At 43.1% G+C, this 288,358-nt stretch overlaps 1 protein-coding gene and 1 non-coding gene across 2 annotated transcripts; both read right to left on the bottom strand.

The window, feature by feature from the left end:
• Positions 1–21,356: 21,356 nt before the first annotated feature.
• On the bottom strand, positions 21,357–21,428 carry Trnaw-cca (transfer RNA tryptophan (anticodon CCA)). The gene has a single exon. It is a non-coding gene; the product is annotated as a tRNA-Trp (tRNA).
• A 76,777-nt stretch (positions 21,429–98,205) lies between these two features.
• Positions 98,206–277,350, bottom strand: LOC126258947 (translation initiation factor IF-2-like). The gene is made up of 3 exons (XM_049955686.1): positions 276,960–277,350; positions 133,631–133,895; positions 98,206–98,302 (listed from the first exon to the last, which is right to left on the bottom strand). Exons 1-3 carry the CDS (start codon positions 277,348–277,350, stop codon positions 98,206–98,208), a joined length of 753 nt encoding a protein of 250 aa, XP_049811643.1.
• Between the last annotated feature and the right edge of the window lie 11,008 nt (positions 277,351–288,358).

Genomic DNA, 288,358 nt, shown 5'->3' with positions numbered 1-288,358 from the left:
TCAAAGCTTCACCCTCCATTGCCGGTGGTGAACTGGAGGCGAGCTCGCGGCCGCAGACTATATGTACCTGGCGCGCCAACGTCCGAGGGCTTCTCCGCGGTCATTTCCGGTGCGGTTCTCCTCTTGCTACCTGCGACGGTCGTTCGCTGCAGTACGGGAAGCCAGGATCCGTTTACCTTAAGTCTTTCCTCTTTCTTGTTGAAACTGTTCGCGTGTTTTTGGATTTCTACAGCTTCTCTGAACAAGCGCGTGTGATAGTGCTTCTCTACAGCCAGAACTTCCGTGTCGGCGAATTTTATTACGTGGTCGGTCTCATTCAGTGCGTGCTCTGCCACGGCCGATTTCTCCACCTGCCCCAACCTGCAATGTCGCTTATGCTCTTTGATCCTGGTGTTAATGGATCGTCCAGTCATTCCGACATAAACTTTTCCGCATGTGCAAGGTATACGGTATATTCCCGACATTGCAAGTGGGTCTCTTTTCTCCTTCGCCGATCTAAGACACTCTTTGATCTTCCTTGTCGGTTTGAAAATCGTCTTTACGCCGTGTTTGCGCAATATACGGCCGATTCTGTCCGTCACTCTGGGAATGTATGGCAGAAAGGCCGTACCCGACATTTCTTTTTCTGGTTCCTTACATCGCCGAGTGTTTAGCTCTGTTACACTTCTAATGTAATTTGTGGAGTACCCATTGCTCCTCAGAACAGTTTCCAGGTGTTGCATTTCTCGTTTGAGGTGTTGAGGCTCACATATTCGTCCTGCTCTCGTTACGAGCGTACTAATCATGCCTCTTTTCTGGCTCGGGTGGTGGTTTGACAGTTTGTGCAGGTATCGGTCCGTGTGTGTCGGTTTTCGATACGCAAGGGACGACGAAAACCTGCGACACAGCGTGTATCGAAAACCGACACACACGGACCGATACCTGCACAAACTGTCAAACCACCACCCGAGCCAGAAAAGAGGCATGATTAGTACGCTCGTAACGAGAGCAGGACGAATATGTGAGCCTCAACACCTCAAACGAGAAATGCAACACCTGGAAACTGTTCTGAGGAGCAATGGGTACTCCACAAATTACATTAGAAGTGTAACAGAGCTAAACACTCGGCGATGTAAGGAACCAGAAAAAGAAATGTCGGGTACGGCCTTTCTGCCATACATTCCCAGAGTGACGGACAGAATCGGCCGTATATTGCGCAAACACGGCGTAAAGACGATTTTCAAACCGACAAGGAAGATCAAAGAGTGTCTTAGATCGGCGAAGGAGAAAAGAGACCCACTTGCAATGTCGGGAATATACCGTATACCTTGCACATGCGGAAAAGTTTATGTCGGAATGACTGGACGATCCATTAACACCAGGATCAAAGAGCATAAGCGACATTGCAGGTTGGGGCAGGTGGAGAAATCGGCTGTGGCAGAGCACGCACTGAATGAGACCGACCACGTAATAAAATTCGCCGACACGGAAGTTCTGGCTGTAGAGAAGCACTATCACACGCGCTTGTTCAGAGAAGCTGTAGAAATCCAAAAACACGCGAACAGTTTCAACAAGAAAGAGGAAAGACTTAAGGTAAACGGATCCTGGCTTCCCGTACTGCAGCGAACGACCGTCGCAGGTAGCAAGAGGAGAACCGCACCGGAAATGACCGCGGAGAAGCCCTCGGACGTTGGCGCGCCAGGTACATATAGTCTGCGGCCGCGAGCTCGCCTCCAGTTCACCACCGGCAATGGAGCGTGAAGCTTTGACAATGCCAGCCACTCGTGCTGGCGAAACGTCAGAAAAATCATTAGATGAACGTCGGCCGAAGAACCCGAGACAGAAGCCAATAGGCAGTTTGTCAACAAGTGGCCACGAAAGCCTTAACAATTTTGTAAATCAAGATACGTTCACAGATTTGTCGACCCGGAAAAAGTGTCCGATAATGTAAAATGGAGCAAGATGATCGATATCCTGAGTACAATATGAGTAAGCTACAGAGTAAGACGGTTAATATACCATATGTACAAGTGTCAAGAGGGAACAATAGGAGTGGACGATCAACAACGAAATGCCAGGATTAAAAAGACTGTAAGACTGGAACGTAGTCTTTCGACCTTACTGTTCAATCTATACATCGAAGAAGCATCCCTTCCGTGATGAAAATGTGCTCCAAACATGGCTCAACGAGTCCGCCTCAAAATCACGCGATTCCTATAGTCTCGGAATAGAAAAGTTACACCAGAGTTGGCAGACTGTTGTAAAGAGTGAGAAAGAATACATTATTGATGACTAAAGTCTTTGTTATGTGTCTCTGTTGTGATTAAACTTACGGGAAAAACGCTACGAACTTACACAGCAACTCAACAGCGGAGCTGCTACACTTCCCCATAATTCTCCCAATAAAATGAAATCTACCGTTCTGCTTCCTTACTGTCAACCTGACGTGCTTGTTCAATTTCGTATCGCTTTCTAGTTCCACTTCCTTTTTTCAGTAAAGTTGGTCAGTGTCATGATGTCATCTTCCACTCAGTCCAACAAGAGTAGAAGCATTGGAGATATATGAATATTTTTGGCAGCCTCGTCATCTGGGGCCATCTGTAGGTAACAAAAACTTCACTAGTATTACACATACCACGAAACATCTCGGCCTATTTATCGTTTGAGAGAACGAGAATCTAAATGCCGATATTACTTCCCATATTATGTTACAACCATTGAATCTTTTTGTTTGCACCGTTGTTATTGGTTTTTCGGGTAATACGGGAACATCAGTGCTTTGTGACTTTGTTCGTTTTCTTTAAAGCATCTTAGGTGCTCACTGTACGAACTGCGGATTTCCTTAAAAGTCATTTTAACGAAATCATAAACAGTTATCACGTTAAAAATTAGTTTTGTTACTCTTACATTATTTCCGTTCGTTCTTCTACACGCAAGCGCTCCATTTTAAGCATACTGCACTACCATGACACAAAATATTTTCTCCTTTGCAAGATTTTAAAAATCCAAATTTACGTTGTATATTTTACAAAGAACTTTTTCCGTGTTTCTTGTTTCTTATTCAGTTTTGTAACCAGAGATTGTTGGTACTCATTGTTTTTGCTATTTCAGAAATTATGTCTGGTTACTTATTGTAGGCGTGGTTGACTAGTGGTACCATGTTAAATCTGTAGATGATGCATCTGAGAGCTGCTTGTTTTTCAGACTGTGGGTTATTTGATGATTACTGTAGTATTGTTTCTCCAGCAACGAATGAGTGAGTGTTGGTTTTTTTTCTTTGTGACTGATATTTGCAGGAAATTTATTTGTCCTGCTTGTTATTTCTCAGACGAATGAATTCCATGAGGTAAAACAAAGTATGCAAAGTACGCATAGTGAATGTGGGTACTTACACACATACAAACAAAAAAATATTGAGTGTCAGTGCAGTGCAATGTGCTAAAAATGGAACGCCTGTGTATAGAAGAGCACGTGGAAATAATATAAAAGCCACAAAGCGAAAAAGAAACTAATTTTGAACATGAAAAGTGCTAATGATCTCCTTAACAGATTTTTAAGGGCACTGCAATAGTTACATTGACCACTGTGAAGGCTGTAAGTACAGTAAAATGTGTCTGGACCAAAAAAGACAGTCGTAAAACAAGGAATAACTCTCCCATTACATGAAAAACTGCGACTGCGGAAAATATATCACGAAACCAAAACTGCAACACGTATATGAAGCTACTTTTCAAGTCATGCCTCCTGCATAAGAAATTATAGACGTTTTTATTAAAAGTAGATATGTAAATATTGAGATCTGTCAGATCTTTTCTAAACTGTTCATTGGCTCTTGCCACTTGCTAAATGTCTGAAAAAATAACCAACTTCTCGCAAAGAAGTGTGCCATTATTTTCTGTATGTTTGAATGTTTGATAAATGATACTCTGGGTCCGCACTCCTCACTTTCTTCCTAATCCAATTAATATGAAAATCCAATACGGCAATAAACGAAAAAGAGGTAGATTAATAAAAGGAACATTGGAAGATGCTGTTATGTGCCTCACTGCTTGCAGTTTGACCGAGAATCCGCCTGCTGTTATCAGATGTTGGTTAAGACTGGTTTCCATCAGTGAGTTCAGTGTGAACAGAGCAGAAACAGTTGCAGGCGCTCTAGTAAAGAGCTCCTTTTAGTAGAATCAAGAATGAGAGTTTGATATTCCTGTCAACAACTCAAGAAGCAAGAAAGTCAGATCTTATTGAAATAATAGTAATAGGACGGTAATAGGATGGCCGAGTTTCACACGCAGTCTACAGCATAGTAGAGCTAAAGCTACTGAACCTCAACAGCCTTTATGACATATACACGATTAACAGAAGTAACAGCTGGCACCCAAGTAACAACTTTACAATTGGTGAACATGTTTCAGGATTTACAGAAATTTGTAACTGTTTTGGAGAATCTTAAACTCACAGACAACTTTACAGCCCAATGGCCGACCAAAACATTAACTTAAACATATACTAAAGGCGTCGATTAGATTTACTCAAACGAGATTTAGAAGAAATCAGTTGCATTAAATCGAATACAACTGACATATAAAACATCGAAGCAAGGCAATCGGTTAATTTCAGAGGATATAGAAAAGCAAACAGCGGCAATAGCCAAACAAATTTACAGACGGAATCAACTAATTGAAAGGCCGGTGAGCAGAAAGAGTTAATAAACAGGTGGCTAGATAGTTATCATACAGGCAGCTAATTCGGAAAATAGGAAATAACAAATAACGCTGGCTTGATGTAAACAGTTGTCCGGCGCTCTTTCCAAAACAGACTCCTTTTCTACATATATATTACAAGACCGTTTGGTGAATTTCACCAGACCGACCAAAGCATACAATGAGGCCCTTGTTACATAAGGCATTAAATACTGGCGAATCTGTCTTGTAACACGCATATATAGCCAGAATTAAACCTATTCTAAATACGCACAAAACCAACGCTTCAAACAAGTTTGACAAGAACGCAAAGAGTTAAACAATATTGTAATAAAATACGAGACCCCAATGAATTAAACCAATTGGGTAGCACTAAGCTCCAAAAACTAATCTAATGACAAGCCAAGCCATAAATCAATTAAAACGTTGGTGAGTACTAAATACACACTATTTCCACAGACTGCAAGATACTACATAACATGTCAGGCTGGTGGCTTACAGTTAACCTTAAAATTAAGTACCTCAAACACGCATCTTGCACAAACAAGCAAGCCAGCCGCACTGCTCAGTTACATGGCGTGTAGACAACAAAATTTAAAATATAACACAAATTCGCTGCAAATCACGAGTAATGTCCAGAAAATTGAACAGACCCAGTTATGTACCAAAACACAAACGAGTGCCTTTGTCTCACAACAATGGACCTGAGAAATGACAAATATCAAGCAGGCCCAAAATTTTGAATTGTTAAATCGTTAATTGAACACAATATTTTGGAGGACTGTTTTGCATAACTATGGTGCTGTATCATATACTGTAACTAGCTGTGCATCATGATCAGACAGACCATTCTTAATAGGAAAAGTTTTTATTTGATTAAGTTAAACTTGGTCTATTAAAACACTATCAGTGTGCTCCTTCGTGTACCACCCGAGTAGGAAAATCAATAACTGATGTTAAATTGTAGGAACCAAGTAATACTTCAAGGTCACGCTTTCTATCGGGCTCTTTCAGAAAATCTACACTGAAATTCCCACAAACAGCAATTTGCTTTCCTTTGTCTGACAGACAGGACAACAAAGAATCCAAGTTTTTCAAAAATAGTTGAAAATTTCACAATAGAGATCTATGCATGAGCTGAAAGGTTATATTCACCTACGTTTACCATTTCCATACCTGTGACTATATGATGTTCAGACAGGCATGGTATATCTATTCCACCCTCAGTTTCTAAATCTTCTAAACAAACAAGAAGCTCATCTACTTTGTTTCTTAATCCCCTGACATTCTGATGCAATATATTAACATTGTTTTTCACTGTGCATTTATGTGAATCTTGTGACATACTAACATTATTTATCACTAAACTTTTATGAGAATCTTATGATATTTTCACATCTCTAGTACCTGCCTGTCTGAACTTCTCATTAAGCTTCATTTCAATCAATGTAGGATGATTGGACACTGATATTAGCCTAAAAAAGTACTCCTATGAGTTTATACAAGGAATGTTTAAGTATTTTGATAAACAGTACAGTGCTTGGTTGTGTGGTACAATGGTCAAAATAAGCTTGTCAACAAATGCTACCTAACATGTAAATTATATCAATAATGCCAATATGTGAGCCATGTTCATTTCCTTAATGCTATAAAACAATAGTCTACAACAGTAAAGTCACATGTGTTTCATACTCGAAATCTTACATATTTTAATAAATAATACAGACAATTTTATGTAGGCACAAGATTAATTTTTTTCGTTCATGATAAGAAATCTGTAATCAAACTTGCATATTATGATTAGCAGTATGTGTGTTTTGTACACATACTGTTACTCTTTACCGAAAACAGCTGCTTATGGGGAAAGTTGGATTTGTATATTTATTAAAGTACACATTCAAAAAATAATGAAATGTTTAAAAAAATTATTGCTTTTTCATACAGTCTGCCTGCAAATAGTATGTAACGATTTTTGTAACCGTGTTGGTCTAGCGAAAGGCACATAGCAGCCTCATAAATTTAAGAAGTGTAGCCAGAAGTGATGTCATGATCATTTGATTCGAAGTGTCAACATCATGGATCTTCAGAGTATAAAACAAACTTTGATAACTACATGTGATCAATATTCTGTAATAGCGAAAAGTGTCAACATGTCTCACTCCCAAGCACTAAACATCCCTTAGCTATTAGAGAAGAGGGTGAGAATAATCAATGAGTGCTTTGATGTTTAGTTATTATTAAAGAATCTGGACAGTCTTGGTCACATAAATTCTACCCGAAATGCCATGTTCTTTAGCAAGAAAAATTTAAACATGCTTACACCCATTAACAAACTGTTTAGTGACAATATTATGGTGTTTAAAATCTGTGATAAAGTGAACTCTCGAGAAAAATAAAGAAGGAAATTTGGAGGGCATTACCAATTATCTGTGCAGAAAATTCTCCAGTACCTTGCCACTGGTGTCTGCTGGTGGATGCAATAAATATCATAATATTATTACAGTCGAAAAATCTTTGTGCCTCTATGCATAGAAAAGAAGGAAAGACTGATGTCTTGTGAATGCTAGTTGTAACATCTAAGCTTTTGCAGCAACTGCTGTAGCCCTTATTGTGCTTCAATAAAGTGTAACCACCCATCGCCTTTATGTGGAATCACATAGAATAGGACAAGGCGACTCACAGAATGGTGAGATGATGAACACAGTACAGCTCATGATTGCCTGTGATTGGTCCACTGCCTCATAGCTCTTGGGCTGATGGTGTGATGTCTCACAAACACTAGCTGTTCCTTTACGTCTGTCAGATTCCACAAGTGTCTGTGTATGACTTAAAAACATATCGAACATGACATCAAACATGAATTGAGCCGCTGCCTTCATTATAATTCAGAAAACTGAATTTTTAAAAGCATTTTTCGACATGTATTTGATATTCAGTGTATGGTGGCTGTACTGATCTATGGCCTCTGAGGTATTCCATCATGTATGGAGGCAGAAAATGCGCCCTTGGCACTGTGATGCAGGGTGAGACAGGGGCCTTGGCTTGTCGCCATGGGGTTTGTGGTGAGGGCTGAGACAGGTCTTGTGCTGGCTTGGCCCTTTTACAACAGACTTTCAGCATTATGTGTGAGAACCGAATGGCAGAAGACTGCACGGCCAGCATTTGAGCCTGCTGGTCTCTAGAGGCAGGCATGTCACTGCAAATGTTTGTAATAAAAACGTCGGAATTGTTCCCTTTTTTCCTGCTATACTGGGTTTTCAGTGTGACTGCATAAAAACCACATGCTGTTTTTGTTAAACGTGGTACCTTGTGCTGTCAGTGTAACCTGTTTAAAGTATGATTCCTCTACCTCCACAGTGTAATTGTTACGTAGCAAGAATGAACTTTGCTTAAAAAATGAACCCTATCACCTCCACAGTGTAACTGTTACACAGGAAGAGTGTACTTTATTTTAAAAATAAACCCACACCATAACTGTTACGTTGCAAGAGTGTAGATTGTTTAAAGAAGTCAGTTACACATTAAAGTGAGCTAGATCATCCATTTTGTTTATCATTGTTTAAAGAAACAGTATATGCTAATAATAATAAATGATCCTGGACAAGGCCATACCTGTGCCAAATATCTCTTCCCTTAATACTGCTACATACTTACCCTTAAAAGGTGTAATGTGTTACGTTGCATCAAAATGTTCCAAAATATTCACGTGAATAAACCATGGAACTGTGTAAAACGCCTGAAACAAGCTATCTCACCTGATTTTGTTTTTAATTTCCTGACGTTTTAAACTGTGTATGACCTACTGTAAATCCCGAATGTTGCAATTCAGATTGAAGGTCGTCATCATCAGAAGCGCGTGTTCAGAGAGAAATGTTACAGTGGGGGAGACATCGCAAATGCTTTCAGGTGCCACTGTCAAAGAATCTCTTGTGAGCCAGTAGAAGAGCCAAGCCAGCTTCATTCCTGCCATACTGTGTGGCAACGAGCAGAAGTTAGGATGTGTGCTGAGGGGATATGGACTGAAAACAATGGTCTGGTCCACCCCCACATTACATGTTATACCTTGTTAAAGACGACATAGGTCTTCAAGTGCCTTGTATGTATGGTGTTCCGTGTGAGTGCGGCAGCATCTATAAAGGTCAAACAATTAACACTATTGTGGAGTGTTGTACTGAGAACAAGTGACATATTAAACAAAGGGATTTTGAGAAGTCAGCCATAGCTAAGCGCTGCCTAGAAAACAGACATAAATCAAAATTTGAAAAGACGATACAGTTGGCTCATGCTTCATGAAACTGGGATTCTGTTGTAAAGGATGAAACCTTCCCGTCTCCTCTATATCTCATTTGTTACGCAACCTTCCCTTTTACGATAACCTATGAAACCTTCCCTTTGGATTTTTACCTCTTGCTTAATAATAACAAAAGAAATCTTCCCTTTGAAATTAATTCTCTTTCTCAATAATAATAAGTGCAATCTTCGCATACAAATTTAAATGCTGCTTATTAAAAGTGATTTACTGATTATTTCGACGAAACATAGAATGTGTCGTCATCGTGGCCGTCAGTCGTTACCCGCAATAACCCAAAACTGTTCCTTACCTTTTTTACTGTTACTGGATCACCATCTGACTGCTACATCGAACTGCGACATGAATATTCTTACTCTGTTCTACTATAATCTATTAGCCGCTGGTGGGCTGCCATAATAAGTAGCTGTATTTATTACCAAAGCTGACGTTATTCTTTAATAGCAAAGCTGACGTTATTCTTTAATTAATTTGACTGAAGTTACGTAATTCATAGTTAAACTTTTTCTTGACAACAATAAAATTTAGCGAAGTTTTACGTTGATGGTTTTTGAGATGGATTATAATCAGTAATGCAATATTGCTGGCAAAAATTAATTATATTCTGAATGAAATGATTTTACAAACGTTCAAATGGGACTTACTTTTTACAATAATCTTACAACTAGCAAAGCGCAAACATACCTTCAGTAGTCTTGAGTTTCTCAAAAAATTAATTCAATAATATTAGTTCCTCTTATGATAATAGTTAGCTGATGTCTCTGTGCATCCGTTTATAATCTCTTGTAAATCATAGCTAGTGGCTGGCAGGCACACCGCTCCTCTCAACCTCTCGCTTCACACCTGCTACCGACTCGCTTCACATCTCGCTTATTACTGACTTCCTACGAACGCTAAAGTGCGGTCTCTCCTGCCAACAATGCTTTCTGGTGCAGACAATCCCTGCTACCATTACAAAATATATCAATGCGCGGTCTTTCCCGCTCTTTTCTTAAAATGTATCCATACGCTGTCTCTCCTGCCCTTTTTAAAATTATATCAATATGCGGTCTCTCTTGCCAACAATAATTTGGTGCTGACATTCCCTGCCACCAAAATTATTTCCAACATGACAAATATTAATTATTCCTACTTAATCCTATTAATAAAATATAAACATCTTTCATAAATTGTGGTTTGACAATAGACAAGGAGGTGGCCAAGATTAGCATAAACGGCAATAATTATAACATGCACGAAGGGTACACATTTAGTGGAGCATTGTGCTGGGCTTTGGATGTCGAGCAAAAGCAAAGATGGAGCAGGGAGGGGGGGAGAGTAGGGAGATGGGGGCAGCAGTTTGACACATGGCGCCTGCACCACATGATGACAATGGTCACACGGCGTACCTGAGCTTCTGCGAGCTGCGCAAGTCACCTTCTGCACACAAATCACTTCAGACCCATCTGATTGGTTCTAGATGCTACAGTCATGGCCACAAAAGCAGAAAACTGTGTCAGCCCCTGGCGCCCCTTTTTGTTACTCTCGATGGTGATAGCTACGATAACCATCGAAAGCTCGAGTTTTTTATTTGCAATGATACGGCTTGTAAAACGAGGAAAGTTTATTCAGGTATGCCACCACAAAAGACTCAGAGGATACATGACCTTTTCCAAAACTTTTTGAGAATAAAATTAATAATGAAACAGATAGGTAGTTATTTTTCCTATCATCTTTCTTAAGGAGGGGTCTAGCCATGGCTTACTTTAGTTATTTTGGGAAAGACATCTTGTGAAAATGGTGCATTAAATACATTTGTAGACTAACTCTGGATGTTTATAGAGATTCATTGAATATCGCACTCAAGAAATTATTTGGTTTGAAATATGCATTATAATTTATTACAGATTTTCTAAATTCATTCTCTAACGTCCACCGTTTGAAAATTAGAGTTAAAATATAACGCTTTTTAATTGTTTCCATTAGGATTAAACAAAATATTCATTACAGAACAATTTCAGAAAATTACAAATTATTCGGCACAAAAGTGATCACAACTTTTCTCACCATTTTGTGCAACATCCTTTTGGTTTCATCACTCTCAGTTCTGCATGGCATCGAGTCTGTCAAATGTGAGTGATCTGATTTCATCATTCTGAGCTACAAACTGATGATGGCCTCTAGCAGCTCCTTCTTGCCACTGGGATTCCATCACGAAACCATACGTTTCTGCCTTGATCACAAATTCTGAGTTGGTTTGCGGTCAGCACTGTTGCCAGGCCATGTTGACACACTAATATGATGATCAGCGATTCTTTCTATAGATTCCATCTCTGTGACATGGTGCACTGTCTTGCACTCATAGCCGCGCGGGATTAGCCGAGCGGTCTAAGACGCTGCAGTCATGGACTGTGCGGCTGGTCCCGGCGGAGGTTCGAGTCCTCCCTCGGGCATGGGTGTGTGTGTTTGTCCTTAGGATAATTTAGGTTAAGTAGTGTGTAAGCTTAGGGACTGATGACCTTAGTAGTTAAGTCCCATAAGATTTCACACACATTTGAATTTGAAGCACTCATAATTGTTACGCTGAAAAAAATCGTGGATATAGGACAGCAATTTGAACATTAAGACTACTTCATGGTACTTCTTTGGCGTTAACTTTGACCTTTAACGCTTGCAGACGTCCAGAGTCATTGCTTTCCATTGTGGGGTGCCAGTTGAGGCTACCCCTAAGATGCTATAGTCCAGTACCTGGTGACCTACAGAGAAGGGAAGCTCCCCACAAGATCATACAATTTTTAAAGAGATAATAATGTTACACCAAACAGAAATGTCTTATTGAATGATAATTAATAGGGATGGACCAGTAAATCATCAAAGTATGAGTACCGCACCACACATGGATATACCAATGAGAGGAGGGATCATATAACTATAACACAAGCAAGCAGTCAATAAAACAATCAGGTTTATTATCATAAAGCTTCAACATGTCACTACTCGCTGATATATGCAAATGAACATTTAATACATGTGCAAGGGGTCATAATTGTAAAATCTAACCACAGGACAAGAGGGTGAACGCAATATATGCATAATTATGACAATAGATCGTGACTACAGCCAATGACTGCACGAATGGTTAGCGGAAGCGAACTCTACTTTCGTCTACCTTTGCTGAAAATCAGCCCTCGGCACTGAGCTTGCCTACAGCTTGTCATAGCCCCATTAAGTAAACACATCCCAGTAAGCTTGGAAGCTTTCAGGTGTACAGAAAAGTAACAAGGCCTTTGCTGTGATAAAATAATAGAAGAGAAATAGCAATTAACTGGGCAGTCACTGGTACTGCTTAATACTGTCTGCAGTTATGATGTAGCACAAGACATCGACTACATTGACCCAGGGTGAGTAGATAATATCATGAAATACGTTATATGACGGTTTTATGAGATCTGCCATGTGACTTTGCATCAGCTCTCTGTTGCAAATAAAATGGATGTCAATGACGTTACGGTGAGTTTCATCTAAATCACAAGTTCATCAAGGACATTTAACTGGGCATCAGTCCTATTTCGGTCTTCTATTTCGCACACTCATCTTTTGATGAATGTCAGTCTACAATTTATTAGTTAGTCCATTCATATTTATTCTAACACTAAATCATTTACCCTGATACAGTCATAGTTAACTACATAGCACAGAACACTGAACAACAAGGATAACATTCAAAGAAGCACAATTACAGTAAGTCACATCAGACACCAGCCGCATAGTGCATTCATCGAAAAATAAGAACAACATTTATAGAAACACGTGTATAATAAATCACATCGAACAACAAAGGAATGACAATTGCAGAAACACATTTCAAAACAAACAATACATACGCAAAACGAAACGTATTACACTCGTTTTATTGTATGGTTGTGTAGCAATACAAAATTATAAATTTTTGAAGGCATATGTAAAACTTATGAAAATACAAAACTGAATACTAAAACTCTCGATAAGCTGTCATATACAGCCACTTGCGTTGCTGTGATAATAAGGTGATGAGCATTTATGTAAACAGTATCGTAATTGTGACATCATTTTAGATAATATCAGACAATAATTGACCTAACTGCAGCATGTTTTCATCATAGCTGTTCAAAATCCCAGTTACTCGCAAATCGTGACACCGCTCATGGCGTGCGTTAAACTTACTGCATGAGTAGCAAAACAAACATTAAATATCAACTGCAAACAAATTTTCAGCACTGCTGATGGCATGGCAAATGTTGGTCATTTCTAATGGCGCGTCTTTTCAGTATTCCCTGGAAACTAGAAAGAAAATACAAAACAACAAACACTTCACTGTTCTGTGGTGGTCCACTGTTCATCACATGGACTCTTTATTCGGAAGTTTTGACACACGAGAAAACACGGAATCGAAAGAGTTAGCACTTACAGTTTCAGCAGGTGCTCTCCTGAAAGCACGACACGAATCACAAGTTCAGATTAGTAGCTTGTCGAAGTGATATCCCTTGACCATCAGTCATGTACTACTAACACAGAGTTTACGTTGATAGCCGGCTTCTTTCAACAGCTTGTTTTTTCCCACATTACTGACACAGTCCTGCATAAAAAAAGTTCTTGAGTTCCCTGCTCTAAGGTTTGACCAGTCTTCATTAAGTTTGTGAGCAACAGTAAAAATGTTCATGACCCACAAATAATTGAAGGTTGTAGTAAGCATCATTAAAATGTTTATTCTCTCACATAAGAAATGAAGATATGCGGCACTATTTGCAGCAGTACTTTGAGTACATCTTAATAGCACTCAGGACTGAAACGGATAATCGAGGCAACAGGTCATGTCTGTTTACAGATGTGCAGTATCTACAAATCCAGTATAAACTAGTGGATGTCTCAGTGTATGTGTAAAGTTCCTTATATACTCGTAGATCACCACACACAGTTTAACTAATGAATCAGATCTGCTAATAGTAGATAGGTTATGTTGCCTGACAGGTCATGTTACCGATACAGGTTGGATGACCTTTGCTGTGTAGTCTCATGGACCAGAGGACAACTGATATGACGACTGTCATAATTAGGTCAGACATGCCCTATGATTCTGTGGCAGTCACTCACGTTGACTGGAGTGGGTCGTCGCTCTCGGCGAAGAACCAGCTGCCCACGCGACAGAGCTGGCATTCTTCGATAGGAATATGGCCCTCTACAGCTGATCACATCTGGGCTGAGAACGAGCCCCATTCTCTGGGCAGGAGTCACTCTTACATGAATGCATGGCGTCTATTCTTTCGGACATATCGAAAAGAACAGACACCACGCGCTCACATAATTGATTCACCTCGATGTACAATGAATCCACCACATTCAGTGCGGATGCGCAATTACGTCCGACCTCCTGTGGGTATCTCAAAGCAGCGAGCATACAGTACGTGGAGAAGGACTGAGGATACGTGGCGCTAGGTGGGAATGTGGGTCTGCCGGGAGGCTTGCCGTGACAGTCCGCACAGGTGCGATAAACGCTGTGTCCAGGTGGTGCTGTGGTTAACGCAACTGCCTAGTAAGCAGGAGATCCCGGGTTTGAATCCCGGTCCGGCAAACGTTTTCACTCTCGCCACTGATGCCACACAAAATCCTGATGCAGCTGATATCAATAGTCCCTTCCCTTTCCTTTTCTTTCTCCTCTTCCTTTAATGTACGAGGATCACTATTTTTGTAAAAATGCAGTTTTAATTCTGCATGTGTGAAAGTTTTACAGTGTGTAGATACATCCTTCCCGCTTGTTTTCAAACTTAGTTCAACCTGTTTCCGTGAGTGGCGCCGTCACAGCATGTCTTCAAGATGGCTGCTACACTTGACGTTCGTCAGAAGCAACGTGTTGTCATAGAATTTCTGTGTTATGAAAACGAGACTATGGGAAACATCCACAAGAGGTTGAAAAGGTGTATGGAGATGCTGCTGTCGATCGCAGTACAGTTAGTCCGGGGGCGAAGAGGTTACGTGATGAAAGCGGGCACGGCAATATTGAGGATTGTCCTCGGAGCGGCAGACCTCGTACTACACACACTCCAGACAATGTGCAGAGAGTTAACGAACTGGTGAATACTGACAGACGCATCACAGTGAACGAATTGTCACGCTACGTTGGGATAGGGGAAGAAGTGTTTTGCCGGCCGCGGTGGTCTAGCGGTTCTAGGCGCGCAGTCCGGAACCGCGCGACTGCTACGGTCGCAGGTTCGAATCCTGCCTCGGGCAAGGATGTGTGTGATGTCCTTAGGTTAGTTAGGTTTAAGTAGTTCTAAGTTCTAGGGGACTGATGACCACAGATGTTAAGTCCCATAGTGCTCAGAGCCATTTGAACCATTTGAAGGAAGTGTTTGCAGAATACTGAAAGTGTTGGCGTTAAAAAAGGTTTGTGCCAGGTTGGTTCCCAGGATGTTGCCAGTGGCTCACAAAGAAACAAGAAAAACGGTATGCAGCGAACTTTTGGAACAGTACGAGAATGCTGGAGATGAATTTCTTGGAAGAACTGTGACAGGTGATGAAACATGGCTCCATCATTTTTCACCAGAGACGAAGAGGCAATCAATCGAGTGGCATCATACAAATTCACCCAAGGAAAAAAAAATTCAAAACCACGCCTTCTGCTGGGAAAATTATGGCTACAGTGTTTTTCGATTCCGAAGGACTCTCGCTTGTTGACATCATGCCAAGTGGAACCACCATAAATTCTGATGCATATGTGACGACACTGAAGAAACTTCAAGCTCAACTGAGTCGTGTTCGACCACACTGGCAAAAGCAGGATGTTTTGCTGTTGCACGACCATGCAGGGCCACATGTCAGTCAAAAAACCATGGAAGCAATCACAAAACTCGAATGAACAACACTGAAACACCCGCCTTACAGTCCTGACCTAGCTCCATGTGACTATCATCTCTTTGGGAGACTGAAAGGCTCTCTTCGTGGAACAAGGTTTGAAGATGATGACTCCCTCGTGCACGCTGCCAAACAGGGGCTCCAACAGGTTGGTCCAGAATTGTACCGTGCGGGTATACAGGCGCTGGTCCCAAGATGGTGTAAGGCAGTTGAGAGGGATGGAAATTATGTGGAGAAATGAAAATATTGTTCCTAAAGGATGTATCTACACACTGTAAAACTTTCAAACATGTAGAATAAAAAATGGAGTTAAAAAATAGTGTTCATTTCTTTTGGAGTGACCCTCGTATATAAGGAATCACTCTGCAGAACGCCTCCTCCACAGCTCGCCAGTCACTCAACGCCAGGTTGCTTTCGCCAGTCAGCTGTCTCTCTGATCAGGCGTATGCCTCATCTTCACACGCAGGTCGTGCTCCTCATACAGCCAGAAACAGCATTACATAATGACATACGACATAGAACAATAAGAAAGATTAACATGAAGATCACTGCATACAGTAACCAAATTTTAAAAAAACCATCATCAGTTCATCAATACAACTATTAAATGAACGGCTCAAGGCCCTAAACACTGAAGAACTGAATAAATACTGTGGTTCTTAGGCCTTCAAATAAATATAAAATATTTATGAAGTATAGACGGACAAAACTGGGCTCCATAGCCTTACAAAATTGAAGTAATGAAATTCAGGCTCCTTGCCCTCTTGACTAAAGACAGAAAACATCTAGTGAGCAAAATGTAAGCATGACTCTATACTAATTAAATTATCATAAACCTTACTAAAGAAGTTCGGTGGAAAAAGTTTACAAATTAGCTGGCTGATACTAGTTAGTAGACATGTAAATAATGTATATCACATGCAGTTTGGAATTAGTCTTCTGAAGTATCTATGGAAGCAAAACATGCGTGATACGTAAATTATTGGTACACCCTACAGTTGACTACAATGATGACACTGTAGGTGGTCATACCCCCTGATTGTCATAATGGGCCTTCTCTCTTTGAGAATTTCGTTTGTGCATGATCCTCCACTAAAATTTTTGCTTTAATCTATGTCTCGTAGGACAGTTCTGATCTACACAAGGCTACAAGAGCATAATATCTGACGACTTAATAATGCATAAACTTTTATCATAATAGACATTACAACGGCTAAATGTTTACTTATTCTAGGTACCGCAACTGCTCATGTGACCTCGTATTACCTATTTTTTACGTTAAGATGTCCCTCACCAAACGGTTGCATCCATGGCTGATATTTACATTGCTGAAAAACTCATATCACAAAAGTGGATCGGATAGTCCCGCTTTTTAAAGTTGTTACATATCACTTGGCCCAAAGTCACACCTAACTGATCACATGAGGCCCCCTAACATCCTAGTACAGAAAATGGCACACGTCACACGCAACTTCTACACAATTTGCACCGCTTATCAACACACGCGTGATGATGTCACTCACAATATACAAGTCTTACACACTAATTCTGTATGCAAACAAATCTGACACATTAATCCTATACATGACACGAACTGTCCTCTGTCCTACTTAGAAATCTCTGCATGATATCCGTCGGCCTATTTATGCTCAAACTATAACTCTCCAACAAGTCCTAAAATTTGTCCTCCACATACATGCCTCTGCCGGCCATGCGATCTGTCTTCTTGCCAGTTGGGATAGTTCAACGAAACATGGCCGTACGATATCCTTTAACGTAAACGGATCATATAACATGCTGTTTCTCATGACCATAGCCTTACAATACTCTACTGGACGGTTGCACTCAGATCTCAAATACTTTCAGCATGAATATTCTCTCTTTTGACGTTCCTGCCGTGCTTGGGCCCAGTATTGCTCCACGCACTCCAGACGAAATTAATCATAACTTTGACATACAAGTGCTCTGACCCTCCTCGTTGTCGCAGGGTCTCCACATAGGGGTGCACACATGAAATTTATTCTTTGAGTGTATGATCATGGCAGCTGAAGAATGTGGTCAAACTGGCTGATCCAAATTTTTTCGTGAAGTTTGCCAGACTGATTCGAAAAACAACATACAATCCGGATCTCAATATATTCTCTGTGCTTAAAGCCCTCTTCGATATCTGTATTCAGTGGACTCGCGTGCCTCTGTAGTGCAGTGTTTACTAACATTTTCCTCATGCCCCTCGCATGTAAATTCCGCCCAGTTCTCATTATTTTCTTCTCTCAAGGTAGGCTTCTTATTATCCAGATTAGCTACCGCCTAGCCTAGCTACTTGCTATGATTTTCTTTGGACAGCTTCAGATCTTACTTGATTTTATTCAACATTCCCTTCAATGCTTTAACCTCCCTCTTTGTGCTGCGCACTTCAGATTGCAGATCCACGACGAAGCTGCGGCGCTCTTCCAATACTGTTTCTAATTTTGTATCTACTCGGTGTATCCTCTCGTCTAGCTTATTAAAATTTCCACCTTCAATGTGATTACACTGTCCCGCAATCTTCTTCTCCAAAGTGTCTTCGATTTTCGAAAATCGTTACGTGGTTTGTACTAAGTCCGCACTGTATTTTTCTAATGCAGCACCTTGCCTCTCTAAAGTAGTTCTCCGTTCTTCCATTGCTCTAAGCATTTCTCCACTCCTGATATTTTGCACCTATTGTGGCTTCATGATGTCTCCCCATTACACTTCACTCTTCCAGTGCATATACTGTGCATTATTTTGGATGTTTACCATGAACTTGACCTGTGTGGATTCTCCTGATACTGATTCATTGAACAACTCACGGCTCGTGACTCAGTTTTTTACCGAGTGAGGTGGCGCAGTGGTTGGTGCACTAGAGTCGCATTCGGGAGAACGACGGTACAAACCTTCGGCCACCCTGATTTAGGTTTTCTCTGATTTCCCTAAAGCGCTTGAAGCAAAGGCCAGGACGGTTCCTTTGAAACGGCACGGCCGACTTCCTTTCCCCATCCTTTGTTTCTGTACTCTACTACGGATCATTTCCGCCTTTCCTCCACCCGTCACATACTGCATTATGCTTACACAACCCTGGTATAGCAGATAAGTGAACACGAGTAATCCATATCCAGCGACAGTAACGTCACAAACGATGCGAAAGACCACAAAATAAACCAAAAACGTATTAAGCGAAAAATACATCTAGACAGCTCCAGATTCTAATACTGGCCTCGCCATTTTATATGTCCGGTACAAGATGCTGTCAAGTTACCAACCAACAGTTCTTCCATTTCTAGATAACCGAAATCTTTAAACTATCCGTGGTGGATTGATCTCAAAAATAAACAAGAGTTCGTCTCTACTTTCTCTTCTTCAGATATAGCCTAGCACATTCTTGACAATGGCGTGCTGAATGCCCGTAACGCTTGTACATTTCACAGAATTTAGGCACAGATTGGTTACGAGGCGCGCTATGACCAGTAATATTCCACTGAGTGCAGCTGGTTGGACACGAACTATCACACACCTGTTTCCCCTTAACTGATGCAGATCAGGCAGTGCAGCTTCATGCACTAGCTCACCTGAACTGCTGGATATCATAACATGTTTCGGCCAACGTACACGAACTGCTAACCAAAATTTAAACTCACTGAATATTTCCAATCGTTCATTAACTCCGCGTACATAAAACAATGCCAACTAAAAAGCTACCAGAAATACAAACACAGTTGAATACTTCCCCCTGACAACCAAATTTCTATCCCACTCTATACGAAACACAAAATCTTAACCAAAAAGAAACACACAAAAATATTTCCCCCGAAACCGCAACGACGAGAACTCGGGACAGAGATACACTTTTACTTATTGTGCTGTCAATGCAGTGCTTTGAATTGTACACAAGCATCTTGTATGTAATTTGCCGGTGAAGTCAACTCTTCAGTAAAAGCCAGGCGTAGGGTCCCTAGGTTGTCTCATCCCCGTCTTTAATCCGGTGTTTGCTGGTGGAGATTTGGTCCAGTATCTGATGATTTTCTCAGGACGCAGTTCAATAATATAGTTGAAATGCTGTTTCTTTGCCTTGCACCAGTATTGATCTGGCAGTTCTATGAGAGTTGCCCTCTAAACGTTATCCTGGCTAAGGTTCAGCCCTAGTTCTCTTATTATTCCGAAAGTGTGGTTCCATCCAAGCAGTCGTGTGCCTTTTGGAAGTCTATAAAGGTAGCTACGCACTAATTCATTTCTTGCGGTCTTGAGGTTTTGTATTTGCTCAATACATGAAATCTATGCTCTCGAACTGTCTTCTTTCTTGTGAATTGGTTGGATAACAGCTGAGATACAGTCGTCTGAGTTTCACGCTAGCCCCAACGTCCAGGATTACTATATGTATACGTCTACGTATGTTTTCTCCGGCTAATTTCAGCATTTCTGTCATTATCCGATCTTCCACAGAGGCTTTGTTATTTTTTACTAAATTTATGACCTCTTTAACTTCCTCGCGCGTGTGAGAAGAGATGTGCTCGGTGTTGGTATTAGTTGGATCTCTAATTGGAAGTCGTTCAGTAGGTTCTTTGGTATTTAATAGCTTCTGGAAGAAGTCAGCTAGGGGTTTAGTGCATTTGCTGTCATTGAGGCACAGTTTCGTGGTAACAAAGCTAGGAATTTTCTTATTCTCCAGTAGTATATTACACGTTGTCCTTTTCAGAGGCTTTTGTCAGTGATAGGTAAGGATCAGAATCGATGTTAGCTTCTCTAAGACCTTAGCATTCATAATGTCGCAATAGTTCTGCCCGTCTATTGCTGTTTGTTCGATCTGGAATTCTTTGAGCTTGCTGTCTGGGCTCCGCAACGTCTGGACCATCCTTGGGAGAAGTGTAAAGGCCACAGACATCAAGAGCAGTCCATATTTGCTCAATAGGCTGGTTAAGCGTTCTCCATTCTTGTTTGTTCTCTTATGGGCAGGATATCTTCCAACAATCTCGCGTTATTTTTGTTCTCTCTTGACCTGGACGTTAAAATATCCTAGCAGTATAATGGTGATGCAGAACCTTATCCACGGTCGCTGGTCTATGGCCTCTGGGTTTTTCCTGTTTTGAGTCTTTGACAGGAGCATGAAAATAATCCAAAGGGTACAGTAGCTGTATGAACAACATGCTTGTAGTGATTTGCTTGAAATGATATCAACCCTATTAGTGTTTTAGCTTTAAAAGTCGACTTTTGCTTCTACCGTTCGTACCACATAGCTGGAGTTGTAATGTGCAACAAACCCCTCCTGATTTATATCTCCCATAACTGATTTTGTGCTGGAAAGAGGTGCGTCAAGTTGTATTGTGAATACCATTTTTATATTATCTGTGGTTCTCTTAGGAGTATTCTGATATATTGATAGCTTGCTCTACTTTTTTCCAAATTATTTTAGTACAACTTTAGTTTCCGAAAAATTCACATGCGAAAGTAGGCACTAACATTAGTGCCATTGAAAGTAAAGAAATAAAAATTTTTGACCCCGACGTGATTTGAACACGCAACCTTCTGATCTGGAGTCAGACGCGCTACCGTTGCGCCACGGAGTCACACGGTGTACAACGCCTTCCCATTAGGGTTATACAGAATTTTATTCTTAAGTTTAAATTATGTGAACTTTATAAGGAAATTTATATCTTTATTAACATCTACTTTGAATTATCTGGTAATGAATTAATACACAAAAAATTAAAATAAAACATTGGGAAGTACATGTAGATAGTAGTTCGAAACGTGACAAAGCGGAAATAGCGTGTAGCTAGCTGATTACTATTCGAGAATATATGTCACGTGTAAATTCAATAAAAAATATTTTTACACATAAAAATACAGCATTGTGTGAAGATAGTGGTTAACATTTATTAATTTACACATTGGGATTTCGCCGCGATTTTCAGATACGCTCATATACGTATCAGAAGAATTCAGTTTACTGTGCGATATTGGTCCACACAAGTGGAGAACCCCTCTTGATATTAGAAGCAACACAATATTGACAATAATTTCTTCTTAAAGTCTAGGTTTGGGTGACGCGTGAACCTGCTGGCGAAATTGAGAACTCCAACAATAACATTTACTGAATGAAAATGCATATGTAATAACGGAAATGCATATGTAATAATGGAAAAGTCTCAGTAAACGGCGAGGACAGAGATTCATAACCACGTGAATATTTGGAGACACGAGGTGAATCCTTCCCGCGGCGGCGAATTTTGAGCAAGGACGCTGACTGCAACATGCTCAGTACTTGCAACTACAGGTAGAGTTGTTCTCTTGAAAGAATGCTTTTAACTTAGCCGGATCAATTTTCACTGGCGAGGAAAATTACTGCAATCATTAACAAAATGTGACACTTGGCAGTAAATGTGAGCAATCCATAGAACCTTTACTGAAGGAGTAGCACACTACTTAATAAAACTGCGGTGATACCGCGGCATGTAGTGAATGCACCTGAACTATTACACACGAAACAGCAAAACGTGTGCGTCAACACAATACAAGAAGGAGCTACCTTGTACAATGAGAGGCAAAAACACTGCCCGGCCCCAATAATTGAGAGTCCAAGAACAGAACATGGCGCATGCCCGAGTCCAGAAGTGCCAGTGTTCCCAAATCCAGCGGTCTGTGGAGCTTCGGCTTGGTGTTTACATAGTCAAATAGAATACAGAATAAGTCGAAATTCATTGCAGCATCATTTCCTTTGAAAATAATTATTCGAGCGCTTCGAAACGGTTGAAATTTAAGAACTTCACGCAGGTAGAATTACTGCAACGAGGAGCGTTTCACATGTTTCAGTGGATAAGTGGATAGGCTGACGGTTTACGAACGTAAAGGATAGACTAACTGGGGTCAATTAATTTTTAAAAAAATTTAAACCTGTGCATGTAATATTTTAAACCTTAATTCGCTACAAATTGTGCAGCTTTTCTAGGTTCCATATTCTTTCATAAGAGTCCATTTTATAATAGTTTGATCTTCAATCAAGCAGACAAATGGTCGTAGTAAAAATATTGAAAATAGCTGTATTTATTTGTAATTACTTCGATCGCCACCTGGTGTCTATAGTTTTCAGCTACGAGAAACGTATCAGCAGACTGGCATACGTCATAGGTCTGGTTCAAAATGGCTGATGTGAATGTTCGCGAGCGAAATCGGTGTTACTGCATCAGAGCCCAGACGTCGTTATGGTGTTGATGTTTCCACAGCAAGGGGATGGATTAAACGATTTAGAAATAATGGTGAGGTAGCGAGACGTCCAGTACCTGGAAGACCACGAGTCTCTACACGGAGATAAGATGTAGAATAGCTCAGGTCGACCCAGAATGCTCCTTTGTCACTCTTTCGGGAACTAAGGAGAGCTTCACATTTCTCGGGCTCGTCGAGAACTGCTCTCAGAAGATTAAAGGACCGTGGAATCGGGTCCCGCCGTGCTCTTATCAACTAACTGTTGTCTGGCGAACAAGCCGTGGATAGACCAGCAATTGTGAGTTCCTGGAAAGATATCGATTGAAGGAAAGTAATTTTTTCCGACGAGTGCACAACTGAGACCAAGAGCAGAGGTCGTGCTTTTGTTCACCGCACAGATAGGCAACGATATGACGCGCGCTTTGTGGCCACTCGCACTAGAAGCGGACGCATAAGTGTGAAATGTTGGGGCTGGATATCTTACATGGAAGCAGGAACTTTACAATGTATCCAACGCAAGTTCAATTCAGCATGCTACGAACATTTCCATGAAAATGTAATATCCCTGGAGCTCGACTTTGGTACACAGCCGAACGTCTGACTCATCTACATGATAATCACCGATCACACACTAGCATTAGGATTCAGAGCTGGTTTCAAAGGAGGGAGAATATTATTCAGTGCTTTCCGTGACCTCCAAAGTACCCTGATCTCAATCCCACAGGGCACCCGTGGGCTCGGCTTAAGAAGACTCTGCGAGACGATTGGCCAGACCCTCCTCCGGAAACTGTCACTGCTCTATGGGATTTGGTTCATCTTTCATGGAAGGGAATTGCTATGGATGAGGTCTTTTTCCAGAGACTTGTCAATTCTATGCCTCGAAGGATACAAGCTGTTCTTGATGCCAGTCGCATGTGGGCGAAATACTGCTGCTATACTTAGTCTACTCTTCATTATTTTTTCTTTCTGTAAAAGGCCTACTTGTTTATGTAGCCAACAACATTAATTTCAAAATACAGATCCTCTTGTTACTATACATTTGTATCTTTCCGGGAGGTCAGAGGAAAATCACCCTCCAAGGAAGATTATTTTTATTTTTATGGAAGGTCACATGAATATCACCCTCCAAGGATGATTATTTTTATTGCTATGGGAAGTCAGATAAATATTACCTTCCACGGAAGATTATGTTCGATCATCGAATTCACAAACCATGCGCTGAGATTCGTTGCGACACATCCTACAGCTACCACTGCAGTAAGCTGATCCGCTACCTAGGAGCTACTGATCTTTTCTTTTGAGCGTGGCGGTCGAATGCGCCTACCGTAGCTGAAGAACTAATCTAAAACTGTAAACAACAGATACTACAATGCACATCCACTTGCTCCTGTAAAACTCGCACAAGGACTTAAATAAATACGCCAATCGGCTGACATTTTTCTTAGCTGAAAGCTGCAGAGATGCCAGATTGCGGTCTTAGTGGTTACAAATAAATACATCCATTTTCAATATTTTTCTATGACCATTTGTCTGTTTAAAGATTAGACTGTTATAAAACGAAATCTTTTGAAAGAATGTTGAACCTAGAAAAGCCTACAACTGCATAATGTATAGACAATTACGTTTTAGATATTATTTGCATATGTCTAAAAAGATTACAACAGACAGCACTTAGATTCGAACGATCTTCCTTTTCTTTCGTAAACCATCAATATATCCACTTAGCCATTTTTTCGGTTATATAATTTTAAAATAAACCAGTTCCCCGTTTACAGCCGCTATCTTGTGACCAACTTTTGGAGGGCTCCAATCTGTCGATTCGAGGCGTAACACTGAACGTTGAACTAAGTGAGGGAGTTCAGCGTTGATGCATTTCACGTAGTTATTATCAATGTGGTCACTGGGAATGTTCGTGTGTCCATATTTTCGTAAAGAAACTTGCTCGTTCGGTCCATCACCATTTACCCTGTCCAGCGCACCTCCAATACATTTCCATGTATATTGTCTACGTGAGTCAAAGAACTTAAACGTGGGAGTCTTCAATAGTGAGAGAAATGAAACAGAAAGCTTGTATTACTTAAGAAGACAACAAAATAATAACGAAGTAAAGAGGTTTATAAAAAAGCAACTTCTCTACAGATAACTCTGTCCGGATGAGAGTATATGCGAAAAAGTCATTGAGACAGTGGGTATCCTTGACACAATTTTCGTCTGGTGTCTAATGTCTTCTATCATTTTTTTTCTTTTTCTTGTCCTATCTCTTTGCAAATCCTATGGTGAAGCGTGTTCACCTGGAAGGTTATGTATGTACTACTAGCAGCTAACAGTTTGGAAATCAACTGTCTGATCTGAGTAAAATTAGGCGCCAGGGTCGAAGCTCATCGGTGAATTCCTGATTGATACTTTTCAGTTCAGAGATCTTTTACATAAATAGGTGGAGTTTTAAGTCAATTTCGGAGGATCGTGCTATATCCGTGTTCTAGAGTAGCCGACACATAGTTTTGGAATTAATGTCTATAGCTGTTGAAACAGGTGTGAAATGCTCGTCGTTGTAGTAATTCTACCGACGTGGAGTTCTTATGTTTCAACCCTCTCTACATACTCTAATAATGATTTTGAAAAGAAACGATACGATGAGTTAACTTGCAATGAATCTCGGTATATATCGTATCCGAACTGTTACATTGCTTCTACACTCCTGGAAATTGAAATAAGAACACCGTGAATTCATTGTCCCAGGAAGGGGAAACTTTATTGACACATTCCTGGGGTCAGATACATCACATGATCACACTGACAGAACATCAGGCACATAGACACAGGCAACAGAGCATGCACAATGTCGGCACTAGTACAGTGTATATCCACCTTTCGCAGCAATGCAGGCTGCTATTCTCCCATGGAGACGATCGTAGAGATGCTGGATGTAGTCCTGTGGAACGGCTTGCCATGCCATTTCCACCTGGCGCCTCAGTTGGACCAGCGTTCGTGCTGGAAGTGCAGACCGCGTGAGACGACGCTTCATCCAGTCCCAAACATGCTCAATGGGGGATAGATCCGGAGATCTTGCTGGCCAGGGTAGTTGACTTACACCTTCTAGAGCACGTTGGGTGGCACGGGATACATGCGGACGTGCATTGTCCTGTTGGAACAGCAAGTTCCCTTGCCGGTCTAGGAATGGTAGAACGATGGGTTCGATGACGGTTTGGATGTACCGTGCACTATTCAGTGTCCCCTCGACGATCACCAGTGGTGTACGGCCAGTGTAGGAGATCGCTCCCCACACCATGATGCCGGGTGTTGGCCCTGTGTGCCTCGGTCGTATGCAGTCCTGATTGTGGCGCTCACCTGCACGGCGCCAAACACGCATACGACCATCATTGGCACCAAGGCAGAAGCGACTCTCATCGCTGAAGACGACACGTCTCCATTCGTCCCTCCATTCACGCCTGTCGCGACACCACTGGAGGCGGGCTGCACGATGTTGGGGCGTGAGCGGAAGACGGCCTAACGGTGTGCGGGACCGTAGCCCAGCTTCATGGAGACGGTTGCGAATGGTCCTCGCCGATACCCCAGGAGCAACAGTGTCCCTAATTTGCTGGGAAGTGGCGGTGCGGTCCCCTACGGCACTGCGTAGGATCCTACGGTCTTGGCGTGCATCCGTGCGTCGCTGCGGTCCGGTCCCAGGTCGACGGGCACGTGCACCTTCCGCCGACCACTGGCGACAACATCGATGTACTGTGGAGACCTCACGCCCCACGTGTTGAGCAATTCGGCGGTACGTCCACCCGGCCTCCCGCATGCCCACTATACGCCCTCGCTCAAAGTCCGTCAACTGCACATACGGTTCACGTCCACGCTGTCGCGGCATGCTACCAGTGTTAAAGACTGCGATGGAGCTCCGTATGCCACGGCAAACTGGCTGACACTGACGGCGGCGGTGCACAAATGCTGCGCAGCTAGCGCCATTCGACGGCCAACACCGCGGTTCCTGGTGTGTCCGCTGTGCCGTGCGTGTGATCATTGCTTGTACAGCCCTCTCGCAGTGTCCGGAGCAAGTATGGTGGGTGTGACACACCGGTGTCAATGTGTTCTTTTTTCCATTTCCAGGAGTGTATTTGACGACGTAAACATCAAGCTGAAACTCCACAGACCACTGAGTTGTGAACGCCGGCATTTCCGAACTTCGGGCATGCGCACTGCTCTGTACTTGCACGCTAAATTATTCAGGCCGCGCAATCTTTTTGCCTCTCATTGTACATGCATGGTCAGCCAGCGAGAGCGAATCCCTGCAACAGTCACTCGCTCTCTCTTCTTTTGTTCAAAAAGATAATTGCTTCGACTTCTTTATCTATCGGTATGCAATCTGTTTCGAGTCTCTGTCTAAAAGGAAACACGTCTTTACGGATTACATGTTTTGCATCACAAATGTCGCAGTCAGTTCAAACAAAGAGAAACATTTTCAACAATAACGTTAACATATTAAGAAATCCATAAACATACAGTAATCTAAACTAAGAGGAAAAAATACTAGTGGCCACTGGGAGATATCTATATGCTACTGTAAAGATTTAAATTTTCTATATATTACAGGGACTGATTACCAGCCTACTCAGCTTCCATTGTGTATTGGTTGTGCAGCCACTTTCTAAGCGTTTATATATCTGCATTACGACGTAAAATAATAACACGAACAGGTGAAACTAAGTATCGAATCATATCATCAATCACCTCTGCGTTACCACAGATTACGTGTTAATGATTGCATGCGTTCTGGGAATAAAATACAAGCAAAGTGTCCAGTTGCTTTCACCGCCCTGAGTGAAATGCACAGAGTTCTGTTAATTTTGACCTACCTGCAGTCTTCTAAAGACGTCCGCTACGCATGCAGCAGAACGTAGGCCATAGATCCGTTGCCTTCATGCTGTAATGAAATGTTAGCGAGGAACTGATGTTACGTAAATACCTGGTTCGCTCAATATTTAGGGCTGCCACTCGTTTTTATTTAGGCAGAAAACGAGAAACTGCAATCTACAAACTCTATGCACTGTCTTTTGAACAAGTCACACATCATTAATATGTTTACGAACTTAATCTTGCGACATCACTATTCGATTACTTGTTACAGATTCTTAAAATGTTCTAGTTCATTATTCCTACACAGAATTTAGATTGGACCGACCGCACCAGACAACACGTCTGTCCATAATGACTACCCCTTTCTGTCTGATCAACACTTTACTGAATTTGCATAAAATTTAAATATACGAGGGTTGGATCTTTAATAGTGGCAACTATTTCTTGACAGCTCGTGTTACAAAGTTTTACTGAACTTCAAAGAAGTCACCAGCGTTGTGTATAACCCGTATTTCTTGACAGCTCGTGTTTCAAAGTTTTACTGTCCTCCAAAGTAGTCACCAGCATTGTGTATAAACCATTGTCAGCGATGTGGAAGTCGTAGGATACTCTTAGCAGTGCCAGTTGTGTTGACAGTTCGAGCGGCGCGGTCTATTGCTCGACGAATTTGTAGCAGTTCTGAAGCGAATGCCGTGAAGTTTAGAAAACGAGTTGAACTCATGAGCGCTTAAGTCAAGGGAGTGCAGTAGGTGGTATAGCACTTAGCAGCCCCATCAGTCAAACAAATAACAGCTTGCACTGTACGTGCTTGACCATTGTCCTGCAAAATGACGGTCAGGTCCTGCAGAAAGTGTCATCACTCCTGTCTCTAAACCGGTCGTAGGTTGTGTTCCAAAAATGAACAGCATAGAGGAAGAAGTAGTGAGACTTGCTGCAGGACCGGATCATCATTTTGCAGGACAATGCTCAAGCACGTACAGTGCAAGCTGTTATTTGTTTGACTGATGGGGCTGCTAAGTGCTATACCACCTGCTGCACTCCCCTGGCTTAAGCCATCGTGAGTTCAACTCGATTTCTAAACTGAAGCAAACACGTCACGGCATTCGCTTCAGAACTGCTACAAATTCGTCGGCCAATAGACCGCGCTGCTCGAACTGTCAATATAACTGGCACTGCTAAGAGTATCCTACGACTTCCACATCGCTGGCAACGGGTTATACACAATGCTCGTGACTACTTTGAAGGTCAGTAAAACTTTGAAACACGTATCTATTTTGTACGAGCTGTAAATAAATAGTTGCCACTATTAAAGTTCCAACCCTCGTAATTGTCTGCATCAGACAAACGTCTGTACCCAATGACTGCCCCTTCCGATCTGATTAACACTTTATCGAATTCACATAAAAACCGTAATATAACTGATCGCGCCACACAACACGTCTGTTCACTATGACTGTGCCTTCCGATCTGATTCGACTGGGAGTCCGGTATAGGCGGAGCTCCGAAGGCACCCGAAGTGCTTCGTCTGTCTTATCGTTTAGTTTTTGTTTTTAGTTTTGCTTATAACTCCCACTTTCGAAGCAAGTGGGAGATAGCTTGCTATTTATAGATACGTATTCCAAAATGTTAAGCAAGTTTATTGCACCGTTATTAAAACATTAATGAAACAATGTTAACGTTTTGACGCGCAGCCTCCGAACTTATTAACCAGTCACACTGATGGGCTACAATTCTCGTGGCCTTTCCCACGAGAAAGGTACCATCTGCTATTCGTACCTCACAACACTGATTACGTCATGCGCTTAATACTGCAACCTCTACTGCTCTGAGGAAAGAATCTTGAGGCTAGATATGATGGTTGCTAAAGCCAGCAACATCTCAGTATACCCTCTTCAGCCACCGTTAAGTAGCTTGCGCAGATTATGTAGATGTATCGTGTCTTCCCCAAAAACCTCTTCACGATATTGTAGCTGCCGGTCGGAGCGGCCGAGCGGTTCTAGGCGCTACAGTCTGGAATCGCGCCGCCGCTGCGGTCGCAGGTTCGAATCCTGCCTCGGGCATGGATGTGTGTGATGTTCTTAGGTTAGTTAGGTTTAAGTAGTTCTAAGTTCTAGGGTACTGATGACCACAGCAGGTAAGTCCCATAGTGCTCAGAGCCATTTGAACCATTTGATATTGTAACTACTTCGTTATACTGCATTCCGTTTTAATGCAAATTTCATTGCAAATCCCCTGACTGTCATTTCAAGAGTGAAGAAATAGCTTAACGATGCAAATTATATCGTGAGTAGCATACAAAGGGCAATCAACGTATCATCGCGAGTAGAATGATTAATAATTGGAATATATCCATTGACAGCGGCTCCATAATACAATGATGAAGGGAAACTCAGAAATAAACGACACTCTTGACTGCATGTTGTGTGCAGTGTCAAACAAGAAATCGCTACGAGAAAGGCGAACATAAGTTTATTGGTATCGCAACTTCCGACAAAAAAAAAAGAATATTTTGGCACTTTACACAAGGGTAAAATATGCTCAAATGCTTGACAGAACGTAAAGCAGATAACCAAATTGGTAAGAAATCCATAAACCAGAACGGCGGCCTCAGGTTGATGAGATTTTGGAATACTGACATCCGGAAAAGACAGTCAGTACACAGTACACCATTAGAGCTTTTAAAACTAGTGAAACTATAATATTAAATAATATAGCAATCAGCAAATATGAAAATACCGCCTTATTTGGCGACAAGTTTTACATTCGTGCGCTAAAAATGTGCAGATAAACTTCAAAATTGTAATATAATAAGCCTTGCGATGTTCTAATGTCTTTCGAAACCTTTAGAACTATACAAAAACTGGAAGGTAGATTAATCCAACGTCTAGTAGATGCAGTCTTCCGTAAATACGGAGTATTTACCTCATGGTACAAGGGAGGAGAGAAAACTGACTTTTCCCTTCCGGAAGAAACTATTGTATCACTCGGCAGGAGTGGTTCAGCAAACCTATGAAAAATCTGAATGAGAGTCGCCAGGGGATGAGTTCTGTCTGTCTCGAATAAGAGTCCAGTGTCAACCGATGTGTTCACGCAGAAAAGAAAACGTGTTGAAGAGGCTTGAGGATAATTGTCTGCTGGGCTTTAAAACCAATTCTATCATTAACTCTCACACTAAAAGATACTCAACAATCGTTATTTGAGGGTATGATCACGACAAAGCAACGTACATCTACATCTACATCTACATCCATACTCCGCAAGCCACCTGACGGTGTGTGGCGGAGGGTACCCTGAGTACCTCTATCGGTTCTCCCTTCTATTCCAGTCTCGTATTGTTCGTGGAAAGAAGTATTGTCGGTATGCTTCTGTGTGGGCTCTAATCTCTCTGATTTTATCCTCATGGTCTCTCCGCAAGATATACGTAGGAAGGAGCAATATACTGCTGCACTCTTCGGTGAAGGTATGTTCTCGAAACTTTAACAAAAGCCCGTACCGAGCTACTGAGCGTCTCTCCTGCAGAGTCTTCCACTGGAGTTTATCTATCATCTCCGTAACGCTTTCGCGATTACTAAATGGCCCTGTAACGAAGCGCGCTGCTCTCCGTTGGATCTTCTCTATCTCTTCTATCAACCCTATCTGGTACGGATCCCACACCGCTGAGCAGTATTCAAGCAGTGGGCGAACAAGCGTACTGTAACCTACTTCCTTTGTTGTCGGATTGCATTTCCTTAGGATTCTTCCAATGAATCTCAGTCTGGCATCTGCTTTACCGACGATCAACTTTATATGATCATTCCATTCTAAATCACTCCTAATGCGTACTCCCAGATAATGTATGGAATTAACTGCTTCCAGTTGCTGACCTGCTATTTTGTAGGTAAATGATAAGGGATCTATCTTTCTATGTATTCACAGCACATTACACTTGTCTACATTGAGATTCAATTGCCATTCCCTGCACCATGCGTCAATTCGCTGCAGATCCTCCTGCATTTCAGTACAATTTTCCATTGTTACAACCTCTCGATACACCACAGCATCATCTGCAAAAAGCCTCAGTGAACTTCCGATGTCATCCACCAGGTCATTTATGTATATTGTGAACAGCAACGGTCCCATGACACTCCCTGTGGCACACCTGAAATCACTCTTACTTCGGAAGACTTCTCTCCATTGAGAATGACATGCTGCGTTCTGTTATCTAGGAACACCTCAATCCAATCACACAATTGGTCTGATAGTCCAAATGATAGTATAGCCCTCGAAGCTCATTTATACGTTAGACGGTAAAATGTGATGTGTTGGCAGAAGAGCCAACACCGTGTTGCTAGAGGAGGCCGAAATGCACGCGTTTAAGCTCACGCAGACTGGCGTGAGGTCTGGAACAGTTAAAGTAGTTGAGTCTAATAAATAAAGTACGAAGCTCTTGGAATACTTAACTGTAATCCACAATTGGAGAACATCGCTCTTGTTGATACATGAATTATAATCTCAATATAAACTGGTAATGGCGCCTTGCTAGGTCGTAGCAAATGACGTAGCTGAAGGCTATGCTAACTATCGTCTCGGCAAATGAGAGCGTATTTGTCATTGATCCATCTCTGGCAAAGACTGCTGTACAACTGGGGCGAGTGCTAGGACGTATCTCTAGACCTGCCGTGTGGCGGCGCTCGGTCTGCAATCACTGACAGTGGCGACACGCGGGTCCGACGTATACTAACGGACCGCGGCCGATTTAAAGGCTACCACCTAGCAAGTGTGGTGTCTGGCGGTGACACCACATTCCTCCCCCGCAAATCGGCGAACGGTTGTGTGATAAGGCTTCCGCCCGCCGTGGGGAGGACCCCATGTTGACGTATGCTACGAGGTGGGGAGCCTAACAACAGGCGAGGCTGTGCCACCCGTACCCTGCCATTCGGTCCGAGGGGAGCTAGGAAACGCCTGAAAACCTAGTCCAGGGTGCACGCCAACATGCGGTGTATGCGCCCTTAGAGAGACTGGAGGGGCCGAAGGGTCGACCTCCATCGGAACGGGGCACCCGACGGACGAAGACGACATCCGGTCCGGAGCGGGCAAGAGTTCCATGTCGGAGGACAGCTGGTCACGGGAAGCGATCGGCGGCGCGTGACCCAGGGAGGCACCCGGCGGTTGCAGCGACGCGTCCACGTCGGGCGTCGCCGGCGGGAGAACAGGCGGCGGCGGCGGCGGCGGCGGCGGCGGCGGCGGCGGCGGCGGCGCGTCGCCATGTGGCAAAATGGAAGGCAGCGTCGGTAACACCTGGGGATGAGGCGAGCCAGTAGATGGGTCCCCAGGGCGCTCACCGGACGGCACCGTAGCTGAAAGCAGACAGAGGCGCAGCTGATTGAAATGCCGACGCACCTCACCAGAGGCCCCCAAAACCAGATACATAGCGCGGCCGAGGCAGCGAAGAATGCGCCCTGCGAACCAACGCCGTGAACCTCGATAGGTGCGATAGTATACAACGTCGCCTGGGGCAAAAGCAGGCGTCTGCCGCTGCACAGGAACCTGATGTGGCGGATGTAGCAAAGACATCAAGGTTCGATGAGGACGACCGTGGAGTAACTCAGCCGGCGAGCGACCATCTCGGGGCTGAGAGCGATACGAGGACAAAAAGAGCAATACCGCGTCCTCCCGAGAATGCGACTCTTTCAACTTCAACATCTGTGACTTGAAAGTCCGGACCAATCGTTCAGCGGCACCGTTTGACTGAGGCGAAAACGGCGCGGATGTCAGATGTTGAATACCATTGGCCTTGCAAAATGACTGAAATTCTGCGGACATGAATTGTGGGCCATTGTCCGAAACAATAGTCTGTGGAAGACCTTCAATGCAAAAGATAGCGGATAACGCTTGGATGGTGGCACATGACGTCGTGGAAGACATCCTGACAACAAAAGGAAATTTACTAAATGAATCTACCACAACTAACCATCGAGCATTCCAGAATGGACCAGCAAAATCGATGTGTAAGTGTTGCCAAGGGGAAGTGGCTTTCGGCCATGCAAAGAATTTCCGCAGTGGTGCGGATTGTTGTTCGGCACACGCCATGCAAGAAGAGCACATATTCGTAATCGCAGCATCGGTTCCGAACCAAGTACAGTGCTGACGAGCAAGTTGTTTCGTTCGCACTATACCCCACATGTCCTTGGTGGAGAAGCCGTAAGACAGAGGACTATAACGAACGTGGGACCACGACCTGGGACTGATCATTATCAGAACGCAACAGCAAAACACCACGTCGTACAAAAAGTCTCTCCTGGTGATCAAAAAATCGGCGAACCAATGGATCCTCGATCCGTGACTGTGAAAAGGGCCATTGACTAGCAACAAAACGCAAAACGGTAGCAAGGACAGGGTCAGCAGCTGTGGCCGTAGCTACACGACGAAAATCAATCGGAAACGATTCGACCACGTCATCGGTTTCCGCATCAATGAACATGTAAGCAAGTTCGGAGGAATCGAATGCTCTATCCCCAGTAACAGGCAAATGGGACAACGCATCGGCGTTTCCGTGCTTAGCAGTGGACCGATACAAGATATCGTAGCGGTACTGCGAGAGGAAAATAGACCAGCGAATGAATTTCTGCGCTGTACGTGGAGGTACAGGCTTGTTCGGATGAAAAAGCGATGTCAAAGGTTTGCGGTCTGTGATGATGGTAAAGTGACGACCATACAAGAAATCATGAAACTTTGTAGCACCAAATACGAGAGCCAAAGCTTCTTTCTCTATCTGTGAATAATTTCTTTGGGCAGACGAGAGCAATTTTGACGCAAAGGCAATAGGGCGATCATGCGATCCATCTTTGTGCGCAAGCACAGCACCGATCCCGAAATCCGATGCATCGACCATCAACAAAAGGGGTTTCTGGGGATCGAATGGCGTAAGGCAAGTATTGGAAAGCAATGCCGATTTCAACTGGCGAAAGGCGCGTTCGCATTCCGTCGTCCAGACGAACGGAACACCTTTACGGCGTAAGCGATGAAGCGGAGCTGAAATGGAAGAGGCGTGGCGCACTTATTTATGGTAGTAATTGATTTTTCCGAGCACACTCTGTAGCTGCTTCAAATTCTGCGGCGAAGGCAAGTCCTGTATGGCACGGAGGTGCTCTGGACTGGGATATATGCCTTGGTCATTGATTACATGTCCCAGATAGGGTAAGTCACGAGCAAAAAACACACATTTGTCCTTCCGCAAGCGAAGACCATTTTGTCGCAAGACCTGAAATAATGTTCTGAGATTGGCTAAATGTTCTTCTTCCGTCTTTCCAGAGATCACAATATCGTCCAGATAGTTTGCTGCAGTAGGGACCGACGCACAAACAGTTTGCAGATATTGCTGAAACAATGCAGGGGCGGATGCACACCCGAATGGCAGTCATTTGAATCGGTACAAACCAAGATGCGTGTTAACCACCAAAACGCGCTGGGAGTCTTCGTCCACCGGTATTTGCAAGTACGCATCTGCGAGGTCCAACTTCGAAAAATATTTACCCGGGCACAGTTTGTCAAAAAGATCTTCCGGGCGGGGTAAAGGAAAAGTTGCAATCACTAGTTGTGGATTCACTGTTGCCTTGAAGTCCACACAAAGTCTCAATTTTCCAGAAGGTTTTGGCAAAATTACTAAGGGTGAGGCCCAGAGAGAAGCCTGCACACGTTCAATTACACCTTGTGATTCCAAATCATGTAATGTTCTTGCGACCTCATCACGCAATGCGTGGGGAACATTGCGCGCTCTGAAAAATTTAGGTTGCGCGTTTACTTTCAGTGCCAAATGTGCTTTATAGTTCTTAGCGCAACTGAGGCCCGGTGCAAAAATGTCTGCAAATTCTTCACAGAGACGAGAAACACTGGCTGAAGGCACAGTCTGGTTCACTGATAGGACCTGATTGACTATAGACAAGTTAAACAACTGAAATTAATCTAAACCAAACAAGTTCACTGCAGAAGAAGAACGAAGGACGTAAAAAGACACAAGTTGTGTTTGTCCCTTCTATGTTGCAAGAAGGCTGCACTGTTCTAACACAGGGATATTCTGACTGGAATAACTATTTAACTTAACATTTGCGGCATGCAACGGAGGTGTGCCCATCTGTTTGTACGTGTCTTTATTGATCAGAGAAACTGCAGCTCCGGTATCGAGCTGGAATGGTATCACGTTGCCATTAATGACCAAATCTACAAAAAGTTTATTGTCCTGCTGACGACAAGAGCGACTATCTCGTGCAACGTGAACAGACACCGGTACAGAAGCACTTGCGACTTGACGCGATTTCCGGCGATGTCGACGCACACTATTTGTGGGACGAACACAGTCACTGTTAGAGAGAGTGGCACTGGGCGGAGTGGAATTAACTACATGAATTTCTTGGTTCGATTCCGGCGCGAAGCAAAGGGCCCGGAACGGTTGTGAGTGGCCGATCTAAGCTTTTTCTGGCAAACACTCTGAACATGTCCTTTTTTATTACAGAAAAAGCAAATAGCTTGGCGCGACGGGCAATTCTCACGCGAATGTCTAGTAGCGCACCACGGGCATGACTTTAGCACTGCATTTGCTGGCTTGCGCGGCACACGTAGTGGAGAGCTTGGCGGCAGATGCGCGGACGGGCGCGAGGGCTGTTTACTGTTCTGTGCAGCTCGCCCGGCGGGCCGGTTAATGTGACACACAGCTGGCGAAGTTGCAAATGATTCCTGAGCAAAGTCAAGTGTGTCTTGCCGATCCAATATGTCTATCACTTGTTGAAGGGAGGGATTGACTAGTTTCAAAATCTGTTCCCTTATACGAACATCAGAAATGTTCTGTGCAATCGCATCACGCACCATAGTATCTGAATAAGGGAGTCCACATTCACACGCAAAAGCACAATCCCTAGTAAGGCCTTGCAAAGTTGCAACCCACTCCCGATTAGTCTGACCTGCCGTACGTTTTGTACGAAAGAACGTATACCGTTTTGCAACTACATTGACTGATTCTTTGAAATATGCATCTAATGCAGGCAAAATTTCGTCGTAGGACAGAGTTGCTACGTCGCGTCGGGGAAACAATTTCACTATCACACGGTAGGTGGACACGCCGACAAGAAAGCAAAAAAGGCTGCCGCTCAATACCTTGAATTCTGTAGGCGGAGAGATGGAATCCAAATTGGCGTGACAACTCCGTCCAGCTTTCCTGTGCAGCATCAAAAGGACGAAAAGGTGGTGCAACTGCGTGTTGTGGCGGCGGGAGCGGTGGAGCGGCGGCTGCCGCATCGTTTTGCATTGCACGTTGACCCTGGACGAGCTGTCCAAGGGCATCCAATAAGGCCTGCATCTGCTGATTCTGCAAGCGATAAAATTCGGACAGTACATCTGGAGATTGTGGCGAAGCCATGAGACAAGCAATTTAAGCAAGTATAAAGAAGAAGACCGTTTTTACACTCATCCCCATATGATGTGTTGGCAGAAGAGCCAACACCGTGTTGCTAGAGGAGGCCGAAATGCACGCGTTTAAGCTCACGCAGACTGGCGTGAGGTCTGGAACAGTTAAAGTAGTTGAGTCTAATAAATAAAGTACGAAGCTCTTGGAATACTTAACTTTAATCCACAATTGGAGAACATCGCTCTTGTTGATACATGAATTATAATCTCAATATAAACTGGTAATGGCGCCTTGCTAGGTCGTAGCAAATGACGTAGCTGAAGGCTATGCTAACTATCGTCTCGGCAAATGAGAGCGTATTTGTCATTGATCCATCTCTGGCAAAGTCTGTTGTACAACTGGGGCGAGTGCTAGGACGGCTCTCTAGACCTGCCGTGTGGCGGAGCTCGGCCTGCAATCACTGACAGTGGCGACACGCGGGTCCGACGTATACTAAAGGACCGCGGCCGATTTAAAGGCTACCACCTAGCAAGTGTGGTGTCTGGCGGTGACACCACAAAATGTTTCTCCGAGAAGGATCTTTTTCCTTGTTTGAAATGAATTAATGTATTTATAATGCCTAATTAGCAAAATGATGTCATACTTGCATCATTTTGCTTCATTTCTAACGCTGATTAGAACTCTTATTTCGCCGCTTTTAGACAGTTGTCTAGAATCAGGAGTCATCCACATAACACTTTCCATACAAGCCAGAGCATTGCAGATATTCGTAGGAGACCTAGCAGTGAACAGATGCAAGGTAAGTCACTGGGGGAGACGTCTGTCGTCATCACAAACCTGCCTGATCTCCAGTGTGTGGGCCGGCCGCACACAGATGTGACCTTTGCAGTATTGGAAGTAACGTATTCTCTCATTCGAGGTGATCGGCGGATCACAAGAGAAAGTCTTGCTGTTCAGTTAGGTATCTCTGTTGGCAGTGCCGACACACTCGTCCAGTGACTGGGTTACTCAAAGGTGTATGTCCACTTGCTTTGCTCGCGATCTAAGGAGCGACGAGTTTTGCACAATGAAGGATGCAGCCCGCGAGAAGTAGAATGTGTATGATGGCGAATGTTACTGATGTATAACGTTGGCACCGACGTCTACCAGTAGAATAGTATTATGCAGACATACAGAGTCTCTCAGTAAGATGGCCTAAGTCCGTCGCATTGAACCGCGATTATGTTGAAAAATACTTTTTGTAGCCAAAAGGATTGCGAATAACATGGTGTACAGGAATCCTGAATAAAATAAACCTGCTTTCAGGATAAAAGTGTTGAATTACTTATACTGAAGGCCCCTCGTACACGTACATTTATACTCCATAAACCATGGCAGAGCATACTTCCCAAGTACATATTCGACCGGTTTTTTTTTCCAGTTCCACGCACCTATGGAGGGTTGGAAACATAAATAATTAGCCCCGTGCGAGATATAATTTTACTAATCTTATTTTCGTGGTTTAGATTCCTCACATGATATTGGTTCCTCATCTTTACACTATTTTGAAAACGTATCAGGATCTGACTGGCTGTTTGTGCAGCTCTTTCAGATAGTACTTCATTGGCCGGCCGGTGTGGCCAAGCGGTTAAAGGCGCTACAGTCTGGAACCGCGTGGCCGCTACGGTCGCAGGTTCGAATCCTGCCTCGGGCATGTATGTGTGTGATGTCCTTAGGTTAGTTAGGTTTAAGTAGTTCTAAGTTCTAGGGGACTGATGACCTTAGAAGTTAAGTCCCATAGTGCTCAGAGCCATTTGAACCATAGTACTTCATTATAAATAACTGCTTCATCTGCAAAAACTCTTGAGGTTAGTTTTAACACTATCTGTCAGCTCGTTAATGTATAAAACAATGAACAGTAAGGCTCCAACATATTTCCTTGAAATTACCCTAGAATCTGCCGATGCATCGTTTGCTACCCGAAATTATCATACTCCTGTTAATAAGCGCTGAGTGGCAAGCCTTCAAACGCGTTTCGAAAGTCAAGAAATGTCTTGATCCATGGCTTTCAAGACGTCGTGTGAGAACAACGCATATTGGGTTTCACACGATCGAAGTTTTCAGAATCCATCCTGTTCGTCACGGAGGTCATTCAGTTAGAGATACCTCATAGCGTTTGAGCTCAGAATACGTTCTATGATTGTACAGGAGTTGGAAGTTATCGGTGATGGACGGTAAATACATTAGCTCCTGACTGAAATTGGATGAACTTATGGAACGCTAGGAACTTGAAGGGACAGCATGTCCGCATTTTAAGTCCCGTTACGCTTGTGTCCGCCGTGACAGCTGACAAGCTGCATTGGTGGCCCTGCCCTCCCGTGGCGCGCGCCAAGGCTGAGCCAGTAGCGGACGCAGTGCGCATGCGCGCCGCTCCATTGAGTCGCGCCCATTCAGTAGCCGCCGTCCTTGGCCGGCTGTGCTGGCGCGTTGCCACACACCGCCTGTCACGTGGACCACGTCTCTCCCTGCCTGTAGTCCACAAATATCCGTCAAAAACCTCGCGAGCGAGGATTATTACATAAATCCCGTCTCACACGGAGCAAGATTCGCTGTAAGTTTCCTTGCTGGCTCGCGCGGCGGCTACCTTGCGGGCTCCGTCGTCTGCTAGCGGGCTACCTTGCTGGGAACCTTGCAAGATTTCCAGGATAGGTCCGCTGCTATTTTTCTTGCAAGGTTCCCTGCATGCTACCTGCGTTGGCCAATCATGGGACGTTTCGTTTGTGACGTCAGACGCGGAAAGCTTGGGCGGGAAGCCTTTGTTGATAAGTCGCTTTTTTGCTGTTGTGAGGTGCGGTAGGAAGTTCTTATTATTAAATAATTGCACCGCAGTGGTCCAAGGAAGCGATTGAAGCTTTGATATGTACTCATAGGGAAGAACAGTGTCTGTACATCGTGAAATGCGCAAACTATTATAATAAACACTTGCGTGCAGAAGCACTCGAAAGAGTTGCAAGTGCCGTGTGTCTTGTTCGACCATATGCTATAGCAAAAATAAAATAAAGTCGTATATAACAGTCATTACTGGTATATTTATAAAGTCAAACAGTAATGAAATGGTGATACTTTCAAACAAAAGTAGGTGTTATGCGAACTAACCTCAACTCTTTATGAAGCATGGAGAGCACACCTTTTCCAGCGTTTCTCCTCTTAATCCAGTTTTTCGTCCATTCTTTCTTTCTTTCTTCTTCTCTGATTGGCATGCATTTCTGCATCGTTGAGCACCAAAACACCTAATAACACCAGTTTGCTCTGAACATCTGTACCTGAAGCAGCCATCTTCGTTCGATACAACATGCAGCCGATCACAACAACTAGCTGCCGATCTTGCACCGTGGGAGAGCTTCGGCATGGAAGATAGCCGGCTCCTTTCCCTGCAAGCCGGCAGGCATGCACGCCATCTCGCAAACTTGCGGCGAACCTTGCTCCGTGTGAGACGGGCTTAAGCATCTTGAGTAGCTTTAACTGCGCTCACAATTTATTCCGTATTAAAAAAGAAAAAAACAGATTTCAGTTGCTCATTGCAGAGAAACTATACAGAAGCGCGTGTCACTGGATAGAGAAAGTTTCAAAATTTTGTTTTCGGACGGACACTATACTATATACTTAACATGAGCGCCACGTGTACCTCCAGAAACATCGAAACGGTATTCCAATTCAACAGGTCCCTGTTTATTCAATCGACAGCTTCAACAATTCGATTTCTCTGCTCTTGAAGAATAGCTGCCACAGGTGGAACAAAAACTTTGACTTTTATGTACCCCCACAGAAAAAAAAAAAAACGGAACGTGTAAGCTCTAGTGACCTGGGAGGCCACAATCAATAATCAAGATCTTGTCTCCCCCTCTTCCACTCCAACGTTGTGAGACGGAGTTAAGATAATTCTACAGCTCTAGGTCAAAGTGAGACTGAGCGTCGTCATGCATAAAAATTAAATCGTTGGAATTTTCCTGAAGCTGAGGAAACAACCAATTTTGCAAAAGATCCAGGAATGACATACCTGCCACAATTTCCTCCGCAAAAAAGAAGGCTAACTTTGTGAGCAGAAGCGGCACAAAATACATTGAGTTTCAGTGAGTCTCTTTCGTGTTCGACGACATCATAAATCTGCCAGTGCAAAAGCGGCTTCTTGCTGAATCGAATGCACGTTGCACTCGAACAATGGATTGGCTTCGCGCAAATTCCAAGGCACAAAATGATTTTTCTTGTGGTGTAGTCGCCATGTTGCTACAAATGTCAAAACTTTGAAACTGCCTCTACCCAGTGACATGCGCAATATGTTTTTGTCTTTTCTAGTTTGTCTGTAATAAACAATCTAAATATGTTCTTTCTTTTCGAATCACCCTGTTTTTTTTGGAGATTGAGGATTTTTCCTATCTCCTCTTGCTTCCGCCACAAAACTGGAGCAACTATAAGCTACAACTATCATTATATAAGAAATTTCCCACACCATAATTCGTCGTGGGCTCACAAAGATGGTAAGTGAACTACCCAACGATCACATTCCGTAGCATTCATTCTCTAGAAAAATGAATTTCTCCTTCGAAAATATTTCCTGATTATCAGGGTCTATTTATACCTGCACAATTTACGAGCGTCCATCTACAGTCTAACCTCTAGAAGGCAATTTTATGTTTCATTCTTCAGTAGTTACCCTAGATAAGATTGTTGCAACATGGCGTCAACGTCTTAGACGGTTGCGTAATGATCTGGAAGACAATTATTTTCAAGTAATGTTTAAGCGGTGAGAAACGCTAAGCTCAGACATGCCCGTACATTAGCTGACAATAGATGTAGACCAGCTATCCTGTGGAAAAATCTCCGTAGTCTCGGTTTAGGCAAAATAAAAGTTGCAGAAAATCTCATGGTCCCGGCTGAAGAACTAAACCGATTCTTCACATTACCTGCAACCAAAATTGATCCGCAAAAAAAAAAAAACAGAATCATTGATTACTTCATGGGGATGAACGACTGTAGCAAAGAAAAATTCTATCTACTGCACGTCACTTGCAGTACTGTCAAGAAAGCCATAATGCGGATTAGATCAGCATCTACTGGACATGATGGTATCACTATCCAGATGGTAAAACTTATTATTGACCAACTACTGCCCTCTATAACAGACATTTTCAACGATTCATTAATCACAAGTGTTTTCCCTGAGGCCTGGAAACTGGGACAAATTAAGCCACTGCCTAAAAAGGACATCGCCACAGCACCCTCTGACTACCGCCCCATCTGCCTTCTTCCTGCACTATCAAAGGCCTTAGAATATATAGTTCATGACCAGCTCACCAACTACCTAACTACTAACAACCTACTAGACGAATACCAATCAGGTTTCCGTAAACATCGAAGCACAGCATCCGCTCTGATAAAGGTGACAGATGACCTGAAACTTGCCATGGACAGACAAGAAGCGACTATCATTTGCTTCTTAGATTTCAGCAAAGCATTTGATACTGTCGACTTCGACATCTTACTAGCCAAACTTAGCGGTCTAAATTTCTCACCAAGCGTAGTGCAATGGTTTCGCTCATACACGACGTCTCGTCAGCAACCCGTCCTGTCTGGGAATATAAAATCACAATGGCGGAAGGTAGTGTCCGGCGTTCCCCAAAGCTCAGTAATAGGTCCCATACTCTTCTCTCTGTATGTCAATGATGTGTCATCGGTTCTGACTTATTGCAAATATCATATGTATGCTGATGACCTCAGTTGTATCTACGTGCGATACCAAGAAATCTTAAGAAAGCTATTGAAAATTTCAATACTGATCTCGATGCAATATCAAAATGGGCACAGGACATAGGACTAAAACTAAACGCATCTGAAACCCAAGCGGTACTTGTTGGTCACTCTAAGCTCATTAGCCCAAAACATTGGGAATCATTACCATCTCTTATCCTGAATGGAACAAATATCAACTTCTCTCCCTCAGCAAAGAGTTTGGGAGTAATAATAGATGAAAATCTAAATTGGACAGAGCACGTAACTGCAGTGTGCAAAAAAGCATCAGCATCCCTTCATGTCCTACAAAAATATAAAAAACTCTTCCCTTTCGATCTGAAAAAGAAATTAGTACAAACGCTTATACTCCCAATCATTGACTATAGCGATATTATCCTACAAGGCCTCTCTCAGGAAAACTCGCGACGTCTGGAACTGGTCATGAATGCCTGCGTCCGATATATTTGTGACTTTCGACTTTTCTGACCACATTTCACCAGCATATGCAAATTTGTCCTGGCTGCGTGCAGACAAACGCAGAGATTTCCATACACTCTGTCTCATCTACTGCCTTATAAATGTACACTGTCCCTCATATCTCTCCTCGTCCTTAACACTCATGTCGGAACAACATGACAGAAACACACGTTCCCATCATAATAAAATCCTCTCTGTTCCACTGCAACGATCAGTCACTTTCTCCATTACAGTAGCGGGAACCCGACTCTGGAATAACCTCCCTCGTTATGTTAGAGAACTTAAAAACATGTTCGGCTTCAAAAAACAGTTATTGACGTATCTACTTAAGCAACAGTAATGCCTTCCTCTGTACACGAATGCACTTCACCTCATTACTTCCCTCTTTCCCCCTCCTTAAAACTCCCTCCCCCAAAACTCGCTATACATCTACTTTACACACCAAGATATTAATGTACATCTGCACAAATCATTACTATTGCTAATTTTTCTCATGTTTATCGTTATTATTTGATTTTTTTACTGTTACTATTATAGCTTTTATCATAATTTGTATGTATAGCACCTGTTGTAAAAATACTGCCAGTACTTACTTTAATAGGTCTTAGTCATTACTCTTTATTCATATTGCGACTAGAGTAATCTAATTTTCTTATTTAAAGTATTGTCATGATGTAACTCTGATGTGTGAAATGCTGCATGTGTGGAACACACTGGTCCGATGTAAGAGAAGGCCTGATGGCCCTCATCTGATCAGGTTAAATAAATAAATAAATAAAATAAATAATCCTATCCTCCGCTTTATAAAGAAAGCATAAAGCGTAAAATAACTCGTTTGAAATGTTTTTGCTTACAGATGACTTTATTATTGATTATGTTTGATTTTGATTGCGATTTGGTTAAGCGTTGTAAGTGATCATTTGGTGGTGATTGAAAAATAGTTTTCAGTTGTATTTTTTACCAGAACTAAACAATAATCAGATTGGATTTGGACTCATTTCATCGCAAGAATGGAACTAATAAATCAGGAATAATTCGCAAGAATTGTGGCTTGGTGTTAAGACGTGATTACCGGTATTGTCGTATTTGGCAATGATCGTTCTTTTGTCGTTTGCTACTACTTACTTGTGTGAATTGTCATTTTCAATAACAGCAACCATTAAATCAAAATATCATTCAAGTCTTCAGAACATTAAAGGACCTGCGAGATCACCGTTAAGCCGCCCTTCGAGCTATTGTATCAAAATAAGGAGACATGTCTATCACATTAAACGTTATTCATTTTTCCAGCCTTCAGTAAAATATCCTTTGTTACAGCCAAATCTATACTAACAATATATCTATAAAACCATCGTGTAAGTCTGTCTGGACATGCTTCTCCAAACCTACTAACCGAATTTTCATGGGGTTCTCGTAGGTATCTTGAGTACAGCTTGAGGTACCGTATAGGTTTTATTTCATCAAAATCGGATCACGGAAAAAGATATTGTCATTTAAAATTTCATCTCAAACCGTCGTATCTGTGGCTCAAAAAGGTTCAAATGGCTCTGTGCACTATGCGACTTAACTTCTGAGGTCATCAGTCGCCTAGAACTTAGAACTAATTAAACCTAACTAACATAAGGACATCACACACATCCATGCCCGAGGCAGGATTCGAACCTGCGACCGTAGCGGTCGCTCGGCTCCAGACTGTAGCGCCTAGAACCGCACGGCCACTCCGGCCGGCCGTCGTATCTGTCTGTTTCTCTGTTTGAACACGCTAATAATAAAAAAAGATGAATTTTCTTGGTATTTTCACAGGCAACTTGAACACAACTTGGGGCACTGTACAGACTTCATTTCATCAAAACTGGATCACGCAAAAAAGGATATCGTGTTTTAAAGTTTTATGGAAAACCGTCATAATAGTCCGTTTACCTGTTTGACTAATTTATTTCGTGAGGTTTTTACAGACAACATGATCAGAGCTTGCGGCCCCCTATAGACATTACTCATCAAAAGCGGATCACAGAAAAAAAACGTATTGTAATTAAAAGTTTTATTCATACTCATAATATAAATGCAAAAGTAACTCTGTCCGTTATATTTTCACGATTAACCAACTGAACCGATTTGGATGAAATTGGTATCGAGATAGCTGCGACTGAAAAAGAAAGATCTCACTTTTGCTGCACATGCTATGAATGAATATCTCTCTTAAAAGTGATGTTCACCCTAGAGAAACTAAAGGCAGAAAACTGACAATGCTGGAAGTTCCACGTATTAATAAACGCCACTCAAAGAATCCTTCCAGTATTCATACATGCTAAAATAGGAGCAGCCAGTCAATATTTTTCCCGCTGTTAGATAATATGCTTACACCCGTTCTGCATCCATATTCCATAGACCCCTTTCTCCCCTGTTCCCCTTTTCAGCCTGTTCGTCAGATTCGCCAATTTGTCCATACGACGTAGTAGTCTGCGCGATAGTAGTGTGTGCCATTACTCACTTATACAATATTTTGGCTTATTATTATCATCATCATCATCATCTTTGACAGTTTCCAGCCTCTGGCCGAGTCTGTATGGAACATAGGCCTCTCCATCGTCTTCTGTCTTGCCACCATCTCTCCGTCTTCACCGTGCAGTCTTCTCCTTTCTTCTGGACGCATTCGTCTACTCCTTTCAGCCATCTGTCTCTCGGTCTTCCTCTTAGTCTCTTTCCTTCCAGTTTCATCTCGTGTATCCTCTTTTCTGCTTTCAAAAATAGAACGGGCCTCGGAAATATTTTGCCTTGTACAGTTCTAAACTTTTAATCTTTTAGTATAAAGTAATATAATACGTCATTTGTTCGGAGCTTCTCTGTGAATTATTGTACGTTATGCTTGTGTTTTTGTATCGCTATACAGGGCGAATCATGTAAGACGTAACACTCCTTATTTCGCGAACGGTAACACATATCGAAACGCAGTTTTCCGCAAACGTTGGAGCGTCGAGGGGCACATACATTTTTGTTTGATTAATATTTTTAGTGCTAGTATCAACGGAGATATTAAACAAAGTACGGTTTTTTTAATGGAGCCATGTACCATTTATGACTGCATTCGATAGCTGTTGTGAAGATAATTACAGCGATACAGCGACTGTTTATGTTGACGTTGAAACCTGTCGTAAAAATTCGAGAAATCTCCTACAATTTGAGAGCACGGTGGCCTGTACCGGCATTAGCGGTGCAAACACCGCCAAGCAGAGCTCTCGTGCTACGCTGTGTCAGACTGTCGACGCTTTTGCCTGTTTACTTGTCTGCACTGCAAGTGTTCATTTCTGCTTCAACATTCGTTGCGTGCAGAGACGTACACCCAGGAGGAGAAGATGGATATACTGCTTTTATATGGTGAATCTAATAGAAATGCCGCAAAACCAGTACAGAGGTATGGGGCTCCCTATCCGGATCGCCAATTTCCGACGCGCCAGGCAACTGCATCAGTTACTAAGGCGATGTCCGGACAGGCTGCTTGAACGTTAAAAAGAGGACAAGAAAGAAGACTGCAACTGACAAAAAACGAAAAAGCTGTCCTGGCTACGACGTTAATGAATCCGCAATGTGGTAGGAGAGACATTGCCAAGGAGTGTGGAATCAGGCAGGCGAGCGTCAGTCTCTTCCTGCATCGACAGATTTTCCATCACTACATCAGACACTCGACTACCCTGATTTCGAACGTCGTACAGAATTTTGTCGGTTTGCCCTTCAGCAACTGAGAGACGACCATACGTTTTTCCAACATGTGCTCTTTACTAACCACGCTAGAGTAAATTTGCATAACATGCACTACTGGGCAGCCGATAATCCACACTGGCGTCATTAGGTGCAACGCCAACGCCGTCGGCCGTAAACGTATGGTGTGGCATCATAGGAAACTTTATTGTGAGACTTTACTTCATCTCACGCGTTCTAAATGGACATTCGTACGCACACTTTCTGACGAACATTCTACCGGTTCTTCTAGAAGGGATACCACTGGATATTCGACAGTGTACGTGGCTGCAACACGACGGTTTTACAGCTCATTCGTCCCGTGTTGCAACGCAGATACTGAATGAGAACTTTACTGGACGTTGGATAGGACGAAATTCTGTTGTCGAATGGCCTGAGAGATCCCCTGATTTGACTCTTCTTGATTTCTTTCTTTGAGGAGCACTCAAAGACGCAGCCTATGACTCAGCCCCAACTACGCTGGACGAAATGTGTCGTCGAATCGCCTATACATGTTCAACCGTATCATACACTGTAATTACATCCGTTCATCGTTCTTTCGAACGGCAACTGCAAATGTGCCTTTAAGTCCATGATTAACAATTTGAACACATGCTTAAGGAAAGGATAAAGTTTTTTTTTTTTTTTTTCTTCGAAGGCATCAAACACTTTTAGTAAATTGTTTATTTCATTTATGTGTGCAGGAAATTGCATTGCAGTGTCAAACAAGTCGATAGCGTGTATTGAACGTAGCTGGTAACACCGTCATTAAGCGCTTACATTCAGGATGAAACGACGGTTCATTAAGAAGAATATTTATTTTGCAGTGTATCTGCCTCGTGATGACTGGGTGTTGTGTGATGTCCTTAGGTTAGTTAGGTTTAAGTAGTTCTAAGTTCTAGGGGACTTATGACCATAGATGTTAAGTCCCATAGTGCTCAGAGCCATTTGAACCATTTTTGGCAGTGTACAGGTGGTCACCAAAGTATTTTTAAGAAAATGTTTAGTTCAACATATACATCCCGTATGATATAATTTAGAAAGGGTCAAATCTTCCTTCTAATATTAGATATTTAATACATCAGTCGCTTTTTGCAGCGCATAAGACCTCTTTATTTTAGAAGAATGAACAGTAGATTTCTGTGTTTCAGCTCACGTTAATCTGGGAGGATACACAAAAGTGGAATAGTTTTCCTAAACCATTTGTGATAAGCTAGATTCCAGCCTTTGTTGTATTTCCACATACAGCATTCGTAGGTGAACCTGTATCTAGGTCGTACGGGGTACAATAAAAACGACAAACTGCAGGGACGGGTTCCTGACTGGAAATGGAGGAAGAAAGGTCCCGAGTTCGAGTCCCTGTTCGGCACACAGTTTTAATCTGCTAGGAAGTTTCCTATGAACATATTTCCAGAAATGCATAGTTGTCACAGTAGATGGCACTGACGAATGACAGCTCCTCTGACCGCGTGCCGTGTGCTCCTTGTGTGCGGCAGATTGTGTGGTCGACGCACCGTATTTTACGCAGCAAAATGACCCATTATTCATGTCGGAAACAAGCCGAAATGGTGTTTGTGTACAGCTAAGCAGATGGAAGCGATCGAGAGGCAGCACGGCCATACCAAAACAAGTAGCCTCACAAACACCAACCACATCACACAACATTTCAAAATCTTTTTTGGGCGTTCGCGTGAGCTTGTGTCATTTTAGGCAGATGGAAGTGCAGGGAGGCAGCGGACTGTGCGTACAACATATTTGGAGAATTGGGCTCTATAGGATATTGAGACGAACCCTATTACAATCTCCAGGTAAGTGACTCGCCAATATCGTGTAAGCCGAGGTAAGATTATGTGTATCGTGGATGACATTGAATCTCATGAAGGCCACTTTGAACATCTGTTGTGATGTGGATGCGATTTAGCTTTGTACTGTGTTCCGGTACGATTTGATGTCGTTGCACGCACACTGTCCATTTCAGGTTACATCTTCACAGGAACTTTTTTCCTCCATTTGCAGTCAGGAATCAATCCCTGCAGTGTATATTATACATCCGGTATTGTTAACTTCTAGGAGGCGTTTTTGAAATTTTAGACTTCTCAAATGTTATTTTAAGCCTTTTCTGAGCATTTTAAAAGTGTGAATACAACGGTTGTACTGGTAAAAAAATAAAACTCTCATGTGCATCATCAGTCTTTTATTACACGATTTATTACTTTAGTTAAATATTAAATCTCAGTTTACGATTTGTTGTAAAAAAGAAATTATCATAAGGTGAACATACGTAAATTTGAACTACAAGATACTGAATAAGGGAAAAAATCTTAAAACTTTTGACTTAGAATACATAAAATTGTCCAAAGCTTTGAAATCATTTCCTTGTACGTCCCTCCTCTCTCTCTTTCCTCGCTGTTGGTGTCCATATCAGAGTACCGTCCACGAAGCAGCCAAGATTCCAAGTACTTTGAAGGGTCAAAACGAGTTAGTGGTGGGCCATTCCACTTCAGAAAAAGTAGTGAAGAAACAGTTTTTGTTAAGAGAGGGTCTGCATTCAGTAATGAAAAGATCCACATTCACCAGATTACACTGGAACTTTCTTGACGGTCTCTGTTAATCCATTGTGGACGTGGGACAGCGGCTGGTCAAATATTTAACAAAAAAATTCGCCGAACAGCCTGCAAATTGAGAATTATTTTATTTTCGCTACCAGTTTCGACAATTCAATATGCCATCCTTGTTAAATAAACAAAGTGTTAAAATGTCTGATGACAGTTACCAACGGAAACTAATTTGTGGGATACTTTGCTTTGTTTTCAAAGTTTCCAGCAAAGTTCTTACAATGGTCAAAAATATACTCACGAAATGCTTTAATGGTATCTCGTTTATTCAACTGAAAGCGAAGTCCAAGTGTCTCACAATCTTTTTCCCCATAATTTCTATCGTGCCGCAACTTAAAATCTGCGGTTCTGATATTTTTTTCGTCAGAGGTACCGAAACGTCACAAATCAAGCAAAGGTTCGTTGAACATGAGTGCGACACTCGCCTTTCGCAGCCCGGTAATTCGGCCGTAGCTGAGCACTGTATTACTGCAGGACACTCTATGGATTATTCTGCCATCAAAATGTTGGCTCCGGAGAGATCGTTTTCGGATTCAGTAATTCCAGAGTCTGCGGAAATACGTCTATCACAAAATCTTATAATTCGTGAAGGCGGCTTTCAACTGGACTTAATTTCTTCTGAGAAAACATTTTATTCATAATGACACGTCTGGCGTCATCTGGCATTTGTTTTTTGCGACACGAGTGCGCATTCCGAGAGAGGACGGACATGTAGTTTCAGTTTTACGCATGTGTTTGCGCATCGCCGATGGAACAGTATTTGCAGAGGGCGCGGATTTCGATAGGACGCTCCTGTGACGGCCGTTTCCGCGCCAATTTTTGCTATAGAACCGACACAGTGAACTAGCAGCCTCCAGCGGCGGACACACTCCTGGCGATGGCTGGACGGTTGCCAGCCGAAATATTGCGGCAAGCAGTCAACATGATCCGGCTGCAGTCCCGAAATCTCATAGAATATTCAGTACACCGGGAAAACTTCAAGAATGACATGTATGTCTGTAGAAGTAACATTCCTGTACGTCTTAAATAAGTGCTGTTAGTTACTAAAGACACTGGTAAGCTCTAAAAAGTAGCTAATGTCTGCTCCCAACTCCACTGAAAACATAAATTTACTGCGATGAGAATTTAAATGTTGAAAAAAAAATTAATTGTCCGGTAGTAACTATCCACTAGGGCAGTACATCATCCACATATCTAATCCATTATTTTATTTTAGAACTTAGGGCTCTTTATCTAAAAATATTTGTTAAAAATTATCCCTTAACATTTCAGGTAATAAGGGGCTCAGATTTTTTCAACAGGACGGAGCACCACCGCACTGACATGTACGAGCATTTCCCAACAGCAAGCTGACTCAACAATATATCAGCCATAAGAAACGTACCATTGAGCTCTAGAACGTCTGATCTAACGGCATGTAACTATTTTTGTGGGGAATTGTGAAAGTCGCCGTCTACGTGCGTCGCCTTCCAACAACTCTGGGTGACTTGCGACACCTCACTGCAACTGCTGTGAATGCAGCACTTCCAGGCGTCCTCGCAAAACTTTGGGACAAATTTGACTATCAAGTCGAAGTTTCTAGCTCGTTCGGTGGAGAGCACATTGAACATACGTGAAGTATAAATGAAGACTTTGATCTGTAATTTGTAAAAATGCTTCGGATTTGAATGTGCAAGCATGCAAAATATATACCCTTGTACAATCGGATGATCCTTTCGAAAATAAAAACTTTGCACACGTAAGTTAAAATTCATACATAAAATTAGCAATTACAGCGCATGTGAATTTTTATTGAATTGTGCCCGTCGTAGAACGGTAACTACACTGCAGTTTCATCCACTCTCAACCTCTTTTCCATACAATTGTATCGCACTAAGTCACCATTGTTGTCAGATATTTGATTCAAAACACGAGGGATGAGCCCAGATTTGACTTTTCCTACCAATACTATGATCAAAGATTCTGTGCGTTGCTGTCCTCAGTTCAAGGTTTGATTATTGCACACTAGTTTCTCTTGTGGAGCCAATCAGCTGTCACGTGGTGGTGCTCTAGCTAGACGAAGATTCGTAATAAACAAATGCCAGTGAAACAAAATGCAGTTTCTTTTACTTTTAATGCTTACATATGACATCTTTCTACCAAAAAATGACGGAAGAGGCCGTTAATATGAGAATGCTCCTTTTAAGCACTCTTATTAGACACGTTGCCGACTGAGCGTGCATAGACTACAATGAATAGGGCGATGACCTGGGAGGCTCTTGGTGTGATGCAGTGTGATGCGTGGTGTGTTATGAGGAAGTGTAGTTACTTGCAGGAGTTGCTGTTTCTACATACACCTACAGAAGACAGTAAATTTTCTGCCATCTAATTTCACCTTCTTAAACTAAATCTTAAATCTGTATCTTGAGCCACTGTCATACTCATTTTCTGCCATTGCTGCGAGTTAGGTGTCAGACAGCCTTTAAACAAATCTAAGAAGTGTAGGTGTTTTTACACATCGGCCTGTTTATTTTTTGCTACTTCATATGTCTAACTATAGCGTACGTCTAACTTTAACGAAGTGAAATCATTGACCGACATCATTTCATAAAGCGAGAATTAATAAAATGCTTGGTACGTGGTTTCCCTTATTCGTACCGCACTTCCGCACCATATCTTAGATACCATAAAAGAGGGAGCGGGATGGAATCATGGTAGGTAGTCACAATTTATAATTAAGACAGTTCATTGACATTACGCCTTGTAAGGAATTTGACAATTACAAATTTTGGACGAGCCGCTAGCTAAAGCTTTGCAAATACAGTTAGAAACCCAATGTACTCAGTACTCAAATAAATAGTCCCTTAAGAGAAAGTTATAAGAAACTTAATGTGCCAGGCGTTTATAGAAACCTTAAGCATAGCAATTATCAATTACTTCACTTAGCCAATTCATCAAACTCCTTAAAATCAGTTATTACACTAACATGGCCACACTTAAAACATTCTTCACTAAAATACCCCTATAAACTTACTATTTCAATCCGTTAAAGAAGCACTTGTTAAAAGGTCAATTACAAACTTAACGTTGTCGGGTACTAATACCCCTCGCTTTATTTCCCCTTATTAACAAAAATAGAATTACTGACAAACTTTAGAAATTTAAACTCCCAAATAGGATTTCCCTCAAAATACATATAATGAAACAGTTACCAATAAAGGGTGACTTAATGACACTTCAACACTAATGCCAAGATAAGATCCAATTACAAAACATGATAGAACCACTTACATAAAAAAACTACAACAGAAACACTGATCTTTTAAAATGAATGTTCACGTGCTCAGTCGTGTTAATAAAAGACTACCGCCGGCCGCTGTGACCGAGCGGTTCTAGGCGCTTCAGTCCGGAACCGCACCGCTGCTATGATCGCAGGTTCAAATGCTGCCTCGGGCATAGATATGTGTGATGTCCTTAGGTTAGTTAGGGTTAAGTAGTTCTAAGTCTAGGGGACTGATGACCTCAGATGTTAAGTCCCATAGTGCTTAGATCCATTTGAACCGTTTTGAAAAGACTACTAGAGAGTTGAGCAAGGAACTCAGCGGAATTTAAAGTTTAGCCAGTTGACAGTCGCTAATATTTAAGGAAACAGGTTCGTACAAGAACAGGTTACACACAATATATATTTGTATGTCTACCAGATTAACTCGACTTGGCGGAAGGAAGATAAATACTAAACTTTGGAAGGCGGTATGTGAACAACTCCCGGTAGTGGCCACGTTCTTAAACACTGCCAGGCCTAGACCTCGGGTGACATTTCACTCCCGGCCAAGGTGCTGGGACAATCAAAGGTTTTTGCGCGAATCACAAACACATTCCAGTAACTCTGAAACACACTCGGCAGAACCTTTTACTCGATATATGGGTAACTGTGTAAAGGAACACGTTACACTACTGGCAAATTCGCAACCTTGACCTTAAGTATTTTACACATGGACAACTGTATTAATAGAGTGCAGGCTTTAAAAACGTCAACATAAAATCATTTGATTACAAGAAACACAGAGCACTAGTGAAACTTCTGAGAAAGCTTTCAGATAACAGCCACCATTTAACTAGGCCAACTGAACTCTTCCACACCATCTTAAAGTTCGACTATGAAAGTCTCACCATAATGATAAAATTTAAATGCCTCTGAGTGCGTCGGTCAACAAACACAATTACGACCACTTACTCATATCACGTACACAATACGAAGGAGCGGGTTCCACAGCTTCACCGCTTCACTTTAAGTTTTGTTCCCAGCGAAGTCACAGAACTTGTACCTCCAAGCTGCCCACGTCGCCAAAACGCCCGACCAGCTTCACGAGATCTTGAGGGTTACCCGTCGAAGGCTAACAACCAACTCGCTTCGCCCGCCAACCCGGAAGATAAAGACACGCGAAAAGCAAAGATATCTTAGCTCAACCATAATCGATCTCAACGATACATGAACAAAATAACACTGGCCCCAGCTCGCCACGGCTCAATGCTGTTTGCCACATACTTGGCATGTTACTAGGAAGGCGAAAAGAAGAAAGTAAAATGAAACTACAAACGGAACTGCTAACTAATGAAAATCACAATTCATCATATAAATTCAGGTTCAACCAGCCGTTCTTGGAATCCTAGTGTAGTTATATGAACCACGACAACAGCTTTATAAGCCTCGGGCGTTTCAAATTGCTGTATCGACACAACATCAGAAAGGTACCCCCACGTTCAACTTAATACCTCGCATTACGCTCAGCTTACATTCACATAATATAAATTTCTTATCTGGGTCATCACACATGAATAAATGTTTGCACTGTATTAACTTCCAAATATATTACCGTATGGTCGAGATATCTGGTGACGACATCCACCAAAATATCAGGCAACTTAAAAATAAATGGAGCATAAATAGTTCATTTAAAAATAGTTGTGTACAGGCTTATTATTATGGATCAATATTAGTAGGTAATTAAAAAGCTAGTCAAGTTCCGCTTAAATATGTCAGAAGATACACATTTCATATTAATTACAACTTTCAGTAGTATCCGTTGTACGAAACTTCGCATAAAAATTATGTTGCTTAGTCACATAAGCATGACTTCCTAATGTGTAGCCTGGTTTCTAAAATAACGGAAATCAAACTCAGCCGAGAACACGCCGTTTTACACTGAAATCTGACCCGCAGTGCAGGCTGCGTGCTTTGGTGTGTAATAGCGAGGCGCCTAAGCGAAGACTGCAAAAAAAGATCTATATCACTATACGTCTGTCTGCCGCTACAAGGGATTGCGAAAGGCACGCATAATGTCAGAGCCAACTTTCAAATAACTGCATTGACGGTGACAAGGTCGCCTCACCCTTACAGACGGACCACATACGGAGACATTATAGCTGCTGTCGGCCGCGGAGTTCTTTAGAGAAGCACTGACAATGGAAGTCCTGTCATTGCGTTCTAGGCATGTACTAGGAAACGATAGCCAATTCTGCTTTGACGTAAAGGGCAGGCCGACTTTGAAGGGCGCTAAGGACTAACAGTTATTGCGTTCGCGGTTAGTCTTATTACTTCATTGGACCATGCTATCTGCTGCTTTGAGAGGTTATTACCTTCTACTCTGCTAGGCAAAATATTTAGGATGTAGAGGGGTTGGACAAAGATATGGAAACAACGCGAGACATAAAATAAATGCACACGCTAACTAAGGCTGCAGGTTGGGCTGTTGTACGTACGCGGGTCGTTCAATAAGCAATTCAATACTTTTTTTCTGGAGGCAGGCTGGTTTCATTCAGGATTCCAATACAACATACTACTTCCCACTCTTTTGGCTACAAAACCCTATTTTTCAACATACCTTACCGGAAGAGGCTGCATGCTGTTATAACGACAGACGCTTCACCAAACGACTCAGCGTGCTTCTGTTCACTGTCAGGTCTTCGTAGACATTCTGCAATCGCTTTTGAATATCTGAGATGCTCTGGTTTTCCGCCAAAAGAAACTCAATGACAGCTCTCTATTGGGAAAGAACTTCCGTTACATACGCCATTTTGAAGGCTACATGCAGTGCTGTCACCTGGTGGAAACTCAGAAAACTATTGAAGCTGAAGCGGGAATATTCCACGATGTCCGACAACACCTATTTTTACAACCGAAATTGACAGAGAAAAACAAGTGTTACATTACTTGTTGAACGCCCTTGGTATTTGACAACGAACAGCACCCTGAAATATCCTTAACTAGCTTACATGTCGCTAATGGTCAGAACAGTGTTCTGTGCAGTTGTGAGTGCATTACGTCTGAGCTAAGTGCTTTCGAAAGCGGGTGCATTGTTGGTGTTCGTAAGCTAAGTGCTTCCGTAACCAAGACAGCCGAAATGTTTGGTGTTGCAAGAAGCACCGTATCGAAGATTCATACCACAGATAGGGAAAGCGGAAAAACGTCATCCACTAAGTATGTGCTGAGTTATCGTGACGGACGCTCATTGAAGCAGATTATAACGAAAAATAAGATGACAGCTGCGAAAGTCACTGCAGAACTGAATGTCGCACTCGCGAACCCTCTCACCTTCAAAATTACGCAAAGGGAACTCCGTAACCTGGAAATTGCAGAACCACTCACCAGTGATGGAAACGCTCATAACAGAAAGACGTGGTTCCCACTCCATAAAACCTGGACTATGGAGCAATTGAAGAAAGTCATTTGGTCGGATGAGTCTTGTTTCACCCTGTATCCAGCCTCTGGTCCAGTTTACATCCCAAGAGTGAACATGGCGGGGTTCGGAGATGATTTGCGAAGCATTATCGTGGTATTTCATGGACGCCATGGTTACTCCGCAACGTCTTTTGGCTATGCTCCAATGTTTGTTCTCCAATGGTGAAGCTGCTTGCCAAGAAACCGGACCACTGTTCACACAGCTCGCATTGCCCAGGACTAGTTTTGTGAGCACGAGGATCAATTGTCACATCTCCCCTGGCAACCACAGACACCATATCTCCGTATTATTGAGTCGTTATTTTCTACGTTGGAGATAGGGGTGGCTGATCGCTGTTCACTTCCATCGTAGTTACCTGAAGCTGCCAATATTTTGTAGTAATATTGTTATATGATTCCATTTAAAACTACGCAGAACTTGTATTTATCCATTATGAGGCGACTGGAAGCTGCTTTGAATACCAACAGTTTCCCTACACAGTAGTTGTTGTTGTTGTGGTCTTCAGTCCTGAGACTGGTTTGATGCAGCTCTCCATGCTACTCTATCCTGTGCAAGCTTCTTCATCTCCCAGTACCTACTGCAACCTACATCCTTCTGAATCTGCTTAGTGTATTGATCTCTTGGTCTCCCTCTACGATTTTTACCCTCCACGCTGCCCTCCAATGCTAAATTTGTGATTCCTTGATGCCTCAAAACATGTCCTACCAACCGATCCCTTCTTCTAGTCAAGTTGTGCCACAAACTTCTCTTCTCCCCAATCCTATTCAATACCTCCTCATTAGTTACGTGATCTACCCATCTTATCTTCAGCATTCTTCTGTAGCACCACATTTCGAAAGCTTCTATTCTCTTCTTGTCCAAACTAGTTATCGTCCATGTCTCACTTCCATACATGGCTACACTCCATACAAATGCTTTCAGAAACGACTTCCTGACACCTAAATCTATACTCGATGTTAACAAATTTCTCTTCTTGAGAAACGCTTTCCTTGCCATTGCCAGTCTACATTTTATATCCTCTCTACTTCGACCATCATCGGTTATTTTACTCCCTAAATAGCAAAACTCCTTTACTACTTTAAGTGTCTCATTTCCTAATCTAATTCCCTCAGCATCACCCGACTTAATTCGACCACATTCCATTATCCTTGTTTTGCTTTTGTTGATGTTCATCTTATATCCTCCTTTCAAGACACTGTCCATTCCGTTCAACTGCTCTTCCAAGTCCTTTGCTGTCTCTGACAGAATTACAATGTCGTCGGCGAACCTCAAAGTTTTTACTTCTTCTCCATGAATTTTAATACCTACTCCGAATTTTTCTTTTGTTTCCTTTACTGCTTGCTCAATATACAGATTGAATAACATCGGGGAGAGGCTACAACCCTGTCTCACTCCTTTCCCAACCACTGCTTCCCTTTCATGCCCCTCGACTCTTATAACTGCCATCTGGTTTCTGTACAAATTGTAAATAGCCTTTCGCTGCCTGTATTTTACCCCTGCCACCTTCAGAATTTGAAAGAGAGTATTCCAGTCAACATTGTCAAAAGCTTTCTCTAAGTCTACAAATGCTAGAAACGTAGGTTTGCCTTTTCTTAATCTTTCTTCCAAGATAAGTCGTAAGGTCAGTATTGCCTCACGTGTTCCAACATTTCTACGGAATCCAAACTGATCTTCCCCGAGGTCCGCTTCTACCAGTTTTTCCATTCGTCTGTAAAGAATTCGCGTTAGTATTTTGCAGCTGTGACTTATTAAACTGATAGTTCGGTAATTTTCACATCTGTCAACACCTGCTTTCTTTAGCGATGATAAAAATGTGTTGTATTTGGTGTTTCCATATTTTTATCCACCCCACTGCACATTGTGTTTTAGAAAGCTCCACGTGCTTTCATTATATCTCCTACATAAACGAAGACAGGAACTTAAAATAAATTTTCACTCATTTCGACACCAGTTGTTAGTTGAGGCCGGTTCACGCGCTGCCGACAGAGGTCTTATCGCACAGCTAGCTCACTCGCTCATCGTTCTTTACCCAGTGTGAGTCGAAAAGAGATGGCGATGCAACAGCAAGAAGAGGAGTATGACACTCTAGATGAGACTTTCGTCGAGCGTACAGAACCGCACCTCCTACAGTTCAAATCATTTGACGACGCCCCAGTAATTTTAAGTCACTGGCCGTTTAAGTAAAGAAAAAATCCTTAGAGTGCCTCATGTGTTCATTCGAGACGCAGAACTTTTTCAAATTTTCCTTTTTTTTTTTAATCTAGTCCGCGGATGTCTATTACTCGTGCCAGTCGACAATTAGAATTTGTGTTACAAGATTTAGGTTAACCTTTCACTTTTTAGAAACAGAGAAAAGAATTACCACATTCATCAGGAATCGTCATAAATTGAAGAGCATAGACATTCATAAATTTTTACTAGAGCTAAGAATTTTTAACATGTTGCAAGCCTGTCAGCAACTGTGATAAATTAATATGTCAAAAATCCGCCTTAGTTGCGAAATGTTACTGGTCTTTACCCAGGTTTCAGCTAGAGTAATCTAGCCTTCTTCAGAAGCATAAAATAAACTGATACATACCAGAATAAGGCACGGTCAAATATAAAAAGCTGAAGTACAGAGGTACAGTCAGTTCCAACGTAGGATCAGCGGTTAACCGACAGCTTTCCACGACGTGGGGCCGGGGCTGTTCCTCAGCTAAGTAACGTAGCTTGACATGGTACCACCGTACTTAACCTTTTTATGTTTGACCGTGTCTTATTCTGGCATGTATCAGTTTATTTTATGCTTCTGAAGAAGGCTAGATTACTCTAGCTGAAACCTGGGTAAAGACCAGTAACATTTCGCAACTAAGGCGGATTTTTGACATATTTTTTACTAGAGCAGCATTGGAAGCACGTGCGACAGAAGGAGAATTTAATAATAAATCCCTGTAACAGTAAGTGCGTACCAAACACCTGCAGGCAACTTTAATCTCTTCATAAATCATCTTGAAGCTATACTTGCCTATTTAATAGCAAAAAACAAAGAAACAGTGATTGGTGATGATTTTAATATATACTTCCCTAAAAATTCTTCCAGTAAGAATTTGTTAAAATCAGTAACGCTATCATTCAATTTAATCCCTGCCGAGAACGTCCCAACTAAACTGACAGTTGCTCACAAATAACCATTGACTGTATCTTTATATAAGTGTCTAATGTACAAAATCATATTACAAAACCAATAGTCATTAGTCTCTCAGACCATGACATGCAAATTTTTCTTCAATGTTAGTAGTGAACAGAATATATAAAGTCTATAAATCTGAATTCAACGTTAAGTAATTCAGTAAGCCAAAAATTGATTATTTTAGAACGCTTCTCAAAAACGTGAAATGGAATGACATATACAGAACTCAAGTCATGAATGAAAACTACAACACTTTATTAATAAAGTCATTATTTTATATGAATACTGTTTTCCCCACTGACGAACCAAGATTAGACCAATGCCTACACAGAAGCCACGGATTACAACACAAAGAAAACTCTATTTGCCAGTCAGAAACAGTTCTGATGTTGACGCTACAGCTCATTATAGACATACTTCTAACTATTAAAGATAGTAATACAGACTACAAAGCAAAATTATCACAGAGAAGGATAATAACATCAGATAACAACATAAAAGCAATGTAGGATATAGTGAAGCAGAAGACTGGTAGAACCAGACATGAAGAGTACAGCATTAAGCGTAAAGGATACACCAGCGGAAAAACACTGCCGTTGGAGCACAAAAAAAGTGAACTGGTTCCTATTTCAAATACTCTGACAGCAATCCTCATTCCGCGTTCCTCAACAAAAATCTAGGCATGCTAATATATACAAGATCTTCTAACACAGAACGTTCTAAATTTTTTTACCCAGTCTCTCTTTGTTATTAAGCCTTCACACTCAGCATCTCCCGTTGCTGCCATTGTGCCTGTACAGGGTGTTTCAAAAGTGACTGTCAATAATTCTCACATTTAAAGTACAGGCTAAAAGTAGCAAAAAAGCTCCAATAAATGTTGTTGTTGTTGTTGTGGTCTTCAGTCCTGAGACTGGTTTGATGCAGCTCTCCATGCTACTCTATCCTGTGCAAGCTTCTTCATCCCCCAGTACCTACTGCAACCTACATCCTTCTGAATCTGCTTGGTGTATTCATCTCTTGGTCTCCCTCTACAATTTTTACCCTCCATGCTGCTCTCCAATACTAAATTGGTGATCACTTGATGCCTCAGAACATGTACTACCAACCGATCACTTCTTCTAGTCAAGTTGTGCCACAAATTTCTCTTCTCCCCAATCCTCTTCAACACCTCCTCATTAGTTATGTGATATACCCATCTAATCTTCAGCATTCTTCTGTAGCACCACATTTCGAAAGCTTCTATTCTCTTCTTGTCTGAACTATTTATCGTCCATGTTTCACTTCCATACATGGCTACCCTCCATACAAATACTTTCAGAAACAACTTCCTGACACTTAGGTCTATACTCGATGTTAACAAATTTCTCTTCTTCAGAAACGCTTTACTTCCCATTACCAGTCTACATTTTATATCCTCTCTACTTCGACCATCATCAGTTATTTTACTCCCCAAATAGCAAAACTCCTTTACTACTTTAAGTGTCTCATTTCCTAATTTAATACCCTCAGCATCACCCGACGTAATTCGACTACATTCCATTATCCTCGTATAGCTTTTGTTGGTGTTCATCTTATATCCTCCTTTCAAGACACTATCCATTCCATTCAACTGCTCTTCCAAGTCCTTTGCTGTCTCTGACAGAATTACAATGTCATCGGCGAACCTCAAAGTTTTTATTTCTTCTCCATGGATTTTAATACCTACTCCGAATTTTTCTTTTGTTTCCTCCACTGCTTGCTCAATATACAGATTGAATAACATCGTGGAGAGGCTACAACCCTGTCTCACTCCCTTCCCAACCACTGCTTCCCTTTCATGCCCCTCAACTCTTATAACTGCCATTTGGTTTTTATACAAATTGTAAATAGCCTTTCGCACCCTATATTTTACCCCTGCCACCTTCAGAAATTGAAAGAGAGTATTACAGTCAACATTGTCAAAAGCTTGCTCTAAGTCTACATATGCTAGAAACGTAGGTTTGCCTTTCCTTAATCTAGCTTCTAAGATAAGTCGTAGGGGCAGTATTGCCTCACGTGTTCCAATATTTCTACGGCATCCTAACTGATCTTCCCCTAGGTCGGCTTCTACTAGTTTTTCCATTCGTCTGTAAATAATTAGCGTTAGTATTTTGCAGCCGTGACTTATTAAACTGATAGTTCGGTAATTTTCACATCTGTCAACACCTGCTTTCTTTGGGATTGGAATTATTATATTCTTCTTGAAGTCTGAGGGTATTTCGCCTGTCTCGTACATCTTGCTCACCAGATGGTAGAGTTTTGTCAGGACTGGCTCTCCCAAAGCCGTCAGTAGTTCTAATGGAATGTTGTCTACTCCGGGGGCCTTGTTTCGACTCAGATCTTTCAGTGCTCTGTCAAACTCTTCACGCAGTATCATATCTCCCATTTCATCTTCATCTACATCCTCTTCCATTTCCATAATATTATCCGTAAGTACATCGCCCTTGTATAGACCCTGTATATACTCCTTACACCTTTCTGCTTTCCCTTCTTTGCTTAGAACAGGTTTCCATCTGAGCTCTTGTCCGCAGCTCGTGGTCGTGCGATAGCGTTCTCGCTTCCCGCGCCCGGGTTCCCGGGTTCGATTCCCGGCGGGGTCAGGGATTTTCTCTGCCTCGTGATGACTGGGTGTTGTGTGATGTCCTTAGGTTAGTTAGGTTTAAGTAGTTCTAAGTTCTAGGGGACTGATGACATAGATGTTAAGTCCCATAGTGCTCCGAGGCATTTGAACCATTTTTTTTTCTGAGCTTTTAATATTCATACAATTGGTTCTCTTTTCTCCAAAGGTCTCTTTAATTTTCCTCTAGGCAGTATCTATCTTACCCCTAGTGAGATAAGGCTCTACATCCTTACATTTATACTCTAGCCATCCCTGCATAGCCATTTTGCACTTCCTGTCGATCTCATTTTTGAGATGTTTGTATTCCTTTTTGCCTGCTTCATTTACTGCATTTTTATATTTTCTTCTTTCGTCAATTAACTTCAATATTTCTTCTGTTACCCAAGGATTCCTACTAGCCCTCGTCTACCTACTTGATCCTCTGCTGCCTTCACTACTTCATCCCTCAAAGCTACACATTCTTCTTCTACTGTATTTCTTTGGCCCATTCCTGCCATTTGTTCCCTTACGCTCTCCCTGAAACTCTGTACAGCCTCTGGTTTAGTTAGTTTATCCAGATCCCATCTCCTTAAATTCCCACCTTTTAGCAGTTTCTTCAGTTTTAATCTACAGTTCATAACCAATAGATTGTGGTCAGAGTCCACATCTGCCCCTGGAAATGTCTTACAATTTAAAACCTGGTTCCTAAATCTCTGTCTTACCATTATATAATCTATCTGAAATCTGTCAGTATATCCAGGCTTCTTCCATGTATACAACCTTCTTTTATGATTCTTGAACCAAGTGTTAGCTATGATTAAGTTGTGCTCTGTGCAAAATTCTACCAGGCGGCTTCCTCTTTCATTTCTTACCCCCAATCCATATTCACCTACCACGTTTCCTTCTCTCCCTTTTCCTCCTACCGAATTCCAGTCACCCATGATTATTAAATTTTCGTCTCCCTTCACTATCTGAATAATTTCTTTTATTTCGTCATACATTTCTTCAATTTGTTCGTCATTTGCAGAGCTAGTTGGCATATAAACTTGTACTACTGCAGTAGGCGTGGGCTTCGTGTCTATCTTGGCCACAATAATGCGTTCACTATGCTGTTTGTAGTAGCTTACCCGCATTCCTATTTTTTTATTCATTATTAAACCTACTCCTGCATTACCCCTATTTGACTTTGTATTTATAACCCTGTATTCGCCTGACCAAAAGTCTTGTTCCTCCTGCCACCGAACTTCACTAATTCCCACTATATCTAACTTTAACCTATCCATTTCCCTTTTTAAATTTTCTAACCTACCTGCCCGATTAAGGGATTCTGACATTCCAAGCTCCGATGCGTAGAACGCCAGTTTTCTTTCTCCTGATAACGACGTCCTCTTGAGTGGTCCCTGCCCGGAGATCCGAATGGGGGACTATTTTACCTCCGGAATATTTTACCCAAGAGGACGCCATCATCATTAACCGTACAGTGAAGCTGCATGCCCTCGGGAAAAATTACGGCTGTAGTTTCCCCTTGCTTTCAACCGTTCGCAGTACCAGCACAGCAAGTCTGTTTTGGTTAGTGTTACAAGGCCAGATCAGTCAGTCATCCTGACTGTTGCCCCTGCAACTACTGAAAAGGCTGCTGCTCCTCTTCAGGAACCACACGTTTGTGTGGCGTCTCAACAGATACCCTCCGTTGTGGTTGCACCTACGGTATGGCTATCTGTATCGCTGAGGCATGCAAGCCTCCCCACCAACGGCAAGGTCCACGGTTCATTGGGGAAAGGGGCCACAAATCAAAGGTTGTCGAGATACGAGGGCTGTTCAATAAGGAATGATAATAATTTTTTATGGTCATAATTTCTCGCGCTAAAATTTAATCTTATGATATTCTGTTAACTTAATGTGCAACAAACACGCCGTAGCAGTTTCATTGTTGGCTCAAATGGCTCTGAGCACTATGGGACTCAACTGCTGAGGTCATAAGTCCCCTAGAACTTAGAACTACTTAAACCTAACTATCCTAAGGACAACACACACATCCATGCCCGAGGCAGGATTCGAACCTGCGACCGTAGCGGTCGCGCTATTTCAGACTGTAGCGCCAGAACCGCTCGGCCACCAGCGGCCGGCAGTTTCATTGTTGGGACTCGTGGTTCCCGCATGTGAGACGCAGGCAAGGTCGACATATTAGTATTGCATTCAACTGCAATGGAGGTAACGCGCGAGGAACAATAAGCGGCTTCGAAATTCTGCTTTCGTCTCAACAAATCTAAAGCTAATAAAGTAAAATGTCGTGTGACGATGGCCTCCCGTCGGGTACACCGTTCGTCTGGTGCAAGTCTTTCGAGTTGACGCCACTTCGGCGACTTGCGCGTCGATGGGGATGAAATGATAATGATTAGGACAACACCCAGTCCCTGAGCGGAGAAAATCTCCGACCCAGCCGGGAATCGAACCCGGGCCCTTAGGATTGACAGTCCGTCGCGCTGACCACTCAGCTACCGGGGGCGGACAATCTTCAGCTGAGGCCCATACAATGTTACAGGAGGCCTATGGAGAGTGTTCTTCCCTACAGCACAGCTCGAAGGTGGTTGAAAATGTTAAAAGAGGGGAGACAATCAATTTCAAAGGAAGGTGGACCCGGTGCTCCAGTTACTGCTCTTACGGAAGAAAACATCAACACTGCTGCTGTCATTGTGAGAGAGGATCGACAAATTACCTTAAGGTCATTTTCTGAAATACTGAACATTTCATTGGGTGCCACCCACACGCTGGTGACAGAGAAATTACACATGACACGTGTTTGTGCGCGATGGGTTGCTAGACTGTTGATTCCCGAACAAAAGGACATTCGCGTGCACTGCATGCAGTTAAAGTTGATGTTAGAGGAAGATCCAGAGTTTCTTTCAAATGTAATCAGTGCTGATGAAACTTGGCTACATCATTCTGATCCTGAGAGCAAACAGCAAAGCTCAGTGTGGAAATCTCTTCAATCACCAACCCCCAAAAAATTGAAAGTGGTTGCTTCTGCTGGGAAAGTTATGCCCATCTCATTCTTTGATATTCATGGAATGGCTTATCAGCATGTTGTACCTGCACACACATCAGTAACTGGACAATACTACAGCGATGTCCTGGAAATATTGCGAGTCCATAACAGGCGCAAGAGACCACATTTCCGTGAAGCAGACTGGATGCTGCACCACGATAATGCGCGGCCGTATATTGCCAATGTTGTTCTGAATATCTTGCAAAAATCAACATGAAGTGCATCCCTCGCCCTCCCTATAGTCCGCATTTAGCCCCACGTGACTTTCTTCTATTCCCTAACATGAAGGAACGCCTTCGTAGGAGGCAATATCAATCATCAGAAGCAGTGGTGAAAGCTGCGGAGGCGATTTTGAAGGACCTCTCAAAAAATGGTTTCCAGTATGTATTTGAAGACTGGCAGAAACGCTGGGACAAGTGCATCGCATTCATGGGAGACTACTTTGAGAACTACTATCAACATTATGAGGATGAGTAAAGGTATGTTGTAAAAAAAAATTATGATCATTCTTTATTGAACAGCCCTCGTACGACACATTTTTTGCTACGGTTTAGCAGTGTCTAGGAACACATGGCATCTCTATACGTTAAAGTAGGTGTTCAAAATGTTGTCCATGTGTCTAAATGCAACACTGAAGTCGTCTCTGAAATGAGTTGCGAATCCTCTCAGGCAGTCCTGAGGAAATCTGTAAATGCTGGAAGGCTGATTCAATCCGCAAGCGTAATTCCTCAAGGGAGTTGACCTCGGTATTTTAGACCAGGCTTTTGAAATGACCCCACACACAGAAATCCGTGGGTTTTAAATCCGGAGACCTTGGCAGCCATCTTCTGCCTATCCAATCTTGACCATACGTCCGGCTTAAAAGCCGGCACACTCGTAAATGAAAATGTACTGGATCACTCCATGCATGAAACAAATGTTCAGGCGTTGTTTCAGTGGGACATCGTCATGAACATATGGAAGTAGTTCGCAGAAATCGTACGTACTGCTGCCAGATTAGTATCTTTGGTAGGAAGAGTAATCCAATTATGGCGGTCTCCGAGCAGTCCCGCCCAGGCGTTCAACGAATAACGCTGCTGATGTCATAATCGGTGTGTGCAAGGATTGACATCGGCCCAAATGTAACAGTTGTGGTAGTTCAAAATACCGTCACGGGAAAATCCAGCCTCATCCGCGGACAGAATACAGCTTACAAACCAGAGTGCGCTGTTGTTGCACCCGTTGGCAGAAATTCTCTCTAGGAGGGAACTCTGCATTGTTGGGCGGTTTCACTCGCTGGAGATCATATGGATAGATCACTTGCCGATGTAAAATCCGCCACACGTTGCTATGAGTCAGGACACGTTCTTGGGTAACAATCCTCCTTGTTGAAGTGCTCGGACGTTCGTGTAGACTGCGTAACATCCTTTCCTCAACATCGGCTGTTACGGATCTGGGTCGACTTTCTCCTACATGGTGTGCGAAACTCTCGGTTTCTCTAAGGCACTGATGTAATCGGCTAAATGTACGCCTTTCGGATTGCCTGCGGAGAGGAAAAGCTTCTTCATACTATCGTGCAGCCCCAAGGACACTGCCACTCCATTTGCCATACATGAAGTGCATGTTAGCGTACTCTTCATTGGTGTAACCTTCGTCCATGGTGCCTTCACGTTCATAACTGATTGTGAGGCCGGTACGGCACAGAGCACCAAGGGGGAAAGGGAAGTAGTTCAGCAGGCGTAAACAAACAGATAATCTATTCCAGTGCTTCCCAAACTGTGGGTCGCGTCACACTACTGGGTCGCGAGACTTATTCAGGTGGGTCGCCGGACGATTTTTAAAATAACTAAGTAAAATATCTTACCGACTGAAAATATGAAATCTTTGCTGAAGAGGAAAGTTTTATAATTTGTACAGTTACATACAAAATCATTCTAAGCAAGAAATTATTGAAGCTTAATAACGTGCTCTGGGCGAAACGAGAACAGCGCACACACAGGACACGCAGGTAATTGCGATAATGCAACACTGCTTTCCCTTCCACTTGCGACAATGAGATTCATGACTATGAGAGCGTGCTATGTTTGTTTTTTTGTATAGTGTGTGCATGCCTGTTTATTGTGGCGACTTGTTTCATTTTATTTAACTATGGATGCGTGGATTAAAACAGGATCGTGCCGTAAAAAATAGACTTCATGTAATCACGACGAACCTTCCACATCCGGTTAACACTGCATCATGTAATACACCTAAAGGTGACTGTGTTAGTGAAGTCAGTGAACTGAACTCCTTCCAGAAGAAAATGGTTCAAATGGCTCTGAGCACTATGGGACTCAACATCTGTGGTCATAAGTCCCCTAGAACTTAGAACTACTTAAACCTAACTAGCCTAAGGACATCACACACATCCATGCCCGAGGCAGGATTCGAACCTGCGACCGTAGCAGTCGCGCGGTTCCTGACTGAGCGCCTAGAACCGCTAGACCACCGCGGCCGGCCCTTCCAGAAGAACGCAAAATTTTGCATTCGTAATTACAATGATGATTATTAGAAATATGGGTTTGTGCTTTCTGGCATAGATCAAGAGCCGCTTCCACAGTGTGTAGTGTGCTTTGAAGTGCTTGCTAACGAGAGTATGAAACCCTCAAAACTGAAAAGAAACATGCAGAATACGTAAGTGAGTCAATAGTTTTTTTTTTCCAAAACAACAAACGAGAATTGTTAAAGTCAAAATCAGTGATGACAAAATCGACTTCTGGGGAACAAAGTAAGCAAGCTACAGTCACTTCATATCGACTGTTATTATTGATAGCCCTAAAGGGGACAGTTCACACCTAGGAGAGGATATTATTTTACCAGCGGCCAAAATAATATCTGAAGCTTTATTTACCGAAAAGCACACAAAATACCCCTATCAAACACAACTGTAAAGAGAAGGATCGATGAAATGTCAGACTTTGTAAAATAGTCCATGACTACAGTTTTCAAGCAAAGTGACTACTTTTCACTTCAGCTTGATGAAAGCCTAGATATAGCCGGCGAGGCTATTTTTTTTAGCTTTTGTTAGATCTGAATTTGATGGGATTATGGAAGAAGAAATGTTCTTTTGTAAATGTTTGCTAATGACAACAACAATTGAAGAAATTTTTAGATATCTTGATGGCTTTATGGTAGAAAATGAAACAGAGTGGACAAAATGTGTTGCACTGACGACTGATGGTGCCCGTGCTATGTCTGGCCTTTACTCAGGTTTGATTGCCGAAGTTAGGGCAATTGGCCCTACTGTTCAGTGGACTCACTGTAGCCTGCACCGAGAGGCCCTTGTGCGTAAAGATCTGTCTGAAAGCTTAAAGATAATCATTAATGACGCAGTGAAAATTATGAATTTCGTTAAATCTAGACCTAAAAATTCGAGATTGTTCGCCATATTGTGCGATGAGATGGGCAGTGAGCACAAAATACTTCTCCTGCACTGTGAAGTACGCTGGTTGTCAAGAGAGAAAGTGCTATCAAGATTATTTGAGCTTCGAGCACCCTTCCCTAAACGAACGTGATAAAGTTCGCCTGTCTGGGAGGTTTCAGACTCCCACAGTCTATGCCTCTCTTTTTTGTTCCCATTGCTTCTGTCTCGATCCATCTTTATTTCTCTTTTACTGTCACTGTCTCTCACTGTCCATCAAAATCTCCTCTCTCTTTGACTCCAATTGCTGTTGTCTTTATCCATCTCTCTTTTTCTTTCATTACCACTTTTCCTCTTTCACCGTCGCTGCCTCCTGTCTCTTTCTCACTGGCAAACTCTCTTCTCCACAGTCACTGTCTCTGCGCTACTCTTTTTCAGCAAAAAAAAGAGCGGATATGTTCGCATGTCAAATTTTTTGGTGAGGACTGTGGAATGAGGATTGAGGCAGCTGGTTCCCCACTTTTCTGACTGAGTCTTTTAAAAAGTAGCGTATTAGTCTGTTTTGAGCTACGGCAGGAGCGTTTTTCCACTATACGAATGCTATAAGGTCAGTGAAGTTCTGACAGTTTGTTTATATACCTGCCTCGTGATGACTGGGTGTTGTGTGATGTCCTTAGGTTAGTTAGGTTTAAGTAGTTCTAAGTTCTAGGGGACTGATGACCATAGATGTTAAGTCCCATAGTGCTCAGAGCCATTTTTTTTTGTTTATATACTTTGACACATATCAACAAGAAATAAGTACGCGCAATATTAATTAAAAATCGTTTGCGTTACTTTTTTTGGATACTTTGCTCATCGATCGCAGTTTACAGAAAACTCTTAAAAGAGTAAATATTATTAGAAATATTTTACTGAATTTTCAGTCTTTCTGGTTTTACATAATTTTTGGCAGTCATGTCAAGTTCTTCTCAGGCATACTGAGATCTCTTAAAACCCACTTTTTGTCACTGTATTGTCACTTTGGGCATATTTGTACAGGCGTGATGTGACTATTATACAGAGACAGCGCATCAGAAAGTTTTATTGGTGAAAAAATGCTGATTACAAACGTAGTTTGGAGACCTTAGAACTCTTTACATGACCCTAGAACCCTTGCCGTGTGTTCACTACGTCAGTTAAAATTAAATTGATGTATCAGGCCGAATATTACCTGCTTATTTTGTTGAATGACTACAGTAGCTTTGAGCCTCTAGATCTCTGTAACGGATAATTATATCGAAAAATGTTTCAAAATTTCCCAAGAACATCATCTTAAAGACATATGGTAAAAATTTTGACACTTTGGCATAAAAAGAAATTATAGATGCGAACGTCACAACAATTTATACTTTTCGTACCCAAAAATCAAGGTTTTTCGGATTTTATGAGGGACCGGCCACGAATGGTACTTTTATAAGCCGTCTATGGTCCATTCTAGATCACACGTAATGCACAAGAACCAACCTATTTACTTAGTTTGCCTGGGCTGGAGTAAGTGTGTAATGTTTAAATTTTGATCCTGTACTGTAGAAGATACCTGTTCTTCCAAAGGGTACAAAAGTAGTCGCTAGGCCAAGAGCTTTCAAAACACTTGACCCGTATCTCTGTGACTAATAGAACCCGAGATGTGACCCCCCGAAAAATCGCATTTTCGCGTGCGGCTTTTTGAAACATATTGCACTGTCGTTCATGGACCCATTAGTTTCAAATGTGTGCAGTGTTGCAAAACTTATTAACAAACATTTCACAACAACTCAGACAAGTCATTGCAAATAACTTCATAATATCAATATGACCTTCACTAAGCTAGTAGAAATAATGTCTACTACACAAACTTTAAAATCAAAAAAATTGTAGGGGTAATTATAAAATAACAACAAAGTTGATTAAAGAGCGTGCTTCTGAGTTTAGTAACATATTAAGTTATCAGTAATTTAGCAGTGGAACATTTCCTGAATGGTTGAAATATGCTGAGGTTAAGCCGTCGTTTGAGGAAGGAGATAAAGAAATAACTTCAAATTTCCGTCCAGTTTCAGTTTTGGTAGTGTTCTTGAAAATTTCAGAGAACGTAATATACAGTCGGCTTCTTACCCGTCTTACAGCAAATAGCATATTTCCGTCCAATTTCACTTTTAGCAGCATTCTTGCCCCCTCCCCCCAGCCCCCCCCCCCTTTCCTGAACCATCGAGCTTGTCGTTGGTGGGAAGGCGATACGGATAGTAGTAGGGTAGATGCAACCACAACAGAGGGGATCAGTTGAAGGCTAGACAAACGTGTGGTTTCTGAAGAGGGGCAGCAGCCTTTTCAGTAGTTGCAGGGGCAACAGTCTGCGTGATTGACTGATCTGGCGTTGTAACATCAACCAAAACGGCCTTGCTGTGCTGCTACTGCAAACGACTGAAAGCAAGGGGAAACTATAGCCGTCATTTTTTCGAAGGATATGCAGCTCTATTTTATAGTTAAACAGTGATGGTATCCTCTTAGGTAAAATATTTCGGAGGTAAAATAGTCCCCTATTCGGATCTCCAGGGGAGTGGGGGGGGGGGGGGGGGATAGCACTACACAGGAAGATGTCGTTACCATGAGAAGCAAAACGCCTTCTACGGATCGAAGCGTGGAATGTCAGAGCCCTTAATCGGGCAGGTAGGCTAGAAAACATAAAAAGGGAAATGGATAGGTTAAAGTTAGATATAGTGGGAGTTAATGAAGCTTGGTGGCAGGAGGAACAGCGCTTCTGCTCAAGTGAATACAGTGTTATAAATACAAATTCAAATAGGGGCAATGCAGGAGTAGGTCTAATAATAAATTAAAAAATATAGGAACGTGAATAAGCTACTACGAACAGCATAGTGAGCGCATAATTGCAGTCAAGATAGACACGATGCCCATATCCACCACAGCAGTACAAGTTTATATGCAACTAGCTCCACAGATGATGAAGATATTGAAGAAATATATAATGCGATAAAAGAAATTATTCAGATAGTTAAGGGACGCGAAAATTTAATAGTCATGGGGGAATGGAATTCGATAATAGGAAAAGGAAGAGAAAGAAAAATAGTGGGTGTAAATGGACTGAGGGAAAGGAATGAAAGAAGGAGCCGCCTGGAAGAATTTTGCATAGAACATAATTGAATAATAGCTAAAACTTGGTTTAAGAATCATGAAAGGAGGTTGTCTAAATGGAAAAGACCTAAAGACAACGGAATATCTCAGATTGATTATATAATGGCAAGACAGGGATTTCGGAACCAGATTTGAAATTGTAAGGCTTTTCCAGGTGCAGACGAGGACTTTCGCCACGATGCATTGATTATGAAGTGTAGACTAAAACCGAAGAAACTGCAAAATGGTAGGAATTTAAGATGGGACCTGTATAAATGGAAAGAACCAGAGGCTGCAGAGAGTTTGCGAGGGAGAATTAGGGAACGATTGACAAGAACAGAGGGAAGGAATGCAGTAGAAGAAGAATGGGTAGCTTTAAGATATATAATAGTGAAGGCAGCAGACGATGAAGTAGGTAGAAAGAGAAGGGCTAGCAAACATCCTTGGGTAACACAAGAGTTAATTGATGAAATGAGAAAAGATAAAAAATGCAGTAAATGTAGCAGGCGAAAGGGAATGCAAACGTCTAAAACATGAGACTAACAGGAAGTGCAAAATTGCTAAGTAGGAATGGCTAGAGGATGAATGTAGGAATTTGAAACGTATATCACTAGCGGAAAGATAGATACCGCCTACAGGAAACGTTTGGGGAAAGAGAACCACCTGTATGAATATCAAGAGGTCACATGGAAAACCAGTCCTAACCATAGAAAGGAAAGAAGAAACGTGGAAGGAGTATATAGAAGATCTACACAACGGAGATCAACTTGAAGGCAATATTACACACATATCAAAAAAAGTTTTGCAACACCTCGGTTCCGAGAGTGCCGGAACCTGTACCGAAAATTGGAATAGAGATCAAAATAAACATAATTTACGCCCCTTTTATTGCTCATGAAAACCAGACATTGCATGTTGTACCACCATACAGCGAGACCTACAGAGGAGGTGGTCCAGAGTGCTGTACACACCGGTACCTAGCACGTCCTCTTGCACTGATGCATGCTTATATTCGTTGTGGCATACTATCCATAAGTTCATCAAGGCATTGTTGGTCCAGGTTGCCCCACTCCTCAACAGCGATTCGGCGTAGACCCCTCAGAGTGGTTGGTGGGCCACATCGTCCATAAACAGCCCTTTGCAATCTACCCCAGGCATGTTCGATAGGATTCATGTCTGGAGAACATGCTGGCCACTCTAGTCGAGCGATGTCATTATCCCGAAGGAAGTCATTCACAAGATGTGCACGATGGGAGCGCGTATTGTCGTCCATGAAGACGAATGTCTCGCCATTTTGCTGCCGATATGGTTGCACTATCGGTCGGAAGATGGCAGTCACGTATCGTACAGCCATTATGGCGCCTTTCATGACCACCAGCGGCGTTCGTCAGCCCCACATAACGCCACCCCAAAACAGCAGGGAACCTCCACCTTGCTGCGCTCGCCGGTCAGTGTGTCTAAGGCGTTCAGCCTGAACGGGTTGCCTCCAAACACGTCTCCGGCGATTGTCTGGTTGAAAACATATGCGACAATCATCAATGAAGAGAACGTGATGCCAGTCCTGAGTGGTCCATTCAGCATGATGTTGGGAGTATTAGAACAACCTGCGTACCACCCCAAAGTATCGTTATCCAAGATGACGCCCGTGACGTCACAGATACACCACCAATGATGTCAATCAAGATGGCGGATTTTGGCGGTAAGTTTGAATTTTGATTGGAAGAAGGTCAATTGGGCTACCTCCACTAATCTAACCCCCCCCCCCCCCAGATAATGGCCGGAAGTTCAAATTCCAACATCATAATGCGCCACACCTAGGAAAATGGCGTTAAAAATGGACTTGTCTTTATTATTTAACCAATTTCAAGCAGGTGTGTTCCCCACTGGGTCTGGACTCCAACTGACTTAGTTCATATAGGTAAGAAAAGGTGTTCGCTACGCTTACAACTACCTAGTTTCAACTACTTTTCATATAGATAAGAAAAGGGGTTCACTATACTTTCAGCTACCTAGTTTCAACTACTTTTCAAGGACCACACCGCCACCTCTTCCTAGGAACTGCCGCCGTGTTTGAATTCTGGCAGTAAAGAAAGGTCACTTGTGCTTTCCTCTGGTGGCGACGAAATGTACTAAGACAGTTGGGGTCTGGAGCTCATGGTGAACCCACTAGGTGGCGCCATCTTAGATTACGGTACTTGCGCCATCACCTGACGTCACTACAGAGTCCTCTATTGGCATCGATATCAACTAAGTTAGTTGGTCCATGGACTCTGTGGCGAATACACTTGGTGGTGGTGCTACCTCTAATTGTTTAGATAAAGAGTGTTGTAAGATTTAGACACTTGACCATTAGGAAGGAGAGTGTTTTAGATGGATTATTATTTTGATAATTTAGGAGTTGTTTGGCTACCTGAATGTAAATGTATTGCATTATTTACGAGTGGTTTGCATGTCTGTAGATTGTGCAATGGGTTATTTTTGACGGTCTACAATTAGTAAGCGTGTGTGTAGAGCCTTATAGATGCGTTATGTAGGAGTAGTTTGCAGATCTGTATGCTATGGAGCATGTCAGAGAGTGTGTTCTGTGATACATATACTCCATCCCTAAATAAACTGCCCCCAAATAAATAAAGTACATTCCCTCCTCTCTCTGTCAGCCTAGTGTGGGCTGAGTCCTTTTACCAGCAACCCCTCCAAAGAGGTTGCGCCCTGGAGGCTTAGGTTAGTGGTCGTGAGCTTCGTGTGTAACAATTTCCGTAGGTTGTTACGGAAAGCACAAGTGACCTTTCTTTACTGCCAGAATTCAAGTTGAAAGCGTAGCGAACCCTTTTTCTTACCTATATGAACTAAGTCAGTTGGAGTCCAGACCCAGTGGCGAACACACCTACTTGAAATTGGTTAAATAATAAAGACAAGTCAATTTTTTCCGCCATTTTCCTAGGTGTGACGCATTATGATGTTGGATTTTGAACTTCCGGCCATTTTATGGGGGGGGGGGAGAGGGGCTAGGTTAATGGAGGTAGCCCAATTGACCTACTTCCCGCCAAAATCCGCCATCTTGATTGACGTCACTGGTGGTGTGTCTGTGACGTCACGGCCGCCATCTTGGATGACGTTACACATGGTGTGTCTGTGACGTCACGGCCGCCATTTTGAATGTCGTCATCGCCGCCATCTTGGATAACGCTACTTTGGGGTGGTACACAGGTTGTTCCAATACTGTTGGGCCCATCTGGATGACGCTGCATGGTGTCGTGGTTGCAAAGATGGACCTCGCCATGGACGTTGGGAGTGAAGTTGCGCATCATGCAGCCTATTGCGCGCAGTTTGAGTCGTAACACAACGTCCTGTGGCTGAACGAAAAGCATTATTCAACATGGTGGCGTCGCTGCCAGGGATCCTCCGAGCCATAATCCTTAGGTAGCGGTCATCCACTGCAGTAGTAGCCCCTGGGCGGCGTGAGCAAGGCATGTCATCGACAGTTCCTGTCTCTCTGTATCTCCTCCAAGTCCGAACAACATCGCTTTGGTTCATTCCGAGACGCCTGGACACTTCCCTTGTTCAGAGACCTTCCTGGCACAAAGTAACAATGCGGACGCGATCGAACCGCGGTATTGACCGTCTAGGCGCGGTTGAACGACAGTCAACACGAGCCATGTACCTCCTTCCTGGTGGAATGACTGGAACTGATCGGCGGTCGGACCCCAGCCGTCTAATAGGCGCTGCTCATGAATGGTTGTTTACATCTTTGGGCGGGTTTAGTGACATCTCTGAACAGTCAAAGGGACTGTATGTGTGTGGAACAATATCCACAGTCAACATCTATCTTCAGGAGTTCTGAGAACCGGGGTGATAAAAAACTTTTTTGAAATGTGTCGAAATGGAGGAGGACGTAGATGAATATGAGATGGAGAGATGATACTGTGAGAAGAATTTGACATAGCACTGAAAGATCAAAGAAGGGCGCCCTTCATACTGCAAATCACAGATTTTGACGCGCTTCAAATATGTTGTAGAGGCACTTACTCTGGCTATCCGGTTTTTTAGCGAAGGGCCTTGGTTTTTGACAAAATCGATTTTGAAGTCCATTGCGCGCTTTTTGTTTTTTATACCACCTACGTCTGGTAACACTCGCATTGAAAACAGTGATTTATTTAGGCGCTTCAGCAGTTCTGTGATATGCTCCTCCTAGTTGAATTTATTATCAAGCTGTAAGACCAAGAAGTTCACACTTTCAACTTCTTTTATCTGTTTGTCATCATATCTTAACCATATACTAGTGAGAAACCTCTTATAAGTTCTAAACTGTGTGTACTTTTTTTTTCAAATTTTGCTGGCAAAGAACTGGCTAGGAACCACGAAAATTTCATTAACCATTGTTTTTAAGACTATACTTGATTTGCTATTTATTGCAGTGTTTGTATCATATACAGAGTAAACAAACTTGGCATATGATAATGCTACAGATGACAGGTCTTTGATATACACAAGAAAATGTAAGAACCCTAAAATGTAATTAGTTCCCAGTGGGAAGATGCCTCATAAGTGAATACATGTCTCTTTCCTGTATGTATAGATAGCCTTCTCAATATCAGAATCCTGTAGTAAAACGAACTGTGACATGGACAATATACGGGGTGGCCAAGATAAAAGAGGCCGGTGTTAAACTGAGCGTGATATTCCAAGTTACACTCCTGGAAATGGAAAAAAGAACACATTGACACCGGTGTGTCAGACCCACCATACTTGCTCCGGACACTGCGAGAGGGCTGTACAAGCAATGATCACACGCACGGCACAGCGGACACACCAGGAACCGCGGTGTTGGCCGTCGAATGGCGCTAGCTGCGCAGCATTTGTGCACCGCCGCCGTCAGTGTCAGCCAGTTTGCCGTGGCATACGGAGCTCCATCGCAGTCTTTAACACTGGTAGCATGCCGCGACAGCGTGGACGTGAACCGTATGTGCAGTTGACGGACTTTGAGCGAGGGCGTATAGTAGGCATGCGGGAGGCCGGGTGGACGTACCGCCGAATTGCTCAACACGTGGGGCGTGAGGTCTCCACAGTACATCGATGTTGTCGCCAGTGGTCGGCGGAAGGTGCACGTGCCCGTCGACCTGGGACCGGACCGCAGCGACGCACGGTTGCACGCCACGACCGTAGGATCCTACGCAGTGCCGTAGGGGACCACACCGCCACTTCCCAGCAAATTAGGGACACTGTTGCTCCTGGGGTATCGGCGAGGACCATTCGCAACCGTCTCCATGAAGCTGGGCTACGGTCCCGCACACCGTTAGGCCGTCTTCCGCTCACGCCCCAACATCGTGCAGCCCGCCTCCAGTGGTGTCGCGACAGGCGTGAATGGAGGGACGAATGGAGACGTGTCGTCTTCAGCGATGAGAGTCGCTTCTGCCTTGGTGCCAATGATGGTCGTATGCGTGTTTGGCGCCGTGCAGGTGAGCGCCACAATCAGGACTGCATACGACCGAGGCACACAGGGCCAACACCCGGCATCATGGTGTGGGGAGCGATCTCCTACACTGGCCGTACACCACTGGTGATCGTCGAGGGGACACTGAATAGTGCACGGTACATCCAAACCGTCATCGAACCCATCGTTCTACCATTCCTAGACCGGCAAGGGAACTTGCTGTTCCAACAGGACAATGCACGTCCGCATGTATCCCGTGCCACCCAACGTGCTCTAGAAGGTGTAAGTCAACTACCCTGGCCAGCAAGATCTCCGGATCTGTCCCCCATTGAGCATGTTTGGGACTGGATGAAGTGTCGTCTCACGCGGTCTGCACGTCCAGCACGAACGCTGGTCCAACTGAGGCGCCAGGTGGAAATGGCATGGCAAGCCGTTCCACAGGACTACATCCATCATCTCTACGATTGTCTCCATGGGAGAATAGCAGCCTGCATTGCTGCGAAAGATGGATATACACTGTACTAGTGCCGACATTGTGCATGCTCTGTTGCCTGTGTCTATGTGCCTGTGGTTCTGTCAGTGTGATCATGTGATGTATCTGACCCCAGGAATGTGTCAATAAAGTTTCCCCTTCCTGGGACAATGAATTCACGGTGTTCTTATTTCAATTTCCAGGAGTGTATTTGAGTGTTTTTTTCTTAACGCCAGGGCGGCGCTCGAGCAGGGTCATATAATGTCACCTGATGTCGAGCGGTGATTTAGTGATCAGTACTGCGCTGTCAGTAGTCATTTTGAAGCTTGGTGTGAATGCAGTTCCGCAGAACACCTTTTCCCATCGAACAAAGAAAGTTTATTGTGGAAACTTTTTGGATGTTAATCGTTTCTCCTCGGAGAAACACTGGGTGCGGTGCTTAAATCAGGACAAATGAAACATTTTTTGAAAAGCAAATTTGTTAAAACAAAATACAAATGAAAATCTTTTTACATGTAAGTAGCGGTATCTTTGAAGAGTAACATTACTCGATGTAACCCCCTTCATTCGCAATGATCGCCTCCGATATTGACCTGAAGCGATCGCACGCACTCTTTAAAACAGCGCTGTCCGTATTTACGAATGCTGCTTCGATAGCGGTGCGCAGAGATGCGACGTTAGGGTGTCTCGTCTTATTGGTAACTCTTTTGACTACGCTCCTAACATAGAAATCGAGGGGGTTCAAATCCGGTCTATTCGGGATCAAAAAAATGGTTCAAATGGCTCTGAGCACTATGGGACTTAACATCTATGGTCATCAGTCCCCTAGAACTTAGAACTACTTAAACCTAACTAACCTAAGGACAGCACACAACACCCAGTCATCACGAGGCAGAGAAAATCTCTAACCCCGCCGGGAATCGAACCCGGGAACCCGGGCGTGGGAAGCGAGAACGCTACCGCACGACCACGAGCTGCGGACTATTCGGGATCCAGAACTCCTTTGACCAGAACGTGTCAACTTTATCCAAGAGCCAGTTTTGGACTAAATGGCTCGTATGAGGTCCTCTTCTGCCATTCGACACGTTGTTCGCTCGCCTGCATTCAATACTGAGGCCAATTTTCCCTGCGATTGCTCCGGGATCCCCCGAAATCATCGCCTGAGCCTTCTCGGTGACTGCCGCAGTTCGTGACACACGTTTCCTAGTGAGGTTCCCTCGCCGTGTTAGCGGAACCTTCCTCATACTTCTCCGAAGCTTTATACTTCGCCACAATATTTTAAACAGTATCCGAAGAATTGGACTATTGCAACGCCAGAACTTTCGGTAATCGCGGCTCTTCGGTTGTACTCCGCACTTGTCCGTAACATCTCAACCATTTTGAGGGTGTGACTGTTTACTATATGCCTATGGCTTTCAAGAACGCCAATCGCTAACTCCGACGAAACTGCGATATGGTGGGGAATTCAAATTGAAATCTGTGCGGATTTAAGCGCCGCACCCTGTAGTATTGGAGTATTTGAACCATTTGGCAGAATTTCCCGCAACGACGTAATACTGTGAAAGTAGGCTGTTTATGTTTTCTTATTGGCAACGTTACGTAGCGCTCTGTATGAAAATCACTGGCTGTGCTGTGTGCAGTCTGTGGCTAGTTTGCATTGTTGTCTGCCATTGTAGTGTTGGGAAGTTGGATGTGAACAGCGCGTAGCTTTGCGCAGTTGGAGGTGAGCCGCCAGCAGTGGTGGATGAGGGGAGAGAGATGGCGGAGTTTTGAAATTTGTAAGACTGGATGTCATGAACTGCTATGTATATTATGATTTTTCAACACTATTAAGGTAAATACATTGTTTGTTCACTATTAAAACCTTTCATTTGCTAACTATGCCTATCAGTGGTTAGTGCCTTCCGTAGTTTGAAACTTTTATTTAGCTGGCAGTAGTGGCGCTCGCTGTATTGCAGTACTTCGAGTAACGAAGATTTTTGTGAGGTAAGTGATTTGTGAAAGGTATAGGTTAATGTTAGTCAGGGCCATTCTTTTGTAGGGATTTTTGAAAGTCAAATTCCGTTGCGCAAAAATATTGTGTGTCAGCTTAAGGACAGTCTTGTATAATTTTTCTAAGGGGACGTTTCATATGTCGACCCTTAGCCGAGGATACCTCACTGGAATCTTCTGATTTTGTCTTGTAGCTTGTGTAATTAGTGTACCTTTAGTCTATTGCTAGCGCGTAATTGTAGAGAGAATCTCCATTGTAGTTCCAGTCTTTCATTGTTGTACAGTAAAACAGTTATGGCATGCATGTAGATTTGCACCAAGTATTTCGCAGCAGCGCTTGCAATTAAGTAGATATTATTATCAGTGCTATGTTAATGTGTTTTCTTATTTTTTGTTTTTCAAATTGTGTTTTTCTGTGTTATCGTGTGAAATATTGTGACAATAATGGCGTGTGAAAAACGTAACACTAGGCTCCAAAGTAAACTGAGAAATAATAGTGACGACGAGCGTAGCTTATCAGCACCACTGTGTAATGAATTAACAGACATTCAAAGCGGTAATTTGGTAATTGTGCAAAGGGAAATGGAGCGGGCGGCAAATAATGATGTAGACAGTGAAACAAGTAGTGAACAGGGAAGCATTATCGATCGATCGGTCGGCAACAGCTCGCCTCAGGATTCCGAAATGACAGGACACAATCTTGCAAATACTGTAGATTCAGGTTTTGCGTCCTCACCGTTTTCTCAAATAAGTCAAGACACATTTTCTGCTTTTCAAAATGCGAATATTGCCGGTTCAAATTCACTGCCGAATAGCACTGAGGAACATGTTTCAGACACCAGTGCATTGTTATTACAGTTAATGCAACAAATGGGACAAAGGCTACAAAAGTTAGACACAATGGAACAAAACCTTCAAAAGTTAGACACAACGCTTGAACAAAATCAGAAACAAATAGGACAAAATCTTCAAAAGTTAGACACAATGGAACAAAATCTTCTTACCACACTTGAACAAACACGTGTAGATTTAACTACTGAGTTACATAAAATCGAATCGAAATGTCAAAAAGTCTGTAACGACGTAAAAACACAAATTTGTGAGCATTTCCAACCTATTTTTTCGCGTCATGAAAATGCATTACAGAATCACGAAGCAGCCATAAAAGAACTGCAAACTATTGTTCATGAAAATCACGAGACCTTGCAAGCTAAACTTGACTCAGCTGCATCTACCGATTCGGTTACGCAACTTGCAAAAACTCAGGAAAACTTAAAAGACACAGTAGATACGATTTCAACACAAATGGACACTCTGAAACTTGGTTCAGAAAAACACACAGAGGAAATAATTTCACTAACGGATAAAGTAGCCGAACTTTCAGATCAGTTCACTAACTTATCTACAAAGGTAGATGATGATCTGAATGACACAAGACCTGTAGCCTTCACGGACACTGAAGAGTATGAACAAATTAGAAAATTCAAACAAATTCAAAATCAAATCAATACACAGTACAAAAGAGAAATCTGGGAAGTACAAGATCAGTTGGCACAAGTAATACAAGAATTACATGTTTTAGAGGACACTCGCACTCCAGTACGGGAAGAGGGACATAGAAATACGGAGCAACCACAAAATAATAACACAGGACACTTCGGAAATTATGAAAGAAATTGGCAAGGCGCATTGTATTTTGAGATGGAACCGCCGAAACGAAGTAACAATGAGCGATGTGCGACTCGCCGACACGATGATTTTGACTAAGAGATGTTCATTACTACACGTAAATTCAAAATATTTAAGAATTCTGGCAACGACATTCATCCACAAGCATGGCTCCATCAATTCTCTCATTGTTTTCCTCCCAACTGGTCGTTAGAACACAGATTAGAATTTATGTGTGGCTACTTAGAGAATGAACCAGCTGTAAGAATGCGATCGGTCATTCACGATTGTCACAGTGAAGGAGAATTTTATCATGCCTTCCTCTCAGCATATTGGTCTCAAGCTACACAAGACCGAGTAAAACATAGCATCATAATGATGAAACATTTCGAACAATCTGATTTTCCAGTCTTGTGAAATATTTTGAAGACATGTTGCACAAGAATAAGTACCTGTCAAACCCATACAGCCCCTCAGAACTCATCCGCATTTGCTTAATCAAATTGCCTGAACATTTACGACATATTATTTTAGCAGGACGTTGCAAAGACGACATTGAAGCATTTCATGGACTCTTACAAGAATTAGAAATTGACACTGACAATCGCGGAACGCGAAAACAGGAACACAACAATTACAGGTCACATCCGTCGCAATTCCGCGATGAAAGAAATAATAACTGGACACTACAAGGCTATTCTCACAACACAAATCGTTACCAAAGCAGACATCACCCGTATGACAACCGTTGGCAGAGTAGTAATAATTACAGGGAAAGATCACCTCTCCGCAGTAATGACTATCACAGAGACAATCAGAGAAACAGACAATATGGGAACCAAAATAATTATTATCAAGGGAGAAAGAATAACTTTAGATGCAACGGTCCAGCGCGCAGTTACGATTCAGGGAGAAATTCTCCACCATGTGACCGACAAGAAAGAAACAATGGAATCTACCGACATGACGACAGACGATATGATCGTAACGACAGACCTGAATTGCATCAGAACTGGCGGGATTCAAACAGAGCAGGGCCCTCTCGACATGGTGAATTTGTAGAAGTTAGGTCTCCAAATCCCAATAACGATGCGCGCCAACAAAGACACAATAGGCAATGACTCATACCGCTGACAGCCGCAAAACGTACTTATGAAACTGACGACGCAGCTGCCGTAGCTAGTAATTACGTAAAAATGGAAGACATTAGGGACATCTTACTCCAGGAACACATAACAACATTGCATATCCTGTGATTCACATTACAGTAAATGACGTAAAATTTACAGCAGTACTTGACTCTGGCAGTCCCATTTCAGTAATTAGTGAAACAGCCTTTAGCAAATGCAACAAATCGAACGATTGCCCCACACTTCCGTTTCGTAAGATTAAATTACAAGGTGCAATCTTTGGAAAAAGTGTAGATGTACGCCAACAAACCAATTTAGAATTGTGTTGTCAAAGCCATAGCTTCTCTATGAACTTTCTTATTGTCCCATTATTGTCGACGGAAATTATATTGGGAGTAGACTTTTTTAATGAATACAAAGCAATCTTAAACCATCACGATGCTGAAATAAGTTTAGAGAAAGAAGGTAAGTCAATAGCTTTGAAATTTGAAGATTGGCTCTCAAACCATGACGAGGAAATTAATCGGCTTTACCTTCTATTAGACAACAGTTCGGAATTTTCTACGGAACTAGACACTAACAATCACTGTGCAAGTACTAACAGGGATGATATCGACGGCATATTTGAAACTAATGAGTTAATTCAGAATAAAATTCAAACAATTGACAATTGTAGTGACAGTGATAGGCAGGACCTTTTTGAGATTTTACAAGCACATTCCACTGTTTTTACTCACAAAACAGGAACAATCAAGGGATTTCAATACCAATTTCGTGTCCGTGAGCATACTAAATTTTGTGTTAGACCATACGTAATTCCAGCATATTATAGGGGCCGTGTTAGAACAGAAATACAATCTACTCTTGACGAGGGACATTATTGAGCCTGCAGTAAGCTCATACAACAATCCATTACATGTTGTTGAGAAGAAAAATGGATCGATCAGGCTTGTCTTAGATTCGAGACAAATCAATACTATCATCATTCCTGAAACAGACAGGCCACAAACGTTGGAAGAACTTCTTCAAAATTTTAATGGTGTAAAAGTGTTGTCTTCTATTGATCTCAGATCCAGCTTTTATCACATCGAACTTCATCCAGAATGTAGAAAATACACAGCTTTCCTTTGTTTCGGCGTTGTTATCAGTTTTGGAAACTTCCTTTTGGTTTGAACATTTCTTCGGCAGCATTCATTCGTGGGCTAAATTCCATATTACCTGAGTTCTTAAAACGTCACATCACCTTATATGTGGACGATATTCTGATAGCAGAAGCCTCATGGGAACATCACAATCGCATGCTCAACAGCGTGTTACATATTTTTGCAGAATCTGGAATTACAGTTAACTTGGAAAAGTCTGAATTTGGTAGGACAAAGGGGAAGTTTTTGGGACATATTATTTCTTCTGAAGGCATTCAGCCGGATCCTGAAAAGTTAGAAGCAATCAGAGGGATTCCAGTCCCAACCACAAAAAACAAGTCCGCAGTTTTCTAGGTCTCGTAAATTTTTACCGTCGTTTTCTGAATATGCAAATTCTTGTTACACGAAAACTTTGTTCTCTCACTAGTAAAAATACTTTTTCGAACTGGGACGAACAAGCACAGTTGGAATTCAATTCTTTGAAAGAATCGCTACTTAACGCGCCAATACTAGCTCATCCAGATCTGTCACAAGATTTCTGCCTTAGCACAGATTCTTCTAAAGTCGGTCTTGGTGCCCATTTATTTCAAGAAGCCATAGAAAATGACACTACTGTTCAGAAAGCCATTGCTTTTGCTAGCCGAGTGCTAACAAAATCTGAAAAAAATTAATCCGTTACTGAATTAGAAGCTTTAGCTATCGTTTGGGCATTTAACAAATTCCGTTTCTTTCTTTCTGGTAAGTACGTAAAAGTATACAGTGATCATCGTGCATTACAATTTCTTATGTCTTCAAAATTAAATCATGATAGGTTAAAACGTTGGGCATTGTTTCTGCAAGAATTCCACTTCACAATAGTCTACATTCCCGGCAAGGAGAACATTGTTGCGGACGCACTGTCACGCGCACCAGCTGGGCTTGAGAAAAGTAACACAGAAGGCAATCTCGAGAAAAATTTCAGTATTCTTTACATTCAGAAAGACGCCTTAGAAAACTTCATCACCACATCTTTAACAAGATAAAGATCCGATTTGGAAAGACATCAAAAGTAAATGGCATGAAAAGACACACACACCGATTCGGCATTATTATCTGGTTAGAAACAACATACTGTTCAAACGCTGCACTGTTGATGACAAGCTACGGGTACTTTGCATTCCAGATGATTTTGTTAATAAGCTCATTTGGTACATTCATTTCAGCTACGCACATTTTGGTCCACGAAAATGTTATCATATTCTTTGGACGACTTGTTATTTTAACAATTTGGAAAAGAGAATTCGAAGAGTCTTGTCTATTTGTAAACTTTGTCAAAAGGCGAAACCATCTACTATTTCCCATCGTGCTCCGCTGTTTCCTATCATTCCTTCTAAATTAAAAGAATTTGCTGCTGTTGATCTCTTGGGACCGCTTGTCAGAACATCTAATGGATTTTCGTACGTTCTAGTCGCTGTTGAACTTACTTCAAAATTTGTTTCTTTCACTCCGTTACGTATAGCCACTGGACGGTCTGTATCCAACGCCTTTGTTAAAAATTTCTTACGTGAAGTTGGACACGTTAGTAAAGTCATTTCAGATAACGGACCGCAATTCAGATCTGCTGTTTGGTCATGCATGCTTCGGAATCATAAAATCAAACCTGTTTTTATTTCATTGTACTCACCACATTGTAACCGCTCCGAACGGATTATGAAAGAAATCAATAAGCTTTGCAGACTTTATTGTCACAGAAAGCATCAGCATTGGGAGAGATATTTACACTTATTTCAAAACGTGCTGAATGAATTGCCTCATGACTTCACTGCTTTACCACCTACTCTTGTACTAAAGAATGAAGAACCACCAAACAGAATCAGAGAGCTTGTACCTTTCCCGAATACACGTAAACTTCGACACAAAGACATAATCGATTTGGCTATTATAAATATAAAATCTGCAGCAGACAAAAGGAGAAAACTACACGGTAAAGCAAATGCAAAGAAATTATATATTGGTCAGAAAGTTCTCATTAAAGCTCATTCATTGTCACATAAGAAGAAACACTTGAGTCACAAATTCTTTCTAGTTTACAATGGACCTTACAGAATCCGACGTATACCACATGATAATTGCGTTGAAGTTGAAACTCTGCGTACTAGGAAGAGTAAAGGTTTACACCACATTTTACATGTAAAACCGTTTATTGAAAGATAATCTGCTTTTTAACTTTGTCTTTGCCATAAAACTTTTCACTTTACATTACTAGTATGCTTTGTCAGACTTAGAATCTGTTAATATGAAGTTAAATATCCAGTCATGAACCAAGAGAAGTTATTTAAACAGAAATTACGAATGCATTGTTATTGTGAACAGACGACACAGTGTTATTGTGTGTGTACATTCTTGCTTGTTAGTTGCACGATTACGTAACGACTATAAGGCTCACATACTTAAAACTTTTACCAGTACTGCTAATGAGATTTTAATGCAACATTTTGGTTTACTTGAAAATACATTCTGGATTTAAAGTACTTTCTGTGAGATACCAGATGACACAGTGGTTAGTTTATGTGACAGCTACACGATTTTATCACGACGCTACTAATGAGTGACAATTTACAATGTTGCTTTTGCGGTGTATCTGTTTTATATCTGCACAGTTTTTCTGAATTCTTCTGTAAAGTAAAACATGTTTTAGTAGTAACTTTTGAGGTATAGCTACAAGGAGACAGCCTTTTCCGTAGGACAACAATACGTTACAGCACAGTATTTTCTTCATCACGGCAATAAGTGTAATAACTAAGATATCTATACACAAAGCATTTCACTTTTGTGTATCATGAGGTAAGTACATTGACTTCTGCAGAACTTAGCTTTCGGAGGACGATAACTACGACACTTCCACAGAGATTATCTTACAAGACGCACAGTTTAGCGCTACAGTACACGTATTTGAGTGATTAATTTTGTACTTAAAACATTTCTTTTTAAAGATATTTGAAGTACAATGATACAAAGGTTTTCCGTGATACGTTTCATTCCATTGCTGTAATCTGTAACACCTGAGGGTATAATTACATTAATCCTCAGGGAGGTACACGCTTACATTGTGTACCATGTGTTTGGCAAGCACAAGGAGCCCTAGCTAATATGGTATTTGCTTATACAACTTTACACATCGGTACCATATTTCTCTAACACACAAATTACACAGCTATCTGATCATTTAACTGAGAGATAAACATTTTTTTTACTACATCGGCGAAAGATGTTTATGTAATTACACAGTTGGATAACTTCACACTTATGAAATTGTATTTTGTCTGTACTTTGTGAAATGTTCATATTTTTTCGGAACCATTGTGATACTATGAGAGCTTTGAATGATGTATTTGGTATGGGATCATAATTTTTAAAGTACGTTTGAGGCAGATGACACTATTGAAATGAGCAGAGAATTTTTTTTAGGTTTTGAAATTATTGCAGAAAGCTACGACGTTTTTGAGATTTGACTGAGGTGTTATGATGTTATTTTTACGACAACGATGTGTATTATGCTGCTGAGGTATGTTTATGATCAATAAGCTGATGCTATATTAGGAATTTGATTATGCTACATATTTGTTATAATGAAATATTGAAGAAGTGTCGACGAATATGTATATGTGTAATAAGGTAAGGAATAATGAGTAGTGGTTAGGGACTCTGGTTTGTGAAAAAGGTTGTTGGAAACCAAGAATCGTACTTTAAGAGTTATGAAATGTGTGTATATGCATGAATGTATCACAATGCAGGCGAAAATTTTTTGGACACTGTTATATTTACAGGATTTTGTTTCTACACATTTGTAATGCAAATTCTCAACCTGTGAAAATATTTTTATATGAGACTGTCATTGTAGCGGAAACAGCTGTCGTAAATATTTCAGTAAGAAAGGTAAGTGACCTTGACGTAATGCGTTTTGGGCGCCCAGCTGAGAGGTAGTCGTCTGACAATAGAAAGCCATTAGGTGGAGAGAAAAAAAAGGCCATTATCCTCGCTATTGACATTCCTTTGTAGAAAGCATCACAAAAACACAGTCGAACTTGAAAACATATGATTACACTGTGGAGCTCTTAATTTATGATATTTACTAAATTGCCTAATGAAATGACGAGAAACATTTTTACATCTATTGTCTTTCTAGTTGAGAGATTTTTTTACTGCCTTTGGAGAAGCCATTTGCCTAGTGAATGACGTTTCACACATTGCTTTGTATATATTTGCTCATTTTGTTTAATATCAAGTTTCTAGCTGCAGCAGCATTGGTTAAAATAAATTTTTATAGATGTACTAATATAAATATTTTCTGTCTACAGATCGAGTAAATAATAATTTTTTTCAAAAAAATGAGGGAGCACAAAAAGACATTTACCTTCACAGGAACTGCGTTCATAATTTTCTTTTCAAGAACTTCGTAATTTATTTTGTAGAATAAGTTGTGGTGCACCACTTTAATGACATAGATATTAAGATGTGAATATACATTCCCCTATCTGCGTTGTTGTCTTTAGTGTACTATTTTTCTCCTTGAGCTATGTCATGTTTAGACATAGGTTATTGCATTTGCTGCTGCTGTTTGCCAAGCATAGTGCTACTAAATTTCACTTTGTATTACTCTGTTAAGCTAGTTTTACTACTGATTTATTTTTCTTGTTGCTGCACATTGGCTCATATTAGTTGTAATGTTGCATTGCTTGGTAATTTAGATTTACTGTAGCTTGCTTTGACAATTTCCATTGTTTTCATTGCTGTTTGTATTAATTGTTTTATGCTGCTGCATTGCCTCGTCCCTTAGTTTAGCATCTGAGCTCAGTAGATTTAAGTTAGCTTAAGAGGGGGTAGACTATATAAGAGAATGAGTTGCGATGAATTGGAAGAAATACATTGAGACGTTATACGAAAAAAGTACAGAAAGCAGGTATAGATAGGACTTTTTGGGAATAATGATGAACGAAGGGAGATCTCCAAGGAAAAAAAGGTTTTGTTTGCAAAATACTGCAGTACCAAATGTTACACTGAAAACAAACCCTGTCCTTTCCCCCTGTGTTATTCTGCTATGTGTTTGTGTACTCTTGTATATTTGTGTTTTTCCTGTCTCTATGTGTTTAGCTAATAAGATTTATGTTGTAGAATTTTCCAAATACTATGTTATTTTCTTTGTAAAGATGTTTAGACATTATTTATTCTGTTTTCTTTTAATGATCATGTGTGAAATTAATGTTTCAAGAACTATTCTCATTATTTTATTTATTTACTTATGTCATAATTCCTGTAACATTGATGTATATGTATATTTCTATTCTTTTGTAAAGCCTGTGTTGCTACAAATGTTATCTGTATTGTTATCTTCTTTAATGATGTATTTTGTACCTTTGTAATTGTATTCTTATGTTATAAAATTGTAATTGAAACCAGTTCATCATATTATTAACTTGTAAGTTCCATTTCACTGCACCCATTTCTGTTGGTCATAGTATATGCACAATATGTGAGAAGTAGGGACTGATAGTGTTTGCACGTGTGTTAATAATTCAGCAAGGGACTGGATAACAGCATTGCTGGTTCTAAGGACATTACCAAAAGAATTTTTTTGTGAGTGCACAAGTGGTGGTTTACGGACTTGCTATATTCTCCGCAAGACTCTTCGATGATGATTGTGCACCTGCACAGTCGCAACAGATGGCTGCTAGCCGTCTCTACATGGACTACAGTGGGTGTGCACCATCGATGGCCCACCAATACCATTATCTCTACCAGGACTACAGTGGATCTGCACGTCTGGTGGCCCACCAATACCGTAATCTCTACCAGGACTACAGTGGGTCTACTCTGTGATGACCTACCTACCAATATTCTTCAAAACGTCGAATGACTCTGCTGTGGGTTTCCTCTGTTGTGGCCCATTACCTGTCTGCAAGTCAAGAGTCGGCACTGTCTTTCCGATGGAAGGACAACACTACTTCTTCAAGACTGCATGGAAATCCACTACTTCCGTGTGCATTTTCTTTTACTGCTCAGACTTTGAGAAAAAAAACACTGCAATTTTACTGTGATGAATGATCAGGACTGTCTTTATGGACTGTGAGAAAATTTTAGCTTTTGACCAACATTGTATCAATAAGAGTGTGCATTTGATTTCTTTTTTATTGTAATTATGAAAATTTTTTTCAAATCTGTATTGGCCACTGCCCAAAAAAATTTGTAAAATTTTTTGCGGGGAGCATGGGGGCTATGTAAGTAGGCTGTTTATGTTTTCTTATTGGCAACGTTACGTAGCGCTCTGTATGAAAATCACTGGCTGTGCTGCGTGCAGTCTGTGGCTAGTTTGCATTGTTGTCTGCCATTGTAGTGTTGGGCAGCTGGATGGAACAGCGCGTAGCTTTGCGCAGTTGGAGGTGAGCCGCCAGAAGTGGTGGATGTGGGGAGAGAGATAGCGGAGTTTTGAAATTTGTAAGACTGGATGTCATGAACTGCTACGTATATTATGATTTTTCAACACTATTAAGGTATATACATTGTTTGTTCTCTATTAAAATCTTTCATCTGCTAACTATGCCTATCAGTAGTTAGTGCCTTCCGTAGTTTGAATCTTTTATTTAGCTGGCAGTAGTGGCGCTCGCTGTATTGCAGTACTTCGAGTAACGAAGATTTTTGTGAGGTAAGTGATTTGTGAAAGGTATAGGTTAATGTTAGTCAGGGCCATTCTTTTGTAGGGATTTTTGAAAGTCAGATTGCGTTGCGCAAAAATATTGTGTGTCAGTTTAAGCACAGTCCTGTATAATTTTTCTAAGGGGACGTTCCAACTGTAATTTACTTTAAAGGATATTGCGATTTAGGCAGTTAACTCCCTTTGACGGATTGCAAAATATTCCAGTAGCCTGCAATTTATTATCTATTGAAAAAGGTACATTTTCGCTGTATGTGTAGACAGCCTTCTCAATATCAGAACCCTTTAGTAAACCGGACTGTGACATCGACAATATACGGGGTGGCCAAGATAGAAGAGGCCCGTGTTATACTGACCGTGATATTCGAAGATATTTGAGTGTTGTCATTATTTTCTTAACGCCACGGCGCTCGAGTAGGGTCATGTGATGTCACATGATGTCTAGCGGTGATTTAGTGATCAGTGCTGCGCTGTCAGTAGTCATTTTGAAGCTTGTTGTGAACGCAGTTCTGCAGAACGCCTTTTTCAGTCAAGCAAAGAATGTTTACTGTTGAAACTTTTTTGGATGTAAATCGTTTAAAACGTTAAATGAATGGTTCGTGATAAAATATCAAGAGAGAGTTGCTCCTGCTAAAAATGTTGTGTAGAAATTGATCACTAAATTTGGAGCAACAGGTTCAGTCGCTTACTCCAACTGTAATCGTGTAAAGAAAGCTTGTTCATCGTGTTCACGAGACTACGGCAAGAAGTCCAAGGAAATCAACTAGACGTCGACATGTTCAGTCGTTAACTCCAACCGTAATCGCGTAAAGAAAGTTTGTTCATATTGTTCACGAGACTATGGCAAGAAGTCACGGAAACCAACTAGACGTCTATCCTCCCTAGCTGTTGCATTTGCGAGCATACGAACTAAGAGTGATGTGAACATTAAAAGCTACGAATTACGCACAACCATATTGTGTATGGTTACTAGCGCTTGTCGTGATGGTTATCTACATCCAAATCGTTACTTCAACGCAGCATGGTTGCACCTTAGCGGGTACGCGAACTCTCAAAATGCACGCTACTGGTCAACAGACGATTAAGGTGTCTCTGCGTGATTTGATAGTAATTTCAGGCCAACAGGTTGTAGGCTCTATTTTGTTTAACAACACGGTGAACTCTCAAGGGTATGAAAAGGAATTGTTGCAACCATTCACAGCTGAACTAACGAAGGAAGACCAAGAGTATGAGTTTTTCCAGCAAGACGGCGCTACGATGCATACTTCATGGTTTTTAGTGTCATACGTCCATGACGCTTTCGGAGAAGAACGCACAGTTTTCGTAGGTTTATACCCTCCCAAACCACCCGATCTGTATCGGAGGGGCCGGCCGCGGTGACCGAGCTGTTCTAGGCGCTTCAGTCCGGAACCGCGCGACTGCTACGGTTGCAGGTTCGAATCCTGCCTCGGGCACGGATGTGCGTGATGTCCTTACGTTCGTTAGGTTTAAGTAGTTCTAAGTTCTAGGGGACTGACGACCTTAGATGTTAAGTCACATAGTGCTCAAAGCCATTTGAATCATTTTTGTATTGGAAGATACGCTGTACCATAGCTAGTCGTTTCCTTCCCTGTTTCACTCGCAGATAGAGCGAGGAAAAGATGACTATCTATATGCCTCTGTATACGCCCTAATTTATCGTATCTTATCTTCGTGGTCCCTACGCGAAATGTATGTTGGCGGTGGTAGGAGCGTTCTGCAGTCAGCTTCAAATGCCGGTTCTCTGAACTTTCTCAGGAATGTTCTTCGAATGAATGTCATCTTCCCTCCAGGGATTCCCACGTGAGTTCCCGAAGAGTATCCGTAACCCTTGCATGCTGATCGAACCTACCCTCAACAAATCTAGCAGCTCGACTATGAACTGCTTTTATGTCTTCTTTCAATCCGACCTGGTGCGGATTCCACACATTCGAGCGGTACTGAGGAATTGGTAGCACTAGCGTCCTATATACGGTTTCCTTTACAGGTGAGCCACTCTTTCCTAAAATTCTTCCAATAAACCGAAGTCAACCACTCGCCTTCTCTACCACAATCCTCACATGCTCGTTCCACTTCATAGCGCTTCGCAACGTTACGCCCATCATTTTGAACGACGTGACTGTGATACCCATTGCATTAACTTACATTTTTCTACATTTAGAGCCAGCAGCCATTCATCACACCAAATAGAAATTTTGTCCAGGTCATCTTGTACCATCCCATGGTCACTAATTTTCTTACCTTCATGTACACCACAGCATCATCAGCGAACTGCAGCATATTGCTAACCATCCTGTTCCCCCGCCAGAGCATTTATGTATATAGAAAACAGCAACAGTCCTATCGTATTTCCCTGTGATACCCCTGATGTTACGCCTCTCTCCGATGACCGCTCGCCGTCGAGGATAACATGGAAAAATTGGAAGTTTTGGTAAATTCCTATGGGGCCAAACTGCTGAGACCGTCGGCCCCTAGGCTTACACACCATTTCATCTAACTGAAACTAACTTATGCTAAGGACAACAAACACACACACAGACACACACCCATGCCCGAGGGAGGACTCGAACCTCCGACAGAGGGAGCCGCGCGAACCGTGGCAAGACGCCCTACACTGCGCGGCTACCCCGCGCGGCTTGGACAACATTCTGGGTTCTGTTACTTAAGAAGTCTTCGAGCCACTCACATATATGGGAGCCTATTCCGTATGCTCCTACCTTCGTTAACAGTCTGCAGTGGGGTACCGTGTAGAATGCTTTTCGGAAATCTAGAAATATGGAATCTGCCTGTTGCCCTTCATCCTTAGTCCGCAGTAAATCATGTGAGAAAAGAGCAAGCTAGATTTCGCACGAGCGATACTTTCTAAAGCAGTGCTGATTCGTGGACATGAACTTTTCAGTCTCTAAGAAATTTATTGTGTTCTAACTCAGAATATGCTCTAAAATTCTGCAGCAAACCGATGTTAAGGATATGCCTCTGCAATTTTACGGGTCCGTTCTTTTACGCTTCTTGTATACAGGAGCCACCTGCACTTTTCTCCAGTCGCTTGGAACTTTGCACTGTTGGAGAGATTCGCGATAAATACAAACTAAGTAAAGGGCCAATGACGTAGAGCACTCTTTGTTAAAACCGAATTGGGATTCCATCCGGAACTGGCGACTTATTTATTTTCAACTCTTTCAGTTCTTTCTCTACACTAGGGATGCTTACTAGTATGTCGTCAATACGGGGCTCTGTGCGATGGTCAGTCGACAGCACGTTTGTACGATTCTCCTGCGTGAATCTAAAACTTCGGCTTTCCTTTCGCTATCTTCTACTGTCAAACCGGACTGGTCAACGAGTGCTTAGATGGAAGCCTTAGACACGCATCGTAGTTTTACATAGGACCCGAATTTTTTCGAGTTCACGCCCAGTTCTTTAGCCTAGGTATGACGATGGTAGATGTTGTATGATTCGCTCGTAGGTCTTGTCACAGACACACTAATCTCAACTAGTCTTTGCCTGTTGTCATTTCCGCGTCCTCTTTTGAACTGAGAGTGCAACAACCTTTGCTTCCTCAGCATCTTCCGAATTTCGTTATTAAACCGTGCTGGGTCTTTTCCGTCCTTAATGCACATATCTGTCCAGAGCGCGATTTACGATATGTTTAAACTTTGCCCATAATTCCTCTATTTCCCTCATTCTGGAACCAAATGATTGCAGTTCATAGTCTAAGTGAGATGCTAACAACTGCTTATCTGCTCTTTCTAACAGAAACTAAGAAATTGACCAACCAAGTAGAAGGATTTGCAGAAACTAAGAAATTAACCAACAGAGTAGACTGATTTGGCCACCAATAATCCTGTAGGATCCTCGTAACTAAACTTCACTAGTGACTAAACTTTTTGCGGCTGCTGACAAGCTATTGAAAATATGAGTCATGGACTAATGGACACGGCTCTCGACCAAAGTAAGCGACTATAAATCTTTGTGAACATTATTGTTACTTCTAATATTGATTCTATGAACTGAGCTGTTGGACCGGCCGCTGTGGCCGAGATGTTGTAGGCGCTTCAGTCCGTAACCGAGCCACTGCTACGGTCGCATGGATGTGTGTGATGTCCTTAGGCTGGTTAGTTTTAAGTAGTTCTAAGTTCTAGGGTACTGATGACCTCAGATGTTAAGTCCCATAGTGCTCAGAGCTATTTGAATCATTTTTTGAACTGAGCTGTTGGTTTGAAAATGAGATAGATTCTGAAAGACAAATTTAATTTAAGATTAAATATAGTGGGAAGCAGTAGTTAGTATACTCAGTTTCTTAAATAGGACTCTGCAGGAAGTTCTTGAGTCCACACCACAATTAATCCTTATTGCACTACTGTTTATCCTCCGCTCCTATTGCAGCTATGAGGTTATAAACCCCAAAGTGCTGATATTCGTGAAGTTTGCCTTTTGTGTGCCAAATTTGGCTCAAATCGATCTAGAGCTCTGGGTGGAGATCCCAGACCCACCTACATACATACATTATACAACATACATACATGCTGTTTTATATATACTGGGGTCACAAAAGTCATGACACACCTCATAATATCGTGTCGGCCTCCCTTTGCCCGGCCTAGTGCAGCAACAGGACGTGAAATGGACTCAACAAGTCACTGGAATTCTCCTGTAGAAATTTCACTGGAATTCTCCTGTAGAAATTTTGAACCATGCTGCCGACTGGCTGAAACCAGCCGAGCGGTCTCAGGCGCTGCAGTCATGGACTGTGCGGCTGGTCCCGGCGGAGGTTCGAGTCCTCCCTCTTCCATGGATGGGTGTGTTTGTTCTTAGGATAATTTAGGTTAAGCAGTGTGTAAGCTTAGGGACTGATGACCTTAGCAGTTAAGTCCCATAAGATTACACACACTTTTTTTTCCGATGCGATCCATGTCGGGCGATCTCGGCGGCCAATTCTTTCACCCGAATTGTCCAGAATGTTTTTCAAATTAAGCATGAATAATTGTGGTCCAGTGATGTGGTGCATTGCCATCCATAAAAATTCCGTCGTTGTTTGGGAATATGAAGTCCATGAATCCAAATGGTCTGCATGTAGCGAAACATAACAATTTCCAGTCAATGATTAGTTAGGACCAGAGGACCCGCTACATTCCATGTAAACACAGCCCACTACATTACAAAGTAACCACCAGCTTGCACAGTGCCCTGTTAACAACTTGGCCCCAATCCTTTGTGGGGTCTGAGCCACACTCGAATCCTGCCATCAGCTGTTACCAACTGAAATTGCGATTCATGTCACCAGGCCACGGTTTTTCGGTCGTTTAGGATCCAATCGATACGCTGGAGGTGCTGCAGGCGATGTCGCGCTAGCAAAGGCATTCGCGTCGATCGTCTGCTGCCGTAGCCCATTAACGCCAAATTTCGATAATTAATTAATTTCTGGTAAGGACTATGGGACCAAACTGCTGAGGTCATCGGTGCCTAGGCTTACGCACTATTTAATCTAACTTAAACTAACTTACGCTAAGGACAACACACACACCCATGCCCGAGGGAGACTCGAACCTCCGACGGGAGGAGCCGCGCGAAACGTGACAAGACGCCCTAGACCGCACGGCTACCCCGCGCGGCCCAAATTTCGACGCACTGTCCCAGCGGATATCTTCATAGCCCACCCCACACTGATTTCTGCGGTTATTTACCGCATTATTGCTTGTGTGATGGTACTGACAACTCTACGCAAGGGCCGCTGGTCTCGCTCGTTAAGCGAAGGCCATCGGCCACTGCGCTGTCCGTTGTGAGAGGTAACGCCTAAAACGCATTATTCTCGGAACACTGTGGGTCTCTGAATATTGAATTTCCTAATGATTTCCGATATGTCCCATGGGACAGCTGCAAGTACCATTTCGCGTACTAAGTGTGTCGTGCGGCCATAATCACGTCGGAAGCCTTTTCACATGAATCACCTCAGCAGAAATTACAGCTCCGCCAATGCACCGTCCTTTTATACCCTGTGTACGTGGTACTACCGACGTCTGTATACGAGGTTTGGCTAGAAAAAAACCGGACTAGTACTGGTGAAACAATAAAACGAATGCAATAAGGCTGAAAGTCGCGTGGCCTGTCACGTGACTCTCGCTCCGCCTACTGCTCGAGTTTCATCTGCCTCCTGCACTGAGTCTGCCCGTGGCGTCTGTTTTAAGTAGTTGACGTTTTGTCTGTGCGTCGGAAAATGTTGAGTGTACAGAAAGAACAGCGTGTTAACATCAAATTTTGTTTCAAACTAGGAAAATCTGCAAGTGAAACGTTTGTAATGTTACAACAAGTGTACGGCGATGATTGTTTATCGCGAACACAAGTGTTTGAGTGGTTTAAACGATTTAAAGATGGCCGCGAAGACACCAGTGATGACACTCGCACTGGCAGACCATTGTCAGCAAAAACTGATGCAAACATTGAAAAAATCGGTAAACTTGTTCGACAAGATCGCCGTTTAACAATCAGAGCAGTGTCTGAGTTAACAGGAGTTGACAAGGAAAGTGTTAGGCAGATTCTTCATGAAAGTTTCAACATGAACAAAGTGTGTTCAAAAATGGTTCCAAAGTGTCTCACAATTGAACAGAAGGAACGCCGAAGAATGATTTGTTCTGACATCCTGGAAAACATTGAAAGTGATCCCAACTTCTTACAAAATGTTATTACTTGCGATGAATCGTGGTTTTTTACTTACGATCCCGAAACTAAACGCCAATCGATGCATTGGAAAACTCCTGGTTCTCCACGACAAAAAAAGCACGAATGTCAAAATCGAAATTCAAGGCAATGATGATTGTTTTTTTTTTTGACATCAAAGGGATTGTGCACATTGATTGGGTACCAGAGGGACAAACAGTGAATCAGCATTACTACATTAGCGTCCTGGCTACCCTACGTGAGCGAGTACGGAGAAAACGGAACGGTTTGTGGAGAAAAAAGTCATGGATCCTTCACCAAGACAATGCCCCAGCTCACAGTGCGTTGTCAGTGAAGACGTTTTTGGCAAAACACAACATTCCCATCTTAGATCATCCACCCTACTCACCTGATTTGTCCCCCTGTGACTTTTTTCTTTTCCCTAAAGTCAAGTCAGCTTTGAAAGGAACTAGATTTGAGACTGTTGAAGCAGTAAAAGAAAAAGCGACGGAAGTAATGTATGGACTTACCGAAAATGATCTGCAGCATTGCTATGAACAGTGGAAAATTCGTATGGAGCGGTGTAGAGACCGAGGAGGAGAGTACATTGAAGGAGATAACATGAAATTGTAAATAATTGTAAATAAATGTTTTTTCCAGCATCAGTCCGGTTTTTTTCTAGCCGCACCTCGTATGTGCATATCGCTATCCCACGACTTCAGTTATTTCAGTGTACAGATTACCCTATTTTCAAAATTTTGAGTGTTTAGAAACTGTAAGGCGAGGTCATGTGACTGATTTGACGCTTCTCGTCGAGCCGGTAACAAGTAGAGGGAGCAAGCATATAGTCTGCTGGCGCGCTGCGGCTAACCTTTTCCCTCCAGAGGCGCCGGCTAGGGACGTGGGATTCGCAGGAGGCGGCAGCGGCGGCCGCTGCTCACGATGGAATCTGCAGCGCGGAGAAAGGCGAGGCGTGGCGAGGCGGTCTGCGAGTCGTCACGCGTGGCCCTGACTGCCGGCCGGTAATTAACGCGCGCGCTCCGTTTTAATTACCGCAGCCTAGCGTAGCGCAGCGCAGCCGCGGCCACAGGCGCACGTGCTCGGGGCCGCGGGTGAGCCGCCGGCGGCTCCTCCAGACCCGAGAGACTGCGCAGTGGCGGCGTGCGCTACCGCAGTATCTGCCCCACACTGATGGAGTTCAGTGCGAACCCATAAATAGCTGACGTGTGGCGCTCGTAATAAATACACGAGGCGTGTTTTTTTAAGTAAGGGCCGTTTGAACATAAGTACACAACGAAAGGTTATTTCAAAAAAGTAAATTTATTTTCAGAAAGTGCATACTTCACTCTATTTTTCGACATAGTTGCCAAGTTTATTCAAACACTTATAATATCTCTCAACCAATTTTAAAATACCCTCTTCATAAAAACTTGCCACCTGCTCCGATAACCAAGAGTTTACTGCCGCTTTCACGTCGCCGTCATCATTGTACCGGTTGCCACTGAGGTATTGTTTGAGATAGAGGAACAGATTGTAAGGTGTCAGGCAAATCCAGCACCTTCCATGAAAACCCTGACATGATAGCAAATCCGGCAGTATGTCACATAGCTCCGAATAAATCGTGACATTAAATTAACAAAAGTAATACGAGTAACGAGTGAGCAAATGGAATACCACAGACTAACACAAGAATGCCTAAATGCATGTCATACCCTCCGTCCGTGAAACAGACGCAGTTCCGATGGGAGAAACGAGAACAGAAGCCGAAAGCAGAGTCGTGTAAGCTAGAAGGCCCTACGATAAGGGACGGACACCCACATCGTCGGCCAACCGCCAAGACTACCCCCTAGCCCATGTTAAAAGATAGAGCCCCCCAGAAGAACAGTATAGATCTTACAATAACACTAAAAGGGCCACACCAGCTGCAAGTTTAAGCGTGAGACTATACTCGTCTCTGTTACGTTGCAAACATTAAAAACATTGCCCCACCACGAAAAGTATAACGTTTCTCATTGGATAGAGAGAATTTTTGTAGGCGGAGCTTAAGGTTAACATTGAGACCTTGATTGGTCAGTTGAAAACACAGCCAGATACCTTTTTCTTAAACCAACTTTGGTAAATTGTAGTAAAGAGAAATTCGAGAGAGAGTTGCTATCGAGATGGCGAGGTGTGTGGAGAGGCGCCGCCCGCCGCCCCCTGACGCTGACTAACGACCGAAAACGTAATGAACGCACGTGATGCCGCATAACAGTGCATAACGCTTCACTCAGAACTGCAGAAGTCTCATCTGTTACATCCCCTTTTTACGTAATACTAGTGTCGATCATCAATTAAATCTCATGGTGTTCACATTTTCTACATGAAGTTAAAATCTGAAACGCGATGATTTTTCTGTTATATAATTATTGAGAAGCCACATCAGCCACTGTAATTTACGACAAGTTAAATAAGTAATTACAGATAATTGAGGGTCACTGTAGACCATTTTTGATAGTTTTCTCTTTTATGAAACTCAATTTAAACCTAGATTATAGATGTGATATGGCATAGGTCATCCTTCGATCCATTACAGAACTTGGAAACCCATTCAGGGAATATTCGTTCACATTTTTGTTGAACGCAGTTGGTTTTTATCATCCTGTATTAAAATATTTCCTTTTATCAATAGTGCAATTTATAAACAATGTTTTGCGAGTAGAATAAAATTTCCAATGGTATACTTAACTGCTTTTTCGACGTTATTTTACCAGCTAACTAAAAATAGGAAAGCCTTGAACCCCTTCCACTAAATTTAGTTAGTATTAAGATTCTTTTACTGGGAGTGCAGTGGAGCTGACGCTGAAATCATTAAGTATTTGATTGTATCATCGCTAGTCTCACTGAACTCTTCTGAACTCTACATGTCTTGTGTGGTCTGGCGTCTCCTTACCAGCAACAGGTCCCAGGTTCAAACTAGTCAATTCCCTAATAAACACGCTCAGAGCGTCGTTGCGCGAAAGTGGTAGGGAGACACGACTTAGAACAAACAGACACCACGCAGAATGTTAGAAGATGGTAATCGCTCGGCGCAAGATCAGGACTGTAGGGTGGGTGGTCTAAAACTTCAAAGCCAAAACTGTACAATAAATCGCAGGTCTGACCTGGAGTGCGAGGTCTTGCATTGTCATGGAGAAGGACAATTCCCTTTGTCAGCACGACGCGTCTTTTGCTTTGAATCACTCTGCGTATGCTTCTGCACTGATAATGGTTCCTCGTTGCATGAAGTCCACCAACAAAACACCATGCCTATCCCAAAACACCGACGCCATGATTTTGCTCTGGGACAGAATCAGTTTGGCCTTCACCTTTACAGGCGAGTCTGTGTGTGTGTCTCCATTCCATGCTCTGTTGCTTCGATTCGGGCTTGATATGAGAAACCCATGTTTCGTCTCCAGTTACGATCTTACTCAAGAAGCCGTCACCTTCTTCGTGATAACGAGTCAAGAACTTCATCGCACACTCAAAACTTTGGTTTTTGTGGTCGTCTGTTAGGAGTTTCGGGAACCAACTGGAACACAGTTTCCTAAACTTTAGGTGTTCAGAAACAATGTTGTAAAGCACTGATTTCGACACGTCAGGAAATTCGTTTGAGACCCGTCAGTGTGAAGCGCCTGTTCTCACGAGTCCTCGCTTCAATTGAAGCCACCAAATCGTCTGTAATCAAAGAAGGGCGACCGGAGCGGTCCTCATCATGGACGTTGTCACGGCCATCTTTGAATTCTCGTACCCATTTACGCACTTTGCTTTCAGTCACAACAGTATCACCGTACACTTCGCAAATCTGTCGATGACTTTCTGCAGCAGACAGGCTCCCTGCTGACAAAAACCGTATCACTCAGCGAACCTCACACACGGCGGATTAGTTAATAGTCTTAAACATTTTGAAAGCACAGAGCAGAATGGTACAGGTTAGCTACAGAGCTGAAACTGAGCACAGTTGTTCCCGAGGCACGCCGGTACACGACGCACACGGTCGTTGCGGTATGCGCGCGAACTACTAGTGTGTACAACAAAACGGATCTTACTTAAAAAACACGCCTTGTACATTGTAGCGTCAAAGAAATTGGTATAGGCATGCATATTCAAATACAGAGATATGTAAACAGGTAGAATACGGCGCTGCGCTCGGCAACGCCTAAGACAACAAGCGTCTGGTGTAGTTGCTGGTTGGTTTGGGGAAGGAGACCAGACAGCGTGGTCATCGGTCTCATCGGAATAGGGAAGGATGGGGAAGGAAGTCGGCCGTGCCCTTTCAGAGGAACCATCCCGGCATTTGCCTGGAGTGATTTAGGGAAATCACGGAAAACCTAAATCAGGATGGCCGGACGCGGGATTGAACCGTCGTCCTTCCGAATGCGAGTCCAATGTCTAAGCACTGCGCTACCTCGCTCGGTGTCTGGTGTAGTGTTAGACCGGTTACTGCTGTTACAATGGCAGGTTATCAACATTTAAGAGAGTTTGGACGTGATGTTACAGTCGGCGCACGAGCGATAGGACGCAGCTCCTCCGAGGTAGCGACGAAGTGGGGATTTTCCCTTACCACCTTTTCACGAGTGTACAAGGAAACCGGTAAATCATCGCTGCGGTTGGATAAAGATCCTGCAAGAACTGGACCAACGACGGCTGAAGAAATTCGTTCAACGTGACATAAGTGCAATCCTTCCGCATATTGCTGCAGATTTCAATGCTGGGCCATCAACAAGTGTCAGCGTGCGAACCATTCAAAGAAAGATCATTGACATGGGCTTTCGAAGCCGAAGGTCTACTCGTGGATCCGTGATGACTGCACGACACAAACCTTTAAGCCTCATCTGGGCCCGTCAACACCGACATTGGACTGTTGATGACTGGAAACATGGTGCCTGGTGTCATTTCAAATTGTATCGAGTGGATGGATGTGAACAGGTATGGAGACATCCTATTGAATCCGTGGACCATGCATGTCATCATGGGACTGTTCAAACTGGTGAAGGCTCTGAACTGTGTGGAGGGATGTGCAGTTGGAGTGATACTGGACCCCTGAAACATCTAGATACAACTCTGCCAGGTGACATACGCGTAAGCATCCTGTCTGATCATCTGCATCCATTCATGTCCATTGTGCGTTCCGACGGACTTGGGCAATTTCTACAAGACAATGTGACACCCCACACGTCCAGAAATGCCACTACACAGTGGCTCCAGGATCACTCTTCTAAGTTTAAACACTTCCGCTGGCCACAAAATTCCCCAGACATGAACATTATTGAGCATATCTAGGATGCCTCGCAACGTGCCGTTCGGAAGAGATCTGAACCCTCTCGTACTCTTACGGATTTATGGACTACCTTGCCGGGTTCATGGTGTCAATTCCCTCTAGCACTACTTCATTCATTAGTTAAGTCCATGCCACGTTGTGTTGCGGCACTTCTGTGTGCTCGCGGGGTCCCTACACGATATTAGGCAGGTGTGCCAATTTATTTTGCTCTTCAGTGTAGGCATAGCCAAACCGAGTGCAGTGGCTGAGTTTCGCTTAAGATCAGAGAGGGCTAAGAATTCGCCACGCCGAGAGTTTACTGTCTCGCGTGCCTGACAGCGCACTACCCCCGCCGCCACACCACACTGTCTGTCTGGGAGGAGGGGGAAGAGGGAACTTGCGAAAGTGCTGCTTTTAAATGCCAATACAGTCACACTGCATAAGACCTCATTTGATATTTCATATTTCTCAACAATATTAATCAGAATAAAAAAAATTCAGTATTACTTAATTTTTTGGGCCCACTGAAGATGTAATATAATTATTATCTCGTACAAACTGTCGGCATACAGGCAGACGCAGACAATTTCGCAGGTTTTCGCACTCAGGTTGGCACATAATCGTGACTTATTTCGTTTCGTTAATCGGAAAAACTCTTTCACACACATTTTGATCGAAATATTTTATCACGTTATATGGATGTGGGAGCTCTTCCTGAGAAAAACAACAGCGAGCTCGTGGACAGTTTTAACATAAAAGAATTTGTATTTTAAATGGGATTACACAGCAGGGATGCTTTTAAATGAAACGTCAAACGGTCTAGGAAATAGATGAAAGTCTAGCAGTGTTCTTATAAAGTTTAGAAAACTATGCTTGTAGTTCTTCCAAGCCCACAATGTCGCTTTCAAACCTCGCACTCTAACGCCAGTGAACTTAGGGAAATTGACAATGTTTTTTATCAGAATTTGATCCTTCCACGACGCCACTTTCGATTTAAATTCACCCCCATCAAATGTGAAATAAGTTGTTCTCACCTCGCTGTGTCTTGCTGTGGCCACTGTGCAATCAACTCCACTTAAAATGGGAGGTCTGCAGTCCATTCCATATAGTCTAAGTTTCATTCCTGCTTTACTTTTTCCTTCATATATTCAACAGTGGCAGGTTTTAAATCGAAAAATCAATTCAGGCATACTCGTTAATTTAACCAAAATACAGGGTGATTCAAAAAGAATACCACAACTTTAAAAATGTGTATTTAATGAAAGAAACATAATATAACTTTCTGTTATACATCATTACAAAGAGTATTTAAAAAGGTTTTTTTTCACTCAAAGACAAGTTCAGAGATGTTCAATATGGCCCCCTCCAGACACACGAGCAATATCAACCCGATACTCCAACTCGTTCCACACTCTCTGTAGCATATCAGGCGTAACAGTTTGGATAGCTGCTGTTATTTCTCGTTTCAAATCATCAATGGTGGCTGGGAGAGGTGGCCGAAACACCATATCCTTAACATACCCCCACAAGAAAAAATCGCAGGGGGTAAGATCAGGGCTTCTTGGAGGCCAGTGATGAAGTGCTCTGTCACGGGCTGCCTGGCGGCCGATCCATCGCCTCGGGTAGTTGACGTTCAGGTAGTTACGGACAGATAAGTGCCAATGTGGACTCTCCATACAGTTGATTGTGGAATTTGCAGCTCTCTGCTAGCTCTGCGAGTCGATTTTCCTGGGCTGCGAACAAATGCTTGCTGGATGCGTGCTACATTTTCATCACTCGTTCTCGGCCGTCCAGAACTTTTCCCTTTGCACAAACACCCACTCTCTGTACACTGTTTATACCAACGTTTAATACACCACCTATCAGGAGGTTTAACACCATACTTCGTTCGAAATGCACGCTGAACAACTGTCGTCGATTCACTTCTGCCGTACTCAATAACACAAAAAGCTCTCTGTTGAGCGGTCGCCATCTTAGCATCAACTGACGCTGACGCCTAGTCAACAGCGCCTCAAGCGAACAAATGTACAACTAAATGAAACTTTATAGCTCCCTTAATTCGCCGACAGATAGTGCTTAGCTCTGCCTTTTGTCGTTGCAGAGTTTTAAATTCGTAAAGTTGTGGTATTCTTTTTGAATCACCCTGTACTTTGCAGTAATATATAAATTCTCTACACCGGTACTCTTAGTTGAGTTCCATCAAAAAGTGTTGCAGCTGAGAATGGAATAACGCATGCAATTTCAGAGAATTTACTGTTCATACCCCCAGTTTCATCATGTGCTCCATGAATGAAAATTTAGCATAAAGTGCTTCTTGATGTGCAGAACAATGAATCCCATCTGTTGTTGGTTGTAATTTTTTGTTCTTTCATCGTCAACTAAATCTATTAATTTCTCTCTGCATTGTTTTGCAATGTCATTCCACAAGAAACCTGTGGTACCCATCGATTATGCGACTGTATAATTTTATCGTATAATGGATAAAGAAAATTCTTATCCTCATTTTCTCATTCAGTTTGAAGGCTTGTGACGATAGATCGCGCTAGACTGCCTCTTTTTGTGCAAACAGCCACTGGATCTGCGCGAACTTCCTTTTTTCCCACGAACAAGTACGGTAGCGAAAGGTAAACAGCGTAGACATCACGATTCTGCCGAACTGATGAAAGTGTGTCGACCGAAAAATGCCGTACTGCAGTGCTAAATTAAATGTCGCGGAATACCAAGTACTTCCGAGAATTACCTACCAAAGCGAAGACAGGGCGAGCCTAGGTCCGCATACGCCCCGTACATCGTGCTTGCGTGCAGTTTGGTGCGCTGTGGTTAACAATGCTTTAGCTAGCTTAGTGCATGGAAGGCAGAATAATTTTTTATCAAACACGGGTCCGCACATGTCCGCGAGAAGTACTGGCCTCGTGGGGAAAAGGGTGTTATCCTCGTCATGACGTACGACCAGGTTACGGAGGCGATGTGTTCACTGGTATTGACTTTTCGGGTTTGGGCAAAAAAATTTTTGCAGTAATAATTACCTGAGGTCAAAAGCTCAAGCCGATGCGGATGTCAGCCGCTTTATCTGCGGATATGGAGAATAATAATTGCAACATTTCATTTCCGTGCCGCCCCTGTGTCCTCGTCCTGTTCACAATTGTGGATGGTAGAGTCGGCTTCTGGTATCCACGAGAAAGGGGGCGTTGTTCGGCTTGGAGATGGTAAGCTGGTCTCTGCATAACCTTTCTAAATGGGTGGTGGCCAAGGCATACGAGGTTAATTTTAGGGCTTGTGACTTTCCCAAAATAGTATGTTGCAATACTACACTGGTCTTGCGGTTTGGTTTGAAAGAATACAGGCGATTGTAAGTTAACACACTGACAGCAGTCACTTTAACTTGTAAGCTTTCCACTTGTCTAACTGCCTTCTGCCAGTGGTTGTTGTTGCTAGCCTGCAATGGAGGTTATCACTTTTACCAGAATGTTAAATAAAACTTGAATGCTGAGAAAAATTAATGAAACTGTGGCCCTACCATTATTATAGTCAACTATTGATGGGTGATTAATGTATATAGATGGGATTAATCTTTTATAGAAATGGCAAGAGTTTATTAATCATAAAATAGGAAAAACAACACAAGCTAAGCGAGATGACAAATAAATCATGAACTGTTGGCAACGTAAGTAGAAGCAACAAATAATTAGCACTCCACTGGGTGGCGTTTGGTTGGCTCAAAACATGGATAACGCAATCTGAAATTATCTAACGTTGAATAAACTCTGATGGATTTATTCGACACAGAAGTTATACTGCGTTGGTGCAGTTGAGAACAAGTGGCCAGACTGTGATTCTGTTTGCCCTAACAAGCTGTTCTACATCTCTTTTTCGATGTGTAGCGCCGTCTCATGTGACAATCGTGGTGCAAGCGTCTGCAGAGTAACGGTATGCAGTGCCTATAATTCATAATCGCGGGCACGAAATAGTCCTGGGCAGTTATCTATTAGACGGATCGCAATTACTCTCTAATTATCTGGAATCTCTCTAATAATCTGAAACCTCGGCAGATTGCAGTGTGTGACATTCCAGTTCGCCGGTCGTACCTTGGACCAGTTTGCCTCACGTATGTGGTAGTGTGCACAAGGAGATCAAAAGTCAAGATGGTAGACTTTATCCAAGTAAGATTGTCCTCGATACAGCGCATTGTCTGTACAGCTAAGACCTCATCACAGGTTCACCATTCAAGACCAGTGCCAGTGCGAATTCACGCTCAGGACGAGTGTCCCAAGTGTAAGCCACTCATAACAAGAATCAAGACCGGAATCCCCTGTCCAGACCAGAGTCTGAATCAGAAGCCCGAGTTTTTCCACTCGTCCCCTTCCATCAAAACTTGGTAAGCTTCATAGCTAGACCAACGCAACTCCCCTACACGGGTTTCATGCCAATCACAAGACTCCATGAGCGCCACGTCTCCCCTCTAGCTCACTTGATCTACCTCCCAGCCAATCCTAACCAAATAATGATATTCTTTTCCCTGTTGGAGAAGCAGCCAATCCCTGACTCGTAAATTTCCATAAGGGAGGAGAAGACATATTCCTGAATTGTGTTTCCCATGCCACTTCAGGCAGCGTGTTTTGAGAGTTTTCATTTGGGCCTAAATTGAACAAAACATTTATCACAGAGGTCATTATATTGACGGGACGAACGTCACAGCATGTCCGACCAGGGGTCTCGGCTAAACTAAGAGAAGTGCTTTTGTGTCCTAACATAGACCATTTCAGAGCCACGATAAATGTTACGTTCCGCTCTAAAATTCTTCTAATGCCCGAAGCTTCCCAAAAAGCTTGGCAGGCAGATGGACAATACCACCTGGATGGCTCCATAGCGCCCAGTCCAAGGCGAAATTGGAAACTCGCGGATTTTTATGAATACCAGGGCTTTACACAATGGGTGTTTAGAACTCTGTCGAAGTTCCTTGGCTGCGTGCCCCACTTTCTCTCCTGCACCCCTGTCCCTGCCACAGCCAGAAACGCCAGCAGGTATATGCATGTAGGCAGGCAGCATTTCGCCTCTTCGACGAAAATCCTTGTCTGAACACCAATGCAAGAAATTCTTGGGACTACCATTCTGTCCCCTGTAAGTCCTTTGAGATGTTCCTCTTCCTAACAGCTGCACGGATTTTCTATTAAAGAACCAAACCACCTGCATGTTCTCAACTCCAGAAGATGTTATTCGAAGGAGAGCAGCCATAAAGATCCCACGTGCATCAACAGTGTACGTGCTCCCATCAAAGCATGCTCATGTTGATGACTTTTGAAACGTCCCCTTTAAATAATAGTACAAGATTGTGCTTAAACTGACACACAATATTTCGTTAGCGCAACGCAATCTCACTTTCAATAATCCCTACAAAAGAATGGGCCCTGACTAACATTAAACTATACCTTTCACAAATCACTTACCTCACAAAAATCTTCGCTACTCAAGCTACTGCAATACAGCAAGCGCCACTACTGCCAGCTAAATAAAAGATTCAAAGTACTGAAGGCACTAACTACTGATAGGCATAGTTAGCAAATGAAAGATTTTGATAGAGAACAACCAATGTATTTACCTCAATAGTCATAATATATATAGCAGTTCATGACAAATTTCAAAACTCCGCCATCTCTCTCTCCCCACATCCACCACTGCTGGCGGCTCACCTCCAACTGCGCAACGCTACGCGCTGTTCACAGCCAGCTGCCTAACACTACAATGGCGAGTATTACAACAATGCAAAGCAGCCACAGACTGCACACAGCACAGCCAGTGATTTTCATACAGAGGTGGCGTTACCAATAAAAAAACCTAAACAGCCTACTTACATAGCCCCCATGCTCCCCACAAAAAATTTTACAAATTGTTTTGGGCACTGGGCAATACATATTTGTTAAAATTTTTCATAATCGTAATTACAATAACAAAGAAATCAAATGCACACACTTATTGATACTATGCTGGTCAAAAGCTAAAATTTTCTCACAGTCCATAAAGGTAGTCCTGATCATTCATCATAATAGTAATTACAGTTTTTTTTACAAAGTCTCATTAGTAAAAGAAATTGTGGATTTCCATGCAGTCTTGAAGAAGTAGTGTTGTCCTTCCAACGGAAAGACAGTGCTGACTCTTGATATGCTGACAGGTAATGGGCCACAACAGAGCAAACCCACAGCGGAGTCAATCGAAGTTTTGAAGAATATCGTTTGGTAGGTCATCACAGAGCAGACCCACTGTAGTCCCGGTAGAGATTACGGTATTGGTGGGCCACCAGAGGCGCAGACCCACTGCAGTCCTTGTAGAAATAATGGTACTGGTGGGTCATCAAAGATGCAGATCCACTGTAGTCCTTGTAGAGATTACGGTACTGGTGGGCCACCAGAGGTGCAGACCCACTGCAGTCCTTGTAGAGATGGCCAGCAGCCATCTGTTGTAACTGTGCAGGTGCACAATCACCATTGAAGAGTCTTGCAGATAATATAGCAAGTCCATAACCATCACTTGTGCACTCACAAAGTTTTTGGAATTGTCCTTAGAACCAGCAATGCTGTTATCCAGTCCCTTGCTGAATTATTAACACACGTGCAAACACTAACAGTCCCCACTTCTCACATATTGTCCATATACTATGACCAACAGAAACGTGTGCAGTGAAATGTAACTTACAAGTTAATAATATGATGAACTGGTATCAATTACAATTTTATAACATAATAATACAATAACAAAGGTGCAAAATACATCATTAGAGAACATAACAAGACAGATAACATTTGCGGTAATGCAGGCTTTACAAAAGAATAGAAATAAACATATACATCAGTGTTTACAGGAATTATGACATAAGTAAATAAATGAAATAATGTGAATAGTTCTTGAAACATTAATTTCACACATGATCATTAAAACAAAACAGAATAAATAATGTCTAAACATCTTTACAAAGAAAGTAACATAGTATTTGAAAAACTCTACAACAGAAAAAACACAAATATACAAGAGTACACAAACACATAGCAGAATAACACAGGGGGAAAGGACAGGGTTTGTTTTCAATATAACATTTGGTACTGCAGTATTTTGCGAACAAAACCTTTTTTGTTCTTGGAGATCTCCCTTCATTCATCATTATTCCCAAAAAGTCCTATCTATACCTCCTTTTTGTATTCCAACCATATTTCTTTCAAAATAATTATGGCTCATTGTACAATACTCATTTTGGCCCATAACGTTTTCATATAACTTCTCAATGCATTTCTTCCAATTTATCACAACTCATTCTCGCATATAACCTACCCCATCTTAAGCTAACTTAAATCTACTGAGCTCAGATGCTAAACTAAGGGACGAGGCAATGCAGCAGCACAAAACAATTAACACAAACAGCAATAAAAAAAATGCAGATTTGCGAAGCAAGCAGCATTATAGAAATTAGCAAAACAATTGCAATATTACAACTAATATAAGGCAATGTGCAGCAAACAAGAAAAATAAATCAGTAGTAAAACTAGCTTAACAGAGTAATACAAAGTGAAATTTAGTAGCACTATGCATGGCAAACAGCAGCAGCATCTAAACATGACAAAGCTCAAGCAGAAAAAATAGTACACTAAAGACAACAATGCAGATAAGGGAAATGTCTGTTCACATCTTAATGTCTATGTAATTAAAGTGGTGCACCACAAAAACTTATTCTATGAAATAAATTACCAAGTATTGTAAAGAAAATTATGTATGCAGTTCCTGTGAAGGGAAATGTCTTTTTGTGCGCCCTCATTTTTTGGAAATATATCACAAAACTATTATTTACTGGATCTGTAGACAGAAAATATTTATATTAGTACATCTATAAAATTTTATTTTAACCAATGCTACAGTGCAGCTAGAAACTAGATATTAAACAAAATAGGCAAAGCAAGACGTGAAACGTCATTCACTAGCCATATGGCATTTCATAGTGCAGTAAACAATCTTTCAACTAGAAAGACAATAGATGTGAAATGTTTCTCATCATTTCATTTCAGTAAATATCATAAATTAAGAGCTCCACAGTGTAATCATATGTTTTCAAGTTCGACCGTGTCGTTTTTGCGATGCTTTCTACAAAGGAACGTCAATAGCGAGGATAATGGCCTCCCCTTTTTTTTTCTACCTGTGCTTCTGGCACACACTAATGGCTTTTTCTCCAGGCGTCTGACACAGCTGGGTGCCCGCAACACATTACGTGCAGGTGGTCACTTAACTTTCGTACGGAAATATTTACGACAGCAGTTTCCGCTACAGTGGCAGTCTCATACAAAAAATTGCAGAGGTCGAGAATTTGCGTTGCAAATGTGTAGATACAAAATCTTATGAATATAACAGTGTCCAAAAAATTTTCGCCGGCATTGTGATACATTCACGCATTTACACACATTTCATAACTCTTAAAGTATGATTCTTGGTTTCCAACATCCTTTTTCACAAGTCAGAGTCCCTCATTATTCCTTACCTTATTACACATATACATATTCATCGACACGTCTTCAATATTTCATCATAATAACTACATAGCATAATCAGATTCCTTACATAGCATCAGCTTATTGATCATAAACATACCTCAGCAGCATAATACACATCGTCATCGTAAAAATAACATCATAACACCTCAGTCAAATCTCAAAATCGTCGTAGCTTTCTAATTTCAAAACCTAAAAAAAAACTCTCTGCTCATTTCAATAGTGTCATCTACCTCAAACGTACCTTAAAAATCATGATCCCATACCAAATACATCATTCAAAGCTCTCATAGTATCACAATGTTTCTGAAAAAATATGAACAGTTCACAAAGTACAAACAACATACAATTTCGTAAGTGTGAAGTTATCCAACGGTGTAATTACGTAAATATCTGTCACTGCCATAGTAAAAAGAATGTTTGTTTCTCTGTTAAATAATCAGATAGCTGTGTAATTCTGTGTTAGAGAAATATGGTACCGATGTGTAAAGTTGTATAAGCAAATACCATATTAGCTAGGGCTCCTTGTGCTTGCCAAACACACGGTACACAAAGTAGGCATGTACCCCCCTGAGGATTAATGTAATTATACCCTCAGGTGTTACAGATTACAGCAATGGAATGAAATGTATCACGGAAAACCCTTGTATCAGTGCACTTCAAATATCTTAAAAAAAAATAAATGTTTTAAGTGCCAAATTAATCACTCAAATGCGTGTACTGTAGTGCTAAACTGTGTGTCATGTTGTAAGATAATCTCTGTGGAAGTCTCGTAGTTATCGTCTTCCGAAAGCTAAGTTCTGCAGAAATCAATGTACTTACCTCATGATAAACAAAAGTGAAATGCTTTGTGTATAGATATCGTAGTTATTACGCTTATTGTTGTGATGAAGAAAGTACTGTACCGTAACGTATTGTTGTGCTACGGAAAAGGCTGTCTCATTGTAGCTATACCACAAAAGTTACTACTAAAACATGTTTTACTTTCCAGAATAAAACAGAAAACTGTGCAGATATAAAACAGAAACACTGCAAAAGCAACATTGTAAACTGTCACTCCTTAGTAGAGTCGTGATAAAATCGTGTAGCTGTCACATAAACTAACCACTGTGTCATCTGGTATCTCACGGAAAGTACTTCAAATCCAGAATGTATTTTCAAGTAAACCAAAATGTTGCATTAAAATCTCATTAGCAGTATCAGTATGTGTCCTAACTATGTAAGCCTGATAGTCGTTATGTAATCGTGCAACTAACAAGCAAGAATGTACAAATACAACACTGTGTAGTCTGTTCACTATAACAATGCATTCGTAATTTCTGTTTAAAAATGTTCCCTAGGTTCTAGGCTGGATATTTAACTTCAAACATTGTTGCATGTTAACAGTTTCTTAAGTCTGACAAAGCATACTAGAAAAGTGAAGTGAAAAGTTATATGGCAAAGACAAAGTTAAAAAGCAGATTATCTTTCAATAAACGGTTTTACATGTGAAATGTGGTGTAAACCTTTACTCTTCCTAGTACGCAGAGTTTCAACTTCAACGCAATTATCATGTGGTATACGTCGGATTCTGTAAGGTCCATTGTAAACTAGAAAGAATTTGTGACTCAAGTGTTTCTTCTTATGTGACAATGAATGAGATTTAATGAGAACTTTCTGACCAATATATAATTTCTTTGCATTTGCTTTACCGTGTAGTTTTCTCCTTTTGTCTGCTGCAGATTTTATATTTTTAATAGCCAAATCAATTATGTCTTTGTGTCGAAGTTTACGTGTATTCGGGAAAGGTACAAGCTCTCTGATTCTGTTCGGTGGTTTTTCATTCTTCAGTACAAGAGTAGGTGGTAAAGCAGTGGAGTCATGAGGCATTTCATTCAGCACGTTTTGAAATAAGTGTAAATATCTGTCCCAATGCTGATGCTTTCTGTGACAATAAAGTCTGCAAAGCTTATTGATTTCTTTCATAATCCGTTCAGACGGGTTACAATGTGCTGAGTACAATGAAATAAAAACAGGTTTGATTTTATGGTTCCGAAGCATCCGTGACCAAACAGCAGATCTGAATTGCGGTCCGTTATCTGAAATGACTTTAGCAACATGGCCAACTTCACGTAAGAAATTTTTAACAAAGGCGTAGGATACAGACCGTCCAGTGGCTTTGCGTAACGGAGTGAAAGAAACAAATTTTGAAGTAAGTTCAACAGCGACTAGGACGGTACGAAAATCCATTCGATGTTCTGACAAGGGGTCCCAAGAGATCAACAGCAGCAAATTCTTTTAATTTAGAAGGAATGATAGGAAACAATGGAGCACGATGTGAGATAGTAGATGGTTTCGCCTTTTGACAAAGTTTACAAATAGACAGGGCTCTTCGAATTCTCTTTTCCATATTGTTAAAATAACAAGTCGTTCGAAGAATATGATAACATTTTCGTGGACCAGAATGTGCGTAGCTGAAATGAATGTACCAAATGAGCTTATTAACAAAATCGTCAGGAATGCAAAGTACCCATAGCTTGTCATCAACAGTGCAGCGTTTGAACAGTATGTTGTTTCTAACCAGATAATAATGCCGAATCTGTGTGTGTGTCTTTTCATGCCATTTGCTTTTGATGTCTTTCCAAATCGGATCTTTATCTTGTTCATGAGCAATGTCCTTTAAAGATGTGGTGATGAAGTTTTCAAAGGCGACTTTCTGAATGTAAAGAATACTGAAATTTTTCTCGAGATTGCCTTCTGTGTTACTTTTCTCAAGCCCAGCCGGTGCGCGTGACAGTGCGTCCGCAACAATGTTCTCCTTGCCGGGAATGTAGACTATTGTGAAGCGGAATTCTAGCAGAAACAATGCCCAACGTTTTAACCTGTCATGATTTAATTTTGAAGACATAAGAAATTGTAATGCACGATGATCACTGTATACCTTTACGTGCTTACTAGAAAGAAAGAAACGGAATTTGTTAAATGCCCAAACGATAGCCAAAGCTTCTAATTCAGTAACGGAATAACTTTTTTCAGATTTTGTTAGCACTCGGCTAGCAAAAGCAATGGTTTTCTGAACAGTAGTGTCATTTTCTATGGTTTCTTGAAATAAATGGGCACCAAGTCCGACTTTAGAAGAATCCGTGCTAAGGCAGAAATCTTGTGACAGATCTGGATGAGCTAGTATTGGCGCGTTAAGTAGCGATTCTTTCAAAGAATTGAATTCCAACTGTGCTTGTTCGTCCCAGTCCCAAATAGTGTTTTTTCCAGTGAGAGAACAAAGTTTTGGTGTAACAAGAATTTGCATATTCAGAAAACGACGGTAAAAATTTGCGAGACCTAGAAAACTGCGGACTTGTTTTTTTGTGGATGGAACTGGAATGGCTCTGATTGCTTCTAACTTTTCAGGATCCGGCTGAATGCCTTCAGAAGAAATAATATGTCCCAAAAACCTCACCTTTGACCTACCGAATTCAGACTTTTCCAAGTTAACTGTAATTCCAGATTCTGCAAAAATATGTAACACGCTGTTGAGGTTGCGATTGTGTTGTTCCCATGAGGCTTCTGCTATCAGAATATCGTCCACATATAAGGTGATGTGACGTTTTCAGAACTCAGGTAATTTAGCCCGCGAATGAATGCTGCCGAAGAAATGTTCAAACCAAAAGGAAGTTTCCGAAACTGATAACAAACGCCGAAACAAAGGAAATCTGTGTATTTTCTACATTCTGGATGAAGTTCGATGTGATAAAAGCTGGATCTGAGATCAATAGAAGACAACACTTTTACGCCATTAAAATTTTGAAGAAGTTCTTCCAACGTTTGCGTCCCGTCTGTTTCAGGAATAATGATAGTATTGATTTGTCTCGAATCTAAGACAAGTCTGATCGATCCATTTTTCTTCTCAATAACATGTAACGGATTGTTGTATGAGCTTACTGCAGGCTCAATAATGCCCTCGTCAAGCATAGATTGTATTTCTGTTCTAACACGGTCCCTATAATGTGCTGGAATTACGTATGGTCTAACACAAAATTTAGTATGCTCACGAACACGAAATTGGTATTGAAATCCCTTGATTGTTCCTGTTTTGTGAGTAAAAATTGTGGAATGTGCTTGTAAAATCTCAAAAAGGTCCTGCCTATCAGTGTCATTACAATTCTCAATTGTTTGAATTTTATTCTGAATTAACTCATTAATTTCAAATATGCCGTCGATATCATCCCTGTCAGTACTTGCAGAGCGATTGTTAGTGTCTAGTTCCGTAGAAAATTCCGAACTGTTGTCTAACAGAAGGTAAAGCCGATTAATTTCCTCGTCATGGTTTGAGAGACAATCTTCAAATTTCAAAGCTATTGACTTACCTTCCTTCTCTAAACTTATTTCAGCATCGTGAAAGTTTAAGATTGCTTTGTATTCATTCAAAAAGTCTACTCCCAATATAATTTCCGTCGACAATAATGGAACAATGAAAAAGTTCATAGAGAAGCTGTGGCTTTGACAAAAGAATTCTAAGTTGGTTTGTTGGCATACATCTACACTTTTTCCAAAGATTGCACCTTGTAATTTAATCTTACGTAACGGAAGTGTGGGGCAATCGTTCGATTTGTTGCATTTGCTAAAAGCTGTTTCACTAATTACTGAAATGGGACTGCCAGAGTCAAGTACTGCCGTAAATTTTACGTCATTTACAGTAATGTGAATCACAGGATATGCAATGTTGTTATGTTTTATGTCGTGTTCCTGGAGTAAGATGTCCCTAATGTCTTCCATTTTTACGTAATTACTAGCTACGGCAGCTGCGTCGTCAGTTTCATAAGTACGTTTTGTGGCTGCCAGCGGTATGAGTCATTGCCTATTGTCTCTTTGTTGGCGCGCGTCGTTACTGCGATTAGGAGACCTAACTTCTACAAATTCGCCTTGCCGAGAGGGCCCAGCTCTGTTTGAATCCCGCCAGTTCTGATGCAATTCAGGTCTGTCGTTACGATCATATCGTCTGTCGTCATGTCGATAGATTCCATAGTTTCTTTCTTGTCGGTCACGTGGTGGAGTATTTCTCCTTGAATCGTAACTGCGCGCTGGACCGTTGCGTCTAACGTTATTCTGTCTCCCGTAATAATAATTGTTTTGGTTCCCATATTGTCTGTTTCTCTGATTGTCTCTGTGATAGTCATTACCGCGGAGAGGTGATCTTTCCCTGTAATTATTACTACTCTGCCAACGGTTGTCATACGGGTGGTGTCTGTTTCGGTCACGATTTACGTTGAAAGAATAGCCTTGTCGTATATTATTTCTGTCATCGCGGAATTGTGACGGATGTGATCTGTAATTGTTGTGCTCCTGATTCCGCGTTCCCCGATTGTCAGTGTCAATTTCCAGTTCTTGTAACAGTCCCTGAAAATCTTCAATGTCGTCTTTGCAACGTCCTGCCAAAATAATATGTCGTAAATGTTCAGGCAGTTTGATTAAGCAAATGCGGATGAGTTCTGAGGGGCTGTATGGGTTTGACAGGTACTGATTCTTGTGCAACATGTCTTCAAAATATTTCACAAGACTGGAAAATTCAGATTGTTCGAAATGTTTCATCATTATGATGCTATGTTTTACTCGGTCTTGTGTAGCTTGAGACCAATATGCTGAGAGGAAGGCATGATAAAAATCTCCTTCATTGTGGCAATCGTGAATGACCGATCGCATTCTTACAGCTGGTTCATTCTCCAAGTAGCCACACATAAATTCTAACCTGTGCTCCAATGACCAGTTGGGAGGAAAACAATGAGAGAATTGATGGAGCCACGCTTGTGGATGAATGTCGTTGGCAGAATTCTTAAATGTTTTGAATTTACGTGTAGTAATGAACAGCTTATAGTCAAAATCATCGTGTCGGCAAGTAGCTTATCTGTCATTGTTACGTCGTGTCGGCGGTTCCATCTCAAAATTCGGTGCACCTTGGCAATTTCTTTCAAAATTTTCGAAGTGTCCTGTGTTATTATCTTGTGGGTGTTCCGTATTTCTAAGTCCCTCTTCCCGTGTTGGGGCGCGAGTGTCCTCTGAAATATGTAATTCTTGTATTACCTGTGTCAGCTGATCTTGTACTTCCCGGATTTCTCTTTGGTGTTGCGTATTAATTTGATTGAGATTTTGTTTCAGTTTCCTAATTTGTTCGCTCTCTTCTGTGTCATTAAAGACTACCGGTTTTGTGTCATTCAGATTATCATCTACCTTCGTAGATAAATTAGTGAACTGATCTGAAAGTTCGGCTACTTTATCCGATAGTGAAATTATTTCCTCTGTATGTTTTTCTGAACCAAGTTTCAGTGTGTCCATTTGTGTTGAAATGGTATCTACTGTGTCCTTTAAGTTTTCCTGAGTTTTTGCAAGTTGCATAACCGTATCGGTAGATGCAACTGAGTCAATTTTAGCTTGCAAGGTGTCGTGATATTCATGAACAATAGTCTGCAGTTCTTTTATGGCTGCTTCGTGATTCTGTAATGCATTTTCATGACGCGAAAAAATAGGTTGGAAATGCTCACAAATCTGTGTTTTTACGTCATTACAGACTTTTTGACATTTCGATTCAATGTTATGTAACTCAGTGGTTAAATCTTCACGTGTTTGTTCAAGAGTTTGTTCCAATGAATCTAACGTTTTAAGATTTTGTTCCACTGTGTCTAACGTTTGAAGATTTTGTTCCATTGTGTCTAACTGTTGCTGTGTTTGTCTCTGGTGTTGTTCCATTGTGTCTAACTTTTGAAGATTTTGTTCCATTCTGTCTAACTTTTGTAGCTTTTGCTGTGTTTGACTCTGATTTTGTTCCATTGTGTCTAACTGTTGCTGTGTTTGTCTCTGATTTTGTTCCACTGTGTCTAACTTTTCAAGCTTTTGTCCCATTTGTTGCATTAATTGTAATAACAATGTATTAGTGTCTGGAATCTGTTTATCTACGCTTTTCGGCAGTGCATTTGCACCGGCAACATTCACATTTTGATAAGCAGAAAATGTGTCTTGACTTATTTGAGAAAACGGTGAGGACGCAAAACCTGAATCTACAGTATTTGCAAAATTGTGTCCTGTCATTTCGGATTCCTGAGGCGAGCTGTTGCCGAGCGATCGATCGATAATGCTTCCCTCTTCACTAATTGTTTCACTGCCTACGCCATTGTTTGCCGCCCGCTCCATTTCCCTATGCACAATTACCAAATTACTACTTTGAACATCAGTTAATTCATTACTCGGTGGCGCTAACACACTGCTTTCGTTTTCACTGTCATTTCTCAGTTTACTTTGGAGCCTAGTATTACGTTTTTCACACGCCATTATTGTCACAGTATTTCACACGACAACACAGAAAAACACAATTTGAAGAGAAAAAATAAGAGAACACATTAACATAACACTGAAAATAATATCTAGTTAATTGCAGCTGCGAAATACTTGGTGCAAATCTACATGCATGCCACAACTGTTTTACTGTACAACAATGAAAGACTGCAACTACAAAGGAGATTTTCTCTACAATTACGGGCTAGCAATAAACAAAAGCTACACTAATTACACACACTACAAGAAAAAAAATCAGAAGATTCCAGTTAGGTATCCTAGGCTAAGGGTCGACATATGAAACGTCCCCTTTAAATAATAGTACAAGATTGTGCTTAAACTGACACACAATATTTTGTTAGCGCAACGCAATCTCACTTTCAATAATCCCTACAAAAGAATGGGCCCTGACTAACATTAAACTATACCTTTCACAAATCACTTACCTCAAAAATCTTCGCTACTCAAGCTACTGCAATACAGCAAGCGCCACTACTGCCAGCTAAATAAAAGATTCAAAGTACTGAAGGCACTAACTACTGATAGGCATAGTTAGTAAATGAAAGATTTTGATAGAGAACAACCAATGTATTTACCTCAATAGTCATAATATATATAGCAGTTCATGACAAATTTCAAAACTCCGCCATCTCTCTCTCCCCACATCCACCACTGCTGGCGGCTCACCTCCAACTGCGCAACGCCTCGCGCTGTTCACAGCCAGCTGCCTAACACTACAATGGCGAGTATTACAACAATGCAAAGCAGCCACAGACTGCACACAGCACAGCCAGTGATTTTCATACAGAGGTGGCGTTACCAATAAAAAAACCTAAACACCCTACTTACACTTTCTCTCGTCTCACAAAAAATGATGTCTAGGGTATAATAACAACATTAAAGAATAGCCTAGAATATGAAAATAAGTGAGAGAGCGACTTGTCCTCTCACAATGTGTTTCCCACCGCCCTCTAGAAGTTCCGGTAGGAGGATGGTCTTTACAAAAGAGCACAGTTAGTAGGAGCAGGTAATGGCCAATAAAATAGCTCCATAATCCGGCTGATACGGCAAAATGTTAAATAATTTCGTGGAGCGGTTTGTAGATCGTGAAATCGAAGAGTCGGCCGACGGCTCCCTCGGATTCAAAGCAGTTCGGAAGCCCCGTGGAGCGGAATTGGGATTTCGAAAGTGGTTGTCATTTCGGAAGTTCGGAATCGGCGATCCGAGGTAAGGATACTTTTCCATTACAGAAACCCTACAAATATTCGAAATTCCGGCTTTCTAGGCGAGTGTTGTAGCTCATGTTACGAACACAGAACCCTTACATCAGAGCCCGCATCTCGTGGTCGTGAGGTAGCGTTCTCGCTTCCCACGCCCGGGTTCCCGGGTTCGATTCCCGGCAGGGTTAGGGATTTTCTCTGCCTCGTGATGGCTGGGTGTTGTGTGATGTCCTTAGGTTAGTTAGGTTTAAGTAGTTCTAAGTTCTAGGGGACTTATGACCATAGATGTTAAGTCCCATAGTGCTCAGAGCCATTTGAACCATTTGAACCCTTACATCAGATCGAAGAGACAGCAGCTAACGAGTAGGTGGTGTCTGATAAAAGTGACATAACTGCGAGGCACAACTGAAGCCAATAAATTATATTCGTTTTGTGGTGTTTTTGCACAGCTTAAGAAAGATGGCGGAACAATTCCTGTTCTGCTGATGTGGAGAGTATCGACAGAAAGTGGTATGGACGCTGTGTGGTCGTTATCGCTGGCATTCGTCATTCCACTGATCACATCACAGAATCTTTCTGAAACTAATTAGAGACCTACAGGGTTTTAATTATCGACTTTGGAGTAGTGAAAGTTTAGGACCCTTATTTAGGCTGATTTAAGCCTGTGTTGATTCCGAGCTAATGCAATGATCTGTTGCCATCAGTTTGGTGTTGAAATGTTCCTTTTTTATCTATTTACTTACACCATTCTTCTTCTACAGCAACTGTATATTATCAGGCGATGAAGTTAGTGGGAGGTTTCTACTCTGGTAATGAAGTAAACTGTTAAGACTTCCTTTTGAAGTGAGAAAATAAAGTTCAAAACTGAGTAGGTTGATTACATGTTTCATGCTCATAAGATTGGCGAGTGTTCAGATGTCCACCATATAACCTAACACTCCTCTACTACTACTCACCAGAAGCCTTCAAACCAGCTGCGGATACATATGGGGGCACGTGGGGCGCCCCCCCCCCCCTTGGGGGGACGCCCTCATTGCCACCCGCGCCACCCCCGCCAGTTTCTTTCGTCAGTCGACTCGACTGAATCGAGCTATCGAGTAGTTGTACTTTCCTACGTAGCACGTGCATCCGCGTCGTCGTATTTTATACTTTTCTGTCTGGCACGTAGATAGCTAACACATACCTACGAGAATTCATCATTTAAGGAAGAGAAGCACAATTGTAACCTTTTTATATCATAAGATGGCTTTGTCTTGTATATGTGTATAATCAATTTAAATAAAACTTTCTTAAACTTTGTTGATTATATTTTATTAAGGTAAAAGTAAAGGTAGCTCAAGATATCTTTAGCACCCCCTCCTTGAGGTTTTTCTGTATGAAAAATAAAGCACTGCTTTCCTCAGATGCTTAGCATTGCTCGCACTTACTGTGAGCTGTCGGAGATATACACTTTTCTGTGTGAAAAATAAAGCACTGCTTTCCTCAGATGCTTAGCATTGCTCGCACTTACTGTGAGCTGTCGGAGATATACACTTGTTGGTTTCCAACAAAAAATTACCAAGAGCAGTACAGAAAACTATGCTTTTTTCCATTTCTAGTTTGATACTTTCACTGCCACCAAGTGTAAAGCAGTGGCTCTGCACCAAATAAGATGATTTCATCAGGTTACCTTCCATCCAGAAAGCTGTTGCACTCAGCGACTGTTATATTGACTTGTAAATTATAGATTGCAGCGATCAGTCGTCCTTTTTAAAATTTATTGTGCAGATCTAGATTTCGGCTAGAAGCTAGCCATTCTCAATGTACTATTATTTTCGCTCAATGCATGTAATGCCTGTTGGTCGGGCTTCATCCACAGTTAATTGAATACTCATGAACTGTGGATGAAGCCCGACAAACAGGCATTACATGCATTGAGCGAAAATAATAGTACATTGAGAATGGCTAGCTTCTAGCCGAAATCTAGATCTGCACAATAAATTTTAAAAAGGACAACTGATAGCTGCAATCTATAATTTACAAGATGATTTCATCCATCGCAAAGGCAACATCCAGCTTTCGTGGAATTGCAAGCGCGATTCTGCTTACGACGGTCCTCTAAAGAGCAAAACAATGACTGACGGATACTGTGTGTCTTCTAGACCAACTACATATAAACTACAAAATAATTCACAAGTGTTCCCGTCATGCACCGAGTTTCGACTCCACATCCGTGAGTTATTTTATTTAAACTGTTGCAAGTGCTTTTCATCGGGGTCATGTATTTACTCCTGGACTAGCGGCGCGTTCCGATCTTATGTGATGTAATATCATTCTGCTCGTAGAGTCAGTTTATGAGGAACATCAGTGAACTCCATTTTAATTGGATGACTGGAGTGAGGAGGTGGAGACAGACAACTTTTATTGATGGCAGTTTTTATTTTAATTCCTGTTGGCTGGCATCGGCGAATGAGGCGCAAACCAGTACGACAACGTAGTATTTTGCTGCTGCTGTATGTTTACTGCCGCTCCTGATGGGACAGCTTCGCCAACGCCGTCGGAGCGTAGGCCGCCTACTGCTGCCGATCTAGACGATGGCAGTCTGCAGCCGTCGTCAATATTCACGTTGTCAGGCCGCTTCACGATTTCAATTGCTCTCGCATCTTCCGCCTGCAGGTAAGAATAATGAACCTGGAGTGATGCAAATTCGGAAGCAGCAACCGTACATTTTCATACTGGGTTCTGGCAAGCAGCTGTCATTTACGATAGCTTTTGGTTTGAAAGTAGACTTGGCTTTATGTCAGTGTTGCTGTTGTCTTAAGCCCAAAGGCTAGTTTGATGCAGCTATCCACGCTAGTCTACCCCGGGGAAAATCTCTTCATCTCTGCATAACTATTGCAGCCTACAGCCACTTAAATCTCCACTATCCAGTTAACTAATCCTCGATGCCTCAGTGTGTGTATCACCAAATTCTGCCTTCTTTTAGTCTTTATAAATTTCTTTTCTCTCCAGTTCGATTCAGTACCTTCTCATCAGTTGTTCGATCCATCCGTCTAATCTTCAACATTCTCCTGCAGCAATAGATTTCAAAAGCTTTGTTCCCTTCTTGTCTGAGTTGTTTACCACCAACGCTTCACTTCCGTACAAGGCTACAATATAGACATATACCTTCAGAAAAAGCTTCTTTATGTTTGTATTTGATGTCTACTATGAAAATAGTCATTTATTATGATGCCCAAATAACAGTTCCCAGTCTAATTTCCTCATAATCAACCGATTTAATTCGAATTCATACCATTAGCCTTGATTTATTTTTATTGACATACATCTTATAATTTTTTTCAAGATATTATCCATTTCTTTCAGTTGATCTTTCAAGTCCTTTGCTGTCTGCGATAGGAAGGTGTGCTCAAAGTAATGCCTCCAAATTTTTTATGTGAAAATTATTAAACCTTTTTAAATCAAACAAACTCTTTAACATTCTTCATTTCTATTCTTTATGTCTACATATCTATTTCTCAACGTGATCACCCTGGCAACGCACACATTTCTCCTAACAAGAGCCCAGTTTGTTGATACCGTCACTGTAGCAGGTTTGACTTGTTGACGGAATCACAACCTCACCTCGGTTTGCCCCGCTTCATCAATGTTATAGTGAAGTACTCGAAGGTGTTCTTTAAGACTTGTAAACAGATGAAAATCGGATGGGGCCGAGTCAGGGCTGTAGGTAGGATGATCGATGACAGTGAGCCCAAGGCGTCGGATTATTGTAGATGTCGCAGCCCTCGTGGGTGATCTGGCACCGTCGTGCTGAAGGAGATGGTCTTCCTTGTGTGGATGAACTCTTCGAATGCGGTCTTTGCGAAACCGATTAGAGCACCGACATATAGGTGTGTTACACACCGCCGTGTTACACGCTACAGTTCGGAACCCCTTAGTGCCAGAGTGTTGCAACTTACGTCAGCGAATCGGGGAAGTCGACCGAGAAATATGCATGACAATTTATACCTCAACCAATATTGTGAACAGAATAAAAAAAATCGGAGGCATTACTTTTCGGCACTTCCTCGTACAATTATAACGTCACCGCCAAATATCGATGTTTTTATTTGCCTTTCTTCAGCTAATTTTCTAAGGTAAGTCGTAGGGTCAGCATCGCGTCGTATATTCCTACATTTCTCCAGAACCCAGACTTGTCTCACCTGAGGTGCCTGCATTCTTCCGTAAATAATTCAAGTCAGTGTATAGCAACCATGGCTTATTAAACCGATGGTTCGGTAGAATTCACAGCTGTCAGCGCCTGCCTTCTTCGGAATGAACCAGGTGGAATAGTTTCGTCACTGCTTGCTCTTCTAAGGATCTTAATAACTCTGAGGTATCCTCCTCACAGACCATCATTTCAGCTTAGGTCTTTCAATTCTCTACCAAATTCTTCTAGTAGTATCACATCTCCCATTTCATCTTCATCTATTTCGATTTTTTCTCAATACAATACTATGTTCCCTTGTACAGACCTCTTGTACGAGGGGCATTCAATAAGTAATGCAACAGATTTTTTTCTGAAAGCAGGTTGATTTTGTTCAGGAGTGCATTACACCATATTATTTCCCATTCTTTTGGTTCAAAAACTATATTTTTCGCCATAATCTCCGTTCCGCTCAATGCGACGGCTTTACGTCACCTTACTGGGAGGGCCTGTGTGCCCGCATAGTACCACTCTGCTGATCGACGTCGGAGCCAACGTCTTGCTGCATCAATAACCTTCCCACCACACACGTACTTCTTCCCCCTGAGTCCGTCCTTCATTGGGCCAAACATATAGAAGTCGGAAGGTGCGAGATCTGGGCTGCAGAGTGGATGAGGAAGAGTAGTCCAATGAAGTTTTGTGAGCTCCTCTCGGGTGTGCAAACGTGTGTGAGGCCTTGCGTTGTCATGGAGAAGTGGAAGTCCGTTTTTACTTTTGTGGCGGTGAACACGCTGAAGTCGTTTCTTCAAGTCCCTGAGGGTATCACAATTCCCTTCAAGTTGATTGTTGCACCATGAGGGAGGACATCAAACAAAATAACCCCTTCAGAATCTAGTTGCGCAGCTAGGAGTTGGGTTGCAATCTTTAGATCACCTCGAATGAGAGTGTCCGCACGTGGCAACACTGCAGGAGTCATAGCCGTGTGCGCTCAGCTGGCACGCGGGAGATCGGACACGTGACGTATGCGCGATCTTGTTGGCTTGATAACAGACGACTAGCCCAACGATTCACTGTGCTTTTGTTCACTACCAGGTTTCCGTAGCCATTCTAAAAGTTCCTATGTATATCTACAATGCTCTGGTTTTCCGCCAATAGAAACTCAATTACAGCTTTCTGCTTGGAACGTACCTCCGTTCCAGACGTCGTTTTGAAAGCTACGTATAACGCTGTCACCTCCTGAAAATTCATAAACCCGTAGGGGCTGAAGCGGGAATATTCCACGATGCCCTACAACAAATTACACATTTTTTCAACCAAAAAGGGCCGAGAGAAAATGTATTGCCTTACTTATTGAACTCCGCGTATACATTCATGAGTCCAAACCTTATGACCACTTGCTTAACAGCATGTTGGTCCACCTTTGTAACGCGCCGCAGCAGCAGTTCTGCGGGGCGTGCATTCGACATATCTTTCCTAGGTTTTCGGAGGCATGAAGCACTAGATATCTAAGCACATGACAAGCAATTTTCGTAAATTGTAGGCGCACAGCCGGCGGCCACTAGAGTTCCAGATGAGTTCTGTTCGCTTCAGAACAGGCGAATTTGGTGGCCGAGACATCAACATAATGCCACTGTCATTCTCCTCAAATACTGTAACATGCTTCTGACACTGTGATACGGACAATTGTCCTGCATCAAGATACCGTCGCCGTCATGCATTAAGTGGTGCAGGTGACCTGCAGAAATGTTCACTTAGTCCATAGCTGTCAAGATGCATCCAGTTACTATGAAAGGTACCACGGAAGACGAGGTTAGTGGCCTCCATCGCATAATACCACCTCCACCATCTTGCGTCCGCGGTATGCGTTTTGAGCAGCCGTTTTTCAAGTTGACGACGTTTCTGGACTCAGCCATCGATCTGGAGTTTCATCCGATCATGCGACGCGCTTCCAACGTTGATGGTCTCGTTCATGCTGCATTCATAATTCACTATGTCGTTGGATCGACGTGGGAACGCGTGGGGTTTGTCAGTTGCAGGTACCGTATGATCATCAATGCACGGTAAACAATGTGCTCTGAAACATTTGTTTGTGCACCAGCATCGTATTCTGTAGTTGGATCTGACACAGACTGCCTCCCATCCTGCTTTACAGAGCGGGAAAGCCCCCGCCCTCCACATTCTGTGATGAGGCTTTGACCTCCGACACTTTTTTACTCGTGGTTTCACCGTCATTCAGCCACTTGTCAAAACTTCCTGTTTCCGAAGATTTTCTCATTTGAAGGCCATATCGTCAATGGAATCATTGTCCCATTCGTCTCTCTTCCGTCTATACACTGGTCTTACTGCGTCAAGTGCCTACGCCGCCATCAAAAATGGCTCTGAGCACTATGGGACTCAACTGCTGTGGTCATAAGTCCCCTAGAACTTAGAACTACTTAAACCTAACTAACCTAAGGACAGCACACAACACCCAGCCATCACGAGGCAGAGAAAATCCCTGACCCCGCCGGGAATCGAACCCGGGAACCCGGGCGTGGGAAGCGAGAACGCTACCGCACGACCACGAGATGCGGGCTACGCCGCCATCAGTCAGCATTGAGCCATGCTGTAGGAAGTCGTAATGTCTTCGTTCATCGCTGAATTTTGTTTCCACCTTTCAACCTTCCCATCTGTACTTAGTACTCGCTTACTGTTAAAGCATTTAATATTCGTGTAGGTGCTTCGCTTTTTTCCAAAGTTTTATTTAACTTTCCTGTAGGAGGTACGAGTATATATCCCGCAGTATAGCGTGATTCTGCAGCCTTGTATTTCACCTCTAGCTAGTCCACTTTCCACTTACTTTTAATTCATTTGTTAGAAGTCTGTATTCCGTTTTGCCCTCTTGATTTCCTGTGTATTTATACAGGGTGTTACAAAAAGGTACGGCCAAACATTCAGGAAACATTCCTCACACACAAAGAAAGAAAAGATGTTATGTGGTCATGTGTCTGGAAACGCTTACTTTCCATGTTAGAGCTCATTTTATTACTTCTCTTCAAATCACATTAATCATGAAATGGAAACACACAGCAACAGAACGTACCAGCGTGACTTCAAACACTTTGTTACAGGAAATGTTCAAAATGTCCTCCGTTAGCGAGGATACATGCATCCACCCTCCGTCGCATGGAATCCCTGATGCGTTGATGCAGCCCTGGAGAATGGCGTATTGTATCACAGCCGTCCAAAATACGAGCACCAAGAGTCTCTACATTTGGTACCTGGGTTGCGTAACAAGAGCTTTCAAATGCCCCCATAAATGAAAGTCAAGAGGGTTGAGGTCAGGAGAGCGTGGAGGCCATGGAATTGGTCCGCCTCTACCAATCCATCGGTCACCGAATCTGTTGTTGAGAAGCGTACGAACACTTCGACTGAAATGTGCAGCAGCTCCATCTTGCATGAACCACATGTTGTGTCGTACTTGTAAAGGGAGTATCCCGTATGAAATCATGATAACGTGCTCCATTGAGCGTAGGTGGAAGAACATGGGGCCCAATCAAGACATCACCAACAATGCCTGCCCAAACGTTCACAGAAAATCTGTGTTGATGTGATTGCACAATTGCGTGCGGATTCTCGTCAGCCCACACATGTCGATTGTAAAAATTTACAATTTGATCACTTTGGAATGAAGCCTGTAACCTCCCCCTCACTTATCGACCTTAATGACAGTGAAAAATTAAACCGCGTGTACCTAATGGAAATTTGGGAAAGCAATCGTCACCGAAGTTAATCTGTCGGTAAAGAGGGAGGAAAGGGTTACATCTAAATGAAAGGAAAAATGCAAATGAAACTGGTGGAAATTAATTTTGAAAAGGGGTAAAGTTAATAAAGAAAGTAAATGTTCGGCCGTTACGTTAACAATTAACTAGCGGTAATTAGATATTTGAGATTTGGGGGAAATCACGGTCGCCAGTCTTAAGGACAATTACTATAGTAACTGAAAAAGAAAGGTTATTACACATATAATTAGCACTAGAAGCGTGGCAACTGAAGGTTGACACGTGTAGTGTGAAAACTGAAAGTTTGTCAGAAGTAATAAATTTCGCTACACTCTGACTTAATTTAGCAAAAGAATTAATAAAACCGGAAAATCGAAAGTTAATTGCCGGCCGAAGTGGCCGTGCGGTTAAAGGCGCTGCAGTCTGGAACCGCAAGACCGCTACGGTCGCAGGTTCGAATCCTGCCTCGGGCATGGATGTTTGTGATGTCCTTAGGTTAGTTAGGTTTAACTAGTTCTAAGTTCTAGGGGACTAATGACCTCAGCAGTTGAGTCCCATAGTGCTCAGAGCCATTTGAACCATTTGAAAGTTAATTTAGTGACTGAAGTTAATAGTGAGCTTTCTTTCTGAAGCACATCGAAATCCAGTAAACTACGGTTAGTCTTGGACTACCTCAACAATCATTTCAAAAGCAACTTGACTCTACGCAATTTAGAAACAAGAGATTTAACTTTGAACTTGAATTAAATGATTCTGAACAATTAACAATAGTAAAATTTAGTACGTACCAAGCTGAGCTGCAGTCACAGGAAAGCTAAAATATGCTAACAAAACTTGCACTCTTAACTTGTGCTCGTGTAATCTAAATATTGTAGCCAGCTATGAATACTTTAACTGAACTTTGAAATTAAAGCAGTGAAATCTAATTATATTATTTTAATGCTGGCGTTTGAATTTCAACGACTCTCGGGTTCATTTCGGAAAAGGAAGGGACCCTGCTTGGCAATGCAATTGGGACAATGAGCAACAAAGGTTCATGCTAAGTTGCTGTAATTTTGCGAGGCAAATGGAACAATTTGAAAAGCTGAGGTCTGCCATACAGTTCTGAAACTTTACGTGCTTTTAGTCTTCCTTGTTGGTTGATTGAAGGTTTGAAGCCGTCGATCGAGGAGGTGGCGACAGTCACTCATTGTCGGCCGTCGCTGTTGCAGAAGCTGGATGTTGGCGCGCCTTCTTCTCAACACGGTCACCAGACGAAACGGGCTCTTGATGTGATCCAGCTAATGCTTCCCGTCCACGACACCATGTCAGAAACTATCATCGCAAGTCGAGCGCAATTACATGCTGCTAAACCCCGAAAGCGCGGCAACTCGCGGGAGCGTCACACAACACACCTGCTCCACTCGCTACTCCAGCCAGACTCTCCCTTGCTCTGCCCGCGCTCCACGCGGCAGAGTTAACACTACCAAAGATCCTACACACTTTGATTCTTCACACGACCTATCGATGTAATCGTTCGATAGCAGTTTGCCCTAGGCAAGACCCAGCGTAAAAATACAAATAATATTTACGAAACAAACCAATTATACATCGACATAAATGCATAAATATATATATATATATATATATATATATATATATATATATATATATACAAATAGTAAAACAATTACAATATATAAAGGCACAGAAATGTCATATATTCAGGTAACAAAATAAGGAAAAAATTCTCAGTACAATAGATGGAAAGAGGAGGATATGCATTTCCGGCGTTACACTTGCCCCACATTGTCTGAGGATGTTCGTGTAACCTAAACAGACTCAGAAAATGTCCCAAAAAATAAACAGCGGAAATGCATATGCTCAAAACATCATCAAAATTTAGCATTCGTCTAATTAAGCATAAATCAATTTTTAGACCATAAAAATTGAGTGGAGACCGTCCTAATCTTATTCCACTCTGTCATCTTGCACAAAATAAAACAGGTTGACAACATATTAAAATTCATAGAAAGCATAGAAAATGGTTTAGCTACTTCAAAATCATTAAAATTCGTAACACTATCAAGAAATGGAATACTATTTACAAAATCAATCAGAGTACATGGTCATAAAAACAGGTAGATCAAAATACGCAAATTAATTATTAATTACATAGAATACACATTTTATATAACCTTTTCATAATTATTATCTCGTCATGAGATTCCACTTAACGCTAAACAAGAAAATAATATTCAGTAGATCGAAAAAAACATAAATATTGCCAGCAGAATTCTTTGACATCAGCTGTCCGGGAAGAAAAACTATTCCGCCTTTCGTACCCGCAAGTACAAAGAATGCCGACAGTGGCACAAGGGCCGACAGCGGCACAAGAGCCGACAGCGGCTCCGCCTCGTCAGTATTGTTGCACCCGCCTGAGCGGCACGCTTGATCTCACTCGCCGTTGTAACGGCATTTGCAGAACGTCCGCTTCACTGAATTCTTTGGGAAAAACTCACTCCCTAGTAATCTCAAGGAGTCCATTAACACTATCACAGTGGATAACTCAACACTGTCCATCATCACACATGTACAAGCCTGAAACTTAAAACAGCGTCTAAGTACATCGGCAACGACTAGTAAAACACATATTCATGAAATCTTACAGCTAGTTACAAAATCATATTTACATTACTTAATCTACTGTGACTCAGCTGAAAACTTAAACTAGCAGCTTGGATTTTTCAATTGATAAATAATCACTCTCTGTTAAATCATTTAGTACAAGTTAATTACTTATTAATTACAATTTCTTTAATGTCCTCTTGGTCGGGCAAAAGCATGACAATCTAGCAAATCGTTTAAATCTTACACTCTATATTCACATACTGTACAAATTACCCATTCTGTGGTATTAATCAATTCTAGGTTGGTACAATTTCAAGTCTACAATATTCCGTATACCTAATCGTTTTCCAGAGCTTGGATACTCTAAGCAATAAGCATTTGTGTGAGGTATACCAATGACTTTATATGGTCCATTATAAACAAGCTTAAATTTAGAGATTTCATTGTCTATCTCGCTCGATTTCTCATGAGCTTTTACAAGTACTAAGTCTCCGATTGAAAACTTAGCAAAACGCGCTTTAGCGTAATGACGACGTATGCGAGCATCGGCTTTTAGCTTCATTACTTCTCGCAAACGATCTTTCTTCACACCAATACTAATGTCAATCCGTGGAGGGAATTTGATTATCTCTTCCAATTCACTTTCTACACTTTTGTCATTGCCGAGATTCCTCACGTTACGGCAGTTCAAATTCATTCCTATGTCAATGACCTCCGGCCAGTTAACAATGTGTATAGGCTGGTATTGCCTATGCACACCGTCTCCTGCCTCGTCAAAACTAACTACTATTGATTTATCTTGTGACGTACATGTCAAAGTTTTGCTTTCGCAATTAATCACTGCACGGTACTTTAATAGCCAATCTAACCCGATAATTACTTCCGTAGTTAAGTCTGGCACGACGACAAACTCTTGTTCAAATCGTGCCCCACATACCTCGAAGTTGACAAAAATCTGTTTTGTGACCGGTTTACTGGCCTTCCCAGTAGCACCGATAATTTTCACTCCTGTTACTGGCATAACTACGATGCCAGGTCTGTCTTTCAGTAACTCAAATATTTTCCCAGATACAGCACTAAATTCTGCACCGGTGTCACTCAACACGTTTAGTTGTAGGTCGTGCATATTAACAGACACTACTATCTGTCTACACTTATCCTCGACTGTTTCTTTATTTTCCCACAGTAAATCCTCGTCGATATCCAGATCATTCCAGAAAAAACCATCCGGCTTTGATCCTAAATCCGGTTTATCTGGCGGCTTTTTCAGCCTCTGTTTACATACAGTTTTAATTTCAACACGTCTGTCCTGAGGCTTAGTCTGTAGCTTCGCCTCCAATACCGAAACCTTTTCCTGTAACTCGTCAACTAGTGAGTGTTGCTTTGCTATCAATTCACTAATTGTCACCTTCGTTGATTCCACTTTGGTCAGATTGATCTCATCTGCCAACCTACCTGGAGGAATGTGCCCAGTAGTATCTGCAATTACTTCCTCTGGATCTGCGCAACCCACACTGCCATCGTCTGACCGTCTAATGTCAGCTCTAACCTCATACACGCTGTAATCCACATGCTTTTCTACCAATCGTGTCCGGCTATCACTAAAATTCTCGTAATCTTTCTCCTCAATACTTTCGCAATGTTTAAACTGGAGTTTTGCGTCGGATGGGTCGGCTACTTCTACCACTATAACTTTCGGGAAAGTCTGCCGGTTAGGGCCAGAACTTTCCGTTACTACTTCAACATCCAACTCCTGCGGGACGAAACACGACGAATCTTGCTCGTGCTCCCCATTAACATCAACTATTTCTAGTAAAGTCTGCCGGTTAGGGCCAGAACTTTCTATCACTTCACAAATACTATCTTCCTGTGGGACGAGACGCGGCAAATCCTGCCCGCACTCCCCATAAACACTTCTCCCGTACAGGCCCCTATAATCTCTTAGTTCGTCGTATAAGCGACCGAACTGCCTTAACCAGACCTCATCCCTCTCTGCATCCCCTCGCTCGATGACGGACGTTTTATCCGACATCTGATCTTCTCTCAACACTTGCGAATCATTCTTAAACTCAATCTCCAGTTCCGCTGTGGGTATTACAGCTGGCACCTTATAATCGATTTCCGGAACACTACTTAAATTGTTCTCACTGACAGTGAATGTACCTTCTACTGCCGTGTATACAGCTGATCTACTACTTGTGGGCGCACTCCTTTCTCTTAACACTGGCACACTCTCCCGCCGTTGATTATTCCATACGGAATTTTCATAACGACGACACCTCGGTTTTCTACTGTTATTGGGCCGCCAAAATTTCTCCACGCCCGGTCGGCCCCTCACCGGCGTGGCTAATGGTTTCCCTGTCTCGTCCCAGCAGATACGCTCCCCGGATGCTGCTGAGGCGGCTGATCACACCCTCCGGCGTTATTACTATTCTGCGAAGCCCGTATCATGCTAGTATGATACTGGTTTCCGTCATTCCTGTTATTATTTGCATTGTACCGATTGTCATTATGGCCCGAACCATTATTGTTATTGCTGCCAATATTGCGGTATGCATTATTCCCATAGTTATCATTGTTGTGGTTGCTGTGGTACCCGTTGTTGTTACCACGGCCTCTACCAGTATCGCGATTATTGCGCCAATAGTCCTCGTCCTCAACTCTTTCCAGGAAATCATTGATTGTCCTGTAATTGCTTCCTACGTAGCGTTTTGTATCATCTGGAAGCTTCTTGTAGAGTTCCCAAACTATTTCGGTTTCCGTGCGGCGATCACGCAAATATTCCAACTTGCGGATCCAGCCCTCACAAAACTCCTTCATCGAGCCGCGCGAATCCGCATCGAAAGGCCTCGATACGACAAATTCGCGCCAGACACTTTGCCGTTTTTGCTCTGACCAGTATTCAGCCAGAAACAAATTTTTGAACTCGTCAAAAATCAGGTTCGTAATGTTGAGGTTTAAGCCCTAACGCTTGGCATCACCAGCCAACACATCAATAACCGCATTAATTTTTCTCTCATTAGTCCATGATCTGGGTAAAACTCTTTCACAATTTTTAATGAAATCCGTCGCGTGTATACTGCCTTTTTTCAAGGGGTCGAACCGCTCCTCTTTCGTCAACAATTCCGAACTATGTGCACAGATTGGCACATAGCTCTGTTTTTCTTCAAGTTTCTTTTCTAATTCCGACACTCTCGTAATCACTTGGCAAGTGGTTGTCGCAAGCGTTTCCACTTCCCTCTTTTTCTCTTCGCAGGTATTAGCCTGCTTCCTCACTTTGGTATCTACTTCGGATACTAAAGCCTTTAAAGTTTCCACCTTCTGTTGATCCTCTTTTTTCACTAATTGGATTTGTTCCGTCACCTTATTCTCGATGATCGGAGCAACTGCTTCTCCTACACTTTTCTCGATTCTGCTAATTTCGGAATAAAAACGAGTATTTATGCTCGCAATTTCCGCCTGAACGCTTATCATTTCTTGTTTAAGATTACCGATTTCGGTATTAATCATAACAATATCTTCTTTGATTTTACCAACTTTTGTGTTAAAAACTCCAACATTGTTGTTAACAACATTAATAGCTTTGTTCTGATCGTCTAGCTTTCGTTCAATTTTTTCAAACTGAGCTTCTTGCTTGGCAGCCTGAGCTTCTCGCTTGGCAGCCTGAGCTTCTTGCTTGGCAGCCTGAGCTTCTTGCTTGGCAGCCTGAGCTTCTTGCTTGGCAGCCTGAGCTTCTTGCTTGGCAGCCTGAGCTTCTTGCTTGGCAGCCTGAGCTTCTTGCTTGGCAGCCTGAGCTTCTTGCTTGGCAGCCTGATCTTCTTGCTTGGCAGCCTGAGCTTCTTGCTTGGCAGCCTGAGCTTCTTGCTTGGCAGACAGAGCTTTAATTTCTGCCAATTGACTCTTGATTTCATTAATCAAAACATTCAATAAATCAGATAAATTCCCGGAAACTACCGGTTTTCTTCCGTAGCGGCTTCCTCTTTAATTGTCCCCCCGTATTCGTCATCAAGGGATTCCAATTTGATTTTCACTTCCGATTCCGAAACATTTTCTAATGTTTGGAATTCCATTTCTGCTCTTTGTTGCGTTTCGGCGGTCGCGTCTTTCATGCTAGCCGTCTGCCCCTGAACAATGGGTACCGCGGTGGGCGTTTCCCACTGTCCGACCGATTGTTCCGTATATAAGTCTACCAAATTTTGGTAATTGTTGCCTTCACTCATTTTAATAATTTTAAATATAAATGCAAAATTTCAAATCTAATTAGGATTCCTCACACTAATATTCTCGCTGACGTATCGACCATTTCGTAACCAGTACTTTGATACGAGATTTGCACAATGCAAAATTCGTGTCCAGAACAACCTCAAATTTGAAGATTGTCCTGTCACCAGGTCGCCACGTGTAAACTCCCCCTCACTTATCGACCTTAATGACAGTGAAAAATTAAACCGCGTGTACCTTATGGAAATTTGGGAAAGCAATCGTCACCGAAGTTAATCTGTCGGTAAAGAGGGAGGAAAGGGTTACATCTAAATGAAAGGAAAAATGCAAATGAAACTGGTGGAAATTAATTTTGAAAAGGGGTAAAGTTAATAAAGAAAGTAAATGTGCGGCCGTTACGTTAACAATTAACTAGCGGTAATTAGATATTTGAGATTTGGGGGAAATCACGGTCGCCAGTCCTAAGGACAATTACTATAGTAACTGAAAAAGAAAGGTTATTACACATATAATTAGCACTAGAAGCGTGGCAACTGAAGGTTGACACGTGTAGTGTGAAAACTGAAAGTTTGTCAGAAGTAATAAATTTCGCCTCCCCCCATGAACCATGGACCTTGCCGTTGGTGGGGAGGCTTGCGTGCCTCAGCGATACAGATAGCCGTACCGTAGGTGCAACCACAACGGAGGGGTATCTGTTGAGAGGCCAGACAAACATGTGGTTCCTGAAGAGGGGCAGCAGCCTTTTCAGTAGTTGCAGGGGCAACAGTCTGGATGATTGACTGATCTGGCCTTGTAATATTAACCAAAACGGCCTCGCTGTGCTGGTACTGTGAACGGCTGAAAGCAAGGGGAAACTACAGCCGTAATTTTTCCCGAGGACATGCAGCTCTACTGTATGATTAAATGATGATGGCGTCCTCTTGGGTAAAATATTCCGGAGGTAAAATAGTCCCCCATTCGGATCTCCGGGCGGGGACTACTCAAGAGGACGTCGTTATCAGGAGAAAGAAAACTGGCGTTCTACGGATCGGAGCGTGGAATGTCAGATCACTTAATCGGGCAGGTAGGTTAGAAAATTTGAAAAGGGAAATGGATAGGTTAAAGTTAGATATAGTGGGAATTAGTGAAGTTCGGTGGCAGGAGGAACAAGACTTTTGGTCAGGTGATTACAGGGTTATAAATACAAAATCAAATAGGGGTAATGCAGGAGTAGGTTTAATAATGAATAAAAAAATAGGAGTGCGGGTTAGCTACTACAAACAGCATAGTGAACGCATTATTGTGGCCAAGATAGACACAAAGCCCATGCCTACTACAGTAGTACAAGTTTATATGCCAACTAGCTCTGCAGATGATGAAGAAATAGATGAAATGTATGACGAGATAAAAGAAATTATTCAGGTAGTGAAGGGAGACGAAAATTTAATAGTCATGGGTGACTGGAATTCGGCAGTAGGAAAAGGGAGAGAAGGAAACATAGTAGGTGAATATGGATTGGGGGGAAGGAATGAAAGAGGAAGCCGCCTTGTAGAATTTTGCACAGAGCATAACTTAATCATAGCTAACACTTGGTTCAAGAATCATGAAAGGAGGCTGTATACATGGAAGAAGCCTGGAGATACTGACAGGTTTCAGATAGATTATATAATGGTAAGACAGAGATTTAGGAACCAGGTTTTAAATTGTAAGACATTTCCTGGGGCAGATGTGGATTCTGACCACAATCTATTGGTTATGAACTGCAGATTGAAACTGAAGAAACTGCAAAAACGTGGGAATTTAAGGAGATGGGACCTGGATAAACTGAAAGAACCAGAGGTTGTAGAGAGTTTCAGGGAGAGCATAAGGGAACAATTGACAGGAATGGGGGAAAGAAATACAGTAGAAGAAGAATGGGTAGCTCTGAGGGATGAAGTGGTGAAGGCAGCAGACGATCAAGTAGGTAAAAAGACGAGGGCTAATAGAAATCCTTGGGTAACAGAAGAAATATTGAATTTAATTGATGAAAGGAGAAAATATAAAAATGCAATAAATGAAGCAGGCAAAAAGGAATACAAACGTCTCAAAAATGAAATCGACAGGAAGTGCAAAATGGCTAAGCAGGGATGGCTAGAGGACAAATGTAAGGATGTAGAGGCTTGTCTCACTAGGGGTAAGATAGATACTGCCTACAGGAAAATTAAAGAGACCTTTGGAGAGAAGAGAACCACATGTATGAATATCAAGAGCTCAGATGGAAACCCAGTTCTAAGCAAAGAAGGGAAGGCAGAAAGGTGGAAGGAGTATATAGAGGGTTTATACAAGGGAGATGTACTTGAGGACAATATTATGGAAATGGAAGAGGATGTAGATGAAGACGAAATGGGAGATAAGATACTGCGTGAAGAGTTTGACAGAGCACTGAAAGACCTGAGTCGAAACAAGGCCCCGGGAGTAGACAACATTCCACTAGAACTACTGATGGCCTCGGGAGAGCCAGTCATGACAAAACTCTACCATCTGGTGAGCACGATGTATGAGACAGGCGAAATACCCTCAGACTTCAAGAAGAATATAATAATTCCAATCCCCAAGAAAGCAGGTGTTGACAGATGTGAAAATTACCGAACTATCAGTTTAATAAGTCACAGCTGCAAAATACTAACGCGAATTCTTTACAGACGAATGGAAAAACTGGTAGAAGCCGACCTCGGAGAAGATCAGTTTGGATTCCGTAGAAATGTTGGAACACGTGAGGCAATACTGACCTTACGACTTATCTTGGAAGAAAGATTAAGAAAAGGCAAACCTACGTTTCTGGCATTTGTAGACTTAGAGAAAGCTTTTGACAATGTTGACTGGAATACTCTCTTTCAAATTCTGAAGGTGGCAGGGGTAAAATACAGGGAGCGAAAGGCTATTTACAATTTGTACAGAAACCAGATGGCAGTTATAAGAGTCGAGGGGCATGAAAGGGAAGCAGTGGTTGGGAAAGGAGTGAGACAGGGTTGTAGCCTCTCCCCGATGTTATTCAATCTGTATATTGAGCAAGCAGTAAAGGAAACAAAAGAAAAGTTTGGAGTAGGTATTAAAATTCATGGAGAAGAAGTAAAAACTTTGAGGTTCGCCGATGACATTGTAATTCTGTCAGAGACAGCAAAGGACTTGGAAGAGCAGTTGAACGGAATGGACAGTGTCTTGAAAGGAGGATATAAGATGAACATCAACAAAAGCAAAACGAGGATAATGGAATGTAGTCAAATTAAGTCGGGTGATGCTGAGGGAATTAGATTAGGAAATGAGACACTTAAAGTAGTAAAGGAGTTTTGCTATTTAGGGAGTAAAATAACCGATGATGGTCGAAGTAGAGAGGACATAAAATGTAGACTGGCAATGGCAAGGAAAGCGTTTCTCAAGAAGAGAAATTTGTTAACATCGAGTATAGATTTAGGTGTCAGGAAGTCGTTTCTGAAAGTATTTGTATGGAGTGTAGCCATGTATGGAAGTGAGACATGGACGATAACTAGTTTGGACAAGAAGAGAATAGAAGCTTTCGAAATGTGGTGCTACAGAAGAATGCTGAAGATAAGGTGGGTAGATCACGTAACTAATGAGGAGGTATTGAATAGGATTGGGGAGAAGAGAAGTTTGTGGCACAACTTGACTAGAAGAAGGGATCGGTTGGTAGGACATGTTTTGAGGCACCAAGGGATCACAAATTTAGCACTGGAGGGCAGCGTGGAGGGTAAAAATCGTAGAGGGAGACCAAGAGATCAATACACTAAGCAGATTCAGAAGGATGTAGGTTGCAGTAGGTACTGGGAGATGAAGAAGCTTGCACAGGATAGAGTAGCATGGAGAGCTGCATCAAACCAGTCTCAGGACTGAAGACCACAACAACAACAACAATAAATTTCGCTACACTCTGACTTAATTTAGCAAAAGAATTAATAAAACCGGAAAATCGAAAGTTAATTTAGTGACTGAAGTTAATAGTGAGCTTTCTTTCTGAAGCACATCGAAATCCAGGAAACTACGGTTAGTCTTGGACTACCTCAACAATCATTTCAAAAGCAACTTGACTCTACGCAATTTAGAAACAAGAGATTTAACTTTGAACTTGAATTAAATGATTCTGAACAATTAACAATAGTAAAATTTAGTACGTATCAAGCTGAGCTGCAGTCACAGGAAAGCTAAAATATGCTAACAAAACTCGCACTCTTAATTTGTGCTCGTGTAATCTAAATATTGTAGCCAGCTATGAATACTTTAACTGAACTTTGAAATTAAAGGAGTGAAATCTAATTATATTATTTTAATGGTGGCGTTTGAATTTCAACGACTCTCGGGTTCATTTCGGAAAAGGAAGGGACCCTGCTTGGCAATGCAATTGGGACAATGAGCAACAAAGGTTCATGCTAAGTTGCTGTAATTTTGCGAGGCAAATGGAACAATTTGAAAAGCTGAGGTCTGCCATACAGTTCTGAAACTTTACGTGCTTTTAGTCTTCCTTGTTGGTTGATTGAAGGTTTGAAGCCGTCGATCGAGGAGGTGGCGACAGTCACTCATTGTCGGCCGTCGCTGTTGCAGAAGCTGGATGTTGGCGCGCCTTCTTCTCAACACGGTCACCAGACGAAACGGGCTCTTGATGTGCGCCAGCTAATGCTTCCCGTCCGCGACACCATGTCAGAAACTATCATCGCAAGTCGAGCGCAATTACATGCTGCTAAACCCCGAAAGCGCGGCAACTCGCGGGAGCGTCACACAACACACCTGCTCCACTCGCTACTCCAGCCAGACTCTCCCTTGCTCTGCCCGCGCTCCACGCGGCAGAGTTAACACTACCAAAGATCCTACACACTTTGATTCTTCACACGACCTATCGATGTAATCGTTCGATAGCAGTTTGCCCTAGGCAAGACCCAGCGTAAAAATACAAATAATATTTACGAAACAAACCAATTATACATCGACATAAATGCATAAATATATATATATATATATATATATATATATATATATATATATATATATATACAAATAGTAAAACAATTACAATATATAAAGGCACAGAAATGTCATATATTCAGGTAACAAAATAAGGAAAAAATTTACAGTACAATAGATGGAAATAGGAGGATATGCATTTCCGGCGTTACAAGCCTCATCCGTAAAGAGAACATTTGCACTGAAATGAGGATTGACACATTGTTGGATGAACCATTCGCAGAAGTGTACCCGTGGAGGCGAATCAGCTGCTGATAGTGCCTGCACACGCTGTACATGGTACGGAAACAACTGGTTCTCCCGTAGCACTCTCCGTACAGTGACGTGGTCAACGTTATCTTGTACAGCAGCAACTTCTCTGACGCTGACATTAGGGTTATCGTCAACTGCACGAAGAATTGCCTCGTCCATTGCAGATGTCCTCGTCGTTCTAGGTCTTCCCCAGTCGCGAGTCATAGGCTGGAATGTTCCGTGCTCCCTAAGACGCCGATCAGTTGCTTCGAACGTCTTCCTGTCGGGACACCTTCGTTCTGGAAATCTGTCCTGATACAAACGTACCGCGCCACGGCTAATCCATACATCAAATGGGCATCTGCCAACTCCGCATTTGTAAACATTGCAGTGAACTGCAAAACCACGTTCGTGATGAACACTAACCTGTTGATGCTACGTACTGATGTGCTTGATGCTAGTACTGTAGAGCAATGAGTCGCATGTCAACACAAGCACCGAAGTCAACATTTCCTTCCTTCAATTGGGCCAACTGGCGGTGAATCGAGGAAGGACAGTACATAATGACGAAACTAAAATGAGCTCTAACATGGAAATTAAGCGTTTCCGGACACATGTCCACATAACATCTTTGCTTTATTTGTGTGTGAGGAATGTTTTCTGAAAGTTTGGCCGTACCTTTTTGTAACACCCTGTATACACATAGTCCAGTCACATTAATGCGACCACCACCTATGATCTACGTCAACGTGCAATAACAACTCACAGATGGCAGCGAGCAACACTAGCAGTGGGGGCTATACAAAACGTATCAGGGGGACGCGGAGAATAGCGCAGTCGCTGTAAGGATGCGGAAATGAAGCGATTTATCTCACATCCAAAAGGGCATAATCATTGGCTTTCGTGCCGAGGGCGGAAGCTTTTCGAAAACGGCTAAACCTGTAAACTGTTCTCGTACCGCCGTGGTTAAAGTATACCACACGTGGCAAAATTATGCTATCCAAAACCGACTCCGAGGCATCTGTGGTGCACCACTGGCCATAGATGAGAAGGGTGAATGACGGTTGCGGACATACGTATGGGTGAATATATGTGCAACTGTTGAGCAACTGACCAAGCAGATGAACCAAAAGGCTAGCAAGTGTCTCCTGAACGACCGTTCAGCAGACGTTCCTGTTTATGGGCCTCTGCAGCAGATGTCTGGTTCACGCACCAAAGCTGACTGCTATTCATCGGCGGCGATGACTGGGATTTGCACGCCAGTATAGCAACTGGACGTCCACAGAGTGGCGACAGGTGGTCTTTTCAGAGGAACCACGTTTTATGCCCCATCGGACAGATGGCCCTTGGCGTGTACAGCGTGAAACATCTCTGAAAGGAAAGAGTCTAGGTGGGAGGAGGGATCGTTATGGTCTTGAATATGTTTTGTGGCTCTCCGTGGGTGATCTCGAAGTCCATGAAGGCACCGTGCATTAACACAAGTATGTATCTATCATTAGGGACCAAGTCCACCCCTGCATGCAGTTTGTTTCTCCTCAGCACGATGGCATCTACCAGTAGGACAATGCAACATGTCATATAGCTCACAGCATATGGGCGTGGTTCAGAGAGCACCAGGGTGCGTTTACCTTTTCCCCTTGGTCAAAAAATTACCTGGATTTAAACCCAATCGACAATCTATGGGACCACCTCGATCAGGCTGTTGGCGTCATGGATGTCCAACTGAGAAACTTAGCTCAGCTGGCCACAGCACTGAAGTTGGCATGGCTCCGCAACCTTGTCAGTACCTCAGTGACTCTCTTCCTGCACGTCTCGCAGTGGTCTGTGCAACAAAAGGTGGTTATTCAGGCAGCTGTTCGCATTAATGTGACTGAACAGTTTAACTCTTGTGTTATGCAAAGATTTCTGCTGTGTCGTGTTTTTTTGCCTATTTGAACCTTTTCTGCCGTCACTGTTTCATCCCTCAAAGCTACCCATTCGTCTTTATAGTATTCCTTTCCACTGTTTCAGTCAATTGTTGCCTTTGAAACTCTTAACAATCTGTGATTCAATCAATTTATCCAGGTTCTATCACCTTAATAAACTACTTCTTTGCAATTCTTTTAGTTTTAATCTGCAATTCATTCCGCTACTACCCCTGGAAATGTTTCACAGCTTAAAATCTATGTTACACTAGTGTATTATACCTGTAAGCTTTTGGTCTCTAGATCTCTTCCACATGTAGAACCATTTTCAATGATTTCTTAAATCAAGTGTCAGCAATGACGAAATTGTACTTTGTGCAAAATTCTGTAAGGTGGCTTCCCTTTTCATTTCTTTCCCCCAATCCAGTTGTCCAGTTCCATGTTTTGTTTCTCTTCTTTTTCCTACTATCAAATTAGATTTTCGTCTCCCTCAGTATGTTATCGGTATTCCTGCATTATCATTCGTTAATAAACCTACTTTGTCATTACCCTCACTAGATTTTGTGTTGATAAACCTGTATTTACAGAATCAGAATGTAACATTTGTGCGCTACCTACTATTTCATAATGTTAGTAGTAGTAGTAGCTTTATTCACCCGTAGATCTCTTTTTACAAGGCTATAGGACATGTCAAAGCATCTACAAATGTAGATCAATTTAAAATAAGCTAATTCGTATACACATATATTTACAGATTTCTAGTTAGAGACAATCATTAGATTTACTCCTGGTATACAATATTTTTTTTGCAAATAACTTATTAAATAATGTAATGCCACATTGTTCACTCATATTTCACTATCAGTCACTGCACACACTATACACACGTTGTTTCATAACACTTCACTCACTACACACACACACACACACACACACACACACACACACACACACACACACACACACTGGTGATCTCTGGGCCATTTTCTATACCGCAACTTCCCATTTGCTATCCTAAAAAAAACTGAGTTAGCACCCTCCATAAAGAGTGAGAGGAAGACGTGTTAGTATTGTGCTATGCATAGCTTGGGGGTAACTATTTCTAGAAAGAAAAAAAGAAGGGGAAAAAACATAAAGTGAAGGTGTTATGTGGAATCTTAGATATTTTATAATCATTATTATTATTATTTATTTATTGGTGTAACATTTTTATCAAACTCCTACTTCGTTTTAGCTAAGTAGTCCTTCAATGTATAAAATGTATTGCATAACAGGTACTTTTTAGCTGCCTTTTTAAATAAGTGTATTTTGGCAATTTCTTTAATCTCTTTTGGTAATTTATTGTACAGTTTTATTCCTTGGTAGAAAATGCTGTTTTGAGATTTATGTTTATTTTTTCTTGTTAAATGTAAATTGAGTCTATCTCTTGTTGCATGGTCATGGACAGAGCTGTTTGTGCAGTAATTACCAATGTTATTTTTGAAGTAGACAACTGACTGGTAAATGTATTCACATGGACCAGTTAAAATCCCCAGTGTTCTGAACAGATCTTTACAATGAGCTCGACAAGTATTTTTGGTTATTATTATGGAGTTTGAAAATTGTGTTCATATTTTGTGCATTTGTTCCCCAAAAAATAATTCCATAGCTAAGAATTGAGTGTACATATGAATAATATGTAACTAAAAGACACTGCATGTTACACATCAATTATAGGATTCTAAGGGTATAACATGCTGATGACATTCTGTTTGCAAGTACCTTTGTGTGTTCACACCACTTCAACTGAGAATCAATATTCATTCCTAGAATTTTTGCATTTGTTACACAGTCTATAAAGGTGCCATCTACATTTAATTTAACACTGTAATTTTTCCTCTTCAAACTGAAATTCATGGCATTAGTTTTCTTTATGTTCAATGTCACTTTATTACTTATTGACCACTCATAAACTTCCTTGAGAATTTCAACATATTGTTGAGCAATATGTTGCGAGGCCATTGTGTGAGAGACAGGATAGATAGCGCAGGTTGACTCACTACTTACAGCTCAGCACTTCGGTGACGTGGCAACGCATCAGCCACGCAAAAGAACGTCATTGGCGAAGCTTGGCTGCAATATATACAGTCAAACAAAATTTCCGTGTTGCTGACTGACAGGAAAACAAGGAAGCAATTCGCTAATCTGTGTCGCAGTCAATATCGGTGACCTCCATAATCTACATGTAGAAAGTGTTTATCAGAAATTTCGCTTATCGTTTACATGTTAAGTTCGCGGTCCGTGAGTGTAAGATTGCCGTTGTAAAGTGCTCTCCTGATATTCCTCTCCTGATATTCCGGCTACATAGCAGACTGGTTAGAACGGCGTGAATTGAAGTGTATGTATTAACACCACTGAATAACTGGAACTATATGGCATCCTCGTTTAAATCATATGCACTCTTTACTGAACAAAAAATTTCAGAGAACTCCTTTCACAATTCGCCATTGCAACTATACCTCTGCTTTCAGATCTGGCGAATCCACGACCACTGCAGCGAAAGGGACGTCATCTGGAAGAAGCAGATTAGCAGATTTCAGATCAACTACTACAAGATGTGACGGACTTGCATATCTGCAACGACGACGTCAGCATGTGAAGTTGTTCTAGCAGAACACAACGACCCAGCAGCACCAGTTTTGTTTCTCATGACGAGAACTACCTCCTGCACAGTCCTCGCCCAGAGATCCGAATCAGTACTGACATATTTTATTAAAGTGGATGACATCATCATAGGCCATACATTAGAGATGCATGTCATTGGGGAATGCATCTCGTGGTCGTGCGGTAGCGTTCTCGCTTCCCACGCCCGGGTTCCCGGGTTCGATTCCCGGCGGGGTCAGGGATTTTCTCTGCCTCGTGATGGCTGGGTGTTGTGTGCTGTCCTTAGGTTAGTTAGGTTTAAGTAGTTCTAAGTTCTAGGGGACTTATGACCACAGCAGTTGAGTCCCATAGTGCTCAGAGCCATTTGAACCATTTGAACCATTGGGGAATATTAGACCATAGTTTCCCCCCTGCTTTCAGGTGTTCGCAGTACCAGTATAGCAAGGCTAAATCAGTCAGTCATTCGACTGTCGGCCCTGTAATTATTGAAAAGAATGCTTTCCCTCCTCCGGCCTCTCCACAAATACAATTCCGTTGTGGTTGCCACCATGGTATGGCTATCTGTATCGTAGAGGCATGCAAACGACTCCACTTCGTCAAGTACAAGATTCGTAGGATGGGAGTGGAGAGCTCGTTACTTCGATACATATCGCGATATCGTAGATACTAAAATGCACAACTAATATTATTTATTACCCCACGTAAAGAGCTAAAACGACTTTGTCACTGGAATGAAATTTTCAATCTGCAGCGGAGTATGCGCTGATATGAAACTTCCTGGCGGATTAGAACTGTTTGCGAGACCGAGACTCGAACTCGGATCCTTTAGATTTTACATGCAAGTGCTCTACCAACTGAGCTACCCTAGCATGACTCACGCTCCTCCCTGATACCTGTACTTTCGTCAGTACGTCGTCTCCTACCTTCCAGACTTCACAAAGTCCTCCTGCAAATCTTGCGGAACTAACACTCCTGGAAGAAAAAATATTGCGAAGATGTGGCTTTGCCACAGCCTGGAGGATGTTTCCAGAATGAAATTTTCACTCTGCAGCAAAGTGTGCACTGATATAAAATTTCCTGACAGATTAAAACCACCTGCAGTTTCAATCTTCCAGGAAGTTTGAGCTTTGTCGCTGTTCGTGGTACTCGTCACTGTTTTTAATAAACAGATGGTAGACAGAGGACTGAAGAGTGATAATGTATCAGTCGACCGACAATTTACAGTAGAAGAGACATGTATACTGGGTATTCCGCATACTGCAGACACTTACAAATGGTTACAAATATATGATGGTCACTCCGAAAGAAATACACACTATTTTTTTAAAAATCCATCTTTTATTCTACATGTTTGAAAGTTTTACAGTGTGTATATACATCCTTTAGGAACAATATTTTCATTTCTCCGCATAATTTCCATCCCTCTCAACTGCCTTACGCCATCTTGGAACCAGCGCCTGTATACCCGCACGGTAAAATTCTGGACCAACCTGTTGGAGCCACTGTTTGGCAGCGTGCACAAGGGAGTCATCATCTTCAAACTTTGTTTCACGAAGACAGCCTTTCAGTTTCAAAACATCATGCTTTTGCCGATGTGGTCGAACACGACTCAGTCGAGCTTGAAGTTTCTTCAGTGTCGTCACATATGCATCAGAATTTATGGTGGTTCCACTTGGCACGATGTCCACAAGCAAGAGTCCTTCGGAATCGAAAAACACCATAGCCATAACTTTTCCAGCAGAAGGTGTGGTTTTGAATATTTTTTGTTGGGTGAATATGCATGATGCCACTCGATTGATTGCCTCTTCGTCTCTGGTGAAAAATGATGGAGCCATGTTTCATAACCTGTCACAGTTCTTCCAAGAAATTCATCTCCACCATTCTCGTACTGTTCCAAAAGTTCGCTGCATACCATTTTTCTTGTTTCTTTGGCAGCCACTGTCAACATCTTGAGAACCTACCTGGCACAAACCTTTTTTAACGCCAACACTTTCAGTGTTCTGCAAACACTTCCTTCCCTTATCCCAACGTAGCGTGACAATTGGTTCACTGTGATGCGTCTGTCAGCAGTCACCAGTTCGTTAACTCTCTGCACATTGTCTGGAGGGTGTGCAGTACGAGGCCTGCCGCTGCGAGGACAATCCTCAATATTGCCGTGCCTGCTTTCATCACGTAACCTCTTCGCCCCCGGACTAACTGTACTGCGATCGACAGCAGCATCTCCATAAACCTTTTTCAACCTCTTGTCGATGTTTCCCACTGTCTCGTTTTCACAGCACAGGAATTCTATGACAGCACGTTGCTTCTGACGAACGTCAACTGTAGCAACCATCTCGAAGACATGCTGTGACGGCGCCACTCACGAGAACAGGTTGAACTAAGTTTGAAAACGAGCGGGAAGGATGTATCTACACACTGTAAAACTTTCACATATGCAGAATGAAAACTGTATTTTTACAAAAATAGTGTGCATTTCTTTTGGAGTGATCCTCGTAGAAATAACGTTTTCGACAGTGACAGTTTTCAGCACCTACGATTCATTTTTAAATAACTATCGATGAACTTTTCGTACTTTGTGAGCAAAACTGTGATAAAACACATGTAAATGTTAACAGTCATACTTTTCACGAAATATCATGTATGAGGAGGTGAAGTCCGCCTTAAATAGAGCATTTTCATCAAGCTTATGATTGATTTTTATAACTTAAGAGGGGAAAGTACTTGGCTTCGGCAGATTTGAGCCTCAAATTTGTAACACACCGAGGGTATTTTGCGAATTGTAAAAATCGATATTTGTACTCCTTCTTCCCACGAATTATCAACTCCGTCTCTAAAGACAAAAATGCTCCAATAAGTCGGTAAACAAAAAGTAAAGACTTAATTACTTGTATACGACGAAATGAGTAAACAAGACAGTGCCAGTATCAGGTGGTATTTAAATTACCGGGCTGGAGCTGACGTGTTTTCTCGAAGTCGCCAAGGGCGCTCTTTGCCACCCTACCAGTCCTGTTGCGTCTGTTGCTCATCAGGCTAAATGTCAAACGCCAGCGGGGACAGGCATGCCGTCGTGTCACGAACGGGTCCTATTTTACAAGTGGACGATGCGTGACACCAGAGTAGCACACAGCACCGTCAGGCTCGCATGTGGAATATCGCGACTGCAGTGCCCTCACTTGTGCTGTTAATTAAATGCTATCCGAGCTACGTACTGCTCGCCTCTTTAGGAGCCGGCGATCTTTTTTAAAACAGCGAATATCTCGCAATCTTTTCTTCCTTTTCTTCACAACAAGTAGGATGGTCCATACAGAGTAATAATTAGAGACGAATGACTACTCTCGTATGTGCTAAGTTCCAAAAATCCAAACTACAAATAATGAAGATAATATAATAAAGGATATCGAAAATCCGAAGAAGAGCTGCTCGATTTTTTATATTATCGCGAAATGGGGGAGAGAGTGTCACTGATGTGATAAGTGAGTTGAGATGGCAATCATTTTTCGTTACGGCGAGATCTTGTCACCAACGTTCTCTCTGAAAGCGAAAACATTTTGTTGATGCCAACCTACATAGAAAGAAACGATCGTCATAACAAAATAAGACAAATCAGAGCTCGTACGGAAATATTTCAGTGTGCATTTTTCCTCCGTGCTATGAGAGAGTGGAACAGTAGGTAAATAGTCTGAAGGTGATGGTATAAACCCTCTGCCAGGCACTTAAATGTCAATTTCAGAGTAATCAGGTGGATGTAGATATTCTGCCAAATCTTTTCGTGTAGAAAGAAACAGAGACGATGAGATGGTGTTCAGTTACCTTCTTTATCGGTCGAAGAGAGCGTGCCTTATCGGTTGCGTATACTGTTTGTTATTCTGTTGATCCACGAAGCTATCAACACTAGCTTATGTTACAATCAACTACCGAATACAATAAATATAACCACCAGAATAGCCAGGAGTGATTTGGCAGGTATCTGATGAAGTGGAGGGTATCTGGGGATGCGGCAGGTATCTGCGGTTTAGGCAGGTGTCAGGTATCTGGGATTTTTGAAAGTATCTGGGGATTTTGCTGGCATCTGGGGTTTTCTCAGCTGTCTGGAGGTGCAATCTGTATCTGGAGATGTTGTATTTATGTAGATATGTGGCGGGCATTTGGGACAAAGGATATCTTATGCGACCAATACTATCCAAATGGCGAACGCAACTTTACAGCTGCTCACACAAATCCTGTATTGGGATAATTTACGACAAACAGGATATCACACACTGCTGCTTGGAAGTATTTCGCATGTGTATCCAACGCCTACTGAAATTTTCAGCCACTCTTTATATTATGACATCATCCTGAGAGATCACTTTGCTCCAAAATATTGAATACGTAGAAATAATACTATCTGGTAATTATGCAAGCATCCTAATTAAGTTTTACAAAAAAGTAATCGATACCGTTTTATAAAAGTCACTCAACTTACAAAAACACAGCTCATTCCGTTCCGTACACGCTAAAATATAAGTTCGCCATCAGTAACAGAAGTTGGTGGAAGCTTGATATTTAAGTAGAATGTTAAAATTTTTAATGTACGTATATCAATAAGAAACTGAATTGAAAAAATAGCTTGTCTTCTTAAGCGCTTAAGATCTACAACGTTTCTTCTGTATACGTCACTTGATTTCTTTTAAAAAATAGTATGTTTCCTGCATTAACTGTATTGTTTATTCGTAAGTACACTTTGGAATTAGCTACTTCCAACCACACTGTCAATCCCACACCATCAATGTAACTATGCATACCACTTTAAAAGATTAGAATTTTTATTTGTGGGCAAGCTGTGAAGCAAATGTAACAGGCGGTTCCACCTCAAGTCACTGGGTATCGGATCCTTTTACACCAAGACAGCTAATTTTGGTCATAGTTTTGAGGGACGGATAGTTTTCCCTCATTTATTACCAAATGCAACAGTATTCTGGAGCAGTTAAAAAATTATATACAAAATATACATTGTATAATAACATCCAATAAAGATAATTCACGACAGGCATTATCAGATGTCCTGCAGACATAGTTTAAGCTATTAGCTGTATCATAAACAGTCTCATAATGCATCTTTCCTTCAGAAGTCAACACGTGGCTACGGTTCAAAAACTGCTCCAGTTACAAATGTAATATATGAGTAATGCAGTAATTCTCTGTGGGGCGAAAGCGAGGAGTCGATGAGGGAACTTCGATTTTTCAGTTAATATAGGCTATCATTTCAACTTAAGTGGTGTGAATTACATAAATTATAAAATTGTTTGTTTTTGTTTTCTAATTTGTAAGATTTTTCTTACCTCACAGTAGTGTCAGGAATGTCTGCAGTGACTCCTGCGGAAATGAGACAAAGTTTTACACCTTACGAAATATTCAAATTTACCTTAAAGCTGCACTTGACTTCGTCAAAAATTTTAATAATTACTGTAAAGAAAGGGGACCAGATTTCGTTTCAAGATTACGATCTGATCCATGACAGTCCAATATGTCACGTATGAGTTAATTAACTGCAGGTCGTTCTCAACTGCTATTCATAAGGTTGACAAATCTTGAAGTATGTCAATGAAACATGCCGTTGTGTACCAGTGCACGAAGCGTCGCTGTATTTATTATGTGAACATCATTTCTTACGAGAAGAGAAGTGATTAACTGAATTATTTTCCATTTTATTTTAGACCACAGGTCTAGGACCAAATAATGAACTTAATATGTGCTATGGAATTATTTGATAATAACGGAAAGAGAAAATTAGATTCTTTATTTCAGCCCACATTTCTGAACCACAAAAGCAAATTTGTCGCAAAATTTATTTTTAGAATTTATTACGCTCTACAGCTGCCATACATTTCGTAAAGGGCTTTTTTTTACAAGGACACTCCATTAAGCTGAGTATAAAATATTATTCTTCAATCTGTGTACGGAAACCATCCGATCATCAGAGAGCTGTTAGGAGATACGATAGACATTATTAGGCGGTTATAAAACTACAGCCGTCACTTCAGATAGTAACACTAACTATAAAAGGAAACGCACTTTACATGACATTAAAAGCATCCATGCAGGCAGTATAAACAGACATTTCTTATCTTGCCGTGACAAATTCGGATAAAGTCTCAAGCTTCATTATCGTCATCATGGCTGCCAGACAAAGCCCGTGACAACGCTAATGGAGCAAGTCATCTAAATATTGGGAATTTATCCGAATTTGACATGCTAACCATATTTCATACAGGAGCTTATTCGACAACTTTTAATCCAAGGATTCCATCGCGACAAATCCGTTGTCGTGTGCTCAGGGCTTAGTAACTGTTAACATTACTTTTGACAGGAGTGGAACAAGTTTTTTGGTCATTACTTTGCTCAACAAACATATTCTTAATGTAACGAATGAAAATTTTGGCTAGTGTGCACGACAGGCAGCTGCCTATGGTTAAGCCTTTTTTTTTGTTCATAAACATGAGGTTTTGGTTGCACCTTATACTGCTGACTCGTTACCATATATTTACGTTGGTATTTTTCCAAGTAATTTTCTTCTGTAGTTCTCGTCAGGCGACTGCCTATTGTAAGACTTTTTCATTTCAGAGTACGTTGCTCCGGCTCCTTCTGACAAACATGATATTAACAGTTGCTTAGCTATGTACATCTTGCGTATTTGGGCTGTTAAGCTATTGTAAGGTGGGTTTACTTTGAGAATTCCTTTATTATCTGGCGCAATGATTATAGTATTATAACTATCTAATTACGTTTATCGTATATCCTGTTAGCATGCTGATAATGGGCTGGTTTCCGATTACCAGTTGAGGAATTAAATATTTTGTACGCAGCTTAAAACGGTTAGCTTATCAAAAAAATGACATTTTGTAGCAAAAGTTTGCAATCACCCTGTGTAATCCATATCTTCGTCAAAGTGATGGAAGTCAGTCAGTTCTATTGTCAGTAGTATATATCCTGAGCCATAGCACACTGCACAGGATACAACATCCAAAGCTCTAAATTATTATTATTATTATTATGATTATTAAAAGCTTAATTAATACAAAACCACCTAATTAATTATGCGCACAACGGTAATGAAAGGAAATGATGTTGGACCCTGCTAGATCGTAAAATAAGGAGTGCACACTCACAATAATTTAATAAAAATTGTAATATACATTCTGCATATATCTACGGAATGATATGCCGATTAAAATTACAGTGAGGTTTATTATACATCATAACATAAAGGCACATGATTATCGACACAAACAGTAGCTTAAAGGATAGGGTATACTGAACTATTATGTGAATAAGAGTTGGCTCGAGGACAAGGGGCTGCTGCTTTCTGTGATGCAATAAATTGACGATAATGACTGGAGGTCTCAATGAATCAAACATTACCCTCGCGACTATATTGCAGTATCACGATTAGTAGTGAGAGCTCAAATGGGATCACATGGAGAAACAAGCAAGGTGGACTTGTAGCAAAGCGAGCGCGCGTGGTGTTGAGGACTTCAGTATAAAACTGATAGGTCCTACAATGCCGGAGCCGCAAAATACTTTACCAATCCTGAAATTTGTAGCAGGTCGTCGGTAGGCAGCGTTCTGATGATGTAGCCGCCGACTTCTGCTGTGCAGCAGCTCTGTTTCAACCCCTGGCCTCGAAGGCTGTCCGAGAATTCTAAGTTCTGCCGAGAAAGTGCAACTTAGTCGCATGACCGTCCGACTCCGACGAATATCTATCAGATCCCGAATCTCCGCTCCCGCACAACGGAAGAGCGAAGCCAACATTGCTCAACTCCCTACTACCCTCGAAAACCGCGAATCAGTATTCAGTGCTGATTCCAAAATCCCCCACACTGTCTCAGAACATCATTCGCGCCAATAGCGACCGTTCCCTCCAATTTGAGCAAGGCTTTGTGACGTCAACTAGCCTTAGTTTAAGTTGACCAATCACGCCTCTGCAGTGAACTTGACGTTTGACCGGCTACGAAAACAACATGCCTAGAGCACCGGCCATCCGGCGCCAGACAGTTGCGTCCAGCTGGGCACGGTCCACAAGTATTCTTCGTTGCAGACGCGCCGGAACGGTAAACACATAAACTGCGGCAATACTCAGACGTCTCGCAGGTCGTTTCGCCCTGCATACAGTAAGCGAAACTCGACCGACGTCAGTCGTCCTGCCAGGCGCTTAAGCCCACTGATGTACGACCCTCTCAGTATTTGCAGAAATGTATCCCCCCAACCAGGAACGCAGTGTGCCGCGTCCTCCGGTGCTCGCCTCGCACAGGCCACCCAGGGATGTAAAACAACATGCATAGGAATCAAGTGAAAAGTATTTTGAGCTCTCAGTACAAATACTCTCATTACAATAACCTTAGCCGGCCGGAGTGGCCGAGCGGTTCTAGGCGCTACAGTCTGGAACCGCGCGACCGCTACGGTCGCAGGTTCGAATCCTGCCTCGGGCACGGATGTGTGTGATGTCCTTAGGTTAGTTAGGTTTAAGTAGTTCTAAGTTCTGGGGGACCGATGACCTCAGAAGTTAAGTTCCATAGTGCTCAGAGCTATTTGAACCATTACAATAACCTTATTCGGCCTGTCACCACCGTGCAATGACATAAAACATTAATAAAATTGATGGAAATGCAAAATAGGGCATGGAACGTCTCAAACCCACTAATATCGAAGCGATCTACACATTCCGAAGCACAGCGTCTGTACTGACAACTAACAATAGAAGAAATTATTACATACAAAATACTATAGTGGAAGGGAAAAACGTAATAAACGAAAACAACACTTTGTAACAACATACTCTTTAGCTCTCTGGGAGGACTGACCCAGGACACAGAACAGAAAGCACACACACGCAAAAGAGCCACTTCCCCATCACACAGAGTGACATAAATAAGGAACAGAAGTCGTCAGAATTCCCACTACAGTTTTCATTCCCTTTTCGCAACGTGCAATACATTTCTCGCAACACACGAGAACAGTAAGATGGCGTAGTGTTTTGGATCATAAACGAAGTGCGAAAGGTTTGCTTTTCTGTGTATAAAATTAGCTACATGCTGTCCAACGAACGTGAATATACTACAAACCGAGTAACAGCCTAGTACACACCAAAACTGTATCCACAACACTACCTCAACCCCTAGTGTATAGCGCTGACATACGTAAGTTCACCTTTTAGTATTTATTTACTAACAGACGCTCATACAGTTGCAGATGACGTGATTTACACCGAGAGAAACGGCGACAGAGAAAGCACTGAAAATATGCCGCAAAGAGCAACAACAATCTTAAAAACATGCTATAACGTACAATAAATAAGGTTGTGTTACACAATCCACAGAAAACTGTATTCAAAAAACAAACAGTAAAAATTTAATAATGCGTTTCAGTGTTTATATAACTATACTATTTTCTGCATGTTTTAGATTTAAAGAAACCACTGTTGACGATATTTGTCGCTGAAACTAGTTTGGGGAATAAATAAGTAAACAAATAACAAAAAGTGTTTGCATCAAGGCGGACTCACAATTACCATACTGTTGCTTTTCTATGCGAACACGGACCAAGTGGAAGAGTTCCAAGATAAAGTTATTGTCTACCAAAGACGTCTGAAAACTTTAGTCTGCTATATCTAGACATGGAATTTACTTCTAACGGTGTGTTTCTTCACCCGTGAGATCTCTTTTTACCTTGCTTGTTGAACCACCTTCGTATTTTAAGACAACTTGCTCCAAAGATCATCTCATTTTCGCGCGCGCAGTTAAAAACATGAGAGCGGAATTTAGGAGTTGCCTGGAAAGCTAAAGAGCTCATGATTATACATGAGCGCGAAACGGCGGCATTCCTGCCGACGCGAGACACAGACACGGACACAGGCGGAGCCGCAGCCCCGGGCCTCCGCCACCGGGACTGTGGCCACGACGCCAGGAATTCGCTAATTACGGCACCGAGCGCCACCTGCCGGAGCAGTCCACACGTCACGCCACGCCGCTGGCGCGCCAGTGACGTCTTCCAAGCTGAGCCCCAACAATGCCTTTTGGGTACGATCCGTAAATTTTGATATCGGTTTCAAATGGCAGGCGTGCCCGATGGTGACTTATCGTTTGTTGGATGATGCTGATGATTTTGGTTTGGCGGTTCAAATGGTTCTGAGCACTATGGGACTTAACATCTGTGGTCATCAGTCCCCTAGAACTTAGAACTACTTAAACCTAACTAACCTAAGAACATCACACACATCCATGCCCGAGGCAGGATTCGAACCTGCGACCGTAGCGGTCACGCGGTTCCAGACTGAAGCGCCTAGAACCGCACGGCCACACCGGCCGGCTGGTTTGTGGGGTGCTAAACGGAGTGGTTATCGGCGCCCGTAGAAATTCCCAATTTTTGCACTGTCCAGTCTCGCCATTTACCTGTATGATGATGAAATGATGAGGACAACACATACCCAGTTCCGGCGGAGAAAATCCCGGACCCAGCCGGGAATCGAACCAGGGACCCTGGGATCCTGGGGCCCAGAGGCTTCAATGCCAACCACATATGTCAATAATTACCGGCCAGTATCCTTGCTTACAGCATTTTCAAAAATCTTTGAGAAAGTAATGTACTCAAGAGTGGTTAGCCATCTCAACAGTAATGGGATACTTGGTAAATCACAGTTCGGATTTCAGTAATGCTGTTCCACTGGGACAGCAATATACAATTTCACTGTCCACATAATAGAGTCTTTAAGTAGTAACATGTCACCAGTAGGAATATTCTGTGACTTATCCAAAGCGTTTGATTGTGTGAACCTCTTTGTAAGCTTCAAGTGATTCGAAGGAGTTTGCCACTTCATCTAACCGGGGTGAAATTACATTAGGTGTTCCACAAGGTTCGATCTTGGGTCCCCCCCTGTTCTTGATATATGTGAATGACCTCCCTTCTTATGTGAAACAAGATGCTGAACTGACACTGTTTGCTGATGATACAAGCTTAATTATTAATCCAGTAAAAGAAAGTCTGATAGAAAATGATACAAATAAGGTCTTTGGAAAAGTTTTTAATTGGTTTTCTGCGAATGAGCTTGCTCTGAACTTTGAAAAAAACGCCATACATCCAATTTTCTGCTGCAAAAAGTATAATTCCATCAATAAACATAACACATCAAAAGAAGTCAGTAGCCAGGGTAGAGCATACTAAGTTTTTGAGTGTACATATAGATGAAAATCTTAATAGGAAAAGTCATATTCTGGATCTCCTAAAGCGACTAGGTTCAGCAACTTTTGCAATCAGAATAATTGCCAATTTTGAGGGTGTAGAAATTAGTAAGCTAACATACTTTGCATACTTCCACTCTCTGATGTCATACGGAATAATATTCTGGGGAAACTCAACAGTTAGGCATAAGGTATTCACTGTTCAAAAGAAAGTAGTTAGAATAATGTGTGGGGTTCATAGTCGCACATCTTGTAGGCATCTGTTTAAAAGGTTTTGAATTCTTACAACTGCTTCACAGTAAATTTACTCAGTAATGAAATTTTTTCTCAACAACATCGACCAGTTTAAATCAAAAGCGATATTCACGATTACAATTCCACAAAAAAGAAAGACTTACACTATCCTTTACTTAACCTATCTTTGGCACAGAAAGGGGTAAAATATGCTGCTATAAAACTTTTTGATAAATTACCAGATGAAATAAAATGTCTGACAGACACCAGTAATAGTTCCAAAAACAAATTCAAACCATACCTCCTTGACAACTCCTTTTATACCATAGATGAATTCTTGAATATGAGTAAATAAATCTGGAGATGTAATGTATGCATTTTGTGCCATTTAAGGGTATGGAATAGATAATAGAAATATTCAGATATAACAATGTAATGTAAAAAAAACTTTTTTCCTGTGCGCATTTCTTGTGCATTTGACACGTTCCACATCATAACGGTTTTTCCGTGCTATTGATCAATGTAACAAGTAACTAACTAACTAACAAGACCTCGAACTGCGAACCGTTCGTTGGTAGTATCGTCTAGAACGTGGCTACCTTTATAGACCAATATCTTGATATCGGTTTGCTGCAGAATTCTTGGGTATATCCTGAGTTAGAATATAATGAATTTCCTTGAGGCAGAAAAACTTCAGACCACAAACCAGCATGAGCTTAGACGGCATCGCTCGTGCCAAACTCATTTTGCTATTTCTCTCACACGATATCTTGCGAACCATGGATGAAGAGCGACAGGCAGCTTCCACATACCTAGATTTCCGGAAAGTGTATGACACGGAGCCTTACGGCTGTCAGCGAAGATACGAGTACATGGTATAGGTTCCCAGACATCTGAATGTCTCTAACACTTCTTACGTAATAGAACCCAGCACGTTGTCCTGGATGGCTTGTATTCATCAGAGAGAGAGGTATTGTCAGGAAGCGCCGCAGGGAAATGTGACAGGACGGATCTTGTTCCCTATACAGGGTGTTCAGGAAACATTCCTCAAACACAAATAAAGAAAAGATGTTATGTGGACATGTGTCCGGAAACGCTTAATTTCCGTGCTAGAGCTCATTTTAGTTTCTTCCACCTACGTTCAATGGAGCACGTTATCATGATTTCATACGGGATACTCTACCTGTGCTGCTAGAAAATGTGCCTTTACAAGTATGACACAACATGTGGTTCATGCACGATGGAGCTCCTGCACATTTCAGTCGAAGTGTTCGTACGCTTCTCAACAACAGATTCGGTGACCGATGGATTGGTAGAGGCGGACCAATTCCATGGCCTCCACGCTCTCCTGACCTCAACCCTCTTGACTTTTATTTATGGGGGCATTTGAAAGCTCTTGTGTACGCAACCCCGGTACCAAATGTAGAGACTCTTCGTGCTCGTATTGTGGACGGCTGTGATACAATACGCCATTCTCCAGGGCTGCATCAGCGCATCAGGGATTCCATGCGACGGAGGGTGGATGCATGTATCCTCGCTAACGGAGGACATTTTGAACATTTCCTGTAACAAAGTGTTTGAAGTCACGCTGGTACGTTCTGTTGCTGTCTGTTTCCATTCCATGATTAATGTGATTTGAAGAGAAGTAATAAAATGAGCTCTAACATGGAAAGTAAGCGTTTCCGGACACATGTCCACATAACATAGTTTCTTTCTTTGTGTGTGAGGAATGTTTCCTGAAAGTTTGGCCGTACCTTTTTGTAACACCCTGTATACGTAACTTCTTTGACAGAGGAGCAGCAATCTATGACTCTTTGCTGATGTTGCTAACACCAAAGCGACCCTTTCTTGAGTACTGCTCGAGTATTCGGAATCCCCACTGGTCAAACTAAAGGTATACATCAGAGCGATTCAGAGGCGGGCTGCTAGGTTTGTTACCAGCAGGTTTGATCAGCAGGCGAATATTACAGAGATGTTTCGTGAACTCAAATGGGAATCCTTAGAAGGAAGACGCCGTTCTATTCGCGAAGAGAAAATATACAGAACCAGCATTCGCGACTGACTGCAGATCGATTCTGCTGCTGTCAACGTATATTTTGCGTAACGACCGCGAAGAGAAGTCAGAGAAAACAGCGCTCATACTGAGGCATGTAGATGGTCGAAGTTTCTTGAAATTACTGCACTAAGTCGCCTTTCGTTCTGTTCTTCAGTTTTTCCCGTTACCGCTTTATAACCGCCTAGCGATTCATCATCAGATGGTACATATTTATTGATTGTCTGCAGCAGTGTTGGAGTCGTGTAATTGTGGCAAGATTTATAAACGAAACATGTAAGCACCGAGTGTGTCGAAAATTATTGCAGTAATTTCAAGAAACTTTTATTCATCACAGTCGCAATGATCCTCACCCATAAATGATAAAGGTTTTTACAGATGGTCGCCGGCCGTGGTGGCCGAGCGATTCTAGGCGCTTCAGTCTGGAACCGCGCGACCGCTACGGTCGCAGGTTCGAATCCTGCCTCGGGCATGGATGTGTGTGATGTCCTTAGGTTAGTTAGGTTCAAAGTAGTTCTAAGTTCTAGGGGACTGATCACCTCAGATGTTAAGTCCCATAGTGCTGAGAGCCATTTGAACCATTTGAACAGATGGTCTTTTTACCCTCATTCTGTTTGCGAGTCGAACAGGAAAGAGAGTAACTAGTAGTGGTGCCTTCCACCATGAACCGCATGGTGTCTTACAAAATGTTTATATAGATGTAGATATGCCTAACATCGAGGACGTGGCTGCTAACACCTTGCATTCTCCAAACACTTGAGCTCATCCACATACATCGAAAACTGCTGTTGAGCGCAACGCAGTGAACACTTAGTATGGTACGACATGTTACGCTTGTTTTCCGTTCGGATTGCATATGGATCGCAGGAAGAATGGCTGCTTCAATGCCATTGCGCGCTTTGTAATCAGTGTATTTGTATTTCGGTCCCTGCAAGAGTGATGCGTGGAGGCGGAGGGGGTGATTATTCAATTAATAGTGCTTCTTGAAACGTCTTAAGTAGGCTTTCTCAGGATAATCAGGGTTTATCTTCAAGAGTCGGCAAATTCAAGTTTTCCGGCATGTCCGTGTAGCTCTCACGAGAGTGCAGCAATTCTTTGTTTATGCTGAATATCCCCTGGTAGTCCTTTACGGGATGGGTCCCTCATACTTGAGCAATATTTTTAGATGGGACACACTAACATTTATGTAAGCAACCTCAGTTGTAGTGTAATTGCATTTTCCCGGTATCCTACCAATGAAGAGAAGTCCACCACATATTTTGCCTGCGAAAGACACAAACTGATCATGCCCATACAAATCTTTACACCCAAGTCTTTGCCCCGAGGCAGGCCTGAAGTTACTTCAGTCAAACTCTTTCAATTCAAGATAACTTGCTGCGTCCTTACCAACAAACACTCAAACCAATAACAAATTTTGTTTGATGTCCAATACGGTCATACTTTTGTTAGTACACGTTTACGTGACACCCAGCCAAATCAGCAAGTGCCTACATAACACAGCAAATGTTTGCACTCCTGCGGATCTCATAAAGTAAGTGTTATGTGCTAGTTGCCAATTGTGACTACCATAGGTATTGCGAAATTGCACACGGTCGCGATAAGCGTGAGAAAGCAATATTTAGCTACGACTGGTTCTCCAGTTGTGCTTTGTTAACTCTATTGTTCCACATTCTGCTGATTGACTCCCTTATGTTTCGTCAACTACTACGTGGAATTTCAAAGTGTCTTTGCTGCGAAACGCTTATAAAATAAATAAATAAAATATTAATTATTGTATATTTATGATAGTGATTGGAAGTAATTAATATTTGCTTATCTGGAACGTGGACGTTTAATTATTTGGTATCAGACGCTTGACAATGGCTTTTTCGTAAATGCAATGTTATTCGTAGTTGACCGTGAAATAAGACTCAAATAATCGGACTTCGTATTTAAATCGTTTCCAAAGACTGCTGCGGTAGGTGCGGACTCAAAATCTCAATATTAGAATAATTTGCCAGCCATGTCAATACGTCGTACAGAGGTGACTGTCTACTAAACATAAAAAGTTTACACAGTTAGTTAAATCAGATATATTCAACGAATAAGCCTACAGTTAAATAATTCTACTTACTTTCATAAATATAATTTCTTTACAGAATCGAGTGCCTAGTAAGATTGCAACTCGCAGTGTTCTTATATAACTTCAAATATGGCGGTGTGCCAGTTAATAAAATATACGTGCTTCCCGCACCAGTTGTTCTGCAAGACCTCCTTCTTCTTAATCAAACATAAGAGTGTCCAAATTGTATTTTGTTTTTATCAGCGACATAGCGCTGCAGTTCTGTGCCATAGGCTTTATTTATTTGTCAGAGATTAATTATTTAATTAAGATTTCGCGTTTCCGAGGAAACTCACGCACGGCATGCAAATGTGCCTTTATATTGCCCCCTGAATTGCGAGGCGAAAGGACACACCTGCAGGCGAGCAATTCACCTAAAGGCACAAGAAAATCTAAGTTATCTACAACTATTTACATGACATACATTATACAGTAAATTATATACAAAATTTGAATGACGCTCGTGCGTCGTAAAAGTTCTTATGTTGGCAAAATAGAGTGCACGCATGCGCAGAAGCGTCTATGTGACTCCGGCACTGCCGTTATATCGTAAATTTAGATCACGCGGCACAGTATTGCAGTTCATATTGTTCGTGTGCGCGCGCATTTCTTAGTCGTTGCACAAAGAAAATATTCCACCAAGATTACATATGAAGAGTACATTCTATGACAGGTAACTTAATTTCAAAATTACAATATTTGTTATAATACAACTTTAGATTGTTGGATGTTCTTAGTTACATAGTATTGCATTGAAATGCTTCAAAGAAAAATGTCTTTTTGTTTCAGGTGCGTTGACCTAAGCATGTCCATTTCCTATTTCCATTATAGTCGTTGTGATGCAGTTCGTTGTGACAACAAGCATTGTTTATTACAGATCGGACGTGACCCGTCGAATAATTGGTCCATATGCAGTTTGTTTTCGATATTTCGTGGAAGCTTGGTTGCAGAACCTCGGACGGCACATAGCTGGCGTCGATCCTTGGACAGTCCAGGTAAGTGTGTCCGTCACATTTCGAGAACATTCCATTCCCTGAAGTTCCAACCAAAATTCTTCCACTCGTGTTGTTTTCTGGACAGGCACGTTGTGACCATTTAATCCAGTTAACATCTTGAAGTTAGATACTGTAGTAATGTCACTAGACGATGCACTAATTACGCACTTCACATTTTCAGTTTTTTGCTATATATAGCTCACCTAAATGTTCTTAGTTACTTATCAAAGAAATCGTTCATCGCGTTTACAAAGGTACGATGCATGATGAATGTCATTAACAGTTTCTTTCACATAGGTTTCTGCGTAGTTGCAGACTTAGTAATGTACGTTAATGTCCGTGAACAGTGGTTCACTACGCAATTTTTATTTTAAGTTTTTCACATTTTGGCACTCGTTATCGTTCAAATTTTCACATAGTAACAGTTACATTATACATCATTTTTTAAAAAACGTAAGTAATCATACATATACACGTCACATATTTTCTTAGCATAAACATAATAGTTACACATAAACATGTTTACATCATCATTACATAGCTATAAATTATTACATTATGTCACATTTGATTACATGAATTGCAGATATTTACGTTCTCTTTAACGGTTTTGCTGGGATTTTATCGATTTCTTTTTTTTGTGATGTCATCTGAAATTAAGATAGGTTAGACACAACATTCATTACATCAGTAGGCAAGACCAGGCGTTTTAACTGCTCAATAAATATTCAAAATAATAAGAGAAGGCAAACTGTTAAATTCCTCGCGTTTTGTGCGTGTGTGTACAGTGTCTGTGTGGCCTTGGCTACTGGTAGATGCTTTTCTTGCTGAGAGATGTGCGTCTAATCTATTTCTCGAAATAAAAGATCACTTCACAGATGACGTCTGTCGGTTCGTCAGGTGTCATACCAAGTCAGTGGTACCTACAGTCACAAATGTTCCGTGAAAAATTAATATATCATTCACTGCTACGTAATCATAAATTTTACTTTAATATTCAATCTTCTTGGTAGTGCCGCGGCGTTGAAAGAAAAGTTCTTCTGTCTTCAGCTGCGTCACTGGTACAGCTGAAATGAAAATTTCTATACTACTTATTATCTATGTTGTGATTTGTTTTAGTTCTTGCCACACAGCAGGTCGTTGAGATAACGGTACGTTATGTGTCTTGTGGTAGAAGATCTTGTGAGGCTTAACTTCAATCTTGTACACATACGTGTTGATAACACCTAATCGTTTGGTAAAAACTTGTAAATATTTGGATAACACTTCCTGTAGTTTCATACGTTCATGTACACTGTGAGCTGTAGCTTCATTTATCTTATGATCAAGCAATGTTTTCAAGTCCATTAGCTCTGTGTCAGATGAGTGTGTGTGCGTGTCTTGAATGTCTTTCTCAAGTACTAACTGAACCTTGTACCCTGTACAGTGTTTGTCATGCTTTAGAGTTATCCTGTCCAAATCAATAATAATTACACTGCCTTTATCATTTAAAATACATTTACCTTTGGAGAAGTCTATAATGCAGTCCTTCTCGCTCATAATATCTAATCCTAATATGCAATTTGTCACAAGGTTTTGTACAACCAGGAATGGCCATTGTACGGTTCCATTACCTATTTTAATGTTTACAAAAACTTGCTTCTTAACCCTACATGACTTATTACCTAGAGCAGTAGTTATTTTACAGTTTTGGGCGGGAAACTCAGGCACAGGCTCCAATTCACACATCTTTTTATAGAAATTAAAAGACAAAACGCTCACAGCTGCACCTGTATCTAAGATAATAGTAGTTGGAATCCCACCTACTACACCAGTAGTAGAGGCTAAAACAATTTCATTTGTGTTTGAACGACATTGTGTACTGTCTTGCAAACGTTCATCTGATATATTCTCATTGTGGTTGTATCTTATAAATAAAACAGGTAGTTTTTGTTTAGAATTGTTAGGCAAATCAATATTTTGTTGTTCAATGGTTGTGTCAAATAACTGATTAACATTGAAGTCGCCCCCCAATAATTCATCAGCCACGACTCGGGGCATAGAAGTGACTGTTTCTAGTTTGTTGGATTAGCATTTGTGTTAGGTACTGACACAGATTGAGGTTGTGTATCAGGTGTCTCTTCTATTATATTCACATTCGGATATTGCCTGTTGTGATCTCCAAACTTTTGCAGTTGTTGTTGCTGTTGTGCATTGTGACTTACCTGTCGGTCGTAAGGTATGCTCCAATTTTGTCCTGGTGGCTGCTGTGGTATAGCAGTGTTTGAATGAAAGTATTGATCGCTACGAGTCCAGCCTTGATGCTGTCTTGGCTCGTAGTTATTATTATTTCTATTTCTGTTTGTGTTTTTGTTGTTACATTTGTATCCGTTGTTACCGTTGTTGTTGTTATTACCGCGGTGCCTTTTGTATGGATTGCCGCAAGGAGTGTTATTACTGTTGTAACTGTTGTTTGTATTACAATACGCGTGTTGATTTTTATTTCCGTATTGAGACGGCATGTGAGTTTGCTGTTTTTGCTGTACCCCGTATCCAACTGTGGGCGCGCCAGAATTGAGTTGGCAAGCCTGCATGTTTCGCATACCACTAGTATAAACGTTGTGGCTGCTGTTTTGCCGCGCGAAGCGCTGATCTTCTAGTAACATGTCAACCGAATCTAAAGCCGTTAAAAAATAATCTGGATCGTCATCCGGAATATGTAAGAGTTTTTCTTTAATGTTGAAAGGCAATTTGGCCTTCAACGCACGGAGTATATCACGTGTTGCGACTGGTTCGTCCAAAAAATGTCCCATGTTCAAGTATTTTTCAAAATATCTGCGTAAGTTACCATTTTTACTGTTAAAAGTTTCAGGTTCTAAAATTTGTCTTCTGAGTCACTCCTGGACGGATTGCGACCAGAATTTGTTCAGAAAGGCACGCTCAAACTCACTGTACGTGGTACATACGTCAGCTTGACTGTATGCCCAGACAGCTGCATCGCCTTGGATGTAGCCGACAATATATGAAATCCTTTTCCGGTCACTCTAAGTGCGTGGAAATGCGTTACTAAAAGATTTAAGAAAAATCACCGGATGAATGGTTCGTTTTTCTGGGATAAAAGTCTGAAATTGCCTGTGTTTTATTAAGCTTTCATCTTCCTTTGCATTATGATATGGATTTGTTCCACTGTAATTACTGTAATGTTCAGATGGCGAGTAATTACGATAATGTTGCTGTGGTTTACCATGACAATAGCTTGTGTTTGTGTTTGCACGACGTGGTATGTGTTGTTGTGGTGTGTTTTGTTCTTGTGTGTTTGTCGTGTGCGGTATGTGTGCGTCATACTCGAATGTATATTGGTTTCTGAACTGTACATTTTGACTGATATTTTCGTTACATTCAGACTGTGGTTGATCGGTGAATTGTGTCATTGATGCAGTGACAGACTGTACTGCGTCAGTAATCAGCTGTTTGTTATTAGTAATGTATTCCGCTACGGAGTCGTGCACAATTGTTGGTAAATTTTCACGTATGCATCTATCAAAATGTTTGTCTTTGTTCTCTACCCAATCATGAAATTCTTTATTAATATTTTGAAAATGAGCTGTGGCATCAGATTGTAATCTGTCAGTCAGTTGTTGTTCAACATCACCAAATTTATTCTGTACGTCAGTAATTCGTTTTTCAAGGTTGTCATGTACTGAAGGATATGTTTGAATTTGTTCAGTAAGAGCGTCACACGTGGCATTAAGGTTTTTTACTTGTGTCTGTAAAAGTGCTACGTCATTTGTAGTCTTTTCTTATCTCGTATTAAGCTTGGAAAATTTCGTACTGAGTTCAGTCATCTGTTTGGTCAGTGTGGCGTCTATAAGTTCCACACGTTTACATAAAGTGTCATTACATGTCTTGATTGCTATGAGATCAGATTTAATTTCGTCATTTTGTGTCTTTGAGGTTGCCATATTTTCTGCGTTTTGTTTCATTAGCATTTGTAACATGTTGACAATGTTTACTGTTTGCAAGGTCACTGCCCCCGCCGCGTCATTAGACGTGACGTCATGTATTAACATGGGCTCTGACTGAGACTTTGAAATTTTTGTGGTGGACGGCCTATTGTCAAAACTTCCGTTAACACTTGCGTCAATATATGATGAATCGTCACTACCGGTTGCTGTCGTAAAGTCATTTTCTAACATTTGTCTTTCGTCCGAGTCGGATTGCGTCTGAATAGTATGTCTCTGCTGTTCCATCTTTGCGTATTGTTTTCTAGTTATGACCATGCCACACGTAAGATATGTTTCAAGAAAATAAAGTTTGATACTGGTTTTAAAATAAAATGCAGTTGAACATGAATCGCTCGTAGCAACAATGGCTGTTTGTTAATTTAAAAATGCAAAACTGAACAACGGATTATTCTTAATGGCTGCTGGCCATGTTAAAACGTATCGTACAGAAGTCGGCCATATTGTACACTCGTGTATAGGTATTGTTGCAGAAGTTATTGTTTAAGGAAAAGTACTGAGAATGAAATTTATCACTGAAAACTGCTACGCGCGAAAGAAATACTACATAATCTACTAATACACTGAATTATGCATCTGGTCAAGCCTGCCAATGCAAAGATGCTGCGTCTTACCTTATTTTGCTGGAAGCTTCATTGCGTCTTCCCGCAAAATTTTAGAATTGGAAAATATCTTCAGATTTTTGTTATTTCTCATATATTCAAGTCCAGGTCCAGAAAGTTGATTTTTCACATGAAACAAAGAGAACAATGTAACAAATGACAAAATAAAATGTCCTGTCACGGTCGCCAATATAAAACAAATAAATAAAATATTAATTATTGTATATTTATGATAGTGATTGGAAGTAATTAATATTTGCTTATCTGGAACGTGGACGTTTAATTATTTGGTATCAGACACTTGACAATGGCTTTTTCGTAAATGTAATGTTATTCGTAGTTGACCGTGAAATAAGACTCAAATAATCGGACTTCGTATTTAAATCGTTTCCAAAGACTGCTGCGTTAGGTGCGGACTCAAAATCTCAATATTAGAATAATTTGCCAGCCATGTCAATACGTCGTACAGAGGTGACTGTCTACTAAACATAAAAAGTTTACACAGTTAGTTAAATCAGATATATTCAACGAATAAGCCTACAGTTAAATAATTCTACTTACTTTCATAAATATAAATTCTTTACAGAATCGAGTGCCTAGTAAGATTGCAACTCGCAGTGTTCTTATATAACTTCAAATATGGCGGTGTGCCAGTTAATAAAATATACGTGCTTCCCGCACCAGTTGTTCTGCAAGACCTCCTTCTTCTTAATCAAACATAAGAGTGTCCAAATTGTATTTTGTTTTTATCAGCGACATAGCGCTGCAGTTCTGTGCCATAGGCTTTATTTATTTGTCAGAGATTAATTATTTAATTAAGATTTCGCGTTTCCGAGGAAACTCACGCACGGCATGCAAATGTGCCTTTATACGCTGGATGCGAATGATAACTCTGTTGTGATAACTGCCATGTGGAAAGCATTTGTTTCTTTAAACTTGGAAATCTCTTAGTCGAATTTTTTTCTGCTGTAGTCCATACACTTCCTTGCAGTTTTCAGCCAGTTGAAGATTTATTACAGAAGATAATGTAACCTTGTTGTAAACACAACGAGCTTCACGCATGTGATTTGTTGAATATATTGGAGTTACTCTGAAGTTCAAAGCTACACTGAAGTTCAAAGCTACACCTTCCAGGTCTTTGCGAAATTGGTGTCAAATGACAAGACGATATTTGTAAAAGCCTATTACTGAAATGTCATTTTGTTTTCAGTAATAGTATTTACATTATTTTTTATTTATTTTTATAGATTATTTTTTTATTTATATTAACGAAATGCAAATACTTTTTTTCATCTGAGCAAAAAGTATAGTGGTTGAAAGGGATAAAGAAAATGAAGTGTGGAATTCCTGATCTCGTCTCTCACTGCCAGTGTAAGCGAAGATGCCCTTCTTCCCTTAACAGTTATTATATCCAGTATACAATTGAATGTTTACAGTAGTATGAATGTCTTTGTAAATCAGCTCAGTTGTCACGAGGGTAGTTTCAGAAATGGAGGCTATAATAGTAAATGTTTTCATTGCTTTATAGCAATAGTAGCTCTCTAAGGTTTGATGTGTTTGTCAGTCAATACGTCTTCAGCAGACAGCATGAGATTTGATGTGTCTGCCAATCAATACGCCTGTAGGTGACACCATCTTGACTTGTAAATTTCATTATGACTTGCGTTGTATATCAGAAATGTTGATTCTGCTTCGACATCGCCGAGAGAGTTTTGATGAAGTATTCACAATCGCTGTTTCGCGCAGGCATATACACAGATTTGATTCGGAGTACCTGTGAATAAACAATACAAGATGAGAAGCACCGCCTTCGATTGTGTGCAAACCCAAGTCCAAGACCGACGCCAGACTGGTTACAAACATAACGAAAAATAAACAATGAATTATGAATTTGCACCCAAAAGAACTAAATACCACTTTAGTCTTCCTTTCTACATCTACATCTACATTTACGTGATTACTCTGCTATTCACAGTTAACTGCCTGGCAGAGGGTTCACTGACATTCATGCTGTCTCTCTGCCGCTACACTCTCGAACGGCACACGGGAAAAACGAGCACTTTAATTTTTCTGTGCGAGCCCTGATTTCTCTTATTTTATCGTGATGATCATTTCTCCCTATGTAGGTGGGTGCCAACAGAATGTTTTCGCAATCGGAAAAGAAAACTGGCGATTGAAATTTCATGAGAAGATCCCCTCGCAACGAAAAACGCCTTTGTTTTAATGATTGCCACTCCAATTCATGTATCATGTCTGTGACACTATATCCCCTATTTCGCGATAATACAAAACGAGCTGTCCTTCTTTGTACTTTTTCGATGTCATCCGTCAGTCCCAACTGATGCGGATACCACACCTCACAACAATAATCCACAATAGGGCGGACAAGCGTGGTGTAAGCAGTCTCTTTGGCAGACCTGTTGCACCTTCTAAGTGTTCTGCTAATGAATCGCAGTCTTTGGTTTACTCTACCCACAATATTATCTATGTTATTGTTCCAATTTAGGTTATTTGTAATTGTAATCCCTAAGTATTTAGTTGAATTTACAGCCCTCAGATTTATGTGACTTATCGCGTAATCGAAATTTAGCTGATTTCTTTTAGTACTCATGTGAATAACTTCACACGTTTCCTTATTCAGGGTGAATTGCCACTTTTCGCACCATACAGATATCTTATCTAAATCATTTTGCAAGTCGTTTTGATCAGCTGATGACTTTACAAGACGGTAAATGACAGCATCATCTGCAAACAATCTAAGACGGCTACTCAGACTGTCTCCTATGTCGTAAATATAGATCAGGAACAATAGAGCGCCTATAACACTTCCTTGGGGAACGCCGGATATTACTTCTGTTTTACTGGATGACTTTCCGTCTATTACTACGAACTGTGACCTTTCTGACAGGAAATCACGAATCCACTCTCACAACTAAGGCGATACTCCGTAGACACGGAGTTTGGTTAGAAGACGCTTGTGAGGAATGGTATCGAAAGCCATCTGGAAATCTAAAAATATGGAATCAATTTGGCATCCCCTGTCGATAGTTTTTGTAAGTGTCTTTCAACTTAAGTATTTTATCTTTCACGAATCACTTATTTCATTAGATTTACATTAATTGTGTCTTATAGCACCCAATGAATCGAGTTTTTGACATTACTAAAACCAACTGGTATCATTTTTTTCAAAATTATTGACTGTTCAAAACATGTAAGTAAATACAAACAATAGTTTTAAGAATTCGACTCACCATCCAACTGTTTAGCAAGTACTTGTCTGTAACGAATTACCTGTAAAAGGCGGTGACTGGTTGAATAATACACAAAAAATCTACTCTTTACTGCTCGAGTCACTTTTATTTTAAATACAACTATGCGTTTCAATGGTTATGCCGTCAAGATCTTTTGGACTACGTGATTTTACATCGTGGAATGTACTTGTAACATGTACATGCGCCGTCTGTTTGGCGTACAGCAATGTGTAAAAATGACTGTATGTCGTCTTGCACTGGTGAAGAAATACTGGAGTTAATTTAGAGCAATTAAAGGTTTTTTATTCTGTGGCAAGGCCTTGCGCCTACTCCGCCACCATCAAACAACACAGACAGTTTATGCGGGCTCGGACCCCTCAAAGGACAACTCTCTAGGGACTGGGGATGGCCGCCAGCCGGCAATCCAATCGCCGCCACAAGTCACTCACCCCACAGATCTTTTCGCTTCCACAGGATACATCACCAAAAATATTACCTGCAGTATGCTGCCGCCTGAACAGTATTTAGGCCGGTGCCCGGACTACATTCAAGGAGTTTACTCAGTTTCCTAGGCCACGCGCTGGTTGAGAAAGGATTCCCGCAATAAGGATCTCACGCTGGAGCGGCCGCTACGACGCTCTGCCATCCACGTCGAGTTTCGCCTCCAGCAGCTGGCAGCTATGGACCTACACCTCTTATGTCCTCTACACTGAAGAGACTTGGTCCTTGACGCCGTGACCAGTAACTGGACTTTGTAATACTGATGTTTGTTTTTCATTGGCAATACGCCGGGCTTACACTTTGTCCATTCCTTCAGGACTTTAACTTTTGTTCTTGGGACTTTAATCTTCTCACGTCCTTTCTAGACTTTGACTATGGCACGCTTAGTGTACAGGCATTGGATTTTGGAAATTTCAATTTACTGTGACATTTTCAAGCTTTTCTTTCAATATTCAAGAAGTGACTTGTTTTTAATTATTGTGTTCCAAACTAACGCCCACTGGAGAATATCAGTTATGTGTGTTACACTAGACTTCATATTCATCTTATTTACACTAAACTTCATGTTCATTTCATACCTGGGTAATTTTCCTGTGCCACATTCGGTGGACATATCATTTTACACGTTTACACATGTACATAGAATATAATTCATATCTGCATGACATACTCTGTGGTATATTATGCCAGCATACATTAAAAATGCCGGGTGGTTATAATTAAAGTTTCCCTATTTAACACGTTAAAAATGTAAATGTCGTGTAACTAGGGCCTCCCGTCGCGTAGACCGTTCGCCGGGTGCAAGTCTTTCGAATCGACGCCACTTCGGCGACGATGATGATTAGTACAACACAAAACCCAGTCCCTGAGCGGATAAAATCTCAGACCCAGCCAGGAATCGAACCCAGGCCCTTAGGATCGACCACTCATCTACCGGGGCGGGCATTTAACACGTTATAACACGCAATCTAATTACTGAACGAGTACCAAACTTGGTAGCATTACTGTGAAGGACATGGGGAAGATAAATAATGCAGAATCAATACAACTGAAACACTTTAAATGTGCTGCTGCATCATACCACTAGATACCGGTACCATTACTGCTACAAAAGGGGTTCAATATGGCGTCCATCAGTGTCCAGAAGAGTCTGAAAGCGCAGGATTGCATTCCGCACAGCAGAGCGAAGCATGTCGGGAGGTATGCTGGCCCTGTCCTTCAGGTAGCCCCAGGACCAGAAACCACAGGGAGTGAAATCAGGTGATCGTGCCGGCCAATTATCGGCTGATAATTGGATTGTCTCCACATGTGTTTCGGAGAAGCAGGTGAACTTCACGGGCGATGTGCTGTGGGGCCCCATCTTGCATGAAAACTGTTGAGTTTAATGTGTCTCTCTCCTGTATGACGGGTATGACGTGCAAGCGAAGCATATTGCGCTAACGCTGGCCAGTTACATTGCACGTCTTTGGTCCTTGAGCGCCAACCTGTTCATAAAAGAATGGGCCAATGATCAACGTAGCCGCAAAGCCACACCTTACTGTGAAACGTTCAGCACACAGGGTAACTTCATCCACAGTGACTAAAGGTGAAGGTCCCTGTGGTGTCACCGCTAGACACCACACTTGCTAGGTGGTAACTTAAATCGGCCGCGGTCCTGTAGTACATGTCGGACCCGCGTGTCGCCACTGTGTACTCGCAATCCTAGCGCCACCACATGGCAGGTCACAAGACACGGACATGACCTCGCCCCAGTTGTACGGACGACATAGCTTGCGACTAGACCTACCAAGTATTCCTCTCATTTGCCGAGAGACAGATTAAATAGCCTTCAGCTAGTCCATCGCTACTACCTAGCAAGGCGCCATGTGTATCATTGCTAATTGCTTACTACTATGCAAGAGATGTATTTCAACAAGAAGAACATCATTAAAAGTTAAGTAGATGACAATCTCTCTTCTTTTCTTTATAGTTTTCATCCAGTCTCCTGTTTCAGAATTTACGCCCGTCTGCGTTAGTTTCGCGTGCACCTAGCCACTCATTGTGTCGAGACCTTAGGGAATCGACACAACAATATTTTGGCGCCGAGGAGTGGTGCCGCGCCCACGTTGCAGTCTTTGTGTTATACTTGCTCTAATTTGCTTGTGTCATGGCTTCGCCGCATTCTCCAGATGTACTGTCCGAATTTTTTCGCTTGCAGAATCAGCAGACGCAGGCGTTATTGGAAGCCCTTGGACAGCTCGTCCAGGGTCAACGTGCGCTGCAAACCGATGCGGCACCCGCCGCTTCATCGCTACCGCAGCCACACAACGCTGTCGCACCGCCATTTCGGCCCTTTGAAGCCACAACCGAAAGCTGGACTGAGTGGGCCGATCAGTTCAACTTCCACCTCACTGCTTATGGAATTCAAGGTAAAGAGCGGCAGCCGTTTTTGCTTTCTTGTGTCGGTGTGTCTACCTACCGTGTGATAGTGAAATTGTTTCCCCGACGCGACGTAGCAACTCTGTCCTACGAGGAAATTTTGTCGGCTTTAGATGCCTATTTCAAAGAAACAGTTAATGTTGTTGCAAAACGGTATACGTTTTTTCGTACAAAACGTACGGCCGGTCAGACTAATAGGGAGTGGGTTGCAACTTTGCAAGGACTTACTAGAGACTGCGCGTTTGCCTGTGAATGTGGCCTCCCATATTCAGATACTATGGTGCGTGATGCAATTGCACAGAACGTTTCTGATGTTCGCATAAGGGAACAGATTTTGAAGCTAGTTAATCCCTCCCTGCAACAAGTGATAGACATATTGGACAGGCAAGACACGCTTGACTTTGCTCAGGACTCATTTGAAACTTCGCCAGCAGTGTGTCACATTAATCGGCCCGCCGGGCCCGCTGCACGGGACGCTAAGCGGCCCTCGCGCCCGACTTCGCTGCGGCCGCCTAGGTTGCAACCACGTGCGCCGCGTAAGCAAGCAAATGCAGTGAAATCTTGCCCGCGGTGTGCAACTAGACATTCGCGTGAAAATTGCCCGTCACGCCAAGCTATTTGCTTTTACTGTCAAAAGAAAGGACATGTACAAAGTGTTTGCCAGAAAAAGTTAAGATCAGACAATCACACAAATTCCAGGCCCTTTGCTTCGCGCCGGAATCGCACCCAGGACAATCAGGCTCGTGGACCTTCGCCCATGGACATTCATGTAGTTCATTCCCACCCGTCCAGTGACACTTTAGCTAACAGTGACTGTGTTCGTCCCACCCAAAGTGTGCGTCGACGTCGCCGGAAATCCCGTAAAGTCGCAAGTGCTTCTGTACCTGTCTCAGTTCACATTGCACGTGACTGTCGCTCTTGTCGTCAACAAGACAATAAACTTTTTGTGGACTTAGCCTTTGCAGGAACAGTGATACCATTCCAGCTCGATACCGGAGCTGCAGTTTCATTGCTCAATCACGACACGTACAAACAACTGGGCGCCCCGCCATTGCGTGCCGCAAATGTTACGTTAACTAGTTACTCAGGACAGCATATACCTGTGTTAGGACAGTGCAGCCTTCTTGCAACATACAAGGGACAGACAAAACTTGTGTCATTTTATGTTCTTCGTTCCTCTAGTGCAGTGAACTTGTTTGGTTTAGATTTGTTTCAATTGTTTAATTTGTCTATTGTAAATCAGGTCCTATCCGTGAATCAGACTGTGCCTTCCGCCAGTGTTTCTAGTCTTTGTGAAGAATTTGCAGACATTTTTGCACCGGGCCTTGGTTGCGCTAAGGACTATGAAGCGCATTTGGAACTGAAAGCCAACGCGCAACCGAAATTTTTCAGAGCGCGCAATGTTCCCCACGCATTGCGTGATGAGGTCGCACGAACATTAGCCGAATTAGAATCTCAAGGTGTCATTGAACGAGTGCAGGCTTCTCTCTGGGCCTCGCCCTTAGTAATTTTGCCCAAACCTTCCGGAAAATTGAGACTTTGCGTGGACTTCAAGGCAACTGTGAATCCACAACTTGTGACTGCTACTTTTCCTTTGCCCCGCCCGGAAGATCTTTTTGACAAACTGTGCCCGGGAAAATATTTTTCAAAATTGGACCTAGCAGATGCGTACTTGCAACTACCTGTGGACGAAGAATCCCAGCGCGTCTTAGTGGTTAACACGCATCTTGGCTTGTATCGCTTCAAAAGACTGCCATTCGGGTGTGCATCCGCCCCTGCTTTATTTCAGCAATATTTACAAACTATTTGTGCGTCGGTCCCTACAGCTGCGAACTATCTGGACGATATTGTAATCTCAGGAAAGACAGAAGCAGAACATTTGCAGAATCTCCGAACGTTATTTCAGGTCTTGCGTCAGAATGGGCTTCGCTTGCGGAAGGACAAATGTGTGTTTTTTGCTCGTGACTTACCGTACCTGGGGCATGTCATAAATGCCCAAGGTATACATCCGAGTCCAGAGCACCTTCGTGCCATTCAGGACTTGCCGTCACCGCAGAACTTAAAACAGCTACAGAGTGTGCTGGGTAAGGTAAATTATTATCATCGATTTGTGCGCAATGCTTCTTCCATATCAGCTCCGCTTCATCGCTTACGCCGTAAAGGTGTTCCGTTCGTCTGGACGACGGAATGCGAACGCGCCTTTCGCCAGTTGAAATCGGCGTTACTTTCAAATACTTGCCTTACGCCATTCGATCCCCGAAAACCCCTTTTGTTGATGGTCGATGCATCGGATTTCGGGATCGGTGCTGTGCTTGCGCACAAAGATGGTTCGCATGATCGCCCTATTGCCTTTGCGTCAAAATTGCTCTCATCTGCGCAAAGAAATTATTCCCAAATAGAGAAGGAAGCTTTGGCTCTTGTGTTTGGTGTTTCAAAGTTCCATGATTTCTTGTATGGTCGTCACTTTACCATCATCACGGACCACAAGCCTTTGACATCACTTTTTCATCCGAACAAGCCTGTACCTCCACGTACAGCGCAGAAATTCATTCGCTGGTCACTTTTTCTCTCGCAGTACCGCTACGATATCTTGTATCGGTCCACTGCTAAGCACGGCAACGCTGATGCGTTGTCCCGTTTGCCTGTTGCTGAGGATAAAGCATTCGATTCTTCCGAACTTGCTTGCATGTTCATTGATTCGGAAGCCGATGACGTGGTCGCATCGTTTCCGATTGATTTTCGTCGTGTAGCTACAGCCACAGCTGCTGACCCTGTCCTTGCTCCCGTTTTGCGTTTTGTTGCTACGCAATGGCCCTTGTCAAAGTCACGGATCGCGGATCCTTTGGTTCGCCGTTTTTTTGCTCACAAGGAGAGACTTTTTGTCCGACGTGGTGTTTTGTTGTTGCGTTCCGATAATGATCAATCCCGAGTCGTGGTCCCACGTTCGTTACAGTCCTCTGTCTTAACGCTTCTTCACCAAGGACATTGGGGTATCGTGCGAACGAAACAACTTGCTCGACAGCACTGTACTTGGTTCGGAATCGATGCTGCGATTACGAATATGTGCTCCTCTTGCGTGGCGTGTGCCGAACAACAATCCGCACCGCCGCGGAAATTCTTTGCATGGCCGAAAGCCACTTCCCCTTGGCAACGCTTGCACATCGATTTTGCTGGTCCATTCTGGAATGCTCGATGGTTGGTTGTGGTCGATGCTTTCAGTAATTTTCCTTTTGTTGTCCGGATGTCTTCCACGACGTCTTCTGCCACAATCCAAGCCTTGTCTGCTATCTTTTGCATTGAAGGTCTTCCGCAGACTATTGTTTCCGACAATGGCCCACAATTCATGTCCGCAGAATTTCAGTCATTCTGCAAGGCCAATGGTATTCAACATCTGACATCCGCGCCGTTTTCGCCTCAGTCAAACGGTGCCGCGGAACGATTGGTCCGGACTTTCAAGTCGCAGATGTTGAAGTTGAAAGAGTCGCATTCTCGGGAGGACGCTTTGTTGCTCTTTTTGTCTTCATATCGCTCTCAGCCCCGCGATGGTCGCTCGCCGGCTGAATTGCTCCATGGTCGTCCTCATCGAACTTTGATGTCTTTGCTGCATCCGCCACATCAGGTTCCTGTGCAGCGGCAGACTCCTGCTTTTGCTCCTGGCGACGTTGTCTATTATCGCAACTATCGCGGTTCACGGCGTTGGCTCGCAGGGCGCATTCTTCGCTGCCTCGGCCGCGCGATGTATTTGGTTTTGGGGGCCTCTGGTGAGGTGCGTCGGCATCTCAATCAGCTGCGCCTCTGTCGTCGCCTGGGTTCTGCCGCTCCCCGTCTGCTTTCAGCGACGGAGCCGTCGGGTCAGCGCCCTGGGGACCCATCTACTGGCTCGCCTCATCCCCAGGTGTTACCGACGATGCCTTCCATTTTGCCTCATGGCGTCGCGCCGCCGCAGCCGCCGCCGGCGCCGCCAGCAGCGGACGCTTCGCTGCAGCCGCCTCGCGCCTCCCTGGGTCACGCGCCGCCGCTCGCTTCCCGTGACCAGCCGTCCTCCGCCATGGACCTCTTGCCCGCTCCGGACCAGATGTCGTCTGCGCCCGTCGGGTGCTCCGACCACATGGAGGTCGACCCTGCGGACCCTCTCTCATTACGTGCGCATGCACCTCATGTTGACGTGCACCCTGGACTAGGTTTGCAGGCGTTTCCTAGCTCCCCTCGGACCGAATGGCCGGGTGCGGGTGGCACAGCCTCGCCTGTTGTTAGGCTCCCCACCTCATCGCATACGTCAACATGGGGTCCTCCCCACGGCGGGCGGAAGCCTTATCTCACGACCGTTCGCCGATTTGCGGGGGAGGAATGTGGTGTCACCGCTAGACACCACACTTGCTAGGTGGTAACTTAAATCGGCCGCGGTCCTGTAGTACATGTCGGACCCGCGTGTCGCCACTGTGTACTCGCAATCCTAGCGCCACCACATGGCAGGTCACAAGACACGGACATGACCTCGCCCCAGTTGTACGGACGACATAGCTTGCGACTAGACCTACCAAGTATTCCTCTCATTTGCCGAGAGACAGATTAAATAGCCTTCAGCTAGTCCATCGCTACTACCTAGCAAGGCGCCATGTGTATCATTGCTAATTGCTTACTACTATGCAAGAGATGTATTTCAACAAGAAGAACATCATTAAAAGTTAAGTAGATGACAATCTCTCTTCTTTTCTTTATAGTTTTCATCCAGTCTCCTGTTTCAGAATTTACGCCCGTCTGCGTTAGTTTCGCGTGCACCTAGCCACTCATTGTGTCGAGACCTTAGGGAATCGACACAACAGTCCCCACACTCGGCAATTCTGTGTGTTCGCCTCACCCATCAGAGGAAAATAAGCTACGTCTGTCCATTGGATGGACCAGGGCTAGCCCTCATCAACTTCAATCCTTGCGAGAAAGTGGAGAGCGAAGTCAACATATCGATGTGCGTCCTGTGGTGCAAACTGCTGTACGATAGGGATCTTGTACGGTTACCCTTTGAGAATGGCTCGAAGCACCTTCCGTACAGTGGACCACGGGATGTTTAACTGTCCAGACACAGCACGCGCACTGCCTAACGATCGGGAATTGCGCGCAGCGTTGTCTGACATAGCAACAGCGATTTCATCAACCACCTGTGTTGCAACCGGTCGTCGGCCTCTTCCCCGGAGCGACGCCGAGTTCTCCAGTTGATTCGAACTTCTTCATCATATTACGCACAGCAGGTGGAAAAAGAGGACCCTTCCGTTATCCTTTCAGCCGGCGATACTCTCGAAGTGCAGCTGCAGCATTACTGTTGTTTTGATAATAGAGCTTCACCAATATGATGCCTGCTCCTTTTGTCCAAGCTCATGTTGGCACGTCAACAAGTGCACTGCAACTAGTCAGGTGTGTGAGAATGCGAATCACGATGACTAATCAAGGCACCTCGTGGCCATAGTTGGAACTGGACGGTAGAGCTGTAACACGTGAACTCATGCACGCCATGCTCGGGACATTTATGCTGCAAAGTTTGGTACTAGTACGGTAATTAGTTTCCGCGTTATAAAGCGTTAAATAGGGAAAGTTTAATTATAACCAGATACGAAATAAGTACAGTTTGTACATAATTACATAAATATGCGTTGCGCCTTGCAAAAAAAAAAAAAAATGGTTCAAATGGCTCTGAGCACTATGGGACTCAACATCTTAGGTCATAAGTCCCCTAGAACTTAGAACTACTTAAACCTAACTATCCTAAGGACATCACACACACCCATGCCCGAGGCAGGATTCGAACCTGCGACCGTAGCAGTCCCGCGGTTCCGGACTGCAGCGCCAGAACCGCACGGCCACCGCGGCCGGCGTAGCGCATTGCAGTGCTGAAGATTAACCCTAATGTTTTTTCACCAGAACGAGACAAGACATCTCAGTATGCCAAAAAAGCGGACACATGTACATGTCACAGGTAAATTTCGCGATACAAAATCATTTAATCTGCCTGATGATGAGGAGGATGGCGTGATGCTATCCTCATTGAAATGTGAAATGCTGTCTAAAAAATAATGGCAGACGCAGTAAAATGTTGACCTTTTGCGTTTAGTGACTGATTTAATGTGTGACCTAAATTTGATACTTCATCAAATTTCCTTTCACATCTGATGTACTAATAAGTTTCGCCTTGAAGGTTTAACGTCCGTAAATTCTCACTGCTAACAGTCACCATTCGCTTGCAATGCACTGTTCTGCACCGTGACAGAAACACGAGAATGATCGCTTCTCGGGACACCACAAATGCAGTATTAGGATTTCTCTGTACTTCCGACAAGAAATAATACATAGTCCACTATGCCTTACACTGTTGCCTTTGGTGGCCAATAATTTTCTTATTAGAATCTGAATGTCGAAACCGGTTCTAGCGTCGTCGAAACCAGCAACGCGCGCTGCGCAGTCGCAGGAAATAACCAGTCTTTTCGCGCAGACCGTGGCGCCGAAGTGCGTGGCCTCGTCTCACTGCGAATCCCGTCCTGGAGTGTTTTACCGCCAAGAAAACACAGAAAAAACTCAACCAGCGCGAATTTTGACCATCTTCCAGTACCACTCTGATTTTCAAGCTGTAGAAATGTGAGAACACTTTAACCTCACTGCTAAAAACAACTGAGCGAGAAGACAGCGAGCTTCCAATTGAGTAATTAAAGGAAGAACAGTTGACTATCATCACTCCGTGGTGGAGAAAATTTCCTATGTTTGCATCGATCATATTGTAACATTTATTCTGTAATCTACACTCCTGGAAATTGAAATAAGAACACCGTGAATTCATTGTCCCAGGAAGGGGAAACTTTATTGACACATTCCTGGGGTCAGATACATCACATGATCACACTGACAGAACCACAGGCACATAGACACAGGCAACAGAGCATGCACAATGTCGGCACTAGTACAGTGTATATCCACCTTTCGCAGCAATGCAGGCTGCTATTCTCCCATGGAGACGATCGTAGAGATGCTGGATGTAGTCCTGTGGAACGGCTTGCCATGCCATTTCCACCTGGCGCCTCAGTTGGACCAGCGTTCGTGCTGGACGTGCAGACCGCGTGAGACGACGCTTCATCCAGTCCCAAACATGCTCAATGGGGGACAGATCCGGAGATCTTGCTGGCCAGGGTAATTGACTTACACCTTCTAGAGCACGTTGGGTGGCACGGGATACATGCGGACGTGCATTGTCCTGTTGGAACAGCAAGTTCCCTTGCCGGTCTAGGAATGGTAGAACGATGGGTTCGATGACGGTTTGGATGTACCGTGCACTATTCAGTGTCCCCTCGACGATCACCAGTGGTGTACGGCCAGTGTAGGAGATCGCTCCCCACACCATGATGCCGGGTGTTGGCCCTGTGTGCCTCGGTCGTATGCAGTCCTGATTGTGGCGCTCACCTGCACGGCGCCAAACACGCATACGACCATCATTGGCACCAAGGCAGAAGCGACTCTCATCGCTGAAGACGACACGTCTCCATTCGTCCCTCCATTCACGCCTGTCGCGACACCACTGGAGGTGGGCTGCACGATGTTGGGGCGTGAGCGGAAGACGGCCTAACGGTGTGCGGGACCGTAGCCCAGCTTCGTGGAGACGGTTGCGAATGGTCCTCGCCGATACCCCAGGAGCAACAGTGTCCCTAATTTGCTGGGAAGTGGCGGTGCGGTCCCCTACGGCACTGCGTAGGATCCTACGGTCTTGGCGTGCATCCGTGCGTCGCTGCGGTCCGGTCCCAGGTCGACGGGCACGTGCACCATCCGCCGACCACTGGCGACAACATCGATGTACTGTGGAGACCTCACGCCCCACGTGTTGAGCAATTCGGCGGTACGTCCACCCGGCCTCCCGCATGCCCACTATACGCCCTCGCTCAAAGTCCGTCAACTGCACATACGGTTCACGTCCACGCTGTCGCGGCATGCTGCCAGTGTTAAAGACTGCGATGGAGCTCCGTATGCCACGGCAAACTGGCTGACACTGACGGCGGCGGTGCACAAATGCTGCGCAGCTAGCGCCATTCGACGGCCAACACCGCGGTTCCTGGTGTGTCCGCTGTGCCGTGCGTGTGATCATTGCTTGTACAGCCCTCTCGCAGTGTCCGGAGCAAGTATGGTGGGTCTGACACACCGGTGTCAATGTGTTCTTTTTTCCATTTCCAGGAGTGTATATTACTGCTTGTAAAAGGTGGAACACTCAGAAGCAATTGTCTGCAACACGCCACTACAAGAGGACGTGTAGGAAAGTGGAACCATAATAAGTGATTTAAATGTCAGAGGGGTGGCGTACACGTAGGCTCAGTAGCGCCCTCTTTTGTGTGAACGGACAGGTCAGTGTTACGCAACGCTCAGTCGGTGCGAACGGGGCAGTATGATTGGTCTCCGCGAGGCGGGTCTGTCGTTCCGAGACATTGCGGCTCCTACAGGGCACGCAACTATAACAATGAGGCATCTGTGGAACCAGTGGAGAGAAGAGGTCCGAACGCAGGGACGACAGCAAGACTATAACCATCTGCACGAACAGTTGGACGACGTTTGCAGCAGCATGAACTATCAGCTCGGAGACCAGGGCTGCGGTTACCCTTGACGCTGCATCACAGACAGGAGCGCCTGCGATGGTGTACTCAACGACGAACCTGGGTACACGAATGGCAAAACGTCATTTTTTCGGATGAATGCAGGTTCTGTTTACAGCATCATGATGGTCACATCCGTGTTTGGCGACATCGCGGTAAACGCACATTGGAAGCGTGTATTCGTCATCGCCATACAGGCGTATCACCCGGTGTGATGGTATGGGGTGCAATTGGTTACACGTCTCGCATTGACGACACTTTGAACAGTGGACGTTACATTTCAGATGTGTTACGACCCGTGGCTCTACCCTTCATTCGATCCCTGTGAAACCCTACATTTCACCAGGATAATGCACGACCGCATGTTGTAGGTCCTGTATTGGGCCTTACTCGATAAAGAAAATGTTGGACTGCTGCTCTGGCCAGCACATTCTCCAGATCTCTCACCAACTGAAAACGTCTGGTCAATGGTGGCCGAGCAACTGGCTCGTCACAATACGCCAGTTACTACTCTTGATGAACTGTGGTATCGTGTTGAAGCTTCATGAGCAGCTGTACCCATACACGCCATCCAAGCTCTGTTTGAGTCAATGCCCAGGCGTATCAAGGCCGTTATTACGGCCAGAGGTGGTTGTTCTGGGTACTGATTTCTCAGAATCTATGCACCCAAATTGCGTGAAAATGTAATCACATGTCAGTTCTAGTATAATATATTTTTCCAATGAATACCCGTTTATCATCTGTATTTCTTCTTGGTGTAGCAATTTTAATGGCCAGTCGTGTACTCTACGTTAATTGTATTCTTTTATTATTATTTGGTGAAACCAGCTACTCGACAATAGGTGTAAAAGCTAACCTACTTCTTTTCCTTTATTTTGAAATTATTCTCAATGTAGATTACTAAAGTACTTTTCCCATTAACTTGTTCCTGTTAGTTCAGAATTCAAACTACACTCCTGGAAATGGAAAAAAGAACACATTGACACCGGTGTGTCAGACCCACCATACTTGCTCCGGACACCGCGAGAGGGCTGTACAAGCAATGATCACACGCACGGCACAGCGGACACACCAGGAACCGCGGTGTTGGCCGTCGAATGGCGCTAGCTGCGCAGCATTTGTGCACCGCCGCCGTCAGTGTCAGCCAATCTGCCGTCGCATACGGAGCTCCATCGCAGTCTTTAACACTGGTAGCATGCCGCGACAGCGTGGACGTGAACCGTATGTGCAGTTGACGGACTTTGAGCGAGGGCGTATAGTGGGCATGCGGGAGGCCGGGTGGACGTACCGCCGAATTGCTCAACACGTGGGGCGTGAGGTCTCCACAGTACATCGATGTTGTCGCCAGTGGTCGGCGGAAGGTGCACGTGCCCGTCGACCTGGGACCGGACCGCAGCGACGCACGGATGCACGCCAAGACCGTAGGATCCTACGCAGTGCCGTAGGGGACCGCACCGCCACTTCCCAGCAAATTAGGGACACTGTTGCTCCTGGGGTATCGGCGAGGACCATTCGCAACCGTCTCCATGAAGCTGGGCTACGGTCCCGCACACCGTTAGGCCGTCTTCCGCTCACGCCCCAACATCGTGCAGCCCGCCTCCAGTGGTGTCGCGACAGGCGTGAATGGAGGGACGAATGGAGACGTGTCGTCTTCAGCGATGAGAGTCGCTTCTGCCTTGGTGCCAATGATGGTCGTATGCGTGTTTGGCGCCGTGCAGGTGAGCGCCACAATCAGGACTGCATATGACCGAGGCACACAGGGCCAACACCCGGCATCATGGTGTGGGGAGCGATCTCCTACACTGGCCGTACACCACTGGTGATCGTCGAGGGGACACTGAATAGTGCACGGTACATCCAAACCGTCATCGAACCCATCGTTCTACCATTCCTAGACCGGCAAGGGAACTTGCTGTTCCAACAGGACAATGCACGTCCGCATGTATCCCGTGCCACCCAACGTGCTCTAGAAGGTGTAAGTCAACTACCCTGGCCAGCAAGATCTCCGGATCTGTCCCCCATTGAGCATGTTTGGGACTGGATGAAGCGTCGTCTCACGCGGTCTGCACGTCCAGCACGAACGCTGGTCCAACTGAGGCGCCAGGTGGAAATGGCATGGCAAGCCGTTCCACAGGACTACATCCAGCATCTCTACGATCGTCTCCATGGGAGAATAGCAGCCTGCATTGCTGCGAAAGGTGGATATACGCTGTACTAGTGCGGACATTGTGCATGCTCTGTTGCCTGTGTCTATGTGCCTGTGGTTCTGTCAGTGTGATCATGTGATGTATCTGACCCCAGGAATGTGTCAATAAAATTTCCCCTTCCTGGGACAATGAATTCACGGTGTTCTTATTTCAATTTCCAGGAGTGTATTATATAAGAAAGAGGCAGAAAATGTACACTCCTGGAAATTGAAATAAGAACACCGTGAATTCATTGTCCCAGGAAGGGGAAACTTTATTAACACATTCCTGGGGTCAGATACATCACATGATCACACTGACAGAACCACAGGCACATAGACACAGGCAACAGAGCATGCACAATGTCGGCACTAGTACAGTGTATATCCACCTTTCGCAGCAATGCAGGCTGCTATTCTCCCATGGAGACGATCGTAGAGATGCTGGATGTAGTCCTGTGGAACGGCTTGCCATGCCATTTCCACCTGGCGCCTCAGTTGGACCAGCGTTCGTGCTGGACGTGCAGACCGCGTGAGACGACGCTTCATCCAGTCCCAAACATGCTCAATGGGGGACAGATCCGGAGATCTTGCTGGCCAGGGTAGTTGACTTACACCTTCTAGAGCACGTTGGGTGGCACGGGATACATGCGGACGTGCATTGTCCTGTTGGAACAGCAAGTTCCCTTGCCGGTCTAGGAATGGTAGAACGATGGGTTCGATGACGGTTTGGATGTACCGTGCACTATTCAGTGTCCCCTCGACGATCACCAGCGGTGTACGGCCAGTGTAGGAGATCGCTCCCCACACCATGATGCCGGGTGTTGGCCCTGTGTGCCTCGGTCGTATGCAGTCCTGATTGTGGCGCTCACCTGCACGGCGCCAAACACGCATACGACCATCATTGGCACCAAGGCAGAAGCGACTCTCATCGCTGAAGACGACACGTCTCCATTCGTCCCTCCATTCACGCCTGTCGCGACACCACTGGAGGCGGGCTGCCCGATGTTGGGGTGTGAGCGGAAGACGGCCTAACGGTGTGCGGGACCGTAGCCCAGCCTCATGGAGACGGTTGCGAATGGTCCTCGCCGATACCCCAGGAGCAACAGTGTCCCTAATTTGCTGGGAAGTGGCGGTGCGGTCCCCTACGGCACTGCGTAGGATCCTACGGTCTTGGCGTGCATCCGTGCGTCGCTGCGGTCCGGTCCCAGGTCGACGGGCACGTGCACCTTCCGCCGACCACTGGCGACAACATCGATGTACTGTGGAGACCTCACGCCCCACGTGTTGAGCAATTCGGCGGTACGTCCACCCGGCCTCCCGCATGCCCACTATACGCCCTCGCTCAAAGTCCGTCAACTGCACATACGGTTCACGTCCACGCTGTCGCGGCATGCTACCAGTGTTAAAGACTGCGATGGAGCTCCGTATGCCACGGCAAACTGGCTGACACTGACGGCGGCGGTGCACAAATGCTGCGCAGCTAGCGCCATTCGACGGCCAACACCGCGGTTCCTGGTGTGTCCGCTGTGCCGTGCGTGTGATCATTGCTTGTACAGCCCTCTCGCAGTGTCCGGAGCAAGTATGGTGGGTCTGACACACCGGTGTCAATGTGTTCTTTTTTCCATTTCCAGGAGTGTATTTTAATCTTTACTTTTCCAGTATTGATACTTAACTGATCTTGGAATTATATCTTTGAGGCAAAATAACTAAGTTGGGTGCCTTGGATTTAACTTTCTCTCATAAACAACGTATTTCTTTCTTTTAGTTCCTGTACAGTCTTTTGTCGCTGTGCATGAGTGTTCGTGTATTCCCAAAAAAATGAACCAAAATCTATACCAAGGATGTCCAACCATTTAGCTCAACTGGACCACAGTGGAAGAATAGAGTATTTCTGGGCCGCGCAAAATATACTTAAGACTAACAGTAACCTCTGAGGTGGAAAAAAGGAGGACGGCTGGAGGTGACTATAGTTAACACTTACCATCGTGTAGCAGGCGTTTCAAATTTAAAATATTCAGTTTATCATACATTTACAAACACGGAATTTTTTTTTACCGATCATTCGGTAGAAGCTCACATCTTGGACAATATTGATACTTGATTTGGACCGCAGGTTGGATACCCCTGATCTTGACTATCAAAAAATCTCACCACCGCCACCTTACCCTTACACTTAACATAGGCAAGCAAAAATCTTTTCCTTTTGAGGGATTAGCTTCTGCTTTTCTATACAACTAACTATTACACGATTTGGACACCCGCCACATATTTTCTTCTAAGCACACAGTGAATCTCTAATTCCGTAATCCAAGTGAAAAGGTAGGCCTATAAAATAATACGCAAATAAGTCGTCGTAGATGCGCACTTATTGAAATTTCCACACAACCAATCCCCATAGCCCAATCAGAAACCACTCTTCACTGTCTGGGCCCAACCAATATTTCACTGTAACGGAATTCTAAGTCGCACTTCAATACACATACAGCAAATGATTCGTTAACGTACAGCAATCTAACGAAATCGCCTAAGATTCAATTATTTATGTGCGCCCTGCAGTTACGACTGTACTGTACAAGATCTGCCGACTGCTAAATATCGATTCATATTGGAATCCGAACAACCAAACCTATAATTTAGAAATGCGGCTAATCTCTGCAAAATTAACGCAAGAGATTTCTGTCGTCACGAGTATCACTGCATTCTCGCTTACCTACCCCTTCCAACCTCAAGTTCAGTCGTGGTGAGATAATGTATCTCCAACTTGATACAAGACTTTTACGGATCAAAACGGTACTGGCTATTAAACTGAAGAGCCAAAGAAACTGGCACACTCGCCTAATATCGCGTAGGATCCAGCGAGCACGCAGAAGTCCCGCAAAACGACGTGGCATGGACTCGACTAAAGCTTGAAGTAGTGATGGAGGGAGTTAACACCCTCAATCCTACAGGGTTGCCCATAAATCCGTAAGACTACGAGGGGGTAGAGATTTCTTCTGAATAGCACGTTGCAAAGAATCCCAGATATGCTCAATAATGTTCATATCTGGGGAGTTTAGTGGCCAGCGAAAGAGTTTAAACTCAGAAGAGTGTTCCTGGAGCCACTCTGTAGCAATTCTGGACGTATGGTGTGTCGCATTGTCCTGCTGGAATTGCCCAAATCCGTCGCAATGCACAATGGACATGAATGGATGCAGGTGATCAGACAGGATGCTTACGTGTGTGTCACCTGCCAGAGTAATATCTAGAAGTATCAGGCGTCCCATATCACTCCAACCACACCATTACAGAGCCTCCACCAGTTTGAACAGTCCCCTGCTGACATGCAGGGTCCATGGCTTCACGACGTTGTCTCCGTACCCGTACACGTCCATCCGCTCGATACAATTTGAAACGAGACTCGTCCGACCAGGCAACCAGCCCTCAACAGTCCAATGCCGGTGTTGACGCGCCCAGGAGAGGCGTAAAGATTTGTGTTGTGCCGTCATCGACGGTACTCGAGTGGGCCTTCGGCTCCGAAAGCCCATATGGATGATGTGTCTTTGAATGTTTCGCACGCTGACACTTGTTGATAGCCCAGCACTGAAATCTGCAGCAATTTGCGGAAGGGTTGCAATTCTGTCACTTGAACGTTTCTCTTCAGTCGTCGTTGTTCCCGTTCTTGAAGGTCCTTTTGCCGCAGCAATGTCGGGGATTTGATGTTTTACCGGACTCCTTATATTAACGGTACACTCGTGAAATGGTCGTTAGGGAAAATCCCCACTTCACCGCTACTTCGGAGATGCTGTTTCCCATCGCTCGTGCGCCGTCTATAACGCCACGTTTAAACTCACTTAAATCTTGATTACCTGCCATTGTGACAGCAGTAACCGATCTAACAACTGCGCTAGACACTTGCCGACTGCTGCGCTGTATTCCGCCTGTTTACACATCTCTGTATTTGAATACGCACGCCTATACCAGTTTCTTTGGCGCTTCAGTGTAAAACCATGTAAGATCACTGATTAACCATTAAGAACGACTAAACGAACGGAGTTATTACTATTTTTAACAGATAATAAATTGTAGTCCATCGTAACTTCGAACAGCAGCCACGCTGCTCAGGATGCTGCTTGGCTGGAACACTCGCCAGAAAAGAATAAGCAGCCTCCTTTTCTCTCCTTATGCTTTCTACACCAGTACCCACACAACAACTTATAAACTTTACAAAATACTTTACAATAGCAACATTTATAGTCCTACATCGGTCTGCAAATTATTTTCGAAATGAATTGAGGCGACACCTTTACACGTAATGTCTGTCACAAAATTTTGGCACGTCATACTTTGTGGATGCAGCAGATTGTACAGATTCCTAGGGCTCTATTTGTACCATTCCTGAATATAATACACGAAGTTATCGAAGATGGAAGAGACAATCTGTACTATTTAGTTCGATTTTAGACTCTAATGATGAGAGTATTGTATGTGGTACGTCTGCCGTACGCGTGGGCTTTCTGCTCGTCACATGCAAGCCTAGAGAGATGGCTGCGGCAACCTGCCTGGTCATTTATGGAGTTCGAAGGTTATGAGCTTTGCCTTCTGCGGAACTTCATAGTCGGATATCACGCTTGAGAGATGCAGCTAGCTTGACACACGAGTAGCAAATGATGTCAACAGACAATCTCGATCTATCTATCTATGAGGTCGCAATCTGTACTTTATAAATTTCATAAGCCCAAATGGTGGAGACCTATCTTGCTACATACACCCTATTCCTCTTTTTTCCGTCCGCAGCTCGTGGTCGTGCGGTAGCGTTCTCGCTTCCCGCTTCCGGGTTTTCGGGTTCGATTCCCGGCGGGGTCAGGGATTTTCTCTGCCTCGTGATGACTGGGTGTTGTGTGATGTCCTTAGGTTAGTTAGGTTTAAGTAGTTCTAAGTTCTAGGGGACTGATGACCATATATGTTAAGTCCCATAGTGCTCAGAGCCATTTGAACCATATCCTCTTTTTCCGCCGTAGGTTGTGAGTATTAAAATAACTCCGTGATTGACGTTTCGACCACTGTGTCTGACCTCACACAGAAATTCATCCCGCCCCCTTCCTTCGCCATCACTGCAATCTGTCAATAACAAAGTAGTTGTCTTACTCGATCTTTAACCAAGATTCCAATATAAATGCCCAAAAACATATGTGTTTAGAAACGTCGAAAATTACGCTTTCAGTTGAGCTAAGACCTTGCATGTCAGTAAGAGCAAAGAACTGTTCGGGTTCCCTACGGGGAACTGTACTGACGCTGCCCTCATAAACTTTTCCAGGTAAGTCAAATGTCTCTTCTCACTAGGCTTCAGTTTGTGTGCAGTTGCTCTTTCAGTGGGACTGACTTTAACTGCCAGCATTGAGCCGTCTTTACTGTCGACATTGGTTGGCTAACTCTCCGCCCTGATTTCGGCGACCTATCGTAAGAAACGTTCACACCCCTACAGCGTGGCTTTCGTTCATAGCATCTTCAGGTTGACCTCGCAAGAAAAGGAAACTCCACTCTCAACTCACGCATACTCTTAACTTCAGCACAAATGAGCTGGAATCGATCGGTAACGCAGTCATATCGTCTTGCAGAAACAATGGATACGGTGCGCGCTACGTACCATATGCAATCGAATCAGAGAGTGGACAGTTCAGACTTATCTCCTCCAAACAGCGCTAACATCAACTGTGAATATTCAGTGGTTTCACCACATCAACACCGAGCGTAAATAACCTGGACCATGTTCAAAATTCATTTCTCCAGATGCATCATGTCTGTTGCTCAGTGATGAAGCTACATTTACCAATTATGGCCACTTAAACCGCCGAAACAACACTACTGGTCTGCTGGCAATCCTCGTTGGCTTCTTCAGGTGGAACGTCAGCGTCCATGGATTGTAAACGTGTGGTGTGGGATAGTAAACCATCAGCTCATTGGCCCCTGTTTCATACATGGAGCACGGAACGCGCACGCAGCCTCCCAATAGACAATCTTCCACGGATGCTAGAAGACGTTCCTCTACAGTTATGTGGTACCAACATGACGGCTGTCCAGCCCTTACAGCATATAGTGCAAGAAGTGCTACAGCACGTCTCCACGAGTTGTTTTCAAATGGTTGGATTGGACGCAGAGGACCTATACCTCGGCCGGCCCGTTCCCCGGAGTTGACGTTTGTACACATTTTTCAGTGGGGAAAACTGAAAGGCGCTGTCTACAAGGACACATCAACAACTCTTATCTATCGCTTGTGCCTTGTCCCGCAGTTACGCAGGGTCAGCCATAGTTAATCGGATTTGGCTTGTCAATGTTTAAGGGGTGGCCGGATGCCTTTCCCGCCGCCACCCCGTACCCACAGGGACGGAATTAGTGTAACCCAACTGTCGGCGTCGAGTGCAATCCATGGAATAGTGTGAAGATGTCTGCGAGCCGTGTAACTGAGGCGGAACATCGGGACCAACCCGGTATTCACCTAGCGGGATGTGGAAAACCGGCTAAAAACTACATCCAGGCTGGCCAGCACATCGACCCTCGTCGTTAAGCCGCTGGGCGGATTGGATCCGGGGCCGGCGCGCCTACCCGAGTTCACGAAGCAGCGCGTTAGCGCTCTGTTTTTTTTTTTTTTTATACAAAATTAGGCAGTTCACAAACACTAAATGAAATGCATCCTCTGCAAAAAAAAAAAAAAAAAAAAAAAAAATTGTAAAACAAATCACAAATGTAAAGGAACAGGGATACAGGGATGTTGTTTTTTATTTATTTATTTTCCATAAGGACCACTCTGTTAAAAGGAACATGTAGATCATTTCATGGTATAGTATGTGCATTACATATGGAGCGGTGAGAGAAGCGTGGCGCTCTCGGCTACCCTGGCGGCTTAAGGACACCCCAAAAACACCCGGTGATATATTCAGTCACTTTTACTGCAGCCTCTTTGGACCTGTCCGCTGAAATGCTAGCACGCGTGTAACAGTCATTCCACACCAGAGTGGAAGCATGTATTAGTTCAAAAGCTTACACACTACTTAACCGAAATTATCCTAAGGACAAACACACACAGCCATGCCCGAGGGAGGACTCGAACCTCCACCGGGACGAGCCGCACAGTCCATGACTGCAGCGCCTTAGACCGCTCGGCTAATCCCTCGCGGCATGTATTAGTATTGCCGCTGCCGGTGATCAGTTTGAACACAACCTGTGATGGTCAGTTGTCTCATTACTGGTCAGAATCCACATAACTAGAGTATGCGCATGAGTTGTTCTTTAATGTGTACTGTCACAGGGACTGTACAAGTGCCGGTGTGGGAACTTTTCAAAATGCGATATCTCATGAACGACTCGCGCTAGAATCGTGCAAAGAGTATCGCTGACATTCTAATGTATTCTATTTTTTGTTTCTAATGTCAATAGGCTTAATTCCATTTAAAAAGGTGTATGTTTGCACAAAAAATACACTTTCTAAATATTATTACAATCTGTTTATTGGCTAACAATACGAGCCCCTGACTATCAATGCATTCTCTCAATAGCGCTTTCGATTTCCGCAATGTTTGTGGTGCAAGTTTTAGGTGATTCACTCAACCGACCAAGTTTCAGAGGTTGTTTAGGGACACGTCCGGAGTATTTTCGTGCAAGGGACCGATGATTTCCGGCAGCTACTTGCGGAGTGCTAATGTAATTGTGATCTGTTCGGTTTTTTAGCGCAAACACCCTCGTTTCTATGGAAAGAACTACACCACAACGAAGAGACTTGTAACATGCAAAGACGAAAACGTACAAAACCCAACACAGAGTAATGCGACAGCGCACACATGGAACACTACACTGTGGTGTGGCTGCCGTCGCTGCGGGAACGGCTCAGGACGGCGCCGTTGTGCCGCTCTTCCATTGCATTCAGTGAAACCGCACACGAGATGCAGATCGGCCAACTCTTAAACACTGTACCTATCCGTACACTCTTGATGTACATCAAACATTGCCAGAAAAGCAAACACCAGGTAGAATGCTATCAGCAATGAATACAAGCTCGAAGGCGAAGTGTAAATTGGGCACCGCTGTTGGCAATAGCAGGTGCCTTGATCGAATGGGAACAAGACACACAGCACATGCCGTTAACATTTGCACTGTTCTGCACTATTTTCATTGCAACACAGGTACGACCTAACAGGAGCAAGAAACCAAACGAAATGCAATAGCTCTGTAACCAGTGTAAGTAGCCCGTTTGTATGTGTGTATGTTGGCAGCGCTATAGACTATTAATATCGCTGATGTTGGCAGCGCTATAGACTGTATTAATATCGCTGACAGCGCTCTGCGCACTCAACAAGAGATTCTGAGGTTGGACAGACTAGCAGTTGGAAGCGGATAGAGAAGGGTTTGGACATGATTTCTTTGTGGAGACTCAGTGTCGGTAGTGCATGCATTGTAAAATGAGGATGGATGTAGTTGGTAATGTTTGGGTAGTGGAATTATTGAATAACTGTATAATTTTTGGAACTGGATGTCACATGAATAAGGCAAAACCTACTAAATACATTGTTTGCTCTTCAACAAAATCTTTCTTTTACTGACAATATGGCTTCTAGTGTTAGAGTATATAGTAGTTAGAATCTTTTTATTTACTTGGCTGTAGCTGCTGCTTGCTGTAATTGCTGTAGTTCGTGTTATGAAGATTTTCTGTGAGGTAAGTGACTTATGAAAAAGTATGGGTTATTGCTAGGATTTCTTGAAATTCAGGGCCATTCCTTTGTGTTAATTATTTGAAGCCATGTTGTCACTGTATAACAGTCAGACTGCGTTGGGCTTGTATATTGCGGGTAATAAATGAATAGGTTAAGTTTGAGTTGTCTTTGGCAGGGAAACTTTTGTAGGTGAGTGTTTGAAATGGTAAAAATAAGTAAAGAGACAATAGTTTCACCTACTCAGTAGTTTCACCAGCAGCCAGAGACCGTGGATCCCTTATACCAAAATACAGTGAGCATCAGAAAGAATCATCCAATTTTAAAAAATCGTAACTGTTATGTTATTTGACATACGTGCGTGAACAACGTACTGTTGGAAAGAGCAAACTCTCGACTTTTACATGGTTTCCGCTAGGTAGCAGTAGTGTGCTCCCGCTACAGTTCCAGTAAAAATTGCGTCGGCAGCAGAAAGCGTTTTGTGTTCTACGTTTTGTATTCTACGTTTTGAGTAGTGCGGGTCAATATTAACTGTTCAGCGTCACTTACGTACTAGGTATGGTGTGGATCCTCCTGCAGCACAGAGCATTAGACGATGGCACGAACGATTCCGAGAAACAGTTTGTTCGTGTAAAGGCAAATCGCGGGTCATCCCCGAGTGTCTGACACTGACGTCAAACGCATCCGCCATAGTTTCACGAGTCCGCAGAAATCCGTCTGCCGTGCAGTTCGACAGCTCAACAAGTTCCCGATACTCGTCTGGTGTGTGCTGCGTCGATGTTTACACATGAAACCATTCAGCTAATGCAAGCTCTTCGTGAAGGTGACAAATAACAACGTGTGGCGTTCTGTAATTTCGTTCTTGGCAAGATGGAGGATGACAGTTTCATCCACTCTTAGTGTTTAGTGACGAGGCAACATTCCGTTTGAATGGAAAGGTGAACAGTCATAATGTGAGAATATGGGTACCGAACAACCAGATGAAGTTGTACGTCATGAGAGGGACTCTCCAAAATTAAATGTGTTTTGTAGAGTTTCACGGGAAAAAGTGTATGGTCCATTTTTCTTTGTCGAGAACACTGTTAGAGGAAGCACATATCTCGATATGCTTGAGAGTTTTCTTTTCCCACAGTTGCAGACTGATTCAATTGACTTCATTTAGCAACACGGTCAGGCACCGCCACACTGGAATCTGAAAGCGCGGGAGTTTTTAAATCAAAGGATTACTGAACGATGGACCAAATGATTCAGCCTTACATTACTGGCCTCCAAGGTCACCGGACCTCACTCTATGTGATTACTTCTTGAGGGGTTTATAAAAGACTCCTGTTTATGGGCCTCCGTTGCCAACAACAATGAATGAACTGAGACATCGCGTAACAGCAGTTGCACAAGCTGTACCTCAAGACATGCTAGCTGCAGTGTGGGAACAATCTGAATACCGCATTCACATATGCCGTGCATCTCAAGGGAGGCATATTGCATTTCTATGAAAAAATACGAAAAAAAAACTTTTTGAGTTACCCGTTCGTCAAAAACCAAAATTCATTGTGTATGTTTATTAGTTTTAGAAATATAGAATGACAAATCGGATAACTTTTTTGATACACCCTATACTCCGAACGTATCCTTGAACAATCCAAGAAAATTTGTCGGTGGGGTTCTGGTTCACCCTGTATACAGGGTGGTCCGTTGATCGTGACCGGGCCAAATATCTCACGAAATAAGCGTCAAACGAAAAAACTACAAAGAACGAAACTTGTCTAGCTTGAAGGGGGAAACCAGATGGCGCTATGGATGGCCCGCTAGATGGCGCTGCCATAGGTCAAATGGATATCAACTGCGTTTTTTAAATAGGAACCCCCATTTTTATTACATATTCGTGTAGTACATAAAGAAGTATGAATGTTTTAGTTGGACCACTTTTTTCGCTTTGTGATAGATGGCCCTGTAATAGTCACAAACATATGGCTCACAATTTTAGACGAACAGTTGCTAACAGGTAGGTTTTTTAAATTAAAATACAGAACGTAGGTACGTTTGAACATTTTATTTTGGTTGTTCCAATGTGATAAATGTACCTTTGTGAACTTATCATTTCTGAGAACGAATGCTGTTACAGCGTGATTACCTGTAAATACCACATTAATGGAATAAATGCTCAAAATGATGTCCGACAACGTCAAGGCATTTGGCAATACGTGTAACGACATTCCTCTCAACAGCGAGTAGTTCGCCTTCCGTAATTTTCGCACATGCATTGACAATGCGCTGACGCATGTTGTCAGACGTTGTCGGTGGATCACGATGGCAAATATCCTTCAACTTTCCCCACAGAGATAAATCCGGGGACGTCAGATCCGGTGAACGTGCGGGCCATGGTATGCTGCTTCGACGACCAATCCACCTGTCATGAAATATGCTATTCAATACCGCTTCAACCGTACGCGAGCTATGTAGCGGACATCCATCATGTTGGAAGTACATCGCCATTCTGTCATGCAGTGAAACATCTTGTAGTAACATTGGTAGAACATTACGTAGGAAATCAGCATACGTTGCACCATTTAGATTTCCATCGATAAAATGGGGGCCAATTATCCTTCCTCCCATAATGCCGCACCATACAATAACCCGCCAAGGTCGCTGATGTTCCACTTGTCGCAGCCATTGTGGATTTTCCGTTGCCCAGTAGTGCATATTATGCCGGTTACGTTACCGCTGTTGGTGATGACGCTTCGTCGCTAAATAGAACGCGTGCAAAAAATCTGTCATCGTCCCGTAATTTCTCTTGTGCCCAGTGGCAGAACTGTACACGACATTCAAAGTCTTCGCCATGCAATTCCTGGTGCATAGAAATATGATAGGGATGCGGATTAGCCGCGACAGCAGCTAAAACACCTACTTTGGCATCATCATTTGTTGCAGGTCGTAGATGACGCTTCACATGTGGCTGAACACTTCCTGTTTCCTTAAATGACGTAACTATCCGGCGAACGTTCCGGACACTTAGATGATGTCGTCCAGGATACCGAGCAGCATACATAGCACACTCCCGTTGGGCATTTTAATCACAATAGCTATACATCAACACGATATCGACCTTTTCCGCAATTGGTAAACGGTCCTTTTTAACACGGGTAATGTATCACGAAGCAAATACCGTCCGCACTGGCGGAATGTTACGTGATACCACGTACTTATACGTTTGTGACTATTACAGCGCCATCTATCACAAAGCGAAAAAAGTGATCCAACTAAAACATTCATATTTCTTTACGTACTACACGAGTATGTAATAAAAATGGGGGTTCCTATTTAAAAAAACGCAGTTGAGATCCGTTTGACCTATGGCAGCGCCACCTAGCGGGCCAACCAAAGCGCCATCTGGTTTCCCCCTTCGAGCTAGACGAGTTTCGTTCTTTGTAGTTTTTTCGTTTGACGCTTATTTCGTGAGATATTTGGCCCGGTCACTACCAATGGACCACCCTGTATATGTTTGATTCTCTGCCCCATCCACACCATTATAGGTGTCAGTCAGATACCAGAACAGAGGGATTCCTAATTGGGAATTTCTGGAAGCTGATATGGAGTTCCGGCATTTGCCTCACAAACAAGGGGAAAGAGTGATTACTCTTTCTTGTACTGTAAATCGGGAAGAACAGTGTCCGAACTCTGAGAGCTGAATTAACATTCGTTCTCTCTTTGTAGATCCATTTTTAACTGTCTTTTAGTGTTGTTTGAAGTTCAGAAATTAAGAAAAGTTTGTTCATGAAGGAGAAAAAGAATAATGGAATATTACCGATTAATGTCCCGTTGGCGATGAGATCTTTAGACATAAAGCACAATTTCTTATTGCCGAGTTTATTTGCGTAACCGATAATCTCGATTGTCTTGAGGATGAACCTCTTGTAGGTCAAGATAGGGTTTTACATGGGGTGGCCAGCAGGTACTCCGAATACAATCCCTATAGAGTCTTAGACGCAGTGGGAGACGAACTGTAGCCGTCCAGGCCCCACTATGGACTCCCCGAGACTGGATTTTTTTTCCTCGAGAATGAAATCGACTGCTAATAGAGGTCTTGAACCAGTTCATAGAAGGAGTGCCACGGCGATGTCAGGCGTGTGCTTTAGCCAGGGCTTGGTAAGTATGTCGTCACTTTCATACATTTTGCAAGCAAATATTTTAGAGGCTGTTGCATGCCATGTCTTGTTTTAAGTTTTACCTTCTTCTGTGACGCTTTCGGATCCAGTCCAGGAAAAGCGCTCTTGTTTCTTCATTGTGCTTTGGTTATGGACACCAGCGTAATTCCTAAAATCATTACGTACACGTAGCATTGAGGGACATTGGTCCATTTAAACGGCGTTACTTTCATAAACAAGATACACTGATTGTCAGAACAGCTATTACTCTGTGTTGATATCGTGCGCTACCTATAGAACAGTTAATTGCTTCGGTATCCAACAGCGATACTTCACAGGAGGGCGTTAGGCCGAAGGAAGAAAGATAGCGATCACAATAGGGCCAAACGTGAGCGTAACATGGGCAGCGGCACTCAGGTAGCACGTTATTGTTGTCGGAAATGGAGACCCTCACTCTACCTTACGAAAGGAGATAATTTTATGAGATACAGATACACGAAACGAACATCAAGGGTATTAAATTGAATATTATATCGCTAGTGGAGACATTCGACTAAAGCATGTGCTTGTAATCACATCTCGTGACCTCTGTGAAAAAGTATTGGCTCGCTTGCTTAACGTCTCTGTCAGTAGAGGTACAAATCCCCGTACGACCACGCGGCTTCATGTTTTACTAGCTTTCCTAAAAGCTCTAAGATAATATCCGGTATCGTTCGTTTGTGAAGAACGCAGCCTATTTCTCATCAGAAGTCACTCTTGGTGTTGTAACACGTCATCTCTGGGAGTTAATAATTGTCTTCCAACTATTAACGAAGACTGAAGCGTCTTACGAGCATCCAATATGGGTCCTCTACGATCTCAGTAGTTCGTATGATGGCAGATTCTGTCACTTCACTCCGCTTATTTTTGTCGCAGCGAAGGTAGAAAACTTACTGACAAGTGACTGTCAGATCATAGTCGTAGCCTGCAAATCTTTAGTAAGAACCACGGAAATACACTGAAGAGCCAAAGAAACTGGTACACCTGCCTAATATCGTGTAAGGTCCCCGCGAGCACGCAGAAGTGCCGAAACACGACGTGGCATGGACTCAACTAATGTCTGAAGTAGTGCTCGAGGGAACTGACTCAATGAATCCCGGAGGGCTGTCGAAAAATCCGTAAGAGTACGAGGGGGTGGGGATCCCTTCTGAACTGCACGTTGCAAGGCATCCCAGATATGTTCAATAATGTTCATGTTTGGGGAGTTTGGTGGCCAGCGGAAGTGTTTAAACTACGAGAAGTGTTCCTGGAGCCACTATGTAGCAGTTCTGGATGTGTGGGATGTCGCATTATCCTGCTGTTATTGCCCACGTCCGTCGGAATGCACAATGGACATGAATGGCTGCAGGTGATCAGACAGGATGCATACGTGCGTGTCACCTGTCAAGAGTTTTACCTAGACGCATCAGTTCTCCCATAACACTACAGCTGCACACGCCCCACACCATTATAGAGCCTCCACCAGCCTGAACAGTCCCCTGCTGACATGCAGGGTCCATGGACTCGTGAGGCTGTCTCCATACCCGTAAATGTCCATCCGCTCGATACAATTTGAAACGAGACTCGTCCGACCAGACAACATGTTTCGGTGTTGATGGGCCCAGGCGAGGCGTAAAGCTTTGTGCCGTGTAGTCATCAAGGGTACATGAGTAGGCCTTCAGTTCCGAAAGACGATATTCCGTTGAATGGATCACACGCTTACACTTGTTGATGGCCCAGCATTGAACTCTGCAGCGATCTGAGGAAGGTTTGCGCGGGAAAAACGAGCACTTAAATTACTCTGTCCGAGCCCTGATTTATTTTATCGTGATGAGCTTTTCTTCATGTGTAGGTGGGTGCCAACAGACTGTATTCGCAGTCGGAGGGGAAAACTGGTGATTGAAAATTTCATGAGAAGATCCCGACGCAACGAAAAACCCCTTTGCTTTAATGAATGCCACTCCAATTCACGTATCATGTCTGTGGTACTATCTCCCCTATTTCGGATAATACAAAACGAGCTGCCCTTCTTTGAACTTTTTCGATGTCATGCGTCAGACCCACCTGATGAGGATCCCACACCGCACAGCAATACTCCAGAATAGGGAGGACAAGCGTGGTGTAAGCAGTCTCTTTAGTAGACCTATTGCACCCTCCAAGAGTTCTGCCAATGAATCGCAGTCTTTGGTTTGCTCTACCCAAAAAATTAACTATGTGATCGTTCCAATTTAGGTTATTTGTATTTGTAATCCCTAAGTATTTAGTTGAATTTACAGCCTTCAGATTTGTGTGACTTATCGCGTAATCGAAATTCAGCGGATTTCTTTTAGTACTCATGTGAATAACCTCACACTTTTCTTTATTCATGGTCAATTGCCACTTCTCGAACCATACAAATATCTTATCTAAACCATTTTGCTATTCGTTTTGGTCATCTGATGACTTTACAAGACGGTAAATGACAGCATCATCTGCAAACAATCCAAGACGGCTACTCAGATTGTCTCCCATGTCGTTAATATACACTCCTGGAAATGGAAAAAAGAACACATGGACACCGGTGTGTCAGACCCACCATACTTGCTCCGGACACTGCGAGAGGGCTGTACAAGCAATGATCACACGCACGGCACAGCGGACACACCAGGAACCGCGGTGTTGGCTGTCGAATGGCGCTAGCTGCGCAGCATTTGTGCACCGCCGCCGTCAGTGTCAGCCAGTTTGCCGTAGCATACGGAGCTCCATCGCAGTCTTTAACACTGGTAGCATGCCGCGACAGCGTGGACGTGAACCGTATGTGCAGTTGACGGACTTTGAGCGAGGGCGTATAGTGGGCATGCGGGAGGCCGGGTGGACGTACCGCCGAATTGCTCAACACGTGGGGCGTGAGGTCTCCACAGTACATCGATGTTGTCGCCAGAGGTCGGCGGAAGGTGCACGTGCCCGTCGACCTGGGACCGGACCGCAGCGACGCACGGATGCACGCCAAGACCGTAGGATCCTACGCAGTGCCGTAGGGGACCGCACCGCCACTTCCCAGCAAATTAGGGACACTGTTGCTCCTGGGGTATCGGCGAGGACCATTCGCAACCGTCTCCATGAAGCTGGGCTACGGCCCCGCACACCGTTAGGCCGTCTTCCGCTCACGCCCCAACATCGTGCAGCCCGCCTCCAGTGGTGTCGCGACAGGCGTGAATGGAGGGACGAATGGAGACGTGTCGTCTTCAGCGATGAGAGTCGCTTCTGCCTTGGTGCCAATGATGGTCGTATGCGTGTTTGGCGCCGTGCAGGTGAGCGCCACAATCAGGACTGCATACGACCGAGGCACACAGGGCCAACACCCGGCATCATGGTGTGGGGAGCGATCTCCTACACTGGCCGTACACCACTGGTGATCGTCGAGGGGACACTGAATAGTGCACGGTACATCCAAACCGTCATCGAACCCATCGTTCTACCATTCCTAGACCGGCAAGGGAACTTGCTGTTCCAACAGGACAATGCACGTCCGCATGTATCCCGTGCCACCCAACGTGCTCTAGAAGGTGTAAGTCAACTACCCTGGCCAGCAAGATCTCCGGATCTGTCCCCCATTGAGCATGTTTGGGACTGGATGAAGCGTCGTCTCACGCGGTCTGCACGTCCAGCACGAACGCTGGTCCAACTGAGGCGCCAGGTGGAAATGGCATGGCAAGCCGTTCCACAGGACTACACCCAGCATCTCTACGATCGTCTCCATGGGAGAATAGCAGCCTGCATTGCTGCGAAAGGTGGATATACACTGTACTAGTGCCGACATTGTGCATGCTCTGTTGCCTGTGCCTATGTGCCTGTGGTTCTGTCAGTGTGATCATGTGATGTATCTGACCCCAGGAATGTGTCAATAAAGTTTCCCCTTCCTGGGACAATGAATTCACGGTGTTCTTATTTCAATTTCCAGGAGTGTAGATCAGGAACAATAGAGGCCCTATAACACTTCCTTGGGGAACGCCGAATATTACTTGTGTTTTACTCGATGACTTTCCGTCTATTACTGCGACCTGTGACCTTTCTGACAGGAAATTACGAATCGAGTCGCACAACTGAAGCGCTATTCCATAGGCACGCAGTTTGGTTAGAAGACGCTTGTGAGGAACGGTGTCGAAAGCATTCTGGAAATCTAAAAATATGGACTCAATTTGACATCCCCCCTCGACAGCACTCATTACTTCATGAGTATAATGTGCTAGTTGTGTTTCGGAAGAACGATATTTTCTGAATCCGTGCTGACTATGTGTCAATAAATCGTTTTCTTCGAGGTACTTCACAATTTTCGAATACAGTACATGTTCCAAAATCCTACCGCAAATCGACGTTAGTCACAAGGGACTGTAATTCAGCGGGTTACTCTTACTTCTCTTTTTGGGTATTGGTGTGACTTGAGCAATTTTCCAGTCTTTAGGTAGGGATCTTTCTGTGAGCGAGCGGTTGTATATAATAGCTAAATATGAAGCTATTGTATCAGCATACTCTGCGAGGACTCTGACTGGTATACAGTCTGGACCGCAGGCCTTGACTTTATTAAATGATTTAAGCTGCTGTGGATGAGAAAGTGACAATTAAGAGTTTAAGGAACAGCAGGAATAAAAAGACAGCCAACCAACCGGAATAAATGGTGGTTTTTAAATAACGTTGACCACGGTTTCGACGGATTTAAATCCGTCTTCTTCAGAAGCACAAACCTGCATACAATACGATAATTTATAATGAAATCGTCATGGACCAGAATTACGTGTGAAGGACAACCTGCATACAATGCGATAAGTTATAATGAAAACGCCATGGAGTAATATTGAATGTCTGTCAGAGGCTACTCTCTACAACAAGTGTAGGAATACCACGTAATACTGGTCCATGGCTTTTTCATTATCGCAATGTATGCATGTTTATCCTTCTGAAGAAGACAGGTTTACATCCATTGAAACTGTGGTCAAGGTTATTTGAAAACCACCATTTATTGCAACTGGTTGACTGTCTTTTATTCCTGCTGTAGTGCAGCCATATTCAAAATACTGAAATTCGAGGAATATGTTTTGTAACCTGCCGAGATTCGCTTCGTCTTCACGGTAGGACAATGTCGAAACAGCCGTCGAGGCAAAAGAAACGAAATAATTTGCGTGCAGGCGCTTATGGCTCCAGCAGGATAAGACACACAGTAATTGCAGCGGTATATCTAAGGGAAAGTGTCACCGTGGTATAGGTTAGCGTTTTGCGGACTGGTGATCAAATCATCCTGGCTCCCGTGTTCGATCCTAGCTACCGTTTAAATTTTCAATTAAATCATCTGTAGTGTAGACGGAGACTTCCGGTATAAGAAGTCACCCTCAGTCCACCTACGGTCTTGTCAAATATAAAGGCACAATTGGGGCAATTCCGACATTCATAGGATTTGTCGACCCAGAAAAAGCGTTTGGCAATGTAAACAGGTCCCCCTTGTTCGAAATTCTCAGAAAAATAGGCGTAGGTAATAGGGAAAGATTAATGAACATATGTATATCAATCAAGAGGGGATAAGAATGGGACATCAAAACTGAAGTGCTCACATTAAAAAGTGTGTAATACGGGTATGCAATCCCTTTACTGTTCGGCCTACACATCGACGAAGCAATGACGAACATAAAAGAAAGGTTCAAGAGCGGGATTAAAACTCAGAGTGAAACGATACCAGAGATGTCGCTAATGAACGATGCCAGTGATATGATTCGCTAATGACATTGCTATCTTCTGTGAAAGTGAGGAGAAATTGCAAAATCTCTTTAATGGAATGAGTAGTCTAATGAGCATACACTGTGCGTTGAGGGAAAACAGAAGAAAGACGAAAGTAATGAGGAGTAGAAGATAAGAATTATCGATAAAATAAACATACAAATTGTAGACCACGTAGTGCAGGAATTCTCCTATCTCGGAAGCAAAATAGCCCATGACGGACAAAGCAAGAAGGATACAAGAAGCAGACTAGCACAGGAAAAAACGGCATTCCTGGACAAAGAAGTCGACTAGTATCAAAGAGTAACCATGAGGAAGAAATTTAAGGATGCTTATTTGTAACAGAGCAGCGTGGAGGAGTGAATCATATGCTGCGGTAAACCGGAAAGGAATAGCCGGCCGAAGTGGCCGAGCGGTCCTAGGCGCTTAAGTTTGGAACCGCGCGACCGCTACGGTCGCAGGTTCGAATCCTGCCTCGGGCGTAGATGTGTGTGATGTCCTTAGGTTAGGTAGGTTCAAGTAGTTCTAAGTTCTGTGGGACTGATGACCCGAGCTGTTAAGTCCCATAGTGCTCGGAGCGATTTTTTTGAACCGGAAAGGAATAGAAGCGTTTGAGTTGCGGTGCTGTAAGAGGAAGTTAAAAATTATGTGAACTGATAGAAATGAAGATATTGTCCACAGAAGAGGCAAAAGGACAAGTAAACGACGTCATGTGAAGGAATTATCCGAATGGGACGGAAATCAGTATATTTTATGTGCAGGTACAGATAAATGACTACAATTTTGGAAAAATTGGATGATATACTCAAGAGAAAGAACTTTACAAACTGAGCAAGTCGATAACGCGTTGGCTACCTCTGGCCCTAATGCGAACAGTTATTCGGCTTGGCATTGGTTGGCAGTTACACAATGAAGGCTTTCACGACCGGATGTTTCAGCTCCCGAGAATTCTTCCGGGTTGTATGGCCGTGGTCCATGGAACTCTTCTATCCCTGACGTTTCGTGCAAGGCTACGTTGGACATCTTCGGAGGTGCTCCTGGTTGTGCTGAGTCTTGCCGACTGACGAGTCGGACGTCGAAGAGCGGCCTAAATACTGTGGAAAGTGGGCGTGGTCTGGATTTCAAGTGATAGCAGAGATAAACCTTGTCAAGGATAAAATATAACTATCGATCATAGTACGTCAAAGACAAAAACTTCTCATCGATTCTGTTGCGCCACTGTCCATATATCGCTGAGTTTCGTAGCTTCTTCGTTTCCGTTAAAATTATCCCCATGTTTATATATTTCGGTTGCTTCTCTATATAGCCGTGGATAATAGTTCGTCATAGTACATAAAACTTCAGTTTCCGAAAATTTCACTACGTGATCACTCGACTGAAGAGCATGTTCCGCCACGGATGACTTGTCTGTTTTCCGTAGTCGGCAGAGACTTTTACGTTCCTTCAACCGTGTATTCACACTTCTCTTTGTAGTTCCAGTGTAGACCCTACCACATGTACACGGAATCCTGTATACACTACTTGCAGGCAGAGGGGGACGTTTATCCTTAACGGAACGAAGTGCTTGGCCTATTTTCTTAGTTGGTCTGAAAATCGGTCGAACGTTATGTTTCCTTAAAATCTTGCCGATTTGATCCGTTACTTTTTTGATGAAGGGTAGAGAAACCGTGTTCTTCCATCGCTGTGTTGGTAGATTGTTGGATGTCCTCCTGAGGGATATTGTTCCAAATTCTGTCGAATTGGAGCGTCAAAATTCCAAGCTGTTGGAGGCCGCTGCCGCAATACTCTAGACGTTCTCAGCTGGGGAGAGATCCGACGACCTTTCTGTCCAAGGTAGGGTTGGCGAGCACGAACACATGCAGCAGAAACCCTTGCCGTGTGCTGGCGGTCGTTATCTTGCTCAAATGTAAGCCCAGGATGGCTTTCCATAAAAGGCAACAAAACGGAGCTTAGAATATCATCGACGTACCGCTGTCGTGTAAGGGTGCCGCAGATGACAACCAAAGGGATCCTGTTATGAAAAGAAGTGAAACTCCAGACCATCACTCCTGGTTGTCGCGCCCTGTTCTGGAGGACGGCGTCTCCTGGAGGCCCAGGCACGTCTTTGGTACTGGAGTAGAACTGTCAACAGTGATGAGTCTCGCTTGGAACTGAGCCGGTTAGCCCCGATGACAAGCGGAAACGGTCCTGGAGACGCCCTGGATTGTGGTGGAGTGCCAACCCGACTGTCGCCTGCCATTTTTTCTGGAATTGTAATCATTTGTTTGTCTGAGCATGCCCATCACATCTACCGATTTCTGTCCTCTGGGATAATTCCTCCGCAGTGCGTCATTTTTTAGTCGTAGAGTGTGTATGGAATAGAGCGATATTTGAAAACGAGAAGAACAAGAATAACTAGCACAAAACAATACGGTCTGCAGTTCACTACGGACAGTCCCCGTGTAAATCCAGTTACTTAACGCAACAGTGTTTCTCCTGATTTAGAAATACCCGTGCACTTACGATTACGTAAATGCGTCACGAGAACAAGACGAAAATCTTCCTGTCCGACTCAAAAATAAGTTTTTTGGCCTAAAATAACAAGCATTTTAAAAATTTTGAAAAAGAGTAATAGTACTGCAGTTTGTACTGTAATTGCTGACAAGGGAACCTCCCCATCGCACCCCCCTCAGATTTAGTTATAAGTTGGCACAGTGGATAGGCCTTGAAAAACTGAACACAGATCAGTTGAGAAAACAGGAAGAAGTTGTATGGAACTGTGAAAAAATAAGCAAAATATACAAACTGAGTAGTTCAAAGGAAGATAGGCAACATTAAGGACGATGGGAACACAGGAACGCCGTGGTCTCGTGGTAACGTGAGCAGCTGCGCAACGAAAGGTTCTTTGTTCAAATCTTCCATCGAGTGAAAAGTTTAATTTTTTATTTTCAGTTTATGTGACAAACTCTTATGTTTTCATCACTTTTTTGGGAGTGATTATCACATCCACAAGAAAACCTAAATCGGGCAAGGTAGAAGAATCTTTTTACCCATTCGCCAAGTGTACAAGTTAGGTGGGTCGACAACATATTCCTGTCATGTGACGCACATGCCGTCACCAGTGTCGTATAGAATATATCAGACGTGTTTGCCTGTGGAGGAATCGGTTGACCTATGACCTTGCGATCAAATGTTTTCTGTTCCCATTGGAGAGGCACGTCCTTTCGTCTACTAATCGCACGGTCTTGCGATGCGGTCGCAAAACACAGACACTAAACGTATTACAGTGAACAGAGATGTCAATGAACGAACGGATAGATAATAACTATGCAAAAATAAAGAAAGTAAAATTTTCAGTTGAGGGAAGATTTGAACCAAGGACCTCTCGTTCTGCAGCTGCTCACGTTACCACGGGACCACGGCGCTCCTAAGCTCACGTGCTCCATTATGTTGCTTATATGACCCATGGACTACTCAGTTTGTATATTTTGCTTATTTTTTCATAGTTCCACACAACTTCTTCCTGTTTTCTCAATTGATCTGTGTTCAGTTTATCAAGGCCTATCCACTGTGCCAACTTATAACTAAATCTGAGGGTGGTGCGATGGGGAGGTTCCCTTGTGAGACTCAGATAATACAGACACTACAATGTAAACGCGTCGCGGCGCATTAACACTAACCTGACCAAGACTATTGAAATCATTTATTCTGAACAACACATGAAACAATATTGCACTCAAAATAATGATTCAGTGCCAGAATACTACACGCCAAGCGACAACAATATCGTACAGTAAAAAAAGCAGGTACGCTGAGTAGATTAAAAAAGTCAAGATTTCGACTGCTGATAGTTGGGAACTGAATTGCTATGAAATATGGAGGATGCTCCTACCAAGGGTCAAACACATTTATCTTTCTAACTACTTCGATATTACGACAGCACGACGAAAATTTTTATGAAACATTTTGGGTCTCTTTTTGTGAGGGTGAAATCATGACATTGTCTCTGGTACCGGACATGAAGTATTTAAACATGTTTACGTAACATCGACGTAATTTGCTGATGGAGGAGTCTTATTAAGGGCTGACTGATTTACATTCGTCAATATGAAATGATATGAATTTGATATCTACCACCGTCAGAAGCATGCACGTTCATAATGTAGCACAAGGGTTACCGAACGCTAATTTCTCATAAATACAATTGCTAAAGAAATTATCTGATAACCCCGCCAAAATATGTGAGCTGGGAAAGGAAGAAGACAATGTGCTATAACAAATAGATTTATTTCCGTGAGGACAAAATTAAAACTTGGATTTTGACACAGAATATTAGAGTGGCAGATTGTACAAAAATCACGAATATGAACAACAATTGCTGCTAGTTTGCTAATAAACAAGCCTGTATCCCTAGTTTAACTATAGCAAAAGTGCTGTAGACTTTACTGTGAGTGGAGGGCCGTTAATACTAACGCAGAGTTTGCCTAAATCAAGACAGTGATTGACTGCACATAGAAAAAAAGTGGCTTTGCGTGCAAACATAGAGGCGCTGACTGGGGCTGCTGCAGATGGCAGTAAGGTAACGAGCGGTGGTAATTTAGCTCATAACTCTCTATCTTCTGAGGCTGCGACACTTACCAAACCCACAGACGCGTGACGTGAAGCAGGCGCGTGTATGGTGGCGATGTCGAAGCTGCAAGAGTCGACGGCAACCCACCATCCCGTCTGCCGTACTCCGGAGCGGAGCACGATTAATTCACGGCCGTGTGAAAAGTTAATTTTCGACCGGGTGTCCGGACGAGCACAGATGCGCGCCAGTCTCTCTGTGGATACGGAAGAGACGACTGTACCCTACGACCGTCCTGAAGCAGATCCCCTATTTTCTATTTTTCGCACCACTACACGGACGCACATCCTGTTGCTCTCGAAAATGGCTAATCCTGGCATAGCAACAAAACCGGTATCAATCGTGATCCCAAAGCAGACGCTCTCAGCTCCCACTATAAAAACAGAAAAATGCCCTGCTCCAACCTGAAGGCATCCCGCCAAAATCAAAAGACAGCTTTGGACGCGGGCAGACGTCACAATCCGCCCACCAATCACAGGCCCCACCAAGTCCGCGCTTGACAACGCAACAGTGGGGAGGGGGGGGGGGGATGATTGAACATGTAAATTTTCAGATCTACGTGTGGTGCCACTCCGGCGGGCGTCCCCCAGAGCCAGGGGGCAATTTCTGCAAATTCTAACACTCCAAGCAGTGCGGGCACCGCCGTCCAGCACTCTGCAATATAGAAACAAAACGAGGTTTCCATCAGCACAGAGAGCGGGCTCTAAGGCGACATATTGTCCTCGCTTCCTCCCAAGAATGTCCCCGACTCTCCATACTCAAGCGAACCCTATACCCTGTCTCGGCCGAGTGCAGTCGCCGCTTAAGGCAAATGAAATATAGCACTGAGAAAAGAAATCCACCCCGTAACCAGTGAAATTCTCCAGGCATGCAGATACTGTGAGTTCAATCACCGATTCGTGCTTCTGATTCCGTGATAAAAATAAAATGATAACGTGTAGATTATGCCCTATTTGCAATATGAATCACGAAAAGAAAGCCGGCCAGAGTGGCCGAGCGGTTCTAGGCGCTACAGTCTGGAACCGCGCGACCACTACGGTCGCAGGTTCGAATCCTGCCTCGGGCATGGATGTGTGTGATGTCCTTAGGTTAGTTAGGTTTAAGTAGTTCTAAGTTCTAGGGGACTGATGATCTCAGCAGTTAAGTCCCATAGTGCTCAGAGCCATTTCAACCATTTGAACGAAAAGAAAAATAAATAAATAAACGAGAAAGGAACTGATGGGCCTGCCAACGAGAGTGGACGGGCCAGAACGGCCTGTCACCTTTCTGGTGTATTCCTGTAAGCTTTCACGACCTGAGTTCCCATAAAAAAAATTTGGGAAGTAGACCACATTACACTGTAAAAGGGCCAAACGTTTCGGTTACTATCGTTGACGGCTTTCATCACAGCACGTATCAATACTGGAGTAACGCCACTTGATCTATGACAAAGGAGTACACATAGTACACACTGCCACTACAATGACTTAACAATATCAGCACCTGTTTCGCCTTGCGACATGTCCAGCCATGGTTCTTGGCCAATTCTGCTGTCTCGTGTTTCCTCTATCGTTCCATACAGTTATCGCTTTTGTCCTTGACACTATCCGTTAGCCGGCCGATGTGACCGAGCGGTTCTAGGCGCTACAGTCCGGAACCGCGACGGAGACGGTAGCAGGTTCGAATCCTGCCTCGGGCATGGATGTGTGTGATGTCCTTAGGTTATTTAGGTTTAGGTAGTTCTAAGTCTAGGGGACTGATGACCCCAAATGTTAAGTCCCATAGTGCTCAGAGCCATTTGAACCATTTGAAGCAAGTCGTATGCACCCCACCCTTTTCCCGCCTACACACACTCCTCCTGTTACACCCACACACTATCATATGATCTATTCCAGATAGATGTGAAACGGTGTAGGTCATGTGACTAGGGCCTCCCGTCGGGTAGACTGTTTGCCAGGTGCAAGTCTTTGGAGTTGACGCCACTTGATGACTTGCGCGTCCATGGGGATGAAACAATGATGATTAGGACAACACAACACCCAGTCCCTGAGCGGAGAAAATCTCCGACCCAGTCGGGAATCGAACCCGGACTCTTAGGATTGACATTCTCTCGTGCTGACCACGCAGCTACAGGGAACGGACAACGGCGTAAGTGAAACGCAACATCTCTGCCTGATTCCTCTTCCTGTTGGTATTGCAATTCCTATGCACTCTGTTAGTTGTCCCAAACTCTGACTTTTTGATTACAATATAGCAGCTTAATCTATTTCTTTATCTCCAGTCCATACCGTGTTTCCTTAGGATAAGAATAAGTCTACTCCTTGTCTAGAAGAAAACACAATTGATCGTACAATGAAAAGGCTGTGTGCGGAGAAGGGAAGCTGAGATTCTCTACTGAATGTACTTTATATCAGAATTTTATTGGCCGTCATTGGAAAACAAGAATGGAGCAGCAGTATGTAGCAACAGCAGCTCCCCCCTTATTAGTAACTGCTAGTTAAGAGATCGGCGTGCTCCCAGCCACCGACTCTGGTAGCCGGCGGAGTGGCCTTTCTAATAAGGCGCCGGTAACACGACGTGTCAGCCGGTAGTCACGACTCGAGATCCGACAACCGGAGGGCAGCTTGGGAGACGGGGAGGGGGTAAGGTTGCGTAGGCAGCGCGCGACCGCCAAGCAAGGCGCTGCCACAGCGCTGTCCCATAGCGTTGCGTGACGGGTTTGATAGCGGCGCAACCAACAACCTTACAGAGAGGAAGTGCCTGTTACACACTGATATCTCATGCATGTCTCAAGGGTAAGCGCCCTTGGCTAGAGGCTTCACAAGCCTGGAAACAAACATTTTCGAGCATTCAGAATGAGATTTTCACTCTGCAGCAGAGTGTGCGCTGATATGAAACTTCCTGGCGGATTAAAACTGTGTGCCGGACCAAGACTCGAACTCGGGACCTTTGCCTTTCGCGGGCAAGTGCTCTACCAACTGAGCTACCCAAGCACGACTCACGCCCCGTCCTCACAGTTTTACTTCTGCCAGTACCTCGTCTCTTACCTTCCAAACTTTACAGAAGCTCTCCTGCGAACCTCGCAGAACTAGCACTCCTGAAAGGTGGTAAGCCATTTGGCTCGTCTCTTTTCATTCATATTTGATAAATAAATTGACTGTAAACTACTTGACTTACACAGAGTGTTTCGATTCCTTTTTTGGGCGCGTTTTAGCACTGAGACGGGTTGCGGATATGGAACAGGAGAGTCGCAAGCGTGGCACGCCAAAGCCGACCCCTGAAGGCTGCTTCACAGAACTGCTAGCGGCGCGATCGACAGGTAGAAGCTACCCTCACGTTGCCTTGCAGAAAGTCGCCTCGGCTGGCGTTATACTGGTGCCCAGCCTACTGTTTAGTTTATTGCACATATCCACTTTGGACGGTTGAATGGCGCGCGCGGTTAGAGACGCCATGTCACGGATTGCGCGGCTCTTCCCGCAGGAGGTTCGAGTCCTCCCTCGGGCATGGGTGTCTGTGTTGTTCTTAGCATAAGTTAGATTTAGTTAGTTTAAGCGGTGTGTAGTCCGCCCCCGGTAGTTGAGTGGTCAGCGCGACAGGATGTCAATCCTAAGGGCCCGGGGTTAGATTCCCGGCTGCGTCGGAGATTTTCTCCGCTCAGGGACTGGGTGTTGTGTTGTCCTAATCATCACCATTTCATCCCCATCGACGCGCAAGTCACCAAGTGGCGTCAAATCAAAAGACTCGCACCCGGCGAACGGTCTACCCGTCGGAGGGCCCTGGTCACACGACATTTACATTTTTTAGTGGTTTGTAAGTTTGGGGACCGATGACCTTAGCAGTTTGGTCCCTTAGGAATTCACACAGATTTTAACATTTTGACGGCTGAACTGAAAGCATTCGTTCTGGATGGCAACTCTGCCTGGCAGGATGTGGACGTCTGAGGCGTGCTAATGAAAGTACATTCAGCTGATAAACACCTCCCGGCAGTCCAAAAGGCATGATAAAAGAGCTGTGACATATTACAGAGTCAGAGGATACCACAGAGTTAACGGAAAGCCTCGAGCGCTTCTTTTTTTTTTTCCACGGCCTGTGATGTGAGGCTAGCTTTCGATTTTTTCCTGCTCATCCGCCATTTTCCTTAGTTACTCGCTTAATAGCAATAGAGTAGCATCAATAACTATGTTCGGATCGAGATTTTCACTGCGATATTATATTTCAGTGCACCTACACATAATTATCAGCCTGACCTCACACAATATGAGACTACCCATAAATTCATATGGCTCCTACCAAGCCCTATGTAAATACCAACACACCCTATGACCTACGCTTGCAGTATCAGACGCACTGTCTGATCAAAAGTATTCGGACACCCCTACGTAATGCAGAATTGACCACTAGATAACATGGGAGGCGGACTCGCCAGTATAAAAGAATGTGGCCGGTATTACGTTGTCAGTAGAGAAGCAGTGACAGCCAAAGATCAATGACTTCTAACGTGGTCTAGTCGCTGGATATAACCTAACGAGCCCATCAGGGACATTTCGGCCTCTCTAAAGCAGCCCGTCGATTGATGGTGAAGTGATTGTGAAGTGGAAACATGAACGTACAACCATAGCTAAACCAAGAACAGGCAAACGTCGTGTACCGACGGACAGGGACCGTCGAGCTGCCGGACGCTGTGGTCGAGCGGTTCTAGGCGCTTCAGTCCGGAACCAAGCGGCTGCTACGGTCGCAGGTTCGAATGCTGCCTCGGGCCTGGGCGTTAGTTAGGTTTAAGTAGTTCTAAGTCTAGAGTACTGATGACCTCAGATGTTAAGTCCCATAGTGCTTAGAACCATTTGAACCATTTGAAAAATGGTTCAAATGGCTCTGAGCACTATGGGACTTAACTGCTGTGGTCATCAGTCCCCTAGAACTTAGACCTACTTAAACGTAACTAACCTAAGGGCATCACATACATCCACGCCCGAGGCAGGATTCGAACCTGCGACCGTAGCGGTCACGCGGCTCCAGACTTTAGCGCCTAGAACCGCACGGCCACTACGGCCGGCGAACCATTTGAACTGTCGAGCACTGCAGAGGGTGCTTGTAAAAAATTGCGTGAAACCAGTGGAATGAATCACTCTTGACTTCCAGAGTGCTATCGGCGGTTAACTTAGCACAATGACTGTGGTATGGAGTTAAAAATAATGGGGTACAGTGGTCGAGCAGCTCCACTTAAGTCACATGTTTCTGTAACGACACTCTCTGAGCGACGCTTGAGTTGGAGTAAAGAGTGACCCCACTGTAAAGCGGATGACTGCAAATGAGCGATTTGGAGTGATGACCACACTGTACCCCGTGGCAACCAGATGGAAGGGTTTGGGATTGTCGAATGCTCGAAAAACGTACCCTGTGGCAACCAGATGGAAGGGTTTGGGATTGTCGAATGCTCGAAAAACGTTACCTGCCATCATGTGTTATACCAACAGTGAAGCACAGAGGAGATGAGGTTGTGGTATGGGGTATTATTCGTGATTGGGGTGTGGCCTCTTACTGAGCATAATAAAACGGTAAATGCAGAAGAATATGTACTCATTTTACAATATAGAGGAACAATTAGGATGGTTGTATCAACATCACAATGCCCACTATCATAAAGGAGTGTCTGTGAGGCAATAGTTTGGGAACAACAATATTCCTGAATAGACTACACTGCCCAAAGCCTCTACTTGCACCAAATAGAACACTTTTCAGTTAAGTTAGAGCGTTGACCTCATTCCAGACTCCAATGGGCCAAAGTCGCTACTTTCACTGTTTCGGCTCTTGGCTGACAGAGAGAGGCGACCTGTTTTCCTCGCACTAAACAGACTAGGTATTTTAACTCGGTATTTCTGCTGTTGCTCGGTATCTACACATTAATGTAACTCGCAGCTCTGAACCTGCGATGGGGTCAGATTGGTGCGTGTTGGACAGTGGCCGCCGCAAACCAGTGTGCGTAAGGGGAGAGCTGCGGCGGGCCGTGAGGGAAAGCATGCAGCGTGGGTGGCGGCCGAAGCACGCACTGGCGCCGCCTAATGGCAGTGGTGTGGCCGCTACCCCCTCCTCCCCTCCCTAATTGCCTCACCCTAACCCCCCCCCCTCTCCAACCTTCACCAACATTCACGATTCATGCTAACACGACCTCGGCCTGTTCTGACATTGTGGCTCTACCTTGCGCCAACTTACTGCCTCAGTACCCGCGAACAGAATAGACTGCGAAAGCAGTACCTCTTCTCTTCGACGACCATCGCAATTAACATAAACTAGAAGCCATTATCTCCAATCTTCTCTATAAAAAAATGTCCTCACTGTTTTCACTGACTCATCATCGCCCAGCACAAACCGCTTAGAATGGAAAATTGAAATTTGGAGAGGGTGTAGCTCTTATGCTGCAGGGTCGGTTTAAGAAGGAACTTTTTGAAATTCCACCCCTAAGGTGGTGAAATTTGGGATGAAAAGTTCTTCAAAGTATGTCACTGTTAAGGCAGTCTTTAAGCTAGAGCTACGAAAATTGCTATTTGGCTTCTCGATTAGAAATTTAAAGAACTACGTGTTCAGAACATTGGGAAATTCCATCGCTAAGGGCGTAAAGTAGTGGGTGATTTTTTTAAAAAATACATGACCTCCCCCCATGAAACATGGACCTTGCCGTTGGTGGGGAGGCTTGCGTGCCTCAGCGATACAGATGGCCGTACCGTAGGTGCAACCACAACGGAGGGGTATCTGTTGAGAGGCCAGACAAACATGTGGTTCCTGAAGAGGGGCAGCAGCCTTTTCAGTAGTTGCAGGGGCAACAGTCTGGATGATTGACTGATCTGGCCTTGTAACATTAACCAAAACGGCCTTGCTGTGCTGGTACTGCGAACGGCTGAAAGCAAGGGGAAACTACAGCCGTAATTTTTCCCGAGGGCATGCAGCTTCACTGTACGGTTAAGGATGATGGCGTCCTCTTGGGTAAAATATTCCGGAGGTAAAATAGTCCCCCATTCGGATCTCCGGGCGGGAACCACTCAAGAGGACGTCGTTATCAGGAGAAAGAAAACTGGCGTTCTACGCATCGGAGCGTGGAATGTCAGAATCCCTTAATCGGGCAGGTAGGTTAGAAAATTTAAAAAGGGAAATGGATAGGTTAAAGTTAGATATAGTGGGAATTAGTGAAGTTCGGTGGCAGGAGGAACAAGACTTTTGGTCAGGCGAATACAGGGTTATAAATACAAAGTCAAATAGGGGTAATGCAGGAGTAGGTTTAATAATGAATAAAAAAATAGGAATGCGGGTAAGCTACTACAAACAGCATAGTGAACGCATTATTGTGGCCAAGATAGACACGAAGCCCACGCCTACTGCAGTAGTACAAGTTTATATGCCAACTAGCTCTGCAAATGACGAACAAATTGAAGAAATGTATGACGAGATAAAAGAAATTATTCAGGTAGTGAAGGGAGACGAAAATTTAATAGTCATGGGTGACTGGAATTCATCAGTAGGAAAAGGGAGAGAAGGAAACATAGTAGGTGAATATGGATTGGGGGGAAGGAATGAAAGAGGAAGCCGCCTTGTAGAATTTTGCACAGAGCATAGCTTAATCATAGCTAACACTTGGTTCAAGAATCATGAAAGGAGGCTGTATACATGGAAGAAGCCTGGAGATACTGACAGGTTTCAGATAGATTATATAATGGTAAGACAGAGATTTAGGAACCAGGTTTTAAATTGTAAGACATTTCCAGGGGCAGATGTGGATTCTGACCACAATCTATTGGTTATGAACTGCAGATTGAAACTGAAGAAACTGCAAAAAGGTGGGAATTTAAGGAGATGGGACCTGGATAAACTGAAAGTACCAGAGGTTGTAGAGAGTTTCAGGGAGAGCATAAGGGAACAATTGACAGGAATGGGGGAAAGAAATACAGTAGAAGAAGAATGGGTAGCTCTGAGGGATGAAGTGGTGAAGGCAGCAGATGATCAAGTAGGTAAAAAGACGAGGGCTAATAGAAATCCTTGGGTAACAGAAGAAATATTGAATTTAATTGATGAAAGGAGAAAATATAAAAATGCAGTAAATGAAGCAAATGTGCAAAATGGCTAAGCAGGGATTGCTAGAGGACAAATGTAAGGATGTAGAGGCCTGTCTCACTAGGGGCAAGATAGATACTGCCTACAGGAAAATTAAAGAGACCTTTGGAGAGAAGAGAACCACTTGTATGAATATCAAGAGCTCAGATGGCAACCCAGTTCTAAGCAAAGAAGGGAAGGCAGAAAGGTGGAAGGAGTATATAGAGGGTTTATACAAGGGCGATGTACTTGAGGACAATATTATGGAAATGGAAGAAGATGTAGATGAAGACGAAATGGGAGATAAGATACTGCGTGAAGAGTTTGACAGAGCACTGAAAGACCTGAGTCGAAACAAGGCCCCGGGAGTAGACAACATTCCATTAGAACTACTGATAGCCTCGGGAGAGCCAGTCATGACAAAACTCTACCATCTGGTGAGCACGATGTATGAGACAGGCGAAATACCCTCAGACTTCAAGAAGAATATAATAATTCCAATACCAAACAAAGCAGGTGTTGACAGATGTGAAAATTACCGAACTATCAGTTTAATAAGTCACAGCTGCAAAATACTAACGCGAATTCTTTACAGACGAATGGAAAAACTGGTAGAAGCGGACCTCGGGGAAGATCAGTTTGGATTCCGTAGAAATGTTGGAACACGTGAGGCAATACTGACCTTACGACTTATCTTGGAAGAAAGATTAAGAAAAGGCAAACCTACGTTTCTAGCATTTGTAGACTTAGAGAAAGCTTTTGACAATGTTGACTGGAATACTCTCTTTCAAATTCTGAAGGTGGCAGGGGTAAAATACAGGGAGCGAAAGGCTATTTACAATTTGTACAGAAACCAGATGGCAGTTATAAGAGTCGAGGGGCATGAAAGGGAAGCAGTGGTTGGGAAAGGAGTGAGACAGGGTTGTAGCCTCTCCCCGATGTTATTCAATCTGTATATTGAGCAAGCAGTAAAGGAAACAAAAGAAAAATTCGGAGTAGGTATTAAAATTCATGGAGAAGAAGTAAAAAGTTTGAGGTTCGCCGATGACATTGTAATTCTGTCAGAGACAGCAACGGACTTGGAAGAGCAGTTGAACGGAATGGACAGTGTCTTGAAAGGAGGATATAAGATGAACATCAACAAAAGCAAAACAAGGATAATGGAATGTGGTCGAATTAAGTCGGGTGATGCTGAGGGAATTAGATTAGGAAATGAGACACTTAAAGTAGTAAAGGAGTTTTGCTATTTAGGGAGTAAAATAACCGATGATGGTCGAAGTAGAGAGGATATAAAATGTAGACTGGCAATGGCAAGGAAAGCGTTTCTCAAGAAGAGAAATTTGTTAACATCGAGTATAGATTTAGGTGTCAGGAAGTCGTTTCTGAAAGCATTTGTATGGAGTGTAGCCATGTATGGAAGTGAGACATGGACGATAACTAGTTTGGACAAGAAGAGAATAGAAGCTTTCGAAATGTGGTGCTACAGAAGAATGCTGAAGATAAGATGGGTAGATCACGTAACTAATGAGGAGGTATTGAATAAGATTGGGGAGAAGAGAAGTTTGTGGCACAACTTGACTAGAAGAAGGGATCGGTTGGTAGGACATGTTTTGAGGCATCAAGGGATCACAAATTTAGCATTGGAGGGCAGCGTGGAGGGTAAAAATCGTAGAGGGAGACCAAGAGATGAATACACTAAGCAGATTCAGAAGGATGTAGGTTGCAGTAGGTACTGGGAGATGAAGAAGCTTGCACAGGATAGAGTAGCATGGAGAGCTGCATCAAACCAGTCTCAGGACTGAAGACCACAACAACAACAACATCACTATTGAAATACTTCTAAGGAACTTTAAAGCTTAATCTATAAAAACTGGTATCTGACCTACCTCAGAAACAAAAAATTACGTGCTTCACTGTTTTTGGAAGTTCAGCCACTACGAGGATGAAGTAGTGAGGCACAGAATGAATTGGACATTCAAAAAAGCCACGAACCCCCTTGAAAATGTCCTTCGCGGACGATGATAAAACGTCGGGTTTTACGGTGAAGTCCAGTCGACCACGGCATAAAAGCACGGAACATTTTATTATTTCTGACATTTCCGGACGTGGAAGTTTACAGTTACAATCAGAGCACAGCAAGTTATTGTTAACAAAGAAAAGTCTTCTGACGTTAACTTCGGGTGTACCCCAGGATAGTATTATAGGGCGATTACTTTTCACAGTATACACGGTGATTCAGCCGTCCCTACCACTGCGTTTTATGCAACTCGCGATGCCTTCAGATAACAAATGGAAGAATTTCATATTCTTTGCTCGCAACATGCAAATTATTAGCGATACAGAAAAAATTAACAGGACATTTTGTAGGAAATTTAATCGAGTTAAATTCTGTACTGACCTATGCTTTCACTGGAGGCCACACTTATCGAATTATTCAATGAAAGGTCACTTCTGTACATTTTTCTTGGGTAATTCGAAAACTGCAGCCTCTAACGAAAACGTACCAGTACAAAATTTAACTGCAATAAATTTCCTACATTAACGACGCGTTAATTTTTTTGTAGGACTAATAGTTTGCACGTAGTGAGTGGGAGAATATGAAAATCTTGCATGTGCTATTTGAAGGCATTGCGGGTTGCATAAAACTCAGAAGTAGGCGCAGCTGAATCGTACGTAAATGACATTGCAGACATTATTACCACACCTATTCATTTATTACCACAAGCGCAACGCAATCTGACTGCTCTGCAATGACAGGATGGCCTCAAATAATTAACCCAAGAGAATAGCGCGGAATTGGAGAAATCCTAACAATAAGGCACACTTTTTCATAAGTCACTTACCTCACAGAAAATCTTCATAACACGAACTACAGCAATTACAGCAAGCAGCAACTACAGCCAGCTAAATAAAAAGATTCTGGCTACTATAGGCTCTAACTACTAGGAGGCATACGGTTTGCAAAAGAAAGATTTTTGCTGAAGAGCAAACACTGTATTTAGCAGACTTTACCTTATCATGTGACATACAGTTCCAAAAATTATACAGTCGTCAATAATTCCACTACACAAAGATCACCAACTACATCCATCTTCATTTTACAATGCATGTCCTACCAACACTGAGTCTCCACTAAGGATAAATGTCCAAGCCGCCCGCTCGTTGTTAACTGCTAGTCCGTCCAACCACAGAGTCTCTTACCGAGGGCGCAGAGTGCTGTCAGCGATATTGTTTACAGTCTATAGTGTTGCCAACATACAAACATATAAACGGACTACTTACACCAATAGCTCCCCAGTCCAGGAGAATCACTGCCTCTTGTGATCTTACACAAGATTAACTATGAATTCGTTGGCATCAAGGCTCGTTGCTGAGTTCCACAGAGCCCATCTCAATCTCCCAGTTGACTCTCGCTGTACGCCATGCAATTCTCTGTTGTCTGTGCTGTGGTGTCGGATGGAAACTTAATCAATATATCCCACTAGTATGAAAACACTGGAGCATCAGTGCAGCAGCGTTTTTCACAGAGTTCGTGATGTAACACATTCCGTTTCTTATAGCGTTAATAAATTTCTCAGCTGTAAGCCAAAAAATGTTGATCCAGCCGTCCATCACTCGCCACCTTCCGCTTCGCGCCGCGCTCACTCAGCAAGGCTTCGTGCCCTTCTGGAGAGAGTCAACTCCACCACCAGAGGATCTAAGAAGGTCAAACGTTTCATCGACACCTAGGTCATTAATGACCGAGCACTAAGTGGATAAGGTGACGAAAGATTTTGTCACTTTTAGGAAACCAACGGGCCAACCACCCCTAATGATGCAGGGATTGATAGATGGAATTCAGCGATCACAGGCCCTGCAGACCACGCGCTGCTTCCACAAACTGCCTCCATTCCTTCCTGTTTTGTGTCCGGTTCCTCCAGGTGTCTTCGGTTCCCAGGGCTGCTAGGTCCTTCACCATGTCGTCCATCCAGCGCTGCCTCGGTCGTCCAATGCTGCGTTTGGGTTTGGTGTTTGGTTTCCACGTTAGTGCCATCTTCGTCTGTCTTCCATCTGGCATACGGGCTACATGGCCCACTCATCGTATTCTTTTGCTCCTTATCTTCTGTAGGACAGTTGGTTTTCGCATCAGAAGGTAGATTTCCTCGTTTTTCCTCCTCCTCCATTCTACGTTATCTAAAACTGGTCCCCGTATCTTCCTCATTACTCTTCTTTCAAATACTAATAGTTTCAATGATGCAGGGAGCTCACGGAAAATCTAAATGAAAGTGGCTAGGTAGGCATTTGGGCCAGCTTCGCCTTACACGAGACAGTTTCAACTCGTTAGGTCAGCCCCCTTCGGCAAAAGCTTAGACATCGTTGCATCACAGTATCAACTTCCATCTGATTCACTGCTGAACAAATTAAATAAAAATTTAATACATTTGGCAATGAGAGCCTAAAAACATTTTATTATAAATAAATAAAAATGGCTCTGAGCACTATGTGACTTAACTTATGAGGTCATCAGTCGCCTAGAACTTAGAACTAATTAAACCTAACTAACCCAAGGACATCACACACATCCATCCCCGAGGCAGGATTCGAACCTGCGACCGTAGCGGTCGCTCGGTTCGAGACTGTAGCGCCTAGAACCGCACGGCCACTCCGGCCAGCTGTAAATAAAGTCACCGAGTACTGCTACGTCTACATCAACACTTTTTTAATTGTTTAAATAGTTTGAATGTTAATCTCTTTTTTATATGAAGTAGAGCGTAAAAATGTGAATTTTTCAGCTTAAAATTTTACTCTGAAGTCGTCGTAAATTTAGTTGTTAATTATCATTGTTGCCTAGACGACTAGTGTAATGCTCAATATTGCTCTCCGCTGAATTCACTGAATCTCCGGTTTTTACTCTAATAGTCAAATACGAAATTAAGGGGACATTCTGGTCGAGACCGATGAAAAAACTTATTTTTACGGATTATGCCTGCAAAAGGATATTTTGATTGTGAAAGTATTTTAGAAGTAGGAGGAAATTAGTGTTTAGCGTACCGTCGACAAAGAGGTCATTGGAGACAGAGCACAAGATCGGATTAGGGAAGGATGGGGAAGGAAACCGGCCTTGCCCTTTCAAAGGAACCATCCTGGCATTTGCCTGAAACGATTTAGGGAAACCACGGAAAACCTAAATCAGGATGGCCGGAGACGGGTTTGAACCGTCGTCCTCCCGAATGCGAGTCCAGTGTGCTAACCAATGCGCCCCCTCACACGGTCTAAAGTATTTTAGAAGTTACAGCGTGTTCAATGGAACAATGCGCCGAACGGAATAAAGGTAGCTGTAGGCGCTCGATGTAATAGTTCAAGAAAAGATCTGACCAATACGGTAATTTCTGTCCAATGAAGATTTGCTTAAAAGATGCACCGGTGGCAGTACGCATAATGACAATGAGAGATATTTGGATACTGAAGCACTTTCATTGTGGGGTAAAAATCTTCAAATAGCAACATACACAGCTGCAGGCATATTTAGCGAAGGTTATTCATGTATCGTGTAGACCACGAACTGTTATGAATCGTCACAGGGAGGAACAGCAGAAACTTCGTGGAGTTATCTAACAGAAAAAGCGTGGCTGCCACAAAGCAAGGCATGTGTCGTTTTGTTAAAAGAGCCCGGATTGAAGAAAAATACGGCACCAGATTCAGAACCGGATCATGTTTGAGGAAGAGGAAGGATGCCTCTGTGGTTCTAGGACCGCAGATTAACCGTAAGTTTTGAAACGATGTCTATTTTGTTAATCGAAACATTTTCTCGGCGCAACATTTTTCAACGTACGAAGCACTCTAGAGTCTCCAAAGATTAATGGATTCACTTGATTTTTTTTAAATGAAAAATAATTCAATATAAGGGACCTTAGGAAGAGGTTTTTTTCGTATTTTAAGTATTTTAAACACTTGAATTTAGAAAAACCTGGCAGGAATCAGACATGTTTTTTTCAAAATTCCATCGTGATGGCCACCGAGTTTATTCTAATTTCCGAATTTCCTACAATTACGGGTTTCAGAAGCAGCCACGAGTCCATACAACGCTTTGCACACCACGACGCGCCGCGAGGTGCATACTTTAACAAGGACTGCAGTCGCCATTTTTAATTTGTTATGAATTAAACTTCTTTAATACGCTTACGTATCTATAATAAAATGCTAAAACAACCGCTTTAAGAAAAATAATCCTTGTATAAAAAATATATTCTAAACTTCACCCATTTTTCCTTGGCACTCGACCAGAATCTCGCCTTAAATATTTTCTTTTATTGGTTCTTTTTCTTTAGCCGCTCGCAGTTAAATAACTCCAATTCACATTCAATGAAATTTAAAATATTTGTCACTCTCTTGAAAACATATCTCGGCGAACTATTTCAGAACCAAAGATACCAATTCTTGCTTTCTGTATTGTTCACCATTTAAATATTTGTTCGATAAATATACGGGTGACGCCGTCGACCAGTGAAATTTGAATCAGCAGCTTGAAATTTTCATGCGCCGCGAATAGCAGCCGTCAGCAATCGCCAATTCCTCATTGAGACAGCACATCAATCTGTATCACGACAACTGCTGAATTAATTCGTAGCATCTGTCCACTCATAAATTCAGTCGAAGACCTTGATGCAAAATAGTTTTACGATTATAAAAAGGTCTGACACCACAGTATTAAAATAAATATTTTTTTTCATTTCAAGCTTTTGTAGAGCTGGCTCCTTTGTGGGTCGGGCACCTAGGCTGCAGGTTAGATAGCTTGCGCGAAAATGAGGTCCTGGATAAGATCCCATAGGGAAAACAAAAAAAGTATTAAATTGCAAATCACAAGGAAAACGAGATCGCAGAAGACCGCAGAGGAGATGGCTGCACTGACATCGGAACAGGCGATGGACCTACTCTTTGATGTGAAGCAAATGAAGAGGAAACGAAAAAAGGGAACCCCACGATCCGGCCCTGAAGAACATGCGTTAGACAAACCGACTGCTGTATCATCCTCAGCCATTCATCATTGGATGCGGTATGGAGGGGCTTGGGGTCAGAACACCACTCTCCCTGCCGTTGTCGACTTTCTGATCTTGGAGTCGCTACTTCTCGATTCAGTAGCTTCTCGGGTGGCATCACGAGGCTGAGTAAACCTCGAAGAAAAGAAAGATTTTGCTTTTAACGTGGGCACTTACCCAGAGGAAATCAAGTGGGTATCCTGAAAACTGCACCCATTGAAATCTGAAATCTGCACCCAGTGAAATTTGCACCCATGAAATGGCGAGGAAGGATCCACTAATATCCCCAACCCAAGGCTGCGACTTGCCCGACAGGTAGAAGAGACGACGCCCCGTCCCGACCTGCACTTGCTTGGTGTGCTGATGAAGAATATTGGAGATGCTCGAACAAGAACTGTCAAACCTAAGGATTTACAGTTGGAAGTGATTTTACTTTTTATTTTCTATCGGCCCCGATAATAGCCTTTTTTATTACGACCAGATCTTCAGAAAATACAATGGAAAGCATTAAAACCGAAATACAAAACATGAATTTTAAAAATCCCATCTCCTCTCCTCTACAAAGCGCAATTTAAAATAAAACGTGGTGTATACTCGTGGATCAGCATAAGGTACATACGATGCTTTGCCATTTTAACGAAAATGACATTTTGCGTCTATATAGGGTGAAGCAGAACACCACCGACAGAATTCCGGAGTTTTTCCAGGGATATTTTCGGAGTATATTGGCGTAAGGGATCCGTAGTCTTTAGTGGTCCGTTACAGAATAATTACATTTCGTTTGATTTCTTACCCGTTGTAAAGGTATTGAATTGAAAATATCTGTACCATAGTGACAATATCAACGGTATACGCGCTGTGTAACTTGTATGGAAATAAACTTGTTCCATTTAGTCACGATATTTGCTGATGACAACACTAGGCCTACTTCACTCTTGGACTTCAAACTTGCATTCAGTACTGCTCGGCCCAGTCTCGGGTTGGTTTTCCCAGCAGTATTAGATGTATGTTAACAGTGATACAGAACATTATGATAGGTTTATTGCTGAAAATTCGGCTGATTTGCATCTCGTCCAAGGATCACGGGATGCAATGGAAAAGGTGCACGACGGCGATATGCTCAGCTGTTCCAGCAGCGACGGCAACCGCATAACAGCAGTTCTGCAACTGTACATGGCGCCCATGAGTTACTTGATCCTTTCATGTTATTATCTTTCGGCGATCGCGCGTATTACGGCTTTTTCACTGTTGCGAAAGCATTTTCACAGAAACAAGGATAATTCCGGTAACAAATTCTATTACGTCACAACTACGTTATTGATTTGTAACTAGGCACCGGGAATCAGGGGTCATTATACCAAAATATTTAGAAAATATCCCAGAAGCAATCTTAGAAATTTTGCCGGTGGAGTTCAGGTCAGCCTTTGGAAGTTGTAGGTAGCTTCTTCCACTCCTAGTGCTAATTGCTGCGTCCTCTATATGCGACTTAAAGCATGAAAACAATTTTTTTTATAACAATAATGCTTCATATAAATCAATACTATGCAAAGCATGTGAAGTGCATGGCAGAGGGTACTTCCCATTGTACCACTAATTACAGTTTCCTAACGTTCTGTTTAAGTATGAAGTGCGGAAATAATGATAGTTTAAATGCTTCAGTGGCCGCTATAATTAGCCTAAATTTGTCCTCAAGATCCCTAAGGAATCGATACGTAGTGGGTTGAAGTAAATTCTAGGATTCATCATTTAAAGCAGATACTTATAACTTACTAAATAGGCTTTCTCTGGATAATTTACCTCCATGTTCAAGCGTCTGCCAGTTCAGTTTCATCGGCACCACCGTGACTGAGGTTTCGTTGGTATGGGTCGCACATTCTTCAGTAACATCCTACACTGAAGCGCCAAAGAAACTGGTACAGGCAGGCGTATTCAAATACAGAGATATGTAAACAGGCACAATACGCCGCTGCTGTCGGCAACGCCTGTATAAGACAACAAGTGTCTGGCGCACTTCTTAGATCTGTTTCTGCTGCTACAGTGGTTAAGTGAGTTTGAACATGGTGTTACAGACGTCGCACGAGCGATAGGACACAGCATGTCCGAGGTAGCGATGAAGTGGGGATTTTCCCGTACGACCATTTCACGATTGTACCGTGAGTATCAGGAACCCGATAAAATATCAAATATCCGACATCGCTGCGGCCGGAAAAATATCCTACAAGAACGGAGCAACGACAACTGAAGAGAATCGTTCAATGCGACAGAAGTGCAACCCTTCCACAAATTCAATGCTGGACCATCAACAAGTGTCAGCGTGAGAACCATTCAACGCGACATCATCGATATGGGATTTTGGAGCCGAAGGCCCACTCGTGTACCCTTGATGACAGTACGACACAAAGCTTTACGCCTAGCCTGGGCCCGTCAACACCGATATTGGGCTGTTGATGACTGGAAACATATTGCTTGGTCGGACGAATCTCGTTTCAAATTATATCGAGTGGATGAAGATGTACGGGTATGGAGACAACCTCAGGAATCCATGGACCCTGCATGTCACCAGAAGACTGTTCAAGTTGGTGGAGGCTGTGTAATGGTATGCAGTCTGAGTAATATGGGACCCCTGATACGTCTAGATACGACTCCGACAGATGACACATATGTAAGCATCCTGTCTGATCACATGCATCCATTCATATCCATTGTGCATTCCGACAGACTTGCGTAGTTCCAGCAGGACAATGCGATACCCTACACGTCCAAACTTGCTACAGAGTGGCTCCAGGAACACTCTTCTGAGTTTAAACACTTCCGCTGGCTACCAGACTCCCCAGAATTAACATTATTGAGCGTATCTGGGATGCCTTGGAACGTGTTGTTCAGAATAGACCTCGATCCCCTCGTACTCTTACGGATTTATGGACAGCCCTGCAGGATTCATGGCGTCGATTCCCTTCAGAACTACTTCAGACATTAGTTGCGTCCATACCACATCGTGTTGCAATACTTCTGCGTGCTTGCGGGGGCCCTACATGATATTAAGCAGGTGTACAAGTTTCTTAGCATCTTCAGTGTAGGATGGGTCGCACGAGAGTTTTCATGCAATCTCCTTTGTAGATTGATTGCATTTGCCTAGTATCCCACCAGTAAACCGAAGAAACAGCTCAAATCACTTAATAAAGGCAAGTCGTCCGGTTCAGACTGTACACCAACTAGGATCCTTTCAGAGTATTATGATGTGATAGCTCCATATGTAGCAATAACGTACAACTGCTCGAAAGATTCGTATCTAAAGACTCGGTAGTTGTGCAGGTCACACCAGTACTCAAGAAAGGAAATATGAGTGGCCTGCTGAATTCCAGACCTATATCACTTAACGTCGCTTTTCAATAAGATGTATTACTTCCAAGAGAACGAGCTATTGACATATAGTCAGCACAGATCAATTCAGTCGTTCTTGCGCAACACAACTACCTTTTTATTCTCATGAACCAAAGAGTGCTATCGACAGAGGATCTCCAATCTATTCCATGTTTTAAGATTTCCAAAAGACTTTTGGCAACGTTTCTCATAAGCGGCTTTTAATCAAATTGCACACCTATGGAGTATCGTTTCAGTTGTGTGACTAAATCTGTGATTTCTTGTCAGGAAAGTCACAATTCGTAGTAACTGACGGAGAATCATCGAGTTATACAGGTGTGATATCTGACGTTCCCCAAAGAAGTGTTATGGGCCCTCTGCTGTTCCTGACCTATATAAACATTTTAAATGACAATCTGAGCATCATCTTAGGTTGTTTGCAGGTGATGCAGTTACTTACGTCTTGTAAAGTCATAAGATAAAACCAATTACGAAATGATTGCGATATGATCTCTGTATGGTGCGAAATGTGTCAGTTGATCCCGAATAATTAAAAGTGTGAAGTCATCCGCTTCAATACCAAAAGAAATCCGTTAAATTTCGGTTACATCATAAACCACACAAATCTAAAGGCTCTCAGCTCAACTCGTTATCCAAAGCTAAGAGTGACGAACAAATGAAACTGGAACGATTACATTATGTGGGTAAGACAAACCGAAGACTGCGCTTTGTTAACAGATCACTTAGAAGATGCAACAAATCGGCTTAAGACAGTGCTCCTACACTACTCTTGTCCGCCCTCTAAAAAATGGCTCTGAGCACTATGGGACTCAACTGCTGAGGTCATTAGTCCCCTAGAACTTAGAACTAGTTAAACCTAACTAACCTAAGGACATCACAAACATCCATGCCCGAGGCAGGATTCGAACCTGCGACCGTAGCGGTCTTGCGGTTCCAGACTGCAGCGCCTTTAACCGCGCGGCCACTTTGTCCGCCCTCTGCTAGAGTACTTCTGTGTGGTATGGGATTCTTACAAGAAACAATTGACAGAGGACATCTAAAAAGTTCAAAGAAGGGTAACTCGTTTTGTATTATCGCACAGTGAGGGAGAGAGTGTCAGGACATGATATGTCACGGATATGATACGCAATTAGGGCGGCACTCATTAAAACAAGGCGTTCTTCGCTGCGGGGAGATCTTTTTATCAAATTTCAATTCCCAACTTTCTCCCCGGATTGTGAAATTGTTTTGTTGACGCCCACCTACATAGCGAGAAATAATCATCGTAATAAAACTTTAAAAAATGAGAGCTCGTACGGAAAGATTTAGGTGTTCGTCTTTCGCGTGCGCTGTACCGGATTGGAAGGCAGAGAAGTGGTTCGATGAACCCTACGTCAGGTACTCAAGTATGAATTGCAGAGTAGTCATATAGATGTAGCTACCCATCGGAAAAGAAGGAAAAGTAATAAATAAACATTTAAACAAGTATAACAGTGCCCTGTGCGTTTGTAAGAGGGAATATCGAAGGGTGTTATAAAGACAACTGTTGGCGCTTTTGCTCTTCTTCCTGGGTTGGATGTTTTGCATACGTTGGTCACTTTGCAAGGCGGCGTCGACGCGGCTCGGACAGGGCCGCACAGCACCCCAATGCGGCTGGAAGGAGTGTGTGGGCGAGTACTGGAGCTGCAAGTAGGCTGTGATATATGGAGCAGGTAGTTTCCAGGTGTAGTGGTTGGGTGCAAATTTCACGGATTTCTGATTGGATACAAACTTCACTGGGTGCAGTTTTCAAATATCCAATTAACTGAAAAGCTTGTATTATTTAACGATTTTCCCAGTCATTAACTATCGAGCGATTTTGGCTTCGTCAGTACAGACACGCTACACTACGAATTATAGTAATGTTGTATAACGTTCCAGTTATCACCAGGAAATACGTTCCAGTAACATATTAATTTTCAATAGGTTCCGAAAAGTATGTGAAATATGTTGAATCCAATGGAGTTGTTAATATTACTGTGAACTTGTTACTTGTTTTCTAATTTTCTTGTGTGGTTGAGAACATCATCTTGTATTTTCAATTCAAGCTTCTGAACAGGGAAGTGATTTTTCCCTAAAACATAAGAATACACATTTAATAACGGGATACTTTCTATACACCTTTGTACAACGTTCGAATATAGGGTAGGTCAGAAGAGTGCACACCACAGACGAAGCTATGAAGGTGCTACGGCTTCAGCGAGGCATTGCCAGGGTAGTGGAACCTCTGTTAACTGTAACGGAAGAAATTAATACGTCTCAGCGCCGAGCAACACACTACCCGCGCTGAACTATTAATTCGTGCTTCGTGCGCCATCAGTCACGGACGGATCTCGAGATAACTTGTATTTTCTAAGTGCTCTCTGTAAGTGTCACGTGCTGTGAAATATTTTAACTACTTCGTCTGCTGAAGTGTTTACATTACTAATCTATGTATCAGACTTGATTTTCTTCATGTTCTTTTTGCTTATATAGCAGTTTCATTGTAATGTGAGATTCCAAATAGTTCCTATTCTTTTTCTAAAGTTCCTTCTGCTTTTAAGGGGCTCCGGAAAGGCTCAAAATAATGAAAAGTCCAATTTCTACTTTTTTGCGTTTTCTGAATCTGCAGACTATTACCTTTTAATAGATATATAATTTATTCAATTCCGAAGACTACAACTATTTTTAATTTTTTTTTGAAATGTGTTCTACATGGGCGTGACCCACTGTGGCGCTGTTAAACTGCTGTCAAATGGTGTTATTATTAACGTCCGTGTTCATCAGGTACATTTTAGTGATGTGAGATAAAGTATGTGTTGTGGCTAACCTGTGATGGTTCAATATATATCGCTGGTGTGATTGTCGATTGTTTCATGTTTATTTACTCTGTCGTTATCTCGAAAATATTCGTAATTAATTCTGTTTCTTGAGTCTCTGTTTTGTTGAAGTATAATAATGAGTAAAAGTAATTAGAAATCCTCTGAAGGCTTTTAAGAAAAGGAGAAATGTTGGAAAGCCAAAGGTATGTGTTATTACTGTAAACAATAAAGACGATGAAAATCCCCAACATAGCTTGTGTCCCAAAGAAGAAGACAGTTGGTGTAAATATAACAAAGGATTGCTAACTGGTGAAGTGTACACTCATAAGCATAGTCTGCCTCATGCAATAATGGAGGTGATAAAACCTATTTTCACAGACTTAGCAGCACCTGAACTTTTGAAAAAGTGTATTCACGGAAAAACTCAAAACCCCAATGAAAGTGTAAATAGTGTTATATGGTCGAGAATCCCCAAGACTGTATTTGTTGGAATAGAAACACTTCACTTTGGTGTGTATGATGCTGTTGCGACTTTCAATGATGGCAACATTGTAAGGTGCAAGGTATTTAGAAATATGGGAATGAAGATAAGTTCTAACATGGTACGAGCGATGCTTGCTTTAGACAAGGAACGCCTTCGGGCTGCAGACAGGGCTGTAAAGAGTCTAGAAATACAAGCAAGAGTAAACAGGAGGAGGAACAAGAGGAAGCTGGAGGAGGAGTTTGCAGAGGATGAAGATAATCCATCCTATGGACCTGGAATGCACTAACAAGTTAATCCAATCTTTGTCGCTCGATTCCCAAAACTTTTATTTTCTCATACTAATTACATGTTTTCTAAGGATCTTCCAAACATATTTGTTTCAAACTTTCAGTAAATGTCACACAGTACCTTCTGCATAATTTAACACTGCCTTTTTCCAAAAAACTGTATATTTTTGAATATATAAATAAAAAATTGCAAAAAAAATGTTGTGAATTTTCATTACAATTGAAAAAAAATCATCTTTAATAACTGAACTAAAATTTTGTAAAATCCCTGTGTTAAGTTGTAGCCCATATTCCAATAAATAATCTGTAAAAAGTTCAACTTCCTACCTCAAATACTTTGTGAGGAAAGATGTAATTTATAAGCGTTATTTTAACATTGCAAGTATAGGGCGTTCCGGAGCCCCTTAAGGATGGACCTATTCAGGAAAGCGAAGGAAAAGATCCAACCTGAAATACTTTCGAAGGTTTTCGTCGATGATTATTCGGATGTTCCTAGTGAGAATGAGGATCCGGATGACTGAACGAATAGCTTCATGGTTCTGAGGGCGATTCCAGCGACAGTGACATCATTACACCTGCAAAGACCTGGGAGGTGGCAGTATTTACAAGTCATTCTGACAGTTACAACAAATGATTGAAATGGCTCTGAACACTATGGGACTTAACATCTGAGGTCATCAGTCCCCTGGAACTTAGAACTACTTAAACCTAACTAACCTAAGGTCATCACACACATCCTTGCCCGAGGCAGGATTCGAACCTGCGACCGTAGCAGCAGCGCTGTTCCGGACTGAAGCGCCTAGAACCGCTCGGCCACAGCGACCGGCTACAGTAACAACGAGGGTGATTCTCTTCTTGTGAATGATTCGCTTTATCATACTGTTAACCCTTTCAAGACGTTACCCTAGTTTAACTCGGGCACTGGGTATGCCAGTGAACGAGTAGGACCCTGGCGAAGTCTCGAATGTGTTAATGAGTCATGGCTGTAGCGTGGATCCGCTGCGATGTAACGAACAACTGCTTCAGAAAGATTGAATAAGTTTCAAGCGCACGAATGGCACCCTGGTTACAGGGTTACAAGACGAAACTCTGAGGCCGTCAGTTTCAGTGATGAGACCACGATAGTATTAATTTGTTTAAAGACACTGTAATAAAAACTGAACAGTTTTCTCATGACCATCCACGCTCATTTTATGGTGAATCCTACCCTACTAAAAAATTGGCCAGGAGCGAATAGGACTCGCGCGTTGAGGGTTAAGTACAAACTTAGTTATGTATGTACACAGTCCATTCATTCTGGAAGTAGAGGATTTTCCTGTTATCGACATTGATGCTGGCAAGATATCGGTATCAGGAATTCCAAGACTTTCCAGAATATTTTAATTTTAAATTCGAAATCGGGTAACAAATGTCAGATTTGCGTCTGTTATAATAAAAAATTGACAATTTTCGGATTTTCTCTTTACTTGCACTGTGAAACTGTTCTTCTTACGAAATTTTACGATTCTACTTCAAAGGAGAAGTATCCTATAAGGTTCAATGAGTGACTTTGCGAGTATCAAAATATGTTATATAAATGGCCGTATCTTTTCATTTCATTGACTTAGAAGCTAACATTTATGATGCCGCCAAGGGGTCACAGACATTAGAATGTGACATGAATTTCAACGAAATACGTCTACCGTTCCAAAGAAAAAGGGCTCTTCACAGAAGGACGGACGGACAGACAGACAGAGAGACTAAATACAAACAATTAAACTGTTTTTACTGGAAAATGAAAAAAGAACACTGTGAATTCGTCGATCCAGCAGAGGGAAATTTTATCGACACACTCTTGGGGACGTATACAACACACGATCACAAAGACAGAGCCATACCCACGTGAGTAAAGTCAACAGAGTATGCGCAGTGTCGGAGCTAGTACTGTGTATACCCTCCTTTTGCAGCAATGAAGGCTGCAATTCTCCCACGAAGACGATCGTAGAGGTGCCGAATGTAGTCTTGAGGAATGGCCGCTGGCCGTTGCGGCCAAGCGGTTCTAGGCGCTTCAGTCCGGAACCGCGCGACTGCTGCGGTCGCAGCTTCGAATCCTGCCTCAGGCATGGATATGTGTGATGTCCTTAGGTTAGGCTTAAGTAGTCCTAAGTTCTAGGGGACTGATGACCTCAGATGTTAAGTCCCATAGTGCTCAGAGCCATTTGAACCATTCTTGAGGAATGGCCTGCCATGCAGTGTCCACCTGGTGCCTCAGCTAGGCCAGAGTCCGTGCCGGTCGTGCAGACCGCGCAAGATGACGTTTCATCCGGCCCTAAATATGCTCAATGGGGGACAGATCTGGGGATCGTGCTGGCCAGGGTAGCTGGCGCCCACCTTGGAGAGCATGTTGGGTGGAACGGGAGACATGTGGACCTTCATTGTCCTGCTCGAAAAGCATGTCGCTTTGTTGGTGCATGAACGGTAGCAAGACTGGTTGAATAATGGTTTCAATGTACCGTTCACTGTTCAATGTTCCCTCTACTATCACCCGTGGAGAACGGCCAGTTTAGGATATAGCTCCCCACACCAAGGTTTGGGTGTTGCTCCTGTGTGCCTCTGTCGTACACATTGCAGATTTTGGCGCTCCCCTGCACGACGCCACACAATGCGTTCGACCGTCATTGGCACCAAGGCAGAAGCGACTCTCATCACTGAAGACGACACGTCTCCATTCGTCCTTCCATAAACGCCTATCGTGACACCACTGGAGGCGGGCTGAGCGATGTTGGGACGTGAGCGGAAGACGCCCTAACGGCACGCGGGATCGTATTATGAAACGTCCCCTTAGAAAAATTATTGAATTACTGTGCCGATAAACCTCTTACATTGTTTGATTTTCAAACAGCTGAGCAAAACTGAACGTACTGAGACATTTCGCTCTTTACCTATTCTGATCAACATTAAACTGACACACGATATTTTTTAGCGCAACGCAATCTGACTTTCAATAATCCCTACAAAAGTATGGCCCTGATCAACATTAACCTATACCTTTCACAAATCATTTACCTCACAAAAATCTTCGTTACTCGAACTACTGCAATACAGCGAGCGCCACTACTGCCAGCTAAATAAAAGATTCAAACTACTGAAGGCTCTACTTACTGATAGGCATAGTTAGCAAATGAAAGATTTTGATAGAGAACAAACAATGTATTTACCTTAATAGTGTTCAAAAGTCATAATATATATAGCAGTTCATGACATCCATACTTACAAATGTACTGTTTCTGATGGACACACGTCCAGATCATCCGCTCTCAAAAATCCGCCATCTCACTTCCCCACATCCACCACTGCTGGCGGCTCACCTCCAACTGCGCAACGCTACGCGCTGTTAACAGCCAGCTGCCCAACACTACAATAGCAAACAACAATGCAAACCAGCCACCGACTGCACACAGCACTGACAGTGATTTTCATACAGAGCGCTACGTGGCGTTACCAATAAGAAAACCTAAACAGCCTACTTACAGTATCCCTGATTCACGGAGACCGTTGCGAATGGTTCTCGATAATACCCCCGGAACAACAGTGTCCCTAATTTGTTGTGAAGTGACGGTGCGGTCGTGTACGGGTCACCGTAAGATGCGACGGTCTTGGCGTGAGTCTGCGCAACGCCGCTGTCCGGACCCAAGTCGACGGGCACGTGCATCTTCTGCTGACCAACATCGATGAACTGGGAAGACCTCTCGCCCCACGCTTTGCTCAATTTCGCGGTATGTCCACACGGCCTCCCGCAAGCCGTGCGGTTCACGTGCACGCTGTCGTCGCATGTTGACAATGTTGAAGACACACAAGGCTCTCCGTATACCTCGGCAAACTGGCTGCCACTGGCTCTGGCGGTGAGCAACTGCTGAGCAGCTTGCAACAGTCCACAGCTGATAACGCAGTTCCTGGTGTGTCCGCAGTGTGGCGCGTTTGATCGTCGCATGCACTGTCCTCTCATAGTGTCCCGTGCAAATATAACAGGTCTTCCATTTTCCAGGAACGTAATTACAAATAAACAATTTTCAGATTTTTCCTTTAGTGATACTACGAAATTTTTATTCTTTCCAAATCTCTTGATCTGCGTCAAGGGGAAGTACCATATAGGTTTTAATGACTGAGTTTTAGAATATCAAAATATGTAACATAAATGGCCGCATGTTTTGATTTAATTTACTTAGAAGCTAACGTTTATTATGTCGCCAAGGAACCATAGACCTTAGTATGTAACATAAATTTCAGTTAAATACGTCAACCAGTTCCCGAGAAAAAGGAGAATTTTTTCCTATGTTATAATTACAAATTTTTTTCTTTACATGCACTGTGAAACCTTTCTTCTTATCAAACTTCATGATTCTACGTCAAGGGGAAGTCCCCTATAAATTTCAATGAGTGAGTTTGTGAATATCAAAGTATGTAACATAAATAGCCGTATCTTTTGACTCAATTGGCTTAGAAGCTAAGGTTTATTACACCGCCAAGATCTTACTATGTGACATAAATTTCACAACTACCTGTGGTTGAGAAAAAGGGCTTTTAACAGACGGACGGACAGAGAGGCAGACTGAAAATAAAAGACAAAAAAAAATTAGTGTGATATAATTACAAATTAACAATCTTAGGATTTCTTACTTTGGTCGTAGTGTGAAATCTTAACAAATATCGTGACTGTGGATCAACGGGAAGTACCCTATAGGTTTTGATGAATGAGTTTTCGAGTATCAAAATATGTTATATATTGGCCATATATTTTGATTACTTTGATTTGCTTCACTTTTTAAACATCACCAATGGACCATAGACCTCAACATGTGACGTACATTTCGAATTGTCACGTCTACCCGTTTCTGAGAAAATGGGTTATGAACAGTCGGACCGACAGACAGACAGACATAGACAGACGGACAACAATGCGATTCTGTAAGGGTTCCGTTTTTATCGATTGACGTACAGAACCCTAAAAATTAATAGGCGAAAGTATTATTTGCTTAACAGGTAACAATAATACAGGGTACACCAAAAAGAATCATCCTATTTTAAAAAGTCATAACTATTATGTTATTTGAACTATGTGCGTGAACAACGTACTGTTGGAAAGAGTAAACTCTGGAGTTTTACATGGTTTCCGCTAGGTAGCAGCAGTGTGCGCCCACTTCAGTTCTAGTAGAAATGGTATCGGGACAACAGAAAGCGTTGTGTGATCCACGTTTTGCGTAGTGCGGATCAGCAGTAACTGTTCAGCGTGACTTTCGTGCTAGGTATGGCGTGAATCCTCCTGCAGCACAGAACATTAGACGATGGCATGAACAATTCCGAGAAACAGGTTGTTTGTGTAAAGGCAAATCGCCGGGCTGTATCCGAGTATCTGACGCAGTGTCTTTGCCGAGAACACTGTTACATGTGCATCTGAAGGGACCCATACTGAACGCCTATGAAAAGGTATGAAAAAAACTTTTTGAGTTATCCACTCATCAAAATACAAAATTAATTGTATATGTTTATTACACTACTGGCCACTAAAATTGCTACAGCAAGAATAAATGCAGATGATAAACGGGTATTCATTGGACAAATATATTATATTAGAACTGACACGTGATTACATTTTCACGCAATTTGGGTGCATAGATCCTGAGAAATCAGTACCCAGAACAACCACCTCTGGCCGTAATAACGGTCTTGATACGCCTGGGCATTGAGTGAAACAGAGGTTGGATGGCGTGTACAGGTACAGCTGCCCATGAAGCTTCAACACGATACCACAGTTCATCAAGAGTAGTGACTGGTGTATTGTGACGAGCCAGTTGCTCGGCCACCATTGACCAGAAGTTTTCAGTTGGTGAGAGATCTGGAGAATGTGCTGGCCAGGGCAGCAGTCGAACATTTTCTGCGTCCAGAAAGGCCCGTATAAGACCTGCAACATGCGGTCGTACATTATCCTGCTGAAATGTCGGGTTTTGTAGGGATCGAATGAAGGGTAGAGCCACGGGTCGTAATACATCTTAAATGTAACGTCCACTGTTCAAAGTGCCATCAATGCGAACAAGAGGTGACCGAGACGCGTAACGAATGGCACCCCATACCATCACGCCGGGTGATACGCCAGTATGGCGATGACAAATACACGTGTCCAATGTGCGTTCACCGCGATGTCGCCAAACACGGATGCGACCATCATGATGCTGTAAACAGAACCTGGATTTATCCGAAAAAATGACGTTTTGCCATTCGTGCAACCAGGTTCGTCGTTGAGTACACCATCGCAGGCGCTCCTGTCTGTGATACAGCGTCAAGGGTATCCGCAGCCGTGGTCTCCGAGGTGATAGTCCATGCTGCTGCAAACGTCGTCGAACTGTTCGTGCAGATGGTCGTTGTCTTGCAAACGTCCCCATCTGTTGACTCAGGGATCGAGACGTTACAGCCATGCGGATAAGATGCCTGTCATCTCGACTGCTAGTGATACGAGGCCGTTGGGATCCAGCACGGCGTTCCGTATTACCCTCCTGAACCCACCGGTTCCATATTCTGCTAACAGTCGTTGGATCTCGACCGACGCGAGCAGCAATATCGCGATACGATAAACCGCAATCGCGGTAGGCTGCAATCTGACCTGTATCAAAGTCAGAAACGTGATGGTACGCATTTCTCCTCCTTACACGAGGCATCACAACAACGTTTCACCAGGCAACGCCGGCCAACTGCTGTTTGTGTATGGGAAATCGGTTGGAAACTTTCCTCATGTCAGCACGTTGTAGGTGTCGCCACCGGCGCCAACGTTGTGTAAATGCTCTGAAAAGCTAATCTTTTGCATATCACAGCATCTTCTTCCCGTCGGTTAAATTTCGCGTCTGTAGCACGTCGTCTTCGTGGTGTAGCAATTTTAATGGCCAGTAGTGTACTTCCAGCATTGTGACAGTACGTTAAACTCGCCGACTGCTAGCTACGAGCCGACTAGGCGCGACGTAGCGGTGCGTCGTGTCGCTGCGGCCTGGCAGCGGAGGGACTGGTGCTGGTGAGCCGGCCGCGAGGTGCCCGCAGGCGGGGCGCGGGCGCGGCCAGTGCCGCACCTGCCCTAAATGATTTACACTCCTCGCGGTCGGCACCGCCACGATGCCTCGCAGCGATAAGTTGTGTTCTGGACGCCATTGTTCCGAGCAGCCAGCTCCGACACACAACCAGCTTTGGTCCGGAACTTTTTTGTCCCTGCAGGTAATTCAGCCGCGAGACAAAAAGCTATTCCGCAGCGCGCGGGCCCGCAGGCGCTCATAATTAGAACCATTTCGTCAGAGACAAGGGAGGCCCTCGGGATGAACAGGCCCGCCTGGCTCTCAGAGTAAATCAGCCACCCACTCAACTTCAGTTGCTTACACAGTGCTGTGATGAGCTACGGAACGCAGATACCACATTAAGTAATACTTCGTTCTGAAATTATCTAGTGACTTGAAAATGTCAAATAATTAACTAGTGACTTAAATATGTCAAATCAAAATACCTTCAGCAACCTGAATTTCCAATTTCATTTTATTTTTGCTTCCAGTGTCAGAGCTGCATTACGCCATCTTCAGAACGTTGCCTAGTGTGTATCCGATTCTGCGTCGTCTGCTATTTTCAAGACTTGCTAATTTATTTTCTTCAATTTGTTGAAGTGCCCTGCTTAACCCGCAGGACAGGACAGATAGAATAAATTGTGGAAAGAGGCCAAAATAAGGGGCTGTCAGGTACACTCAAACATACAACTTTATTATTTGATCAAACATTACAAGAGCCCAAAAAAATTTTTTAAGCATACAGCTTTAATCTTTGGGGCTTAATTACACGATGAAAGCCACTTTAATTTAAAAACGGCTTAAGGTCAATAACTTAAAATGCAAGCGTAATCAGAAATTTGAAAGGCAAGCCTTATTTTAAAACAGTTCTTTAGTTAGGCTGAAGTAAACAAGTTAAATTCAAATCGGCTGAAGGCCGAAGACTTAAAAGTTCAAAAAAATTTTAAAATGCCAAAGGGCTCACGTGAAACAGTAAACTAGGTTGAAGACCTTAGGAGTAAAACAACTCTAATTTAAAACACAAACCGGCTAGAAGCCATACAAGTACCAACAACAAGAACAATTTTAAAAAATAAGGCAGTCCACACAAGGGCGCACAGATGTTCGACGGTCGGCCTGGAATTCAAACACTAACGCTCGCTTAGTTGAGACAGGCAGTCGGGCCAACCATTCACGATCCGACGACAACACAACGGACCGACAGTCAGCGGCCCCATTGACAAGATAACTTCCACTTCACCCGAACAGGGAACAACAGGGAGTTCAACCGAACAACGTAGAAGATATTGATGCCCACAACCAATCATACACGGAGCCGTCAAACTACACACCGTGCTCGACAGCAACAACACGATGAGGAAAATACACTGCCTGAAATTTACGTCAACGCCCAGGGCAGCTAACCGGAACGTTAACGGCCACAAGGAAGAAGATTCCGCTGGAGCACTTCAATTCAAATCACCAAATACAGTGAAACTCAATCGGAGGATATGGTTAGAATTTTCCAACTTGAAAACCACGTTGTTGCTCGCGGGAATATCCCAACAGCCGAAAACGAACTACAAACGACACAATGTGAACATTCTTGACTTATTGGTAGGTTCAATCAAAACTCAACTTTCGTGTCGAGGGTCGGCGGGTCACGGACCTCGTAGCATTGGGAACAGCGCCACACTCTCTGACACCGCGTAGAAACAACGCGAGACTGCCAGCGGGCCCCGGCCAAACTACGCCCCGCGGAGAATTCCTCACGGCTCCACGCCAACCTACCGACTCCACGCATCACCACGGAGGCAGCACTAAAATAACTGAGCAGTCGACATCATCACAAGCAACACACAGTTCACGAACATTTGCACGAAGGACTAGACAATACTAACGGCAGCGACTCTGCAATAACAAGGACGAATCGCGAGTCGGCACACGCAGGCAACCCATAAGCTATCGCCGGCCAACATACATGTCGTCCGACAAGACGACCGACCGATGACCAACCAAGGTGGTCCGCACTTAAGTGATACGTATCGGCAACCAACGGGCGAGTCATGGCTGTCCGGACCTCAGTGTAGCCGCGCCCCGACTGAACTTCTGCCGCGTCCTAAGTCAAACATTGCCAGGTCCGAACTACACTCCTAGCGCCTCCCAAGTCACTGGCAAATCCGAACTAACTCCGAACACACGACTACCGGGAAGTAATAGCAGTCAGCAAAGATTATACGCCAGGGCTTATATCGATAAGCGCCGCTGCTGCCGCTCACGGGTAGTCAAGGCGGCAGCTCAGTGACACCAGTAATTGAAATTAACGTAACGAGGTGGTAGTACAGTAGAAATAGGATGTCAGATGAGATACGGCACGAACACGAGCCACGCACGGCTCAGTTGTGTTCAACATCTTTTACGAAGATCAGTTATTCTGCAACTTGAGTCGACAGCATGTTATTACCTGGAAGACTTTGGAATACTGAAATCGTGTATACCACATATCTGTAATTTAAAAAAAAATGGTTCAAATGGCTCTGAGCACTATGGGACTTAACATCTATGGTCATCAGTCCCCTAGAACTTAGAACTAATTAAACCTAACTAACCTAAGGACATCACGATATCTGTAATTTTAGAATATCTAAAATAGATACAAAGGGTGCTCATAAAAGGTGCGGCAAACGTCAAGGTGTTGCAGAGGATGTCTTGAGGAACAAATCGAGGATAGGAACCCGTATCCATAAACGTCATCTAATGATGCTACAGGACGTCGAAGTTATAGGTGCAGGTACCTGCCATTAGGCCGTCCCTTCGCAGGAAACGTGACTTTGTACACCGATCGCAGGCGGAAAGTCTCCCAGTTTTGTTTGTTATTCATTGATTCTAACCGATTGTCATGATCGCCAATGGATAAGATGGACATAACTGCTGCGCAGAAAGGTCTTTTCTCCTATGAATGCGATGCTCTGTTGCCTTGATGGATGACGGTTTCGGGCACAGGTTTCCATCCACAGTTTATTTTTCTCCTGGAACCCTATAAAATTTCCCATGTGAGTTGTGTGCTCGAACAGCGATATTCCCGCTGCCGGCATGGGTCATCTTTCAGAGCGCGCGGTAGCGTCACCTACCGGGCCGATCGGGCAGCGAGGGGAAAGCTCTAGCAACCAGCGAGAATTTTGCTTTGGCACGCCTAGCAGTAACGACGTTTGCCATGTCTAGCGGACAGTACAGGCGCCGTGCGAGGCAGCAGGAAGAGCACATCTAGAAGGGGCTGTTTACCCAGGTGACGTGGAAGCACTCACGTTACTGGGAAGCCGTTGGTGTATTTCGCTCGCTGCATGTCTCCTGGCACCGGGATCTGCGGCGGCTGGCTTCGTCGAACAAGCAAGAAGGTAAAGGCCTTGCTTGTGTTGTAAATTATGGTCGGAATCGACTACTGGGTTCAGTGCTGTTGAGTTCATTTTCTTGGCCGCCCGTTGCTACTCATACTGAGTCTCCCCTCGAATGTGTTAATTTAAACTTGCTTAGTACACAAGGTTCTAGTGAGACCTGTATGTGATGTGATGGTTACTAGGGCCTGGAGTGCTGATACGTTATGTTCGTAGATTGCTACTGTCAGTGTTACCCGCCATTGAAAACAGTTTGGCTCGTCCTTGTGTAAGTGCCGCCGGATTATTCTATTTATATCACACGATGGAGTTAAGCTGGCCAATTGCTATAGATATACGAGTACAAGGATAAAATTATCCCTGGATATATTTTGCTGCGAACTGCAATAAAATTACTGTTATGTTTCTATCTGAAGTGATAGTGTGTCTGAGAGACACGTGTCTAACTCTAAATGAGTAATTTCATAAATTCTTACAAGTTACTGAGAGGCCAGTTGTTATTATGTGTTTAAATAGTTTGAAAGTGATTCTGTTAATGAAAGTACAAGAATTCCTTCAATGACAGTATGTGGATATGGTAATTAATTCTGATTTAATCACAAATTTAAGTGTGGCTATTTGCTGTAAGTCGCCATGTGTTTTGCGTCGGGGGAAGGGGCGGTCTCGGTATACCGTTAACCTACACGCTACTTACTAGCATTTGATTTCGTTTTATCGGGACTTCTGCTGTTTGTCTTGCTGGCAGGTGCGGGGTCCCGGGTTGCGTCCTGCTTGTGCTGTTGTGTATTTTCCGCCCCATTTGCCCGCGCATGCCAGCTGGCTGTGTATCTAGTTCGCTCGCGGTTTAATGTATAATTGGCCTTACGCACATAAGATTTGTAGTGCTTAGCTGATGTTCATTAATATGTTGATTAATTCTACAGATGATGTGCTGTAATGGTTCAAATGGTTCTAAGCACTAAGGGACTTAACATCTGAGGTCATTCAGTCCCCTCGACTAAGAACTACTTAAATCTAACTAAACTAAGGACATCACACACATCCATGCCCGAAGCAGGATTCGAACCTGCGACCATAGCAGTAGTGTGGTTCCGGACTGAACCGCCTAGAACCGCTCGGTCACAGCGGCCGATCATGCTGTAATGAATTATTGTGTTTCTAGTTATTTAAGGCAGATGTCAGTCTGTTGTAGATACCACTACTTCTGGGATTTTTTCGTCGTGACAGTTGCTGCTCCCGTTTGGGGGTCCATGCCGAGCCTGTATTTGAAACAGCTGAGTGGGCGGGCGTCCGCTTCTGGGCGTAGTTGTTGAATCCCACGAGATTGTTTCGTCACATGAAATTTTATATTTTATATCCTACATTATAGTCTGCCTGTCATTTAAGTAACGTGGTGTGTGCCATGGTATCTGATTTGTTGTTGCCTGTACTTTGATTTACTTTGGTAATACTAATCACTGCAGTAACGAAAGACTACATTAACTCGTTAAGTTTTAGTAAATTCTTCTTCAGGTTGACCATAGTTTTTGAGTAAATAATTTTTAATTCAGTTCACTAAACGTGTAATAGGTCATAAGTGCCGTGGTTTATGAATGTTTAAATTTTTAAGTAACTTGCTCTCACCTAATGGTAATTTTAAAAATGTGTTGATGGTTTCAAAAAATGGTTGGTTCAAATGGCTCTGAGCACTATGGGACTTAATATCTATGGTCATCAGTCCCCTAGAACTTAGAACTACTTAAACCTAACTAACCTAAGGACAGCACACAACACCCAGCCATCACGAGGCAGAGAAAATCCCTGACCCCGCCGGGAATCGAACTGTTGATGGTTTCATTTGTTATTTGTCTTGCTTAAATGCGCCAAAATGCCCGAAATATGTGCAGGAATTTCGAAATTTTAGATGTCGTTTGTTTTGACAAGCTGTTCTCGGTGATACAGGAGGAATTCACTAAAATGACAATAATATGGGAAGCAGTTTGACCTATTGGAAGTAAGAATTAAACCATTAATTTACACGTTTTGTGATCCGACTCTTCCGTTATTTTCACAAGCTGCGACATTGTCGCGAAAAAAACAGTGACCCGTATATGTAATAAATTTCCTTTAATCTACGTCTATGGTCACAAGCTTTTTGTTAACAGATTACCGGTTTCCGGCTTTAATGACCATCATCAGATCTGATTGATAAAAACAAAGTCCTAATGTACTGTCGATGGTGATTGCCTGATGTGTCACTTGGTCTAGTACTACCACCCCACGGCCTATTGTGCTGAGCTTGTGTCGTTGTGTAAAAGTTGAATTCCATGCTGTGTTGACACATCACCTTGTACTCATACTTTAGTATACAGGAGAAAAACGAACTGCAGACGCTCACCCGTTCCAAAACTGTCATCCACTGAAGCAACAGAGCATCGCATTCACAGGATACAAGGCCTTTCCAAGCAGCACTGGTAACAGTGGCAATGAGTCGCGATCACTGAACATTGCGAAACGTTCTGCCTACTGTCGGGCAGCTTGGAAAGTCACGTTTGATGCCGAAGGGGTGGCGTATTGGCAGGCGCCAGCTCTTATAACTTTGACACTGCGAAGCGTCATTGGATGACGTCTCCGGACACAGGTTTCTGTGCTGTATTTGTTGTGGATTGGCAGGAGAGCCAACCCAGGCTTAATAGAGGAAGCCGCAAGGCACGCGTTTTAGCTCAAGCAGGCTGGCGTGAGGTCTGGAACAGGACAAGGAAATTAGAACTCAGAAAAACGGACGCAGATGGTGGAATACTTAACTTTAATCCATTAATGTTGAACGTAGCTCTTGTCTGTACATTATTTACAATATCAATAGTAACTGAACATGGCGCCTTGCTAGGTCGTAGCAAATGACGTAGCTGAAGCCTATGCTAACTATCGTCTCGGCAAATGAGAGCGTATTTTGTCAGTTAACCATCGCTAGCAAAGTCGGTTGTACAACTGGGGCGAGTGCTAGGAAGTCTCTCTCGACATGCCGTGTGGCGGCGCTCGGTATGTAATCTCTGAGGCCGGCCGCGGTGGTCTAGTGGTTCTAGGCGCGCAGTCCGGAACCGCGCGACTGCTACGGTCGCAGGTTCGAATCCTGCCTTGAGCATGGATGTGTGTGATGTCCTTAGGTTAGTTAGGTTTAAGTAGTTCTAAGTTCTAGGAGACTGATGACCACAGATGTTAAGTCCCATAGTGCTCAGAACCATTTGAACCATTTTGCAATCTCTGATAGTGGCGACACGCGGGTCCGACGTATACTAACGGACCGCGGCCGATTTAAAGTCTACCACCTAGCAAGTGTGGTGTCTGACGGTGACACCACATTCCTCCCCCGCAAATCGGCGCACGGTGGTGACATAAGGCTTCCGCCCGCCGTGGGGAGGACCCCATGTTGACGTATGCGACGAGGTGGGGAGCCTAACAACAGGCGAGGCTGTGCCACCCGCACCCTGCCATTCGGACCGCGGGGAGTTAGGAAACGCCTGAAAACATGCTCCAGGGTGCACGCCAACACGGGGTGTATGCGCCCGTAGAGAGACAGGAGGGGCCGAAGGGTCGACCTCCATCGGGCCGGGGCACCCGACGGGCGAAGACGACATATGGTCCGGATCGGGCAAGAATTCCATGTCGGAGGACAACTGGCCACGGGAAGCGATCGGCGGCGCGTGACCTAGGGAGGCGCCCGGCGGTTGCAGCGACGCGTCCACTGCGGGCGTCGCCGGCGGGAGAACAGGCGGCGGCGGCGGTGGCGGCGGCGCGTCGCCATGGGGCAAAATGGAAGGCAGCGTCGGTAACACCCGGGGCTGAGGCGAGCCAGTAGATGGGTCCCCAGGGCGCTGACGGGACGGCACCGTCTCTGAAAGCAGACGGGGAGCGGCAGATCCCGTGCGACGACAGAGGCGCAGCTGATTGAGATGCCGACGCACCTCACCAGAGGCCCCCAAAACCAGATACATAGCGCGGCCGAGGCAGCGAAGAATGCGCTCTTCAAGCCAACGCCGTGAACCTCGGTAGTGACGCTAGCAGACAACGTCGCCTGGAGCAAAAGCAGGTGTCTGCCGCTGCACAGAAACCTGATGCGGCGGATGTAGCAAAGACATCAAGGTTCGATGAGGACGACCGTGGAGCAACTCAGCCGGCGAGCGACCATCTCAGGGCTGAGAGCGATACGAGGACAAAAAGATCAACGCGTCCTCCCGAGAATGCGACTCTTTCAACTTCAACATCTGTGACTTGAAAGTCCTGACCAATCGTTCAGCGGCACCGTTTGACTGTGGCGAAAACGGCGCGAACGTCAGACGTTGAATACCATTGGCCTTGCAGAATGACTGAAATTCCGCGGACATGAATTGTGGGCCATTGTCGGAAACAATAGTCTGTGGCAGACCTTCAATGCAAAAAATAGCAGATAACGCTTGGATGGTGGCAGATGACGTCGTGGAAGACATCCGGACAACAAAAGGAAAATTACTGAATGAATCTACCACAACCAACCATCGAGCATTCCAGAATGGACCAGCAAAATCGATGTGTAAGCGTTGCCAAGGGGAAGTGGCTTTTGGCCATGCAAAGAACTTCCGCGGTGGTGCGGATTGTTGTTCGGCACACGCCATGCAAGAAGAGCACATATTCGCAATCGCAGCATCGATTCCGAACCAAGTACAGTGCTGACGAGCAAGTTGTTTCGTTCTCACTATACCCCAATGTCCTTGGTGGAGAAGCTGTAAGACAGAGGACTGTAACGAACGTGGGACCACGACCCTGGGCTGATCATTATCAGAACGCAACAGCAAAACACCACGTCGTACAAAAAGTCTCTCTTTGTGAGCAAAAAAATCGGCGAACCAACGGATCCCCGATCCGTGACTTTGACAAGGGCCACTGCGTAGCAACAAAACGCAGAACGGTAGCAAGGACAGGGTCGGCAGCTGTGGCTGTAGCTACACGACGAAAATCAATCGGAAACGATTCGACCACGTCATCGGTTTCCGCATCAATGAACATGCAAGCAAGTTCGGAGGAATCGAATGCTCTATCCTCAGCAACAGGCAAACGGGACAACGCATCGGCGTTTCCGTGCTTAGCAGTGGACCGATACAAGATATCGTAGCGGTACTGCGAGAGGAAAATAGACCAGCGAATGAATTTCTGCACTGTACGTGGAGGTACAGGCTTGTTCGGATGAAAAAGCGATGTCAAAGGTTTGTGGTCTGTGATGATGGTAAAGTGACGACCATACAAGAAATCATGAAACTTTGTAACACCAAATACGAGAGCCAATGCTTCCTTCTCGATCTGTGAATAATTTCTTTGCGCAGACGAGAGCAATTTGGACGCAAAGGCAATAGGGCGATCATGCGATCCATCTTTGTGCGCAAGCACAACACCGATCCCGAAATCCGATGCATCCACCATCAACAAAAGGGGCTTCTGGGGATCGAACGGCGTAAGGCAAGTATTGGAAAGCAACGCCGATTTCAACTGGCGAAAGGCGCGTTCGCATTCCGTCGTCCAGACGAACAGAACACCTTCACAGCGTAAGCGATGAAGCGGAGCTGAAATGGAAGAGGCGTGCGGCACAAATTTGTTATAATAGTTCATTTTTCCCAGCACACTCTGTAGCTGCTTCAAATTCTGCGGCGAAGGCAAGTCTTGTATGGCACGGAGGTGCTCGGGACTGGGATGTATGCCTTGGGCATTGAGTACATGTCCCAGGTAGGGTAAGTCACGAGCAAAAAACACACATTTGTCCTTCCGCAAGCGAAGACCATTTTGTCGCAAGACCTGAAACAATGTTCTGAGATTGGCTAAATGTTCTTCTTCCGTCTTTCCAGAGATCACAATATCGTCCAGATAATTTGCTGCAGTAGGGACCGACGCACAAACAGTTTGCAGGGGCGGACGCACACCCGAATGGCAGTCGTATGAATCGATACAAACCAAGATGCGTGTTAACCACCAAAACGCGCTGGGAGACTTCGTCCACCGGTATTTGCAAGAACGCATCTGCTAGGTCCAACTTCGAAAAATATTTATCTGGGCACAGTTTGTCAAAAAGATCTTCTGGGCGGGGTAAAGGAAAAGTTGCAATCACTAGTTGTGGATTCACTGTTGCCTTGAAGTCCACACAAAGTCTCAATTTTCCAGAAGGTTTTGGCAAAATTACTAAGGGTGATGCCCAGAGAGAAGCCTGCACACGTTCAATCACACCTTGTGATTCCAAATCATGTAATGTTTTTGCGACCTCATCACGCAATGCATGGGGAACATTGCGCGCTCTGCAAAATTTCTGTTGCACGTTTACTTGCAGTTCCAAATGTGCCTTATAGTTCTTAGCGCAACCAAGGCCCGGTGCAAAAATGTCTGCAAATTCTTCACATAGACGAGAAACACTGTCTGAAGGCACAGTATGGTTCACTGATAGGACCTGATTGACTATAGACAAGTTAAACAACTGAAATAAATCGAAACCAAACAAGTTCACTGCAGAAGAAGAACGAAGGACATACAATGACACAAGTTTTGTTTGTCCCTTGTATGTTGCAAGAAGGCTGCACTGTCCTAACACAGGGATATGCTGTCCGGAATAGGTACTGAGCTTAACATTTGCGGCATGCAACGGAGGTGTGCCCAGCTGTTTGTACGTGTCTTGATTGATCAGTGAAACTGCAGCTCCGGTATCAAGCTGGAATGGTATCACTGTGCCGATAATGTCCAAGTCGACAAAAAGTTTATTGTCCTGTTGACGACAAGAGCGACTTTCTCGTGCAACGTGAACTGACACTGGTACAAAATCACTTGCGACTTGACGGGATTTCCGGCGACGTCGACACACACTATTTGTGGGACAAACGCAGTCACTGTTAGAGAGAGTGGCACTGGGCGGAGTGGAATGAACTACATGAATTTCCATGGGCGAAGTTTCATGAGCCGGAGTATCCTTGGTTCGATTCGGATTCCGGCGCGAAGCAAAGGGCCTGGAATGGTTGTGAGTGTCCTATCTGAGCTTTTTCTGACAAACACTCTGAACATGTCCTTGTTTATTACAGAAAAAGCAAATAGCCTGGCGTGACGGGCAATTCTCACGCGAATGTCTATTAGCACACCGCGGGCATGATTGTAGCACTGCATTTGCTTGCCTGCGCGGCACACGTGGCTGTGAGCCTGGTGGCAGCTGCGCGGCCGGGCGCGAGGGCTGTAGACTGCTCCGTGCAGTTCGTCCGGCGGGCTGGTTAACGTGACACACGGCTGGTGAAGTTTCAAATGATTCTTGAGCAAAGTCAAGTGTGTCCTGCCGATCCAATATGTCCATCACTTGTTGAAGGGAGGGATTGACTAGTTCCAAAATCTGTTCCCTTATAAGAACATCAGAAACGTTCTGTGCAATTGCATCACGTACCATAGTATCGGAATAAGGGAGTCCACATTGACACTCAAAAGCACAATCCCTAGTAAGGCCTTGCAAGGTTGCAACCCACTCCCTATTAGTCTGACCTGCCGTGCGTTTTGTACGAAAGCAGGTATACCGTTTGGCAACTACATTGACTGATTCTTTGAAATATGCATCTAATGCAGACAAAATTTCGTCGTAGGACAGAGTTGCGACGTCGCGTCGGGGAAATAATTTGACTATCACACGGTACGTGTGCACCCCAACGGAGGAAAGGAGAAAAGGCTGCCGCTCATTACCTTGAATTCTGTAGGCAGCGAGATGGAATCCAAATTGGCGTGACCACTCCGTCCAGCTTTCCAGTGCAGCATCAAAAGGACGAAAACTTGGTGCAACTGCATGTTGTGGCTGCGTTAGCGGTGGAGCGGTGGCTGCCGCATCGTTTTGCATTGCACGTTGACCCTGGACGAGCTGCCCAAGGGCATCCAGTAAGGCTTGCGTCTGCTGATTCTGTAAGCGATAAAATTCGGACAGTACATCTGGAGTATAGTTAAGAACTCAGTGTTGCCTCGTCGCCAAAATGTTGTGGATTGGCAGGAGAGCCAACCCAGGCTTAATAGAGGAAGCCGAAAGGCACGCGTTTTAGCTCACGCAGGCTGGCGTGAGGTCTGGAACAGGACAAGGGAATTAGAAAAACGGACGCAGATGGTGGAATACTTAACTTTAATCCATTAACGTTGAACGTAGCTCTTGTCTGTACATTATTTACAATATCGATAGTAACTGAACATGGCGCCTTGCTAGGTCGTAGCAAATGACGTAGCTGAAGCCTATGCTAACTATCGTCTCGGCAAATGAGAGCGTATTTTGGCAGTGAACCATCGCTAGCAAAGTCAGTTGTACAACTGGGGCGAGTGCTAGGAAGTCTCTCTAGACCTGCCATGTGGCGGCGCTCGGTCTGCAATCTCTGATAGTGGCGACACGCGGGTCCGACGTATACTAACGGACCGCGGCCGATTTAAAGGCTACCACCTAGCAAGTGTGGTGTGTGGCGGTGACACCACAGTATTCGTTCCTCAAGACACGCTCTAAAACCCCTCGAAATTTGTCACAACATTTCTAGGACACCCTGATTGACATATTCTAAAATTATGCGCATATGGCATTGGTATACACCATTTCAGTATCCTAAAGTCTGTCACATAATGAAATATTGTCGACACTAGCTGCAATTGTTTTTTTTTTTTCCGAGAGCACTTCCCGTCAGTTGCGAAGTGCTGTGTATTTTAACCTGTGTATTGTATTTTCTGAAGCGGAGACAGCGAACCAGCCATGTGTTTGCCTAACGATCGTGGAAAACAGCCTAAAAATCAGACTCAGGCTGGCCAGTCTACCGGAACGACGATAGTTAACAGACTACGCGCATCCGATCTAGCAATGGCTCACCGCCCTCCCGCAAGCTAGTGCGCGCAGGCACTTTTAGCTGCACGAGCAGTTCACCTAGAGACGTAGAATACGAATGGAAAATAATAAATCAGTCGTCATAAGTAAACCCACCTGTGAGCAACTGAATTAGAGATAGCAGCTGCTCTTCTGACGCCGTGGCGATTTCGGCGAGTTAAGCCCCTATTACGCCATACCTAAGCCCTAAACATATATTTTGTCTAAACTTACTTTTGTACGGTATTTTGCACATGGAGGATGCAGCTACTTTTGCGGCGGCAGCAACTGTTAATAGGCGGTCAGATGACGATAACTACGAAAAGCCTGACGCAGTGGAGTTCGACGCTGACTGGGAAGAAGGGACAAAGACAGTGACATACATTCCCTATTAATAAAGTGACTGATGCCCGAAATATGTGCAGAAATTTCGAAATTTTAGATGTCGTTTGTTTTGACAAGCTGTTCTCGATGATACAGGAGGAATTCACTAAAATGACACAATAATATGGGAAGCAGTTTCACCTATTGGAAGTAAGAATTAAACCATTAATTTACACATTTTGTGATCCGACTCTTCCGTTATTTTCTCAAGCTGCAACATTGTCGCGAAAAAAACAGTGACCCGTATGTGTAATAAATTTCCTTTAATCTACGTCTATGGTCACAAGCTTTTTGTTAACAGATTACCGGTTTCGGTCTTTAATGACCATCATCAGATCTGATTGATAAAAACAAAGTCCTAATGTACTGCAGCCATAGTGGCATCGTCAAATGTTAAATGCCGAATCAGCACCAGCATCATCAAATACATTAAATAACATCATACGCACATCTTCCGTTTTTGGCACTTTCTCCTTTCTGGCATGCAAATGATGTAGTCAAATCAGTAGTGAACTTCCTTCAATTAAGGCGCTACATATAAAGATCGAAAACAGAACACTTTTTAAGTTATATGCATATTTACTCAGAAATAAACGACTGCCGACGTACCTTAATATATGATACAGCGGATCACGAGGACGTACAGGGACAGTCCATCGGTATACGCAACGATTAGGATGCTCAGGCCTTGTTTATTGCATTCCATTTCAAGACTACGAGACAGTCAGTACTAAGAATGAGTTTTACAACAGCAATACATAAGAAAGAAAATCTGCCGGCTAAAAAAAATGCATTTGTTTTATTTTCGCTGTTATGAAAATTTACTTAAAAAAATTTTCAAACGCTCCAATATAAAAACCTGAAATCAGCTACTGGCCACAGACGTAAACAATAACGGTGAACAATGAACAATAACAAACAAAAAGCACGCTCTATTGAGTACCCCCCTTGTGTGGCAGCGCGCCATATTGCCTTCTAGTGCGCATTCACAGATTCTCTTGAGTTTAGGACCGCTGTTTATTTGCGCCTACCGATAATGTGTCTACTACTCCTCTTAGTTACACCCATTGCACCGCCAAATGGCAGCCGAGCTACCGGTTTCGTTCGTGACAGATTGTCGTTTAATATCTCCTTTACGTACCTTAGAAGCCATCAGGCCTTTTCCTGTCTGATGGACTGGAAGTCGAGCACATTACCAATGCATTTGATCGCGACCAGGTCATGGGTGCGCTAACAATGGTACGCTCCATCTTCAACGGTCACGTAAGCAATGGGCTTTACATTTGCCACCGTGTCAGGGGCGTACCGTGGGTACCTCGTACCAGGGTAATCTGCCGCCGCCAGAGGCAACTGCCATAGGCAACAATGTATTTATGACGGGCATCGCCGTCTTCTGTCGGGGACTGTGATAGCGGACAGACGAGCAGTAATGCAGAAAAGCACTCGCCAATTTGCAACGTACCATTCGGTGGCCGCAACTGTGTGTTCATCTTGCTCGCTATTTTGGACTTCGGAGCAGTTTATGGTATCAAAAGCATGAGGAGCTTTCGTTCAAAAGTTGACCCGCTGGTCTCCCAGTAAACCGTCTAAATGGGTTGTGATCTAAGGTGACTAAGTTAGCTTAAGAAGTTGTGACTTTCCGTGACAGCTGGCGTTTTCCAGCGCCCGTTGAGAATGTCTTCTGAGAAGCCCTTGAAGGACGGCTGCTTTTGCGCTAGCCTCTTTCATAATCGCGTCCTCACTCGTCAACTCAAAGCGACTCTGTCTGCTGGAGTGGTCATCTTTGCAGAAGGAATAGGCTGTTATCTGTTAGGGATGCACGGATGCGTTGGTCGGTAATGGCCAATCGAAACAAAGGCCGCGTCTTTTTCAGTTAGAACGCCTCGCGCAGTTTGAGCGTAAAATGCTCTGATTTCTGGTAGCACATAGAGAGGAAGTGATTTATACACTTGTCTTTGTGAGCATGAGACCTCAACTTTCAGCATTATGACGAGATTGCAGCAAGCACCGTGCCTTACACTGCCCGTTGTGGCTCAGCGGTTCTAGGCGCTTCCAGTCCGGAACCGCGCTGCTGCTACGGTCGCAGGTTCGAATCCTGCCTCGGGCATGGCTAGTTAGGTTTAAGTAGTTCTAAGTCTAGTGGACTGATGAACTCAAATGTTAAGTTCTATAGTGCTTAGAGCCATTTGATGCTCTCTCTCTCTCTCTCTTTTTTATTTTTTTATTTTTTACACTGCCGGAAACAAATGCAACATCCCAAAGGACAACGTCATTTTAATGTCAAGTCAGGTGACAGTTCTTCGTTGTAAGAGTATATGACCAATTCCGGCCACATGAAAAACACATGTCACAGTAAAGGCTTCCCAAACAGTCGCAACAACACACAGTGTACCCCCACTCCGGCAGCAACGCAAGCGTGTATTCTCCCATGCAACCATCATAAAGGTACCGAATGGCATCCTGCAATAGACTGTCCCAAGCATCTAAAGCCGTTTGTTGCAATTCGACAATATTAATTGTTAGCCCTGGATAACGAGGAAGTTGGCGCTTCGCCATGTCCCATACGCGTTCATTTGGCGAGAGATGTGATCTTGCTGGCCAGGGCAGTTGTACACCACGAAGACAATGTTGCGTCGCAGAAACCGTATGTGGATGTGTGTTGTCCTGCTGAAAAAACACGTCACCTTCTTGCCGAAGAAATGACAGTAGCACGAGGACAACAGCCTTAGCAATGTAGAGGGTACTGGTTACTATGCAGAAACGCTAACTGATGGCCCCCACGCCATGAAGCCTGGGATGGGACTTACGTGTCGTGAACGAATGCATTCTGGAATAGGCAGCTCACCACGTCAACGCCAAGCAGACAGAACCTACTCTCATCACTGAAGATAGCAGGGTGCTATTCCACTCTCCAGTATCACGGCTCCAGAGTAGTCATGCTTGGTTGTGTCGTTGTACCAGTGGTAGCCCGGCCAGGGGCACTCGTGATCTTAGTCCCGCTGTAGTCAGACGTTTCCCAGTCGTCCCTGATGACACATATTGTAGCGTGGTCGTACCCTAGAATGAATGTTGCGAACACTGTACACTTCTAAACTCAGTACAGTTACTGCCTGCAGAACCGAGACAGAAGTTGCACAGATAGGGCTGCTGAGCAGCTGTTCGCCGATGACCGTGCGAATGAATTGAATCAGATAACATGAAAAGGTCATGAGTCCAATTTTTCACAAATTCAGATTTCAGTACTTTTGCATTTTCCATCTGTAATCGCATGGTTCAAATGGCTCCAAGCACTATGCGACTTAATATCTGAGGTCATCAGTCCCCTAGACTTAGAACTAATTAAACTAACTAACCTAAGGACACCACACACATCCATGCCCGAGGCAGGATTCGAACCTGCGACCGTAGCAGAAGCGCGGTTCCGAAGTTAAATGCCTAGAACAGCTCGGCCACATTGGCCGGCTGTAGACGCGTGTACCTGTGTTGAGAACGTCATGAGTTTCTGCCTTTAAAGACAAGAAAGTCGTTGCCAACATTTTTAGTTAGTATGAAAATATCATGAGTCCAGAACTCATGACGTTCTCATACTACATATTCTCATTAGTTTCATGTAATACTTTTTAAATCACCGGAAGTAGATTATGGTTTATGCCCCTACATTAGCGACAATCAAATTTTATCAGTACCGGTTTCATGATTTATTGTTAGCACTACTTTGTAAGACAAATCTTGTGTGGTTGTTGTCTAATCTTTCTTTGTTGTTGTTGTTGTGGACTTCAATCCTGAGACTGGTTTGATGCAGCTCACCATGCTACTTTATCCTGTGCAAGCTTCTTCATCTCCCAGTACCTACTGCAACCTACAACCTTCTGTATCTGTTTAGTGTATTCATCTCTTGGTCTCCCTCTACGATTTTTACCCTCCATGCTGTCCTCGAATACTAAATTGGTGATCCCTTGATGCCTCAGAACACGTCCTACCAACCGATCCCTTCTTTTTGTCAAATTGTGCCACAAATTTCTTTTCTCCCCAATCCTATTCAATGCCTCCTCATTAGTTATATGATATACCCATCTAATCTTCAGCATTCCTTTGTAGCACCACATTTCGAAAGCTTCTATTCTCTTCTTGTCCAAACTAGTTATCGTCCATGTTTCACTCCCATACATGGCTACACTCCATAGAAATACTTTCAGAAATGACTTCCTGACACTTAAATCTATACTCGATGTTAACAAATTTCTCTTCTTCAGAAATGCTTTCGTTGCCATTGCCAGTCTACATTTTATATCCTCTCTACTTCGACCATCATCAGTTATTTTGCTCCCTAAATAGCAAAACTCCTTTACTACTTTAAGCATCTCATTTCCTAATCTAATTCCCTCAGCATCACCCGACTTAATACGACTACATTCCATTATCCTTGTTTTGCTTTTGTTGATGTTCATCTTATATCCTCCTTTCAAGACACTATCCATTCCGTTCAACTGCTCTTCCAAGTCCTTTGCTGTCTCTGACAGAATTAAAATGTCATCGGCGAACCTCAAAGTTTTTATTTCTTCCCCATGGATTTTAATACCTACTCCGAATTTTTCTTTTGTTTCCTTCACTGCTTGCTCAATATACAGATTTAATAACACTGGGGACAGGCTACAACCCTGTCTCACTCCCTTCCCAACCACTGCTTCCCTTTCATGTCCCTCGACTCTTATAACTGCCATCGGGTTTCTGTACAAATTGTAAACAGCCCTTCGCTCCCTGTATTTTGCCCCTGCCACCTTCAGAATTTGAAAGAGACTGTTCCAGTCAACATTGTCAAAAGCTTTCTCTAAGTCTACAAATGCTAGAAACGTAGGTTTGCCTTTCCTTAATCTAGCTTCCAAGATGCAAGTCGTAGGGTCAGTATTGCCTCACGTGTTCCGATATTTCTACGGAATCCAAACTGATCTTCCCCGAGGTCGGCTTCTACTAGTTTTTCCATCCGTCTGTAAAGAATTCGCGTTAGCATCTTGCAGCCGTGACTTATTAAACTGATAGTTCGGGAATTTTCACATCTGTCAACACCTGCTTTCTTTGGGATTGGAATTATTATATTCTTCTTGAAGTCTGAGGGTATTTCGCCTGTCTCATACATCTTGCTCACCAGATGGTAGAGTTTTGTCAGGACTGGCTCTCCCAACGCTGTCAGTAGTTCTAATGGAATGTTGTCTATTCCCGGGGCCTTGTTTCGACTCAAGTCTTTCAGTGCTCTGACAAACTCTTCACGCAGTATCGTATCTCCCATTTCATCTTCATCTACATCCTCTTCCATTTCCATAATATTGTCTTCAAGTACATCGCCCTTGTATAGACCCTCTATATACTCCTTCCACCTTTCTGCCTTCCCTTCTTTGCTTAGAACTGGGTTGCCATCTGAGATCTTGATATTCATACAAGTGGTTCTCTTCTCTCCAAAGGTCTCTTTAATTTTCCTGTAGGCAGTATCTATCTTACCCCTAGTGAGACAAGCCTCTACATCCTTACATTTGTCCTCTAGCCATCCCTGCTTAGCCATTTTGCACTTCTTGTCGATCTCTTTTTTGAGACGTATGTATTCCTTTTTGCCTGCTGCACTTACTGCATTTTTATATTTTCTCCTTTCATCAATTAAATTCAATATTTCTTCTGTTACCCAAGGATTTCTACTGGCCCTCGTCTTTTTACCTACTTGATCCTCTGCTGCCTTCACTACTTCATCCCTCAAAGCTACCCATTCTTCTTCTACTGTATTTCTTTCTCCCATTCTTGCTATTGTTCCCTTGTGCTCTCCCTGAAACTCTGTACAACCTCTGGTTTAGTCAGTTTATCCAGGTTCCATCTCCTTAAATTACCACTTTTTTGTAGTTTGATTAGTAGTGGCAATTTAATCGGAAAAGAGAGCATGGACTCAAATGAAGAATGTAACAGCCATAACAAGACGAAAGGCATACGGCATTACGATAAGTACAAACACATCATAATAAAGAAAGCTAGATTACGAGGAGAAAAATGGTTCAAATGGCTATGAGCACTATGGGACTTAAGAACTTAGAACTACTTAAACCTAACTAACCTAAGGACACCACACACATCCATGCTCGAGGCAGGATTCGAACCTGCGACCGTAGTGGTCGCGCGGTTCCAGACTGAAGCGCCTAGAACCGCTCGGCCACACAGGCCGGCTACGAGGAGAAGCCTACATTAATTACAAAGGACAAAACATTCCTGCAACTCGTTTGTTTGAAAAAAATTTTCAATGCTTTCCTATCCGGGGGCACTCTTTCCTACCTTGTGATAGAGTGTTTGGGGGTATAAGAAGAAAGTTACGACAAACTGATAGAATTTACACTGTGAGAGAATATATTGAACTTATTCTTCATTCTGCCAATAAAAAGAACTCATTCATTGTCAACTACTTTGAGGATAACATTGTTAAGAACTATAAGGACTGGTGGCCAGATCTTTTTAAATGCAAGTCCCAGAGTTTAGAAACAATGGGAAAAGACAGTTCAATGAAATTCAACGTCAGTGTCTCACAGTACAATATGTTTGAGTATGACAGCGACAACCCAGGGGTATTAGTAGCCCGATCATTCCTTGATGGACTGACTCAAAACTCTTTCAGGCTTTTAAAACCCATAGCGAACACCAGACTCCCAACAACCTTAGCACACGGAGTGAAATGTACTAACTACAAACAAAGTTAAGATAAACGATGTAAGGAAACTGGAGCAGTACATCCCAGAGGAGCACAAGAACTATATTGATTTATTCACTTGGCATACAACAGCTGAAGAAGATGAAAATCTATGAAACCTACAGAAAATGTTGTAACAATGCTTATCTGTAATGATGATTTTGTTAAAATACTATTTGTAATTTGTGTTTATTAATAAATTCTCAAAATTCTATAGTTGTACTATTATTTCTTTTCATTTGGTTCAAAAAGGTCATGAGTCAAGATTAAAAAAAATTAATTTGAAGAATGTGAAAATAAAAATTGATCATTTTAAGATGTAGATTTAATGGTTTCCAGGTGCACCAGGGTATAAAAGTTCAAGTACTTCATATCTTCTACCATTGAAGCATAAAACAGTTTTCTCTGAATATCTCAAAATCATGTTTTATGGACTTACGACCTTTTCATAATAACTGATTCAATTACTGACACTGCAACTGCTAGTACACACATGCCATACGCTGGTGCCACTGAACACCGTCCTTGAGGGGACTGCAGTTTTTTTTCCAGATGTGTATTTATTCGGTTGGTATTCATGAGGGCTTTGGGCCTATGTAGAACTGTGCCGTGTTCGTATTGCATTTCATATTCTAGTTTGGTGTGGGAAACATTATGCCTTTGTTCTCACTTTTGACTTAATCAGAAAATACTGGTGATCAGTATTCATTTCTCAGTTAACCATCCGTACTTACTTTTTCGTGTCCGGAAACCAGGTCACAATCTTTCAGCCCAGTATAAGGCCACGTTCAAGGCTTCTTTCTTGACCAGCCATAAATCGTCGGGGTTGCACCTATAAGGGTAGTTTGGGCAGGCGAGGAGATGCTCCATATCCTGCACAGCGCCAAATCATCCGTAAATCCAAGTGACTTACAAAGAATTTGACTCATTTGGAAGATCATGTTTCAGAAGTTTATTTTGAATACACATGTGCTGTCATGTTCGGAGGGGATAAATGGTTTAACGCGACACTTATTCTTATCCATCACTAGTAATATTACGTGTACATGATGAGACAGAAATACCGACACAACTGCATAAGGGCACTGAAACAATTCAATGGTGACATGTGAAAATTCGTGTCGGACCGGAACTCTAACACGGATTTCCCGCTTTATGCGAGCAGTCGCCAATTCCAAACTTGTCGCTCACTGCTTCCGTAGCGTTCCCTGTCCATTTTCCCCATTCCTCGCAGCACCTCGCGTGATTCCCGCTAGATGTATGACGTAGGGTTGATGCACACCGAAGATATAATGTCACATACTGCTTCCGTAGCGCCCCATGTCAATTTTCCCCATTTCTCGCAGCATCTCGCCTGATTTCCGATAAATGTCTGACGTACGATTCATCCACACTGAAGATATCATGAAACGCCTTCAAGACTTAGTTCATAGATTATATTAATGGTGTCTGTCCTTTCGAGCATGACACCACACATATAACGGTAATGCCACATATGGTGCCTTTTCAAACATTATATTGCATTTTTCATGCAATTAGTCTACGCGAATGTTATTATCTTGCACCTCTTCCTTGATTCGCGAATTCCACCACGTAACTCACACTCCCATATACTTAAGATTTTGTCATCAAACTTACTCCATTCGGTTATATTACAGTCTTCTCGGAGGCTACATTATACAGGGTGAACCACAATTCCACCGAGGATCTTCAAGGATATCATCTGAGTATTTTGGTACCAAAGTCGGAAGGTCCCCTGCGTCTGGTTATAGAATTATTGCATTTCGTTTAGTTTCTCGCCTCGGTGGCTTTGTATCTGTATTGCCCTGTAAGCAGTGCACCAAAGTGGATTTGTGAACAGTATGCGCTGTGTACTCGCGCTACCTGCTGTTGGCAACACTGGTACACCATTTGTTTTTCGCGTTCAACTTTGTGTTCAGTACCTCTCTGTTCTGTCTTGGGTTTGTTTTTCCGGCAGTGTTCAAATGTATGTGAATTCCTAAGGGACCAAACTGCTGAGGTCATCGGTCCCTAGACTTACACACTACTTAAACTAACTTATGCCAAGAACAACACACATAACCATGCCCGAGGCAGGACTCGAACCTTCGTCGGGAGGGGCCGAGCAATTCGTGACATGGCGCCCCAAACCGCGCGGCTACTCCGCGCGGCCTCGGGCAATGTTAGTTGCACATTAGTAGTGCTACACAGTAGTAACATGAATAGGTTAACTGACGAAGAGTTGGCCGCTGTGCACCACGTGAATGCAATGGAAGAGCAATACAACGACCCTACTCGTATCCTGAGCTGTTCCCGCAGCGCCGGCAGCCACATCGCAGCACAGTGTTTCGTATATGGGTTGTCGCATTACTCCGCGTTGCGTGTTGTACCTTTTGGTTATTGCGTATTAGAGGCCTCTTCACTATGATGAAGATATTTTCACAGAAACAAGGCTGATTGCGGTAACAAACCGAATAAATCATAATTACATATTGCTCTGTAAATGAGCCGCCAGAGACCGTGGTTCCCTGTTACCAAAATACGCAGAAGGTTTTGTATACCATCGTCGCCAGTTCTGTAAAGGCCTCGTCGCTACTGCTGTGAAGGCGGAGTTGCCACGGTCAGTACGGTAGGCCGTGCTTGTGAGTTCGTGGAACGGCTTCTGGTGCAGTACACCGCTAAGACAATTTCTCCCTGCCACTATTACACAGCTATGCCTCAGAGTCAGGTAGCAGGATGGGAGAACGAATGTTCTACAACACCCCTACAAATCAGTAACAAAGTCACTCAAATAAGTTAAAAAGGTTTACTTATCTTTGTGACTTGTCGGATATTGAGGTCTGCAACACTGCATGTAATATAAGGCAAAATAAGGCCCTCAATGGCTAAGCGCAAATAATCGTAGTTAAACTGTACAGTACATAGCAAATGCAGTTTACGACAACTGTCTGTTCACTTTTAAGAGTTCACTAAACGATGTTCCCTGTCTAAGTCAGTCCTGGACGATGATGTATAACCAAGTGGGCGAGAGCTGCTCTTCTGCCTTCCGAGTAGGCTTCCGTCCGTTGTCGTCTGGTCATTGGCGGATTGTATTCGGCCGGCAATCGGCCGAGGCGGAGTCGATATCTTCATCCTCAGCGCCGTCGGTGGCGCTGGTAGAACTCGCGCAAGTGGCGAGTCTTATCGCACTGGCACCAGCTCGCATCTTTGCACCTGTAGTGCTTTTGCCCTGGCTGTCTGAAGGTCTGCCGGTTCTATTCCATTCTTCTGTATATTATTCTTGTCAGTACCTTGGGTGCATGAGGTGTCAAGGTGATGGTGCGATAATCCTCGCACTTGTCAGCTCTTGCAGTCTTCGGAATTGAGTGGATATTTTCCCGAAAGTCAATTGGTACATCACCAGATTCATTCATTCTACACATCAACATGAATAGTCGTTTTGTTGCCACTTCTCCCAATGATTTTAGAAATTGTGATGGAATGTTATCCATCCCTTTTGCCTTATTTGATCTTATTGTATTGTATTGCATGTTAACCGGGGGCCTAGAAACGACAGAGAGGCTCCGTCCCGCCGCAGCCGCAGTGGTCCACAACCCCACGACGACTACTACAGTCCACTTCACCCCTCCGCCACCCCACACCGAACCCAGGGTTATTGTGCGGTTCGGCCCCCGGTGGACGCCCCTCCCCCCCCCCCCTCCCAGGGAACGTCTCACACCAGACGACCCAGGGAACCTCTCACACCAGACGAGTGTATGAGTGGTGTACGCATACCTAGAGAACTTGTTTGCGCAGCAATTGCCGACATAGTGTAGCTGAGGCGGAATAAGGGGGACCAGCCCGCATTCGCCGAGGCAGATGGAAAACCGCCTAAAAACCGTCCACAGACTGGCCGGCTCACCGGATCTCGACACAAGTCCGCCGGGCAGATTCGTGCCGGGAACCAGGCGCTCCTTCCCAATCCAGAAAGCCGTGCGTTAGACCACATGGCTAACTGAGCAGGCTATTTGATCTTAAGTCCTCCAAAGCCCTCTTAAATTCTAATACTGGATCCCCTATCTCTCCTGAATCGACTCCTATTTCTTCTCCTATCACATCAGACAAATCTTCCCTCTCATAGAGGCCTTCAATTCACTCCTTCCACCCATCTGCTCTCTCCTTTGCATTAAACAGTAGAATTCCCATTGTACTCTTAATGTTCCCACCCTTGCTTTTAATTTCACCGAAGTTTATTTTGACTTACCTATATGCTGTGTCAGTCCTTCCGACATTCATTCCTTTTTCGATTTCTTCACATTTTTCATGCAGCCATTTCGTCTTAGTTTCCCTGCACTTGCTATTTATTTCATTCCTCAGTGACTTGTATTTCTGTATTCCTGAATTTCCCTCAACGTTTTTGTACTTTCTTTCGTCAATCAACTGAAGTATTTCTTCCGATTTCGGAATATAATTGAAATCTTCCCATATCTCCTGGCCTTTTCCAGGTATACCTCTTCCTCTTGTGATTCTTGAACAGAGTATTTGCTATTACTAACTGAAACTTATTGCAGAACTCAACCAGTCTCTCTCATCTCTCATTTTTTGTTCCAAGCCCATATTCTCCTGTGACGGTTTCTTCTACACCTTCCCCTACAACTGCATTTCAGTTCCCCGTGATTATTAGATTTTCATTTCCCTTTATGTACTGTATTACCCTTTCAACATCTTCACATACTTCATTTCTTCATCTGTAGCTTGCAATGTGAGCATGGATTCTTGAACCATTGTTGTCGGTGTTGGTTTGATGTCGATTCTCATAAGTATCACTGAACTGTTCACAGTAACTCGCTCCTCACTCTCATGATCTATCTTCCTATTGATAATGAATTCTACTCCCGTTATACCATTTTCTGTGGCTGTTGATATTACCGTATACTGATCTGACCAGAAATCCTTGTCTTCTTTCCATTTCACTTCACTTACCCATACCATATTTGCATTGAGTCTTTGCATTTCCATTTTCATATTTTCTAGCTTCCCTACCAAATCGGCCGCGGTGGTCTAGCGGTTCTAGGCGCGCAGTCCGGAACCGCGCGACTGCTACGGTCGCAGGTTCGAATCCTGCCTCGGGCATGGATGTGTGTGATGTCCTTAGGTTAGTTAGGTTTAAGTAGTTCTAAGTTCTAGGGGACTGATGACCACAGATGTTAAGTCCCATAATGCTCAGGGCCGGAGCCCTACCAAATTCAGCCTTCTGACATTCCACGCCACGTGGGTAGGAGGCTATTCTTTCTTTGGTTAGACAGTCTCTATCTCATGGCCACCTCACCTTTTGGAGTCCTCTCTCCTTATATCCGAATGGGGCACTATTCCGGAATCTTTTGCCATGGGGAGTGAGCCATGCACGGCTCGTGTTTATGCCGTATATTGTTTGTCATCTTCTCTCACGGTACGGCTGCCTCGTTTCCTTATTTCATTCACTGCCCTCACTAACTTCGTGCCTTGCCTGCCCGTCAATGGCAGCAGCAGCGCTTATCGATAAGTGCACTGTCGTACCACTTCTGGAACGACTGATAGTATTTCCGGGTCGTCGTGTGTCGACAGTTCAGTCAGTTGGGAGCTCAGTCGGGACGAAGCAACCGAGCGAGGTGGCACAGTGGTTAGCACATTGGACTCGCATTCGGAAGGGTGACGGTTCAATCCCGCGTCCGGCCATCCTGATTTAGGTTTTCCATGATTTCCCTAAATCGCTCCAGGCAAATTCCGGGATGGTTCCTTTCAAAGGGAACGGCCTACTTCCTTCCCCATCCTCCCCTAATCCTATGAGACCGATAAGCTCGTTGTTTGGTCTCTTCCCCCAAACAACCAACCAACCAACCGGCACGCAGCAGCAGTGAAGTCGGGGACGGAGCGCCGGTGAGGCGCAGACAGCTAGTGCTCGCCGGCCGCTGCCGACACACATGAACTGTCCGATGGTCGTTCGGTTGGTCGTCTCATCAACCGATGTGTATTTCTGGGACACGCTACATATTCGCTCACCGCACGCCACAGGACGCACAGATCAGCATGAGCGCAGAAATACCGATGCTGGACGCTCGACAAAAGTTGATGAGTTAGGTCTAAGTTGGGATAAAAAGTAGCAGTTTACAAGTACGTCGATAATATCCTGGAGTTATGCATCCCACTTGCCGTGAGTATATCGATCAGTAGTCGATCAAGGTTTCCTCATGTGAGGGTGTATACGTGAGACAAAGTGATGCTCGTGATACATCTGGGAGTCTTTCACGTGTGAACGAAACAGGAACCTACTGCACGATTTATTTATTTAGCGTTTGATGCTCTTGGACAGTCACAAGTAACATTCTCAACTACAAGCAAAAAATGTAAGGAACGAAAAAAACAGCTGAAGGGAATAATTCAAAATGTGCAAATGTGTGTGTGAATTCGTGAGGAACCAAACTGCTGAGGTCATCGGTCCCTACACTTACACACTACTTAAACTAACTTACTCTAAGAACAACACACACACACCCATGCCCGAGGGAGGACTCGAAACTCCGGCGGGAGGGGCCGTGCAATCCGTGACTTGGCGCCTCAAACCACGTGGCCACTCCACGCGGCAACGAATAATTGAAGATTGACGGAACCACCTTAGGCCGTGTGTTTTTAAAGTTTCCTTATTCAGAGCGACCAATTTCGGTGCTACAATTCACCATCATGAAGACCTCAATTGGCAGTAGCTGAATCAAAACCGCCTGCCCATCCTTCATTTACAAGATATACTGCCTCCATAACTTATTTCCGAGATTGTCGTTACTTTATGATATAATAAAAAATATAATAAATGCTTAGATATATGGAAATAATGAGATTAATTTTTTGGCGTGTTGTACATGCAAGTAAGCTGAGCTATGCCTGTAAATGGGTAAAGAATCTTTTCATATTAGTTCCGCATAAACGAAATAGTCTTTCTCTTGTTGTAGATTTATGCTTACCAATTAATAATACTACACCCGATTGCCGTATCCACCCACAAAATCTTGACCGTGTCCATCATTCCTTTTGTAATCGGATCTTCGTAATAACTCCGAAGTACATAGGTGGGCTTCTTGGCTCTTTATATATTACAGTACCACCTGGAATAATAACTCAATTTTTCACTGGTGAAATACCACTATATTCTTTCTTCTACACACATAAAAAATACAGACTTTTACTTATTCTCACAACCAAAATGGCTACCGCCGATTTCGCTCTAAAATAATGTGTGTCTACCTTCGTTCATTAACAGGGAGCGAGTCCTATCCTCTTACCGAAGACAGGAAAAAAATCTTATGTTTTTTAACATTTGAAAATCAAAAATACATGACGGTAGGCGCAGGCTCTACGCTAGGCTACCGCTTCACCTTTCCTCTTTGCCTTTGAAAAAACGAAAACATAAAAGCAAGAAATACAAAAGGTACATCACAAAGGGATTATATGACAGGATGATTAATTGGTTTTTATCCGGTTATTTTCAAGTGAGGGCCTCATGATGATGAATCGTAGCACCGAAACCGGTCGCACTGAATAAAAAAACTTTAAAACCACATGGCAGAAAGTTGTTCCGTCAATCCTCACACACTGACCAGCCGTCATTCCATTTCCCATTTAAGACAGATGTACGAAAGGAAAAATTAAGGATCAGAGTTCAGAATTTCGTGCCTCTGAATAGACTTTTACCTGGTGCAGTTCTGCAGGGGTCCGAAAAAAGTACGCAAGGGGCCATCCTGATCGATATGTTGCACCGTCTACAACACGCCACTGCTGTCATAGTTTCGAGGGTTTCGCCATCCTCATCCGTACAGGGTGGCAGCTCTTCTCCGTGCCGTGCCCCAAGTCAGATTCAGTTTAGTTTGCGCTAGGTAGTTTGAGTGAGGTTGAAGCCTGGGAGTTTGATAGTCGGGTTTACGGCTCGCAAGAAGCGTTGCTGGAGTGAATGTGACCACACTGATTTCTAGACAGCCTCAGCCTCTAATGGCGGTTCTCTAAGCTGGGTGATGAGACTTCAGTCGAATTATACACAGTGAACCAAAACTCCGACGACAAAATTTTGGAGGTTATTCACGGATTAACTGAATATGTTGATATAAGGGGTTCTTGGTCGCTAGTAGCTCTGTACAGAGCAAGTGCATTTCGTTTGATTTCTACCGCCATTTGTCTTCCTGCCTACATTGCGCAGAAAATATCTGCTTAACTATGCAAATATTGGCGACTGCTTAACTATGCAAATATTGGCGACCTTCGTTGTGTTCTTCTTTGGAAACAAACTTGTTCCGCTCAATCAAGATACTTGCTGTTGTCAACAGTAAATGTCTATTTTATTCTTCGCTCTCGAGCTGGTATTCAGTACCGTTCGGTTCTGTTTCGGGTTTGTTTCTCCTACAGTGTTACTTGCACGTTAACAGAGGTACACAGCATTATGCAGAGCTTTACTAATGAACAGTTTGGCGATGTGCACCTCGTGTGTTGGTATAGTGGGTGCAAAAGGAAGGACACTACAGCACTACGCTGTCTGTTTCCATTGCAACGGCAACCACATCATAGTGCTTGTGTTTTGTCTGAGGGTTGTTGAAAGACATTTCCACAGACACAAAGATAACTGTGGTAACAAGCTAAGAAATCATAATTATATTATTATTCCGCAACGACCCAACGGAGACCACGGCTTCCTCATATCAAAATACACAGAATGTATTCCTGAACAGCCTCCGAAATTCTGTTGGTGGGCTTCGGGTTCACCCTGTAGATTCGTGCTGGATGGCTTACGTATGGTGAGAGGTTTGGTTCAAATGGCTCTGAGCACTATGGGACTTAACAGCTATGGTCATCAGTCCCCTAGAACTTAGAACTACTTAAACCTAACTAACCTAAGGACATCACACAACACCCAGTCATCACGAGGCAGAGAAAATCCCTGACGGTGAGAGGTTTGGGGCTGGGCTGTTTGGAGAAGAAGACCAGACAGCGAGGTCATCGGTCTCATCGGATTAGGGAAGGATGGGGAAGGAAGTCGGCCGTGCCCTTTCAAAGGAACCATCCCGGTATTTGCCTGGAGCGATTTAGGGAAATCACGGAAAACCTAAATCAGGATGGCCGGACGCGGGATTGAACCGTCGTCCTCCCGAATGCGAGTCCAGTGTCTAACCACTGCGCCACCTCGCTCGGTGGTGAGAGGTTTGCTCTTCTGCTTTGTTGTCTGATCATTTGTGTCCGTTTGTTTGCCTACAGCACCACGATATGACAGCTACTTTTAGCAAAATAACGCACTAGCAAATCGCAATCGAATTATGCCAGAACTGTTTCAGAAACTCATTGCACATACTGAGGTGCTTGTGTTTCCCACCACGTCACGTGACCTAAATGGTATTCAGCATATATGAGATGCCATCGAGCGGGATGTGGCCTCCGTCAACCAAATTTCGACCAAATTTCTGTGAGTTCAGGGTAGAGGTTGAGCAGTCGTGGATCACGTTACCTTCCTGACGTTTTTGATGTCTCTTGGATGCCACGCCATCAAATACTGCAGCCATCAACGAGATGAAAGAGGGTGGTACACGCTGTTTGAGAGTTATCTAGAATTCAGTTGTTCATCGGTTTAGATAATCCTATAAACGGAAGGAAATATTCCTAATTGGCAGGCATGTCTCCCTTCAAATGATAAACTGGAAAACCTGCATTGAGAAAAATAGATCACCTGAAGCAGAGAATATACACTCCTGGAAATTGAAATAAGAACACCGTGAATTCATTGTCCCAGGAAGGGGAAACTTTATTGACACATTCCTGGGGTCAGATACATCACATGATCACACTGACAGAACCACAGGCACATAGACACAGGCAACAGAGCATGCACAATGTCGGCACTAGTACAGTGTATATCCACCTTTCGCAGCAATGCAGGCTGCTATTCTCCCATGGAGACGATCGTAGAGATGCTGGATCTAGTTCTGTGGAACGGCTTGCCATGCCATTTCCACCTGGCGCCTCAGTTGGACCAGCGTTCGTGCTGGACGTGCAGACCGCGTGAGACGACGCTTCATCCAGTCCCGAACATGCTCAATGGGGGACAGATCTGGAGATCTTGCTGGCCAGGGTAGTTGACTTACACCTTCTAGAGCACGTTGGGTGGCACGGGATACATGCGGACGTGCATTGTCCTGTTGGAACAGCAAGTTCCCTTGCCGGTCTAGGAATGGTAGAACGATGGGTTCGATGACGGTTTGGATGTACCGTGCACTATTCAGTGTCCCCTCGACGATCACCAGTGGTGTACGGCCAGTGTAGGAGATCGCTCCCCACACCATGATGCCGGGTGTTGGCCCTGTGTGCCTCGGTCGTATGCAGTCCTGATTGTGGCGCTCACCTGCACGGCGCCAAACACGCATACGACCATCATTGGCACCAAGGCAGAAGCGACTCTCATCGCTGAAGACGACACGTCTCCATTCGTCCCTCCATTCACGCCTGTTGCGACACCACTGGAGGCGGGCTGCACGATGTTGGGGCGTGAGCGGAAGACGGCCTAACGGTGTGCGGGACCGTAGCCCAGCTTCATGGAGACGGTTGCGAATGGTCCTCGCCGATACCCCAGGAGCAACAGTGTCCCTAATTTGCTGGGAAGTGGCGGTGCGGTCCCCTACGGCAGTGCGTAGGATCCTACGGTCTTGGCGTGCATCCGTGCGTCGCTGCGGTCCGGTCCCAGGTCGACGGGCACGTGCACCTTCCGCCGACCACTGGCGACAACATCGATGTACTGTGGAGACCTCACGCCCCACGTGTTGAGCAATTCGGCGGTACGTCCACCCGGCCTCCCGCATGCCCACTATACGCCCTCGCTCAAAGTCCGTCAACTGCACATACGGTTCACGTCCACGCTGTCGCGGCACGCTACCAGTGTTAAAGACTGCGATGGAGCTCCGTATGCCACGGCAAACTGGCTGACACTGACGGCGGCGGTGCACAAATGCTGCGCAGCTAGCGTCATTCGACGGCCAACACCGCGGTTCCTGGTGTGTCCGCTGTGCCGTGCGTGTGATCATTGCTTGTACAGCCCTCTCGCAGTGTCCGGAGCAAGTATGGTGGGTCTGACACACCGGTGTCAATGTGTTCTTTTTTCCATTTCCAGGAGTGTATTTCATTCAAAATAGGACCACAACATTAACTTAATTGTGAATGAATGAAATACACTAAACAACGTGTCATGATTCTATATCATATGGGACCAGCTGCGCTATCATACTGTTAGCTCAAGTTGATGTTGTGTACGTCAAAGTGTCGTCATTGGGCGATCGCAACGTTAGTTAGTTGTTTATCCATCCAAAGATCATTTATAAAATTATATCAAACATGTAATCTTAATTGAAAAAGGAAACAATTTTTAAAAAAACAACTAATTCATGCATACAGTAATACTATCTCCTACACGATTCAGTTCCAGCGCATCGCTGGTCACTGCCCACACTACGCTACACTGTGCTACATTGCGCTGCACATACACACACACACACACACACACACACACACACCATCCCCCAATCTCCCTCACCCTCTCTCTCTCTCTCTCTCTCTCTCTCTCTCTCTTCGGCTAACATCATGACGTTAGTGATACTTCCGCCATTCTACTAATTCTTCGTGATGTCCCCATGGACCGTCTGAAAAAACTGAGTCGGCACCTCTCGACAATGAATGAGATGTTCTCAAGAAAATGGAAAAAAGTTAGAATTATCCTTCACAGATCCCAAATTTTACGTTAAGATACATTAAACTGTGACAGTTTAATGTGGTGTGACAGTTGTTCGTTATTAAATAATGGTAATTTTTTACCGTTCCGTACTACGTGTTACCTAAATAATCCTTCATTTTGTTGTATTATTTATGCAGCTGGTATGCTTTAACTGACTTCTAATTATTTGGATTGTACCTGACTTTTTAATTTTCTTGGACAAGCTACTACACAATTTTATTCGCTTGGGGGAAATGCTGTTTTGTATTTTTTTTCCATTTTTTCTCTCTTGGTAAACGCAGGTTTAGTCTGGCTCTTGTTCCTTGATCAAGAATGCTGATGTTTGTGAGATAATTTCTGATCCTCTTCTTGATATCATAACAGATTGGAAGATGTAATCACATGGTGCTGTTGGAATCCCTAGAATCCCCAATTGTTTAAACACCTCCATGCGGGAGCTCAGTTAAAGTTTATAGTTATTATTCTAATAGCCTTTTCTGTAGCGTGAAGATTGTGTCTGCGCTTTGGTGTGTAGAACCCACAAAAAATTATTCCATTGCTAAAGAAGGAGTATATGCAGGAATGATATGTAACAAAAAGGCATTGTCTGTTACACAATGTTTGACAGGTTTCTAATGGCATAGCATGCTGATTTTCTTTGGTGGTCACTCTGCCTCAGGTGACAATGTTAATTCCTAAAAATTTGGTTTTCTATACAATCTACGACGTTTACATTCGCATTTAATTTCACAGATTATTTTTCCTTCTTTCATCAGAAATCTCTTGGTGTTTGTTATGTTTATATCTAGTGTACGTTTATAGCATGATGAGCACTCATAAACATCCTTTAGGGTTTCTGTGGTTACACTGTTTCTGTCATCAGCAAAAAGATTTTTTTCCCTGTGTCCAATGTATATCAAAAACAATATTGATCCTAAGATATTGTTCTGACGACCTCCAATATTAATATACTTCGGATTAGGAAATGTTACTTTTTTGCGTAAAAGTGTGGTTGATTGCAACAGATGGAGCTCGTGCAATAATTGGTCAAAAGTCTGGTATAGTTGCATTGATAATGAACAATGCGAAAGATTTTGGTATCAAGCAGGAAATACCAGCGATACACCACGTCCTACATCGCATTAGTCCGATGGCAAAACGTCCCAGAATGAGTGGTGTCATGGACGTTATGTAAAAACAATTAATAAATTTTACAGCGCACGGTTTGGGACATTTGCAGTTTAAATTCCTCCGGTAAGAGCTGGGGTGTGATTGTGGCGACGTGCCGTATTTTTGTGAAGTGCGGCGTTTGTGTCGAGGTGTTATTTTAGAACGTTTCTTCAACTCGAATGAAGACATGCAAAGTCTTGTGAGACGAGATGGTGCATAAAATCATACACACTAGAGTAAATTAATTTGCTTTTCTTCACGACAATAATTTTATAAACTAGTATTACCTTTTCATTCGATAGCACTTTTCTGTAACGCAAGACTGGATTTTAAGGCTACACTTCAGAAAATACTATGCACGTGTTATACATTTTATGATCCTACTGTAACAATTACGACAATGCAAAGAATACTAACGTGACTACAAACTCTGTCGTCAGCTGTCGATCTTGTCGGCAGCCTTCAGCCATATTCGCGAGTTTAGAGGACGCAGGCTGCGCGCACATTGTGCCCGCAAGGCGGTACAAATGCCCGCACATAGCCCACGGACAGCCTCGGGAACAGTTCACACGCTCAACCCTGTTCGATTCTATTCCACTCTGTTCTGGCGGTCAGCAGAGTGCGTTTGCTTGTATGAGTTACGTGTTTTAATAACCATGTCTGCTTTGAATTATACTGAGAAGGAAGGAGAGTAATGTATAAATGTAGCCTTGGGTTTGTATATATAAGATTATGCCGACAAGTGCATCTCCATGCGTCTGCTCTGTGGAAGCCAAGGTAATATTTTTCTATAGTTACAAACTTGCCGAGCCATATTAGAAAAGGAATTTCCTTGAGAACTAGAGCAGTATGAACAGCAGACGATTAGTGTCTTTACACCGTGTCTTTAATTCGTAATCGAGTTGAACAACAGGTATTTTAGTCGCCAAACGTTTCTTGGATTTTATTAGTTTTACAACTCCCAGTGGATGAAGTCTTTGATCGTGTCTCTTAGTACCATGTGGATTTTGTGTCATTAACTACTACGTTACCTGTTCAAAATGTTCAAATGTATGTGAATGCCTAACGGACCAAAGTGGTTACGTCATCGGTCCATAGACTTACACACTACTTAAACTAACTTATGTTAATAACACACACACCCATGCCCGAGGGAGGACTCGAACCTCCGACGGGAGGGGCCACGCAATCCGTGACATAAAGCTTCAAACCGCGCGGCCACTCCGCGCGGCTATGTTACTTGTAAAAGTATTTGTATATTGTGGTTTTTCAGTAATCAGTCATTATTACAAAATATCTTGCATTTATTTACACGTCTAATGAAAGAAAACATGATCCGTAGTAGGCTGTAATACAGACGGTCTGTATTTATATCGTGCGATTAGCTAATTTCGACGTTTTATTTTCAAGCACATGTGTAATATTACGTATTACATGTCGTAATTGTCAAATTATTTTTTGCTACACGTAAAAAGTAAACGTCATATTCCATCCTTGCATTGTGAATGGACTCATTCGCAATGTAACGCTGGAATATAAGGTTACTCTGTTGCCACTTCCACCAGTGATTTTAGAAATTCCGATGGAATGTTATCTATTCCTTCTGCCTTATTTGATCTTATGTCTTGCAAAGCTCTTTTAAATTCTGATTATAATACTGGATCCCGTTCCTCTTCCCTTCAATGTACTCTTTCCATGTATCCTCTCTCTCTTCTGTATTTAACAGTGGAATTCATGTTGCAGTCTTAATATTACCACCGTCGCGTTTAATTTCACAGAAATATGCCGAGTCAGTCTTCCCGACAATCATTTCTTTTCCTAGTTCTTCACATCTATCATGCAGCCTTTTCGCCTCAGCTTTCCTGCACATCCTAAGCGACTTGTATTTCTGTATTTCTAAATTCCCCTTCACATTTTTGTGCTTCCATCACTCGACGATCAACTGAAGTATTTCTTGTGTTACCCATGGTTTCCTCGCAGTTACCTTCTCTGTACCTAAGTTTTTCTTTGTATCTTATATGATTACTCCTTTTAGAGATGTCCATCCCTCTTCAACTAAACTGCCTAGTGAGATATCCATTATTCCAGTATCTACAGTATAGCCACAGAGAACTTCAAGTGTATATTGTCATTCCTTAGTAATTCCGTACGCCACTTCTTTGTGCATTGGCATTGCTAAATTGTGATCCGAAATCTGTATCAGCTCCTGGATACGCCTTACAATCCAATGTCTGATTTCGGAATCTCTGCCTGACCAAGATGCAATCTAACTGGAATCATCCCGTATCTTTTCCGAGTATACTTTCACCTCTTGCGATTCTAGAACAGAGTACTCGCTATGGCTAACTGATATTTATTGCAGAACTCAATTAATCTCTAGGTATATCTTGAACATTTGATTTACAGACGTCGCTCCGTTGTGATTTGTGACACAAAAACGTTGACACCCTACGGCCACACGTCTAGTACCTAAAGCCGTCCGCACACGAGCTGTGCTTTCGATCGTCAGCGTTGAGTGTGCAGAGTTCAACAAGTTGCTGAACGCTCAGAAACCATGCGACTTGAGCATACGCTACATGTGTCTCAATGTGGTACACACGATCGCAGCGCGATCCAGCGGCAGTTGTCGGCTGTCTCTGGGTCGCAAATCACCGTTTCCGCCGGCCGCGGTGGTCTCGCAGTTCTAGGCGCGCAGTCCGGAACCGTGCGACTGCTACGGTCGCAGGTTCGAATCCTGCCTCGGGCATGGATGTGTGTGATGTCCTTAGGTTAGTTAGGTTTAAGTAGTTCTAAGTTCTAGGGGACTTATGACCACAGCAGTTGAGTCCCATAGTGCTCAGAGCCATTTGAACCATTTATTTATTTATTTATTTATTGTTCCGTGGGACCACATTTAGGAGAAGTCTCCATGGTCATGGAACGAGTCAATACATGAAATTATAACACGATTGTAGAAACAGAATGAAATGAAATATAAGAAACATATTCAGCCGACAAGTCGTTGGTTTAAATAAAGAAAATCAGAAAGTAACACTGGAATTTGCTTAATTTTTTAGCTCTTCCATGAGCTCCTCGACAGAATAGAAGGAGTGAGCCATGAGGAAACTCTTCAGTTTAGACTTAAAAGTGTTTGGGCTACTGCTAAGGTTTTTGAGTTCATGTGGTAGCTTATTGAAAATGGATGCAGCAGAATACTGCACTCCTTTCTGCACAAGAGTCAAGGAAGTGCATTCCACATGCAGATTTGATTTCTGCCTAGTATTAACTGAGTGAAAGCTGCTAACTCTTGGGAATAAGCTAATATTGCTAACAACAAACGACATTAAAGAAAATACATACTGTGAGGGCAATGTCAAAATTCCCAGACTATTGAATAGGGGTCGACAAGAGGTTTTCGAACTTACACCATACATAGCTCGAACAGCCCGTTTTTGAGCCAAAAATACCCTTTTTGAATCAGAAGAATTACCCCAAAAAATAATACCATATGACATAAGCGTATGAAAATATGCGAAGTATACTACTTTTCGTGTTGAAATGTCACTTATTTCAGATACTGTTCTAATGGTAAATAAAGCGGCATTTAGTTTCTGAACAAGATCCTGAACATGGGCTTTCCACAACAACTTACTATCTATCCATACGCCTAGGAACTTGAACTGTTCCGTCTCGCTTATAACATGCCCATTCTGTCTGATTAAAATGTCAGTTCTTGTTGAATTGTGAGTTAGAAACTGTAAAAACTGAGTCTTACTGTGATTTAGCATCAAATTATTTCCCACAAGCCACGAACTTATATCATGAACTACATTATTTGATAATGTTTCAATATTACACACAAGATCCTTCACTACCAAGGTGGTGTCATCAGCAAACAGAAATATTTTTGAATCACCTGTAATACTAGAAGGCATATCATTTATATAAATAAGAAACAGCAGTGGCCCCAGCACCGACCCTTGGGGAACGCCCCATTTAACAGTGCCCCATTGGGACTGAACATCATTACCACTCTCAATATTGCGGAGGATTACCTTCTGCTTTCTGTTCTTAAAGTAGGAGGCGAACCAATTGTAAGCTACTCCCCTTACTCCATAATGTTCCAACTTCTGCAGTAATATTTTGTGGTCAACACAGTCAAAAGCCTTCGTTAAATCAAAGAAAACACCTAACGTTCGCAACCTTTTATTTAATCCGTCCAAAACCTCACAGAGAAAAGAGACTATAGCATTTTCAGTTGTTAAGCCATTTCTAAAACCAAACTGTACATTTGACAGCAAATTATGTGAATTTCAATGCTGCAGTAACCTTGTATATACAACCTTCTCGATAACTTTAGCAAACACCGATGGCATAGAAATAGGTCTATAGTTGTCAACATTATCCCTGTCTCCCTTTTTATAAAGTGGCTTCACTACCGAGTACTTTAATCGGTCAGGAAACCGACCACTCCTAAAGGAAAAGTTACAGATATGGCTAAGTACTGAGCTAACATACGTGGAACAATACTTCAGTATTCTGCTAGATACCCCGTCATATCCATGAGAGTTCTTGGTCTTTAGTGATTTAATTATTAACTCAATCTCCCTCTTGTCAGTATCATGGAGGAGCATTTCAGGTAACAGTCTCGGAACACTTTTTTCCAAGAGCGCTATATGATTCCCTGTTGGGACTAGGTTTCTATTTAGTTCACCTGCTATATTCAGAAAGTGATTATTAAGTACTGTACATATATGCGACTTATCAGTAACACGGACATCCCCACTACGCACTGATTCTATATTCTCGACCTGTCTCTGCAGACCAGCCACTTCCTTTACGACTGACCATATGGTTTTAATTTTATCCTGAGACTTAGCTATTCTATCTGCATACCACATACTTTTTGCCTTCCTAATAACTTTTTTAAGCACCTTACAATACTGTTTGTAATGGGCTGCTGCATTTAGATTGTGACTGTTTCTAATGTTTTGATATAATTGCCACTTTGTTCTACAAGATATTCTTATCCCTTTAGTCAGCCACCCAGGCTGCCTGTTTGTGCTAGTACCCTGTTTTGAACGTTCTAACGGAAAGCAACTTTCAAAGAGCACGAGAAAAGTCTTGAGGAAAGCATTATATTTATCGTCTACTGTATCAGCACTATAAACATCTTGCCACTCTTGTTCCTTGATAAGGTTTACAAAAGTCTGTACAGCAACTGGATCAGCTTTCCTAAAAAGTTGGTAACTATATTTAACATGTGTTGCAGCACAAAAATCTTTTAGACTTAAAATTTGTGCATCATGATCTGAAAGGCCATTCACCTTTTTGCTAACAGAATGCCCTTCTAATAATGACGAATGAACAAAAATATTGTCTATGGTTGTTCTACTGTTCCCTTTCACTCTCGTTGGAAAGAATACGGTTTGCATAAGATTATATGAATTAAGGAGGTCTACCAGCATCCTTTTCCTTGCACAATCACTTATACAATTAATATTGAAGTCACCACATATAACTAACTTTTTGTATTTCCTATAAAGTGAACCAAGAACCTCCTCTAGCTTTAGCAAAAATGTTGTGAAATCGGAGTCTGGGGATCTATAAATAACAACAGCAAGAAGTTTAGCTCCACTAAATTTAACCACACCTGCACAACATTCAAACACCTTTTCAGTGCAGTACTTTGAAACGTCAATTGACTCAAATGGGATACCGTTTTTCACATACATGGCTACTCCCCCACACCGCAAAGAGCTCCTAGAAAAGCTGCCAGCCAACCTGTATCCTGGTAAAGGAAGCCTCTGAATTATCTCCTTATTTAAGAAGTGTTCAGATATACCGATAATTTCAGAGTCAACATCTATAAGCAGTTCACTAACTTTATCTCTAATACCTTGTATATTTTGATGAAATATACTAATTCCCTCATTAATCGGATACCCAAGCTTTGTAGAAAGTGGTTTCTTTGTTAGAGAGACTTCCCTTAAGCAGGAATACCTATCAGCTGACTTCAATCTAAAAAAGGTACAGCTCTAACACCCACAACTACCGGAATTTTCCCATGAGTGATCCCACCACCCCCACCTATGCTGTCACCTATAAGTTTTGCCAACCTCCCCTTCCCATACCTGTTGAGGTGTAGGCCATGTCTAGTGAAACCCGTCCTGCCGATAGACTCCACCGACACCACTGAAATGTGACTCATGCCTTCCGTCATCAGCGCACCCCCAAGTCTCATGTTATTACGCCTGACGGCTGTATTAAGATGAGGCCGATCGTGACGCTGAAACAGTTCCACGAAATGCACATTCGTGTTGCCAGTCTGAGTGGCTATCTTTTCCAGGTCACCCTGTTTCCGGAGTGGCCGGACATAAAACTCTTATGTCAGCTCTATTGAAACACAAATTTCCTCCCTTGTCCACATGCTGGTTCTGTCGCTCTATCTTAATAAAACATAAACAGAAACTTCAATATCCATGAACATGAGCCGGCCGCTGGTAGCCGAGCGGTTCTGGCGCTACAGTCTGGAACCGCACGACCGCTACGGTCGCAGGTTCGAATCCTGCCTCGGGCATGGATGTGTGTGTTGTCCTTAGGTTAGTTAGGTTTAAGTAGTTCTAAGTTCTAGGGGACTTATGACCTCAGCAGTTGCGTCCCATAGTGCTCAGAGCCATGAACATGAGATAAAGCAAAAAAAGAAAATACCATGTTCAGTCAATAAGGACACCAGCTTATAAATGTCCCACAACAAATAGTGCGATACAGATTTACAATAGCCCTCCACATAAGATAATAATTATTTCATAATTCTCACTTTTTAATAAAACCCTAAGCTCATTCTTTTTTGACTACTGTTCCTATAGAACAGTAGAATCATCACAACGTGCGAAATACAAAATTTGAAACAAGAAAGTGCAAAATATTTTACTGTTAGTAGTGCAAGCTATCTTGTAGTAAAGCCAAACGAAAAAACACACTCCTCAGAGAGGGCGCACTTATATTTACGTAACACCGAATATTATAGCGTAAACTTTATTAACACACTGCCATCCGGCGACACCACAGTCGTGTCGTGTGCATAGTATCGCTCAGTGGCCAGCGACAGTACTTTAGTGTCTTTTGCCTTCTGTTGGTGTTTTGTTGCCGCGCGGGATTAGCCGAGCGGTCTTGGACGCTGCAGTCATGGACTGCGCGGCTGGTCCCGGCGGAGGTTCGAGTGCTCCCTCGGGCGGGTGTGTTTGTCCTTAGGATAATTTAGGTTAAGTAGTGTGTAAGCTTAGGGACTGATGACCTTAGCAGATAAGTCCCATAAGATTTCACACATAGTTTTTGGTGTTTTGTGTAGGTACAAATAAGCTACACACGTCAACAAGTTTTTTTGTTTTTATAGGTACTTGTGCCCTTTCATCACGGCAGACGAAAGAGACGATACGATTATTTACTATGAATGCGCGTAGTAAAACTTGGAGGTTGCCACTACATCGCGTACGTCTCATAATGATCCGGTTGACAGACTTTCCGGTCACATAAAGCAACACCAGCTAATAGGGCTACGTATTTCCGGAACGATAAACGAAAATGAAGAAACTGCTATGTATGTTCCAAAAACAAAAAAAAAGAACAACAAACTTAATGTGCAAGTCTTGTGGAGTTCTGTTACATCTTGGAGACTGTTTTGCTGCATATCATATGAAAGAGAAATACTAAGTACCAAAGACAATGCAAATAAACAAATATATGAAACAAACAAATTTTGTATTTATTTACGTATGTATATATTCGAAATTTCATGAAAGTAGGGGAACAGGATTGAGAACTTACGAGAACAAACGATAAGACTAGTAAAACGTAACAATTTATAATCTCTCGATAATGTCACGAACGGCCGGCGAAAAGCCCAGTAATCCGAATTAGCGCTGCCGGCGCCAAGCGAATAAATTTGTACGAGACGTGCGGACGACAAAGTGTTAACCTAATAAGAAAGTATCAGAACCTATTAGAAAACACGAAATCAGTAAAAAAATATTTGGGCACTAATTAGAGACACAACATCTGCATCACGCTATAATTCTACGTTCCTACTCACAGCGCTATATCGACCACATATGATATACGACCTTACTTTGCCTCTTACCATACCCTGAAAGCTTTAATCGTAGATATGTTACTAACTGGCATTTAATTACAACAAACTATACCAAGAGCAATGTGTTACTTAATGAGCCTCAATACGCTGTCGCCTTGAAACGACATACTTTCATAACACGTAAGTTACAATAATACCTCAACCACCAATATGACATTTTAAGTACTTTATTACAACAATTCAAGATGGGTTTTCGAGAAATCGTCAATTTGCTGGTGCTCTGAAGCAGCATATAAACATCTATACGTAAGGGCTTACACTGACAGCCAATATGACGTCTCGAGACTGTACTGAAGAGAAATGGTGTCATGGACGTTTGTGACGTTTTTCCACCTCATTGGTCTACATTCAAACACACGTTCAGAATATCTGACTTGCTAGATATTGCCCTCAACTAGAGATGGGTCGTTCGCGAACTAACGGGTCCAAGGAACGGTTCACCAAGATGAACGGAATGAGCGAGGAACGAATTCTAAGCAACGGTCCTTCATAGTTCACTTCGGTCGCGGCTTTCTACTTCTAGTTCCCGGGAACGGGAAACGGTCGGTCTCGATCCCGAACGGCACGTCGGCCGGTCTCGTTCCAGCCTCGGTCCCGTTTCCGCCTCTCTCGGTCTCGGTCTCGGTCTCGCTCGGCCGGACTCGTCCTTCGCCTGGCCGCTCGTCGCAGTTCCACTGCCGACTGCTCATAGTTCATAGAGTTGTTGTTGTTCGTTTCGTTCTCTTCGCACGCCCATTCTAGATCTGTTTCAAACCTTTTTTGAACTCTAAACTTCTGGTTCTTTTCGTATTCTATTCAGCGTCCAAGACCGGTAATTAAAATTTTATAATTAATTTTACAATTACATGGTGTGTAGTACATACATCTTTCCAGATAACAAAATGGCGTATGAGCTTGCTTCACTATTTCGATAAACAGCAGAAGAAATTCTTGTAAAAAGGCAAGAATTCAAGAATTTTTGTTATTACACATGCAAAGAAAGTCGGCACGGCACACACGAGTGGCCATTTTCCATCTTTTTTCGATCCAAGATAAAAGAGCGTGTTCATTGTTATGGAAGGTAGACGGACTTAACAACCGAATATAGCGCGCGCTTCGTAATCGAGTGTATGGTGCCACATTTTGTAAAGAGAATATAACTCCTACAATATTATTTCAGTGGCGCACGAAAAATCGGCCTCATTGTCGCTTACCAATCCTCATCTATTCTTTCGAAGTTGTTTGCATTAGCTTATTTGTTGTTTCTTCACTGCCTAATTATTACATGTTTATCTATTCTGCTCGTGGCGGTCAGCAAATCGTGCGTAATTGGCGGGGCCGGGTTTTCGTGCGCCACCTTGTATAATTTCACTGCTATCAGCGATATAACGCAACAGTTGGCTAAACGAGATGTTTTGCAGAATCACGAAAATTACAAGTGTGTGAGAGTTCTGTTATGATTAAAAACTCTGTACTCCAGGGGGGGGGGGGAGGCAAGTGCAAGTGCCCCGCCCCCCCTTGACATCCATCCTTCAGCCACTTATGCTACTAATTTTCAATTTTTCATTAGAACCGTATACCAAGTACAACGAACGGTGAACGAGTAAAAATGAACGGTTCCCAAAAAAGAGCGATCACCAGTGAACTAGTTCCCAAGGATCAACGACTTTGCCCATCACTACTCTCCATGTTCGGAAAGGTTCCCCAACGCGCGTTTATCACGCTATGACGTCATGACTCTTCGGTCAACGCTCGAATGCACGGTCCGTGTGCCGATGTCATAACGCTACATGCTCACAACTGACTAGTCGAAGGCACATATGTTGTTTATAGCTGTTAGTTCAAGCTGCTGCCATAATTACTGCGTTGACGTCTCGTATGCGCCAAAAATGAAACAAGGGTCAGAACTTTCTGGATTAACCAAAGTGATAGCATTAGCATGACTGATGATTAATAAAAACTGTATTGAGTTTTATTTTGCAAGAATTGTGTTCATCGTCTTCCCCTTCCTCCCTTTTTTGTCCAGCACTTCCCGTCCCACGAAGCTAAAGTGAGTTGCCTCCCATTCCCCTACTACAGATCGTGTGTCTACTCTTGAACATCACGCTGTCCGAGCCACGTAGCGCGTCTCAGATGTCGTACCACTGACGCCTTCCGACGCCACACAGTGGCACCGTCCCCGCTCCTTGGCTGCCACCCCCGCACGCCGCCTCTACGCTCCGCGGAGAGCTTGTGGAGTCTGGAACTCTTTCGTCTCCGGCGTATACACACAAACCGGGCGCTCCACGAGGCGCCGCCCGCGGGCAGGATCGATAGGTCGCAGCCCCCTCCCTGCAGACTCGCCGGGCGGAGGAATTCTTTCCGCGCGGCCGCCTGCCCACCTTGGGCGATTCCCCTCGGGCACTGCCCGGAGCAAGGCTGCCGCAACTGCGCATGCGCCGGCGCCGACTCCACTGGCGCGTCTGCGGATCTCTAGGCGTCGGGCACCCACTGTGGGTAGGAGCAACAACCCCGACTCCACCGCTCGAATGCAACTTCATCTCCGCAGTCAACCACTTGGATCTATGGATAACATCGCTGCCTCGGTTCGAGTCCTGCCTAATGTGCCATTAACCAGTGTCTAGACTCCCTAGTTGCTTTACAAATGGTCGTAAACTGATCGTCCAGAACATTATGACCACCGATCTGCTATCGATATAAACCCGTCCAGGCGATAGCATTGTCACCTGGCGAGGAATAACTGCTAGTCAGACACATGCACGGTGCATGTAGTATCAGTGAGGGTGTTGTCCATGTGTAAAATGGGGAAGGAGCGCGATCTGTCCGAGTTTGACCGAGGGCAGACTGAGTTGGCCTGGAGGCTCGGCACGAGCATTTCGGAAACTGCACGACTTCTCGGCTGTTCGAACAGTGCCGTTTTGAGCGTCCTCAACACGTGGTGATACCACGCCCAGACGTCATGGGTTTGGGCACTCAACCCTAATTACAGACGTCGTACGTCGTAGGCTGGGCAAACTGGTAAAACAGGAGAGGTGGCAAACTTTGGCGGAACTAACAAAAGACTTAAATGCTGGCCAGTGTACAAGAGTGTCTGAAGAATGCACCGAACATTCCTAAATCGCTTCAGGCAAATGCCGGGATGGTTCCTCTGAAAAGGCACGGCCGATTTCCTTACCTAAACCGAAGTTCTTGTCCGTCTCTAATGACCTCATTGTCGACGGGACGTTAAACACAAATCTCCTCCTCCTCTTCCTTTCTAACTCGAATGCGTAATAAGGATACTCTTTGGCCCAAACGACAATATTTCTAGCATGTCAGCTGCGATAAATGGCACTTTCACCTGAATACATAACCTTCGTACGGTTCACTGCATGCAAATGGTTCAAATGGCCCTGAGCACTATGGGACTTAACATCTGAGGTCATCAGTCCCCTAGAACTTAGAACTACATAAACCTAAGTAACCTAAGGACATCACACACGTCCATGCCCGAGGCAGGATTCGAACCTGCGACCGTAGCGGTCGCGCGGTTCCAAACTGAAGCGCCTAGAACCGCTCGGCCACATCGGCCGGCTTCACTGCATTCGAAAACTGAATTAACAAAGCACGGAATGCTAAAACGGGCTCATTCCGGTTTGTATCCGTTAACTAGTTTACGAACGACGGTCCAAAAGATCTGACCTAGAGGTATTTTTTCATGTGATCTCGCATTGTTCTCCTCAGCATATCGAGTTCCGAAGCACGTCTACGTGTCAACTTCATAGGAGATTGTTCAATTGAAGTAGATAGTCCGGCACATGTTCCTTCTCGTGTCTTCCTCCTTCCACTCCTCGGCCTATCTTTATCACTGCCAAAAGCAAAAGCACGTCTTTCCCTATCCAGAAGTGTTGCCTTATGGGATGGACCCATATTAAATCTATCCTGGAATGTTCCCATAATTTGTCTCATTGTCTGCCATGTGTGTCGTTCGTGCACGCACACACTTGTCGCTAAGGTCTCCTCAGTAGTCTAACTATGACCGCTCACACCTACCATAGCTGCAAATTAAAACTCTTCTTCAACTGAGAAAACATGTAAACACGAATTCCAACAACTGAACAGAATTAACATAGCTACAAAACTGCGTAATAACATTTTATATTGGACAGGGATACGAGGACTCCTGGTCCACCCTGTATTTATGAAAGAAGCAAAGCCAGAAAGTAGTGAAAGCCGGGAGGCCCTACCGATAACTGACACCTGGTTTAGTTACTGGTAGCTGACCAGAAGATAATAAAATGACTCACGTTATTCCTACATAAGAAGAAAGGTTCATTATTGGATGATTACATCATAGGCGATTAGTGATTGGAGACAGTCATAACCGCAGAACATCTATGAACAAATGTCTGGGGCGATATTAGGTTGAAAACTCCGATATTCATTTGACGAATGCTTAGCAAATACAGTTCGCCGTTATGAGGTGCATTCTACAAAACTTTCTCTCTGCCGAGTCTTGTTTATATTTCGTCAGTCTGCTAGCTTTGAGCCTTGTCAGACAGACCATTAGGAAGAGGGGATCAACGAAAACCAGCACGTTCGTTTATTGTAAGCAACAGAGCGTCACGCATATGCTCAACTAACAATAATTCCAGTGGGTAATGGTATTCTTCTGCATTGCAGAGATATCTCTAACAATACCAACGCATTTTCAATAGTTTATACTGTGCCGCAGTGGGAGGGGAGGTTGGAGGGGGTGCTTTATGGCAACCATAAAAAAATTTAAAAATACTGAACCGTTGTTGACTTTTATTAAAAACATTTTTACAGAGATACTGGTGTGTAAGTACGATCCTCAACCTGAAAATATCTTTTAATATCTTCCAATGCTATTATTTGTTGACTAAGATATTTGTTGTGAAAAGTCGTATCTACTACTAAGGGGGTGGGGGGGGGGGGGAGACCTAATGACTACTTCAATTGGGCCTAAATTTTTCGTTTAAGTTCAGCTTGTAAGTAGGCTGTTTATGTTTTCTTATTGGCAACGTTACGTAGCGCTCTGTATGAAAATCACTGGCTGTGCTGTGTGCAGTCTGTGGCTAGTTTGCATTGTTGTCTGCCATTGTAGTGTTGGGCAGCGGCAGCTGGATGTGAACAGCGCGTAGCGTTGCGCAGTTGGAGGTGAGCCGTCAGTAGTGGTGGATGTGGGGAGAGAGATGGCGGAGTTTCGATATTTGTAAGAATGGATTTTATGAACTCCTATATATATTATGATTTTTGATGACTATTAAGGTAAATACATTGTTTGTTCTCTATTAAAATCTTTCATTTGCTAACTATGCCTATCAGTAGTTAGTGCCTTCCGTAGTTAGAATCTTTTATTTAGCTGGCAGTAGTGGCGTTCGCTGTATTGCAGTAGTTCGAGTAACCAAGATTTTTGTGAGGTAAGTAATTTGTGAAACGTATAGGTTAATGTTAGTCAGGGCCATTCTTTTGTAGGGATTTTTGAAAGTCAGATTGCGTTGCGCTAAAAATATTGTGTATCAGTTTAAGCCCAGTCACGTGTATAATTTTTCAAAGGGGACTTTCATATGTCGACCCTTAGCCGAGGATACCTCACTGGAATCTTCTGATTTTTTCTTGTAGTTTGTGTAATTAGTGTAGCTATTGTTTATTGCTAGCGCGTAATCATAGAGAGAATTTCCTTTGTAGTTGTAGTTTTTCACTGTTGTACAGTAAAACAGTTGTGGCATGCATGTAGATTTGCACCAAGTATTTCGCAGCTGCAATTAACTAAATATTATTTTCAGTGCTATGTTAATGTGTCCTCTTATTTTTTCTCTTCAAATTGTGCTTTTCTGTGTTATCGTGTGAAATATTGTGACAATAATGGCGTGTGTAACACTAGGCTACAAAGTAAACTGAGAAATAATAGTGACGACGAGCATAGCTTATCAGCACCACTGTGTAATGAATTAACAGACATTCAAAGTGGTAATTTGGTAATTGTGCATAGGGAAATGGAGCGGGCGGCAAATAATGGCGTAGACAGTGGAACAATTAGGGAACAGGGAAGCATTATTGATCGATCGGTCGGCTACAGCTCGCCTCAGGAATCCGAAATGACAGAACACAATATTGCAAATACTGTAGACTCAGGTTTTGGGTCCCCACCGTTTTCTCAAATAAATCAAGACACATTTTCTGCTCGTCAAAATGTAAATGTTGCCGGTGCAAATGCACTGCCGAAAAGCACATAGGAACAGATTCCAGACACTAATACATTATTATTGCAATTAATGCAGCAAATGAAACAAAATCAGAGACAAACACAGCAACAGTTAGACACAATGGAACAACACCAGAGACAAACACAGCAACAGTTAGACACAATGGAACAAAATCTTCAAAAGTTAGACACAATGGAACAACACCAGAGACAAACACAGCAACAGCTTCAAAAGTTAGACTCATTGGAACAAACTCTTGAACAAACACGTGAAGATTTAACTACTGAGTTACATAACATTGAATCGAAATGTCAAAAAGCCTGTAATGACGTAAAAACACAAATTTGTGAGCATTTTCAACCTATTTTTTCGCGTCATGAAAATGCATTACAGAATCACGAAGCAGCCATAAAAGAACTGCAAATTATTGTTCTTGAAAATCATGAGACCTTGCAAGCTAAAATTGACTCAGTTGCATCTACCGATATGGTTACACAACTAGCAAAAACTCAGGAAAACTTAAAGGACACAGTAGATACGATTTCAACACAAATGGACACTCTGAAACTTGGTTCAGAAAAACATACAGAGGAAATAATTTCACTATCGGATAAAGTAGCCGAACTTTCAGATCAGTTCACTAACTTATCTACAAAGGTAGATGATGATCTGAATGACACAACACCTGTAGCCTTCACTGACACTGAAGAGCATGAAGAAATTAGAAAATTCAAACAAAATCAAATCAATACACAGTACAAAAGAGAAATCCGGGAAGTGCGAGATCAGTTGGCACAAGTAATACAAGAATTACGTATTTCAGAGGACACTCGCGCCCCAATACGGGAAGAGGGACATAGAAATACGGAACAGCCACAAAATAATAACACAGGGCACCGAATTTTGAAATGGAACCGCCGAAACGACGTAACAATGACCGATATGCGACTCGCCGACATGATGACTTTGACTATAAGCTGTTCATTACTACACGTAAATTCAAAATATTTAAGAATTCCGGCAACGACATTCATCCACAAGCGTGGCTTCAACAATTCTCTCATTGTTTCCCCCCCAACTGGTCATTAGGACACAGATTAGAATTTATGTGTGGCTATTTAGAGAATGAACCAGCTGTAAGAATGCGATCGGTCATTCACGATTGTCACAGTGAAGGAGAATTTTACCATGCCTTCCTCTCAGCATATTGGTCTCAAGCTACACAAGACCGAGTAAAACATAGCATCATGATGATGAAACACTTTGAACAATCTGAATTTTCCAGTCTTGTCAAATATTTTGAAGATATGTTGCATAAGAATCAGTATCTTTCAAACCCATACAGCCCCTCAGAACTCATCCGCATTTGCTTAATCAAATTGCCTGAACATTTACGACATATTATTTTAGCAGGACGTTGCAAAGACGACAATGAAGCTTTTCAGGGACTGTTAAAAGAACTGGAAATTGACACTGACAATCGCGGAACGCGAAAACAGGAGCACAACAATTACAGGTCACATCTGTCACAATTCCGCGATGAAAGAAATAATAACAGGACACGACAAGGCTATTCTCACAACACAAATCGTGACCAAAACAGACACCACCCGTATGACAACCGTTGTCAGAGTAGTAATAATTACAGGGAAAGATCACCTCTCCGCAGTAGTGACTATCACAGAGACAATCAGAGAAACAGACAATTTGGGAACCAAAATAATTATTATCAAGGGAGACAGAATAACTTTAGACGCAACGGTCCAGCGCGCAGTTACGATTCAGGGAGAAATTCTCCACCACGTGACCGACAAGAAAGAAACTATGGAATCTACCGACATGACGACAGACGATATGATCGTAACGACAGACCTGAATTGCATCAGAATTGGCGGGATTCAAACAGAGCAGGGCCCTCTCGACAAGGTGAATTTGTAGAAGTTAGGTCTCCAAATCCCAATAACGATGCGCGCCAACAAAGAGACAGACAATGACTCGCACAGCAGGCAGCCGCGTGCGCCAGCTGGCTCAGAAAAAAATGTGGTGTCACCGCCAGACACCACACTTGCTAGGTGGTAGCTTTAAATCGGCCGCGGTCCATTAGTACATGTCGCACCCGCGTGTCGCCACTGTCAGTGATCGCAGACCGAGCGGCACCACACGGCAGGTCTCGAGAGACTTACTAGCACTCGCCCCAGTTGTACGGACGACGTAGCTAGCGATGCACACTGACGAAGCCTCGCTCATTTGCAGAGCAGATAGTTAGAATAGCTTTCAGCTAAGTCAATGGCTGCGACCTAGCAAGGCGCCATTAGCATTACATAGCATGTATCTACAGAGTCTCACTTGTATCATCAAGAGCTATGTACTACAAGGATGGATTAAAGTTAAGTATTCCAGGAGCTACGTACTTTTCTTTATAGCATTCATTACGTATCCTGTTTCAGACCTATCTCTGGCCTACGTGAGTTAGCGCGTGCCTTTCGGCTACTTCAGAGTGGCGTGGCTGTCTTGTTACGCCACAACAAAAAATAACATAGATGCTAACCTTGAGAAAAATTCCAGTATTTTTTACCGACATATACCACACGATGATTCCGTTGAAGCTGGAGCTCTGCATAGTAGTAAGAGTAAAGGCTTGCACCACATTTCACATGTAAAACCGTTTATTGAAAGATAATCTGCTTTTTAACTTTGTCTTTGCCATATAACTTTTCACTTTACATTACTAGTATGCTTGTCAGACTTAAGAAACTGTTAACATGCAACAATGTTTGAAGTTAAATATCCAGTCTAGAACCTAGGGAACATTTTTAAACAGAAATTACGAATGCATTGTTATTGTGAACAGACAACACAGTGTTATTGTGTGTGTACATTCTTGCTTGTTAGTTGCTCGATTACGTAACGACTATAAGGCTTACATACTTAGAACATATACTGCTAATGAGATTTTAATGCAACATTTTGGTTTACTTGAAAAGACATTCCTTATTTGAAGTAGTTTGTGTGAGATTAAAGATGACTTAGTATTTGGTTTCTGTGACAGCTACACGATTTTATCACGACGCTACTAATGAGTGACAATTTACAATGTTGCTTTTGCGGTGTATCTGTTTTATATCTGCACAGTTTTTTCTGAATTATTCTGGAAAGTAAAACATGTTTTAGTAGTAACTTTTGTGGTATAGCTACAATGAGACAGCCTTTTCCGTAGCACAACAATACGTTACACCACAGTACTTTCTTCATCACGGCAATAAGCGTAATAACTAAGATATCTATACGCAAAGCATTTCACTTTTGTTTATCATGAGGTAAGTACATTGACTTCTGCAGAACTTAGCTTTCAGAGGACGATAACTATGACACTTCCACAGAGATTATGTTGCAACAAGACGCACATTTAGCGCTACAGGACACGTATTTGAGTGATTAATTTTGCACTTAAATCATTTATTTTTAAAGATATTTGAAGTACAATGATACAAAGGTTTTCCGTGATACATTTCATTCCACTGCTGTAATCTGTAACACCTGAGGGTATAATTACATTTATCCTCAGGGGGGTACACGCTTACTTTGTGTACCATGTGTTTGGCAAGCACAAGGAGCCCTAGCTAATATGGTATTTGCTTATACAACTTTACACATCGGTACCATATTTCTCTAACACACAAATTACACAGCTATCTGATCATTTAACTGAGAGATAAACTTTTTTTACTACATCAGTGACACATGTTTACGCAATTACACAGTTGGGTAACTTCACACTTACGAAATTGTATTTTGTCTGTACTTTGTGAACTGTTCATATTTTTTCAGACCCATTGTGATATTGTGAGAGCTTTGAATGATATATTTGGTATGGGGTCACGATTTTTAAATTACGTTTGAGGCAGATGACACTTTTGACATGAACAGAGAATTTTTTTTAGGTTTTGAAATTATTGGAGGAAGCTACAACGATTTTGAGAGTTGACTGAGGTGTTATGATGTTATTATTACGATGACTATGTGTATTATGCTGTTGCGGTATGTTTATGATCAATAAGCTGATGCTATATGAGTTATTTGAATATGCTACGTATCTGTTAGGATGAAATATTGAAGAAGTGTCGACGAATAAGGTAAGGAATAATGAGTAGTGGTTAGGGACTCTGGTTTGTGAAACAGGTTGTTGGAAACCAAGAATCGTACTTTAAGAGTTATGAAATGTATGTAAATGCGTGAATGTATTACAATGCCGACGAAAATTTTTTGGACTCTGTTATATCAATAGGATTTTGTTTCTACACACTTGTAACACAAATTCTTGACCTGTGAAATATTTTTATATGAGACTGTCACTGTAGCGGAAACTGCTGTCGTAAATATTTCCGTAGGAAAGTTAAGTGACCACCTGCACGTAATGCGTCATGGGCACCCAGATGGGCGACAGTCGCCTGGAAAGAAGTCATTAGTGAGTGCCTTTCAGAGGCACAGGTGAAAAAAAAGAGGCCATTATCCTCGCTATTGACATTCCTTTGTAGAAAGCATCGCAAAAAACGACACGGTCGAACTTGAAAACATATGATTATACTGTGGAGCTCTTAATTTATGATATTTACTAAAATGCCTAATGAAACGATGAGAAACATTTCACGGCTATTGTCTTGCTAATTGAGAGAAATGCCATATGGCTTGCTTTATGTATTTATTTACTCATTTTGTTTAATATCTAGTTTCTAGCTGCACTGCAGCATTGGTTAAAATAAAATTTTATGGATGTACTAATATAAATATTTTCTGTCTACAGATCGAGTAAATAATAATTTTTTTCAAAAAAATGAGGGAGCACAAAAAGACATTTACCTTCACAGGAACTGCATTCATAATTTTCTTTTCAAGTACTTGGTAATTTATTTTGTAGAATAAATTGTGGTGCACCACTTTAATGACATAGATATTAAGATGTGAATAGACATTTCCCTTATCTGCATTGTTGTCTTTACTGTAATATTTTTCTGCTTGAGCTCTGTCATGTTTAGATATAATTTATTGCATTTGCTTCTGCTGTTTGCCAGGCATAGTACTACTAAATTTCACTTTACATTACTCTGTTAAGCCACTTTTACTACTGATTTATTTTTCTTGTTTGCTGCACAGTGCCTTACATTAGTTGTAATATTGCAATTGCTTTGCCCATTTGTATTTTTTTTGTCATTGGTATTTGTATTAATTGTTTTGTGCTGCTGCATTGCCTCGTCCCTTAGATTAGCATCTGAGCTCAGTAGATTTAAGTTAGCTTAAGAGGGGGTAGACTATATAAGAGAATGAGTTGTGATGAATTGGAAGAAATGCAATGAGAAGCTATAAGAATATGGTTTGGCCAAAAAAAAAAGTATTTTGAAAGAGGAGATGAACAAAAAAGTAGGGTTTAGAGACAACAAGTTTAGGTAGGATTTTCTTGGAAATAAATAATGAGGTAAGAAATATGTGAACATATAAATACAGAGAGCATGCTTGGATAGGATTTTTTTGGTGGAAACAAATGTTGACATAAGACGAAAGATCTATGGAATGAAGTTTTGGGTTGGACTGCAGTATCAAATGTTACACTGAAAACAAACCCTGTCCTCTCCTCCTGTGTTATTCTGGTATGTGTTTGTGCACTCTTGTGTATTTGTGTTTTTCCTGTCTTTATGTGTTTATCTGATAAGAGATATGTTGTAGAATTTTTCAAATACTATGTTATTTTCTTTGTAAAGATGTTTAGACATTATTTATTCTGTATTGTTTTAATGCTCATGTGTGAAGTTGATGTTTCGAAAGTTATTCCGATCTTTTATGTATGTACTCATGTCATAATTCCTGTAACACTGACGTATATGTTATTTCGATTCTTTTGTAAAGCCTGTACTACAAATGTTCTCTGTATTGTTATGTTCTTTAATGATGTATTTTGTACCTCTGTAATTGTATTCTTATGTTCTAAAATTGTAATTGACACCAGTTCATCATATTATTAACTTGTAAGTTACATTTCACTGCACACGTTTCTGTTGGTCATAGTATATGGACAATATGTGAGAAGTAGGGACTGATAGTGTTTGCACGTGTGTTAATAATTCAGGAAGGGACTGGATAACAGCATTGCTGGTTCTAAGGACATTTCAAACAAATTTTTTGTGAGTGGACATGTGGTGGTTTATGGACTTGCTATATTCTCCGCAAGACTCTTCGATGGTGATTGTGCACCTGCACAATCGCAACAGGTGGCTGCTGGCCGTCTCTAAAAGGACTGCAGTGGGTCTGCACCTCTGGTGGCCCACCAATACCACAATCTCTACCAGGACTACAGTGGGTCTGCACCTCTGGTGGCCCACCAATACCGTAATCTCTACCAGGACTACAGTGGGTCTACTCTGTGATGACCTGCCTACCAGTATTCTTCAAAACTTCTAATGACTCTGCTGTGGGTTTGCTCTGTTGTGACCCATTACTTGTCTGCATGTCAAGAGTCAGCACTGTCTTTCCGTTGGAAGGACAACACTACTTCTTCAAGATTGCATGGAAATCCACTAGTTCCGTGTGCATTTTCTTTTACTGCTCAGACTTCGAGAAAAACACTGCAATGTTACTGTGATGAATGACCAGGACTGTCTTTATGGACTGTGAGAAAATTTTAGCTTTTGACCAACATTGTATCTAGAAGTGTGTGCATTTGATATCTTTCTTACTGTAATTATGAGAAATTTTTTCAAATCTGTATTGGCCAGTGCCCAAAACAATTTGTAAAATTTTTTTGTGGGGAGCATGGGGGCTATGTAAGTAGGCTGTTTATGTTTTCTTATTGGCAACGTTACGTAGCGCTCTGTATGAAAATCACTGGCTGTGCTATGTGCAGTCTGTGGCTAGTTTGCATTGTTGTCTGCCATTGTAGTGTTGGGCAGCGGCAGCTGGATGTGAACAGCGCGTAGCGTTGCGCAGTTGGAGGTGAGCCGTCAGTAGTGGTGGATGTGGGGAGAGAGATGGCGGAGTTTCGATATTTGTAAGAATGGATGTTATGAACTCCTATATATATTATGATTTTTGATGACTATTAAGGTAAATACATTGTTTGTTCTCTATTAAAATCTTTCATTTGCTAACTATGCCTATCAGTAGTTAGTGCCTTCCGTAGTTTGAATCTTTTATTTAGCTGGCAGTAGTGGCGCTCGCTGTATTGCAGTAGTTCGAGTAACCAAGATTTTTGTGAGGTAAGTGATTTGTGAAACGTATAGGTTAATGTTAGTCAGGGCCATTCTTTTGTAGGGATTTTTGAAAGTCAGATTGCGTTGCGCGAAAAATATTG

Source organism: Schistocerca nitens, chromosome 1 (genome assembly GCF_023898315.1).
Source record: "Schistocerca nitens isolate TAMUIC-IGC-003100 chromosome 1, iqSchNite1.1, whole genome shotgun sequence".
NCBI lineage: Eukaryota > Metazoa > Arthropoda > Insecta > Orthoptera > Acrididae > Schistocerca > Schistocerca nitens.
Note: the sequence above shows the minus strand (reverse complement) of the source record. Positions and strands in the feature narration are given on the sequence as shown.

What these genes read in the sequence shown, in the direction of transcription:
- LOC126258947 (XM_049955686.1), bottom strand. Translation starts at nt 277,350, where the DNA reads ATGAAGTTGCATTCGAGCGGTGGAGTCGGGGTTGTTGCTCCTACCCAC. An exon ending in ACTGTGTGGCGTCGGAAGGC is followed by an intron (nt 133,896 to 276,959) that starts GTCAGTGGTACG and finishes GTCAATTGGCAG; the next exon opens with AAATTAAAGCTCTGTCTGCC. An exon ending in GCTGCCAAGCAAGAAGCTCA is followed by an intron (nt 98,303 to 133,630) that starts GTTTGAAAAAAT and finishes GCCACTGCGCAG; the next exon opens with TCTCTCGGGTCTGGAGGAGC.